Here is a 272461-nt window from a genome sequence, read left to right as displayed (position 1 = left end):
GCCGACTGATACCCATTTCCATCCCGAACACAGGGGGACCGCCGGCCAGCCCTGGGGGGGCTTCTGAGGAGCCAGAAGGAGAGTGGCTGGGAGACACCAGGGCCCACACAAGCCAGCCCCAGGCCCCTCCTTGGCTGGAACCGCAAGGCCAAGAGGGGCAAGACTGGAAGGAGGCTGTCCCCAGCCCCACACCCCTGAGCTGGGCTGCCCAGGCTGGCAGTGAGGGGCCAGCTCTCCCCACACCCAAGCCCCAGCACAGGCTCCAGCTGCCTGGGATTGAGGACCCCACGCACGCCTTCCTGACTCCAGAGCACCTTCGGGCCAGTTTGCTGCCCCACCCAGTGCCCAGAGCTGCCCATTAAAGACATTGTGAGATGAGGTGTGTCCGAGCCCAGTGCTGGGGGCCAGGTGCTGCCCCCCCATACGGGAAGTGTCACAGTTGCCTCTGGACGCCGACTCCCAAGTGCCAGGAGGCTGCCCCTGGGCCACCCTGTCCTCCTTGCCCTTGTCCACCGCCCCAGGTGCCCACTTGAGGGCAGCTTCCCGGGTTGGGGTGTCTGGCTGCCCTTGGATCCTGAAGGAGCCGTCCCCAGAGAGCCAGGCAGGCTGGGGTGATGTGTTGCCAGCGGGTTCCTGCAGCCCAGATGCCCACTGCCCCCTGTGCTGGGCTCCTGAGGCCCCTCAGCTGAGTTCTCCCCATCCCCCTGCCCCCCCAGCATGCCATACCCTGTCCACACCCTCCCTCAGGACTGGCTCCGCCCCAAGCCAAGCTTCTGTTTGGCCCCCAGTGATTCCTCCTGGGCACCCCTCCCACTAGCCCACCTGGCGCCCAACAGGCTGGAGAAGGCTCAGCTACCTTCCCGCCCTGCCCTCCCTCCACACAGCAGCCTGGAGTGCCCACAGCACCGCCTCCCATCTGATCGGGGTCCCAGCCAAGGCCAACTACTGCAACACCTTTTACTGTCCCTCCGTGCACAGAACGGGGGCGCATCCCTGCTTCCGTTCCTCCTGTCCCCTCGTCCTGACCCCTTCTGCGTCGAGGGCCTAGATCTGATCCCAGCCCTGCACCTGCAGTCCAGTCCTTTACCAAGCTGCCAGCCAGGCCCATCTCCTGCCCTCACTTCCCATCTGGCCAAGCTCCGCCCGGCCTCACCCTGTCTCCGCCCTCACCCCGCCAGGCCCCGCCCCATCCTGCCAGGCTCTGCCCCACCTGTCCTCGCCCTGCAGTCGAGCCTGGGCGTCCGAGGCCCCTGCCCCAGCCTCGGGCAGGTGTCTGAGGGGCCGCTTCATCCCCCTGCACCTGAGCCCAGCACTGAGGGGTGCCCCCAGCCCACTCTAGCCCCCTTGGACTCTTCCCTAGCCCCTTTGGCACTGAACTGGGCTCCTCAGACCGTGAGCCTTCAGTGTCCCCCCAGCCATGCATACTGGTGGACGGCCCCCAGAGACCACGGTGGCCACACTCTCCTGGGTCCCACGGTGGTGTGGCTCAGGATCTGGCCCCAAAAAGAGGAGTGAGAGGTGGGACGGGGTGCAGCCCTAGGCAGGTTAGGGTTGGGGGGGGGCAGGGGTCCCCGTGGCCACCAGGGGGCAGCCGCTGCCTGCTTAAGTGCAGTGCAGGTTTGGGGAAGGGCGAGCAGCAGCAGACCCAGGAGAGCAAGGAAGCCCCCCTGCAGACCAAGGCCCAGCCACCCCCGTCTCTGGGCATCATCCCTGTCCCCTCTGTGAGGTCCCCAGGCAGCCCTGGCCCCTGCCATCCACCACCTTCTTTAGCATTACTGGGGCAGGTCAGTGAGTGGGGGGGGTGTGAGAGTGTGAGGGAACGGGTAAGTGGGTGTGATGAGGGCATGCAGCTTTCGGAGTGGGACGGCAGGGCTGCGCCACCTGCCGGAGCCTGGGGACAGGGCATCCAGGTGCGTCCCTCCCCGACCCACCTGCCCCTCCTGGGAGAATGCCCCTCTCAGCAGAACCGGCCAAGGTCACCTCAGCACTTACTAATTTGATTAATAAAACTGTGCATCAAGGAAGCATTACCCGCTAATCGGGGACGACAGGGCTGGCAGGTCCTGTCCAGGACTCAGCAACTTCCCTGCTTCCAGCAGCCAATCTGGACCCAAGAGGGGCTGGGACTGGGCACGGAGCTGCTACCTGCTTCTCGCCCCAGGCAGGTGGGGAGGGCCCCTTGCCAAGGACCAGACCCTCCCCATGCGGACAGCCGGTGGCGCACGCCCCACCAGGGCCTTCCCAGCCCCTCCCTTGCCCTGCACAAGTGGCCTGCCCACCGGCCCTCAGGCAAGCCAGGGCCTTTGCTCCCCTGGGCCAGGTGGGGCTGGGCATCAAGGGGAGCCCAAGCTCTCCAGGAAGCAGTGAACCCACTTTCCAGATGGGAAAGTAGGTGCTGAGCAGGGGGCACGGACCAACCGGCGTCCCACAGGGCCAGCAGAGGCTCTGCCCACACGCTTCCAGCCACTTGAGGCACCTGTCGGCTGTTTCTGGATGCCGAGCGTACTACAACCCTGTGTCCAGCACACGTCAGCACACAGGAATGGCCCGGCCCACCCAGTCTCCCTGGCATCTCCCTAGTGTCCCTGGATGGCTGAGTTGGCCGAAGGCGGAGTCCTGGCCTAGCTCCAGGAGGCCTTGGGGATGAGGTCATGGACACAACTCTGGGCCTGGCAGGACCCCCAGCGGTCAGTCGTGGCCTGACCCCCACCCTGAGGGCAATACTGCACCCCCGTGGGGGCAGACTCAGAACAAGCTGGCGGTGGCCTGCCCGGCACCCGAGGGTGAGCCCCGCCACACACGACATCAGCCTGGGGTCGTGTCAGCGCCTGGCCCAGCCCAGGAGTGAAGCAGGCGGCCGAGGGGCTTCTCCGTGTGTGCTGGGGGATTGTCCAGGCTGGGAGGGGGGCTATGCCCCGAGGGCCCACCTGGGCCGAGTCCTCTCCCCAGTGGCAGCGGCTGCCCTGACGGGCTGGCGCGTGGGGATCTGCACACAGTGGGGGTGGGGGTCTGCACACAGTGGGGGTGGGGGTGAGGAGGGCACCGGCCCATCCGCTCTGCCCTGACGTGTCTAGGCGCTCCGGCCCTTCCCAGCTGCCTGCCCCGTACCAGCGCCCCAGCCCCATTCTGCCCTGTGCTCTCTGCCCCCTCAGTTCCGAGCTGGGATGTGCTCAGCCTTCCTCAGATGTGGCCACGTCTCAGGTCGGTCATGGCTCTAGCCCCCCACTTTCCGGTCCAGCCACATCCCGTTGTCGCGATGCCCTGGATGGGCCGTGGGCCACAGACAGGGACGGCGCCGGCTCATCCACAAGCTCCACAAATACCTGGGAAGATGCAGCCCCCTGGTGCGAGTGTCCCGTGCATGTGCCACCCGGGGAGGGAGGGTGAGGCCCGGGAGCTTCTGAGGCGGCAGCGGGACACTGTCCCTGTCCCCGTGCCCAGCGCGGCGAGGGCCCGGGAGGACGTGGGAGAGCGTGGGCTGAGGGCGTGCGCTGAGCAGCGTGCACGCGGAGCTCCCAGCGCGCTCCCGGGCCGCCCCGGCCGCCGCCCCCGCCCCCGCCCCCACCCCACGCAGGGACGTCTCATTTTCCAGAGTGGTCTCGAGCTGAGCGGGGAGGTCGGGGTGAGCGCACGCTGTGATCGCTGTGATGGTTTTGCTTTGCCAACAGAAAACTGCCGCGAGGGGAAAAGGCAAACTCCCTTTCGCTTGGGTCAGCAGTGAGCGCAGCAGATGAATGTGAAGAGAGGCGTGGGCAGGGAAGGAAGGGAGCCCCGAGGCGGAGGCGGGAGGGCCAGGGAGGGGGTGAGGCGCAGGGGTCACAGGGGAGGGCCGGGCGGAGGGCAGGAGTCAGGGCCCCCGGCTGGGGGGACTCCTCCTGGCTTCGCTCTTCCCCCGCACCCCCTCAATTCACTTCTCCCAGGGCTCCCTCCCACCACACCCCACCCCCACCCGCACCCCTCCCAGGCCCCGGATCCCCCAAAAGGCAGGGTTGGCCCAGGAGCCTGCAGAACAGGACCTGGATCCATGGCACACTCCAGCCGGAGCCCCAATAACCATGGCCACGTGGTGGTTCCCAGCCTTCACCCCGCTGGACACCAGCCCCTGGCGTGAGCCCACGGGAGGTAGCACTCGGGGACCCAGGGCCAGTGTGAGAGGCGGTGCGGCTCACCAAAGCTGCACAGCCGCCGCAGGGGTGGAAGCAGCCAGGGTGGTCCCAGGGCCCTGGGGATCCAGAAGTGGGGTGCGTGGGAGGTGGTTAAGTGGGAGAAGCAGCCGCTCCGACCCCGAGCTCCTGGTGGGGCCGAGTCCCCAAGGCCCTGCTGAGAAGGCTGGGTTAGAGGTCTGCCCGCCCTCATGGAGGCCGGGAGGTAGGGCTCCAGAGTTGGGGTGTCCTGTAGGGACCCAAGCCCAAGAAGCCCGAGGCACACTGTGCTCCCGGCATCCCAAGACAGAGCTTTTGTTGGAGAAGCTGAACTTGCTGCCTGACCGCAGAGGGCTCGATGGGGGCCCCCAAATGATACAGCCACCCAGAACCTGTGAACGTGCCCTTGTGTGGAAGAAGGATCTTTGCAGATGTATTCAAGTTACGGATCTTGGGATGAGGTCATCCTGAGTACCCGGTGGGCCCTGAATCCACTGACACATTTCCCAGTAGGAGACAGAGGGGAGGCCTCCCAGGAGAGGCCACGTGAAGACACGGGCGGAGACTGGAGTGATGAAGCAGCAGCCTGGGAACACCGGGGCACCAGAGGCGGAAGGGACCGAGCAGCGTCCTCCCCTCCAGCCTCCGAGTGAGCACAGCCCTGCCGACACGTCGATCCCAGACTTCTGGCCTCCAGAACTGGGAGAGAACAAGTTTCTGGTGTTTTAAGCCTCCGAGTTTAGGGTAATTGGTTAGAACAGCAGCAGGAAGCCAATAAGCCGACCCCCCACAAGTCCCCGTGTTTCTGGGCCTCAGTTTGTCCTTCCGTAGGATGGACAACAGGGCCTCAGGTGTTGGATTAGAGGGGTGGGCTCAGCCCAGCTGTCCATGAGAAGCATCTCCCACTTCTGGAAAGCCCGCCCCACCCCCAGATTCTGAAGCACGTGGCTGGGGCACTCGGTCACAATAGCCTGAACATCTGCATTTCGGGACTGTCCAGCTAGAGACTGACTGAGTGGATGAGGCAGCCACAGACATCCCCCACCCTGCTCGTCTCCCTCGGCCTCAGAGTCCTGGGGGCTCAGAGCCTTCGGTGGCTGGCTCCCAGGTGACCGTGTGCCTTTGAGGCATCTCACCACCCCTCAGATGGGCCATGGGTCCTGAATGCTGCTTCCTGGGGGCTCAGCCCCAGGGGGAGGTGGGAGACCGTTCTCTCTCAGTGGCTGGTGAGGCCTCTGCACAGGACCGTGGGGTCGCTCAGAGCCCGTGTGGAGCAGCCTGGCCACGCCCCTGGCTGTGTGTGTTAGGGGGGTCTGAGGCCTGGGGGGCTGCCCAGGCTCAGCCAGCACCCCATCCCACCCCCCCACCCCCAGGGCCAGGCACCCTAGCAAGCTTTGCCCTCTTCCTTGTGGCCGGGGTCTGTGCGTTCAGCTGTCGTGCAGGTGAGTCTACCTCACCGAGCTCCTATGGGGGGCGATGGACCCAAATACAGTTGCCCCCAGGCAAGCTTAGAAGGCTCGACTGGGGCCGTCCAAGGAAGTGGAGTGGAGGTGACCTGGGTCAGGGTCAGTGGTCGGTGTGGTTGCCGAGGGAACGGGCAGTGCTCGGGTTCAAAGGACACTGAACCCCGCACCCCCCACCACGAGCCCCCGTCTCCCAGCACCAGGGGTGAGGGTCTCCCGGGGCAACCTCGGGCCGCCCCTTCTGTGGCCGCGGGCCTCCTGGTGCGAGGGAAAGGAGCGCCGCCCTGCCCCTGCGGGGCAGCCCCGAAACACCCCTCCCCTCCCTGCACCTGCCACGACAGAGCCACCTCTTCAGGGGGGGCTCCTGGAACCCCTCGGCGCAATCCCGGCCAAACGTCTCTGCCTGGCCAGTCTCCTGGGACACAGGGTCCCTGGGCTCACAGCCCAGGAGGGACAGGGGAGGAGTGGAGGGGACAGCGGCTCGCCGGAGTCCTCAGGGACCAGAGCACACCCGGCACTCTGCTCTGACGGCTGGGAAAAGTCCTGTGCCTCTGGCCTGATGCATCGCTCTCTGCTGACTCTGGGCCCCCAGCCCTGCCCCGCCCCCCTCCAGCTGTGCCAGTGTCTGGAAGCCTCCTCTGCTTGCTCCAGTGCAGCTTAAGCTCGTGAGAACCCCCACTATGGCCCTCCCCCTCCTCCCTCCCCCTTCCTCCCTTCCCCTCCCTCTTCCCAGCCTCCCCTCCCTCTCTCAGTGGCACCTAGCTCCGGGGCCAGGTGGCCTAGTCCTCACCTGCCCCTGAGTGGAGCTGAGGCAGGATGTGTGGGAAGGAGGGCAGGTGGGCTCCCAGAGGGGGCGGGGAAGGACGAGACAGAACTGCCCAGCTGAAGCCCAAGGCCCCACTTGGAAGGGGCTGTCCCTGGGGCGCCCTGTCCCAGCCTGCGAAGAACGCATCGCTGGGTCTCAGTTTCCCTACCTGAGAGCTCAGAGCCCTGCTGCGGCGGGGGCAGCGATGTCTGGGAGTCCTGCGTCCCTCCCGGAGCGGACGTGCCGCCGTGACTCCCTCCTCTCCGGACGCTGACAGTGGACTCAGCCGGGGTCGGGGTGAGCCCAGCCACCACTCGCTCACACACACACAGCCAGTGCTCCCAGGCCATGCAGACCCCGAAGCCGGCTCCAGGTCCCGCACGCTTGGCCCACGGCACCACCAGGGAGCGCAGGAGGAAGCACCGGGCCGGGAGGGCGGGGTCAGCCCCGGAAAGGCAGGAAGGACCCTCCTCACTTCCTGGATCCCCTCCGAGGCTGCTGGGCCTTCAGAGGAGCAGAGAGGAGCCGGCCTCCGCCCACCTGCTGCCCCGCCCCGCCCCTCCCCTCCCGTCCCCTCCCCTCCCCTGCCAAGACTCCCCTTGGCCACCACCGCCCGCTCCACTTGCCCCATTGCTCCAGCCAACGTTCGGACCAGTAACAGCTCCACCTCTGTCTTCACCAGCATCGTGGCCGCTGCCGGCCAATAGCAGCACCTCCACCCCCACCCCGTCCCCACGGCCATCAGCACCGTCACCTCCACACTGTCCCCGGCACCCACATCATCATCTCCCCGTACTGCATCTCCGTCACTTGACCAGCAACACCATCACCGCCATGGCCGACAGCCACATCAGTGTCACCACTGACTCGCTCCTAATCCCCTCAACGGCCACGACACGCCAGCTTTACAAGTCCCTGGCCAGGCTCTCCTTCACCATCGTCCCTTCTTCTGGACAGAGGACCTCAGGGTGGGGCCAGTCAGTGCTGGGGTGATGACGGCAGGGTCCAGGGCTAGCCTAGGATCAGCTCAGGAGGGCCACCAGAGCCCCGCTCGGCTTGCATCACTGAGCTGGGCTCTAGGCACCAACAGGTGAAGCCAGGCCCCGGCCCTGGGGCGCTGACCACTGATGGGGCTGAGACGGGCATCTCAGGGCAGTGGCAGCAACAAGCGCAGGCATCTCTGGGAGCCCAAGGAGGCTTCACTCCCTGCCCAGTTTCACGTTCGTCCCTGGGGACAGGGGGGATGAGGAGAGCCTAGAGGGGGCAGGAGGCAGCTTGGCAAGGAGAGGCAGGGCCAAGGTGCCTGGGGTGGGGCTGGGGGCCGGGACTCACTCCACGAGGTGGGCCCCTGCCTGGGGGAGGGCATAACTCCAGGGCTGCACCCCGGAGGGCCCCTGGCGGCCTGGACCCTGAGGACCAGGGCTCACCGTTCCAGGAGCACATCTATGAGGCCACTGTGGCAGTGCCTGGGCCGGGGGTGGTGGGACTGTGATTCCAGGGGGCGAGCAGGTTTGGGTGGGTCAGCTCAAGGTAGACCCGCTGGACTTGGGCTGCCAGTGGGCACAGGGAGCGTGTCCAGGGAGCCGCTGGGCGTGGTCTGGGGCTGGAGGGAGAGGGTGGGTTGTGGGAGGGCCCTGGAGGGTTACCTGAAGCCCTGGGAGAGGGTGGTGGGGCTGGAGGAGTGGGGGACAGCCTGGAGACCCCATAGGAGAAGTCTGGTGGGAAAATCTCGAGGGGGAGGTCAGAGGGGAGTAGGGAGCACCGCCCCAGAGAGCAGAGGCGGAGCAGCTGAGGGGAGGAGGGGAAGAAGAGGAAGTAGTCAGCTCCCTCCCTGCCCCCAGCCCAGCCAGGCCAGCCCTGCTGAGGGGCGGTGGCTGGAGCGACAGGCCCTGGGGGCCCTGAGGTCTCTCTGGAGGATGCAGGTGGGCTTGGAGTCCAGGAGGGGCAGGGACCCCTGCTGGTCAGGCAGCCCAGACCAGGCTGGGGTAGGCCCCCTGGTATCGGGGTGGGAGGGGGCCCTGAGCTGGTGGGAGGAAGATGGACAGAGGCCTGGGCAGGTCCCCGTCAAGGTCAGCCCCTCTGGGGTCAGAGGTCTCACCTTACCTTGCCCAGGAGGAAGGCCTCGGCAGGCCACCCCTTCTGGGAGTGGGGGCTCCTGCCTCAGTTTCCCCCCTTGTCTCTCACACAATCTGTCCCGATGCGGGCTGTGCCCTCTCCTCAGCAGCCTGTGGCCCACAGGGGGTCCTGAGGGCCGAGGCCCACCCTGGGAGAGGGCCCCAAGGGCGGGCGGCCTCCCCAGGCCCATGCATAATGCAGTATTTACCTGGGGATGATTGGCAGCCCCCCAGGCTCCACGCTCCCTCCCCCTCGGCCCCTGGATGGGTGAGCCAGACGTGCATTAAGACAAGAGTGACTTATCGAGCTGTCAGGGGGAACGTTTTAAGACAGAATTATAGGGGAGAGGAAAAAGATTTTTACCAAATTAATGAAAAATCAATCTGGCCTCAAAAATCCATTAGCTTTCCTAATGCGCCGGTTACAGGCCGAGCCGCACGATCTGACGGCGGCTGTTAAATACTGCGGCCCCCACCCCCATTCGTTACCCCACGGTGCTTACTGCCGAGAAGACACCTGCCTCCCCTCCCCCCAGGCGTCCAGACTCGGCTGGTCCAGGGCTCCTACCTCAGGGCCCCTCGGAGGCCCCAGCCCTGGACCCCACTGTCCAGCTGAGTCGGCCAGGGGCTCCCCCGGCAGACCCAGGGGTCCCCGGACACTGAGCGATGTAGCAGTGTGGTGAAGGTGGGGTAGACAGGATGGGGGATGCTGCCCGGGGCGGTGCTGGTGATGTCAGTGTCCACGCAACTGGCCGCATGGGCAGAAGGCTGGCTGTGGTCTCGGCCGGGCTGCTCAGCGGTCTGTGGCCGTGAGGGTCAGTGTGGCTGGCGATGGTACTGCTGGCTGGGGAGACAGGCTGGTGCTGCCGTGGTGACCGTGCTGAGCTGGGTGGTGGGAGGTGCCAGGCCCGTGAGGGGGAGTGGGGAGCTGTGGGAAAGGCAGGAGGCCCTGGGCTCTGTCACGCCGCAGAGGCCGCAGGGGCCAGGGGTCGGGACAGCAGGAGGGTTCTGGCTGACCCCAGACCCGGGTACTGCCAAGGGGACTCTTTCCCCGCTGAGAGGAGGGGACTGTGCTGTCTGAGGTCCCCCATGACCAACAGGGGGCCTGCACCGGGCCAGGAGGCTGCACTGCTTGATGTTCCATTAAATCGCCAAATCTCTCTCTTTTGCTCCCCTCTCTCCTGGAACCCTGCCTTAAAACCCTCCTGCTCTGCCAGCTGCATCCATCAGCGGCCCGTCTCCCTCTGGTCCCTCTCAGGAGGCGCAGTCAGCACCCCTCCTGTCACCTTGTCACCCACCCCACTGGAGGGGCTCCCTCGGGCCTGGCCTCAGGCGGGCAGCACCCCGGGGAAAGCCCAGGGCCTAGGGGGCTGCCCCCTCACCTGGCGCTTCTCCCCGGGACCCCTGCCTGACCTGCTCTAGTGACGGGCACGTGGCCTCACCCACCGTGTGCCCGCACCCCACCCAGACCCTGTTGTACAGTCATCCCGAGCTGCCACCCTCCTGAGGACTCCCGGGCTCTGCTCGCCTCACTTGCTCACCATTCATTCATTTGCATGGCTCCGGAGCCTGTCCTGCGGTGCCGCCCGGCCGGTCCCCACTGCCCAGACGGGGCTCAGTCCCGGTCCCTGCCCCGGAGGGAGGGGTGGGTTACGGGAGGCCAGGGAGGTAAGAGGAGGGTCCACGGGAGTGGGGCAGGGGGCCGGGCTGGGGAGAGACAGGGCAGGCCGGCCCCGGGGGCGGGGTTTGGGGCAGATGCGGTGCTGGCCCGGGCTAGGCCCTAGCGGTGGGTGCTGGGCACAGCGGAGGGTGGTGCCGGGGGCCGGCCTGGGACGGGGTGCAGCCCCGGGGGCTGAGGCCGCTGGAGGAACCCCTCAGAGCCTGCGAGCCCACCTCACCGCCCCGGGGCTTGCTGCACGAGATGGCCCACGGGGAGCGGCACACTCGGGGGGCCTCCCCGCTGCCTGGCTGTGGGGACCCCCGGCCCAGAGGGGTGGCTGCCCTGGGCCCTGAGCAGGCGGGGCGGTGGGCTCAGGGGGCTCCGGGCCTGACTCCACTGCCCGCCCGCCCCTCACCCGCCCGGCTGGAGCCAGACAGTCGCGCTGTGGCTGGCTGTGGTGTTGCGGATCAAATCCCAATTCATTAGCGGTGCCGGCCGGGGCGGGAGGGTAGTTGTGGGCAGGGGCCGAGACCCTGTCTGCGGTTTTCTGGGTGGCCTGGCCGCCTGGCTCCAGAGGCTCCCAGACCCCACTGAGGGAACCCGCTTCCAATAATCGGTCGGGGATGGCGCGTGCCAACCGTGAACCGCTCAGACAGCGCGGCGGGCAGCCCAAGGTGACCTGAGCCTGGTCCCGCCTCTGAGGGGCGCCCAGGAGCGAGTGGTGGGGGCCCAGATCCCGGCCCAGCCCTTTCTCTGTCCTGGCGTGTCCGTTGCCCCCCCTTGTATCGGTCTCTCCTTGGGGTCTCGGCTCCCTTCCGCTCCTTCCATTCCTGGCCTGTCTCCCAGGTGCCCCTCTCGTTCTGGTTCTCATGCACGCATGCCCTCCCTCTCCGTCCGGGCACCTGTCACTTCTCTGCCTGCACCCTCTCATACCTGGTCAGGTCTGGGGTTCCCTGAACCAGCCAATGCAGGAGGGAGCCAGGCCCTCCAGGTCAGAGGGCCCCTCAGTACAGGCTGGCAGTGTGCCTGCTAGGGTTCAGAGGTCACAGCCAAGTTCCCACTTTGCCTGGGGCGAGGGTCTCCCTGCCAGGCAAGGACAGTGTGTCAGGGTTGTCTTGAGCCCGCACAGGGCCAGGGGCTGGCCCGCTGAGGCCAGAGGAACTCTAGCTCCCCACCACCGGCCAGGCCTCAGCTCTGCCCACTGGGGCGTTGCCAGGGCAGCATCAAGATGCCCCGGCCTGAGGGTCAACCAAGCAGAGGCTGGTGGGCATGAGGAAGGGAGTGTGTCTACACCTCTATGCCCACCCCCTGACCACACTGCCCGGGCAGCCCCCCACCTCCCCCAGGGCCCAGCCAGGCCAGCATCTGTCTGATCAATGGCCAAGCACAATCCGACATCCTGAGCGGGAGATGGATCTGCTGACCCAGGCCGGCCTGCCGCATCCCGTCCCATCAATAGCAGATCATCCGGTGCTGTGCTGCTCTCAGCCCTCCAGGGAGCCTCAGCAGGACGATGGCCGGGCCCTGCAGCCACAGTGGGGCAGGCTCTGAGAGCGAGGTGGGCAGGTGGGCAGTCAACTGGACGCTCCTGGGCCTCTCCACCTGCCCGTCTCCCTGGTGGCCTCCAAGCCCCAGCAGGGTGGGCCCCCAGAGCTGCCTGGGGGCCTCCATGAGGCCTCACTCCCAGGACTCCTGCAGGGCTTTCAGGACAGCTGACCCCTCACCTCTGAGGCACTGCCTGCTGGGTGGAAGGGACCGGCAAGACCTTAGAGTCCCCCCAGGGCACTGGGAGGAACCCCTGGGCCAGGCGACTCTCAGTTTGGAGAACTTTCTACGAGGCAAAGCTGTCTCAGATAGTGGGGGGCCATGGAAGACTGAGCTCCCTGTCACAGAGCTGTTCACGAGGAGGACTAGTGGCCCTGACAGCAGGCAGCCAGGCCCCGTCTTGTCAGAGGGTCCACCACCCCCTGTCCCCAAGAAAGTGGGCCCGAGCTCCCCACGCAGCGTTCACACCATGTTGTCCTGCTCTTCTGTGAGCAGCCTGACCGGCCAGACAGGGCTTCCTGCCCAAAGAACAGGGGCTCCAAGAAGAGATTAGCCAGCTGGGGGCAAGCCTGGCTCGAGAAGGCTTGGCAGCCTGGCCCACCAACGGGCCGAGGGCCAGTGAGGAGTGGGTCATGGCCGGGGCAGCGGAGCAGTTGGTCAGAGGCAGTGGAGGGTGGGCAACCTGAATCAGCAGCCCAGGCCCCTCAACCACCGGGACCACCCACCCCGGTCCTTCAACCCACAATCTCCATGGTGACTGAGCGAACTTCTGTCTGCAGCACTGGCCCTCCAAGCCCTGGACCATGACACAGCCTCTCGGGTTCATGGGGCAGGGCTTGGACTTCTGTTTTAGTGCCCAGAGAAGTTCAGAGACCTGTCCAGTGTCACACAGCATTTGGGCAGAGTCGGTGGACCTAGACACTCACCTCTGGGCCTGTTCAGAGCAGTCTGTTAGGGTTTGACTGGGAGCCCCGAAGGGCAAGCCCACCTTCTGTCTGCCACTGCGTCCCCTGCCATGGGCGACGTGCACAGTGGGGGTGAGAGGAAGCAGGCTGGGGCCGCTGCGCTCTCTGCCCTGGAGGGAGGCTGTGTGAGGGCATCCAGCTGCCCCCCGTGGCTGACTTGGGAGGGGGACTGGGATTTACCTGCTCTTAGAACCCGTGTTTATGAATATTCCTAAAGAGGAAAAATCAATCAATTATCCCGGAACGTGGCCATTTCTCCAACTGGGAGAACACGCAGTTTTATACACCTCGGAAGAGACACCGGGGTGGATGGATGGCGGAGCGAGCCACCCTTAAATCCTCTCTGGGCTGGCAGCCGCGCGGCCGGCCTCCGCGGGCAGCCTGCCAACTCCCCACCAGGCAGCAGCCACACTGCCAGGTCAGCAGCCTTCACCTCCCGCTCGTCAGGACAGCAGCCGTGAGCCCTGGGGTGGCCAGATTGGCCAGCCTGGGACAGAATTACTCCTTATGGGCGATCTCAAGTGCCCCTGCCAAGGTCGCCTCCCCAGGCCTGAGGGCCCCCCACCTACACTGTAGACACAAGCTTGTGGCCAACACGGGGATCCGGTGAGGAGCGCCCTGCGGCGTCAGACCTGCCCTTTCCCGACCGGGCATCCAGGTGGTCTTGTGCTGAGGGGAGCGGCCAGCCTGCCCTGTGCAGGCAGAAGGGGGTGGGTTAAACGCGGAGTTGAAAAACTCCAATAGACCAGCTAAAAGTTGCCCTGCTTGCTATCATCACCGTGCTAACCAGTGCCAACAAGAAAATGCCCCTCCCTCTGGAGGACCCTCCCCTGCCCCCCCCACCGCTTCCTTCAGTCCCAGCGCTGGTCCCCAGCCTTGCTCACGGGGACAGCCTGGGGTGCCCTCCTGAGCCTGGGCTTGTCCTTGGGGAGCTCCAGGCCCAAGCTGGCCTGGAACACCAGCCCCCCCTCGTCCCTGGCCCCCTCGGCCACTGCCACCCCACCCAGAACAGTCCTCAAAGGCGGGCCTGGCTAGCATGGGAATAGAAGGAATACGTGAGGCACACGGACCCCCTCAGTACAGACTCCATGGACGGAGTTGGGGGGGGGGCAGGAGCTGGTGTTGAGGGTGTGGGACACGGGACAGATTTTTTTTTACCATGTTAAAATATACTTAACATAAATTTCACCATCTTAGCATTTTTATAAGCACAGTTCAGTGGCATTAAGCACATTTACATTGTGGTACAACGTTCACCACCTTCCAGCTCCAGAACTTTTTCATCTTCCCAAACTGAGATTCTGCCCCGCTTAAAGTCCCCCAACCCCTCCCCCAGCCCCTGGACCCCTCCCGGAGAGTGGACACATCCACCAGGCTCGCTGCATCATGGCGTGTGTCCCTGCAGCTTTGGAGGAGGGCAGGTATTCTGCCCAGGGAGTGGCAGGCCTCACCCAGGGCGGGGAGGTGGGGGAAGCCAAGGGAGACCCCATGGGTGGAGCGTTTGATGGAGCAGGCATGGGGGAGGGGAGGCAGCAGCGGTAACTACAGTCCAGCAGCAAATTGATGTCTCCAGGCGGCCAGAGGCGGAGAGGGTTTTTAATGGTCCCTCAAGCCCTCGGTCAGCCGGCAGCGCTGAGCTCAGCATTCCCCCGTGAGGCTGGGAGGGGCCCACCCCGGCACTCATCTCCCACCCTGTCTCCTCCTCCCCTCCAGGGCCACCGGAACTGGCCGCCAAAGAACTCAAGGAGAGCGGGGCAGAGCCCTGTCCTGTGGGTCTTCAGACCGCAGTTCTGACCCCTGCCTGCCAGGCCGGAACTGCCCTGCCCTTAGGGGCCCTGTTGGGGGCCAGGGACAGATCGGAAGCTCCCCCAGCATCCTCCATCCTGTTTGTCAAGGGACCCATTAGGTGATGACAGCTGCTTCCCCGTCTGCCCACCTCGGGGTGGGCCCTTGGCCCCCAAACCCTCATCAATCATGGACCCTGGGGTCTGCAGCCCCACCCACCTTGGTCTGGGCTGGGGGCCCTCAATAGGACTGTTCGTTTGGGAAGGGCACCATGGAGGACTTGGGAGCATGTAGAGGGGAGGTAGCTCCCAAGCCAGGAGGGTCAGTAGTACGGCCAAGCCCCGGCTGGCTGGTGGCCAGACCAGGTGCCTGGGCCTGGAGAGTTAGGGTCCGGCCGGTCACAACCCCGCCCCTCATGGCCCACCCTCTGGAGGGGGCCTGAGGCTGACACGGCTGGGTCTCTGGGCCGCTGTTTGCCCATCACCTGGGCTAGAGGGTGCATGGGAGGTCAGTCAGACCCCAGGAGGGTCCAGCCGCTGGTCTCATTGGGCTGAGCCACTGCCGGCATGGGTGCTGGGCCAGGGAGAAGGGAGCCACCGGAAACGTCTGGCAGCTCCTTCCCTCTTCCAGAGGCCGCATGCAGGCCTGGATGCAGGTGACGGCCTGGTCAGGCACACCAGCTGCCCCCAGGTCAGGACTGCCCGGCAGGCTGTGGTTTATTTATATGACGAGGTTTATTTATTTATAGGGCTCCCACTGGGCGGTGCCCAGCCATGGACTGGGAACTCCCAGATGCCAGAGGGGCCTGAGCCCTGAGGTACTCAAGGGCCCACTGCAGAGAGGCTCACTGCAAAGGTGGCCGATGTCCACCCCCCACAGGGAAGCAGTCCCCAAGGGGCCTCCCTCCTCCTTCTGGGTGGGGAAGCAGCGGTCACGCAGGTGAGGGTCACCAAGGGGTGTCAGGTCACAGCCGGGCTGGACCACGATGATGACAACAGTCCTCCAAGGCCATGTTTCTGGAGCGCCCACGCCCTGGGCCGGCTCTCGGCTTCTTGGTGCCCTGCTGGTCATGACTTTGGGACGCTGGTGGTGATGACTGGGCCTGGGGCGGTGTGGGCCCTGCCAGGCTCTGAGGTCACAAGGCTTCCCTCCTGCCTGTCCCGTGCTCCCTCCCCACGGTCTTCAGGTAAAGCACAGGACCCCAGGGGCATGCGCATTTTACACAGGCAAAGAATACTTTTTAGTATAAGTAGTCCCCAAATCAAGCATGGGGCGTACTTATAACTCAAATTGTTAAGTTGTTGTTGATCTGAAATCTGACTGTAACGGGGCCTCTTGGGTTTTTATTTGCTAAATCTGGCTGCCCTCCAAACACCGGACAGGCAGCTGTCTGGGACCCCCCTGAGGACAGAAGCAGCCCCACCCCCGCAGAGGCCGGCCTGGCCGGACATGTCCCCGCCCCGCTTCCTCCTCCTATTTCCACCTCCCACTCGCCCTGTGCCCACACCCCTGCGCCTGGATTAATTTGGGAAGGATAATGTTTATATTAACCATTCATTTATCGACGTCTGCTTGCTGGGTCAATGACCAAATTTATTGTCTCACAGGATGGGCCTCACTGAGCCGTGTACGCACCCCCCCCCCCCCCCCGCAGCCCTGGGTGCACAGACGCTGTCAATACACAGACAGCTGACCTTGGGCCTGCCAGTCTCTGCTGGGGGCTGGGGGTCTCCCGGCAGAGGCTGCAGGAACAGGGAGGAAAGCAGGCGGGGGGTTCACCCCTGGCCCCCACCATCGCTGTGGCCCCTCAATCGGCTGCACCCTCCCTCATGCATGGGGGTTGCACTGCCCAGAGGCCAGGGCTCTGACCCACGCATGGGGAGTTCAGAAGCTCGAGAGGATGGGGGACATCGGACCACAAGCCCACTAGGCACCTGCCCAGTGATGCGGAGGCCCGAGGCATCAGTGCGTAATGACACGTGGCACTTAGTGGCCAGAGCCTGCGGGGAAGGCCCAGGGCCCAGGGACAGGGCAGAGGAGCCAGGGGTGCAGAAGGCCTGAGAGCTGGCCACCCACCCTGCTGCCCGGCTGTGTAGACGGCTGGTGGAGATGCCTGGGTCAGCGCTGAGGTCCTGTGCAGAGAGACTGGGCTGTGTGCAGGCCTCAGGGACGCCTGCGCCTCCAGGCCGGGCCCGCTGCTGGCTGAGGGGGAGGGCGAGGCCGGCTTGGGCCCTGAGGCCTGAGCTTCCCCGCAGCCCAGGCTCGTTCAGGTCCCAGGGGGCAAGGTGGGCTCTTGTCCTCCCTCTGTCTGCAGAGTCCTGCGGGGCCTACAGACTGGGCTGTCCTGGGCAGGAGACCTGCCAGCTCCAGGGTCCTGAGCAGGAACGGGCAACAGGCTGGGGGCCAGGGGCCAGCAGAGCCCAAGGAGGCGGCTCAGCTTAGGCTTCGGAGGGGCTGTGAGCGGTGAGAAGGTGAGTTCTGGTGTCTCTCTCTGAAGGATGATCACGTGGGTATGAGAGAGGGGGGGTCTGGTGCTGGCGGTGGGGTCTGCACACTTCTGGGGCAAGGAGCTGGCTGGTGGTGGGGGAGAGGCGTTGCTGGGGAGCTGCTCCTGCTGGAGGCGTCCTCCTGGGGCGCACGCCGCACTGAGCCCCTTCCAGGTCCTCCCCTTTCACCTCCACCCCCTGCCCTGTGCCGCCAAGGGGAGCTGGCGGGTGGGCTCATTTGTGGGCAGCAGGTGGTTGATGGGCTTGGGACAGCGTGGCGCTGATGAAGATGCCACCCTGGCGTTACGGCCTCCTGGAAACAGGGGTGATCCATCGGTCAGCTCAGCTCGTCCGGGGAGCAGGGCCCAGGGGCGGGAGAGACGGGGATTGGGAGGATGGGTCCGTCCCCTTGGTGTAGGTTGATCCCAGCCCCTCAGAGATCCCCCTAGCCCTCCATCCCTTCCAATGGGGACAGGGCCATACCAGGCCCACATCTTTTTTCTGTTTCCTTTGATAGACAGAGAGATAGGTGTAGATATACAATTAATAGACTTTTTTGGGTTCCTTGGTGGTCCAGTGGTTAGGACTTGGCGCTTTCACTGCCGTGGCCCAGGTTCAACCTGTGGATGGGGAACTAAATCCCACAAGCTGTGCGGCCAAAAAAAAAAAAGCATTTTTGGAGCCTTTTTATATTTATGGGAAACTGAGCAGGAAGCACAGAGGTGCCACGTACACCCTCCATCCCTGCCCAGCGCGTTGCGTTACTGTGATATTTTTGTTGTAACTGATGAGCCAACATTGATCATTATTATTATTAACTTAAGTCCATAGCTTTCCTTCGGGTTCACTCTCGGCGGGGCATTGTACGTTCTGCGACGTGTATCCACCATTACAATGTCGTACAGAAGAGGTTCCGCCCTAAACCCCCTGTGCTCCCCCCGTTCATCCCTCCTCACCACACACACTCCTGGCAAACGCTGAGCCTTTTACTGTCTCTATGGTAGTTTTGCCTTTTCCAAAATAGAGTCATAGAGAGAATCACACAGTATGCAAGCTTTTCAGATTGGCTTCTTTCATTTAGTGATACGCATTTAAGGTTCCTCATGTCTCTTCATGGTTGGTAGTTCATTTCTTTCTTTTTTCTTTCTTTTTTTTTTTTTTTTTTTTGGTAACCTTGAAGAAATCTCTCTCTCTCTCTCTTTTTTTACTTGAAGTGTAGTTGATTTACAATATCATGTTAGTTTTAGGGGTACAGCAAAGTGATTCAGTTTCATACACACACACACAGAGATATATCAATATATATATTCTTTTCCAGATTCTTTGCCCTTATAGGTTATTACAAAATATTGAGTACAGTTCCCTGTGCTATACAGTGGGTCCTTGTTGGTTATCTACCTTATATATAATAGTGTGTGTGTGTCAATCCCAACCTCCTAATTTATCCCTCCTGCTAGTTCATTTCCTTTTAGTACTAATATTCCATTGCTTGGATGGACCACAGCTTATCCACTCACCTACTAAAGGACATCTTGGCTACTTCCAAGTTTGGGCAATTATGAATAAAGTTGCTATAAACATCCACGTGCAGGTTTTGTGTAAACATAAGTTTTCAGCTACTTTGGGTAAATACCAAGGAGCAGCATCCCTGGATCCTATGGTAAGGATATGTTAATTTTATAAGAAACCACCAAACTGCCTTCCAAAGTAGCTGCACTATTTCGCATCCCATCCAGCAATGGATGGGAGGTCCAGTTGCTCCACATCCTCGCCAGCATTTCCGGTGGTGTTTTCTCCATGTTTCCAAATAATCTGTGAACGTGGCTCTCTTGATTTTTCAGCTTTAGTTGTCCCCAATCCCTTCCTCCTCAAAACGAGGGTCTCCAGCCCCTCACCCTGATTTGTTCACATCCTCATCATTGCCAGCTGTGGTTAGAGCACCGTTTCTGGTTGGTCACTACTGTGGCAGTGTAGACCTGTCCACAGCTGACACTGTGTGTCCTACAGCCCACAGGATCCTGGAGCCAGTCCCCCTCCCCCTCCCCACCCCGCCCCCTCCTCCCTGAGGCTCAGTGCCCTATGTGGCTTCCCGCCGCCACCGCTGTCTGCAGTGTGCCCTCGTCCTGGGATGACCTTGCCACTCCTGTGGCTGCTTCCCTGGGCCTCTCTCCTGTGCTGGGGCCCCCTTTCTGGGGACCCATGTCTTCCTCCTCCCTGGCTTTCTCTCACAGCTGCTGTCTGCTCACTTCCCCAGGAAGGACACTGCAAGGCAAACCTCTGGGGAATTTGCACACCTTAAATTGTCCTGATTCTACAACCCACCTCAAGGGGCAGCCGGCCCAGGATTCTGGTTGCAAGTTGGCTGTGAGGGGACGCTCTGCTGTCTTCTGACTCTTCCCCTTTCTGCTTTTCTTCTTTGTATGTGACCTGGGCCACCCCCTCCCCCAGTCTTTTAGGATATTCTCTTTGTCCTCAGGTTGGGAAGTTTCATAATGATGTTTGGCCTCTTTCCACCAGATGTCAGAGCAACAGCTCATGGTCCAGGAGTGGGATGTGTTTCACCATCCACAGGCCATGATGGGCAGCACCCCTCCTCCGTGTCTGGGAGACGAGTGACGGGCACCGTGGGACCCACTGGGGAAGATCCCACCTTTCCACACAGAAGAGGGGTGCCCCCCTCCCCAAGCTGCTGTGCCCCCTGCCTGGCCCCAGCAGCCTCAGCTGCACTGCTGCTCCACCACTCACGGCCTAGCAGGGGCCAAGGGAGGCTGAGGTATAGGTGGGCAGCCAACTGGATGCCCAGGCAGGGCAGGGGCTGGGAACCTGGAGTCCTGGTTGGCAAAGGGGAGGCTAGGACAGGCTGGAGGCCCTGGGGGTGTCCCCACCCCCCAGGCTGAGGTCACCTTCCAATCTCAGCCAGCTGCATTATTCATGTCGTGGTGGAGTGGCCTGAAACCCAACCCCACAGCTCCAGTTCCCTCCGCAGAGCCCAGAGCCTGACAGGAGGGCCGGGAGGGCTGGCCCACTGAGGATGCTGTCCATCGCTGCCCACCAAAGGGAGCCAGCACTGGCCAGGGCAGGTGAGGTGAGCGAGGGAGAGGGCAGAGGGGGATGGGGGCACTGCTTGCAGTCACCTGGCCGGGGCCCTGTCCTCTCCATTCCCTGGCTAGCCTCTGGCCTCTCTGCCCTGGCTGCAGGTCACCTGTGAGGTCATTTCAATGCCACCTCCTCAGGAAGCCCTCCCTCCCAAACACTGTCCCTCCACCTTCCAAGGCCCTTGTGATCAGCCATGTGATCCTGGGCCCTAGGAGGCCCTCCCCAGACTCCTGAAGGCAAATTCTGGGTGGGTCCTTGGCCCCTGGGCTGTTCTGCCACCCTGCCCGTGACCCTTCATCCATGAATGCCCCCCCCAGCAAGATCGCCTCTCCTTTCCAGCCCAGCTTGCCCCCTCCCACCCCCAGCCCAGGGTCTGGCCTCCTACATGCTTGGCCTGATGCCAGGTGTCCCCAGCAGAGTAGGTGGCAGGATCTCTGGGGTGTCTGTAAAAAATGCAGATTCCCAGGCCTGCCCTCGGGCCTTGGGATCCCCAGGGTGGGGCGGGGAGTATGCACCTTGGACTGCTCCTGGTGCTGGGTGGGCACTGGGGAGGGGGCCGCCATCAACTACACGAGGTCTGGGACCCCTACAGAACTAAAGCCTCCGGAGGACAGGAACGTGTGGCCCTTCTCAGCCTTTGAGCACCTCACCCCCACCAACACGGGTTATTTATGATAAATGTATTCCACTTCGGTTAAATAGATTTGATTAGGAAAACACCTTAATTTCATTACTTTGAGAAACATAGCAAATGCAGGTTGGAATGAAATTTATTCGTTTTAATAAAAGTGCACTGAGCCTAGTGGTTTTTTCTTTTTTTTGGGTGGGGGGCCTAGTGGTTTTTAAAAGAAGGCCACAGGCTGGAGCCTGTCCCAGGTCCTCCCACCAGCCATTTGCCTCCAGGCTAAGCATCCCGTGCCCGACCCCACACTCACTCCTGTAATTCCTGGCTGGCCACTCCTTCCAGGAGCCTTGTCTGAGGTGCCCCATCGCAGGCTGCAGGACACCCCACTCAGGACCAGGCACAGGAAGAAGTCCTCAGACTCTCCAGACCCTTCTGCAGCCTGACCCCAGTGACCTCACCCCGCTGCCCACAGTGGTCCCTGGGCTGCAGCACCCCCAATGCCTGCAATGCCTGCTCCCTCAGCCTCCACCCTGCCTGGACTGTTCTCCCCCAGTGACCACAGCACCATCTCCTCCAGGGCCTGGGAGGAGCTGCCCTCTGGGGATCCCTGCCACATTCCAGGCCCCGTCCCTGGCCGCCCCTCCCCCACCCCTTTGCCTGCTTCACCGGACTCAGCACAGCGCCCACTCAAGGCAGCCGGGAGGGCAGGGGGCCCCCTTCAGCGTGGGGACCCAGTAGGCTGGCCTGGCCTCCCCGCAGGACTGGACTCCCAGCAGCGCTTCACACACCTCCTGCCTTCACCCCAGGGCGGTCTCAGTTATTCACAAGAGAGCCAGCTCCTGGGACCTCCACCTCCTTCCCGGAAGCCTCTTCAGCCCACCGCCCCGCCCCGCCCCCCAGGGGACAAGGCCGGAGGTGAGGCTGCGGGGAGGCGGACCCTGGGCTCCAGCTCTGCCCTGCCTGCTGCCTGCCGGGGAGCTGCGACCTCCTCCTCGGTCTCCAGCACCCGCCCCCCGCCAAACTGGGGGCCTCACAGGTGCTCACAGTCAAGTGCTCAGCTGGCTGCAAGAGTCAGGGGACCTGCCTCCCCTGGGCCCCGAGAGCCACCACACGGGGGCAAGGCCACTGTCCGGGGACTCCCACCCTGTCCCGTGGATGTCCGGGGCAGTCATGTGCTTTGAGGCTGTGTGCCCCCCACTGGCCCCACACTCCTCATCCGCATCCTGGGAGTAGCCGGCCTGGAAGAAGCTAAGATGGACCCAGAGGGCCCACCAACCGTGCCCTGAGGGTGCCCTTTTAGCTCCGTCCTCGGCGTAGGGCTCTCCGTGGGGAAAGCCCCCAGGAAAACCGGGGTGTTTTTCACTTTCCGACAAGGAGACAAGGGTGACTGGGGTTCGGTTCAGTTGGGCCACAGGAGCTTCTTTTTGTTGCTGCATCTCCTCTTTTATCTTTAAGAACGTCTATCTTCTGCCTCACCTGTGGGTTTCCTGCACGTTACCTCAAATCCTTATACGGCCCCACGCCCTCCTCACCCCCAGCCTGGGTGGGGAGTGAACAGCTCACCTGGGCCGCAGGGGCAGCTCCGGGCAGGTGCCATGGCACAGAGCCAGTGAGAGCCTGTTGGGGAACGCGAGGGACAGTGAGGGCGCGTGGGAGGGGTCACAAGGGCTGGTCCCCGGGCCGCCCGCCCCGCCCTGGCAGCCCCGGCCGCGCACGCGCACTGGCGGCCCGGCCTGGCGCCGAGCAGCTGCGAGGAGACAGCTGCGCCCGCCCGCGCGTTCCCACCTCGCCCCGCCGGGGCGCGTCGGGACAGCCCCGGGCACCGGCGGTGGCAGCTCGGCGTGTCACCTCTCCTGCCACCCGCGCGGCGCAGCGGGCACGCGGCCCCTCCAGATGCGCAGGGCCCAGGGCCTCAGCACCCTGCCTCGGCGGAGGGGGGGGTCCGCCCCGGGCGGCACCATCTGACGCCCCCCTCACCTATCCGCCCACCCCGCCCGCTGCCATCTGTCTGCCGTGGAGCCGCGCCAGGCCAGGGGCCAGGACCCGGAGAGCGCCCCAGCCCCTCCCCACGTCCAGCCGTCCCCGTCCCCACGCTGGGCTGGAATGCAGAGCCGCGGCTCTTCCCGGATGACTCCCCTGGGGCCGAGGGCGAAGCAGGGGAGGGAGGGTGTCGAGAGGTACGGGTGCCCGGACCTCTACGTGGAGCCAAAAGAAGAGCTACTGGGATCCTCCTTCCCGGGAGTCTCCACTGTGGGGCCTCCTCAGCTCCAAGCACCGGCCTGCTCCGGCCCTCACCGCGCCCCGGGCCCTGCCCCGCCCCCAACCCCGTGCTGCCCGGCTCCGGCTCTCCAAGCGCCCCCATCAGGCTCCTCAAGTTGGACCCTAGTTTGCAACCCCCAACATCTGCAGCCCCAGAGCAGCAAGGAGCCTGGAGGCGACTTTCTCCTCCACTGGTTCACTCTGCGTGGCCCCTACACAGGACCGCTAGCAGGGGGGGCTCCCCTTGCCCCCGTGGCCATGCCTCCTCTCTCCTCGCGGGGGAATCAGGCTGATCAGCAAAGAACCACAAGGGGGGCCAGCCCCATATCCCTGGAGGGAGGCCTGTCATCACCACCCACTTTACAGATGAGGAAACTGAGGCTTAGAGGGAGTGCGGCCATCCTTTGGCCATCCCACCCTCCTCACCTGCCCATTGGCTCCTTCAGGGAGAGGAGGGGTGTGGTCCTCCTGTAGGGGGGGAGGGTGGAATCCCCCAAGCCTTACTGCAGTGGAACACGGGCATTGTGGGCTGCACAAGGATGCCAGGAAGTCCCTCAGAGGGACCCCAATCCCTGGGCTCCCCACCCACCCCCAGCCTTTCCTCTCTCCCCCTTTTTCATCAGCCTTCCTACTCTGTACCGCCTCTCTACTCACCCCCATGACCCTGTGGGGAAGGGGCTTCAAAGGTATGGGGGCCTGGCCACAGTCACCTGCCTGTTAGGCCACTGTGTCCACCTCCCCTGTGGGTCTGTGGCTGCTTGGGGTGAAGGGAGGGAGAGCCAGAGTCCAGAGGAGCCCAGGTGGTCACAGATGGGCCAGGAGCCTGGAGAGGGGCAAGGGCCCTGCCGTGAGGTATGAGCACGCTGCCCTCATGGCCAGGAGCCACGGTCAGTGCTGGTGGCTGGAAGCTCTAGGACACATCTTCCCTGGGAAAGCCATCTCAAGAGGAAGGGGGCTCTCTGTCACCAGATGAGCTAGTCCTTTGGGGTCTCCTCTGGGCAGGGGTGCTGAGGGGGAAAGAGTGGCCAGGGGCTGATCCGTCTAAGGTGGTTGGAGAGGGACAGGAGCGGCCGTGGGGGGCTGTCTTGAGGGTGAGGGCCTCAGGGTGGGGGCCAGGCTGGGAGACTCCAGCTGGGAGAGAGCCGGGGAGCAGCCCAGCGGGGGGAGCACCCACTGCCAAGGTTACCCTTCACCCTCCTCCAGTCTCAATCAAGCTGCTAATTAGCATCCTGACCACTCAATTAATTAGGCTGTGCGTGCTTAATTATGACAGAGTGTCCGGCGGGGGTGGGGCAGCACCGTCAGCCCACAGCCCCAGGCCCCCCAGGAGCTGAGGTTTATTGACCAGAAAAGACATATGAGGAGACCCTGGCCATGTGCAGCAGGGTGGGGTGCGGGGTGAGTGGAGGGGTAGGGGAGGGAGGCAGGAGCCCCGAGTGTGTGTGTGTGTGTGTGTGTGTGTGTGTGTGTGTGTGTAGGGGGCACTCCCATATCCTTAGCCTGGTTCCTGCCCAGGTCCCTGGGGGTGAGTCCTCCCCTTTCCACATCTCTGCCCCCAAGTTTCTACCCATACCTGCCTTGCCTGAAGACAGCAGTTACCTGAAGTTATCCCAGGCAGGGTGGGTGTGTGGCCTGGAGCCCCCAGAGTGGAGGCCACACCCCTGCCCAGCCCTCTTCTCTTGGGGCCTGGAGTAGGTGTGTGCCCTGGGCCAGCCAGGACACCTGGTGTGCTCACCCCAGATCTGTCTGCTATGCTGTTCAACTCATTATGTGTTCTGCCAGACCACCAACCAGAGTGGCAAGGCTCAAGGCCCTCACCCCAGCCCCAGAGACTCCTCCCGGTTTACTGTTCTGTGGGCAGAAATAGTCAACTTGGCGTTGAGTTTTTCTCAGAAATACAAGAGGTTGTGTGTTATCTCGCAGCTAGATGATCATGAAACTAGCGAGGTCCACAGTAGGCAATGATAGTGCGTAAGGAAGTGGTGATGGTGATGGCAGAGGTGATGGTGGTGATGGCAGAGGTGATGGTGGTGATGGTAGAGGTGATGGTGGTGATGGTGGTGATGGCAGAGGTGATGGTGGTGATGGTAGAGGTGATGGTGGTGATGGTGGTGATGGTGGTGATGGCAGAGGTGATGGTGGTGATGGCAGAGGTGATGGTGGTGATGGCAGAGGTGATGGTGGTGATGATGGTGGTGATGGCAGAGGTGATGGTGGTGATGGTAGAGGTGATGGTGGTGATGGTGGTGATGGCAGAGGTGATGGTGGTGATGGCAGAGGTGATGGTGGTGATGGTGGTGATGGCAGAGGTGATGGTGGTGATGATGGTGGTGATGGCAGAGGTGATGGTGGTGATGGTAGAGGTGATGGTGGTGATGGTGGTGATGGCAGAGGTGATGGTGGTGATGGCAGAGGTGATGGTGGTGATGGTGGTGATGGCAGAGGTGATGGTGGTGATGGCAGAGGTGATGGCAGAGGTGATGGTGGTGATGGCAGAGGTGATGGTGGTGATGGTAGAGGTGATGGTGGTGATGGTGGTGATGGCAGAGGTGATGGTGGTGATGGCAGAGGTGATGGTGGTGATGGTGGTGATGGCAGAGGTGATGGTGGTGATGGCAGAGGTGATGGCAGAGGTGATGGTGGTGATGGCAGAGGTGATGGTGGTGATGGCAGAGGTGATGGTGGTGATGGTGGTGATGGCAGAGGTGATGGTGGTGATGGCAGAGGTGATGGCAGAGGTGATGGTGGTGATGGCAGAGGTGATGGTGGTGATGGCAGAGGTGATGGTGATGGCAGAGGTGATGGTGGTGATGGCAGAGGTGATGGCAGAGGTGATGGTGGTGATGGCAGAGGTGATGGTGGTGATGGTGGTGATGGCAGAGGTGATGGTGGTGATGGCAGAGGTGATGGTGATGGCAGAGGTGATGGTGGTGATGGCAGAGGTGATGGCAGAGGTGATGGTGGTGATGGCAGAGGTGATGGTGGTGATGGCAGAGGTGATGGCAGAGGTGATGGTGGTGATGGCAGAGGTGATGGTGGTGATGGCAGAGGTGATGGTGATGGCAGAGGTGATGGTGGTGATGGCAGAGGTGATGGTGGTGATGGCAGAGGTGATGGTGGTGAGGTGAGGGGACCTGCCTTGGGATGCTTCTCACAGGCTTGAGTGGCATGTGTCCTGAACACAGCCTGGCAAGGCTGAAGGAAGGCGCCCTCATCTAGGAAATGCAGTGCAGGGTGTGGGCCCCAGGGGCCTGGGAAGCTGTTTGGTGGAGGCTGGAGGTCCTCAACAGAGACTCAGTGGGCTCTGGGGTTCCTCTGTCTCCTGAGATCCTGGGCCCGACCTCACCTTTTGTGTGGGGAAACCCAGGGTAGAGCTCTGCCTGATCTTTGACCTCTATCCCAGATGGCTTGTCCCAGGCACACAGTAAGGCCACACTGTTGAGGACCCCAGTGCCTTCTGCCCAGCTGGGCCTGGTAGGTGACAGAGACCTGGAGGCACAAGCATGGAGAGGAGAGAGACTGGCAGTTCCAGGGCCAGGCGGGGGCAGAGGCTGGAACCCTGGGGGTGTCCAGGGCCTCTGAGGTGGGTCTGAGGGGTTGGCAGCAGCTCCCTAACGTGTGGGGCTGGGGCAGGGTCCCCAGGTGTCTGCCCGGCACGACCCTGCAGTGACCGAGGCTCCCCCACTGTGTGCCTGCGCCCCCCATGCAGCCAGAGTGGGCCTGGAAATCCCTGCTGGAGGGTCACATCCCAGCAGATTCAGAGGCCCACCAGCCACTCCGTACAGCCAGGAGGCCCCCACGACAAGGCCCTGTGGGGAATCAAGGAGGCCAAGTGAGATCCAGACGGGAGCCCGGAGCGCCCTGGGGAGGGAGAGAGGGGATGCTCTGTCTTGAGGCGTGCAGCCCCATCCTGGCTCTAGTTGGGGTGCCCTGGGCCCCTGCCCCACCCTGGGAGGGAGGCCCCATCAACTCTGGGGAGCTGAGAGCCTGGTGTTCCCCAGACAAGCGAGGCCAAGGAGGACCCCTGCACCGAGGGGTCAAGGGCTGGAGGTTGGTCCCAGGCAGAGGGCAGAGCTGCCCCGGCTGAGTGGGCCAAAGGCTGCTACACCCCCGCCTGCCCATCCCTGCAGCCATGGTGGGCGCTGGGAGTCAGATACAATTACTCACTCCGTGCATCATAATTACCGCAAATAGCCCATTAAAGAGGAATTACCATCAATATGATATTAGCAGACAGCGGGGAAATGAAGAAAGAAAAGTGCTTATTCTCCCATTGTCCCCCTAATGGGGACAAGGGATGGGGAGGCAGCGATGCCCCCCTTCACTGACCTGCAGCCACGAGAGGGCCTGCAGGCCCAGGGCCGAGGCCTGGATTGGGGTGGGCCTCACACCTGCCCAGCTGCCAGAGGCTCTGCCCGCCCCCTCCCAGAGGCAGCTCCAGCCGGACCTGGCTGGCTCAGGCCGCCCTCCACGGGCCTCCCCAAGCCCTTTGCTGGGGCCCTCCCACCCTCACAGCTTGGGGAAAGCCCTGCAACAGGAAGGGTCTGAGCTCTGCGCAGCCTGGCTCAGTGTGGAAACACCAGGGCCCCGTCAAGTCTGGGGAACCCAGACTTCTGTTAGACATGGCGGTGAGGGCAGGGGTGTCACTTCTTGGTGTCCCCCCAAAAGTGACCAACATGACAGAGAAACAATAGAGAGAGAGGTGGTCTGTGGGACCAAGAGCAAAGCAGAGCCACGAAAGCCAGAGAAGGGACGCCCAGCAGGAGAGAAGCCAGAGGTTCTGCTCTGGGCCTGGGGCACCAACATCTGTGGTCAGAGCCACTGGCCGCCCTGTGGCCTCTGCCAGCCACAGGGGACCAGAGATCTGCTGTTGGGGAAGCTGACTGTGGGCACGGATCGGGGATGTGCGGGGTGGAGCGTGGTGAGAGCACGTCTCTGTTTGCAGAGCGCTCAGTGTCCCCCGTCTTGGCAAGCGGAAGGGACGTGATCACTGATGGTCAGGAGGCCACCTGTACCCAGGAGGTACCTGCAGGATGAAGGACCTCATCAGCGGAGGCGGAGCAGAGACCTGGCCAGTGGGGGGCGGCCTGACGCTGCCCTGTGCCCCCGCCTGTGTGCCAGGCCCCCGCCTGGGCTCACTCTGGTGGTAGCAGGTGAAGCGCGGACTTCAGTCTTGGGGAGAGATGGCAGTGGGCAGGAGTCGCAGACGGATGGACAGTGGCTCTGGGCGCCCTCGACGCTCAGAAGAGGGCAGGGATTGAGAGGGAGGGTCTCAGCACTTCTTGAGCAACCCAGGCTACCTGGAGGGCAGCAGGAGCCAGAGAACAGCTTAGGGGGCAGCCGTGTGTGGGCAAGGTGATTGCTGTACGGAGAAGGAACGAGGGCTGGAGGGGGCCTTACAAGGTTGGTCCCTCTCGCCACCCCTCTTTCCTTTGTTTTCTCCTTTCAACACTTATTTGTTAAGCACCTCCTCTGTGCCAGGCACTGGTGTCAGCTCTAGGGAACCAACAGCGGAGTCACACAGACCCTGCCCTCCTGAAGCTGATATTCTGCGGTCAAGAGAGACAGAGTGAATAGAGCAGTAAGGTGACAGGAGTCCGGAGAGAGGCAAGCGCGGGAGAGGAGAGGGGAGCACTGGGGGCCCCAGTGATGACACAGGCTTCTCGAAAATGCAAGTGCAAGAGTTGAGGAGGGCTCTGAAAAGAGGAGAGAAGGAGAGAGATGTGAGAAGGTTCTGGTGGGAGAATAATAGTTTGGAGTTGCCCCATAGCTTTCTACAGCGTCCATGTACCTATCCACCCATCCACCCACCCACCCAGCCATCCATCCACCCACCCAGCCATCCATCCATTCCCCATCCACCCACCCAGCCATCCATCCACCCACCCATCCATCCATCCATTCCCCATCCACCCACCCACCCATCCATCCATCCATCCATCCACCCAGCCATCCATCTATCCCCCATCCATTCATCACTGTATTTGTCCATCCATCATCAACCATCCATAGATCCTTCTATCCAGCCACCATCCTTCCATCTTCTCACCCGCCCATCTCTCCTTCCATCTTCCTAGTCGCCCATCCAGTTTTCTGTCTGTCCGTCCAGCCAGCCAGCTTACTCATATTTATCAAGTGTCTTCTCACTCCAGGTGGCCAGTCCTGACCCCAGGTTCCAGCTGCTACACCAAGAGTGGTCTGGATTGTGGTGGCAGGAGTCTTGGGGTCTAGACCTGGACTCTGGATTGTGGGCCTGTTGCCTGTGGCTAAAAGTCATGCTTTCCTGGATCATAATCTCAACATGGCCCTGAGTGCCCTGTCCATGCACCAGATTTTCTGAACTCAGCTTCATTCAGCTCCCCAAACTCAGTAGGAAGTGCTGAGAGATGGGAACGGGACTGTCCCCCAAGAATAACCCCTGGTGCACAGGTCTGGACAAGGGCAGTGCAGGGACAGACCTAGATTGAGGTGGAGGAAATCTGAGGGGCGGAGGGCTGGGCACCTCTGCGTGTCCCTCCTATGCTTCTTCCTTCCCTGCCCACCTCCCACCAGGACCAGGAGCCTGGCGCTAAGCTCCTGCAGGTAGTGGCTTCCACGAAAGTGTCCATGGACTGAGGACAGCCCCTTCTGCAAACCCTGCCCCAGTGCCCCTGGAGAGGCATGTCTTGCTCCATGACCTCCCCTCCGTACAGCGCCTCCTCTTCCAGGAAGCCTTCCCAGACTGACAGAGAACTTGCTTTTCTCATTTGTCCCTCACAAGGACCCTGTGTGGGCAGGGAGAACTCCGTGTCCTTTTTATCGATGAGGTGACTGAGCCCACAGTAGTCACTCCCCCAACTTCCAGCTGGTGAGGGGCAGAGCTGGGAGTAAAGTCAGGCCTGGCTCCAGCCTTGGTGTGGATGGTGATTGGGGCAGGGGAGCCTGTGGAGGTGTCCCCCCAACCCAACCCGGCCTTTAGGCCGGGCCTCTGCCCACCTCAACTGCCATGACCCACTTCCAAGGCATGGGCAGCCCCTATTCCACTCTAGAGAAGGGGCACTGAGGCCTTTTCTGGCTTGCCAGCCCCAGGCAGAACCCTCCACACCACCCCATGCTTCCTGAGCCCTTGGGGTGTCATAGTGCTGGTGGGCTGTCTCCAAGCACCCACAAAAGTCCCCTAGGGGCTGCCCCTCAGGGGCACCCAGACCAGCCTCCTGCCTTGGCTGTCTTGGAGGGCTGGTGGGATGGAAGGAGGGGCTCTGATTACTGTGGGGGTGGAGGCTCTGGGGCCCAAGTTACCCTCACTACACCCATGGGGGACATCCCTGTCACCCCCAACCACAGAGGAGACTGACGCTAGAACAGGGCAGCCGTTGGCTCTGGTCTCTCCCCAGGCAGCCTGGGGAAGTGCGTGCCCTGGTACAGCACCCCCAGAAACCGGAGGGCTGAGATGATGGCCGGTCAGGGGACCGCATGAGCACCTACCCTCAGGAGGAACAAGAGGGTGAGGGGACCATCCACGCCCCGCCATGGCTGTACCCTGCCCCATTTCATCCCCAAGCAAACCAGGGGAGCTAGTTCTATTCTCATAATCCCACGCTCCCGCTGGGAAAACTGAGGGCTCTTGCCCCTCTGAACTACAGCTCAGGGGAGGGAGAGAGAACTCAACGGCCTGGCCAGCCTCCTCCCTGCACCTGGTGGTGGCCTCCAGCTCCATCCCCCAAGATCTGTCCCTAAGGACGAGAAGCGGTGTTGGGGGGGGCCTTGCCCTGTTCCCACACCAACCAGACTTCTGTGACCTGCGCTGCTTCCCCTCAGCCCTCCCCCAGCCCCTGCCCTGCAGCTTTGTGGGCCCCGCCTGCCCTCCAGGCCCAGCCAGGCACCCCTGCACCTGCCGCTGCCTCTGTCTGGAGGGCTCTTTCCCTCCCCCTCCCCTGCTCTCCCCTCCCCCTGCAGTCCCCGCCCTCCCCCACCCCCCCTCCCTCCTGCTCCTCCGCCCCACCCAGCCGCGCTGTCTCCTGTGCCTACCTCACCTTGCTCTCTGACTTACTCTATCATTTACGTATTTAACTTGCTGACCGGCTCTCTTCCCAATAGAGCAGAGCCCCCCCCCCAGCCCTGCCCCTGCAGTTCGAGGTGGCGGCAGTGCTCACACCTGCCCACCCTGGAGTCACGGGTCCCAGGGCTGTGCTTCCACGTGCTCTGTGTACTGATCCATGTCTGTGTCCTGCAGTGACTCAGCCAGAGCGTCTCACCCACTGACACACACATCTGGAAGTGCCACTTTTTGACACCCTCTGCCACTCACACCCACAGTCGCGAAGTCACGTGCCCCACCCTGGGAAGGCGTGGCCCCCACCCCCACGGCAGCACTTGAGGAAAGCCTCGGGCCGGTGGTGGGTGCAGGCCAGGGACCCCCGCCACCATCCTCCGGTGCCCCTCTGGCCACGCCCCAGCCCCCTCCCAAACCCCAGACGGTGGGGTCCCCTGAGGATAGGGAGGTTTCAGTTGTGTCGTGGCCCCAGGCAGTGGGGGTGGAGCTGGGGCTGAACCAGTGGCCGCATGGGGTGGGTGGGGCTCCATTCACCACCATATCTGGGGTGGATGAGTGTGGGGTCACCAGGAGTGGGCAAGCGGGATGCTGGGACCAGGTGGGAGTTAGTGGGGAAGGTGAGGAAGGAAGAAGGCACCTGGGACAGGAATCAGAGAGCCCTGAGGCCCCAGGGCTACAGTCAGATCCCTCAGGAGCTGGGGGTGAGGGCACTGGGGAGCCACAGGTGGCTCCTGCCTGGAGTTGAAGAGGAGAGACCAGAGGCACGAGGGAGAAGCTGGGGTCAGGTCTGGGTGGACCCTAACCATGGCCAGTGGTGTTTAAAACCCCTTGTGTCTCAGGGAAGTAGTGGGCTGTGCCCCCTGGCCAGGTCGTCAGCTGCTCGCTGGGGCACCTGTGCCCTGCAGAGAGCTTGAGGGAGCCTGAGGGAGCCTGAGGGGACCCCGCCCCTCCCCCCTGGGCTGACACTGCGGGAGAAGGGGCAGTGGATCTCTCCTTAACAGAGGAACTGGCAATTGCATCGCTGTCGACTGGCCTCTGGGGTCCAGCTGGGCCCCACTGAGCGACCTTGAGGACAGTCCCTGACTTCTCCATGCCCAGCCCCTCATCTGCAAAATGGGCCCTTGCCATCCAGGACCATTCCTAGGAGGCCATCGGGCGATCTGGAATCTGGCACATGCTGGACACTCCACCGTGGCGTTCCTGGGCCCCTCTCTAAGGACAGGGTGGGAGGGAGGGGCGTCAGGGGAGGGCCTGTGGGAGGGGGGGCAGCCTCCTGGGGGCTGGGCCCCGACTGAAGTGATGCAGGTGTCGAGGTGGAGTCACAAGGGACATGGCCGAGGCCACAAGGCAAGAGGCCCAGGCGCCCGCCCCTGTGGGGACCGGGAAGGGAGGGAACGGTGGGATGGGGGCAGAGGCAAGTCGGGGGGGGCGCAGAGCGTGGCTGTCTGGGAAAGCAGTGGCCCAGCGATGGGGAACAATTCCCCTTGAGGCCGGCATGGCCGATCCCAGCTGGCCTCAGGACACCTAACTGGGGTGTCAGCCAGCAAGCGCTCCAGAGTCAGGGAGGCCAGTGTGGAGGAAGTGGCAAGGCTCAGGGCAGTGCCAGGGCCAAGACGGGTAGGAGGAGGCTGCTGCTGCAGGCAGCTGGAGCACGCCTTCCGCACGCTGCCCCCATCAACACTGGGTTGAGGTCCCACACCCACAGTCTGCTTCTTGCAGCACCACCCCCTGACCCTTGGGGGCGTCTCCCTGCAGGCCCCTCCATCCTCCCAAACCTGTTTCCTCCTGCGATCCAACGCGGCCCCAAAAGAAAACCTTCTGGTCTCCACACCCCCTGCCCTGGGGCCTCAGCCCCGAGCGCCCTAGAAATGCTGGTTCTTGCCGCCCTGAGGTTCAGGGCGTCTGCATTTTAGCAGGAGTCTAGCTTGGCGCCCGAGTCCTGAGAATGTTCCCGACCCGTTCAACTCCCGAGGCGAGGACGCCGGGTCAGCCTGGACGCTGAAGGAGGGGGCGGAGGAGGACACGGAGGCGGGAGAGCGCGCCCGGCGCACTGGGCCTGCCCCGCCCCTGCGCCGGCCCCTCCGCGTCCCCTCCCCTCCGCCGCCCCCGCTGCCAGCCTTCTTTCCTCCGGGGTCGCGGCTAATCGGCTGTGACAACTCGAGCCCTCAGCAGCTGAGCGGTGTCACCGCGAATTAGGCCGGCGCGGAGCCCGCCAACGGCAAATTACTCGTCGCTGCTGCGCTGGGGCCGCGGGCGAGGCTGCGGCGGTGGCGGTGGGAGCCTCGGGAACGGCCCAGGGGCAGGTGTGCCGGGAGCTCGGCGCCAGCGAGGGCGTGGTGGGAGCGAGGGGTGCCCCGCAGCGGCCCTGCCCTCCCCGCAGCACCCCCCTCCCAGCACTGCAGCCCCCGCCGGTCCGATCCTTCCAGCTCCCGCCCTTCGGCCTTGCCCAGCCCCGCGCCCTCACCCCCAGGTCCACAACCACCTTCTCTAACTTTCTTCCCCGCCCCGTTGTTGATCTGCTGTCCTTTTAGCAAAACTTCCCCCGCAGTGACATGGGCTCACTGTCCCACTTCCCGGGCCCCAGCGCTACGCCGCCGGCTCCCCAGCAGCAAACACAGGACGGCCGATCTTTCCGCCTCCTCTGCTGGCCTGGCCCCCAAGCTGGAGGGCAGCCTCCCACCAGAATAGGACCCCCAGGCAGTGGGCTGTCTGTCCTGTTCCCAGTTCTGTGCTCACCTTCTAGAATAGACCTTAGCACACAGTAGGTGCTCCATGAATAGCTTTGAGTGAATGAATGAGCCCCCTCCCCCTGGAGGAAAGGCAGACTTTTCTCCAGGCTGGCCCTCCTTCAATCCGGTGTGGTGTCCCCGTGGTGGCCAGGCGGGCTGGGCTTGTATCTGGGAGAGCAGGGGTGAGGCCAAGCTCCCTGCACCCCAGCAGGGCCTCCCTGGCCCGTGGCCAGGCTCTGTGGCCTCAGGAACTGCTGACGGTGTGGCTGGGCCCAGGGAGTTGACAGAGCTGGCCCTGTGGGGTCAGAGCCGCAGGCAGGGCTACGGGCTGGGGGGGGGCAGCTTTGGACCTCCACGGGACTGGTGGCCCTTCCCTGTCTCCCAACTGTCCCCTCAAGTGCTGGCGACAACGCAGCCTGTCATCTCTGTGGCCAGCTCAAACCACCACTTGTCTGCTTCCCCGAGCGGCTAGAGGTGAGAAGACCCAGGCCCACTGGGGTCTGGGTGACTTGTCCTGACGCCCAGTGCTCACCGTGTCCCAAGTCCCTCGGCCTCGGGCCAGAGAGTCCCAGGGCCAGTGCCACGGGATGGTTTGACCCTTCCTTGGGCCCCAGGCTCCCAGCCCTGCCTGGTGGGCAGGTCACACAGCCCCGGCCCCACCAGTTCCCCACAGGTCAGTCTGCAGCTCAGAATCCTTCACAGCTCCCTGCGCCCTTCTAGGCCAGGCCAGCCAGGCATCACGCAGGCCCAGCCCGGGTCTGGACCTGGTAGCCGCTGAGAGAGTGAATTCTGGACATGGAGCCCCCAGTCCAGTGCAACTGGTGATGGTTCCCACTGGGGCAGGGCCTGGCCTTTACCACGTTGGGGGGACACGAGGTGAGCCTGAAGAGGCCTCTGCTCTTAGCCCAGGCAGTGGGAGGGGGCCTCCATCCTGGAGGGCATCTGGAACCTCACTAGTGGCACGGAGGACCCAGGCTGGCCAGAGAGAGAGGATAAAGGGGCAGGTGGGGCAGCCGTACGGTCCGGGGCTGGGCAATAGCTGAGGGTGGCACTTCCCTGGGGTGGCCAGTGTCAGAGCTCATGAGGTCACAGGGCCAGGACGTGGGGTGAAGGGCCTGGGCCCGGGACAGAAAACCCACGCGGTCCCTGTGTGTGTCTGTGCAGGTCCCGCGTGTGCTGTCATGGTTTCCTGGATCTGTGTGCTCCTGAGCACGTCCAGTCCTGTGTGTGCGTGTGCATGTGGGTTTGTGCATTTGCACATGTCTCAGCCCACGCGTGTGGCTGTGTCTATCTGCGTGTGCGCCCATCCTGGGGAGGGGGGAGGCCAGGGAAGAGGACACCTTGGCCTTGGCCGGCCCCACCCAGGAGCAGCTATAAATAGGAGGCCGGGGAGGGGCCAGCGGACAGCCTTCCGCTGCAGAGGGCTGGGCTGGTGTGGAAATGGAGAGAGGCGGGGGAGGGGGGCGCTGCCGACTGCGAACAGAAGTGGGGGCCCCAGTACCGAGCAGCCCTGGGCATCCCCTAGGGCCAGCAGCTGGGGAAGGGGCCCAGGGCCCGTCTCGGTCCCCTCGAATCCCAGCTCAGGGTTTTTCCCGGAATCCTTAACCAGCTGGAGGATGAGGGCAGCAGCTGTGTGCTGTGTTCGCTTGTGTTTGGGGTGTAGGGATCCTCGCACAAGGGGAAGATGAGGCCTAGCTGGGTGCCCTGTGTGTGGGGTGAGGGCCTGAAATGCAGGGGCAGAGCAGGGCCCGGATGGGGTGTGGGGTGCTGGGGCCTCAGCTCAGGCAGCCTCCCTGGGCTGGGAGCTGGGGCTGTGGGTGCAGGGGTGGCCCTGGGGATCCCAGCGGGCGGCAGTGAGCACAGCTGTGGTGGGCGAGGGCGGGGGAGAGGTGAGGGTGGGGGAGAGGAACTCCACCGTGCCACCCACCGCCCGCAGTGGGGCAGCCGTGCAGGGGAGTGTGTGGAGGGCGTTGAGTGCATGTGTGGGAGCCACGGCTGCGCGGTCATCTACGTGTGGATCTGTGTATGTCGAGTGTAATGAGTGTGCACGTGTCCAGTGTGTGTGTATGCTGCCCTGTCCTCTCCAGGGCCACGGGTCACAGTCCGCTCACTCAGCCCCCAGGCCTCCAGAGGCCGACTCCTGGGCCCTCTGGGAACACGAGGTCCTCATGCTGCCTTCCAGGCTGCCCCAAACCTGCTCTAATGTCCTAGACCACCACCACCACCCCCCCGAACCGCCACCCCCTCCTTTCCTCCAGGCACTCAGCCGCTGCTGCCGTCTAAGGAACTTGCTTACTGGGTGGGTGATTGTCTCTCTCCCTTGGAACGCCGGGTGAGGGCTGTCATTTTGGTCCCTGCTGTGGTCCCCACCGGGCCTGGCACAGAGTAGTTGGGAGTCCAACTGAATGAAGTAACAAAGGAATGAAGAATGGATCCCCCCAGAGGCGGGGGCAGGGTCAGGGGGTGGCCAGGGTGCTTGGGGCCCCAAGGCCGCTAGGTGCAGATTCTGCCTGTATGCTGGTTCTGGGGAGCCCCCGTCCGGAGGGCAGAGGATGGAGGTGTGAGCTGACAGGGTGAGAGGCTCTGGGATAGGCCCTGCCAGGAGTGTCCGAGGCAAGGGTACCACCACGGCCCCCTGAACATCCAGGCGGGCACAGCAGCCCAGGGACCTGGGCGTTGAGTGGAGGCTCGTCCTGCAGCCTGGACACTGCAGTCACCCCTACCCCAGGCGGGGGCCTCGCTGCCCCGCCAGCTCCCTCTCAGACCAGTCCAGGTGGCTCCAGGGATCTCGGTGCTGCCCTGCCCTCCCCACACCTACAGGGACACAAGTCACATCACACTCATACAGGCAGATAGAGACACACCTGAGCACTGGCTGTCACACGCCTGTGGTCCCCCTACTCTCGTGGCCCCAGGTCCAGTGAGGTGGAGTCGGTCCACCACGCACCTCCCTCTCCCGGCCCCACCCCTGGGCCCCGCCCCGCCCCCGGCTGCAGCAGCACCTCCCCCGCGGGCAGAAGCTCCGCCCCCAGCACCTGCCCGACGGTGCCCCGCTAGGAGGAGGGAGCAGGTAGGGGGCCTAAGCTCTGCACTCCTGGAGGACTCAGAGGTGCTCCAGGGACTCAGAGATGCTTTCCACAGGCTGGCTGCTTTCCCGCAGGAGTTCGTGGATCCCCTGAAAGCTTTTTGGAAAAGATCTGTCTCTAAACACAAAAGTAAGCATTCCTCCTGCCTCCCCCAATAGTTTCCCTGTCCTCCATGTTCATTTGTCTTCTCTATCTTATCCCAGAGGGAAAACCAGAGGAAAGAAGAGGTGGGGGAAGAAAGGAAGAAAAAAGAAAGAGGGAAGCAGGGAGGGAAAAGCAAAAGAAAATAGAAGAAAGTGAAACCAAACCCAGCACTCAGCCCCTCCCTGCAGAGGAACCCAAGCACTGGGGCGCGGGGGCGGGGGTACTTCCCGAGCCTCCCCGCCCCACCCCAGCCCCACTGCCCTGTCCAGGCCCCGAGTACTGGGCTCTGAGAGGCCTGGGGTGCTGGAGGGAGAGGGATGAGCGCGGCTCCCTGCCCACCAACCCCTCCCCGCAAAAGAAGACCGTCAGGCTGCCCGGCCCTCAGCCTCCATCCGCTTTCTCTGCCCGGAGGATGGCTCTCCAATGGCCCCTCAGGCAGCAGCAGTGGAAACTAAGGTGCCCTCATCAAAACCAGCTAGCGGACCGGCCCTCGCACGCACCCAGACTCTGGGCCCCTCGTCGTCGGCAGGAGTCTGAGTCGTGGGGCCGTCCTGAGGTTGGCTGGGCCCCGCCGGGTGCTCCCCCTCCCCCTCGCCACGCTGCAGACTCCCCACCTGGTCCCCTTAACTCACTCCCCCACGCCCACACTTCTACTTCTCTCTGCACCAGCGTTTTTGCCCGCGGAGAGGGCAGCTCGCTCCCCTCCCTGAGCCTTGGAGGACTCAGCCCCTGGGTTTGGGGATTTTGCTCAAACCCTCACGGAGACCCAACCTCTCGGTTCTAAGTTTCATTCTAAGGCAAAGAGGGAGGGGGCAGCCCTCGGCTTTTCTCTGTCTTGCAGACAGAGACACTAAAACAAACTCAGGCGACATCCTCGCGGGACCTGCAGCTGTCCCAGCCCCGAGGAGGAGGCTTGCTGTCCCCAGACAGAAAAGCGGGGAGCCTTGGCAAGTTCCGTGGCAAGCTCTTCTCCACATGTGCAAACCACAGACTTCACCGGACTCCACCCCCCCTCCCGTTGTGAACAGAGGTAACGGTCAAGTATCTCACGTGGCCCCAGCTCTTAGCGTGAAGTTTCCAGAGGTGCTGCCCTCCCTGGTGCCCTCGCAGTCCAGGCCTCGGCCCTTCAGGTGGGAGACCGCAGGCTCAGAAGAGCTGAGGACAGCGCTTGCCACCAGGACGCATCGGCGCTGTGTGTGGGGTCACCACCAAGGACGGCCTCACGCACCGGGCCGCGTCCTGCCTTAGCGGGGCCAGGGCCGCCCTGTGCAGCCGTCCTCCCAGTGGGGCAGCCCAGGGGTGGCAGGGCAGGTGCCTTCAGGTCGGGCCCTGACAGCAGCCTTTTTTAAACAACTCTGGTCAATCTCTCCCTGTCGGCCCAGGCGGGTCACCCAGAGCTAAGGCAGGGCCCAGTTCAGGGATCTCCTTTTCTTTCTATTCAGGAAGAAATATGGCAAAAACGAAAGCCACAGAAAAACCAGCCAGGCTCCAGTGACTTTTGGATCTAAACGGATTTATTTTGTGTGTGTTTTTCTTTCTTCAGTTTCGTAGCAAAAGGAAAAAGAACCCAACGAAATACAACAACACAACGAAACTTGCAACGAGTCGGAGTCTCCTGCACCCAGCAGAAGCAGGCGCTGAAGGAGTGCAGGATGGGCTGCAGTCCGGGGCTGGGGGCTTGCAGGGGCCAGAACACCGGCCTCCCCACCCTCTCTTCCGGCTACTCCAAAAAGTGATCAGCTCTTAAAAGAAGAATCCACAAAAAAAGAAACACATTTTAAATTAAAATAAAAACACTTTCTCCACCCGCCCCCATGCCAGGAGATTCAGGCGAAACCTCCTCTTTAAAAAAATTGTTTTTCTGCTAGAAATACTGTGCATTACTTTTCTTCTTTCACTTCTCTTGAGGGTTAAAATAAGATACACTTTCCCGGGAGTCATAAATACGATCTGGTGCATAGAGAAATAGCAGCTCGGGAGTCCGGGCCAGCTCCCACCCCCCTCCCCCCGTGGAGTACAGTAGGGCAGCAGGACTGAACACAGCATAGATAATTCTCCTCGGCTTCAATCTCTAGGGGACGCCAGTGGCAGGGTGGGGGCTAGGCAGGCAGGAGGGCAGGCAGGGGCCAGGCCCCTCCGAGCGAGCGACACATGCTGGGACACGCGACGTCCGAGGGCAACCCCGGCCGGGAAGCAGGGAGCTTCCTCTAGGGTTTTCTTTTCTAATCACCGAACAAAATAAATATAAATACTTCGAAAATAAGACCGCTTTAAAAAGGAGTAGAAAAGGGCAGGGTAGGGAGGCCAAAAGAAAGGAAACGAAGGAGCGCGAAGGAGCGCGGGGCGGCGGCGGAGGCCCTCGCGGCGGTCCGGGTGAGGTCGGGCGCAGAACCGCATCTCACGTATGTACAAGCGGACGCCAGGAAGGACTTCGACCCGGCCCAACTCTCCCGGGAATCGCCGCGCTCCGAGCAGAGGAGTCGTGGCAGCGTCAGGACGGCCACCCGGTAAGGTGCGCGGGCCGGGAGCGAGGAGGCCGCGCCGCGGAAGGGGCCTGCAGTCCGGAGCCTGCAGACGTCGCAGCGGGGCTCGCGGGGTCGGCCCGGCCGGAGGCGGCGGCGTTAACGCGTGCGCCCGCGCGCGGCGGGCGCCTCGGCCCGGCCATGCGTCCTCGCCCTGGGCCGCGGAGTCCGAGCCGAGGCCCCGGGCCGCCCGCACGAGCCTCTTCTCGGCGGCGGCGCGGGCTCAGGGTCTGGTGCTCACAGGAAGAAGTCGGAAGCGCCCTTGGCCCCGACTCCCGGCGAGGACTCCCGCGGGAAGCCGGCTCCGCCCGCGCCCCCGGGGCCGCCCCGGCCGGCCAGCTTCTCGTATTTCTCCTTGTACAGGTCCCGCTCCTTGGCCAGGCGCCCCACCTCCAGCTTCAGCTGCTCCACCTGGCTCTGGAGCTGGCACTTCTCGCTCTCCAGAATGTGCCGCTGCTGCACCCGCTTGAAGCGGCACGACTGAGCGTAGCCGCGGTTCTTGAGCGTGCGCCGCTTCTGCTTCAGCCGGATGACCTCCTCCTTACTGAAGCCGCGGAGCTGCCTGTTTAGCTCGCGCACGGACATGGACACCAGCTGGTCGTCGGAAAAGCGCTCCTCCAGGCGCACGTGGTGGCCCGTGCCGCCGCCGCCATGGCCCGCGCCGCCGTGGTGGTGGTGGTGGTGATGGTGGTGGGCGGCGTGGTGCGTGCCGTGGTGGTGGCCGGCGCCCATGTCGTCCGCGCCGCCGCCGCCCGCATAGCCCTGGCCCCGGAAGGCCTCGTAGGCCGCGGCGGCCTCTGGGTGGTGGTGCGCACCGTGGTGCCCGGTGTGGTGGCCGCTGCCGATGAGCGCCTCCACCGCGTCCTCGGGCGTCAGGTTGAGCGCCTCGGGGTTCAGGTGGTGCTGGTAGCCGCTCATCCAGTACAGATCCTCCAGCGCCGGCTTCCCCGAGGGGCCCCCGACGGCGCCGGGGCCCCCGCTTGCCGGCCCCGGGGCAGCCCCGACCTGCGCCGCGCCGCCGCCGCCCCCCGCGCCGCCGCCGGTGCCCGGGCTGGGCGCGCAGAAGCTGGGCGAGGAGGGCACGGAGGAGCAGGGCGTGCTGAGCGGCGTCGAGGATAGCGAGCCGGGCGGCAGACGGTGGCAGAAGCGCTCGGCCTCGGGCGGCTCCTTCTTCACCTCGAACTTCATCAGGTCGAAATCATTGACGTACTCGATGGCCAGCGGGCTGCTGGGCAGCTCGGCGCCCATCGTCAGCTCCGTGGCCATCGCCCGGGGGGGCCCGCCGCCTCGCCCGGCTGAGCCCCAACAGGAGGCGAGGGGGGGGAGCCACGGGCCTCTCCCCCCCCTTCGCTTCCCACGGGCGGCGGGTCCCTGCGGGGGCGGCGGCGAGAGGCGCGGGCTCCGAGCCGAAGCGCGCGGGGAAAAGTTTCACGCAGCCAACTCAGGGGTGGCCACTGGGGACGCCGCCGGTAGGGCCTCTCGGGCAGCCCTGGGTCGCTCCCCGGCGGGTGCAGGCCGGCCGCGGTCCCCTGTTCCCGAGCCGGCGGCCGGGCGGTGGCCCGGCGGGTGGCGGTGCGGCCACCGCCTCCGGCTGCTCGGGTTCCCCTCGCTCCGCCCGCGTACAGCCCGGCCCCGCCTCCACCGCCGAGCGCCGAGCCGTGCGCTCCCCCTTATAGTGCCGGGCGCCTGGGCCCGCCTTTCTGGGAGGGGTACGCGCCTCCGGGCCAATCGGAGCCCCAGACCCGTCGCTCTCATTTGCCTATCCCCATGGCAACCGGAGCCCAGCTGTCAATCTCCTGCGGGGAACAGCTGTGGGAAGGGGTGGTGACCCGCCGCCAGGGAGAGGAGGGGCAGGGCCCTCTGGTGGCCGCCTCGGGGGACTGCACGGGCAGAGGGCGCGGGGCGCGCGGGGCTCGCGGGACCGGGGCCGAGGCCTCCGAGGCCTCGCGTCCGCGACGGGGCGGCCACAGAGTTTCGGGGAGCCAGGGGTGCTCCTCGGTGCCTCCTTCCCCTGCAGCCCAGCTGGCCGTGACCCGGCAGCCTCTTCCCAGGTTTTTTTCCGGCCGGCCGGGAGCCCGCGTCCAGCCCCGCTAGCGTGGTGGCGCCGGGACATTCCGGTCTCCCGACACGGGTGACACTGCGCGGCCTGGCCGGGCGCTGCGCGGGAGCGCCGGTTATTTTTAGCTCCGCGGTTCAGGCGGGTTCAGGAATTTAGTCAACAAAGTTGCTGGCACCTCCGTGCGGCGGGATCCACCGCGGGACGCCCGCCTCCAAGGGTGTGCGGCGCAGGTGGGGAGGCAGTCGCGCGCAGGCCGGCGAAGGGGGGGCGCCAGGGACCCTAGGACGGGGGCCTGAGCCGCGGGACGGGTGAGGCCTTGGAGGGACCCGGGGTGGGAGGGGCACTCAGGGCCAGAGGGCCGCCAGGCCAGCACCGCATTAGGCGTCCGGGCTCCAGCTGCCCACCTGCCCAGGTCTGGCCTCTTGGCGGGGGTTGTGGCGCAGAGCTGGGCGGGGGCGGGGATTGGGGCGGCGGAGGTGGGGCGCCTCCAGTGCGAGGAGAAACCGGGAGGGCTGGGCTCAGGGAGCGGAGGTGCGCCTATTGCCCAGGGCGCGGTGACAAGGTAAAGAACGGTGGAGCAGTGGGTGCGCCCATAGCAGGGGGCGGTCCCTGCCACGGCCCTCCAGGGTCAGCTGAGATGGGAGGGCATGACCCAGAGAGGCCCCCAATTCTCTTTACTGTTATGTGACTTTTATAATTTAAAAACTCAGTCTTAAATGCAACCACAGTCTGGAGGGACTGTGGGCAAGACGTCACCAGGGGCAGCCTAGCCATGTGCTGGGGGTGTTTATCTACCAGGGTTTTTACCTTGTTCCTAGCATGAATATCTAATATTTTATAATAAGAAAAGTGTCATACAATGGGGAGTGAGACCGCACTTCTTAAGACGTCATGGGGGTGGCCCGGCCCCACCCGCACAGTGGGCACCTCTTGCCCCTTCCTCCTTTCCCCCACGTCCCTCTGGGTGGGGCTGGGCTGTGAGGCACGGCCATGCGGAGAACAAGGACCCGTCCCACAGGGATGGCCCAGCAAGTGGCAGAACACAGGCCCCAGGCCGGGGATTTGGGCTCTAGGCCAGATGCGTTGCCAGGTCTGGGGCTCCCTTTAAAGCCCTCGGCGTTCAGAGGGGTGATGGTGAGCTGGTGGTACGTCTGCCTGTCTGAGGGGGAGAGCGCGTCTGCACTGGGCTGCTGTGTCTGGCCACCTGGCCTCTGCCCCTCACACTGTGGCTCCAGCCAGGCCGCTGGACCAGCTACGGGTTTGGTCCCAAGCTTGTGCACATGGGGGCCCTCCTCACAGCTCCTGGCCTCAGGCCGAGGGGCGCCGACCTACAGCCGCGCCTGGGCTCTGTGGCACCCCCCCTCCCGCCCAGTCGTCTCGTCTCGTCCTGAGACACGCAGTAAGGCCCACCCCAAGCCCACCCTGAACCTCCTCGAGTCCTCTGCTCAGCCACACCAAGTCAGGGACAGTTCCCACCACATCCAGCCCCAAAACGTGATGCTCAAGGATGCTGGGCCCCGCGCCCCCGCCCCAGCCCAGAGCCAGCCAGCCCCTCACTCTGTCACACACACAGGTTGCTCATTCACTCCCTCCACTGGGGAAGGGGACCCAGTGCAAGGCCTGCTGCAGAGACTGCATTCAGAACTGGGGAGAGGCACGGGGGCCTTCGGGGCAGCCTGGGACCAAGCAGGGTACCCATGTCCCTGACTGGCTTAGGCACCCGGTAAGCTCCCTGGTCCTGGACTTTGCCTCGGGGTCGGACTGGCTTCCTAGAAGGTCTTTGGGCCAGCAGGCCTGGCCTCAGCTCCTGGCGGTCCCCGAGCCTGGGGAGCCCTCAGTCTGCTCCCTGACTCTGCATGGTCTCAGCTGAGCTTTCTTCTCTCTTGTTAGTCACAGCCGGGCAGGTGGGAAAGGGGCCGAGTCCCCGTATGCAGGCTTTGGAGGGCTCGCCCGACCACCTGGCGCCCTGCACAGTGGGCAAGACAGGCTCTCCCAGCCCAGGGAAGGTGCCGCCCCTTCCTGACTCAGGTGGTGGGCTCCAGGCTGGCTCCTTTCTCTTCAGACTCCTCTTTGCCACTTGCTGGCCTGGGGTGGGGCAAGTTCAAGGAGGCGCTCACAGCAGGGTCTGGGGAGCAGAGGCCGCAAGGGACCAGGGTCCATCCTGTCTGCCAGGAATGGCTGGTAGAAGGCCACAGAAACATCATACAGGTGTACTGTGTGCCCCGGCCCTGGCTGTCCTCTCAGCTCCCTGGACGGTGGAGGCTGGGAGAGAACACGCCAATTCCATGTTGCCCAGAAAACGATCGCCTTCTTCCCATCCAGCGCCACCACGTCCTCTGGGGGCCTCTCACACCCACCAATCAGCACCTGAACCCATGGGACTCCACAGGACGCACCCGTGGGGCTCGTCAGTAAATGTACCCCAGGAGTCTTTACTGAGCACATTGTGTGCCAGGCTGCCTGCCCGAGGGCAGTGTCCACTGCCTTTCACCAGGGAGGTGGCCCTGGTGTGTGGGAAGCGTGATGCAGCCAATACTGTGCTCATGGGCTCTGCAGTGGACGGTTCGTCCTGGGTGCAGCTGGACGGCTCTCTCTGACCCCGACAGCTGGGAGGACTTGAAGGCTAGAGTGACTGGACAGCTGATGGCTGGCAGATAATGGGGGCTGTAGCTGGACTGGCATCTCCACATGGCAGCTGACTGGTTGGGCTTCCTCGCAGCATGGTGGCTGGTTCCCAGAGGGAGTGTCCAAGAGAGGCTGGCGGACGTGCCTGGCATTTTTGTGAGGTGCAGCAGTGCTCAGCCCACATCCCAGGGGTGCACAGGTCACGTAGAGGAAAAACACTACACTACAGCATCTTTGGCAAATACAGTCTACCAGAGTGGGGATGAGAGAGCAGGAAATAAACCGTAAAATAATAAGTAAATTATCCGTTTCCCACTGCTGTGCAGGAAATCACCACAAGTCCAGCAACTTCAAACAGCATCTTTATTCTCTCAGCGCTGTAGTCAGGAGTCCCGCAGGGCTAGGGTCTCAAGGTCAGGGGTGGGTGCATGTGTGCGCGTGCGCGTGTGTGTGTGTGTGTGTGTCTCTTTCTCTAGTCTGGAGGATCCTCTGGGGAAAGAGACCCCCAAGCTCCCTCAGGTGCTCAGGACCATTTCTCAGAGTCTGAGGGACCAAGGCCCCAGGCTCGGGGGGCTGGAGGCCGCCCTGGCTCCCTGCACCCCATGACTGCCCCAAGGTGGCCAGGCCAGAGACAAGAGCCTCTGGAGGAGCCCCGCCCACCCGATGGGGAGGGGCCACCACAGCAGGTGAGAGAGGGAAGGGTCGAGGGGGCTTGGCCTGATGTTGTGGAGGGATCAGGTGCCTGTGGTGCCACCTCTGGGGACCACAGGACTGCCCATGGGCAGTGCTGCATCAGAGTCCCAGCTCAGCGCCCTTGGGCTCTGGGCAAGTCCTGTTGCAAGGGTTAAACGCTCCATCACAAAGTGCGGCGCTGCAGGGTCTGCAGGCCGCTACCGAGCTGCCTCCTGGAAGTCACAAGGTGAAGCCCCAAGACTCCCGTCCTGAACAGCCGGCCCCAGGCTCTCCAGGCTGGGGTCAGAGGTGCCGCTCAGCCTCGGGCAGGGCCCAGCTGAAGGCCTCTGCTCAGCCCCACTCCCTCCCTCCGGGGATTTCTTCCTGAGCTCAGAGCGCAGCCGGCTGGTGCTCTCCCCACCCAGGGGCTCATCAGCACTCTAAAGTGAGGAACCAGGGGGCTGCCCTGGTGGCACAGTGGTTGGGAGTCCGCCTGCCGGTGCAGGGGACACGGGTTCGTGCCCCGGTCCGGGAGGATCCCACATGCCGCGGAGCGGCTGGGCCCGTGAGCCATGGCCGCTGAACCTGCGCATCCGGAGCCTGTGCTCCGCAACGGGAGAGGCCACAACAGTGAGAGGCCTGCGTACCGCAAAAAAAAAAAAAAAAAAAAGTAGAGATGAAAAGTGAGGAACCAGGTCTGCATACTCCGTGGGGTGGGCGGTGCCTCCCTGGGGAAGGGCTCAGGCCGCTGGAGAGCCACACCCGCCCCCTTCCAACTCCTCCCAGCCCCCAGGAGAGGCCAGGCCCCTGCCCAGGCAGCACCTCCTCCGGACTCCACGTGGGGGTCACCTTCGCGGCCCCCAGGCCTCCCCAGTGCACCCCCCACCTCGGATGCCTCGCCTCCCCTGGGGCTAGGGGCCCAGATTCTGAGGACCCTCATGCGGTGGACCAGGTCCACGCCACCTGCGGGTCATCTGACCAGGCCTCACCTAGAGGGCCTGCCGGCCACGGTTCCCTGTCTTTGGGGCCATCACCTGAGAGGCTGCACGACCTGCCTCACTAAAGCAAAGGGCAGTTCACCCGAGGGGTGGCCGGATGAGGATACGGGCTCTGCCAACATCTGCCCGCGGGGCCAGGCTGGGGAAGCTAGACGGCCCACAGCTGGTCCACTCAGTTCCCTGACGGGCTGGGGGCCCTTTTTTAAAATTAATTAATTAATTAGTTAATTATTTTTTTGGCTGCGTTGGGTCATTGCTGCGTGCGGGCTTTCTCTAGTTGCAGCGAGCGGGGGCTACTCTTCATTGCAGTGAGCAGGCTTCTCATTGCGGTGGCTTCTCTCGTTGCGGGGCACAGGATCTAGGCGTGCAGGCTTCAGTAGTTGTGGCGCACGGGCTTCAGTAGTTGTGGCGCACGGGCTCAGTTGCTCCGCAGCATGTGGGATCTACCCGGACCAGGGCTCGAACCCATGTGCCCTGCACGGGCAGGTGGATTTTCAACCACTGCGCCACCACGGAAGCCCCTGGGGGCCCTTTCTTCACAGCTGGGTCTGACTCCAGAATCCACCATCCTGCCGAACTGGCACACGTCAGGCCCCAGCGATCAGCACGAGACGAGGGGACCCCTGCTCCACTAGACTGAGCAGCGCCACCGCACGCTGACGCTGGGCAGGACCCTTGCCACGAACCGGCCTTGGTTCTTGTTACCTCTGGGGCTGCCGCAGGGACGTGCCATCACACAGACAAGGACTGGTGGAGAGCAGGACCCCCGGATCCTCACCTTGGCCTCCCGGGGTGGAGTGTCCATCCCTCCCGAGCCGGGGCTGGGCCGAGGGGCCTTCTTTGGCCAATGCGACCCTTGAGGATGTAGTGTGGGCGGAGGCCCGAGCTGCACCCACACGGGTGGCCCTCTTACCCTTCAGCCAGTGCTGCCCTTACAACCTGGGCCCTGAAGGAGCACGTGGAGGACACGTGGCCGTGCAGCTGACCCGACTCCAGGCAGAGTGCGAGGCTGCAGGCTGGGGAGCAAAAGGGCCCCCAGCGCACGGGGTGGTTTGTGATGCGGACCCCGGGGCGGCAGCCAACTGACACAGAGCTGCAGGCACGGGCGGCCACCCCAGGAGGGAGGCTGTTGGCACATGCTCACCAGGGGGAGCACAGCTCACTTCCCTGGGGGTGAGGGGTAAATACCGAGTGGCCATGCACCCCTCTAAGCCTGGGCAGTGGCATCCAGCAGGGGGCCAGACCCTGTCCGAGGCCCCCGTGCCCTCAGCCAGGGCTCCCCAGGCCCTGGGGCCAGAGACGCTGCCTCCTCCCTTGGGCCGCCCTGTCCCAGGCCTGGTGACAGCTTGGGGCAGGCCCTCTGGCCCCAGGCTGTGGCATCCAACAGGCAGCCAGGCCCCTCCTGGGTCTCTCCCAGCCACAGATCACACTGGCCTACCCGTGGGGGACAGGCTGCCCCAACCCTCTGAGCCATCCTGGGGCGGCAGGGAAGTGGCCCACGTTCCTGCCCGAAGGCACGGAGGGGCTGTGCCTCTGCCTCACCAGGGCCAGGTGGGCAGGTGGAGACTGAGTGGGGGCCACTGGAGGGGGGTCTGTGGCCTGCCCCTCACCTTCCCCTCAATCTCAGGCCTCCAGGTCACCCTGGGGTGGCACCCCTGGGGAGGCTCTGGGGCCCCTGGGTAGTGTGCGTCCACCTGAGCCATGCTCAGCAGGCCGGGCAGCAGTGTGGTGGCAGTCAGGACAGCCACGAGGACACAGGACAGAACCTTTATTGCTGAACACAAAACGCCCGCCAGGGAGGCCTGCCAGGCAGTCTCTCCCTAGGCAGGAGGCCTGCGGGAGGACCGGGGTGGGGGTGGGGGGTGCGCATTGCATGGCCGCTGCCACACCCACAGTGGGGACGGGCCTGGGGGTGAGCTCTGCCGGGCACCCCTCGGGACAAGGCTGAGGACCCAGGGGTGGGCGGGTGGGTGGAGCCCAGCCCGAGGGAGGCGAGGCCTGGGCACTGATCTCGCAGGGCTGGGAGCCAGGCAGGCAGAGCGACAGCCCTGCAGCCCATGGGGGGCGCTCTGTGGCAAGCGGTCCCTCCTCTGGGGCGGTGGCGGGCAGAGCCTCCTTCCTCTCCAGGGATGAAGGGCTGAGGTAGGCGTGGGCCGGCTCCCTGGGCCCTCACAGACGGGGTTTGATGTGCAGCGATTTCCCTGTTCCGAGAGGGGCAGAGGTCAGGCACCAGAAGCGCCCCCAGCCAGGAGGAACGCCCTGCCTCCCGAAGCTTCTGGGTCGGGGACCGCTAGCCGTGGGGAGGGGGCTCTGACACCGTCGTCCTCTCGTCCACCACCCACTGCCCTCCCTGGGGTTCGGCATCTAGCAGGGTGCAGGCCTGGCCTGTGGGGCTGAGAGCTCCCCTGGGTGGGGGAGCAGAGGCCTGCCAGGTGGGGCAGCCCCTGGGGAGTGGCTGGGTCACAGCGGGAGCCACAGTCTGCAGGCGGAGCTATAAACACCAGGTGCAGGCGGCCTGCACGCAGACAGCACAGGCTCGCACCTGGACAAGTCTGAGGCTGCCAGGCGGAGCCCCTGATGTGAAAAGCCAGGGTGCGTGTGAGCAGTTGCTGGGTGAGGGGTGGGGCTGAGGCCCCTGTGCAGGGTGACATGCCGGGGCGGGAGGGGCGCGGTGGGAGAGGCTTCGCACAGCAGAGCAGGCTCCTGCCCTGTGTGGCCCATGCTCACTGGGCGCCAATGCCCCTCCCCGCCTGTGAACACTCCAGGCCAGCAGCCCCGCTGACCACAGACGCCTCCGTGTGGCTGCCCATCGGCACGGCACTGTCCACGTGCCCCCTGCCAGCCCGCCTCTCCTCTTGGGACCCCACTTCAGGGCCAAGGACCCCAGTCACCGGCTCAGCCAAGCCAGTGCCTAGAGGTCAGCCCAGCCAGCCAGGGCCCCCGGCCTGCAGACTCCACCGGCCTCTGCCTGAGGGCCTTGGCCCCCCTCTTCCTGTCCTTCCAGCTCCCGGGAGGTCGGCAAGGCCTGAGCAGGGAAGGAGGCTGATGGGGGCCCCCAGGCCAGTGGGGGTCTGCAGCCTCTCACCCACCCTGCCTGCTTCCTCTGATTCTGGGGCTGGTTGCAGGGTTCCTTATCTTACTTAAAAAAGAAAAAAAAAAAAGAATTTTCAAAGGTGGCTGCCTCGGGCTGTCTGCTCCCTCCCCCCATGCCCCAGTGTGTCCTCCCGATGGAAGGAGCTGGTGACCAGCCAGGCCGGGTGGGCAGGTGGAGGGCCTGGCCGCAGCTTGGCGCCCGTGACGCGGGGGCTGTGAGCAGGCGTGTGAGCGAGCTCAGCAGAGCTGTTAGAAAAGGCTGCAGCAAGCGTCTTCCATTAACGCTACAACCGTGAAATATGACAATAAAATGATAGCCGTATGGTCGCAAATTTGCAGCCCGCCGAGCTGCGTGGGGTTTATCGTCACTCAAACGCGCAGAGAGCTGTAAAATGTTTACAGAAAGGGTCGTTTGCAGCCATAAAATCCTCTTTTCTCTCCTAAACAAGGCTGAGTGGAGCCATTTACCAAGCCCCAAATGTTCATCGGGGGAGAGGGAACATCTGTTCTCTCCAGGAGCGTGCAGTGATCTTCCAGAACAAATTAACAGAAATGGGTGCTTTCTAATTAAATCAGCCCTTGGCTGGGGCGGTCTGTGCAGGCGGTGCTGCTGTGCTCGCACCTCGCCGGCCCTGCCCCTGTGGGCCCCCGCAGGTGCACACCTGCCGAGCCAGGGACAGGGCACAGCAGCACCCAGCCCACGCCAGCTCTCCGGAACCATCCAGGCCCCGCCTAGAGATTCTGACCCAGTGGGTCTGAGGCGGGCACTGCAAGAGTGCAGGCTGGGCTCCGGCGGGCGGGCTGCCTACCTGAGTCCTTGGTGGGGCTGCTCCTGGGGGTCGGGGCCCTGGGCTGGCCTCCTGGGCTTGGCGAGGACTGCAGGGAGATGAAGGAGGGCAGCCTGCAGAGGCTGCCGGAGCCCGTCCCCGCCGAGGCAGCCTCCTCTGGTAGAGACGGCTCCTCCTGGTCCAGGGGCGGGGGGGCGGAGGGGGAGGAGGGGGAGGGGCGGGAGGGGGAGGACGGGGGGGAGGAGGAGGGGGGGCAGGAGACAGAGGAAGAAGAGGCTGAGGCTGCAGCTAAGAGCAGTGGGGAAGGCGGTGGGGAGGCCGAGCCGGCTGCCGCGGAGGTGGGGCAGCTGGACGTCTGCCTGGTGGGGCGCTGGGCGGCCAAGGACTTCCTGCGGGAAAGGAAGGGGAGCAGAGGCGTGAGGGTGGGCGGCCGTGGGGCAGGCGGTCGTCGGGGGGGCCGGCGACCACCTGTATACTGCCTGTCCCGGCGGCAAGGCCAGCGTCGCCCCGCCCCGGCAGCCGTCAGGCATCGCCTTGAGGGTTCAAGGCTGGCCGTGGGCCCAAGGACAGGCTGGTGGCGCTACAGGGCCTGCAGCAACGCCACGCTGACCCTGTCCTCACCTTCTGCAGCCTTCCTCGTCCACACTGGCTCCCACACTCACAGAGGGGTGAGCACAACAGGGGCCCCAGCCGTGAGCATCACCTGGGACCCTCCCCTCCTGGGGAGTTGGAGGGGGCAGCTGAGAAGCCCCCACCTTCCTCCCCAGGGCGGGGGCTGGGCAGCCCTGCACAGCTTGGTCTGGGCCAGGGATGCCCGTGGCTCCACGCAGCCTGGGGACCAGGGGGTGGGGCACCTCGAGGTCACTTGACTGACTCTGGACTGAGGTTTCTTTTAGGGTCTGAAGCCCACAGAGCTGGGTGGTGGCGGTTGGGGGGGGCTCCTCCTGACCACCCCCACCCCGCGCTTACACATGCAGCGCCCACTGTCCCCGTCACCTGGGCCCGTGGCTGGTGGAAGCCCTGCTCCTAGGGGGCGTGGTGTTGGGCTCCGGGGCTGTGGCTGCCCGCCGGCCGGGGTGCCTCTGGTTGCGGTGGAGCAGCTGGCACTGGGCGCCCCGGGGACAGACGCCCCTGCGGGAGAAGTCGGGACACAGCAGCGTGTGCTTCTTCTTGCACTGCGGGGAGAAGGGGCGTGGCTGGGCAAGCCAGTGGAGGCCTCTGCGCCACTGGGGTGGCCCTGCCTGCTCCGCCCGGTGGGGCTTGGGCCAAAGGCTTCCTGTTGGGGGACTGAGGCCCGAGGGCCAGAGTGGCCCCGCGGCCCACACTCCACCCACCGAGAAGATGCCCCTGAGCAGCCCAGGGGTTGAGGGCACCACCCAGCCCGGCCCTCGGCCTGGACTGAGGGCAGGGCCTGGCTTGAGGGTCCTGCCAGGCTGAGGTGGGGATTCCCAGGGCGCTGACCACAGCCCACCCATCCTGGCAGAGGACCAGGGTGGGTGGGGGGCGCTAGGCCTGGGGGCCCAGGGTGGAGGCCGGCTGCACACCTGATCTACCACACCTGTCACGGTGCTAATTACACCCCGTGGGGGTGGCCTACGAGCAGCTCGGGGCAACAGGCAGCCTCAGCTCTGCCCTCCAGGCCCAAGGCCTACTTTTCCTCGGCACTCCTGTCCCCGGGACTGGGGCTGCAGGGCCCAACTCGGCAGCCGGGCTGTGTCCCACTTCTTGCCTGGCTCTTCGAGGGGAGGGGGTCCTGTTCTTCCCCACACCCAACAGCTGGCTTAGGGGGCCCGACCCAGCAGGAGAGAGCCAGGTCCAGCAAGCCTCATGGGCCAGGTGACAGGCGATATGCTGGAGACAGACCCAGATGGGAACCACTGCAAGCAGAGTCCCTGTCAAACCCACCCAGAGGGGAGTTTAAAACCAGCCCCGGTGCCTGAGCAGCTCGAGGGTGCCCACCCGCACAGCCACTGGAAATCCACGGCCGCAGCCTCCGGAGCACTTCCTCCCGGGCCCCCTAACCGCTCCCCAGGCACGTGCCCTGAGAGCCCCTGCCCTGCTCCCAGCACCCAGGACAAGGCTGGCCGAGGACCCCACGGGGCGCGCACCCACTCTGTGAGCGGGATCTCGGCACTGACCCCATTCTTGTCCCCACACCTGGCTCCCGGATGCCCCCAAGGGACTAGAAGCCCCGCACACTGGAGCCTGGGGGCTGGCGTGAAGACAGGCAGGCAACAGCCCCTGAGCACCCTTGCACCACCACAGCAGCCCATCCCTGTGCTGGGCAGACCCAGCCCTGCCCCCGAGCAGAAGGCAGGCTCAGGCCAATGCGTGCTCTCCCTCCCTCCCTCCCTTCCACACGGCCCTCTGCCCTGGGCCTGGCCAGTGACACGATCCTGAACCCAGTGGCACGATCCTGAACCCAGTGGCCGCGCCCTCGCTGGCGCACACATAAAAGAGACACATGGAGATGCCGAGGCCACGCAGGGCTGCCTCTCGGGGTCTCCTGGGGAATAAGGGGGGTCGGGGCAGGTAGAGGGGACAGGAAGGACCTTTGGGTAGAGAGGGCCCAGCACCGGGCTACACACAGAGAGATGGCTAGAGGGCGCTGGACCTGCACTGTCCTGCGGTGACCACGAGCCCCGCGGCTGCTCTGAGCCTGGACAGTGTGACAGGTGCAACGCACAGGGGGCGCCAGGTAAAAGGCAGCACAGAGGTTTCTTCCCGGTCGCATGCTGACGTTTGTGATCTGCTGGGTCAAATAAACTCACCCCACCTGTTTCTGTTTCACGTTCTTAAGGTGGCTACTAGGAAATGTGAAATCCCACGTGGATTCACATCTGGCTGACCTTCCTACTAGAGACGGCTGGTCTGAACTAGCTGAACTAGCTCCCAAGAACAACTGAAACCTAGGCTAGAGCGTAAAGAACTTTCTCAAATCATCCGAGAGCTATTGAGAAAGTGAAATGATGGAGGAAAATCTATGCAGAGACGTGGTGGACACAGGGCTAGTCTCAGGTCTCAAAGGCCCGACATCCCGCTTAGACCAAGGTCACTGAGGAAGGGGCAAAACCAACCAACCACACAAAACTCCCCGCAGAGCTGGAAATTAAGAGAGTCACTGCTAAATAAGTCATTGGTCAAACAAGAAACAATGGAAGCTAGGTAATATTTAGAACCACATGGTAACATCAACACAACCCATCCAAATTTGTGGGATGCAGCTAAAGCAGCACTTGGAGAGAAGTCCTCAGCCTTACAGGCTTATGTTATTAGCAAAGAGGATATACCTCAAAAGTTAGAAGGAAAACACCAAAATGACCCAAAGAAAGCAGAGGGAAGGAAATAAAGAGAAAAGGAACATATGAACAGTACTGGGAATGACAAAAGTGCCGTTAAGCTGCTGACACTGCAGAAAGCAAAAAGATGTCAAGATGATACAATGAACCTGAAAGCAGACGAAATCTACAAGTTCTAGAAAAACTGACAAGAACTGACATAAAACCTGAAGGAACATTCCTATGACCATAAAGGAATTTGAATCAGTAGTTAAAAAATAAGGAAAGCTCCAGCCCAGGGTTTCACTGGTAGTTCAACCACATATTCAAGAATTGCATCATTCCAACCTTACATGAACTGGTCCACAGAAAAGGAAAGCAGAGAATACTTCTGAACTTAGTTTACTGGACCAGAATAATCTTAGAACCAAACCCTGACCAGAACTAGATGATAAGAGAACATTTAGGGACTTCCCTGGTGGTGCAGTGGTTAGGAATCCACCTGCCAATGCAGACGACACGGGTTGGAGCCCTGGTCCGGGAAGATCCCACATGCCGTGGAACAACTAAGCCCGAGCACCACAACTACTGAGCCTGCGCTCTAGAGCCCGCGAGCCACAACTACTCAGCCCGCATGCTACAACTACTAAAGCCCGCATGCTTAGAGCCCGTGCTCCGCAACAAGAGAAGCCACCGCAATGAGAAGCCTGCGCACCGCAACAAAGAGTAGCCCGTACTCGCCGCCAACTAGAGAAAGCCCGCGCGCAGCAATGAAGACTCAACGCAGCCAAAACTAAATATAAAAAAAATAAAATTTAGCATCAATTCAAAGTTTAGCAAATTAGTGATAGAAGGGAACTTCCTTAGCTTAATATAGAACCTTCCAGAAAGCCTCACTTGCCAAGGGGCATGGCTGGAAGCCCACGGCCATGACGAGTCAATATCACACTGGGCTTACAGGCAGGGCAGAAAAAGAAAGAAAAGGCAATTTAAACTCAAAGGAAGAAAATATGGTCGTTACTTCAAAAGATATGACTGTTTATGTAGAGAAATCCAAGAGAATCAACCCTATGGATGATTCACTACAATTACTAATATAGTTTAGCAAGGTTGCTGGAAACAAAATCAATATTAAAAATTGTATGTCCATACACCAATGAACAGTGTGAAGATAACATTTAAAAACATGTTCTTTATAATAATAATAAATGTGACAGGAATAAATCTAACAAAGATAACACAAGCAAGAATTTTATTAAATGAAAAGCTTTTGACAAAATTCAACACCCATTTATGATAAAAACTCTCCAGAAATTGGGCATAGAGGGAACCTATCTCAACATAATAAAGGCCATATATGACAAACCCAGAGCAAACATCATTCTCAATGGTGAAAAACTGAAAGCATTTCCTCTAAGATCAGGAACAAAACAAGGATGTCCACTCTCACTGCTATTATTCAACATAGTTTTGGAAGTCCTAGCCATGGCAATCAGAGAAGAAAAATAAATAAAAGGAATACGAATTGGAAAAGAGGAAGTAAAACTGTCACTGTTTGCAGATGACATGATACTATACATAGAGAACCCTAAAGATGCCACCAGAAAACTACTAGAGCTAATCAATGAATTTGGTAAAGTTGCAGGATACAAAATTAATGCACAGAAATCTCTTGCATTCCTATACACTGACAATGAAAGATCAGAAAGAGAAATTAAGGAAACAATCCCATTTGCCTACATATCAAAAAGAATAAAATACCTAGGAATAAACCTACCTAAGGAGGTAAAAGACCTGTACTCAGAAAACTCTTAAGACACTGATGAAAGAAATCAAAGATGACACAAACAGATGGAGAGGTATACCATGTCCTTGGATTGGAAGAATCAATACTGTGAAAATGACTATACTACCTAAAGCAATCTACAAATTCAATGCCATCCTTATCAAATTACCAGTGGCATTTTTACAAACTAGAACAAAAAAATCTTAAAATCTGTATGGAGACACAAAAGACCCCAAATAGCCAAAGCAGTCTTGAGGGAAAAAAATGGAGCTGGAGGAATCATACTCCCCGACTTCAGACTATACTACAAAGCTACAGTAATCAAGACAATATGGTACTGGCACAGAAACAGAAATATAGATCAATGGAACAGGATAGAAAGCCCAGAGATAAACCCACGCACCTATGGTCAACTAATCTATGACAAAGGAGGCAAGGATATACAATGGAGAAAAGACAGTCTCTTCAATAAGCGGTGCTGGGAAAGCTGGACAGCTACATGTAAAAGAATGAAATCAGAACGCTCCCTAACACCATACACAAAAATAAACTCAAAATGGATTAGAGACCTAAATGTAAGACCAGACACTATCAAACTCTTAGAGGAAAACATAGGAAGAACACTCTTTGACATAAATCACAGCAAGATCTTTTTTGATCCACATCCTAGAGTAATGGAAACAAAAAGAAAAATAAACAAATGGGACCTAATGAAACTTAAGAGCTTTTGCAAAGCAAAGGAAACTACAAACAAGACGAAAAGACAACCCTCAGAATGGGAGAAAATATTTGCAAACGAATCAACAGACAAAGGATTAATCTCCAAAGTACATAAACAGCTCATGCAGCTCAATATTAAAAAAAGAAACAATGCAATCCAAAAATGGGCAGAAGACCTAAATAGACATTTCTCCAAAGAAGACATACAGATAGCCAAGAAGCATATGAAAAGCTGCACAACATCACTAATTATTAGAGAAATGCAAATCAAAACTACAATGAGGTATCACGTCACACCAGTCAGAATGGGCATCATCAGAAAATCTACAAACAACAAATGCTGGAGAGGGTGTGGAGAAAAGGGAGCCCTCTGGCCCTGTTGGTGGGAATGTAAATTAATACAGCCACTGTGGAGAACAGTATGGAGGTTCCTTAAAAAAATAAAAATAGAATTACCGTATGATCCAGCAATCCCACTACTGGGCATATACCCAGGGAAAACCATAATTCAAAAAGACACATACACCCCAATGTTCACTGCAGCACTATTTACAATACCCAGGTCATGGAAGCAACCTAAATGCCCATCAACAGACAAATGGATAAAGAAGATGTGGTACATATACACAATGGAATATTACTCAGCCATAAAGAGGAACGAAATTGGGTCATTTGTGAGACGTGTATGGATCTAGAGACTGTCATACAGAGTGAAGTAAGTCAGAAAGAGAAAAACAAATATCGTATATTAACGCATATATGTGGAACCTAGAAAAATGGTACAGATGAACCGGTGTGCAGGGCAGAAATAGAGACACAGATGTAGAGAACAAACGTATGGACACCAAGGCGGGGGGCGGGGGGAAGTGGCGGGGGTGGTGGGATGAATTGGGAGATGGGGATTGACATGTATACACTAATATGGATAAAACAGATAACTAATAAGAACCTGCTGTATAAAAAATAAATTAAATTAAATTAAAAAAAAAGAATTTTATTAAACGACATCGAAGGAGAGCCCCGTATAACTAGAGACGGTGTGCCTTGATCATGGGCAGAAGACTCACTGGAGAGACAGATGCCAACTGTCCAAGGAAACCTGACTACAGAGGGGCCCACAACGGATCCACGGGCGAAGGGGCTCTTCGATGCAAGGTGTGTGGGCGAAACAACACTGGTCCCCTACACAGACACAGAAGCGCTTCCAGCTGGACTGGTGGGGAACGTCCTAAACGGCAAAGACCCGACCACAGGATGCAGTGGGGAAGGAGGTCTCACACAAGTACAAGAGGTGCAAACTGTACAGACATGACTAATGACATTCCCATTACAACGAAGACCTGTTGGGGCCTCCCTGGTGGCGCAGTGGTTGAGAGTCCGCCTGCCGATGCAGGGGACGCGGGTTCGTGCCCCGGTCCGGGAGGATCCCACATGCCGCGGAGCGGCTGGGCCCGTGAGCCACGGCCGCTGGGCCTGCGCATCCGGAGCCTGTGCTCCGCAACGGGAGAGGTCACAACAGTGAGAGGCCCGCGGACCACAAAAAGAAAAAAAAAAAAAAAAAAAAAAATTAAGACCTTTTGTTCATCAAGATACATCACAAAGATGGGGTTTCCCTGATGGTCCCAATGCAGGAGGCCTGGGTTCGATCCCTAGTCAGGGAACTAGACCCCACATGCCGCAACTAAAGACCCCACATGCCATAACTAAGACCCGGTGCAGCTACATACATAAATAAATAAATAAATAAATAAATATTAAAAAGATACATCACAAAGAAGTGAAAAAATAAGTGACAAACTGAAATAAGATACTTGCCACTAATGTGAATGACAAAAGATTAATATTCAGAATATTTTACATTGATATATATATATATATTTTTTTTAATTAAAAAAAATTTTATTTATTTATTTTTGGCTGCAGTGTGTCTTCGTTGCTGCACCCGGGCTTTCTCTAGTTGCAGCGAGTGGGGGCTACTCTTCACTGCGGTGTGCGGGCTTCTCACTGCGGCGGCCTCTCTTGTTGCGGAGCATGGGCTCTAGGCACACAGGCTTCAGTAGTTGTGGTATGCGGGCTCAGTAGTTGTGGCTCGCGGGCTTAGCTGCTCCACGGCATGTGGGATCTTCCCGGGCCAGGGCTCGAACCCGTGTCCCCTGCATTGGCAGGTGGATTCTTAAACACTGCATCACCAGGGAAGTCCCATAATGATATATTTTTATATTCACACTTATATTTTATAAATTTCCCATGAGTCAGTAAGAGAAAACCGACACAGTGGAAAAATGTCTCCACATTCACTTTAAAACAAAACAACAAAACCCCAGCTATTTTTCAGAAGAGAAGGCACAAGGGGTTTAAACATTAGGGAAGACGTTCTGCTTCATTTAAATCAGAGAAAGGCAAATTAAAAAATGCAAGGTAGCTTTCAATCCTTAAAATGATCAAAAAGAAAACAGAGGGCGCCTTCACAATGAACGTGTGGGCACGGCCTCTGCGAGTCGCCTGGAGGTTCCAACTACAGCGACCTGCCACACACTCCGCGCCTGCGGCCCTTGCTCTCCAAGGGCTCTAAAGCCCTGGTCCCCTCGGGGGCAGCAGAGCCCGCGGCACAGACTGTCCCCAAGACGCCAGCCTGCCCTCCAGAAGCCCTTCTGCAGGGGCAAGGCCGGGAGGACCACTGAGCTGCACACCTGCGCTTGTCCCTCAACCACCATGGCTCCCGGGGGCCACTCTGTCCAGGGCGCGGCCCTGCTGGCTGACTGCGCCAGGCCTGGTGGTCACTTTGGAGGAGCTGGCGTGGGGCTGCGGGTCCTCTCCTCCTTGGCCAGCAACATGTCGGACTCTTCCGTCTGGCTTGTCCACAGCAGCCCCACATGCTGGTGAGGCCCAGGGGCCGTTGGCCCTCACACTCTACCTGGGTCCCGCCCACTCATTTCCGCCCTCCCGCGGGGGACAGCAACACCTCCACTGGGTGGCCCATCAACGTCCCCGGTGACTCACCAGCTTCCTTTCCACCCTCCCAAACCAAAGCTGCCCCCTTTTCCAGCTTGGAAACCCCCTCCCTCTCCACCTCTGCCCACCACTGGCCCCTCTGCAGGCCTCTCGAGTGCGTCTACTCTTGGCCACTGTCCGTGGAGGCCCTGCCTCAATCACTTCATCATTCATTGGCACCCAAATGCAGAGTGATATCCTAGAACAGAGAACAGAAATTAGGGGAAAACCAGGTAAAATCCAAACAAAGCCTCAAGTTAAGCTGGTAGTAACGTATCAATGTTAATTTTTTAGTTTTGACAGACAGTTACAGTTATGTAAGATACTAGGGCCTTCCTGGTGACACCGTGGTTAAGAATCCGCCTGCCAATGCAGGGGACACGGGTTCGAGCCCTGGTCCGGGAAGATCCCACACGCCGTGGAGCAACTAAACCCGTGCGCCACAACTCCTGAGCCTGCACTCTAGAGCCCGCGTGCCACAACTACTGAAGCCCACGTGCCTAGAGCCTATCCTCTGCATCAAGGGAAGCCACCGCAATGGGAAGCCCGCACACCACAACGAAGAGTAGCCCCAGCTCGCCGCAACTAGAGAAAGCCCGCACACAGCAAGACCCAGCGTAGCCACAAATAAATAAATAAATATTCAACATAAATAAATAAATAAATAAACGGCACTTACCAGAATGATATTAAAAAAAGAAAAGATACTAGCGGCGCAGGAGCCTGGGTGAAGGGTGCGTGGGCCCTTCTCTGCACTATCTGCAACTTTTCGGTAAACCTACACGATCACAAAGAAGATGCTTATCTCATGATAAATGACAAGCACTCTGTGCCGGGCCCCATGCAGAGAACAAGCCTCCCCCTCACAGTCAAGGTGCCTGCTGGACTCCTTCTGAGGGCATCAGACGCCACTGCAAGGCCAGGGCCCTGCAGCAACAGAAGCTGATCCCAAGGGTGAGACCTACTGTCTGAAAAGGACAATTAGATGGGCAAGCCTCAGGAGAGACAGCCCAGAGAAAAGGCGAGAAAATGCCAACTAAATACAGATGGAAAAGGTTAAGAGCTCAAGATACAATGGAGAATGTTATACACACAAAGGCACACCAATACATTGAAAACCTCGATAAAACAGATCAATTTCTGGGAGAAAATAAGTCAAAATTGGCAAAATAAAGAAATAGAAGGGACTGCCACTTCCTGGAAGACAAAGGAGACATATTTGTCCCTACTCCTCCACTAAGCACCACCAAAACCCTGACAACCATAGGAAGACCATAAAAGGTGGAGAGGAGGCAGGCCACCAGGGACCTGGGGACCCAAGGAGTGATGCGGTGGTGGCTCCTGGGACTTCCTGTTGCCTCATCATCCTGACCTGGAGCGGAAGAAGTTGGCAACTTGGAAGTGTCAATGGGTGCAGATAAGGGGTGGCCCCCTCGCACCCGGGCCAGCAAAGGCTGAGTGGGGAGCCTCGACCCTGGTGTCCCTCCCCGCCCTGCTAGGATGGTGCTGGAGGAGGCTGAGTGGGAAGCGAGTACTGCCATCCACCCAGGACCACCAGGGAGACCCCTCCTCAGGGGTCAGTGAAAGCTGAGTGGGGGAACCAAGATTTCTACCTGCACGCCCCCTGCCCACCTGCTGGAGTGGACTCAGGGGAAACCTGCTGAAACAGAAGGTTTAAATAAGATCCAGACTCTCGTAACAACCAAAACATCCAGGTTTCAATAGGAAATGACTCATCACACCAAGAGCAGCTGGCAGGGAACCACGTATACGGAGGAATAACTGTAAAGTTGTATGTGGATTTTCAACTGCGCCGGGGGTGGAGGGTGTTGGTGCCCCTGACTGCCCCCCGCCGTGCTGCTCAAGGGTCAACTATACAGAGCAGAGACTGAATCAATAATCAAAAGCCTCCCCGCAAGGAAAAGCCCAAGACCAGATGGTTTCAACAGGTGAACTCTACTAAACATGTATAGAAGAATTGATACCTATTCTTCTTAGATTCTTCCAAAAAACTGAAGAGGCAAGAATACTTCCTAACTTACAATAGCCAAAACAATCAGTGAGGCTAGACTTACCTTGATTCCAACACCAGAGAAAGATACTACAAGAAAAGGAAACTACAGATCAATATTACTTATGAATACAGATGTAAATCCTCAATAAAATACTATAAAACTGAACTAGTGGCATATTAGAAGGATTATACCTCGTGATCCAGTGGGATTTAGTCTCAGAATGCAAAGATGGTTCAACATCCAAAAATCAATCAATATAATTGTGACTGATCAATGTGATCAATATGTTTATTGACCAGCTTAATAGAATGTAGGGAAAAACCCCACACGATCATCTCAATTGATACAAAAAGATTTGACAGGACTCAACACCTTTTCATAATAAAAGCACCAAATAAACTAGGACTGGAAGAGAATAACCTCAAGATAATAAAGGCCCCGTATGACAAGCCCTCAGCTAACAGCATACTCAACAGTGAAAGACTGAAAACTGTTCTGTAAGATGAAGAACAAGACAAGGATATCCCCGTTGTTCACTTTTATTCAACATAGTACTAGAAGCTCTAGCCAGAGCAATTCGGCAAAAAAAAGGAAGGAAGAAAAGAAGGGAGGGAGGGAGGAAGGGAGAGAGAAAAGACTAAAAGGCATCCAAATCAAAAGGAAGAAAATTATCTGTTAGCAGATGACATGATCTTGTATGTAGAAAACCCTAAAGAATCCACAAAAAAATTGTTACAGTTAATAAGTGAATTCAGCAAAATTTTAGGATATAAAATGAACACACAAAAATCAACTGCAGGGGCTTCCCTGGTGGCGCAGTGGTTGAGAGTCTGCCTGCCGATGCAGGGGACACGGGTTCGTGCCCCGGTCCGGGAGGATCCCACCTGCCGCGGAGCGGCTGGGCCCGTGACCCATGGCCGCTGGGCCTGCGCGTCCGGAGCCTGTGCTCCGCAACGGGAGAGGCCACAGCAGTGAGAGGCCGGCGTACCGCAAAAAAAAAAAAAAAAATCAACTGCATTACTATACATTTATAATGAATGATCTAAAAAGGAAATTAAAAAACAATCCCATTTAAATAACATCAAAAAGTATAAAACACTCAGGATTTATTTATTTATTTATGGATGGTTGCACTGGGTCTTCGCTACTGCGTGTGGGCTTTCTCTAGCTGCGGCGAGCGGGGGCTACTCTTCGTTGCGGTGCACGGGTTTCTCACCGTGGTGGCAGAGAGCGGGCTCTAGGCGCTCAGGCTTCAGTAGTTGTGGCACGTGGGCTCAGTAGTTGTGGCTCGTGGGCTCTAGAGCGCAGGCTCAGTAGTTGTGACTCACGGGCTTAGTTGCTCCGCAGCATGTGGGATCTTCCCGGACCAGGGCTCGAACCCGTGTCCCCTGCATTGGCAGGTGGATTCCTAACCACTGGGCCACCAGGGAAGCCCAACACTCAGGAGTAAATTTAACCAAGGAGTCAAAAGACTTATACACTGAAAACTACAAAATACTGCTGAAAAAAATTAATGAGGGTCTAAATAAATGAAAACACATCATGCATTCATGGACTGGAAGACCTAATATTGTTAAGGTGACAAGACTACCAAAAGTGATATACAGAGCTAATGCAATCCCTATTAAAATCCCAAAGGCCTTGTAAAAAAAAAAAAAAACAGAAATAGAAAAACCCATCCAAAAATTTACATGGAATCTCAAGGAACCCCAAATAGCCAAAACAACCTTGGCAAAGAAGAACAAAGTTTGAGGGATTCATATTTCCTGATTTCAAAACTTACTATAAAGCTATAGTAATCAAAACACAAACATATAGACCAATGTAATAGAAAAGAGAAGCCAGAAATAAACCATCTCAAGTATGGTCAATAAATTTTCAACAATGGTGTCAAGACCATTCAATGCGGAAAGGACAGTCTTCAACAAGCAATGCTGGGACTTCCCTGGTGGCACGGTAGATAAGACTCCGTGCTCCCAATGCAGGGGGCCTGGGTTCGATCCCTGGTCAGGGAACTAGATCCCACATGCATGCCGCAACTAAGAGTTCACATGCCACAACTAAGGAGCCCGCACACCACAACTAAGGAGCCCTGGTGCCGCAACTAAGGAGCTTGGCTGCTGCAACTAAGATCCGGCGCAACCAAATAAATAAATAAATGAATAAATATTAAAAAAAAAAAGTGGTGCTGGGAAAACTGGATATCCATTTGCAAAAGAATGAAGTTGGGTCCTTATTTAATATCATATGCAAAAATTAACTCAAAATGGACCAAAGACCTAAACTTTAGAGCTAAAACTATAAAACTCTTATAGGGAAACACAAGGGAAAAACACAAGAGGGGGGAACAGGAAGTCATTACCGACTGTTTATAGAGATGCTGTGAGGAGTTTTGGAAACAGACAGTGGTGGTGTTGTACAGTATTGTAAATGTAATTAATGCCACTGAACTGTATACTCAACAAGGGCAAACGTTATGTTATATTTAGTTTACTACAATTACAAAATTAAAAAACCACTGTACTGTGCACTTAAACGGGTGACAGGGCTGGCAGGTGCTGGCAAGGAAGTGACAAAATGAGACCCTCACTCATTCCTGGTGGGAGCTGGACCAGTGCAGGCGGCTATCCCTGCAGGCTGTGTCCACGCTGAGACCCGCAGACGCTCACAGCAGGCTCACTCCAAACAGCCCCACTGGCCACAACCCAAGTGCCCATCCCCCGACGAGCGGAGAAACAGAAAGTGGTCTCTGCACACAGCGGAGGGCCGCTCGTGTGCTGCTCGAGACCACAGCACGACGACCCTCAAAAACATGTTCACAACAGAAGCCAGACGCCGAAGTCTGCATGGTAGGACTCCCTCCTGTGCGCTGCCCACAAAAGACAGGTTCACGCAGACGGAGGTACTTTAGTGTGTCCTGGGGGTGGGGTGGGGGGCCAGCAGAGACAGGACTGACCACAGAAAGGCTTGAGGGAATGTTCTGGGGTGAGGGAAATGCTCCAGCACCGGGGGGTGGTGATGGCTGCACAACTTCGTAAACTTACTAAAACCTACTGAACTGTACACCTTTGCAACAGATGAATGGGGCGATATGTAAACCGTACCTGAATAAAGCTGGCTTTAAAAAGTGGCACCACAAATCAGAGAGGAAAGAACGGACAGCTTAGCACGTATCTGCGGGGAAAGGCTGACTACGTGGAAGAAATGAAGCGAGGTCGCACCTCACACCACAGGCTAGTGAACAGGGACAGCGGAGCCTCCCTGACACCCCAGGGCCTGCTCAAAGGGCTGTGAAGCGCTGCACTAATGTATGTACGTATGTATGTATTTACTTACCTACTTACTTACTTATTTATTTATGGTTGGATTGGGTCTTTGTTGCTCCAGTGGGCTTTCTCTAGTTGCAGTGAGCGGGGGCTACCCCTCGTTGCAGTGTGCGTGCTTCCCACTGTGGTGGCCTCCCTTGCTGCGGAGCACGGGCCCTAGGTGCGTGGGCTTCAGTAGTTGCGGCACGGGGGCTCAGCAGTTGTGGCTCACGGGCTTAGTTGCTCCGCGGCAGGTGGGATCTTCCCGGACCAGGGCTCGAAAACGTGTCCCCTGCATTGGCAGGCAGGTTCCTAGCCGCTGCGCCGCCAGGGAAGCCCCCTGCACTAACGTCTTAATCTTCACAACCTTCCTACGTGGTAAGCACTACCGTTATCCCAATTTTACAGAAAGGAAACCAAGGCCCAGAGGGTAAACACCTTGTGCAGGGCCATGGCCGCGAGTGGACTGGGGTCTGAGCCCCATCCGGAGCCTCGCCTCCACCCTGCCTCACCGCAGCTCATAAAGCCAAACTGGAGAAGGCGCAGGAGGGGTGCGTGGCCTTGAGTGGGGGCAGATCCTGGAACCAGACCCACATGGAGAAAAATGGAAGGACACTCCCATAAGAACAGGAAGGATTTCAGCCTGAGAAAGGGTACCCGGGCAAGTTATCAGGCGGTGACAAGGAGACACTGTCTGTGACTCCAAAGACTGACATGCCGGGACAGAGAGCCTCCGGAAGGCAGGAGGAAGCAGGGGACAGGGGCGGAGGGGCCTCTCCAGTAGGCAGAGCGCCCCTGGAAGCCCGGACCCTGACACACGCAGGGGCAGGGCGAGAAGGAGGTCGAGGAGAGTATGTGAGGGAGGCACAAGGGCCGGGACACAGCCGGGCGGGGACTGTCGGTACAGAGGTGGCCGCGGATAAGACTGCACATGAGCTGCAGCAGGAGGCGCTGGAGACGCGCGACACCCCAGCTGCAGTGAGCACCCTGACCACAAGCTGTGAACACAAGGAAGAGGAGCCAGGGTGCCGGGAGGGTCGGCCGTTCCAGGGCGGGGTGCGCGTCCTGCAGTGCCAGAAGGCACCCTGGGGACCACGTGAGCAACTGGACAGCGACAGTGAGGTCCCGGTGGGAGTCGCGGAGTCTGCAATGCTAACCACTCCCGGTGGGGGCAGGCAGGGAAGGGGCACTCTCCCTCTGAGGGCAGCGCTGGTGACGGTGCTCCGAGCGCGGTGGACAGAGCAGCACGGCTGTTAGCGCCGCGCCTCACAGTGGCGTCCCCCATGGCACGCGCATTAACAGCTGCTCCGCGGACCCGACAGCAAGGGACCAAGGCGACCCCACCGCCAGCGCCAGGAGTGACGGGACTCGGGGCTCGCGCAGAAAGCTCTGCGGCGGTGACCCCGTGACATGTGGCCATTGGACCACCCGAGGTGACAGGCGACCCACAGGAGGACGCCATGTCCCCAAGTGTCCTGAGAGTCCGGAGGGACAAAGTGAGGAGACACGAGGGGCTGACCTCTGAGCCTCAGGCCCAGGAGCAGCGCCTGGCCCCCGAAAAGGGGAAGGAGCAGAGACCTACTCGGGGCCTAAATTATTCACAAGAAAAGGGAACGCGCCTCTTTAACAAGCCAGCGCTTTATGAAGCAAGGTTAACAATTCCACTTGATTCAGTGGAATATTATAAACTCTCTGGGGCCCATCTGAGGACTTCCACTTCAGGAGCAAGGTGACGACTCAGCACTTTTAATATTATTTAGAGAATAAAATTAACCCTCGCCGGCCCAGGCTGCTGCTTCTGCTCCCGCCGGATCCGGCCTGCTCAGCGCTTTTCCCACCTATAATTACAAGCTGCTATCCATCACGGGGCAGCCTCGCAGCCCGAAAGGGACGCAGTAAGCACTTCCACTAATAGAGGCAGACCTTAAAGACCACTTTGATATTTTCATTTAAATGTAATCTCTTACAATAATCATCCCCAGCCTCCGGGGGTCCTGCCCCCCGCCCCACCTGGGCTGCTCTGGAGCTGCCTGCTGGGCCCCGCCTCCAGGAAGGGCCGCCCTCAGGGTAACGGCTGGCTCCGCTTGGGGCCCAGACCGGGCCCAGCCCTTAGGCTTGGGGCAGGAGGAAGAGGATTCGGGGCAGGGCTGGACCGACTGCAGAGCCGGCGCAGGAAGGGAGGGGTGAGGTCCGGGGCCGGGGAGCTGGCCCCGCACTGAGAGCGCTCCCCACACCCAGGGCCCAGGCCTGGTCCCCCACGGCAGACCACGGGTCCCCGAGGCAGGGCGGTCACTCCACTCACAAGTGTGCGGGGAAAGGGTGGCAGCGGGCCTTGCTGCAGCCCCTAGGCTGCTGAGGAGGCTCCCTCTCGGGGCACCGGGACCGAGGAGGCCTGTCCGGGGTCCCCCACGGCCCGTGCGGCCTCCCCCCCAGCCCCGCAGGCCCACGGGGAGGGGGGCCCTCCCAGGAGCTGCGGCGCCGAGGGCTTCTCAGCTGCCGGGGGCTTTCCCACGGCGGCAGCCCCGGTGCTGAGCTGAGCCCACGGGTGAGCGTGATGGGCGAGGACACACCCGCGAGCCCCCCCCACCACGCCCCTCACCTTGGCACCCAGCGGGCAGTAGCCTTTGAGGAAGTCGGTGCAGACCTCCGCCTTGCGGGACACGTAGACGTGGCTGTAGGGACAGTTGCTGTTGCTGCAGATCCCTTTCAGGAAGTAGGAGCACACGGGCATCTGGGGGGGTGGGAAGGCAGTGAGGCTGAGGGCAGGCCACTTCCCCCGAGCCCCCCTCCTCACCCCACTTCACAGGCAGGAATGCTGGGACCCCAGGGCCCCACCCAGGGCTCCACCACCAGGCATGGGCCACACACTGACTGTGGAAATAAACACAGTGCTGGCCAGCAAGAGGGGCCGCCCACCCTGAAGTCAGACCCTCAGCCTCCCCAGAAGGCGTGGTCGCCCGGGCAGAGCACGTCTGCCCTCACACGGTCCCGATGAGGATACTGAGACGGGGGACCCAGCCCAGCAGGCTGGCTCAGGCCCAGACGTGCTGTCACCTGAGTCCATCCCCTGCCCCGAGCCTGCCTGGTTTCCAGGGTGTAGGGCTGGGGCGGCATGGGCCAGGAGGAGGTTGGTCTAGAAGAGCAGGGCTTGGGGGTAGGAGGGAGGCAGCGCGTGGGGGCTCTAGGTGGGGTGTCAGCCCATAGGGCCTGAAATCCAGCAGAGTTTCCAGCTGCCTGATGCGTGGACACCTGGCAGCGTCCGTGAACTGGAGACCTGACTTGGCCTGGTGAAGCCTGGCCACGGGGCTCTGCTGAGCATTGCCCGCAGGCGGGCACTGTGGAGGACTGGTGCGGGGGGCAGGCTCCCAGCACCCTGGCCCATCGGCAGGTGGGCCCAAGGGAGACCTGGTGGGGGACACAGGGTGGGCAGCCCCCCTTCTCCCTCCATGCGGGGACTGAGGCCTGAGGGCCAGCAGACGGCGGGAAGGGAGGGTGTGTGCCTCTGAAGTCACCCATGCTGACCCCTGAAGCCGCCACTCTTCCAGGCAGCGACGACTCCTCGGTTGGGGCCCCTGGGGTGAGCCCTGCTCCTCCTGCAGGCCAGCCTCCTGGGGGGATGGAACCTTGCCAGGAGCTCACACAGCTGTCACCCTGTAGGTCTCACACCTTCCACAGGCCTGACACCTCTCGGGGGCCTCCTCCCTCTGCTGTCAGACCTGCCTGCCCTGCCCACATGGTCCCCGGGCACCCCCCCACTGCTGGCCTCTCCCGGCCGGACTCCTCACTGCACCCCACTGGACTCCCGCCTGCCTGCAGAGGACACACAGGAGCTTCAAAAAGCCACTTTTCTGGGGAGAGGCGTGGGGTCGGGGGGAACCGAATATGACTACAGCTGAGGAAGGAAGGAGAGAAAGCAGAGAAACAAAGGGTGATTTAGAGAGGAGACTATTTTTAATTGTCTTTTAACTGCAGCGCAGAAGGGAGCGGCCGGCCTGGGGCTGGCAGTGCTGCGGCGGCAGACAATTCCCTTAATGTGCGTTTTGATACAGGGCCCAAATCAGCGCTAATAAAAAGGGGTAATAAAGCCAACTCTTGCACCAAACGGAGCTCCCCTAGCTGTCAGCACCGTTATCAAGAGGAAACTGCGTTCTCATTTCAATTAACCTTGTTTGCACCCAGCACGTCCACACAAATAACAATAACATTAACTCAGGGCGCTGGTGCGGGGCTTCCCCGTTAGACAGCTCAGAGCCTGCACCGGCTTTGGAGCCGGAGCTAATGAACCCGAAACTCGACGTGAATTTCCAAATTGCTCACAGCAGAGTTTCGAAGCTCTACTAGGGAGAAAAATGCTGATTCTTCTCAAGTTCCTCAAGGGGAAAAGCTGCACCAGCAGCAGCCCCTCCCCTGACCCGCCGCAGCCCCCGCTCCGGGCGGCGGGCGGCCCCCGGCCAGCACTGACCCCTGACCTCAGAGCTTCCCGCACTGCGGGCGGCCCAGCTGTGTGCCCCCTCCGCCACGGCCCGGCCCCACACAGCTGCCCCTCGCCAAGCCCAGGCACACCTGGGGGCCACCGGGCACGTGGCGGGACGGAGGGGCAGAGCCTCCAGGTCCCACCCCCGGCCCCACAGGCGCAGGGGACAGGGGACAGCTCACCTTCTCCTTGGAGACGTGGTGGGAGAAGGGGCAGGTCCCGTCCGTCTTCTTGCACGTGCCCCGAACAAACCTAGGCCAACAGGGAGGGTGTGAGGGGCGGGGAGCCCGGGGCAGCCCCCACCCCACCCACAGGGAGGCCCTGGCGGGCGCACCTGGTGCACACGGCCACCTTCTCGGGGTCGTGGATGTAGGGGCAGTGCTCGCCGCGGTTGCACCTGCCGAAGCGGTTGTAGTACATGCAGTATTCCTCCTTCCTCCGCCGCCGCCTCTGCCGCGCCTGCCGCACGATGGCCAGGCTGCGCTGCACGGCCCGGCTGGGGAGGGGGCAGACGCCCGTGAGCCCCGGGAGGGCAGGGAGCACCCCCGCCCCCAACCCCAAGGGACGTACCTGGCCAGGGAGCGGCTGCAGCTGCTGGCAGGGTCCAAGCGGCCTGTGGGGGGGAGAGGCCGGGTCACTCCAGGCCCACCGCCCCAGGCTCTGCCCTCTCCCTGCTCACCTGCCTGGCACCGGCCCCCTGGGATGCCCCACCCTCAGCTCGGGCACTGCCGCCCCTCCAGGAAACCGCTTGCCCTCCTGGGCCCCTGCCAAGCCACCTCCCAGCCCCGTGCAGGGGAGAGGCCGAGGCGAGACGGCAGAAGCGGGCGGGGACAAAGGCTCAGGGACCAGGTCTGGTGGCACAGCTCCCCGAGGCCACCCTGGTTGCTGGCCAGTGGTCTTTTTTAAAATTAATTAATTTATTTATTTTTGGCTGCGTTGGGTCTTCGTTGCTATGCATGGGCTTTCTCGAGTTGCAGCGAGCGGGGGCTACTCTTCGTAGCGGTGCATGGGCTTCTCACTGCGGTGGCTTCTCTTGTTGCAGAGCACGGGCTCTAGGTGCGCGGGCTTCAGTAGTTGCGGCACGCGGGCTTGGTAGCTGTGGCTCGCGGGCTCTAGAGCACAGGCTCAGCAGTTGTGGCGCACGGGCTTAGTTGCTCCGCGGCGTGTGGGATCTTCCCGGACCAGGGCTCGAACCCGCGTCCCCTGCGTTGGCAGGAGGATTCTTAACCACTGCGCCACCAGGGAAGTCCCTGGCCAGTGGTCTTGCCTCAAGGCAAGTTGTCCCAGGAACAGTGGGTGGTGGGGCTTCCCTGCCACCTCCCTCTGCCTAGAGGAGAACCCAGGGACGCGTGACCTGAGTGGGGTCTGGGAATGCCACCTGGTTCTGCAGTAGCTAAGAATAGCTTATTTAAAGCGTCGTAAGATAAAAACAAAAAAGATGTGTATGGCCACAAATCCTGAAGTCCTCACTCCCAGGCCCTGAGGAAGCCGTGTGCCGACCGCGGCCTGTGTCGTGTGGCTGGAGGCCCTGGCGGGAACCCGCTCCACACAGTTTCGGAGGCACCTTGTAAGACACTCCCCAAAACCCCAAGGGCACAGACCAAGCAAGGCCTCTCTGAGGTCACTGACTGCGGCCTGAAGAGGAGTTGCTCACAAAGTGGTCAGTGGCGACAGGAAGGGAACAAGTGAACGCTCAGCCAGGGCAGCTGGGGTCTGGGTGGGGCTGGGTCCTGGGGGCAGGGGATGCGGGGCAGGCGGGTGGCACTGTCTTCTGCAGTGTGAGCTCACCCTACAGAAGGGGCACCCGGGCTAATATACGGATCCCGCCTGCCTTTTTGATAGCAGGTCACTCCCCAGGACCAAGGCGGGCCGGGCAGGGTGAGAGCTGCTCAGGATGGCCACAGTTCCTCAGCACACACATGACCCTTCCCAGACCAGATCCGGTTTCCCACAGGCAGCTGTTGAAATGGATCCGGCAGCAGGAGGCACGAGTGACATCACTCAGAAATTCTAGGGACCTGAGGCGATGACAAAGCATCCCAGGTTTAAAAAGGGACGCCCCCAAGCTGCCTGGCCCCGAGCCCCCCCCACCGGAGCCGGAGCCGCGTGGGAGGCCTGGGCAGGCGGCCCTCCTGTCACCTGTAGGGCCCTCTCCCTGGCTCGCCCCAGGGTGTCCTTTCCCAGGGCCCGCTCAGCTTGGTCTCCCGAGCTCTACACCCAGTCACACCAGTGTTCTGACACTTCACTCGGCCTGTCCAAACCCAAACCCCTTTGCGCCCCACAGGCCGGACCCTCAGACGCCCTCCTCCACAGCCCACCCTCTGCTAAGCCCTGACCACTCCCTGGACGCTCTGTGAGCCCGTTCTGGGCCCGGCTGGAGCTGCCCTCTGGCCAATGTCTGCCCTCCTCTGAGCCTCAGTCTCCTCAAGTTAAAAACGGCAGCTCCAGGGCTGTGCCGAGAGACCCCCGCGGGAGGGAAGCGCTCTGCACGGTGGCCCAGGCGGCTGAGTTACTGTGTGTGAATGGGGGGAGGGAATGCGATGACACAGAAGGGAGAGAGGGGCCTCAGAGCGTGAGGGCTGGCGGGGAGGGGTCTTAGGACGGCTCCAGGCCATACTGGAGTCTGGTTTCCAGGCCGGGGATACCCATCCTCGGGGTGGCAGTGGAGGCCAGTCCAGATGGCACGCGGTGGCCCTCCACCTGCCAGCCTGAGGGTGACAGTGCAATCTGATCACTGTCGGTGAGCGCGGCTTCCGGGGCAGTCACCCAGGCTGCCAGTGACGCTGTGGCGCCATCTGCTCCCGCCAGGGACTGCTGGCGTCATGTGCCTGCCTGTCAGACCGGCCCGCAGGCCTGGCCTCTGGTCGGGGCGGGGGGCTTGCAGGTTTACTCCTCTTTCCACTTCTGCTCTTAAAAAAATGCCAGTGCAGGGCCCGGTAGGAGTTTTTACAAGAACAGGAGGCACCTTTTCAAATTCTTTGCAGTGCTAAAAAATGCACATAAAGTAGCTGTTTGAAAAGAGGCATGGAGGCGCTGAAAAGTTCAGCTGAAAACCCTTGGCGACCTCAGAGCAGGAGGCACTGAGCCTTCCGGAGAGCTTGCACTTCCCAGGGGTCTTCCCAAAATAGACTCAGGCGGTGAGGCAGCCCCCGCCCAGGCAGCGACTCAGACTGCCCCCCCCAACCCCACCCCGCACTACCTGCCCAGGGCTCATGGTGGCAGGTCAGCAGCAGGGAGACTGCCCACCACGGCCTACGTCTGCCCCGGTCTGGGGTCTGGGGCCTGGGGCTCAGAAGAAGCCTGGGAGGCAGGCCTGCAGCCCAGGCTGAGCACGGCGGCTCTGGCAGGGGGACTCGCGGCTTCTGCTCCACTGCAGGGACCTGCTGGCTCTTGGGGCCGAGGCACAGGCCAGGCCCAGTGGAGCCCCCATCAGAGCTCCTGCCTGGGAGGGCCCCCGCCAGGTTCCAGGCCAAAGCATATGGGGAGGGGTCCCAGGGTTGGGCCCTTTGGACGGGCAGACCTTAGACATGGGAGGAAGTACTTGGGCCCGGGGTTCCAGGGAAGCAAGGTGTGCCTGCTAGAAGGCCCTGCCCCTGGGGCTCGGGAGCTGGGCAGGGCAAGGCTCTCCCCAACGAAGCCTGGGATGGATCGGGCACCCCACCCGGGGGCTGATGCTCTCCCAGAGAGGCGGGCAGCCAGGAGGAGAGGGGGTGGAGCCCCGCCCCCTCCCAAGGAGGCACTTCCTCACTGGAGTCAAAGTTCTGTCGACTCCGGAGGAGAAAATTTATTTCTTTAATTATCATTCACCTAAGTGGGCTGCTGGTCCACAGGCATTCCCACAGCTGGGAGCAATCCACCTTCCTTATAGCCAAGAGTCGGCCACCCGTACAGGGGTCCAGGCAGCTGGTGCTGTGTTGGGCCGCCCTCGTGCCCCCAGGACAGGCTGCCCTGTGGTCTGTGCTCCAAACCCCACCTCCCTGCTCCGACCCTGAGGTGGGAGGGCTGAGCCCCAGGGCTGCCCCGTGGCAGCCAGCAGGCTAGTCAGCAGGGTGTGGGCCGCTGTGGCCTGCAGGGGCGGGTTGGCAGGGAGGAGGCCCCTGTCCTCACCTAATCGCCCAGAGGCTGGAGGGCTGGGGGGAGAGGGGTGGGGAAGGCCAGGGCGCTACCCTGCAGCCGTCCAGTCCCTGCTGCTCTGTCTGAGCGGGGAGGTGGGGTTCTGCGGAGCTCAGCACTTGGAGGGCAGCGGGCTCAGTGTGGCATCCTCCCTGGGGAGAAGTGTCGCAGCCCCCTCCCCAGCCAGCTGCCAGCTCAGGCGGCGGGGCCGTGCCCCACAGTCCCTAACGCTGGCCCCTCCCAGCTGCTCTGACGGCACCCCGGGGTGGCAGCTGGCTCAGACCCAGGGCCCAGCGCCCAGCAGGCAGCTCGAACATGGGGCCCCGCGATGCCTGTGGGCAGGCTGAGTCCAAACCCGCTTCTTCCTCTCAGCCTCCAGGCGCCTCTCCTCCGCCTGGATGTGGACGCGAGGGATGCGAGGGGACGCCAGGAGCCCAGGTGGCAGGTGCAGCCCCGTCCCACAGGCCCACCGGCCCATTTCGGATCAGGCTCACGTGCAGCCCAGGGTCCCGGAGAGGGCCAGGATGGCCCCAAACCACAACCTGTCCAGCCCAAGGGAGCACAGCAGGGAGGGGAGCCGGGGTCCTGCCTGCTGGGCCAGTCGTGGGCTGGGGCGGGGGGGCTCGGGCATAGCCGGGGCCAGAGGTCGGGCCCACGGAGAGGCTTGGTCCCTCGGGCCGCCAGATGGCCACTCCGCCGAGCAGCCGCTGCAAGCCCTGTGGGTTTGTCTGGATGCCCGGGCACCCACGGCCCTGTCCAGCCCACCAGCAGGCCTGGCTGCGGCAGCCCTGTGAGGGGCCCAGCTCAGGGGAAGCAGCAGGCTGGAAGCGGCCATGGACAGAGGAGTGGTCTGAGGCCCCTGCCCTCTGAGATGCCCACAGCTGCGTGTGGGCCCCACAGGCCACGAGCACGCGTGCTACAGGCCCGCTGAGCTCTGGTGTCAGAAGCAATCGGGGTGGGACCGCAGATCTACCTGCCTTGGCCTCAGGGCATCCCCTGGCCCCCGAGGAGGCCTGGCCAGGGCTCTGCCCCTGCTCCTCCACCACCAAGCTCTCGAGGTCAAGGCAGAGGCCCTGAGAGGTCACACAGCCCAACCCCTCAAGGTGGGAAACAGGCACAGGCGGGGGGAGAGTGCCTGTCCTGGGGAGCCCGGGGCACCTGGCCTGGAATTAGGCAGCCAGGCACCCCAGGGCAACAGACAGAGGCCCTGGGAGAAGAGAGGCAGGGCTTCCAGGAGGGGCCCTCCGGCTGCCACCCACGCGCCGCCTCCTCCCTGGCCCAGGCCTCTTCTCCCTCCTGCCCCTTTGGGCGGGTCGGGCTGGGGGCTGGGGTAGCTGGGCTTGTGCAATCCCCAGACCACCTGCAACCTCTCCCCGTTTTTTTCCCTTTTCGACAGCAAAGGAAAAGAGTAAAATTGGGCTGAAACCAAAATATTTTTCTAGTTAATGTGCACAATAAGCAAATCCAAAGCATCTTCTTCTCCGCGGCCTGTTTCCCAGGCCGCGGGGGCGCATGTGGTGGTGACGGCCTCCAGGCACGGCGGGGAGGCGTTGCCAAAGCGATTAGGCACTGCAGCCTCAGGTGCTCCCTCGCCCAGGCCGCGTGTACCATACCTGGCTCATCTCCTTTGTCCAGGAGCAAAACAGAAAATCAGAGGTGGCTTAGCCAAGCAAGAGGCAGGTGCACCCAAGCCATCCCTGGGGGGCCTCCCCATCGTGGCCGCTGCCAGCCTTGTGAGGGGCAATTCCTGAGGCTCTTCGAGCAGGAGTGAAATGGCCCTGGGGCTGGGGCGCTGTCTGGGAAGCCCTCCCTCGGCCGGCTCCGGGAGAGCCCCAGGCCTGGGGCCTCAGACGGGTGGCCAGCCTGGAGCAACGGCGCACGCGCAGCCCTCACCCGCCAGGAGCCTCACCTGCGCGCAGGAGGGACCTGCTGCCCCCGTCGCCGCCGGGCCGGCCATAGGTCTTGGAGAGCTTGTTGGCCGACACCTTGTAGAGGACGCCTCCGATGCAACGGTAGCCTTTGTTCCGCCACCGAGGGGAGCCGGGCTGGGCTTTCCCACCCGCTGCTGCAGTACGCAGGCCATTCAGCACCAAGGACCTGCAAGGACAGGGAACGCCTGTCAGCCCAGCCCCAGGGCCCGCGGTCGGGAAACCTCTGTCCCCTGCCCTCCATTGGCATGGGAGGGGGCACCCTCAACCCCACCAACCAGGCTGGGACTGAGCTTCCCCCTCCGACACGCGCACCCCTGCGACACGGCTTCGAGGGGGCTCCTTTGTGCCCTCAGCGCTTGCACTAAGGTGGCCCTGAGGGTCTACTCCAAGGCCTGTGGCCATCACCACTGCCCGGGAACACCTCCTGGACGCTGCCCCAGTGGTGCCACCCCGGCTTTGGGAAGGCCGTGCTGTGGGGTCAGCAAGCTCCACTGCCCGCCCTCCCTGCCTCTCCTTCCACTGCACGGAGGGCCCTGCGCGGAGACTGGGAGGGGACAGGCTCACAGACCCCGCTCCCGCCAGCAAGCTGTGTCGGGGGAAAGACGGAAGTCTCCTCGAGGTCAAAGGCTGGCAGAGGGCTGAGCCTCCTGTCCTGGGGTTAGCAGACGCCCAGGCCAGCCCAAGGGCAGACGGGTTGGGAGAAGTCCCCCGACAGACACACAGCGGGCAGCGGCCACACACCCCCAGACTCAGGTCCCACAGATGGTGGGCCTGCAGCTGCCCTGGTGGACCTGCTCCCCGAGCTGCCACGAGGGCTCCAAGGCCCTCCCGCTGCCCAGGGCCTCAGGGCTCCAAAAGGACTTGGCCTTGGCCCTCGGTGGTTTGTTTCAGCAGGAATCTGTTTATGCAAATTGAGCTTAATTCCCTGTGAGCTCAGATTCTGCTCATCCCGCTGTCACCTCCCAGTGTACGTTCGGGCCCCCCTGGCAAACCTGGGCAAGGGAGCACCAGCTGCCACACGAGCATCACCTCTACCCGAAGATGGCCCCCAAGCAGCAGGAGGGCAGGGTGTGAGGAGGGTGGCCCTACTGCAGGCGGTGCCGCCAGCAGCAGCTTGGGGCCCAGCAGAGGAGCCAGCTGAAGTCAGGGCCCGTCCTGGGGCACACACGGCACCCTCCCCCGGGTTCTCCAAAGTGCTCCCGCTGAGGCCCCCACGCCCCACAGCCCCGTCCCCTGGGAGCATATGACCCCCAACTCCACCTGGGCAGCAGCACACCCTTTCCTGGCTCCCTAGGGCCAGGAAGGGGGCCCAGACCTGGGTCTGAAGTGCAGACGGGACACGGCAGGCCTCCGGGCACCCTAGCACGCAAGCTGGTCCACCCCTAGGCCCCTGTCTCTCCATCTGCGAGTTGGGGGTCGTTCTAACCAGCCGAGTGAGCCGGGCGCTGGGGACCTGAAGCAGCAGCGTCAGGCGGGAAGCCGAGGAGGCCCGCCAGAAGGCGCGTAACCCAGTTTCCCTTAATTAAAACTTAAGTTCACAAACACCAATCTTGGAGCAAAGGACTCCTGCCAAGGGTCCTCGGCAGCCCGGCTCACGCTGGCCGTGCCGACAGGCTCCACCTGCCCTCTCACGGGGCACGTGGGCATCCTCTGGGGGAGGAGCCAGACCTCCAGGCTTTCCCGGACCTTGGGACCGCAGATCTACCCGCCTTGGCCTCAGGGCATCTGCATGTCCAGCGGGCACCTGCCCTGTCCCCTGCGCTCACACCAAGGCCAGGTGGAGATGTGAGGAGGGGCAGGGCTGGCTGGGGTCTCCTCCCCTCACCGCAGAGCGCTGTCGGCCTTGGGAGCCCGGGACCCTCTGCAGGAGCTGTGGCTGCTGTCCGAAAGGCACAGCTTGGCCTGAGTCCTGATCCCCAAGGCTGAGAGCAGAGCCCAGGCCAGTGGTCACCACAGCTCACTTAGCCCGAGGCTGAGAGGCCCCCGACAGCCCCGGCCCCCAGCGCCGCACTGTCCCGAGCCCTCAGAGGTCTCCCCGCCCACAAAGCAGCTGCCCTTTCATCTGCCAGTCCCGGGCCAGGGGCAGCGTCGGGGTCCCCCCATCTGTGCACCCAGGGTCGCCCCCCAGAGCGCCAGCTGCTCGTGGCACTCAGGCCCTCACCGTGGGGTGGCTGCTCAGGGACAGCCCCCAGCCTCCCGCACAGGCCGTGCGTCGCAATCGTGGGACTGCGCTTGCTGGGAACAAAGACGTGCTCAGCCGCCCCTCCCCTTACCAGGGGCGCCCCCTCTCCCACCTGCCTCTCCCTCCGCCCACGGCGCTGGCCCCCATCAAGCGTGAGAGACGGTGGGGAAGAAGGGAGTCAGGCCCTTCGAGGGGTGAGGAAGCTCCCCACCTGTGGGCATGCGCTCCTGGCTGAGGCTGGACAGGGACAGACCACCGCCCCCCGAGGCAGCCACGCAGGCGACGCCGTGGGGTTCAAGCAGCACGTGGCAGCCCAAGGAAGGGGAGGCCCCGCCCAGGCAGGTCCTGGGGTCGGAAGGAACTGGAAGCTTCAGGGCAGAGCGTGTGCCGGCCCCCTCAGGTGGCCCCCCATGAGGGCCTGCGTCCCACAGCTCTGTGCACGGAGAAGCCTCAGTCTGGGGCTGTTGCTGGCCACCCGCCGCCCCCAGGAGAAGAAGTGGCCCCGTTAATCACTGTCTTCCGCGATTTGCTCTTACAGCTAAAATGCCTGTCTCAGGTGACATTTCTTTCTCGGGACAACGTTGATTTTTCTTATGGATGAACACGACCAACCGATCCATCCCCCTTCCGACCCGAAAAGCCATGCCCCTGGGCTCTGGTGCAGTGACGGGGCGACCGCGGGCCTCTGGGAGGAGTGGAGGCGCAGCAGGCCTCCTGCTCCGAGGCCCCGGCTCTGTGCTCACAGTCTGTGCTCACACCTGGGCCCGAGGACCCCACGTGCCCGGGCGCAGGGCTGCAGCGCGAGAACAGCCCTGGAGCCACAGCTCCCAGGGGCACCCCAGGAGCCTGGGAGCCAAGCTGGGAGAAGCTGCATTCCCAGATGGTGCCCTGGGGCTGCCTGGGGGGAGGTGGATGCACCCAGAGAGCTCGGGGAGGGCTGGCGAGGGCCCCCCGCCCACGGAAACCGGCCTGGCCTGCCATCTCGCAGAGCCGCCTCCGCCCTTCCCTCTCCCGCTGGTCCCGCTGGCTTGGGACCTGTGGCCCGGCAGGTGCCAGGCAGGCGGGGGCTGGAACAGTGGGCTGGGGGGCGCCCCCGCCCCAAACGCCTTGTAGCTTTTCATTGCCGTGGGTGTCACAGCACTCCAGTAAATTGTTACCCTAATGGAGAGGACAGCCTTTGGAAACGAACTGTATTGAGAAGAGGGGATAAAATTAATGAGATAATAACAGGGCCAAGGACCCAGAGAACGCGCCTGCCCTTGCAGCAAGGGCCTGTAATTCCTTTTCTACAACAGGAGCCTCAGATCTAAAGGCTTCTCCCATCCGTCCGGCAGGCCCATGCCGCCAGGAAATTTCATTAACGCTGGAAAATAGGAAAGGTATTAAGCGTGGATAATGAAGGCCAGGGAGGGAACCGTGCCTTAAGATAGTCCTCTTTCTCGCCTTTGTAATGGGAGGCATGAACTTTCCCTTCAAATCCATTTCTAATCCATTTGAAATACTACAGCAAATTATCTTTCCTTCAGCCCGAAAGCGGCCAGCCAATTTACTCCGAATGGCAGTGACAATGCCCCAGGATTTATCACCATAACCTTGACTACTCTGGGGTGAGGGCTGGGCCTCCCCTCAGCCCCCTGGGGGCCACGAAGGACAGGTGGGGGGGAGATAACGTTTTAAATGAAAAGTGGCAGTAATGGGGAGAAAGACACACGTGCCACAAAAGTAGGTTTAAAAAGAAAAGCGGTCCGCGTGTCCGCTGCCTAGGGAGCAGCTAGAAACTTCTAGGCCCAAGGCCATCCAGGAACTCCAAGGGGCTCTGCCCTCTGAGGCCCTTCTCACCTGCTGTACCCGGGAAGTGAGTAGAAAGTGCCAGGGAAAAGGGACCCCGAGAGACGGGGCGTCAGGGTCTGGGTAACACAGGAGAGCTCTCCCCAAGGAGCCAGGATGAGTGTGACACAACCTCGGCTCGGCCTGCGGGGCGCACTGCCGGCAGTGGCCGAGTGCCCAGCCTACCAGGACTCCCCCACTCCCCAGTGGTTTCAAAGGCTGGCCCTGGACACCCAGGCTCCCTGCACGCTCCCTGGCCACTGCCCAAGCAGGTCTGTGCAGCCCCCAGCACCGTGTGCAGGGCACCCCCGCTGCGGGTCTGCTTCTCGGGCTGCATGGCTGAGACGGGCCCACCCCGGGCACCCTCAGCTAAGCGGCCCGGCAGCCTGGGGCACAGGATGCGTGCAGGAAGTGGACAGGCAGACCAGCGCCTGACCAGCACGCACCTTGCCTGCCCCAGCGCACCCAAGAGCCTGGGCCGAGGACAGGCAGCCTGCCAGGCCACGTCACCTCAAGGCCCCCAGAGTGGCTCCTCTGAACGGAGGGCACGATCAGGTGCAGGAGCCGGCCTGGCCCTGGAGACTCTGGAAGCAGCCCCAGCCTCCAGGACACCCTGGGCAGGGCGAGCCTCACCCTGGAGCTGCACCCGGGTGCCCGGGCCTCCTTGCCAGGTCCACTGGCCTTTAAACTGACACTGCCTCAGGCCGCCAGCACAGCCCCGCGGGCTCCTCCTCGGCTGTCACTGCTCAGGCGGGACGGCAGGACCACACTGGAGCTGAAGGGGCCCCGCTCTGGCGTATCCACTCCTGAGGGCTCCAGCCTCTCAGCACCCAGTCCTAAGGCAGCCTGGCACAGGCCACGTGGACCCAGAGAGGGTGGGACAGAGCCCGCTGGGGACAGGGCCGGGCCCAGGGAGCCCACGCCTGGACGAGAAGCTGCTGGCAGAACTAAAGGCTCTGTTCCCACAGGAAGGCCCCTCAGGCACAGAGGCGTTTTGCTGGCACCTTCTTCCCAGTCCCCACAGTCTGCTCCCCTCCTCCACACGCCCCGCCCCGCCCCGGGATGGGGACGCAGCCCAGACCTCTGTCACCGTTACCGAGGAAGCGGCCCTCTAGCCCCAGAGGCAGTCTGGGGTCCTGCCCTCATACACGGCTCCCTGGTGGGGTCCCCGTCCCATCAGTTGGTTTGAAAGCTGCACGTCTGCTCAAGCTCCCCGCGCTCCACCTGCCGCCCTGCAGGCGGGTCTCTCGGGCCCTCAATGGCCCCTGCTTCCTGGAGGGCACTGCGACCCGCCTCGAGCCGGGCCTGTGCACGTGCCGTCCCTCTGCCTGTCACACGGGTCTGCCCGGAGACCAAGCTCAGACGTCAGGTCCCTGGGAAGCTTCCCCCAAACCCCGATGGCACACGGCCGTGTCCCACCTGGGAGCGAGCACAACGGGGCGGGGGCCGTGCCGGCGAGCAGGGGCTCCAGTGACCCGTGCTGGGTGAACGCACACCAGGAGGGAGGCTAGGGGGCCACCCGGGTCCCGCACACCGGGGTGCCGAGGTGTGAGGGGAGACGCGCAGACAGGAGACCTCGGTGGGCGGGAGACGGGACACGTGGGGCACTTACACCAGGAGAGGCCCCTGGGCTCAGCTGGAGGGACCGAGGCCGGGGTTGGGCAGCGGAGGGCCGGGAGGCAGGCAGGCTGGCCGGGAACAGAGAAAACAAGCGGGGAAGCACTTTTCAGGAAATGGAGCGGCTTCCACGCAGCTCCAGGCAAGCGGGGAGTGCGCCGTCAGCAGAAGGGGCGCCCGGGGAGGTGGCTGCGCAGCGAATCCCAAGTAGGTCAGGCTCAGCCGCTGCCGCCACCGTGACGGCTGCAAACTGCTTAAGCGGGCTTTCCACGGAAACGCTGACAGCCTGGCTCCCCGCCACAGGCTGTGCCCTCCCAGCCGAGGCCTCACTCGGGGTCCCGGCCGTCGTGCAGGGCATCCTGTCGCGCAGGTGCTGACAGAACGTTCTGGGTTCCGGGGGCGAGGGACAGAGGCCCTTGGGGGCTAGGGTCCAGGAGGGGTGGCAGGGCGGGCTCCCGGGAGCCAAGGACTCAGCGGACGGACGGACGGACGGACGGACGGTGCAGGCCTCGGGGTGACTGGGGCCGCCCGGCCTCCTAGGACCCCTCCTCCCGGCGCGTGACGTGCTCCTCCCGCGTGCGGTCCCGGCCACCCTGGGGCAGGGGCGAGGTGACGGCTCGCTTCCCAGGACACACCTGCTCGCAGTGGATGCGGGGCTACGGTCCGGGTGGGAGCTGAGGCCTGAGGGCCCTGGTGGGTTGCAACAAGGACAGGACAGCCCTGGAGAGGGCCGGCCAGCCCAGGGCACAGGCTGAGCACTTGAGGGTGGAACTGCGGGGGCGGGGGGTGCAGGCAGGGGGCTGGTTCCCACGGGCCCCCCTGACCCAGCAGGACACCTAGGCGTCGTCTCTGAGGGTGCTGCTCCTTCCCAAGGGACCCCTGCCCCATCTCTGCCCGGTAACGGGGCGCCCCTGGCCAGCCGGCATCTGGTGGACAACAGTAATCGTGCTGCCCGCAGTATAAGCGCCAGGGCTGCATGATGGGGGGCTGGGTTGTTTCATGTGCTCACACCTATTCAATTGGTATTTCGATCAATGCGTGCGCTACAAGCTTTCCTTTGAAGAGCCTAATAAACAACAAAATAGAAAGTAAAATTCTCCATAAAATGACACTTTTAAAAATCCATTTCAGCTGAAGCTATTGGTGTTTTGTATGTTAGCTGCAAAAAACAGGTTATTATTGGGCCTTAATGGCCCCACTCCAGAGGGCAGAGTTCAGCTCGCTGGGCTGAGGGGCTGGGGGAGCCCAGGATCAGGCAGCCAAATGGCTGGTGTAGCCCAGGGTGGGACCTCGGTCCTCTGCACCCAAGGGTGGCCCTCCATGCTGGGCTGTCGCCCAGGGCTCCCCTGGCCCCTGACTGCTGGTGAGGGGCAGGGCGGGCCCTTCCTCTGCTCCCTCGGCCCCTCCCACGTCGCTCTCTCTTGCCCACCAACTCCCCCCGTGCCCCCCCAGCTCACCGTGCCCGTGAAGTCCAGCCCACCCATCCCAGCCCTCTCCCGCAGGGCTGCATCGGGGAGGGGCTCCACGTGGGCAACAGACGAGGGAAGGCTGCTCAGGCAGTAGAGCGCCAGCCCCAGGTTCTCTGGCTCTGGCTCCCAGAGGACACCCCTGAAGGAGCCCTGTGCCAGTCGCCTGGCTCGTCCGGTCCCCGGCCCTTGCAACCCGAGGACGCCCCCGGGCACCATCCGCGATGCCCAGGCTTCAGGTCCACCCCAGCCTGCACCACCTCTCCACGTCCCACCCCGAGCCAAGACCTCAGACTCTGCCCCTACCAAGCCCCGAGGGCGCTTCCTCCAGCTCCCTCCTCAAAGCTGGGCCGGCGCGTCAGCCCCTGCTGCCCACACTCCATCCTCAGAGCAACCCCTCCTCTGTGCCCTAGTGTCCATGGCTCTGACCCCCATCACCAGGGACGCGGGGACCAGCCCAGAGAGCGCCCCCACGCAGCCCTGGTGGCGGGACGGGCCGAGGCCCCAGTGAAAAGCCAGGCCACCTAACCTCTGGCAGCAGAGGGCTCGCGCTCCTCGGCCAGGCCTCCCATCACCTACCTGCCCAGCGGCCCATCTCGGGGCCTCTGCCCTCGCACTGCCCCGCAGCCCTGCTGGCTGGCGCTCGGCGCACTCCACCTTGCAGCCGGCCCTTCTCGGGACGCGGCTCGCAGCCCCTAGCTCGCAGGGCGCCACGTGGCCTACTGCTCAGGGTTAGAGGGCCCTGGCCACCTGCACCCCTCCCCGTCTCTCCAGCTCCCCTCCAGCCCCAGGGCTCAGGGTTGCCATCTGCTTGGCAGGCACCTCTCTGAACCCCCGCTGCACCTCCGGCTCTCACACCAGTCGCCCGTGTCCCTCTGGTGACCCCCGAGGACATTCACGCTTGCGTGAATGTCACGAAGGGGCCCCAGCACCTGGATGTGGCCGAGCTGAGAGACACTGAAGGGCATCCCGAGCGGGAGCATGTGACACAGTGGGGACACAACCAGACCCCCAAATGCTGTAAGCCCCGGGCCTCAGGGACCCGCATGTCACCGCTACGTAGAGACTCAGGAAGATAGGAGATGGGGGGCAGGTGCCCCTCCCCCACAGCCCCCAGTGGGGCGGCTCCTCCTAGAGTCACACGTGAGCACAGCCTGGCTCCCCAGGAAAGCGGGGGTGGCCGCGCAGACGCGGGATCCACACAACTCCAGGGAAAGGCCCACGAGCTCAACAGCAAAAGCTCCTGAGAGGCAGAGGGTGAGCAGGCAGCTAGCTGCAAAGCGAACACACGCCCGTCAAAGCCTCCAAGACACCAGCAGGACCGGCTGGGACCACAAAAAAAAGCAAAACAAAATACTAAAGGCGATACCTTGGCAGCTGTGCCCAGAGACAGGCAAAACCCACGCAACACGGTTTCTGCAGCACCGAGACGAGGCGAGACCTGCACAGAGGGCAGAACGAGCAGCTTAAATGCAGGTGGGTTTGGAGGCTGGCTGGCTGGGGAGGCTGAGAAACTGAGCCAGTGTTGCTGCGGTTCGCCTGAAGAATACGGAGGCCAGACACACAGGTGGGTGGTGAGGACGGACAGCCCAGCAAGAGCACAGTCTCTGGCTCTGCATGTTGGTGGGGAGAGGGGCTCGTCTCAGCAAACGTCTCTGTGAGGAGACAAAGAAACCTTGACCCCCCACCTCAGATGGCGAGTAAAAGTTAACTCACGAAGGATCGTAGGCTGAATATAAATGCTAAAATAGCCAAGCTTCTAGAAGAAAGCGTGACCTTGGGGTAGGCAACTGTTTCTTCAACACGACACAAAGAGCATCACTCATAAAAGAAGATGATAAATGAGACACTGACAGGCAGGCCCCACACTGTGAGAAGGTATCCGACAGAGAAACGTAGCCATAATATATAAAGAACACTAGCAAATCAAACACAACACAAACTAATGCAAAAGTGGGCCAAAGACTCCACAGGGCGCCTCACGAAGGTCTGCAGAAGTGGGAGAAGACACTGGCACCGTGAGTCATCAGGAGTGAGATGCCACCCCAGCCCCCGTGACCGGAGCACCCTCACGCTGTGGCACAAGTGCAGGCTAGGACAGCCACGGGGGAGACCAGCCTTCCCTGATACAGCCCAGCATCCGCCCACCCGCCGAGGCTGCGGTTCCATAGAGAGGACGGCTCCCGGTCCCTCGGCAACATGCCCAACAGGACAGAGAGCAGCGGAGACTGGAAATAACCCAGACGCCCCTGGAGAGCAAAACGAGCACCGTGTGGCACACCCGGAGAGGAGTGCGGCACAGCGAGGACACAGGAGACGCCTCTGCTGCACACGGCACCACCTCAGCTGGCTCGGGCGGCTACATCGGCCCACAGTTCTGGAGGCCGGAAGCCCCAGCTCAAGGCAGCAGCAGGGCTGGTTCCTGGTGAGGCCTTTCCTCCTGGCCTGCAGGTGGCGTCTGAGTGCTCAGCTCTGGCGTCTCTTCTCACAAAGACACCAAACCTATCAGATGAGGGCCCCACCCTCCACGACCACATCTAACCTTAACCACCTCTGTAAAGGCCTCATCTCCAAATATAGCCACACTGGGGTTCAGAGACTCAGCCTATGAATTTGGATGATTCGGTCCACAACAAACGGTGAGCAAAAGAAGTTACTCACAAAACAGTACCCACTATAGGAATCCACTTGTAGGAAGTTCCAAAGTTTTGAGACGGAGCTAGTGTAGAGGCCAGAGGCCAGAGGAGTGGGACCTATGGGTGGCTGGCTGGGGACGTGACGGGAAGGAGCACGTGGGAGCTCCCGGGGCAGGAGACGGGCACACCCCGACCTGTGCGGTAGGCACGCGAGGTGAAAACCCACAGAACTGACCACCGAAAATACAAACCACCACAAGTGTTTTGCAAAGGGAAATCAAAGAGAAAGATCTGTCCAGAAGGCCAAGTTCAGGAACAAGATTTGTACATGACAAAAGTGACATTTTTAAATACTGGAAAAAAAGTCTGGACGTTTAGTGGTCCAGAGACAACCAGGTAAGCGTTAAGCAAAATTAAATTTGACCTTTAGTCTTACACCATGTCTCCAATAAAGTCCAGGTAGGTTACAGTTTTAAATGCAAACCTTGAAAACACAGCACTAGAAGAAAATAATTGAACTCATGTAATCTTGGGACGAGGAAGGCTGTTCTAAGCAAATCAATATACTAAGTCTTAACAGACTGACAGATTTAAGAACACAAAAAAGTAAAAAGTTCTGTTAAAAATCCAAAAGGGTGCCCCCCACCCCGAATACTTAGAGAGTCTTGAAAACCTGTAAGAAACAGGCCAGAGACAAATGAACAGTACACATAAAGAATGCTGAACTTCACAAACAGTATGAATTAAACTGAAATTAAAAGAGTTCCCTGGTGGTCTAGCGGTTAGGATTTCACGCTTTCGCTGCTGTGGCCCGGGTTCAATCCCTGGTCGGGGAACTGAGATTCCCACAAGCCATGTGGTGTGGGGGAAAAAAAAAAAAATGAAATGAAAACTGGATAGCATTCTCCTCCAGTAAATTGTCGAAAAGTTTCTGGCAGTGGCAGCTAACACCAAGAAGGACACGAGAAGATGCAAACCAGCATGGCAGGAGGTACCCCCCTGGCTCTCCCTAAAGCCCAGAACCAGGGCGGCCCCTCCTGGGTGGACCGACCTCGGTGAGGTGGACAAAAGAGGCACAACTTCAACAGCAGGGTCAGGCTGTAGCCACCTACGCGGCAAGCCACATGTCGCCTCCTTGCCTCGGGAACACCTCTGGGCTGCAGACACCACTGGGCAGAGCCACCTGTGGGAGGGAGGAGGTGGCGGCAGTGCGGTCCCTTAGGCGCTGGGTCTCACACGGCAGAGACCTTGCTAGCACCTGCTGGTGGAGGATGGTCCAGGTGGAAAGCGCTCAGCCAGGGCCCAGCCCCAAGGAGGCCCTAGGGGTGGGGTGGGGGGAGCCCTGGAGGGCAGAGTGGCAAAGCCCACCCTCCCAGGACCGGACGCCGGAGCCCAGCAGGGCGGGGTGGGACAGGTGGCCTGGCCACGCCCACATGCAAGCCCCAATCTGGGCACACCCGCCTGGGCCCCTACCGGGCAGGTGGGCAGGGCGGGGCGGACTGGGAGGGGCCTGGCGCACCCCCTCCGCCCTGCCCCACCCCCAGAGGATCCCCCTTGCCAAGGGGACAGAGCCTGGGCCATAATTTATGCTCCCCCACCTATGCTTTATGGCTTTCTTAATTCGGCTCCTGCTACTATTAATGTAGTTAATGCTGAGATTATATCTATTTTCTGGCGTCAGACGGTGATTTATTCAAGCCATTTTTCCGGTGGAGGCTCCCACGCTGTTAAATCAAGCGCCTTGCCAATTAAGTGCTGACTTGGGAAGTGGACGCAATCTTAACAGACATCTAACCGCAAATTAAACCGGGGCTCCTTACTCTGGAGAGTGGGTGGGGCAGCCACAGAAACCTTGCTGACTTCGGAGAAAGTCCGAGGAAAAGAAACCGGCTCTGCACCCGCCTGCCGCTCTGGCTCCAGGAGATGGGAGTGCGGGCCCAGAGCCAGGCTCAGCTGGAGCTGGGCTCAGGGTCCCGCCTGGCCGCGGTGACCGCCCCGCAGAAGGGGTGGCCGGGGGAAGGGCAGCCGTCACCGGGGCCCCAACGCACAGGGGTCTGTGCAGCTGCAGTCCCTCCCACTGGGGACAAACGTTTAAAAGGAGACACCCCACGATTCCTCCACTGTCCACCAGTTGGCACGTGAAGTGGCTGGAGAGGTCCTCTGACAGGCTTAGCAGGGTGCCCGGTGGGAGAAGATATGACGTGGACGCCCCAGCAGTGGATGGACGACATTCTGGCTCAGCAACCCCGGTCCTGGTTGGAGCCCTCAATGGCCAGGGGTGGAAGAGGGGCGAACCAAAGGCCCACCTCTGTCTGAGGACCCACATGGCGACATGCTGGGGGTGGAGGGGGAGGTTAAGTGCAGAGCCATGGCAGGGGGAGGACATGCCCACCCCACCCCCCAAGGGCCCAGCAGCTACTTGGGTGCCCCTGTGCCCTTTGGGAGCCCCCTGCCCAGAGAAGCTGAGAGTGACGTGGAGCAGGGCTGATGCCACAGGGTGGGGCACGGGGAGGAGGTGGCGGCCAGGCTGCCTGAGGCCCACCAGGGGCCTGAGCGGGCACCTGCTTGTGGGAGCCCTTTGGGCACGGTCCTCAGCAAGGGGAGCCCCCCGGACCCCGCAGCCAACGCGGGGAGCCCATTTTCCTGAGCTACCCAGACCCCTAGAATAACGCCTCCCCCCAACCCATCTCCAGAGGCCCCGGCTCGGCCCCGAGAGGGGAATCGTGCCGTGGGGTAAGATCAGGCAGGAGGGTGGACATACGCGAAGTGTTAAATGTGGTGTTGATTATTTGAACGATGCTGTACTACCACCTCTAAAGCCAGGATAAAAGTGGCATTTAAAACGGTGTTTGATTGTGTAAGGCACCCAGGAACCACTGGGTGGACAAGGACGTTTTATTGCTTCCCGTCAGGGGCAGTATTTTCAGCTTCCCCTGCTCCTCATGCCCCAGGACACCGACACAGACGCACAAGGGCCCACAGTGCAAGGTGTGGCCAGGCCCTGGGCACAACCGAGGGCCATCTCCCACGGGGCTCCACGGGGAGGACCTCACGGGACCTGCCCAGCTTCCTTCCAACAGTCCTGCTGCCTTCGGAACAAAGCTTCTCCCCCCGGGCGAACGGCAGGGATGCTCTCTCTAGGTTTACCCTGAAACACCCAACCTGGCCCGTCCCACTCTTCCTCTGTGAGTCGCTGTGCTGTCACCAAGCACACAGGGAGGCCACACCGTGGCCTGTGCTTTGGCTGTGGCAGTGGCAGCGTCGCACGGGGCCCTGCAGGGTGCTGTCCCGTCAGCGCTGGCCCACAAGGAGCCAGGCCCGGGCGAGGCTCCCGCCTGCCTGACCCTTTTCCACGTCGGTCTGGAGGCTGCTGGGCAGGCCTTGGCCACACAGGCCAGCTCCCATAGGGCAAAGAAGCCCCCTGCACGTCTCATGATCAAGACGCAGTGTGCTACGGCAGGCGGAGCAGGCCCGGCCACGGGCAGCAGGGATGGAGGGTGGCCTGGGAGAGCCCTTCCCCGCGGGGCAGCTGCAGCGAGGCGCGGAGGCTGGGGGGTGGCGCCGGGTGCGGGCGTTCTAGAGTAAGAGCACCTCACAGCCTGCCACCGCCGGGGCCCCGGCGACTTGGCACGCCCGCCCTCCTCACCTCCCTGTCCCCGGCACCCCGCGCACGCCTGAGGCGCCAGGGAGCGGCGCCCCACACCGCGAGAGGAAGGGCGCGGGGCAGTGGGACAGGACAGAGGGAGGCACGCGCACGTCCGTCCATGGAGAGAAAGACGCCAATGTGTGGAGGCAGCGACAAACAAGCAGGGCCAAGGGGTGAAGCAAGAGGACCGAAGGCTAGAGGGCCCGCGAGTCACACACAGACAAGGGACCAGCAGGGCTGGGGCTGGCCAGACGACAGAGACTGTCCCAGAATGGACCTGCGGCAGAGCGCCCTGGCCTTCTCAGGGGGCCGCTGTGCCCTGCACCCCAGCCTTGGCCCCAGCCCTGTGCGGCAGCTCCTGCCTACCAGCATGGCCCTCAGGGACACTGACCCAGGGGTGCACCCTGGGCCAGCGAGCTCTGGGCCAGCTCACCACGGGCCCGGAGAGGGAGGGGACCATGGCCACGGAACGGCAGCCCCTGGCCTGAGACGGAGCAAACGGGGGCTCCAGTGTAGGCCGTCAGCCTCCGCTCCCATGCCGTCTGCAGATGGAACACAGGTGCCGCCTGTCACGTGGTCTCTCCACAAACACTCTGGCTACAGTGCCTGTGACCCTGGGCCCACGCCAGCGGTCCCCATGGCCAGGGAAGAAGTGGTGGCACAGAGCTGCGTTGGGGGGCAACTGTCACGGGGGGCTGTGTGGCCACTGGGGAGGACGGGCCGGAGGCTCGGGGGATGGGGAAGAGGCACGTGAGCCCCACCCGGCCCCACCCCACACCAAGCACCCGCGCAGCCCCTGTCAATGCCCCCGCAGTGCCAGCACAGAGAGCTGAGGAGGAGCATGGCTCAGCCTCGCCCCTGACTGGGAGCGCAGGGGCCGCGTGGCACTGGGGTGGCCCGGCCGAGCGCAGCCTCCCCTCACTCAGGGCTCCGGACCCTTAGTGCTGACTCCCTGCAGCGCTGGCCATGTCCCCCGACATCACACGGGGCCGGACGGGGACTGAGAGAACGAACAGGCCCCGGACCCAGAGGGACAGGCTGGCCTGGTCCTCGGCTCCTAAGGGCGGGGGGTTCCACGTGCAGCCCACACCGGTGGCGGCGCTTGACAGAGGGCACAGAAGAGAAGGCAGGCAGCAGGGCCACCTCGGCCTGTGCACCAGCTGGGCCCTGGTGCCCAGGGCCCTCTCCTCAGGGTCCTGCATCCCAGGCCGGGCCCTGCCAGCGAGGGGCTGGGCTCTAACGTGGCCAAGAAAGGCCCCCCTTCTGGACCAGGCTCCGGAGGGAGAGCGGGTAGCCCTCGGCGTCCCAGCCTCAGTGCGACAGGGGACAGCTGTGCCCCGGCCAGGCTGGTCTCCTCCCTCACCTCCCCGAAACCAGCAAGGGGGTGAGGGGTCAAGGCCCCACATCGTCGCCCGAGCCCCAGGCCCTCCCCAAACCACCGGGGAGCGCAGGCAGGCATTCAGGCCTCAGGGCTGCTGACATCTGAAAGGCTTGCTAGACTCAGACAGAGAGAGAAATAAATAACCAAGACGCGCTTTGAACCGACTTCCAAATTAAGAGTTGCATCCTCGCTGTCAGGCCCCCGCCAGCAGTTTCCACGGCACCCCCCGTGCAGAAACGCACCTCAGCCCATTTATTAGAATGATGAAGGCAAAGGGACCTACAACTGCACTCTTTCCTTAATGAGCAGCCGAAGGGATCGGTAAGCGTAATTTCAGAGACCAGTAATATTTTATATAATCGCCGAGTGGTGTAAATTGAAAACCCCCAACTGAATCAATATTTACTGCATTGAAACGAAATGAATAGTAATAAGTCACTAAGCTCTCTGTCCTGTTTCATAAAATAAAAAATTATAAAAATGAGCCCAGGCACAGGGAGGCCATCACATTAACTTTTACAGCACGTGGGGAGCCGTAACCGCCTGTTCTCATAAAATAAAATTCTAAAAAACCTGCCAGAGGAGACCTGCTTCAGCACCACGTGGGGAAGCAGGCGGGGTGGGGGGCAGGAGGGGAGGGGGCAGGGTCACCCCAGGTCCCTCCCTGACCCCTACTGGCACCCACCAATTCCCTTAAAGAGGCCCCACCCTAATCTCTCCAAAGCTCAGCACCAAGAGCTCGGTCACACCTCCCTGTCACCCTCAGGCCAAACTTCCTGCTCTGATTTCTTTTCTCATAATCCTTTTTTCTTTTTTAATAAATAAATTTATTTATTTTTGGCTGTGTTGGGTCTTCGTTGCTGTCCGTGGGCTTTCTCTAGTTGCGACGAGCGGGGGCTACTCTTCGTTGCAGTGTGCGGGGTTCTCATTGCAGTGGCTTCTCTTGTTCCAGAGCACGGGCTCCAGGCACGCGGGCTTCAGCAGTTGTGGCACGTGGGCTCACAGTTGTGACGCACGGGCTTAGTTGCTCCGCGGAATGTGGGATCTTCCCGGACCAGGGCTCGAACCCATGTCCCCTGCATTGGCAGGTGGATTCTCAACCACTGCGCCACCAGGGAAGTCCTTCCTGCTCTGACTTCTTTACCTATTTCTTCCAATCCCACCCTGAGGGATGCTCCTGGTTGCTCCCGTGGCACAGGAAGGGCTGTTCTCTGACAACTCCCAGGCCCGGGGCTGGTAAGGGGTGTACGTGAGCGAGGGCGGAGGACGGGGTCCAGCACAGAGCAGCAGCCTGCGCTCCCCATGGGCCCGGAGAGGTTGAGAAAGGCCAGGCTTCCCCTCTGGGGCTCCAGGTCCCCCAGGAGACCCAGGCCTGCAGAGGTTCCCTTGGGGGCTGGGGAGGCAATGCTGGCAGAAAGCAGAGCCAGGTGAGAGCCTCCGGGGGGAAGCGTCCTTGACCTCACACTCTGAACACGGGGCTGAGGATGGCGGCACAGCAGCCACGGGGCACAAGCCCCCCAGAGGGCCGAGAGCCCCCGTGGACCCACCACCAGACTCCTGGGCAGGAAACAAGGCGCTCATTCAAGCTGAGGCTGACTTGGCCAGGAAAGGCGCGGACACAGGGCCTTGAACAAGTGGACCACTCCCGCAACTCAAGAACAGGAGACAAACCAGCAATTAAAAACGGGCAAAAGATGTGAGCACAAAAGAAGACACAAAAGAACACAAGAACGGCCTTAAACAATCCCGTGCCTAAGCGTTCAACATGACTGGTAATCAGGGAAATGCAAATTAAACCACGACGAGATGCCATGGCACCTTGAGAACGTGCTGCGATGGGAACTGGAACAGAAAGGGGGCGCTGCTCCGGGAGGGGACCTGGGTCTACACAAAGAGCCCTGTGAGAGCGGGGAGCCGCCCGCCCTCGAGAGCAGGGCCATCAGCAATCGCTGGGGGTGGCTGCAGGCGGAAGTGCCGATCGTGCACCTCCCCTGCGGCGTCTAGAACCAGCCAAGAGGACCACAGTGAAAGCGGCCAGAAGAGGGCTCCTCAGGGGAGTCACGAGGGCACAGGGGGAGGCGGCCAGAAGCAGCAGCATCAGCACGGAGACAGCTGTGCGCACAGGTGCGCGGACTCTGACCCAGGAAGGCCTGTAAGGAGGACGCACCCCGCTGCCCAGACCCGCTCGACATGCTCCCGTCACCCCTCGGCCGTGCGGCTGTGAGCGGCCAGGAGCCACCGTGCCTCCAGGAGCCAGGGTCCACAGACGCGGCTGGTTCCGGGCTGGAAGAGGGCAAGTCCCAGGTGAGCCTGGAAGCTTCCACTGGGCAGGTGAGGGAGGCTCGGTGAGTGACAGTGCCACGTGGAAAGGAGACAGGGCCAGCCCAGAGGGGACCTCCGCGGGCCCGTGCCACGGCCAACGGAGGGTTGAATGAATCACATCAACAGATTATAGCCTGAAAAATAAGAATCGGGAAAATAAGAATTCATTTATAAATAAATGAATATACGAGGCAACAGGGGATGAGGGACAGCAGTTCCTTACAGGACCCTGACCAACGATATGCAAGGAACAAGGGGCTGGAAATCACTAAGGGTCTAGAAGGAGCGGGTGAGGCCCAGCAAGGAACAGGACGCCCACATGGGCTCGGCGCCGCAAACACCCAGAGGGACCCACAGTGCTCCTGCCCAAACGGCGAAGCTGAGTCTCGTCACACACGAGGAGGCCTCTGCTGCCCTGGTCAAGGGCACCGAGGCTGCAATGTCCTCACAAACGGTGGTCTGTGGACACAGAGTGGAAACGATACAGCAGACAGGGCAAGGTACAAATAACTGGTGGATTTAGGTGAAGAATACACAGCAGTTCCGTGTACTACTTTTGCAACTTTTCTATAAGTTCAGGAGTATGTGAAATAAAGTTACCCCCAAAAATTAAACGCAAGACACTGACTAGGAGAGGGACCAGGAGTCAGCCAGCAGCACACGGCGACAGCCCCCGTCCCCGCCCTGCCCACTGGCCCAGGCCCGCCCTGGCTCCTCCATGCACCCCTCCCACACGACAGCCCCCGGCTCACAGCTCTCCCGGGCCTGAGGGGTGGTCGGCAGCAACAGGGCGCTGCCCCCAACATGCTGACATAAAAGTGGCCCACTCAGGCCACAAGTCACAGAGCAGGGCTACAGCCCAGTGGCGACCATCTGCAGGGCCAGGCAGAGAGAGTGGTGGTCAGTGGTCAGCAGGGCCCTGGGCCGCAGCTTCCAAGCAGGCAGGGGCCTGACACAGGACAGGCCCTCTGCGGAAACTTGGGGAGCGAGTGGACTGGCTCCTCCTCCGCAGGCCCAGGGGCAGCTAGGAGCCACTACAGCCACCCGCCTGCAGACTCCACCTGTTCTGCTCCGCCAGGCCTGAGCTGCAACACACAGGGACCAGGGAAAGAAAATGCTCAGGTGCCACCCAACTGAAAGCCACAACCCCAACAACCCTCGAGCTCCAGCCCAGATGGAAGGCCCTTCTCCCATAGGGGACAGCCCCGTCAGGGCAGAGAGCAGGCTCCGCAGGACGTGTTGGGGGACCCCTCCTCCTGTCCCACTCCTCCTCCACTCTCACTGCCCCCAACCCCGGGCACAAGCTGGGTGGGGGTGGGCGGCAGGGAAACCCTGCCTCTGACACAAAACCAGGACAGTCCTGACTGCCCGCTGCCGACGGAGCAGGCGGGGCCCAAAGCAGGCATCTGGGACCCTGAGCCCAGGGGGCGTCCCAGTGAGACCAGGGGAACGTTCTCCTTGCTTGAAACGGGCGCATTCTGCTGTAACAGAACCAGTCCAGAGCTCTGTCGTGGGGCAGCCAGAGGCACAGGGCTGCACGGAGCCAGGCGCGGTGTGCAGCTCCCCAGGCTCCACATCAGAGGCAGGTGGGCACCCCCAGGACCATGCAAGCCAGATTAAGGTCAAGGTCGGCCACGGCATGTGCCCAGGGCCTGCACACAGCAGTCACAGCTTGGGAAGGGGGGGCCACCGGGAGGAAGGGTTGCAGCCCCCACCCTGACATCCTCCTGGCCCCTGCAGGTCCAGCAGCAGGGCCCAGGTCCCACCTTCCACGTCAGCCTCCGCTGCCCTCTGAGCAGACATCCCGGGCTCCTTCCCAGCCCCTCGGGAAAGGCCCTCACAATGCGGCCCACACTGACCTCGCTGGCCCCAGCCCCAGAGGAGCCTTCTCTGGGTTCCTTGGTGGCCCGTCCACCCTGGGTGAGCTTCAGTGCTTCCCAGCAGTCGCCACCCTGTGCAAGTATTCGCTTCATCCTCTGCTTGCTTCCTGACCCTCTGCCTACTGGGAGGCGAGTGCTGTGGGCAGAGAACTCGCCCGCACAGGACGGCTGCCCGCAGGGATCCGCAGGGGAGCCCCGCTGCCCAGCAATGGGCACCCTACTAGCTCTGTCACAGGGTTGCGGTCTGGGCTGAGCTGGGAGGGGTCTCTGCACACCACCAGGCTGGGGCCTCGCCAGAGACAGAGCGGGACCCCGGGCTGTGGCCATGGTGGAGGCGACTGGAAGGGAACACTGCTTCCCGAGAAGGGTTCTCCCCTGGTCCCTCTAACTGCCACACCCTTTGGGGCAGGGCAGGAGGCTGTGGGGCCCCCAGTTCCGCTGGCCTGCGCAGGACACTCCCTGCTCTGACTGAAGGCTGTGTCCCCCCCTTCAGTTCCTGTGTTGAAGCCCTAAACCCAGTGTGATGCTGTTTGGAGGTGGGGCCTTTGGGAGGAGATGAGGGTGAGATGAGGTCGTCAGGGTGGGGCCCCGTGATGGGATTAGTGTCCTCATTAGGACCCCCGAGCCTTCTGCTCTCCCTCCATACGTGAGGACACAGCGAGCAGGTGGCTGTCTGCAACCTGGAGGAGACATGGGCCCGGCCAGCACCCTGACCTCAGACGTGCAGCCTCCGGACTGTGAGGAACACATGTCTGTGGTGTAAGCCGCCCCGTGTGAGGTGTTTCGTTACGGCAGCCCGAGCTGCCCAACACCCCGATAACCGCAGGTGCGAAGGAGGCTGAGCAGGGCCAAGGCTGGCCTCCTGCTCTCCAGGGAGCCGGCAAGGGTAGGCGTGAAGGGAGGACGTGGAGTCGAGGCCACCCCGCAGGGACACTGCCCATCCTCGCCCTGAGTTCCTCTTTAATAATGACTCGTCACTTTGGAGAAGCAGTTTAGAGCCTTCAAAATCGCAGCCCAAACCTCGCCAAACTGCCCAGAGCTTACTTAAGATTTACCGCACAGACACAAAAATAAAATAGAATAAGGCAGCCCAGCGAGCGGCAGGCCCTGTGTCAGCACCATTTGTAGTCGGGATGGAGCAGCCGCCAGACTCATCTGCTTAAAGCACAGGGGCTTCTGTTTATTCTGCACTTTCATGTCAAATGAATTTGGAAAGAAAAAAGTGACAGGCAGTTTAGGGATAAAGTCACATTTCAGCTTCAGTTCCGATTAATGAACATGCTGGAAGCCGGCGGGGGCACAGGCAAACCCACAGGTCTTAGAACAAGACAATGAAATCCTCGCTTAGTGTGCGCCTCAGCCCCGGGGTGTGCTCGTGGGCCCCCCTGCTGCCCAGGTCCCGGAGGCCAGCTCCGGGCAGCGGCGCTGTGCAGTCCTCGAGCCCCAGCCACGCCTCCTGGGGCCCTGGACCTGGCCTGCCCGGGGCCAGCTGCCACTCCCCCTGCACGCAGGCGGCCCCAAAGCCGGGCATCTGCGGGCCAGAGCAGCGGTACAGATGTGGCGCCGAGGATTCCGCCCCACTCAGGCCACAGTCCTTCCCAGGAGGGGCAGCCACCGCCACCCTGTGTCCCTCCTGCTCCGGCCTCCACACGCTCCCCTGGCCAGGGCAGCGGCTGCCTCATCCAGCCCATGGCTCTCGATGGGATGGGCAGTGCCCACGGCGTCCAGGAGCTGCTGCCCGGCAGCTTCCCACCTTCCGTCTGCCCCAACGTGGACGAGGACTGACCGGCCGACACAACTGACGGGCTAACTGCCCTACTTCCAGCTGGCTCTCCTCTCGGATGTTTCTGGAGTCAGGGCCTCACCACAGAAGCACCAGAACCTCCTCCACCTGCAGACCAGACAGCTGGTGGGGGGAAGGGGACCCCAGGACTCCTGCTGTGAATGTGGGCTACCACGTGGCCCCTCAGCTCCCCACACATTAGGCCAAAACCGACATGGGCCTCAGAGTAGGTTTCTGTCTAAACCGGGAAACAAAGTGCAAAGCTGCCTTGCGAGGCAGACGTGCAGCCTGGCGCCCAGGACAGCACTGTCGTGGTGGCCACGCTGCCACGGTGGCTCAAGTCATGGTGCGGAACACGGGCTTCCAGGGAGGGGAACGGGCCGAGGACCCTGCAACCCTCTGCTTCTTCCCAGACACCAGGAGCCAGGCCTGGGGATGCCCACCTCCCGAGCCCTCCCAGAGCAGGGAGCAGGCAGGGCGCTGTGCCGCCCCTGACCCAGGGCCAGCAGGGTGGGGAGGAGAGGAGAACGCTGCAGCGTTCAAAGGCAACGTGCCTCTCCTGAGGCCGCCGGCTCCGCCCCAAGTGTGGAAGGCGAGGGGCCCCAACACCAGTGAGGGCTGTGCTGAGAGTGGAGGAGGGGCCCGTCTCCAGCCTGGGCAGCGCCCTGTCCCATCCTCCTCGGAGAGGGCTCGCAGCAGCCCCGCCGCCTCTGAAGTCTCTCTAAAAGCTAGGCCCCTCGTGGTGCGGGACTGAGCGTGGCGTCCCCACCGCTACAAGGGGCGTGGCATTCGTCGCACAGGGAGGGCAGGGATTTGCCAAGGCCATGGCCGTTAGGTGCGGGTCTGGGCTGAGCCCAGGGTCACACGCTGTGTGCCGCCCACCGGGGGCTCCCTGGGCTCCCCCAGGCTGGCAGCCCCCGCCCACGCACACACAGCTTCCTCTCTGCAGAGACTCACAGTGAGGGGTCTGCAGGGGGGTGGGGTCCACGGCCACCTCATGCTAACACTGGCACTCAGCTGCTGGGCCACACGCCTCACCTCCCACCTGTGCCCACCAGCCCCCAACTCTGCCCACTGAGATTTCCAGGACTGCTGGGGCCTGCCTGCCAGCCCCTCGGAGGTGTCCTCTCTCCATGGGGGACACAGATCGGGAGGCCCAAGAAGAGCCCTTGGTTCCTGGGCTCAGCCCCGCTGCCTGGTGGGACCGCCCTGCTTTCTCATCACTGCAGCAGCCCGTAGCCCACATTGGCCTCCGTCCAGCCACCAGCCCAACCCCCCACTTCTGCCAGGGAGAGCTGAGGAAACTGCAGCTGCACAGGACAGAGGTCAAGGCCAAGGCCAAAGCCAGTTGGCCCCAGACCCTCTCTGGGACCTGCTGACCACACACAGGGAGCCCCAGCTCTGGTGGAGCTGAAGGAGGGGGTGGGAGGGCATCAGACTGGCCTCCGGCCCTGGAGACAGGCCCTGCCCGCTGCCTCGACAAGCTGAGCCTGGCGTGTACGCCGACGGCGGGCTGGGCAGCTGGTGGGTGGCAACTGCTGAGAAGGCAGCCTCGCCCGGGCACAGGTGGCCTTGTGCATGGGAAGCCCGGGCCACTGGCGGCCCAACCCACGCTTCCCAGGGCGGCCCGGCCGCTCGGCCCTGCTGCCCTGCAGACCACGTCCAGAGGCCAGGCCCCCAGGGTCCAGGGCTCTGGGTTCAGGGAGCCTCCCAGGTGCGTGGCGATGGGTCAGGCAGGCCCGCAGAGAGGCAGGCGGGCGGAGGGAGGCCTCACTGAGCACAGCCCACACGTGCCCTCAGTGCACACGTGGCCATCCTGGGGTGGGCTCGGCCGCACCTCCACACCCAAGGAGGGCACTGGGGCCTGGCGCAGCTGGGAACCTGCCTCAGAGCGCCCAGCCACCAAGCACAGGCCAGGGCTGCGGGGCCTGAGCCGTCTGGCACTCGGCACGGCCCTTGGCGGGGCTACACACAGCCATCTAGGGGCGCGCCCTCCCCACAGGCCCGGTACCACCTTCGCTGGGAGCCTGAGGCAAGCAGTGGCCGGGCGGGGCTGGCGGCAGGGCTGGGCCTGTCTGTCCTCGTGGCCCGTCCTATCCACCTGACCCAAGTGCGGACCCCACACGCCTGTCCGTGAGGCAGCCCCCACCCGCCTCCAGAACTGAGGGGAAGGCACACTCTCCGCCCTGCTGCTCACCGGGCTGTTCTCGGCCTGATGGGCTTGACACTCGGAAGTATGAGGTGGCGGCTGCCTCGGGGGTGCACCCAGCCACCGCCCTCCTCAGGAGCCCTCGACCCCTAGGCCTGGCACCTGTTTCTGCTCAGTGACCACATCAGGGCCTGGCACACTCAACACTGGGCCAGCTGGACCCACACCTGGGCTTCCGTGGCACTCAGAGCCCAGGAAGGAGAGGCCCGCTGGGGCCTCCCTGACGAAGGTCATCCCCGGCCCCCAGCCAGGCCCCCTGGGAGAGGCGGGGCCAGGCCAGGGCTGCCAATGCGGGCGGGAAGGCCGACTGCAGGAGGGGGAGAGAGGAGCAAGAATCAATAAATCTGAACCTCATTCACGAAGATGTGGGGCTCTTATTAAGTAAATTAATTTAAGTTAATTTAGCTCGATCATGACTCCCGATCACAGTGATTTAGTGAGGGGGAAATTGCATTAGGAAAGGCCATGCTCACCAGATAGGAGAACGGAAGAAAATTAGACCCACTTAGCACTGTGAATTAGTATGGAAATAGCAGGTGTAAATTTAACCTTATCGAGAGAGTGAAAATTATCTTCATAAATTTGTAGAAATAGCCCCCAAGATGCTTATAAATCTATTTAAAACAAAAATACTACAAAAAGTGCAGTAAAATTAATTTAAAATATACTTCCACCTACTGCCTCCAGAAAAGTCGGCAGCAGGGCCAAGTTTCGTGCGGCCTGGTGGGAAGGGAGGAGGGCAGTGGCCACCACTGACCGCCTGGGCAGGCTGACCTCCTGGCACACCTACCATAGGCCAGTAGGCCAGTACCTCCTCCCCCATGTCCAGAGAGTGGGGGGCCCGTGGGGGGCTGGCAGGATGGCCCCTGCCCAGGACTATAGCTGCTTTGCCCCGTGGCCCAGCCCTTTGGGGCACAATGGCCCCCTGGCCCCAAAGCCCGAGGCCATGTGCTCTGGAGTGCCCAGCGCAGCCAGCTGGAAGCCCACACTGGGCCGAGGGACTCCCACATCGCTCCCCAGAAGGACAGAGGACAGGGGGAGGGGACCTGCCACTGCCCGATTCCAACCCACCCAGGCTGTCACCCCTTCCCCTGCCTCACTGAAGGAAGGAGCCGCACCCCAACCTCTGCAGCCCTCCTGCTTCTGGGCCCAGGGGACCCAGAAAAGAAAAGGGAGCCGACCGCACCGCACATGCCCTCCAGCAGAAGCAGCCTGGAGCGAGGCCACAGCGCTCAGCGTGCAGGCCCGACTCTGGTGTGGGCGGCTGGAGAGGGACACAGCCTCACCCCCCGCCCGTAACAATCAATACATCGATAGTGAGATGGCCCAGCCTCTCTCACCAGAAGTTTCTCCCTGAGGGATACCCAGGCGTGGTGTGGCTTCAATGGTCCGGCGGCTGCTGCTCCCAGACAACCACCCCACCCCCCGCCCCAAGCTGGCAGCTTGCTGCTAACGGACAGGGACGTGCGTGTCTGCATGAGGGCACAGCACGCACAGGCCGGCCACATGTCTCGTGCAGAAATTGCCAGACAGAAAAATTAGCCCATTCCCCAGCCAACAACTGTAGACCAAGCACTTCCGGGGGCGTGCTCGGTCCTCAGGCCCCGCCCTGCACTTTGGAGCCCACCAGCCGTAGGTCTCCTACCTGGACAGGGAGAGCCGCAGAGCCCGCCAGGGGGGCGGGGACCGGGGACCGGGGGCGGAGCTGAGAGGCAAGGACTGGGTCTTCTTGAAGATGCGGTAGCGAGTCTTGATCACTTTGCTAGGGGGAGGGGTCCGCTGGCCGTGCAGGCTGGAGGCTGCAGGGAAATCCAGACACAGGGGGTCAGTGGAGGTCAGTGGAGGTCAGTGGGGCCTCCCATCACCCCCGATCCCACCCCCCGCCCACTCCCAGAGAGCTCAGCAGCCCAGGGCTGCCGGAGCCAGAGGCGGCCAGCGCGGCCTCCAGGAGAGCAAACGGGGCGGGTGTGGCCAGCTGCGGCAGAGGGCACGAGGGCACGGCAGGCCGGTGCTCCCCGTGGGCAGCGAGGAGGGGCCCATGGGCGGGTCGGGGAGGCTGCGGGTGCGAAGCGCTCACCTCCCTCTCTGGGAACCCTCACCGGTACCCATGCAGATTTATGTACTTAATCACTTCTGTTTTCAGAACATTGTGCAGGGTCAGGGTGATGTACACCACAGCTTTATTTCTTGCTGAATGTTTCATGCAATTAACAGGGATCTGTTTTGCCCCAGTTCCCTTCCACGTGATAGCCAGCCATTTCCCCATAGCCATGAGGAACGCTCTAATTGCCCGACGTTCATAAGACACGGCCCTCACTGCCCAGATGATCAAAGCGAATGCAGCACGGGAACACGGGCGCTGTTGCCTCCTGTGACCGAGCCAGCACCCCAGCCCCTCAGGCCAGGCTGCTCGGACCCAGGTTCTCAAAGGCGCCTCCTTGGGGCCCCACCTAACCTGCCTGCACGGAGCCCAGGGCTCTGCTTGGAAGGGGGGCCCCTACCAGCCACCCCCGCAGCAGGCGGCTTCTGGGCAGCACAGCCAGGCAGGGGGTGGGGGGGTGGGGGCGGTGAGTGGGAAGGGGCAGGGACGAGGAGGCCAGGGAAGCACGCGCGCTCTCGCCACCAGAGCTTCGGCATGAGGACAGGCCTGTGATCCCTGGGCAAGAGCTAGCTGACCCTCAGCTGAAGGCCGCCTGGGGTCCAGGGCGGCCCAGGAGAGGGAGCACGGCAGGGGCACGGTGGTGCCAGGCCCACAGGCGCCCACACTCCCGGCTGCTGAGGGCCGGCCACCCCGCGCCCGGACGGCACAAGCCGGTGCTCCACGACCCCGACCTGCTCCCCTAGGCCCCGAGGACATACCCTCCCAGCACCTGCAAACTCCACGAGAAGCGGCGACTGCTCCGTGAACAGTGACAGTAACACTGGGTAAAAATCACCTTCCAGAGCCCTAAACACAACAGACCACCCGCCCACAGCCAGGCCCGCCCCCAGTCAGCAATCAGCACCTTGGCCCAGGTGCCTTCTCCCCAAGGCTCACCCAGCCTGATGGGCGGTGGGGTGCGGGGCCTGCCCGGGAGCAGGCAGGAGAAGTCCGCCCCACGGGAGCTACCGCACCTGCACGGTCATCGGAACAGCACTGTGCCTCCTTGTCCAGATGCTGGAAGAGCCCCTCCCTCAGCTGTCCCCAAACCCATCCCTGGGGCACTGCAGCCTCTAACAGGGCTCCCATGCACCCACATGAGAAGGCCAGGACACAGCACAGGCTCAGAGCCCCCCTGAGAGCCCCCAAACCAGAGGAGCAGGATGTGCAGGCTCCATGCACCCAGCTGGGGTCGGGGTGGACATGGGGCTGCAAGGCCCAGGGAGTGCTGAGAGCGGAGGACACCTCTGCCCCCGGGACAGGAGGCAGGGGCCCACAGCGGCTACCCACCGGGGGTCCACAGAAGTTCGCGCAAGGCCAGGCCAGCACTCCCCAAGTCTCCATCTCCGTCTCCGTCTCTCTCTCCTTCCAAGGGTGGCAGCTCAGGGGGCAGTCAGGGAGAAAGAGGGAAGCTCGGCAGAAGCACCGGGCATCACCCGGGATGCCTGATCCTGCTGAGTGACTAAAGTGAGGGACTCTTTGGCTCCAGGCAGCCCCCACACATTTGGGAGGTATGGGAGAGCCTAGCACACAGGGGGCATCAGTAAATAAATGTTTGTTGAATTGAATTTTCAAGGTCTTACAAGCAAGAAGGGACCAATGAAAATCAATAATAGCTTGTTCCAACTAAGCGCTCAGGAACAAGGGAATTCCTCTAAGTTACTGCCAAGCCCCACGCTGACCCCATGGCCTCCAAATCCACTCCTTGCTCCCACAGCCTCTGCACCTGGACAGCCCACCTGCCTATCCCCTCCGCCGCCGCCGCTAGGGCCACCCGCCCTCGGCCCCCTTCTGGCGGGGGGGGCTCGCACACCAGCCACCACCTGCCAGTCTGGGCTGCGACACGCACCTTAGAGCCCCAGGGCCCTGGCTCTACAGCTCGGGGGCACCAGTGTGCAGGGTGGGAAGGAGGGCTGTGCTGTGCTGGGGCAGGGCCCCTCCTCACCAACTCTGCTTTCATCCTGAGCACCGGGCGCCCCAGGCCTGGCCAGCTTCACTCCCCCCTCGCCCAGATGCACAACATCGGCTTCTCCCATCCCCCTCCCTGTTGCACCAGATGCCACCTCCTCCAGGAAGCCCCCAGCCCCAAGTGCCCAAGGGACTGGACTCTGCATTCTGCAAAGTTCCTCTTGGGACAAACCCCCTCTGGGCCCGGCCCTCATTCCTGCCGTTAACGGGCATCAGTATTTATAACATTCCTTTGCAATGCAGCCCCACTGTGAAATTTAAATTTTCATTAACTTACTGCATTTTATTTATTAGTACCTGAAAACCACTTCTAAGAAAATACAAAGTAATAAAGTAGGCCCCCCTCTTAAAAGGCTAAGTGTCACCTCCCAGACTTCAGCACCCATTAGACCCCAGCCCCCGCGATCCCGAGAGGCAGAGGGGAGGGCACACCAGCCCATGCCCCCACCCCAGAGTGGGGCTGTGACCCTCACAGCCTGGTCCCGCAGACCCTCCTGGTCTTCCCCATGAGCACCTTGGCCATGGGGCTGGAAGCACTCATGACAACGGCCCTGAAGAGAACAGTCCAGGGCGCCCATGCTGAGGGCACAGATAGCTCAGCAGGGCGGACAGACGGGTGGTGGCGCCCCACCATCCTACGGCTGAGAGGAGTGAGAGGTCCTCAGACCACGCGTGGCACACGGGCCGCAACCTTAAACCCAGTGCAAAGGCACAGCGGCAGGCATGGGCGCGCTCCCCGTGGGCAGGGCGCCCGGCCTCCCCCCGGCCCTGTGGTGCTGGAGGGTTGCCCCGGCAGCAGCCCCGGCAGGCAGCAGTCTCTCCCCTTCCTCCTGGCAGGCTGAGGGTTTGTGTAGATAATCATGTTATTTAGATAGGATGTTGGTTTAATTCCCTTCATTACAGACTCCCAGGGCTGTAATTTTTTTCTCCGCATGATGTATTCCCCGTGGCACGTTTCACTCAAATCAAACCCTCCGTGCCTTTATTGCCAACGACGCCCGGGTGCCGCGTTATCAGGCCCACACACACAGCCCTCTCCGCCCTGCCGTGCAGAGGTCACTTCTAATGACTAATCGATCTCATTAGCTTCCCTAATTAAAAACTTTACTACCGCAATGGAAGACAAACTACAAAAAAACTGCTGGCATCATATTTGAATGGGATGTGAGCCCATCTATCAGCAGGGCCCGGCTCCTGCGTGAGCGAGCTGGGGAGGGAGGCCACCGGCCAAGAGGCGGGGACTGGACCAACAGCAGCAGAGCCCAGGCAGTCTGGCACTCGGGCTGCGGAAGTGGGGAGAGCGGAACCTTCCCGGGGCCTGTGTAGCTCGCGTGGCCGGTCAGGTGGCGCTCGCTGTCTGCAGCAGCCCGGCCTCCAGCTGACCCCGGCCCCGGCCTCAATGAGCCACCACAGATGGCAGAGCCCATCAGACGCAGGTCACGGCTCTCGCTGTTTCACTGCGACTGGGGGCGCTGAGAGGGAGTTCAGGTTCTTATGGAACTTCAAAGGGAGAGAACTAGGAGGAAGGGGCGCTGCCGATCTCACCACTGCATAAGGAGTGAGGGAGGGAGGGAGCCAGAACTCCTCTGAGCAGAGACTGCCCGGGGCCGCCGGCAGGACAGAGGCGGCTGTGGGACAAGCCCCAGGAGCCCAGCTGCCAGCAGCCCCCGCGGCCGCCCAGCTGTCCGTCCAGACACACCGAGATCGATTACCCATTGCCAAGTATCTCCACCCCGCGCCCCAGGGTCCCGCTCCTCCCCTCTCCGGGCCTTAATCTCCACCAAGGCGATGGGCCAGCCCGTGTCTTCAGAAGCCTTGGTGTTCGGCCTTATGGCTAAGCGTGTGCCCCACGGTCAGCACAGCCACAGTGGGAGCTGAGGCTCTAGCCTCTGGCTCTTGGCCTCCCCTGGGGGTGGCTGCCCTGAGCCTGTTAATCTCCTCAATGCCGTCCAGGACATTTACAAAGGACAGGCGACCCCATGGGCCTCCCGAAGACCACTGCCCCACGTGGCCAGAGGGCAAGAATGACCACGTAACCCCGCGCCCCCCTCTGCCCTGCCTCCAACTACCGCCGCCAAGGCCCTGGCCTCCTGATGCTGCGCCAGCTTTCTCACCCCAGCCCTGCACTAGAGGCCTGTGGGCCTCTGAGCAGCGGCGCCTGGTTGCAGTCCCTCCCCCACACCCCCCGCAGTACCAGTCACCGCAGTTTGGGTCCCCTTGAGCACAGAGCCTGAGAGTTTGGGGTATAGACGGTGTATTTGGAAGGCAGCAATTTTGGAAGCAGGCGAGAGGGAGCAGGGAGACAGGAGAGCGAAGTCAGTATAGAGTTGCCCCTGCAAGTGTGCGGAGCATGACAGCTCCAGGACCGTGACCGCGGACAGGCTGCAGGAGGCTTCTGGGATTGTCCATCAGAGCGAGGGAGATGGGACACCTTGCTCCCAGACTCTGTGCCAGCACTGGGACAAGGACAGGCCGGGCCGAGGGGGACAGGTGGGTCTGGACAGCGGGCAGGAAATGAGCTCACAGAGCCTGAGCTGGGGAAGGGTCCCCAGAGAGCCAGTGGGAGGGACCGAGCTCAGACGGGCCCCTGGTACCCAGCTCAGAACACATCACACGGCCACTCCAGGGCTTCACCTTCCCACGCATCTGACAGGAAAGCCAGGCCTGCAGCTGGACTGTGGGTGCCCAGAGGCTCGTGGCCCTCTCGGCAGCAGCAGGCGGGCCTCACACAAGACAGGAAGCCATATGCAGGAGCCCGACGCGCACGACCCTGGCCAAGCGGGGGTCAGGCAGCCTCTCTCCCACAATGGCCGAGCCACCCTCTTGGGAAAGTGGCCACAGAAGAGCCAGCACGCATTTCTGAGGGGCCTCCCCAGCACCTGCAGGCTTGCTGCACATCTGAGCTGTGTGCAGAGCCTTGGGCCTGGCGGGATGGCACTGACCACGACTGGAGCCAGAGCAAAGGCCACGCCAGCAGGATGCTGCACCTCCCGATGAGGGTGCGCCGCTCCTGAGTGGGGAGACCCTGCCAGACCACACGAGGAGGGGCGCTGCCCCTCTCTGGACACTGCCCGTCTACCAGGGCATTTCCAAAAGTCAGCCCCATCTGAGCTGTCCCCTCAGTGACACAGTCCTGGAAACAGCAAGGACACAACAGCATTTGGGGGTGAAAAGCGCCCTGGGCCTGAGGAAGGGCGAGCAGACCCCAGGGGCCACAAGGAGAGGCTCCGCCCCCATCAGGAAGCAGCAAGAGGAAGGCTGAGGCAGGCGCTAAGGAGGCCACACAGCCAGAGCAACTGCCAGAGTGGTGGTCCCCAGCAGGTTTCCAGGAGGTAAGGGGTGGATGGGGACGGCAGCCCCCCCGCGGGCCCCTCACGTCTCGCTGAAGGGCCGAGCCAGGTGCAGAGCCGGGCGAGACACCTGCTGGGAGGACCCTGCCGCTGCCTGCGAAGCAGATGAAGCCGGTTCCACGGGGGACCGGGCCCTCATCCTGCCCAGACCTCCAGGCCCCTCCAGGGAGGACTGGCCCTGGCCAGCTCAGGTGGTACCTCCCTGTCAACAGAAGTGAGGACCCTCTGTCCCCCATCCCCTTCGCACAGAACCCACAATGCCCACCGCACAGCAGAGCTGACGGGGCACGTCAGCCCCCTGGTGAACACATCAGAAGACTAAGGCCTAGAGAAGGAAAATGACCTGCCCACCATGCCCAGCAGGATGGGGCCCAGGGCCAAGGGGCCTCTGCACAGGAATCTCTCAGGAAGGACAGAGATGGACTCAACTCCCACTGACATCAGCCTAGAAGACGTACAGCGCTCCATCCCATAAAGACAGCTAGAAACACGCCTGCAGACCTTCCCCTGCACTCCCAGACCTTCACCTGTGCCTGTAGATCTCCACCTGTGCTCCCAGACCTCTCCCTGCACCCCAGATCTCCCACTGCCCCTGCAGACCCCCTTGCACCCCCAGACCTCCCCCCGTGCCCCCAGACTTCCCCCTGCACGCCTAGACCTCTGTCTGTATTCTCACACGGGTGCACTGCTCACCTGGTGCCAGCCCTGGGCCCACTGCATTCAGTGCTCTGGCACCCAGCCAGCCCCAGCCAGCCCCAGCCCAGGCCCCGCAGGTGCAGGGAGCATGCAGGTGACAGGGCTTGGCCGTCCTGCTCCCACACACGAGAACACAGCCGTGATATCATGACAAATCCCCAGCCCCGTGAACGGTTCTTCATGTGCTTGCAGAGGCCTGTCCATTTCTCCAAATGAGCAGGGACGGCAGCGGGCAGGAGGCGGCAAACGCCCCGCCCCCGCCCCTGCCACGGCGGGAGCTGCCAGGACCGCGCTCTAACAAGCTTCAGACGTGGGATGACTGGGATCGCAATGTATGAATTTTTATGAGTCTAATAAATCTCTCCACTTTTCCTGTGCTTGATGGTTCCCGATACTTCGAACACTGGAAAAGCCCTGCTGCAATCAGGCAGCTCAGCCCTCATCTCCAGTGGCAGTCACAGAGGAGGTGATGGGACAGCCAGAGGCCCCTCCTAGGCACCCAGGACGCCCCAGCTCCGCACCCTGGGGCCACTGGAGGCCAGCACTCATGCAGGCCCCTCGGGAATGGCTCGGGCGGCCCGTGGGGAGGCCCTGCCAGACTCCGACACACAGGTGGCCGCAGCACCTCTGCGTTCCCGGCCAGAATCCAAACGGGCGGCCCTGGGAGGATGAGTGGACGTGCTCTCGCGCGCGCGCGCGCGCGCGCGCGCGCACACACACACACACACACACACACACACACACACACACACACACACACACACACACACACACACACACACACACACACACACACACACACGGTGTGCACACGTCTGCAACAGTGAGGGGAGGGGACCCCAGGCCCTGGGAGGAGACGTCTGGCCCTCGAGGGAGAGGGAGTGGCCCCCAGCCCAGGGCCTCACCCTGCTGGGCTTCCTGCAGCACTGCTGTCTGAACTGGGGACCAGCCTCTGACACACATTTACCGATTACAGAGACTCAAAGCAGCCAAAAATAAAAAATAAAATAAATTTATTTAAAAAAAACCCCAACATTTACTGATTACTAAGTCACAGTGGCAGCCCGACAGGGCCATACGTCATGGAGCAGCGGTCGGCACCGCCGCAAGGGGAGCGTGGGCAGCTGGGTGATGACAAACCGCCGCTGTCAGCTGCCTGTCCCTGCGGCCGCCTTCTCTGCCGTCCCGCACCACCTGGTGTCTAATGACAACACTGTCAGCCTGAGACGCGCGGTGCTGGGGCTGTCGGGGCCCCATTAGAGGAGAGATGGAGACCCTGCTCTTCCCCAACTCGCTCAGGCGACACATGCCGCTCGTTCCTATAATTACTGTGCGCGAGGCATCGATCGCGCGACGCCGCCGACCCGTCTGTGTGAAACGGGAGTACTTTGCTCCCTGACAGTCGCTGTACATTATGGGGGTGGGTCTCCCCTCCCCTTTCAACCATCCCTCTAGAGGATGGAAGAGGGGAAAGCGAGCACCTCCCAGCCCCCACCCCACCTGCAGGCCTTGGGCCCAGCGGGAAGGGAGCCCCAGCACATCCCAGGGAGGCGCCCCCGGAGGTGGAGGCGGCAGCACAGCGTGTGGCCGGGAGATGCAGGCAGGGGGCAAACGCACTGAGCGGGGCCCACAGGAGCAAGAGGCAGCTGCACCCCCAGGCCATGAGCCCCACGCAAAGGCAGGGAAGGCAGGGTCCGTGCCAGGCAGGCAGCGCGCCCTCCCAGGACTGCCCACCAGAGGCAGGAAGAGGCGTGAGCGTGCTGGGAGCAGCGTCCGCATGATGCAGGTTCATCCAGGTGCATGGCTGCGGCTCACCCCTTCCCCAGCAGACCAAGCAGCCCCTGCCCACTTGGGGCCACGCCCTGCAGGCACCGGACTCTGAGGCCAGCTGCTCCCCCCAGTGCCCTATCTGACCTCAGCCAGAAGCAGCTACGACAGGACATCCTGGGACTGGGTACCCTACCCTGTCCACTTTCACTCAGACCCCGATGAGCAAAATCCACCTCTTACTCAGGACAAAAGGCAAACCCACTTCTGGCTCAGCAGCCCCGGCAGGGCTCCAGGACCCGCGGGCATGAGAGGTGCCAGTGTCCAGGACAGCACGTGGGGTGGCCATGGATGGACCGATGCGAGCCCCCAGAGCCTCACGGGTGAGGACACGCACGTGCATGTTAGAGACAGGAATCTGCCTTCAGCGGGGAGCAGGTCCTAAGGCTCAGCTCCAGCCTCCAGAGACGGAGCTCACAACCCGGGGGCCCACCCTGGTCCCCTCCTCCCCTTGGCCCTGGGTCATGGAGCAGGACTGTGCCTTCCTAGGCTCCAAGCCCAGCCCTGACCACAGTGACCCTTGGGGCCCCTTGGCCCTTCTGCGGCCTACGGGCCCCTCCTGCTCGCCTGCGGCCCTCTGATCAGGCGTCCCGGGCCCAGGCCCCCTCACTGGACCCCCGCTGACAGTGCACAATGCTAGGTGATCAGCCATCTACCTGCAGCCTGACACCGAGCCAGGCCTGCCATCTCACAGCCTCTTTTGCTTTTGTGGCCTGAGGTCCACTTATTCCTTACGTGGAATCAAGTGACCAGGGACATGAAAAAGCTTAGAAAGAAAACAGTGAAAATGAAGTGTTTTAAAAGCAACTGCAGGCCATGGAGGAAGCCAGAGAGGGAACTGGACCCTCATGCTTGACAAAAGCCACCCCAGAGGCCAGAGGGCTGAGGAAAGGACGCCCAGGCAGCACCAACGCCAGTGTGTCCCTTGCACAGAGCTCGCTCAGTCGACAGACATTTGGCGAGCCCGCTGCATGCTGGCCCCTGGGCTCTGGGGAAGCGGCAGGGAGCACAGCAAGCGCCCCTTCTCAGGGCAGCGAGTCCCCTGAGCTCCTCCCGGGAAGGGCAGGTCCCTCCACAGCACGCTGGAAGAGGCAGCGGCAGCGCTTGATGCGTCAGCCCTGAACACGAAGAGCGTCCGCGCCGGCGTCTGGGCTGGGCAAGCCCTTCCTGCCCAGGGCTTCAGGGGCTCTGGGGGGCCAGCACCACCGGAAGCACCTAAACTTCTCTCGAGATGGCCCCCCTCCGTGCCGGTGCCCAGGGGCTCAGAGGACCCCTCGGTCCTGCCCACCCGATGCCAAGGCTCCCTCTCCACCTGCTGCAGGCCTCCCCGCCTGGCAGGGCCCAGCAGTGGTGGCCCCGAACTCCCTGCGATCCAGGTGGGACGAAGAACAGAACTGCTGGCTGCCTGCGGGGACCCCTATCCAGGTAAACACGGAGCCGGCCACAGTGCCCCCACCCCAGGCACGGTGCTCAGCTCAGCTCCCTGCACCTGCCAGGGGACAGGAAGTGAAGCTAGCCCAGCAGGAGAGGCCCCAGAGCAGGCCAAGACCTCACGTCGAGGCCTCTCTACCTACGCTGTGCCTGGGGCTGACATGCTCAGATGCATGGTGGGCCCGGGCCTGCTCGGACCTCCGGTCTCCCACCTCGAGCAGGGCCTGGCACAGAGCAAGCTTCTCTCCTCGGCCTTCCCAGACTCTGCGGCAGGCCCAGGCCACGGAGTTCAGCTTCTCCCACAACGCCAGGCCTGCCTTCCATCTCCTGCAGACACAGGGAGGTGCGCCCTCTCGCCCAGCCGCCCCACGCGCCTCCCCCGGCCCGTGGCAGTTCCGGGTCTGGCGGCTGCCCTGCTGCAGCCCAGCGTGCGGGGTGGGAGCAAGCCGCTCTGAAGGCACCCCTGCACTGAGCCATCCTTCACGCTATGAGACGTCTCCTGCCAAGCAGGCTCACGCCCCTCCCCACACCCAGCACGCGCTGCCTCACAGGACGCCACCTGCCCGGTCGGGCGGCCACTTGCTGCCAGCGGCCGTGCTGTTGCGCCCACTCTCAGCTGCCACCTACCCGCACGGCCGCTGGCACTGCCAGAGCCCATCAGGGATCGGCACACCTTGGGATACACCATGAAAAGGAAACACAACAGCTCCGAATTAATTTAGAAAGCGCAGCGCCCCGAAGAATGACAACAAACGGCCGGCAAGCGCTGGGGGACAGGCAGGACGGGCCCTGCCCACCGGCCCACGGCTCTCGTGGGCGGAGCCAGCCGGGGGTGGAGTATCTCAGAAGTCTCCCCATCCACAGATGGGCAGGAAAGGCAGAAGCGGCAGCATGTCCCTTAGGTCCCTGCCACACTCAAGAACTTTAACGAGATGGGAGGGGGCGAGTGTGCCAGGGACAAGACCCCTGGGCCGGCGCCACACTCTGCAGACGCCCCAAAGCATCCCAGGATGGGTCCCGGCACAGCTGCGGCAGGTGCAGACAGGCCCGCACGGGGCAGAGGCAGTCAGTGGCCCGTGCCCGGCCCGGAGAGAACACTGCCCCTGGAACCCACCCCGGCCTCTCCATGCACGGCACCTGAGGGTTCAGCCCCCGGGGGACACAGGAGGGCGTGGGGAGGGCAGCGGCTCGCTTCCACACTTGCAACCCCATGGCAGGGGACCTGCCACCTCCCTGAGCTAGACACCTTGTCCCAATGCTGCCCGGACCAGCCAGCAGTGGGAGCAGGAACAGTGCAGACCCCTGAGGACCCCTGGGCCAGAGATAACCAGAAGGGCCAGGGCTCCTCTTGCCAGGCCTGGGAGACACTTAGGCAAACCAACCAATAATCATTAGGCACGCCTAATGATCAGAAGCTGATAGGTTTGCAGTCGTTGCACGTGGCTATAGATTTTCTTTGCAAATTCCATCAATTCTATGCATTAGGGCCAAAGCTTCAAATTGAAAGGATACCTGTGATCGCTGAGAGCCCCGGGCCACACAGGTGATGCCTAGGTGGTGCCAGCAGGGCCCAGCTGGGCTGTGGTGCCTTCTCAGCCTGGGATCTGCCTGGAAAGGGCTCAGTCTTGGGGGAAGCACTGCTCACTTCCCATGGGTACGAGAGGGAAGACAGGAAAGCAGGAGGGCTAGGAAGAGCAGAGGGCCCCACGGACACCGGCGCCTTTCCAGGGTCATACGGCCTATCCAGAAGCCCCCGGCAGAGGGACACACGGCCCCGCCCTTTCCAGGACAGCTGAGCCCACCGCCCTCGTGGCCTCCCTCGGCAGAGCACGTAGCAGGGCCCCGGCAGGGTGGGAAGCAGAGGGTCTCAGCTCAGAGCCCGGGGGAGGCCCATCCTTGGTGCCCACCCTGACTGGGCTCCCTCTGTGTCAACATGCTCCCAGGAGGACACGGTGGCGGGGGGCGACCAAGGGGACACAGCCGAGGGGGCTCCAAGCGAGTGCACCCTCGCTGCCCGCCAGCTCTGGGGCAGCAAGCCCTTCCTGCCCACGACCCTTCCCACCACCCCAAGAGGAGAGACGCGGCCTCAGGTACAACAGAGCTGGGAGCCAAGTGTCACCAGGTCCTGCTTCTTCCCCAAAGCCAGCAGCTCCAGCCCCTGTGAGCTGCAGGAGCAGGGAGGGAGCTGCTGGGACGTCTGAGCCCCACCGGCCCAGCCTGCACGCCCTGCGGGGCAGAGAGACACCCACCCTCCCAGGCTAAGTAAGGCCTCTCGACGCTCAGGCGGGCCCAGAGAAGTGTGCCCCGAGGCGGTCAGCTCTTGTCCGGACCAGGCTGCCCCACACCAGGGCCCTCTGCCGGTGGCCGCCTCAGAATCCAACGCTCTCCCTGGATGTCACCGAAGGCCCTACTGACACAAGCACCGCCACCCCAGCTGTCACGCAGCCCCACTGCAACTCTTCGCCCGCCCCCGGGGAGGCAGCACGCCTGGCCCCTCACCCGGCCTCCACGGCCTGTGCCCAGGCCTGCCCGGCCCCCACGGCAGGCTCTGCATGGGGAGGCGGGCAGGGCTGCCAGAGGCCCCTCCCAGGGCCTGGAGCGGAGGCGGGGCAAGGCCTACAGGAGCAAGGCCACCGTGCAGGAGGCCCACACGCAGAGACCTCTGCCTCTCAGAGGCCACGGGTCAGTGAGCCCCGCCTGTCCCCAGCACACAGGTCGCTGAGGGTTGCAGGGAGCCGCCCTTCCTCCCCCACCAAGCACACACTGGGGACAGGCGGGCAAGAGGGCTCCCACCGCCCCTCCCTCGCCCTTCTCCCGCACAGACCCTGTTCTGCAGGCCAGCCTGCCAGTGCAGTGAGCCCGCCCCAGCGCGGGGCCCTCCCTGGGCAGGAAGTGCCTGGGCACTCTCACTGCCCACACTGCCCTGACTCTGCAGGTCTGCTCCCCCAGGGGCCATGCACCCTGTCTGGGGGAACATGACATCATCCGGCCTTGAATTAGCTCCAGAACTCCATACACAACGTCCACCACTCAATACAAAATAACCAGACATACAAGCAAATCACACTTGACCCAAAACTAAGAAGGAAAAAAACAGGCAATGGAATGAACAGGGATCCAGATAACTGGGTGGTCAGACACGGACTTTAAAAACAATTAATATATTCACGGGCTTGAAGACAAGATTGCAGGACTTCCCTGGTGGTGCAGTGGTCAAGAATCTGCCTGCCAATGCCGGGGACACGGGTTTGAGCCCTGGTCCGGGAAGATCCCACATGCCGCGGAGCAACTAAGCCCGTGCGCCATGACTGCTGAGCCTGCGCTCTAGAGCTCGCAAGCCACAACTACTGAGCCCATGTGCCGCAACTACTGAAGCCCACGTGCCTAGGGCCCGTGCTCCACTACAAGAGAAGCCACCACAACGAGAAGCCCACGCACCACAACGAAGAGTAGCCCCCCTGCTCGCCACAACTAGAGAAAGCCCATGCGCAGCAACAAAGACCCAACACAGCCAAAAATAATTTAATTTAAAAAAAAGACAAGATTGCAAATTTTGGCAGAGACCTAGTAACTATTTTTTAATAGAAATTTTAGAATTTAAAAGTCACTAAAACTAAGACCTCAACGGATGCGTTTTGTAGCAGATTATACGAAGTTGAAAAGACAATAACTAAACCAGAAAATAGGTTAGAAGAAACTACCCCGATTTAAGCATGGAGACAAGTCACAGAAGACACAGAGAAGAACGTAGGAAACATGTTAAGATACGGTGAAAAGGTTCAGTACAAATGCAGCTGAAGTCTCAGAAGGAGAGGTGGGAATGGAACAGAAGCAATGCTTAAAGACAGAATGGCTGAGATTCCAAAATTGATGAAAACCATCAAGCCACAGATTCAAGAAATACCACAAACCCTAAGCAGGATAGATAAAATGTACAGGAAGCACACCATAGCACACCTGCTGAAAACCAAAGACAGAGAAAGCCCCACAGCCACAGGGGGAAGAGCCACGCTACCCTCCTGGGAAGGACAGCTGACTTCACCAAAAGCCGTCAGCTGGCGATGGGAAGGGTCTCTCCCCAGCACCGAAAGCCCCACGGCTTCCCAGGCAAAAACACTCTCCAGAGAGTAAGGCAAGAACAAAGACTTTTCAGATAAACATCTATTGAGAGCAATGGTCCCCAGCACACCTGCAATATTACAGGATATTAAGAGGTGTTTCTCAAACAGAAGGCAAGGAAGGGATGAAGAGATGGGAGAATAAATACATAGTCTAGGGCAATGCTGACTGTACACAATTTTTTCTAGGGTCTAAAATATATGGAGAATTAAAATCATGGCAGTTCCCCACATTTGATGGAAGAGAGGAAAACAGGGTTTAAGTACTCCAAGCTTCTTACATTGTCTGGGGAGGGAGCAGACAGTTATTTCTAAGAACCAATAACAGTGAATCAAGAACGCACAATATAACCTCTGGGGAAACCACCAAAAGAAGAATAAAAGAATGTATAATAAGCTAATTGAGGAGAAACTGGAATTAAAAAATATACATCCAAAAGAAGAAAAAAAAAAGGAGAGAAAAAAAAACAGGTGCTACAAAGAAAAAGCACATAGTAAGACAGTAGATTTAAACCCAAATACCCTAGTAATTGCATTAAACGTGAACAGACGAAACCCTTTTTTAGAAAGACAATTTCAGATTGCACTTAAAAAACAACTATTTGCTGGATACAAAAAAATCTAAACATAATAACAGCTGAAAGTAAACATGTTTGCACATGTCACACAAAAATACATTTGCATAGTGTGTATGTGTGGGTACACGTGTATATACACACATTTTGTGACACTAAGTAAAAGGAAACTGGCCTAGCTATACCTGCTTCAGAGAAAGTAAATTTTAAGGCCAGAAGCTTTACTGGAGATAAAAAAGGACATTTCATAGCAGTAAAAGATTCAATCCACCGGGGAGATACAGCAGTTCTAAGTGGTTTGCACTCAGTCAAATGACCTCAAAATGCTTAATGCAAAAGTGACAACTGGAGAACAGCGGAAGATCTTAACACTCTCTGTGACTGGAAAAAACAGACACCCTCCCTGCCCCGCAAAATCAGTAAGTATACAGAAGACCTGAACAACACAATTAATACAACTTACCGTGCAGAGCCCCAAACTCCCCAAATGGAATCATTCTAAGTGCACACAAGAGCTTTACCAAAACGGACCTAAGCTGGTCCTTAAAACAAGTCTGAGCAGACTTCAAAGGACTGAAATCACACAGATAGCTCGCCCAGTGGAGTGAAGCTGGGGACCGGTAATTACAAAGAAACTCAAAAGCCCCAGGGGTGGGCTTCCCTGGTGGCGCAGTGGTTGAGGGTCCGCCTGCCGGTGCAGCGGACGCGGGTTCGTGCCCCGGTCCGGGAGGGTCCCGCATGCCGCGGAGCGGCTGGGCCCGTGAGCCATGGCCGCTGGGCCTGCACATCCGGAGCCTGTGCTCCGCAGCGGGAGAGGCCACGGCAGTGAGAGGCCCGCGAACCGCAAAAAAAAAAAAAAAAAAAAAAAGCCCCAGGGGTTTGGAAATGAAGCAATCCCTTTTGAATAACCCTGGATCAAAGAAAAAACTACAATGAAAATTAGAAAAAATTTTGGAGGAACACAAAAATAATTAACTTGCAGAAGACAGCTAAGGCTATGCTCAGGGGAGAATTTATAAGCTTACATCTGCATATTTCAGAAAAAAAGAGAACCTGGAGGTCAACTGTCCAGCCATCTGGTCCTGTTGCGCTCCGTCCAAGCTCAGACCCACTGGCTGTGTGGGCAGCTCTGACCCTGGACAGCAGCCCCCAGCCCCGGCCTCTGCTCCCCGGCTGCCTGTCTCCCCACATGCTGCCCCTTGGGGCACTGTCTCACGGTCCAGAGTCAAGGACATACACACCCAGGCCGGCCCCAGGGTCAGGGCAGCAAGAGGGGCAGTGTGGCCCTGCAGCCCCTCCCCCTGCTGCCCTGCCTTCCCAAGCCGAGGGGACCACACAGCATGGGGGTGGCAGCCTGAGCCAGATGCAGACCACAAACCCCCACCCCACCTGGCATCTTCCCCCTTTAAAACGCAAGCAGTAAGGAGAGCCCGGCTAAAGAGAGCACCACAGGGGAAACATGTTTTTGGAGTTCCTTTCTGAGATGCCTTCTCTGTGCCCAAGTCCAGCTGCCCACCTCAGCGCCCCCAGCTTCACTCAAAGAGAAGGCCAAGGAAGAGCGGCTCCAGCCCAGACCCCCGGCTCTGAGTCTCATAGGGAGGCCACTGCATCACTGTCCGCCCCGGCACAGGGCCAGGCCGAGGTGTGCAGGCGAAGGGGTGCTCCGCGACGTAGCCCGGGGCGGGCTCCTGGACTGGGACCCATGGGAGCACGGAGGAGTGGGACCTGGGTCTGGATGGGGTGCCCAGCGACATCCCGAAGCCGTGGAGAGAAGGTGCCACGATCCAGGACCTGGAAGGCCATGGCCCACCTCCAGCAGGTGGGAGCTCCCATGCCCCCATCAGCAGGTGGCCCCCACTCCCCAAGGGAGGAAGGGGCTGGGCCCAGGAGAGCAGGTGGGACAGACCACCGGAGGGGCCAGCGGCAGCCACAGGGAGAGCACTGAGGGCCCAGGGGGAGGCCGGGAGGCAAAGCAGCCCTAGAAGGACTCCGCCCTGCACCCCGCGCCCACTGACGGGCGGGCTTCTGAGGGCGCACCGGTTGAGGGACCCTCAGGCCAGGCCAGGCCCAGCTGGCAGAGAGGCCGGGCTTAACTCGGTCGGCCAGGACACAGGGGCGGGCCACCCTCAGCACACCGTCTACACTCGTCGGACACCTGGGGACCCTGGCCCACGAGACCCCAGGGCTGCACCTTCCCAGGTGAGGAGCGGCTCCCAGGGCTCCAGCCTCACGGAGTCACTCAGGTGCCCCTGACTCCACGGAGGGCACCACACAGGCAACGCGTACACACACACGCACACGCACTCCCACGCCAGCTCTCGTGGAATAATTAATCAGCACGGCCATGACGAACGTAAAACTGGAGGCCTGCGACACGCCTGATAACTTATGCAAGGCTTAGGATCGCTGCGGCTGCCTTTTGCAGGGCCGACTTCAGCATTTTCATTTTCCCTTAGGAAAGCAGGGTTCCAGATTGAGCTGCTCTCACGCCCTTTACAGCGTCTGCCTGCCGTAGTAAAGCTAAACAATCCAACTGCACACCAGCGAGTGACAAGGGATCACAGACCGCTCCAGGGCGGGAAACTCCGGCAGCGAGAGAAGAGCGGCAGGAACACCAGCAGCCACCCGGTCTAGGACCCGCCCAGCCCACCCCGTCCCCTCAAGCCGCACAGAAACCCCCAAGAGATGACCCTTCCACAGCTGTGGGAACAGAGCAAGGCAATGCCAGCACCAGCCTGGAGGCTTATACCCAGGGCTTGCCCACACCTCAGGACCGGGACCCAGGACCAGAGCACTGGACAGGACGGGGACACCACAGGAGTCACCCAGCCCCGGCCCTGCGTCCGCCCCTCTGGGCCACAGCAAGCCCGCCTCCTTCCTCCCACCTGCCCCGGCTCCTGATCATCCCAAAGCGCTCCCGGGGGCACTGGTGGTGAAGAAACACCACTGATGAACGCGGAGACCCAGGGCCAGGCTTCGCTCGCTCCCTCTGACCACCGACCCTCCCGCGGTCCTGAGGCCGCACAGGCCGCGCACGGGGCTGCCCAGTGCTGCCCCCCAAGAGTGCTGCTGCCATGTTAGCAGCTGGCCCGCCGCCTGCCCGTGTCCACTGGGTACATCTGGTCAGAGGGGAGGTGGGGCCTGTGGGGAGAGGCTTGGGGCGCAGTAAGACGGGCAGGGCCCAAGGCCACACCTACCCTTTCTGCCGGTGACCCAGGATGAGTGGCCGCCCACTGCATCCATAAACAGGGGACGACAGATCCTCCAGACCGCGTGGCTGGCACGGCAGACTAAGGGACGGGTGGGAAGCGCCCGCCACATGCTGGCAAGCTCTGAGCCAGAGGCAGGCGGCTGTGTGAGGCCCGGCTTGAGTGAAAGCCTCGGCAGCGCTCAGATCCACACCTGATGGCACCGTGAACACTGGGCCCTTCCCGTCGACCACAGCCCTGCCGGCACAGCCCTGAGTGACCCGCCAGGCCCACACCCCACCCACTGCGCTGGCCACTTGTCTGTGCAGAGGCAGGCGAAGGAGAGGTGGGTGGGCTCTCGCCACACATGCACTGTCCTGGGCAACCCCTGGGAGGCGAGGACGCCACTGCCCGCCCACCCGCCCGTGGCTTTTCCTTGGCACCTGACAGCAGACCTCTCCAAGTGACCGGGAGGAATCGCATGGCCTGTTGCTACCAGGAAGCCCCCTAGCCTGGGGCTGAGTGTGCTGGGTGGGCTGCCAGCCCCCAACACCGCAAGCGTCGTGCTGGGTTGGTGTGGACCAGGCAGCACCCTCTCTGCACACACGAAGCCTGTCACCTCAGGGCAGCCCGAGTCATGGCGCTGGGCCTGCTGTAGCCGGGGTAGGGGAGCCCCGGAGCTGGCCCCGAAGCCCCAGGTCTGCACTGGAAAGCGCACGTCCACACCGCGGGCTGTGATGACTAACTTCCGCCATCGAACGGGTGGCCAATCAGAAACCACTTTTGAGGTCTACGAAAAGTTCTCTTCTCTGCTGCCTTCTCTGGGGTCTGTCGGCCCTGCGGCGGATCAAGTGGGGCCTCTGGCAGCCAAGGTGCGGTTATCCCCCAGGGAGCACAGGGTGGGGTAGGGGTGTCACGTGGGGACCCCCAGGGACCACCTGCCCCACCCCCCAGCCAAAGTCTGACTCTAGGCCCAGGGAACTAGGCGGGAGGGTCAGAGGGCTCGGCCAGAGAGGGCCGGCAGCGGGCAGAGCGAGAGGAGGAGTCAGGCTGGAATCTTCGTAAGGCCAGGTCCCCAAGGCACGAGGCCACAGGCCTGCTGAACATGCAGTTTCGAATTCAATTAAAGCGATTATCTGCTGTGTCAAATAAACCGTGTGCAGCATATATCCGGCGGCACTGCACACCTCAGGCTCATTATTCCCTAACTGTTTCCTCCTGTTTACGCGCCCTCAAATTAAACTGCTGATAATATGAACCAAAATAAAAAATGAGCGCACCTTGTCCCGAGAAAATTGATTCTCCCTTCTCCTGAACCGGCGATTGCCAGGTTTTATATACTCTGTTCCTGGTGATCATTAGTAATTCAATTTTCTTTTTATTAGCCCCCTTATCTGCTGAGCAATATAGTGGCAGAGCTGACCTCTTTCGCACGGGTAAATGTTTAAAATCTTTTCCCTGATTAATTTTGCCAGTTAAGAAAAAGAGGAGAAATGGCCCGGCTCTTAGCCATCACAATGAATAAAGCTTAATGTTGATTGTGATGGAATTTCTAATGCCAGGGAAATTGATTGAACGCGGCAATTACACTGCAATAGTAACTCAAGGGAGATGGGATCGCTTTCTCCTGGCCATAGCCTTTTGGTTATTTAAAACAATCCAATTTGCAAGGATAATTATGTATTAGTGTTTTATCTGCCACTTGAAATGAACAGGGGAGTTTCGATACTGGCCCAGCATTAGCAGGTTATTGCTGCAAATTACTTGATATCTGCTTTCTTTCACATAAAGAGGAAATTAGGCAATCAATTACCAGAAAAAGGTGGATGAGGAATAAGAGGGACAAGTGCGCCCTCTGCTGGCCACCGGCTGCACAGCCGGCCCGAAGTGGGGACCCCCGGTGGGGAAGCCCACCTCTCCCTCTCCCCCTCCTCAGCCCTCCTGGCCTCAGCAGCGAGGGAGTCCCAAAGGGGTCAGGTCGACACCGCTCCAAGCGGAGGGCTGCATCTGGCACTAAAAGTCTGTGTGGGAAACAGGGCAGAGAAGCCTCAAAGCAAGTAGATGCAGAAACAGCCTCTGCCCCCATTCCCAGGGAGGCCCTGCCAGTGGCCCGTAGGTGGGGTCTGCACTTTCCAAGAGACAGGAGAGCACGCCCTGGGCGTGCACATGCACACGCACGCACACACCCCCACACACCACACACACACACACACACACACACACACCTGCTCAGGCCCACCAAGGGAGGGCAGGCAGGCAGAGCTGGGAAGGGGGGAGCCGGGCAGGCCTTTCGCGAGCAGGGGGCTGAGGGAGCCGTCAGCCCAGGGAAATGACCTCCACCTATCCCGGCCTCACGATGCCTGCCCAGCACACTCGCCCCCGCCAGCGCGAGCCTCTCCAGTGAGCTCCCCGCCACCAAGCCTCGAGGACGAGGACTCACCCCTCGGCCTGGAGCTCAGTCCTCGCCCGCAGTCTCATCCTGGCTGCTGTCCCTCCGGGACCACTGGACACTCCTGGGGCCCCGACGCGGCCGCCTCATGTCCCTGAGCACACCCATGCAGGCCCAGGTGCCTCCACTGTCCCTCGGGGGCTGCCCCACAGAACCCCCTTTTCCTTGCTGTGGCCTAGCACCCCTTCCCATCACCTGGTCCTGCCTGCCCTCTGGCCTCGGCCCCTCCCACCCTCCAGGACACCGGCCACACAGGACCAGTCTCTGCTCCTGGAACAGGCAAAGCTCAGCCTACCTGTGACTTCGCTTGCAGAGGTGTGCCCACGCGCCCCGCTCCTCACGCAGGGCTCGGTTCCGATGTCGCTCCTCAGAGACGTGCCCGCCGCCCACCCTCCCCGAAGCTCCCTGCTGCCTGCCTCCTTTTCCTCAGAGTGCTTCTGCCACCTGAAAGCAACTTTTCTTTTCTTTTCTTTGGGCCGCGCTGTGCAGCCTGTGGGATCTTAGTTCCCCGACCAGGGACTGAAGCCGGGCCCCCAGCAGTGGAAGCGCTGAGTCCTAACCAATGGACTGACAAGGAATTCCCCCTGAAAGCAACTTTTCAGCCTGTTTACAAGCACCCGAGGAGCCGCTGGTGTCCACCAACGCAGCACGGCCCCAGCACGCACACACCCCAGGAGACAGCACACTGCCCTGCACAGACGTGCAGGAGATGGGGAGGGGGTGAGGGGGGAAAGAGGAAGCACGGGGGGATGGACAAGTGGCTGAGTGAGGGGAAGCCTTCTGCAAGCCCTTCCCCCATCAGGACCCTCCCCCCTCCTCTGCCTCCGCCTCTCCCGCAGGGCACCCTGTGCCTGGTTATCACACTGTCTATAACTGTGAGCTGATTCATCTGCCTCCTGGTGGAGAGGAGTGTGAAGGCAGGGACTGTGGCAGCCCCCTTGGCAGGCGCCACAGTCCCCACCTGACAGCCCCACACCCAGCGGTGCCCTCAGCCTTTCTCCCCCTCCCACTGAGTACCACGGCTGCCCTGCCAGCAGGCGGCAGCTGCCACCGTCCCCAGCCTGCACCCCACTCTGCTCTAGGCCTACAAAGGGGCCAGGCTATTCACAAGTGCAGGTGCAGCTCCAGGGAGGACACACGCCACCTCCTCTCCCACCTGGCCTGGTTACTGAATCTGAAGGCCCAGCGTCTGTGCCCCCGCCAGCCCCTCACCCCTCTGTCCACCCCGCGACCGGGCGAGCATCCCAGAACACCTCCGGCCCATGGCCCTGGGACGCTGCCCACAGGCCCCTACCCAGATCTCCAGCTCCCCGGCCGCCCCTTGGCCAGTGGTTCCTGCAGCAAGGCCGCTGCCAGGCTGTTCCCGTGCCTGGGGCAGCCCCACCCCAGCCCCCAAGCCGCACCAGAGCCCTCCAGCCTGGAGCCGGGAGAGAGGGCACCCAGGACCACCTGGCCGGCTGGTGGGAAAGCTTGGCTCTGCAAGGAGGAGAGTTCCCGGTGCTACTGCTGCCCACCCGTCTGCAGAGGGCCCCTCGGTCCGTGGGTCCCCAGCCCACGAGACAGGAGGACCTCCTCGACCGCGTGGCACTCCTTCCCTGGGGTGCCCACTGCACGGGCCAGCAGCAGCCTGCCTTGGGCCTGTCGACCCCCAGGCCAGGCTCCTCGGGGGCAGGGGCAGCACAGGCCTGTCAGGGACAGAGTCAAGGCCAGTGCGCGCACCTGCATCAGGACTCAGCGACCCTGGGCAGCAGGAAGGGCGCCAAGAGGCCCGGGGCCCTGTCTGCCACGACCATCCACACTCAACACCTGCCCAGCAGGTGCTCCACACACACACACCTGCTTCCAGGCCCAGCAAGGGGGCCCGACGCCCAGCAGACGCCCACCAGATCCCCCAAGAGCTCTGCTGTCAGGAAGGGCCCAAGACGGCAGGACAGGTCCTTAGGGCCTTCCCAGCACGCTGCCCCGGCTGGGACACTCCTCCCCCAAGCCACCTCCAACCACGTCTGTCAGTCAAGCCTCGCTGAAATACTACCTCCACAAGGGGCCCTATCTGGCCACCCCCTCTGTCGCCCCGACACACCCTGCTAGTGACAAGTCACGATAGGAATGTCTCAGCAGCTGGCCAGCTCGAATGCAGGCACCAGAGGGCAGGAGGGACCACCTCTGCCTTGGGTCTCCTGGACCCCCAGCACCTGGACCACCCACCTCCCACAGCCGGCCCTGAGCACCATCACGGCCTGCAGGCTGCCATCCCGCGTGACGCCTCATCTGTGGGGACAGATCTGTCTGCGACTTCTCTGCACACCCGACATCTCAGCTGGCTAAGACAACACCGTGACACAGAGGATCTGAACAGGGGCCATGAGTCCCCACAGAGGCCCAGATGTCCAAAGACACCACCTCCTGGCCTCTCTCCCGGCTGCCCCAAGAGGCCACCTGACCCCCCACCTGCCCTCCAGCCCCCTGGGGGCCCCCCGCCACCGGTCTCGAAGCGAGGGGCATCCTCACCTCGTCCTCTCCAGTCAACCCGCGGCAGCCTGACCGCGGGTCACCTTCAATCTCTTCACTCCCAGCCAGTCCTGCAGCCAAGGCCCAACCCCCAATCCAGCCACCTCGCGGCAACCAGGAACCGCTAACGGGGCTCCCTCTGCTCCGTCACCTGGCAGGAAATCCACACTTGCCAAGGCGCACGGGATACGGCCAAAGGGGACTGGGTGGGAGGCCGGCACCCTCCAGTCTCACTTCCCCACAGCCCTCTCGCCGCGCCGCTCGACCCTCTGCCTGGGACCCCAGGGCCCACCCTTTCACGGCCAGCTCCGCGCAGACGCCCAGCACAGCCCAGGCACCAGCTCCTCCAGAAGCCTTCTCCAAAGCCTCCTGGCCAGGCCAAGGACCACGCCCTCAGCTGGGTTCCCCAAGCACCATGCGTAGCACAGTCGTTAGAGCACAAGGGCCCCGGCTGGAGCGCCCAGCGCCGAGCCTGCCCGGCCCCAAACCCTGTCACCTCCAGATCTCACGTGGGTCGGTCCAGAAGCCGCTGCCGCACGTCCGCCCCGCCGCTCAGAGGGGCCACCTCAGGACCAGGCACCCAGGTGAAGCCTGCCTCTGCAGCCTCCCCAGAGCACGGCCATCGCGGCAGCAGGGAGCTGGCCTCCTGCGGGGGCCAAGCCCACAGCGCTCCCCATTCTGTTGCTGGACTCCAGGGACTCATTAAGAAGGCAAAGCCGACCCCTCCCAGGCCAGCTCAGGCTTCCCGAAGAAAAGGCAGCAGCCAGCAGGGAGGGGAGGGGTAGACCTGCGGCCCCGGCAGGCAGCGAGGAAAGGAGGGAGAGGCCCTGGGCGGCACAAGCCACGTCTCCTCCCCCTTCAGGGCTGCGTGGCTGCCACCCTCTCATCTACCTTCCCGCTCCTCCTGCCAAGAGGGACTCGGCTGCACATACACAGAGGGGTGCGCTGAGAAGACCACCACGTGCCTGCCTGGCAGCATCTCCCCGACCCAGAGCGCAGGGCACGGAACCCCGGTTCTCCTCCTCCACTCACTAGCCCAGGCCACCCACTACCCGCCAGGCTGAGCGCTCCTGGGCCAGGGCCCCACAATGCAAGGTGGATGGCGAAGGTGGGTCCCAACAGGAAGCAGAGCCGGCACGGGCCCAGGGCGCCCCTCCTCCTGGTCATACCTTCCTTGGTGGGGAGGTGGGCCCGGCTAGGAGGCAGGCAGCGCAGCCGGTGCCTGCTGACCTGCATCAGGCCCTTGCTGGGCGTCTTCTTCAGCACAGGGCTGCTCTTCCCCCGGAGGGCCTGCCTCCGCCGCAGGCTGAACTGGCTCTTGGCCGTGGCAGCAGGTGGGGGGCTGCTCTTCTTGTCCCCAGGAAGGCTGCAGAGACAAAGAGCAGACAGCTCCTAACAGGCTCCCCCAGGGAGTGGCTCACCTCCCCAGCCCTGCCCACCCAGATCCCAGCAACATGGACTCGGCCCCCGGAGGCAGCCCACTTCACTTTCTCACCTAACCAACCTCAGCAGCCGCCAGAAGGCTGCTCCCTGCCCATCCCCCCCACGCCACCCCGCCCCCCTCCTCGCCAGGCTCCCAGCCACAACCCTGGAGGATCCCAGAGCCAAGGCAGGTGGAGAGCGCAGGAGAGCAGCCCTCGACCCCCACCCAGTGTTCCACGAGCACCTCCTGCACCTCCCCAGGCCAGATGAGCCCCCGCCTGGGGCTGGGGGAGAAGCAAAGCAGGCAGGCCTTGTACGGAGGAGGAGCTGCCACCAGCGTCGTGGCCCCCTCCCCACACTGGCTGAAACAGAGGCCGCTGTCCAGAAAAAGTGAGGAGGGCAGGGAGGCCGAGGAATCCAAGACAGCACCTATCTGGGAGAGCAGGGCCCAAGATCAAAGTCAGACAGCAGGAAGGACCTCTGGAGTGAGACTTGCTGGGAGGACAGCGAGTGCCACCACGTCTGATGGCAGAGGCAGGCCCTCTGCCCTCGCCACTGGCAGCCACCACAATTAGGTCCCTGACCCCAGACGGAGCACTGGGCCATGCCACCGTCCTCGAGCCTCCTCTAGATCCGAGAGGACAGAGGGCAGGGAAGGTGACATGGGTTCAGCGAGGCAGTGACTCACCCTGTCACCCGGCCATCAAGGGGCAGCCTTCCTCCCCGGTGGAAAGGCGACCCCCTCCCGCAGAGACACTGCGCCCTGGGTTTGCTTGTCCTGCTCCTGGCCTGGGCACAAACCCTGTGGGCCCAGAACAGAAACCACCCAGCAGTCTCTGGTCTCTTGCCCACAGGAGAAAGGGTGGGATGCTGCCCCCACCTCCACCTGTCCCCGCCTGGCTGGGGGCCCCAGGCCAGCCCCCAGCCAGGTTGAGCCCTGTCATTCAGCTGTAAGGGACAGCAGTGACCCTGGCCTCATTCCTACTGACTATGGCGACACCACCACAGGCAAAGCTCCCCGCTCAGGCCCCTGACGCTCAGGCCCCGTCAGGGGTGATGCTTCCTCTCCGCCTCCCACACCCCTGCAGGTGGGCCCTCCCACCGGCTCTGCATACAAGGCGGAGTCTGCCTGGCCAGACAGGGCCCTGGGGCGGGGCAGGGACACACACCTAGCACTCCCCCGCCTCCGGATGATCTTGGTGCGGCTCTTCACTTTGTAAGCCGAGAGCGGGGTCTCACTGAAGAGCGGCTTCAAGCTGCTGGGTCCCACTGCTGGTCTGTCCCCTGGGGGGAACCTAGATGGGACTGGGGAGAGCTGGGAGGCATGGTCCTTGCTGCCGGCCTCTGACTGCCAACGGAAGGAGGAGGCCGAGGCGCTGGAGGCCTTCCACTTGTACTTGCTCGGGGAGGCCCCAGGCACGGAGGCTGTGGCCGACCTCCTGGGCTTGGCATCCAGGTCGGCTCTGAGCTGCGGCTTCTCCGTTCGTTCCGCTGCAGAAAAGGGGGCCTTGCACACATTCTCCGCCACTGCTCTGGGACTGAGGGCCCTCCGAGGGGCCCGGGGACTCTTCGCCGAGGCAGCCACCCACTTGTAGTTGTTTTTCCGGAACTTGTCGGTTCGACAGGACACCAGCAGCAAGGGCTCCCGGGTCTGCCTGGGTCCAGCAGCAGGTCTAGCTGGGCCTGCCACCAGGCCAGAGGCAGCTGACTGATCTGCATGGCCGGCGTTCGCTCTCCCGTCCCCAGGGAGCTGTGTACTGCAGCTGGCCACAGAGTGTGCGCCCGCCTTCCGGCCCAGGGCCGTGCCGCCCCGCTGGGGCAGGCTGGAGGGCAGGAAGTGGGCCCTGGCCGCAACTGCGCTCTCGCCGACCATCCGCCGGGGCTCCGAGGGGCTGTCGTTCACGGTGCTCATCGACTTCACCACCCGGGGCTTGCCAGGCTCCTTCTGGCAGACCAGAAGGGGGTCCTCCTCATTGCAGCTCCCCTTAGCTCTTCCTGGCCTCGAGGGCTGCCGCTGCCCGCCGGGAAGCTCACCCTCACCTTCCTGAGGCCCGTGGTTGCTCCAGGGGGGATCCCCGTATTCTTCCAAGGAGCCCCGCAGGACCCCTGCAGTGCTAGCTGAGCCCGGCTTTGACGGTGGCTTGACCTTGATGACCATGTTCTGATCCACACTGAGCTGGACCTGCCTCTCCAGGATGTACTGCTGGGGGTCGGGACCCTGGCTGCCCCCAGCCCCAAGGGGCGGCTGCGCAGCACAGTCGCTGGGTGGGTCCGAGGACCCCAAGGGCCGATTCACAAGGGAGTATTTCTTGCGCCACACAGGCCCATGGTTCGGGGAGAAGCCCCTCCGGCTCAGACGGGGGTAGCGAGCACTGAAGGCCCTGCCACTGCTGTAAGTGGGCGGCTGCCACTGGGACGCGGCGGAGGTGCCTGGGGCAGAGGCATTGCCATGGAGGGTTTTGTAGTCATCGATCAGACCTGAGGAGACAGGAGCACAGGCCCCGTTAACCGGAGGGTGAGTAAAATCAGCGCGAATTCCCTGGGGGGGCATCAGCTGCCCAGACACTCCGCAGACCCCAGTGGATCCTGTCAGGTCCCAGTGCAGGAGGGACAGCTGCCAGTGCCTGAGAACCACTGAAAGTCAGCCCCGATTCCCTAGGCCAACCTTCTCCATAAGTATTCTCCCGTCAGTTCTACTTCAACCCTATTTCTAGTTGCTTATCCTTAAAATGCATCCCTGTGGCATATTCCCTATCCGCCAGAAATATTGTGCTGGCTTCACAATCCTTTGAGGAGAAGTGTCACTCAGTATGAAGAGACCAGCAAGGCCCTATGCTGTAACGCCTCAAGAGACGTGGAGGCCCTCTGGCTTGCCCACAGATAGAAAGGGAGCAGGGCTGCCCCTTAATGAGCTCCCTGCCTGGCACACAAGACAGTGAGGGTAAGATAAGTGACACCCCTGGGTACTCCACACTTGACAAGAATGTCACACCATCCTCCCCTGAGGAGAGGAGAGGCTTAATCATCTGGAATCGTAGTGCAGTGGACCGCCACGGGGCCTTGCCAAGGAAGCCCCTGGACAGCTGCGCCCGTGCAGGTGGGGCACAGGCCTCGGCTGAAACAACCCAAGCTGTTACAACTCAGCCAACAAGCCCACAGTTACAACCCTCCCCCACCATATGTCCCGCCCCCAGGCCCAAAGAGAGCCAGGTCCAGACCTGGTGACACCTCAGGGCAGATATGATGGAGGGCCAGGAAGTGCCTGGAAGGTGGGCTCAGCCCACCTGAACTCTCCCCTATACACACTTTCCAAGTCCTTAAGTCTTCTCTTTGTGAGAATAACTTTACAAGGGGAATTTTTTTTTTAACTATAGCAAACCACATTAGGTCTAAAAATGGAAAACTTTGGAAACTGAAGACTGAGGAGTCTGGGCCGGGAATATCAAGAAGTGTAGCTGTACGGACGGAAGGAGCGTCAAAACGGGCTGTCCGGGGAAGAAACACACACCGCGCCCCGAGCGGGCTTTGCCACTGTCGGGCGCCGGGAGCGAGGGAGCGCCCAGGGGGCGCCGAGTACATGCCCGCGCGTGGGGGTGGGGGGCCCCCTCCCGCCCGCCGGTTACTAAGCGACCGCCCCACCGCCACCCGCCGCAGCGCCGGAAACGCTCGCACCCTCCGTCGAAACCCGAGCTGGACGTGACCCAGGCCGGTCGGGACGCCCCTCCGGGTCCCCTAGACCCAGCCCGACCCCACCTACCTCCCCACCCGACCGGACCTAGCCGTCGAAACCGCGGACGGAAAGCCACCCCCTTAGGGGAAGGAGGGCAGGGGCCCGCTGTGAAGTGAAGGGGAAGAAAGGGACGCGCGACCCGGGCCCGACCCGACCCGACCCGACCCGACCCACCCTGCAGGAGACGGATTTGCCGCTGTAACTGCTCCTTTTCCTCCATCTCCGGAGTCCGAGACGCCCGGCCAGGCCCCCGCGACGTCATCGCCGCGCGACCGTTTCCCCGCGGGCTGGGCGGAGCGCGGGGAAGTGCCGAGACTGCGCACTGAGGCGAGGCCTGGGCGACTGCCGGGCCGCGGGGAGGGGGAGCAGATGAGATGCGCCGTCGCCCTGGCAACGGCTGGAGAGGCGGGGTCACGCATGCGCAGAGCTGGGGGAGTCACTATGGAGCGCCTGGAAGAGGACACACCGCCTGTGTGGAGGGGGCGCTGCGGCAGGTGGTCTCCGTCTTGAAGTGTTCTGGCCGGGTTCTCCGCCAAGAGCTCTCGTTCCCTGCGGGACTGGGCGAGGGGCCGAACCCCAGACCCCACCCCAGCGGCGACCTGGTGGGATGAGGGCCCAAGAGACTGTATTGTTGCGCAGGCCAGGGCAGGAGAAGAAACGTCCAAGATCGAAGAGGCCCTACAGAGACGTATTAAACCTCTGAAAACATGACAGATTTTGGTGTATCAGTGGAAACAAGTATAAAACCAGGTGTGTAAATCCCTCTATAGAGCTGGGGCGTGTAAAATGGTACGGCCGCTGTGGAAAACAGTCTGGTGTTTCCTCAGAGAGTTAAAAACAGAATTAGGGTTTGTCCCAGCACTTCCACTTCGGGTATATACCCTGAAGAAGTGAGAACAGGGACTCAAACGTGTGCCAGTGTTGGGCGGAGCATTATTCGCAATAACCAGAAGGTGGAAGTAGCCCAAGTGTCCATGAGGATGAATGGATAAGCAGTGTATATCCGTACAATGGAACAGGATTTAGCCTTGAAAAGCAATGTAGTACTGATCCATGCTACAGCATAAATGAACCCCAGAAACATTACGCGAAATGAAGTAAGCCAGTCCCAAAAGGACAAGTACGGCAAAATTCCACTTATATGACGTAGCTAGCATAGGGAAATTTACAGAGACAGAAAGTAGATCAGAGGTTACCAAGGGCTGAGGGGAGGAGGAATGGGGAATTAATGCTTTTTGGGTAGAGAGTCTATGTTTGGAGCGATGAAGAAGTTTTGGAAACAAGCAGTGGTGATGGTTGCAGAACATTGTGAATGTACTTAATGCCACTGAATTGGACGCTTTAAAATGATTATACAACAACTTGTATATATTTACCACAGTAAACAAAAAAGCGGACAGATGTGTCTGCACAGACCTGAAAAATAGGAAAATGTTAAAGGAAACTCTTCGAGCTGAAGGGAAATGATACAATATGGAGACAGATCTACATGAAGAAAGAGCACAGGAAACAGGAAATATGTTAGTAATTTTTTTTTGACTCTCATTTCTTATTTTCTCTGAAAGACAAACAGATACAGCAAAAATAATAAAAAACGTATTGTGGGTTTCTAACATATGTGAAACATACACCACCAGTGGTTCAAGGGGTCACGTGCACTGTGTCTCCTGCAGGTGAGGATGCAGGCCACAGCCTCTTAGGTCAGCACCTGAACCCACCTGAGGGAGTCAATGTTACCCCGCTCAACATACAGCAGTGGGCACCCTGGGATTTCTTCGGTGGGGGTGGCCCCAGGCTAGGAAGACCAGGAAATAGAATGGCCCCTGCACTCAGGCTGTGAGACGGGGTGAGCCACAGGTCGTGCCCCACCAGCTGAACACTGTGTAAGACCCTTAGGCCTTGGCAGAACTCTGAGGGCAGGGTAGGGGAGTTCTCGTAGAATGAGGGAATTTTTCACCAGGGATCTTGAAAAGCACTTCTTTGGACTTGCCCTGTCTTGCTTCTCTTGAGAATCCTGCAGCCATCACCTTATGAATGAGCCAGGGCTGGCCTGATGGGGAATGGACAGCACATGCCTAGTTAATACCACTGACCCTCTTGACAGCCAGCCGTCTGCCAAACACATGAGGCCAGTGGTTGCCAGCTAGCCACAAAATCGATGAGCCCAGGTGACACCACGTGAAGCAGAGACGAGCCTGAATGTCATAACTCAGGGCACCTCACATCGTGACGAGCAAACCAGTGGGCGTTTGTGCCACCAGGTTTCGGGGTGACGTGTCAGCACAAACTGACGGAGTCACGGGTCAAGCACGGAACGTGTCTCCTGTGCCCGACAAGCTCTCTGCGCCTGGACTTCAGTCCTGGGGTGGCGGAGCGGAGAGCCCAGCCCGTTGCTGAGAGGAGGCAAGGTTTGCGGGTTTGTCTCCTGGAGTTGTGAAACTGTAAGTGGGATGTGAGTGCTTTCACGATTAACTCCTTAAAACTGACCTTGACAGTTACACTTAAAACTCTTTGATGTCCATCAAGCTGGCAAAGATTAAAACAGTCTGCTTTCAGTGTTTGGGGGTGAGGGCAGGAGACTTCACTATTCACTTTTTGGATGTTGGCACAGCCTTTCTGAAGGGCAATTTGCAGCACGTGCCAAGGCCCTGAATACCATCTGAGGAATTTCACTTCTCAGAATCCCCCCAAAAGAGAGAATGAAATGCGTGCAAGGCCTTAGGAACAGAAATATCAGGTGCTGGGGGGAAGGGATGGGGAGGGATAGATTAGGAGTTTGGGATTAGCAGATACAAACTACTATATATAAAATAGATAAACAACAAGGTCTTACTGTAGAGCACAGGGAACTCTATTCAATATCCTGTAAAAAACCATAATGGGGAGGAATATGGAAATACATATACATGTATAACTGAATCACTTTGCTGTATACCAAAAACTAATCGAACATTGTAAATCAACTATACTTCAATAAAAATTAAAAATTTTAAAGTCAGGTGCTGAGTTCTTTACACGGAACAAAAATATTGAGCACGTTTATAGCCCATTACAGCGTGCCAGGTCCCCTTTTTTTTCTTTTTTTTTCTTTTTTTTTTTTTGTTTTTGCAGTACACGGGCCTCTCACTGTTGTGGCCTCTCCCGTTGCGGAGCACAGGCTCCGGACGCACAGGCTCAGCGGCCATGGCTCACGGACCCAGCCGCTCCGTGGCATGTGGGATCCTCCCGGACCAGGGCACGAACCCATGTCCCCTGCATCGGCAGGCGGACCCCCAACCACTGCGCCACCAGGGAAGCCCCAGGCACCCTTTTTTTAAAGCACAGATCTGTGTGTGTTTGTTTACTTACTTACTTACTTACTTACTTATTTATTTTGGCTGCACAGGCTCTTTGTTGCAGGCTCGTCTCTAGTTGCAGCACATGGGTTTACTTGCACGACGGCATGTGGGATCTTAGTTCCCCGAGCAGGGATCAAACCTGCATCCCTTGCATTGGAAGGCAGATTCTTAACCAGAGGACCAGCAAGAAAGTCCCTAGGCCCCATTCTAGTGTTAACACATATTAATGCATTGAGTCTTCACAACAACCCTGTCGTTTCCATCTTAAGGATGAGGAGACCAACACAAAGGGGGTCAATCTCCCATCCCAAATCACAGGGTAGCCTCACCCTCCCCAGACTCCTGCACATCCTGGGCCAACTACTTCCTGGCCATCTCTCTCCTCCAGTGGTCTCTTCTTGCTGGCTGCCCACTCTCCGAGTGATCTCTTCTCTGCCAATCTTCTCTCTTCCCCGCAGTGGACCTTCCCATAGGGCTGCCCAGGTGCAGGTCTGGGGCCATAAAAAGGACTCCATTACTGGCAGTCAGCAAACAAGTGCTGAGGAACAGACATACCTGTTGCTGGAAGGCCATGTCCATGGGCTTCTCCCTCTCTCCCCTCACAGGGGAGTTGTCTCCCACCGCCACCCCTCACCTCCCTGTGCTCTCCTCCCTTCTCCCACACCCAGCTTCCTGCTCTTTTCACCACCCTAGCCCAAGCAGCCTTCCTGAGCTGCAAGCTGTTCCCCCAGCCACCCCACCCACATCTGCCCTTGGCCTTGCACACCCCGCTTCTCTCCAGCCCCACCACATAAGGCTACCCCAGGCACCAGCCTCTCTGAAGGGGGTGGGAGAGTAGTAAAGGGAGAGCAATGCAGCTGTACCGAATGCACTTTTATCAGGGCACGAGCACAAAATGTCAAATCCTTCCTGAGCTTGTTACCTGTCTCCTGGTTCTATGGCAAAAGTATCTGCATCCCCCCTCCACCAACCCAGCCTGCACCTCCCTTGGGGAATGTCCCCCTCCTGCCATCTCCTTCCCTCCAGGAGGTCTGCATGTGATGGGAGTCAGGCACCCTGACTCACCGGGCCCTCACGTGGGAACAGGTGGTTGGCGGGCTGGGACCGCTACCCCATGGATACCCCTCGCCTTTTATCCCAGAGGGAGAGAGGCAGGAAGTGAGTGTAGAAGAGAACTGCCATTGAGGGCTCTGTGGGTCCCTCCTTCATCCCAGCCTCCAATTCCCCACTTGACCCTCCACCCTCACGGCAAAGCATGAGCCTCGGAACCAGATCCTTTGGGGAGAAAAGTTGATTCATCTCCTGTTTCCTAGATGGCAGCATTTCCACGAGGCTCTCAGGGACCACGGTGGATGGATGGTGTGAATCTCACCACCACGATTTCCCACATGCCCTAGTACTGGGCAAACCTAACTAGGTGGAAGAGACACCACCACCCGCAGCCCAGCAGGGACTGGATCCCAGCAGTAAGAGCCTCCTGCAGCTGGGGCAAAGTGAAGGGAGGCTCAGAGCGTCGGAAACGAGAGCAATAGGGCCGCTTCCCTCCGCAGAGGACCAGGTGGAGTGGGGCAGGGTTCTGAGCCGCTCCCCCGACCCCTGTCAGCAGAAAGGGCCGGGAGCCAGGCAGGATGCCGCAGGCCTCCGGACCGAGGACCAAAAGGAGACAAGACAGGAGGGCCGTGCGGGGGAGGGCGGCTGGAGGCGGGGCGTGGGCAAAGGGAGCCGCTAGTCGCCCGCGCCGGCCCCCAGGGCGCACCGTGAGCCTCCGCTGATCCCGACCTGCGGGGAGTAGTTTCCCCGCCTGCCTGCCCCCCGCAGTTCTGCCGCCCCTTCCTGCGGCCTACGCCCCTCCTGACTCCAGGGGCGCCCCTGGATCCAAGACCGCCCTGCTCTGGGGCCGCCCCGTCGCCCAGCGATCCGCCGAGCGTTGACTGAGCGCCTGCTAGACAGGCCCTGCTGACCGGCGGTCCGAGCCGCCGCCGAGGGTCCGGGCCAGCAAGGGGGGCGGGGGCGGCGAGCGGGAGGGAGGCCCCGCGGGGACTCAGCTCCCAAAGGAAAGGACTCCTGGGACTTCAGTGCGTCTGGCACCCTCTCGGCCCCTCGCTCCGCGTTCGTTCACTCCCGGCCGAGCGGCTCTCGGGCACACGGGGCCCTCCGGGGCGCCTCTTCCCCGCGCGGGCTCTTGGGGGCGCGGCGGCGTGGGCCGCGGCTGCCGACATCCTGGGCGCCGACTTCCGGCACCCTGGGAACCCCCAAAGTGTCACTGGGAAGCGGGCACAGGGTGGAGCCAGCCCCCTGGGCTGCACCACCCACATCGCGGACCCAGATGAGCCTGAGGCCCGCAGCTCCCCGTACCCCTCCCTGGACCCTGGCCGTCCCTGATGCCCGATGGCCGGGGCTGGGTGGGTTCCTCGGGCCGACTGCCCCCTAGCCCCGTCTCACTCGGTCCTGGCCTCCACTGTCCCTGCCTGGACACCCTGCCTGGACGCCCTCAGGCCTCCTCTCCCTAAGCCCACTCCCCCATGTCCTCTGAGGTATCCCAGCCGCTGCCTGCAAAGGGCTGTCCTGGTTATCTCCTGGGTCTTACGAACTTTGTTCCTCCCAGGGGCTCGGCCCTCCAGGGGCAGAGGCTGTGCCCTCCACTGCCCAGTTCCCAGCAGTGCCTGGCCGGCCCTGCCCCACACCGGCTGGGTGGAGGCATCGGGTTGCGGTGAGCTTCCTCTTCCTTAGAACTCTCCCGGAGGTGCTGACCCTTCCCCGCACACAGCCAGAAGCCCCCTCCCAGGCTCCCATCCCTGGTCATGCTTCTCCCCGCAGGGCGCCGTGTCCTAGCTGGCTCTGGACCCCCAGGGTCTGCCCAGACATTGCCCAGGGAGGCCTCACCCACCCCCATATCACAGAGTGATATGGCTGTGAGGAAGATGGGAGGTTGCCCCAGACTCCCTGGCCCTGGAAATGTCCGGGTGCTCCCCAGGCCTCCAAACGGGGGGGGGGGTGCAGGGCCAGCCCCGCCCACCTTCCTTCTGCTTTTTCTCCCCAGTGGACTCACTTCCTGTCATCTCAGGCTGACCCTGCCCTCAGGATCCTCGTGACACACCCACTCGCCGAGCCCAGTGCTTCTTGCTTACGTCATCGCCAAAGAACAACGTGTGAACGAGGAGTTGCTGCAGTAATTCAGCCCCAGGTCACTGCAGCATTCCGAAACACACACCCCAGGAAGTCACTTTCCCTGCACGGGCATCGGGGCCGCTGCCAGCGGCTCTACCTGGAGGGGCCCTTGTCCCGTTCACGGCCAGAGCCCTCATCTGCAGGAGCACATGGCACCAGGTGCTGATAAACACTCATGGCTCAAGTGAATGCATGTGGGGGAGCCTGCGTGGTGAGTCTCAGGCCAGCCAACTGGCAGGGGCCCTGGTGCGGGCTCCAGAGTGTCATAGGGCCCAGAGGCAGGATGTGGCAGTGGAGTGGTGGAGAAAAGGGGGCACGGGGCTCCTGGCTGCCTTGCACTGGACATGATCTGCAAGCAGCCCAGGAGAGTAAGCGTGTTGAGAGCCTGAGACAGGCCTGGATGTTGTTACTTGGCTTCAGCTCTTCAAAGCAACAGCTTTATTGAGATATCATTCACATACCATACAATTCACCCATTAAAAGTGTAAAACTCTGGGGTGTTTAGCCTATTCAGAGTTGTGCAATCATCACCACAATCGACTTGAGAACATTTCCATCTCCCCAAAGAGGCTCTGTCACTCCCCCGGCCCCCCAGTACCTGGCAACTACTAATCTGCTTTCTGTCCCTACGGATTTGCCTGTGCTAAACAATTTGCATACATGAATCACGTGAGACGTTGTCTTTCACGCCTGCCTTCTTGCACTTGGCATAATGTTTTGAGGTCCATCTACGTTGTGCCGTGAGTCACAACTTCATTCCTTTGTATGACTGAGCACCACACCATCGTGTGTCTTCCGTCGTATGCACTGACCACATTCTGTCTGTGGAATGCGGTGCTTCTGCATTTTGGCTGTTAACAGTAATGTGGGAACGTCCATGTGCAGGTTTTTGCGTGAACATATGTTTTCACTTCTCTTGAATACACACCTACCAGTGGAATGAATGAGATCTAATGGTAATTCTCTGTTTAACTTTTTGAGGAACTGCCAGACTGTTTTGCACGGCCGCGGCTGCATCCATTTACATTCCCAGTAGTGTGTGAGGCTCCAATTTCCCCCCATCTTCCCCAACGCTTGTTACTTCTCTTTTATACAGTTATCTGTGGGGCGTGAAGCAACATCTTACTGTGGTTTGATTTGCAGTTCCGACAGCCAGTGGTGTGAGCATCTTTTTGTGCGCTTGTTGGCCATTTGTAGCAGTACATTTTCTTTGAGGTAATGTCTCTTCAGACCCTTTGCTGTGGCCCAGAGTTTCCAGAGAGAAGGACTGAGGAAGTGCCCAGCAGTTGGTGCCCAGCAGTTGGAGGCAGCAGCGGGTGGGGCACGAGCTGGCACACCCTGACCCTCCCCCACCCCCGCTGGGCTGCGGGGCCGGCTCATAGCGGGTGTTTCCGGGCTGTCGCTGCTCCAGGCCGGCCGAGGTTTCACTTTTGGATCTGGGAAACTTTGGGCTGTGTGCTCGCTCAGCAGCTCCGGGGCAGAGCCCTCCGATCCCAGCCAGCAGAGCGGCCTGGCTTCAGCTTTGTGGGCACGGGCACGTAACAGTCACAGTCACGGTGAGCTGCTCCCACACCCTGCTCCCCGCCCCTGCGCGCCGCACCCCACTGCCTGCCCTGGCTCCAGGGTGGGGCTCTCCCTAGCGCTGGGTGGGGGGAGGCCAGCTCCTCTGGGTGGAGACCTGGTCCAGGCACCCTTCTGCGGCTTCCCCAAGCCCCCCAAGGACTCGCAATCCCAGACCGGCCTGGGGAAGCCCAGGCCTCTGGGAAGGGGGTGCCCTTCCCAGCCCGGCTAGTTTGGGCTTAACTCCAGGTAGGCCCTCTAGGTGCTCCTTGGCCCACTCTCAGACTTCAGACCAGCCCTGAAGCTCCGAGGCTTCCTAAGGGCTGGCCCCCGTGCCTGGAGCCCAGATGTCCTGGGCCCTGAGTCAGGCCCACACTGGCCTCTGACCCCTGAAGACAGACTAGTGGTTCCCGGAGCTTTGGGCACAGAGAAAGCCCTGGAGGACATGTGTCTAGGAGCTGGGGACACTTTGGCTGGGCCTTGCTGTGGGCCTTTGCACCAACGGCCCAGGAAGTGATGGCTTCTGTTTCCTCCCCTGCCCTCTGAACACCTCAGCCAGGGGGGCAGCTGCTACAGCAGACAGAGCAGTGGCTTGGGGTCACTCCAAGGCCCCAGCCTTGCCCTGCCCTTTCTCAGTGGCTGCTTTTCGTGAGCAGCCCTAAGCCTTGTTGAAGTGACAAAGTGACAAGAGGGCTTGGTGGGTGGCCGGGGCTGCCCCCCCGCCCCAAGCACTGAGTCCCAGGGCTTTCCTGGGCTTCACGTGGGCGCTCTGATCGCGTGGCCCGAGTCCCACTGAGGGCTGTGAATGGCGTCCCGCCCTGGAGGTGCTCATGGCCCCTTGGAAAGACGGATTAGTGGATGACCGGGTGGACTTCTGCTTGTTTTTGTGTTGGGTGATAGTCAGCAGCAAGCGCTTTCTGCCGGTCAGAGCGTCCCAGGACTAGCCAAGCAGGACTGCTTTGGAGGGAAAGAGCTCCCCATCACTGGAGACGTCCAAGTACCTACCTTCCCCCTCTTCCGCCCGCCCTCTTCCAGCCCTGCGGGTGCAAGGCCTGACCCAGCTGCCCTCCTCAGGAGCATGGCATCGGCCTTTGCGAAGGTGGTCAAGAGTGTGGTCCGGGAGCTGGACCACAGTGGGGAGCTCACCCCTGTGGACAGCCTGCAGAGCTCCACCAGCTTCCAGCTCTACTGCCTTTTAGGCAGGAAGTCCTCGAGTTCACGGTTCTGGAGGCACCGCTACACACGTGTCAACCTGTTCATCAGGGACATCCTGGAGCCCGACGCCCCGGAGCCAGGTACCCCACTTGGCACTGAGTCAGAGCCATGGGACGGGTTGGGGGAGGAGTGGGCAGGCCCGCTGCCTCCTGCTCTGGGCCTCTGGGCTCTCTGCTTCCAGAGGGCAGGCACTTTCCAGAGGCCCCTCCGCCCGGGCGGACAGGCGGCAGATGGTGGGATGGCCTCAGCTCTGGTCTTGCTCCAGCCGTGGAGCGTGGCAGCACCTTCCATTTCCACGATGCTATGGACGGGCAGCTGCAGGGCAGCGTGGAGCTGGCGGCCCCAGGACAGGGGAAGCTGTCGGGCGGGGCCGCGGTGTCTGGCAGCTCCAGCACTTCGATGAACGTGTGCATGCTGCGAGTGGCCCCCAACACCTGGGAAGCCATGCGTCGAGAGAGGTGAGCCCCGGGGTGGCGGGGCCCTGCTGAAACTGGGAAGCCCCTGGGTCAGGACCTCGGGGCAGCAGGAGTCACAGGGGGTCTCTGCCAGGCTGAGGGAAGTCCCAGAGGCAGGGGCGTGCTGGGACCAGCGGGCAGGGAAGGAGGCTGCAGAGGTCCTGGGGGCCTGCCTCCTGCGGGCCAGGGCGGCCAGGCAGGGCCCTAGGGTCAGGGGTCAGACCAAGCCCCACTGCGAGGGGGCTGGGCTGCTGGGGTGGAGCAGACCCAGGGACCCTGGGGAGGGGGACCATTAGCTCAGAGTGGAGACATGAGATTTGAACCCGGGGAGCGGCAGGGAGTGGAGGGAGAGAGCAGCCAGGTGAGCAACCGGCCAACAGGGTGGGCCGCTCCAGAGGTCTTCAGGTGTCCGCCCATCCCCACTGGACCTTGTCTTCCTGCACCCCACCCACTCACAAACATTGTCGGGAGCACCAGGGAGGGAAAGATGGGTCTCCCGTGCCTGGGCATCCCCAGAGCTCTTGGTCTCCTCGGCCGTGTCACTGCCCCCACCCCCCATGGCCACAAAGGCTGAGGTCCAGGGAAGGGAAGCCCGTCCCGTGGCAGGGGTAGGGGAGGGCAGGTGCCCCCCTGCGAGCTTCCCATTGGTCCGCTCGCCACAGGCGCCTGCGGCAGCCCGAGCACAAAGTCCTGCAGCAGCTGCGGACCCGTGGGGATGACGTGTTCGTTGTGACCGAGGTGCTGCAGACACAGAAGGAGGTGGAAGTCACCCGGACCCAAAAGCAGGAGGGCTCAGGCCAGTTCGCACTTCCGGGAGCCATGTGCTTGCAGGTGCGCGGCACAGGTCCTGCAGTGGGCTCGGGCTGGGGAGGCAGGAGGGCGGTGCCCCCAGGCAGCGGGGTAGGCCCCTGCCAGCAGCACCCTGTTACATCCGGCCCCCTAACCCAGAGCCCAGTCCTGAGTCCATTTCCGTCCCTCAGGGCAGAGGCGAGGGCCACCTGAGCCAGAAGAAGACGGTCACCATCCCCTCGGGCAGCGTCCTCGCATTTCGGGTGGCCCAGCTGGTTATTGGCTCTGACTGGGGTGAGCCAGGATCATGGTGACTTCTGGGGCCCAGACTCCATGGCAGAGAGGCAAAGAGGCCTGGAAGAGCCACCAGGGGTCACTGGGGGCATCTGGTTGCATAACTTCATGGGTCGGGGTGGCCGAGGGTCCCTTGCTCTGGCATTTGGGAGGTTGGGGCACAACGGGGGTACTGCACAGGGGGCCCCAGCTGGGGAGGGAGATGCCAGGTGCTCCGCCAACCTGCTTTCCCCATCTCTGCTCCTGCTTGGCTGCCAGACATTCTCTTCTTCCCGGACAAGAAGCAGACGACCTTCAGGCCACAGCAGGAAGGTGAGGCCTGTGGACCTGGGCAATGGGATGAGCGGATGAGGCATTCTCCTGCCCAGCACAGCACAGCCGGGCGACGCACGCATGCAGGCACACACACGGGTGACACGGTGACAGGCTGACACCAGCCTGGTTCAACCTTGCTCCCTGTCCCGGGCTGCCAGTACGGGGATGGTGGTGACAGGCTGTGAGGGCCTAGGGGAGGCCTCAGCCCTCTCTGGCTCGGGGACCCACCCCTGCACTGGCCAGCCCTGCCTCGTCCAGGCTACAGGCCCTCCTACATTGCAGGTGGCCAGCTGCAGCGGTCCTCCTGCCCCGCCTCCGTAGGGTTCCTCTCTGTCCACTTCAAGTTCCTGTCGGGTCAGTACCTTCTTGGCCACCGCCCTGGTGGGCTCCCCTTCTGCCCCCCTGGGGTCTGCCCTCCATAACTAGGGCTCCCCGGGGCCATGTGGGCACCTGGGCAATGGCAGCCCTGTCCCCACAGACGGGCCCATGGAGGACCGGTTGGCGACCACCGAAGACTTCCAGGGCCTGCAGGCAGAAGTGCGGGCCTGGGCCGTGGGCCTGGAGGGCTTGTCCAAGGAGTCTTGCGGGCAGCTGCTGGGGGCCCTCGGGCAGGTGCTGCGGGACGAGGCCGCCCTGCAAGCCCTGGATGAGTTGGTGAGCGGGCTGGGTGGGGCGTGCGGGGGTGGTGGGCAGGGTGGGGGGGTGAGCTGGGCGGGGCGAGCTGGGGCAGGGTGGGGTGGGCGGAGCTAGTGCCTGCGCCCCGCCCCCACGCTCACCAGCCCGCCCCACGCCCTTACCCCCAGCTGGAGCACGGTCTGCGTGGCGGGCTTTTGGAGTCTCGGGATGGTCCGGTGGGTGCTGTCCTCGAGTGCCTGGTGTTCTCCTCCAGAAGGCTGGAAGAGGAACTTGCCGGGCCCGTCTTCTACCTGCTGCAAGCTCTAGCTGGTGAGGGGCTCCGGGGGTGGGACAGGTAGGGAGCAGGAATGTGGGCTTCCCTAGCTGGCCTTCCGGAACCCCCTCTCACCCAAGTTCTCTCCCCAGTGCTGAGTGCAGCCCAGCACGTGCTGCTGGCTGAGGCGCTGGAGATGGGGGCCCTGTCGGGGGCGTTCAAACTGGTGAGAGGGCCCAGCTTGTAGGGGAGGGGCTGTGCCGGAGGTGCGGACCCAGTGCATCTGGGCTGGGGCGGTGTGGGTGGTGCCAGAAGCCTGGGGGCCCCTCTGACAACCTCCCGCCCTGTTCTGCCAGGTGGAGAGCCTTCTGGAGCAGGGCACCCCATGGCAGGAGCCCAGGGCCGTGTCCCTGCCGCCCGAGCTCCTGGGGAGCAGCTGGGGCTCAGAGGCACCCACCTGGGTCCTGCTGGAGGAGTGCGGCCTTGAGCCACAGGTGGGCGCCCCCCAGGTGTGCTGGAAACCGGAGGCCCAGGGCTGTGCATATGCGCTTTACGCCTGCCTGGCACTGCTATTCAGGCTGAGCCGGCTCTGCTAGCCTGCAGCCCGCCCGCAGGGCAGCTCTCTAGTCGGGGCAGAGCTCGTGCCCACCCAGCTGCCAGGAGCCACACCCAGCCATGTGGGCAGCTCCCCACAAGGCCTGGGAGTTGAGGAAAGCCAATAAACGTGATGAACAAAGGGAAAATGCTCACTGAGCTTTTGAGGGGCCCTATGTCAGGGGTCGGGACAGCGATGGGGATGGTGCCTCCACATGGGGAGGGACCTGGGGGCTGAGAGCAGGCATCTCTCCCGTGGGGCTTAGGGGGCATTCCCTGTGCTGCACCAGATCACTCCGTAGTAAGCAGCCACGTGGCCGGGCTCCTGGCCCCCTCCCCCAGCAGGCTGGCCTGGAAGGAATGGGACAGGGCGATTCCAGCCCTCAGGATGGTTCTCTGTCTGCCTCAGGGAACTTGAGAATGTACTGATGCAGGTCGCGGGGGGCCGTCCTTGCCCTCCGGGGCTGCAGAGAGGACAGGGAAGAGGTGTACTGACAAGCAGACAGATCTGCACTCCTGGGGCTGCAGTGGGGCCCCAGGGAAGTGACCCAAACCAGAGAAACTGGCCTTTGGGGTGTGTCTCATCCAAATTAACTCGCTCAAAGGTAAGAGTCTCTCAAGAGGAGGCCTCCGGGCCCCTGAGTCGCAGTCCGTGGGCCTTCGGCAGGGCTCAGAACCTCCCTGGACCAGGGAGCCTGAGCCTCTCGGCGGGGGGGGGGGGGGGGGGGGCGGGGGCGGGGGTGGAATGGCCCCACGTGCAAGGAGAGATAGTAACTGATTCAGCTAAGGAGTTATTCTCATCTTGGAGCTTGAACAGCCAGGAGAAATTTGCCTCTCCCCATGGGAGCCAGTCTGCCATCCTCCGCTTGGTGGAAGGCGGGGGAAGCCGCGCTCCCCTCCTGTCAGGCTCACCACTGCCTTGCAGCCTCAGGACTGGCTAAAGAGAAGGGATGGTCGGCCCTGCTGTGGTTGGGACATTAACCCCCGAGAAAACTCAGGATCAAGGCCAACAGTAAAATTAATATTAAAACAGAGGGTTTGGGACTTCCCTGGTGGCACAGTGGTTAAGAATCCGCCTGCAAATGCAGGCGACGCGGGTTCGAGCCCTGGGCTGGGAAGATCCCACGTGCCACGGAGCAACAAAGCCCGTGTGCCACAACTACTGAGCCTGCGCTCTACAGCCCGCAAGCCACAACTACTGAGCCCGCGTGCCACAACTACTGAAGTCCGCGTGCCTAGAGCCCGTGCTCCACAACAAAGAGAAGCCACCGCAATGAGAAGCCCCCGCACCACAACAAAGACCCAATGCAGCCAAAAATAAATTTATAATTAAAAAAAAAAAACCAGAGGGTTCCCCAAACATTCCAGATCCTGGTACAGAAACTGCTAGAAGGGACCTCCCTTCTAGCAGTGCATAAGACTCTGTGCTCCCAATGCAGGGGGCCCAGGTTCGATCCCTGGTCGGGGAACCAGATCCTGCATGCATGCCGCAGCTAAAGAGCCCGCATGCTGCAACCAAGAGCTTTAATGCCTCAGCTAAAAGATCCTACATGCCACGACAAAGATCCCGTGTGCCGAACTAAGACCTGGTGCAGCCTAAATAAATAAATGTTTAGAAAAGCAAACAGAAACCCCTAGAAATCTACCCCTCACACAGGGAGAGGAGAAGCTGGACGCCTCTCAAGCCTGTCTGTGTTCACCAGGGCCCACGCCCCTCCTTTGGGAACCTCATTAGGGGGACTTGAAAGGCAAAACCAAGGGGAACAGGACTGGAACAGCCTGGACAGCCTGGACACTCACAGACCAGCGATGTTCACCTGGGAGCAGGGCTATGGCTACACTGATCCACCTGGAGCCTCCCTGAGGATCCCAGCAGAGAAATCCCCGAGAAGGGTTACACTCCCAGGACAAAGCAACGGGCTCTAAGTGAACCTGGCAAGCAGGGAGTGTAGCAGGGCTTCCAGCGATGGGGCAGGGGACCATGGCAAGGCAGGCGCACACGAGACTGTGATCATGCAAGAGAAGCCTGCACTCCAGATGGCCTGCCACAGGGAGGAGGACGGGCTCCCAGGCCTAAGAAGCCCGGGCATCACAGAGGTGTCGCGAGAAGCGGCGGGGCACTGCCTGCCGAGCCCTCAGCTGAGGCTGCCTCTCCTTTCCAGTGGGCCTCACTGTGGGGTTTGCCACTAGCCTGCCCAGCTGTGCTCTGCAGTGGGGCAAGCGTGTGCCTGGTGGGGGAAACGGGCATCAAATGCTCACCCAGCTCCTGGCTCCTGGGCTGCAAGCAGTGGGGGCCAGGCTTGCTTCTGCCCGTGGGGGCTGCCACTGAGGCCCACCGGGCTCCTGCTGAGCCCAGGCCCAGATCCAGACCGAGTCGGGCAGCTGTGAGGATGCTCCTCGTGGGCCCCGCCTGCAGCCATGGAAGCAGAGGAGGGGCCCCCAGGCCTGGGAGCTGGAGCCTCCTTGATGGGTGACAGGCTGAAGAACCCCGAGGACATTCCCACCAACCTCCCTTCCTTCCCTCCTCCTCTCTTTCACGGGGGTCTGACAGCCTCCTGGCCTCTCCAGCGTGTACCCCGGTATACTTCTTGTAGTTTAATCCAGTTTTGGCATCTGCTTTGGAGAAGCCCAACCAATACCCCAAACCATACCCCTGGCTTCACACAGACTAGTGCCCTCGGCCTGAGCCTCCCCTGCCCTGGGAAGGACCTACGAGGAGACCCCAATCCCTTCCTGCTGAGCCCCGACCCCATTGGTTCGGCATGCGTAGGCCCAAAGCACAGCTTCTCAGCTCAGGGTGAAACCTGCCTGATCTCCCGCCCACCCTGGAGCTGACCCAAACTCCTGGCTACATGCTGTCTTCCTTGTAATCTTAGCCCGAGTCCGATCTCGGAGCAGGCCCAGCGCATCAGAACCCAGCCTTGGCCCAGACCCAGGCCCCAGACCCAGACGCTGAACCCCTAGGATCTGTGTGTTTATTTTAAACGCTTTCCACAGGGACGGGCAGGACTCCAGCCTCCAAGAGGCTGTGTGAGTTGAGGCCTCCTCTGAGGAGGCAGCTTTGGGGGGCCCTGAAAGGGCAAGAGAACACCTCAAGGCGGGCACTCCAGGTGGAGGAAGCCGCCCGTCCAGGGTCTGGATGGATTGGGTCACGGCGTCGGCGCCGTCCTGAGGGGCCTCTTCCCCACACGTCCAGTCACGCCTCCATTCAGCCCTGAGCAGGGTGCTGGGGTGCCAGCACGACAGCTCAGCCTGGTGGGGTGCGAATGCTGGCAGCCCACACCTGAGCCCGCAGGTGTCATCTCAGGCCTGTGGTGTCCAGTGGGGAGGTCGGGGACAGCTTCCGGAGAAGGCCCAGGTGGGGTCTGACACGGTAAGTGGGGGGGGGGTAGGGGCAGGAATGGGGCCAGGCTGTGGGGCAGCGGCTGTGGACAGGAGGACAGATCAGTGCTTCTTGGCCAGAAACCTCAGAACCTCAGGCCAGGACATGGCCAGCGAGGAGTGGAGCATGTGACGAGGGGTGATGGGCTGCTGGGGTGGCCGGGAGGGCCCAGGCAGAGGGCAGCCTATCACGGCACCGGCTCCCAGGGCTGTGCCAGCTTCACAGTGTCCCCCACCAGGCCTTGGCCCGGGAGGTCAGGTGTCATCCAGGCACGGGGCTGAGGGGGGACAGATGGACCCAGGGGTGTACAAGGCCAGAGGCTGAGGGTGAAATGATGCTCCGTCAGAAGGCGCGTGCCCCCTCTAGGTCGCAGGGCTGTCTGGGGGGTGAGCTCCCGGAGAGGGGTCTTTGTGTGCAACAGGCCTTGCGTGGCTCCGGGGGGCAGGCATTGGTGCCAGCACCGAGCCCAGGGCGCCCCTCAAGGGGGGGCCTCTTCTGCAGATCTGCCGCTGCCAAGACTGGCCACAGAGCGGGGGGGTGCCAGACTCAGCACCCTGGTTCCCACCCGGAGGGTGGGCCATTCGGGCTCAGCCTGGTCCCGAGCAGCCCCAGGGGCCAGCGGGGCTCCGGTGGTGCTGGAACGGGCTGTCTCTGTAGACTGGTGGGGGCCGGGCAGGGTGGGCGTGGCGCCGGCCCAGGCAGGGAAGGCACAGGAGGCGCCCACGGCAGGGAGGGTGCTGCGCCTGAGCCAGGAGCACCACCTGCTGGGTGGACACTTGTGCCGCTGCCACCACAGTGGGCTCAGGGTCACCCTGCAGCTGCCTCAGGTCTGTGGGGACAGGGCAGGTCATGGGGCGGGAGGGCCCCAGGGTCCCAGCCCTCCATCCATCCATTCCCATCCACTCCGCCCTAGCGCCCACCACCTTTCCGGAACCCCATGCCCCAGTGAGTCGGGTCCTCACCCTGGAACAGATTGTTTAGCAGGTCCTGGTTGATGCGGCTGGGGCTTGAGTGATGGACCAGGAAGCCTGGACCAAAGCAAACCCTGAGTGCTGGCCCCATGCCCACAGCAGGGAGGGGCTGGCCCGGCTCCCAGAGCCCTAGGTGCAAGGGACAGTGTGACACCAGGACTGCCTTACCCATGAGCACAACAGCTGCCCAGCGCAGGGAGTCCTGTGGGCTCCGCAGGTAGCCCTGGGTCTGGCTCAGGAAGCGGGGCACGTGACTTGGGTACCACTGAACCTGGGGACAGAAGGGCTCGTGGCAGGACAGGAGGGCCAATTCTGCATGGAAGGGAGGCCGCAGAGGTGAGTCCAGGGGCTGAGGGCCCTGGGGACCCCCCCAGGACACGGCATTAGGACCTGAGGCTTTAGACCTGCCACCAGCTTGACTGGAAGGGTGGGAAGACTCAGTCTGGGGGGAGTGGCCCTGGTGTATATTAGTCCAAGTGGGCAGCTGACCATACCCCATCATTGTCACTGTCCTCCCCCAACTGACCAGGCGGTGGCAGATGCGGCTTAGGGCCTCAGGGCTGTCGCAGTGGGCCACGGTGACCATCTCCTCCAGTAGGCCCCAGCGCAGGGCCTGGTCACAGAGCGCCAGGGTCCACTCTGAGCTCTGGAACAGGGGAAGGGAGCAAGGTTAGGAGTCCAGAAAGTGGCAAGAAATGGCCTGGGAGGGGGGAGGTGGCCAGGATGAGGGGTGGAGGAGCAGGCGGTCCAGGAAAGACCAGGAACCTGGCTGCGCATGTCACCGGCACCTGAGGTCCTGGGGGAAGTCCCCGACCTGTAATCTTTGGAGAGGCAGCTGTCGTGGGGATGGGTGGGCCGGATGGAGACAGCCATGGGACAGTCTTGGGGGGGCTGACCTCATTGGTGTCCCGGCTGGGGTCGTACAGTCGCAACAGCAGCGGCACGAGACTCTGCAGCACCAGCTTCCGCAGGGGGCCGCGGAGCCCCACCCGGAGCCCGCCCCGGCCGCGCCGCACCAGCGTCCCGAGGAGCCCGACCGCCGAGGCGCGGACCGAGTCCCGGGCCTGCACAGGAGGGCGCGGTCAGGGCGGAGCCAGCAGGGAGAGGGTGTCCGGAGGGCTGCCGTCTGGGGGCGTGATCTGGGGGCCAGGAGCGGGGCCTGGTTGGGGAACCCTGGGAGAGCCTGGGGAGGGGGTGGGGACGGCGGGCGGGGCGGGGCCGGAGGGGCGGGCTGGGCCGGGCTCACGTCGTCCAGAAGCGGTGGGAGGAGCGGTCCCAGCTCCGTGCCCAGGAGCCGCACCGGCGCCCGCTGCCGCATCAGGACCCTCCGCAGCGCCCCCAGTGCGGCGCCCACGAGCCGCGCGTCACCCTCGCCCAGCGCGCCCAGGAGCGCGGGCAGCAGCGTGCTCACGTGACGCACCTGCAGGGACGGGGACTCGTGGGCGACCCCGCCCAGACCCCGCCCAGACCCCGCCCAGTCCTGCCCCTCACCTTCCCGCGGTTCAGCGCCAGGTGGTCGAGGCCCAGCAGGCCCAGCCAGCGCACGGTGGGCTCGGGGTCGCCCTGCCAAGCGCAGAGCCGCTCCAGGATGACCTCCTCCCGCAGAAGCCGTCTGGTGGGCCGGCTCTGCAACAACTGGGCGGGGGGACACAGGGTCAGCACGCCCGCGTTCCCGTGCCGGCTCGGCCGCTTAGGGTCCAAGTCCATGGTCACCCCTCACCACCCATCCTGGAAGCGGGCTCACTCCGGTGAAGAAGGCCATAGCCGTGAGGCGCTGTGCGTCTTCCGCGCTGCGCAGCTGGGGCAGCAAGTCCGCGAACAGGCCTCGCAGGTGGTGGTCGGCGTGTGCCACCATGGCACTGTGATGGGGCGGAAATGGGAGCTCTCCCTCTGCTTCCGGCCTCGGCCCTCACAAAGCCTCTACCCGACAACCCCCATGCCCCTGCCTCTTATCCCACACCCCTGCCCTGCACCTGGCCAGCAGCAGGACACCCTCCAGGTGGGTGTGGGCTCCCACCAGTGTTCTCCAGCCTCCAGCCTGCTCCATGCACGTGACCACCATGCGGCAGCCATCCCCAGTGAGCAGGGCCTTCAAGGCCTCCACTGTGCAGCTGGAGGAGGGGTGGGGGGGCAGCAGACGAATGGGCAGTGAGGGCCAGGAGGGCACTGGCCCAGCCCTCACTCCCCCCGGTGTGCACCCCTCACCTGGCGTGGCTGTACGCTAGCCCTTGGTGGGATGGGGCCCAAACCTTGGGGATGTCAGGGGGGCATGGGTCCCGGGCCAGCTCATGTAGCTGTGTGACCAGCACAAGGAGAAGGTGCGGGTAGAAGCCCCGTGTGGCACCCACGCAGCCGGACACAGCTAGCATCTCCCCAAGGGCGCGAGTGGCCTGTGGAACAAGGGGCTCATTCAGGCTCAGACACCGCAGACAGGGCGAGGACAAAGCCTCTGTGCTTGAGAGACGTTACGGATGGGTGTGACCCGGGTGACAGCCTGCTGCCCCCAACCCCCTGAGGCCAGACTCTCCTGTCCCCTTGGGCCAGGGCCAGGGGAGTCTCCTGGCAATGCCACCTACCGCCAGTGCCTCCAGCTTGGATCTGGCCGAGCCCTTTAGCGCCCACAGCAGCTGCACCAGCACCTGCCCATTCACGCGCTGGTTCTGGCTCAGGCTGCGCCAAAGCTCGGCTGCCGCCCTGGGGGCACAGGGCATGTGAGCCAGGGCCTGGCGCTGGGATGAGGGGAGTCTCCAGGTCGGGGAGGCGACCGCTAGGACTCCAGCAGGAGGAGGGGCAGGTAATCAACCCCGCAATCCCAGAGAAACAAAATAAGTGGCATCTGTGCAGACTGCAACAGAGCCAAGTCTGCAGGATCAGCTGCCCGGCAGGGACCACTCAGAACCCTGTTCGGCCAGTAACGGTGAAACAGACCTGGCATTATGAACAATCACCATAGAGAATAAAGCCACAGATAACTTCTCCTGGGGCAGACTAACCAAAGAGCCAGGGGCGTTGGGATGCAGCAGCCACCTGGCTTGCTCAGAAGCACACCCCGCCAGGCTGGGCTCCAGGAGAGACCTGGAGAGAGAAGGCAGGCCCCAAGCCGGGAACCCAGCACTGAGGACCCCCAGTGGATGAGAGGCAGGAGCGCAAGACAGGGAAGGCCCTGCCCCGCCGTGACCCACCCCACCACAAGCCGGAAAGGGGAAGGAAGCTGCGTCGGGGCCACGGGGGATGCGGCGTCTGGCGGGGCGGGGCGGGGCGGGGCGGGTTACCGGTCCGGGGGCAGCGAGCACGACAGCAGTGCACACACCACGTGCCGAGAGTGCTCCAGGGCCAGTGTGCTCAGCACCCGCAGGGCCGCCCGCTGGGGCCTCCACTCCGCCAGGCTGGGCACCTGTGCCAGCAACCCTCGCACAAGGCCATGCACCTGGCGTGGAGGGGCAGACGTCGGCGGTCCAGTCTCCGTGACCCCTGCACGTTACCCTCGGTGCCCCGACGAAGCAGCTGCGGCCTGAAGGGGGCTGATCCCTCCAGCCCCCCACCCTGAAGGGGACCAGGCGGGAGACTCCGAGGGCAGGACGGGGACGGGGGCTAACCTGGTCCTCCAGCCGCTCCCCCCGGGCCTCCAGGGCTGAGAACAGGGTGAGTGCTGTTGCCTGCGTTCCCGCAAAGCCAGCCTCATCCAGACAGGCAGCCGTGGACGACACCAGGTCTGCGAGGGCCCCCTCTTCCAAGGAACTCTGGGGCGTCTGGGAGTGGGGGCGAGGGGAGCCTATGAGACCCCCTTGCCTCTCCCACTCTCTTCCTCCCCACCCCGTCCCAGCTCTCGACAAAGCCCCCGTGCCTTTCTGTTGTTTCCCAGCTCCGTCCCCCTTTACCCCCCAGGCATCCCTCCTGCTCACCAGACGATGACCGGGTCCCTCAGGGGCTGGCTCCTGGGCAGGAGGCTGGGAGAAGGGCTCACTGCCAGCTGGGGGAATGGCGGCTGCCCGCCCAGGCTCTACCCCGCGTTCAAGCTCAGGTTCGGGCTGAGGGCCGGTGGAGGGGGGTCCCGGGGGCTGCCCCTGGCTGGCCCGGATCCCTTCAGCCAGAGCCGTCAGGGTTAGGGCTCCCATGGGGGCCCCCCGGGCCCAGCCCCACGCGCCCCCAGCCATGGCCGCCGCACACACTGAGCTGCTCAGCCGGGCCCAGCCTGCAGTGCCTGGCACTGGTCCTCCCAGAAGCCGTGCCCAGGCCTGACCTAGAAGCAGGCCCCAGGCAGGCAGGCCCAGGGACAGGCGTGGCAGCGTGTGGGTACGTGTGCGTGTGCATGCTCTGTGGGGGGGGGAGGTCGGGGAGCCATACAGGGGTGTCCCCAGGTGTGGTGCCCGCGGGGGCTTTTGAAGGGTCTTCCCGCCCACTGTTGTTGGTGAGTGGCCAGCCTGGGCTGTGCCCACCAGGCCCTGGGAAAGGGGCAAGCAAGGCCCCTGGGAGACAGTGGATCTGCAAGGGGAGGCGGGGAAGGGTCCCTGACCCTGACTTCCGACCCGTCTGGGCAGGGAACCCTGGGCAGGTGTAGACAGCTCTGAGGAGGCCCCAGCAGGTTTTAGAAGTCTGGGCCCAGCCCTGAGCTGAGGCCTCGCCTGATTCAGCCCTAAAGAAGCAGTCGGGTCCAGGCTGCGCTTGCGGCCCGGGGCTGGGCTCTCCTCTCGGCATCCTGACCCGGCCGGACATCCCGGGCATGGGGATGATTCCGAGCAGCCCTGGGGTGGAGCCGGAAGCAAGAGGAGCTGCCCTGTGCCTCCCAGGTGCCCTTGCAGGTGACTGACATCACTGTGGATCACGGTGGGGGCGGGGGGAGTGTCTGGGTCCTGGCACTGAGGAAGTGCCAAGCTCAGAAGTGGTGACCTGTGGGTACCTGGGGCCTGGTGCGTGTTCTGTCGTGTGTGTGTGGCGGCAGGCGGCGTCTGTATCTCTCTCCAAGCCTCCTGCTCCCCAAGGCTGGCCTGACCGGGCCTCTGCCCCAAATCCCCACTGTCACCCTCACCCAGCAGCGCAGCGGCCACTGCCCAGCCTGGGCCAGGGGAGCCAGAAGAGCTGGTCTGGCCAAATACCTGGGCAGGCAGAAGTGCTCCGGGAAGCACCCTGGACAGTCAGCATTCCCCCACGCCCTCGCCTGCTTGTGTCCCCCACCCAGGCGGGAGAGGCCCAGGCCCCACCCTCTGTCCTGCAGAGCCTCAAACCTCTCTCCTGTGTGGCTCCTCCGGAGCCAAAGCCGGTGGAGACCTGACGAGCCTGCCCACACAGAGGCAGGGCCATCCCAGGACCCTGGCCAGGTGCCCAGAGCTGAGCCAGTCCCTGCTCCCTCACCTTCACCAGCTCTAGTGCAGGCAGGCCCCCAGCCCTCCTCTCCTTTCCCAGGACTGCAGGGGCAGTAGCTGGGTCCCCAAGGCCCAGGCCTAGTCCATGCCGTGACAGATGCCAGGGCCGACAGGGAGCCAGACGGGTGGAGCCCAGGGGTACAGGGTCCCGCAGAGCTGGCGGCAACAGTGGCAGGGGACACCCAGGCCTCGCCTTGGCGGGGGAAGTTTGAGGTGTCCCACCGAGCCTGCCCCGCCCGGGGGGAGTCCCGGAGCCCCTCCATCTGGCACTTTATCCCCAGCCCGCCTCGAGCCTCTAGCCTGGAGAGGTCTTCCAGTAACCCCCCCAGCTCCTAGTTGGGCACCAAAGCTCCCTCCCTTTCCCCACAGCCCTGCCCTGTCCTGCCCCGGATCTGCTCCTACAGTCCAGCTCTCCAGGCCTCAGATACCGACCCCCACCCCCGGCCTTAGCCGACCTCAGGCCTCAGCACAGGGCTGCCTACCTGCCCTGGCCGGGCCGGGGTCTTCCCTGGGAGGATGAACCCTCATGCTGATTCCTGACTCCAGCTCACCCTGGGAAGCCCTGGGGGTCCAGTGAGTGGCAGGCTGGGCGAAGAAATGACACATGACAAGCTGTGGGGATAGTGAGTGAGTCGTGTTAATTTCAGGCAGCTCCCAGCAGGGGATTCTCAGAGGGCACCTCTGGCACTCAGTCTATCCACCAGGGCCCGGAGCTTCTCAGACAGCGCCACCTGCAGGGAGGAGAGGGGGGGACGATGGGTGGCCGTGCGGGGAGAGAGGGCACAGGGCGGGTTGATGACGTGGGCCCTATACCCACCTGGTACACTGCCGGCTGCTCAAGCCGCCTGTGGGCAGGACTCAGACGGCTCAGGGACTGCTGGGCAAAGGCTCTAGATTCGGCCAGAGATGGGAGGGGCTCACACAGCTGGGGGGAAGAGGGGGGAAGGGGCTGGCTCGAGGTCAGGTGTCCGAGCTCGATTTGAGTTGAAGGTGCAGGCTAAGGGGGTGGGTGGCTAGGGGCGGTCACCTGTCCCCGCTGGACCCAGAGTCGCAGCAGCGGCTCCACGTGCGCCGGCCTCACGGTACAGGACTCCTGGGTCCCTCGAGGCCAGACTCTGAGCTCCTGGCCAGCCTGGGGAGGTGGCTCCTCTGCTAACTGCAGCATGTCTAACAGCAGAGCCCCTGTGTGTGTGCGCATGTGAGGGCGCCAGGCATGCACGGGGCCTGGGGCCTTGAGCTGAACTGCGGAGGGTGGGAGGGGCCTCACCATCGGAGCCCAGGAGCCGGAAGGCAGCCTTGCTTCCAGGCAATGTCTGCTTCTCGGGGTCCTCGGTCAGCTTCATTCGCGGCTGGCCTCCCACGGACACCAGCTACAGGGACAGGGTGCTGAGCTAGCTGGACCCTTCTCCCCGGACCCATGGTCCATCCCCAGCCCAACCCCACTGGGCCCCGGCCCCTGTCTCTACCTTGTAGACACAGCCCAGGGAAGGCTGGCGAGGGCAGGTGACCACGCTAGTACCGATGCCGATGACATTCACCTCACTGCCCTGGAGGTGGGGGGCGGGGCACTGAGCTCGGCCAGCACCTGCAGGCCCAGGGCCCCCAGCCGCCCCTGCCCCGCCCACCGAGCCGCCCTCTGGGCCGCCCCTGCCCCGCCCACCTCCTGGGCCAGCCTGGCCAGCTCCTCCTCATCGACGTTGTTGCTGACAGCAATGGGGATGGACTCCAGCCAGGGCACCCGGAACCTGTGACGGGGGGCGGCCCTCAGACGTTCCTGACTCACCCGGCCCCCTCCCCACCCAGTCATGCCGTCTCCCCGCCACCTGATAATCTGCCCTCAGCCACACTGGCTCTGGCCTTTGTGCCTATGGGCCCCTGAGCGAGCCCACCCCAGCTTCCTTGCCAAGGCTGCAGTACCTCTACTGCGGTAGCAGCACGTCAGAGACCCTCATGGTGGGAGAGGCACGGTCCCTCCCTCCCGCTGTCCCATCCCAATATCCCTGAACCGGAGGGGGTCTCTCAGAAGGCAAAGCCCCTCCCTGGGGGACTCACTGGGCCGCCGCCGTTCGGAAGACGCCCCGGGTCTCCTGAGCCTGCTGGAGCAGGTCGCCACTGTCCAGTCTCACTCCCACTGCCTGGTAGCCCAGCTCCTCCAGTGCCAGGGCTACAGCCAGGAAGTTGGGGAGACCACTCCTGCAGGTGGGGACATGGGGGTAGGGGGTCTGCTGCTGCTCTGCCGAGCCCACCCTGGGGGATGCCCGGGCCTCACCTCCGCACACTGTAGGTGTCCAGCAGGCCCTGGAAGGCCCGGGGAAAGGCCAGGGCATAGGCCACAAAGGCCGCCCGCTCACCCCGGTGTGGCTCCTGCACCCCCAGCCCCAGGTGGCCACACACACGCTCCAGCCACGTCTCCACGCAGGCGGCCAGGTCCACCCTGGGGCCCTGACCAGCCGCTGGAGCCAACATCTATGGAGAAGGGTTGGTGAAGGGTGGAGGAACCAGCGCTCAGGGTGGGCACTGGTTCAACCCCAGCAGAGAGTCTGAGCCACCTGCCTGCCAGCTTCGCAATGCCGCACTGAGACCACCTGCCCGGGGTGGCTTGGGTGGGCCAGGCGTGGTATCTGCCTGTGCGCAGAGCAGGGACTGGCCTCTCCTGCTCCCCGGGAAGGGCTCGGCTTGGGGGTCTGCCCTCTGGAGTCCAGCTGGGGGGACAGGGGTACTGACCGGGTCAGGGGGCACCTCGGTGCCTGAAAAGGAAGTGATGAAGGAGTGCGCCAGGGTCCCGGCCACCGGCACGCCCCGCAGCTGTCCTGCGAGCATGTTGCTGCTGGCATCGAAGCCTGGGTCAGGGCATCAGGCAAAATTGGGGGACTCAGGCACTGAAGGGGGTCTCAGGGCTGGCCTCCTCCTCCCCCAAACCAGGCCTCTGTCTCCTGGCCCTCACCGCCCAGGTAGCTGTAGGTAGAGGCGGTAAGACCCCCGTCGGGGCCCTGAGCCCGCCGAAGCCCCAGCTCCAGCAGCCGCTTCTCCGGCCCTGCGATCAGGCGAAGCCGCGCGGCGTTCGTGGCAATGAGGCTGCGGGAGCAAGGGGTCAGGGGACCCGCAGTGAGGGCCGGGAAGCCACCCAGAGCGCGGCCTCTCCCGAGAACCCGAGCAGCGGGACCCGAAGGCCCCTGCCATAACCCCGGCCCAGCGCTCCGCCCCCAGGGGCCACGCCCCACGGGTCCGGGCCCGGAAGTCAGTGCTCCTTCCCGGAGAGCCCAGGCTTCCGGCCTCGGGCGGGAGGCGGGTGTCCCGCCCCAGGCCCCACCTGGCGCCCCGGGCCCCACCTGGCGTAGCTGACCAGGCAGAGGAGCGGCGTCTCCAGCAGCTGCACCACCAGGAGCGGCCCGGACACCTGCAGCAGCGGCACCTGCGGGGCGGGCTGTCGGCTCGGCGCCACCCGGCCCTGCTCTGGCCCACACCCCGTGCCCCGCGGCCCCCGCGCCCCGCTTCCCCCGCACTCACGCCGGAGAAGGCGAGGGAGCCCTCGGGCAGGGCCCGCACCGTCACCCCAGAGCAGTCGAGGGCACGAAGATGCTCGAAGAACGCGGGGTCTGTGTCTGGGGGCAGCACCGAGGCCAGGAACTGCACATCTGGGGGCGACAGAGGCCGTGGTGGGCGAGGGCTCGCGGGGCGGCCGGGCCCGGGGGCTGCCCGGGGCGGGGGGGAGCTACCTGCGTCCCTCAGGCGGAAGCCGCGCACGAAACGCACGCAGTCGCGCAGCCCCGCGGCCAAGGCGAAGGCTCCGCCGAACGGGCAGCGGCGGAAGAAGAGCTCGAACTCGGCCGCCTCCTGCGCCCGGCCGGCGCGCCAGTAGCCCAGCGCCATGGTGGCCTGGTACAGGTCGGTGAGCAGCGGCCGCGCCGCCGCGTGCCCCTCAGGGTCCTGCTCCGCCGCCATCGTACTCTGGCCGCGGCCCTGGCGCCCCGGACTTTGGCCGCCCCGCCCGCGTGACGCCGCGCTGGCCAGGGCCCGCCCCGCTAGCGGGTTGGGACACCGTGGAGCCACTCACTGCCTTTCCTGGCAACCAGAACCGTCAGGGCAGGCCGCTGGCCTCCGGACGCGCTCTGAGCGGTCCCAGCAGCCGGACCGTGGCTCGAGGTGGGGACTTGCGCTCTCCCTGGTCAGCCCAGCTCCCCCTGGCCCCTTGGAGCGTGGTCTGTCCTGCCCCCGGCCGCGCAGCCAAGTCCGGGCAGCGTGGGGAGAGGGTGAAAGAGGGCAATTCGAACTCCACGTCCAGCTGGACTCCATCCTCGCCCGCCCAGAAGCCACCCAAGGCCTGGGCAGGGCAGCTCGCAGCCGGCACCGCACCAAGGCAAGGCCCACGCCACGCTGTTCGGGTAGCAGGGTGGTGCCGACACGAGGGGGCCGCTCATCCACCACCAGCTGGCACCGAAGGCTCTCGGGTCCTGCACAGTAAGCCCCACATGACTCCTGAGGGCCCTTGGAGGCCACCAGCTCTGACCAGAGTAACCACAACCCACTCTCTCACCAGCCACGCTGGGTCCAGGGGAAGAACCACTCGTGACACAAGTCCTGCTCAGACTGGGGAGGGGGGTGGGGGCCCAGGCAGGACAGTGGGCACAATTCCACAGGGCAGTGCGTCATGGGACCTGTCAAGGGCCCAGGTCTCCAGCAGGCAGCAGGGGCCTCAGGGCTAAGGGAAGAAGCCCAGACTCCTTCCTAGAAACGGTGGTCAGATACCCGGCAGGATGGGGCACGTGACTGTAGTCACAACAGCAGGGCCAGGATGGCCGCTGGGACCTCTTCCCTGGATAGTTCCGGGCTGGCGCTTTTGTACCCATGGGGACAGCTCAGCTAAAGGAAGCAGAATGGAGATGGTGGAAGACTGGGACGCCTCCCACAGTAAAGGAAACAATGTACACTGTTAGAGGTAGACCTGGACGTCCCACTTGCAACTGAGAGGTCAGTGAGTCAGGGGAACAGGAGGGGCAGGCACAGGGGTGGGTCACACAGCCGTAGGAGGGCTGTGGAGAGACCCAGAATGGGGAGAAGGGCACTGGCCACTGGTGCAGGAGCAGCACCATGAGATGCCGGCCAAGTCTGAGGCTGGGGGCCTGGCAGAGTGCTGCTCACTGAATGCGCCCACCCGCAGGGCCCAAAGCAGGACAGGAGCCAGAGGGCTGGAATCTCAGTCTTTATTGGCTGCAAAGCTTGACACGCTCAGGCCAGTGCCAGGGCTCAGATCTTGTTGAAAGCAGCAATGTCAACGCTCTGCACCTGTGGAGAGGGAGGCTGGTAGTCACACGGGGCCCTGCTTCCCAAGGGCCCAAGCGCCCATGTGCCTGGCCAGAGGCTCACTTGGGACACCCACGCCCCGCCCTGTGTGGGCCCCTCACTCACGTGCTCCTCAAACTTGGTGATCTCCTCTTCCAGCAGGTCCGTGCCCACCTTGTCGTCCTCCACTACACACTGGATCTGCAGCTTGTGGATGCCGTAGCCCACGGGCACCAGCTTGGAGCCCCCCCAGGTCAGCCCATCCAGCTGGATGGAGCGCACGCAGGCCTCCAGCTGGGCCATGTCCGTCTCGTCATCCCACTGGGGAGGAGAGGGGAGGAGGGCTGGGTCAGAGCCCGCTCCCACGGAGAACACAGTGTGAGTTTCCTCCTGCCCTGCCTGGCGCCGATCCCTCCAGGACCCCAGGGCACCGGGAGGGGAGGGTCAGAGGCGAGCCACTCACAGGCTTGACGTCCAGGAGGATGGAGGACTTGGCCACCAGGGCGGGCTTGGCGGCCTTCTTCTCGGCGTACTGCCGCAGCCGCTCCTCCCGCAGCCGGGCCGCCTCCTCGTCCGCCTCCTCGTCGCTGCCGAAGAGGTCAATGTCGTCGTCCTCGTCGTCCTCTGTGGCGGTGGCCACCTTCCTGGTGGGGGGCTCCACTTGGCGCATGGGAGACACGTGCTGCCACACGAGAGGGGAGACTGGGGCCCATGCTGCCAGGACCCCAGGCCTCTAGCCCTCCACTGCTGCCTGGGCCACAGCCCACGTGGGGGCCATGAGGGCCTCCTGCTCCTCAGTGCCAGGTGTGGGTCCCAGGAGAGGGAAGGGCCCTCACCTGGGTCTGCGGAGCTGTGGCCCGGTGGGCGGGCGAGCTCTTCTCTAGCGTGCTCAGCCGGGCCTCCAGCTGGGAGACAGCCTGCTGCAGATCCTGCACCACTGCAGGGGCAAAGGGGATGCTGGTCAGGCAGCAAGGGCTGGGGTGGGGCCCCCCGCCCATCAGGCCCAGGGCCTCACCCCCTCGCAGGCTCTGGTTCTCCACTTCCAGGCTGGCAATCCGGATGACCAGCTCACTGTGGTCTCCACTGGGCCCGCTGGACGCCCCAGGGCCTGAGCTCTGCAAGGCAGGGGGAGAGGAAGGGCTCATACGCTAGCCCGCTCCTTGGGGTCCTCCCCCCGTTCACAGCCATTCTGAAGCAGAGCCCTAAGCTGGATGAGAAGCCCACCAAGCCCCACGGGGTCCACCGGCCATGCTCCACCCAGGCAAGGGGAGAGGAAGCGCTGCAAGCCTGAGGCCACAGTGGCATCCTCAGCCAAGCACATGACAGGAGCCCAGGGCGGCCCTAACGTGGAGGCGGCGCAGAGCTGAGCCATGGCTGCCACTGCCTGGTGGGCGGGAGGCAGCAAAGGACTCACAGCTCCAGGGGCAGCCAGACCCAGCGCCTCAGGAAGACCGGGCAACACAGCCTTGAGCTGGAAACAGGAGGGGACAGCAGTGGAGGAGCCCACTGGGGGCAGGAGGAAGGAGCATGCCAGTGCAGGGGGCAGCCACCCCACAGCAGCCAGGGCCACACACCTGCCTGCCTTTGAAAGTTCTGGGTGACCCAGGGACCCTGGCCTGGCCACCAGCCTCCTCTGGTTCCTCCCTGACCGGGAGCCCCCATCATCTGACCCAGGCAGCACTGCCCAGGGAGCTCACCCACAGGACGCCACAGCTTAGGCCCAAGTTACACCCCAGGGGCCCCCATGCAGGCCATTCAGCACGCCCTACACCCCAATGCAGTGGCTCCAAGGAGGGTACACAGTGCACCTGGCCCTTTCCAGATGGCTGCTGCCCTCCTCCAATGTCCAGTCAAGATAAAGATCTGGGGCCTGGGGCCCACCCACCAAGCAGCCATAGGGAAGCCATAGGGGTGGCCTCCTCCCCTGGTCTGCACACCCCCAGGGCACTACCAAGGTGAAGGTCTCCAGAGAGGACAGGCTGACACACATGCCTGGCTCCCTGCCCTGGGACCAATGGGCAGTGCTAAGCTGACACCGTCCTTCTAGACCCACCAACTCCCACTACACAGAACTCCCAGCCGAGCTGGCCAAGTGGCACTGCATGGCTGGGGAAGGAGTACTGACCAGCCCACAGGACCAGAGTGGGCTCTGCTCATGCCACGGCCCTCCTCAGATCAACCCAAGCGTCCACCCCCAACCTCCTACCCTGGTTAGTAAATGGCAGCCCTGTCCACCCACAGCTGACCACCCCTGCCGAGTCTCAGCCACCACCACCTGGCACGTGACCTCCTCTCCAACCTACTTCCCACGGCTCAGCTCCCAGGACCATTCCCACTATAAAGGTCCAACGGCTTCCGTGGCACAGGGATGAAATCCAGGACCAGCTGTTCCCCACGAAGCCCCGCCAGCCCCCGCCAAACTGCACTCTCAGGCCCCACCCCCTCTCAGCAGGCTTCCCCAAGGTCTCTCCCGGTGGATCTGTGCCCGCTAAGCAAATGAACCAGGTCCCGGTGCCTCAAGGCAGGCTGGAGCCTCAAGCCTTTGCCCTGCTGTGCCTGCTGCCTGGCCCCGGGGACCTCCCGACACAGCCCCGGCAACACCACCAAGTGAGGACCAACTGTGGATGGGTCCCGAGGATGCAGCCTCTGGGCGGGCGAGGCCCCACCTGCTGCAAGGCCAAGAGGAAGTGGCAGGGGAGAGACCAGGCTGTTGGGGGCCATGGGGTCACCACCGCTCAGCCCAGAAAGCACCAGGCCACTCCATGGTGTCTAGGCCCTGGGCCCACCCTGCCCATCCGGACTGAGAAGGAAGCCAGGGCGCTCAGCGAGGCAGGCCCAGGCCACCCAGTCCAGTCCGAGCTCACAACAGCAGGCCGCAGGCAGCCACCTGGTGGCCTCGGGGGCAGTGCCATACCAAGGTTCCGAATCCAGAACCCTCCATCCCGGCCTCCAGCCCCGTGCCTGGCACCACGTGCAGTCCCCAGGAACCTCTGGAATCCCAGCGTCTGCTGAGCCCCACTCTACCCAAATCCAAGCATGGGGCTGGGCCACAGCACCCTCCCCGGGTCCGCTGGCAGCTGAATGATGTTCCTCTGAAGTTCACATGCAAGCCCCTGCCGCCAGGGCCTCAAAGTGGGAGATTATTTGAAGATGGGGTCTTCACAGTGGTAATCAGTCACAGTGACGTCATTAGGGTGGTCCTAATCCAATGACCGGTGTCCTCATGTGAAAACATTTGGACACAGTAAACACAGGAAGAAAATGGCCATCTACCAAAGAGGAACCGACGCCACCCACACCCTGATCCTGGACTTTGAACCTCCTGATCATCAAAAGATAAATTTCTGTTGTTTCGGTCACCTGGTCTGTGCTGCTTCATTATTACAGCAGCCTAAGCAGACCAGTCCCCGAGCCCTAACAGCTGCCCAGGTGAATGCCCTGAAGACCAGGACCCTGAAGCTGACCCCAACAGCCAGGGCCCTGAGGCCCAGTGGGGAAAGAGTTCGAACAGCCTAAGAATCTCCAGGGCCACAGCCCCAGAGCTGCTGAGCCCCTGGCTGCAGCCTTCTGAGCACTGGAGCCCGACATGCCTGGCCTGAGTACAAAGACCTTGCACCACCTCGATCCTGTGGCTGCCTGGCCTGAACTTGCTCAGGCAAGCAGAGGGTGGCGGGTGGGATTGGGGGCTGATGGGCAGAAGGCAAGGCAGGAGCATGTGGGGGCCAAGTATAAAGCAGGGCCTGCTGGGCAGACAGTGGTGGCACCGCTTCCTGAGGGACATCCACCCAGGGCTGCCCAGCTGATGGCCAGGAGCCAGTATATCCGAGCCAGCTGTGGCAGGCAGAAAGTTCCCAAATACGTCCCCAAACCCTGTAAAGAGATGACCTCACGTGGCAAAAGGGACTTTGCAGATGTGATGAGGTTGAGAATCTGGATGTGGGGAGGTTACCCTGGATTATCCAGGTGGGCCCAGTGTCATCACAAAGGTCCACATAAGAGAGAAGCAGGAGAGAAAGAAATGTGACAGGAAGAGATGTCAAAGCTCATGACGCTGCTGGCTAGAAGCCATAGGCCGAGGAATGGGGGCAGCTTTCTGAAAGGTGGAAAAGGCAAGAACATGGATTCTCTCCTGGAGTCACACAGCTCTGCTGACACGTGGCCCTCAAGGCTGCGACACCACTCTGTAGCCCAGACAATCTGAGAAGGAAGGTGGAGCAGCAGGGCTGCCGCCCCGAGGGATACACTCCCCGGCCAGGCCGGGGACACACTGGACGTGACCATTTCCATCTCCTGATCTCATGTGGGACCTGGAGCCCGAGCTGGGCTGCAGGGCCCCTCTCTGGGCCTCAAATTCAAGATGGTGGTGACTCTATGACTTGGACTCAGCACACCCTGTGAACCCATCTCTCCGAGGAGGGCCACGCCTAAGAGGGAAGGCAGGAAGCACGGCACGCGCCAGCCCCTCGCACACCCGGAGCAGGGAGCGAGCAAGAGGGAAGAGGCCTCAGGCCTGGTACCACAGGAGCAGCCGTGCCAAGGCGGGGAGTCCCGGGTGACCGCCAGCAAGCTCAGCAAGGACGCGAGAGGAAGGATGTCTCCCCTGGCTGTGTGGGAACACAGCGCTGCACGCCGCACCCTGACTTTGCTCCAAAGGGGCAACGTCATCAGCAGTACCGGGGGAAATGCCAGGCATGCCGTTTGGCATGAGGGCGGTACTCACTCCGGCCAGGGACTTCTGGATGTTTTCTCTGGCTCTCGCGATGTCACGGAGGATCACACTGGCGCCGTTCTCCTGTAGATGGTGCAGAAAGAACAACTCTTTAATCAAAAAAATAAATAAGTAAATAAAAAGGCAGCCTCGTGTGGAGAGAGCAGGAAGAAAGCCCTGCACAAAACCAAAGCTCACGGGGCTGAGGACGGAAGAGGATGGAGTCCTGAGGCCCTGACGACAGGGCCTGAGGTGCACGCGGCCTGCAAGCCCAGCCGGGCCACGTGTCACAGGTCCTGATGGGCACTTAGAGATGCTGGGAGTGCCCTGCCCACATGAGACCCAAGAGCAGCTCCAGCTCCTCGGGAGCCAGCCAGCCGCCCTCTGGAGAACCAACCCCAGCACCTGCACAGCAGGGCCACCCGGGCCCAACGTGCCGTGTCCCACTGTGCTGGCACAGACACCCCGAGACCCCAAGCGCAGCAGCCCCTACCTGGCGTGAGCCGCCGGCCACAGGCCCGTTCACCTGCTCGTAGAATTTCCTTTCTGCGTCGTCATATTTGAACTTGTCAAACCAGATCTTCTCATGCACTAGAAAGTCTGTGGCCATTTTTCTGTTGAGGCGGGAGAAGAGACTAAGACAGCCCGGCCAGGAGGAGGGGCACCTCTTCGCAGACCCCAGGGCTGGCTTGCACAGGCGCCCCTTCCGACAGCCCGGACCCCAAGGGTGCAGGGCAGGCCGTCCCGGTCCTTGGGTCACAGGGCTCCAGGCCCCCGGGCGGAGCACCAGAGGCGCTCAGCACGGACCACGAGCCTGCGAGCCCCGCCCCCGCCCCACGCGGGCTTCCTTCAGCGCTAAGGCGGGTGGTCCCCAGGCCGGTCCCCAAGACCAGCGGCTCTCAAAGCATGGCCAGGAACCTCTGGGGGTCCCCAAGGTCCTCCCTTTTCCAATCACACAACTGTTCAAGGCTGGATGTGTCGGACAATATACACCAACAGGTAACGCGCAAGGAGGCTTAAGAATCCGCTGCCTCCTGTTAAGCCAGACACAAGATTTGCAAAAATGTAAAACAAGGCCACTTAGTTCACTGAACTTTTTTGTTACAGGAAAGTTATTTCTTGCATAAATGTCATTAACGTGTAACCAGCTTGTTACTATTTTTCAACAAATAAGTGCTTCTGCAGTTAATTACTAACATAGGAAAAACTAACGGACTAGACAAAAGCTCTTTTAGCATCACAAGACCAGCAAGTTTGAGAACTGCTGCTCTAGACCGGGGCGTCTAGGCCAACTCCGGCCTGTGAGCCACATCCCGCCACTGTGCGTTTTTTGCAAATCGCTGAATTGGCACGTCTGCAGTCTGCTGCTTTCCCACCGCTCGGCAAGGCGGGGGAGCTGCCACGGACCTGGGCCCAGAGCCCGAACTCTCACAGATGACAAAGTCTGCTGACTCAGGACCGCCCTGTCCCTCACCAAGTGCAACAGAAAAGGACTCACAACCTCACCACCTCTCTTTGCTGAGGATCCCAGGCCATCACTGGACCTCGCCAAGTGTCCCCCCGTGACAAGGGAGATTGAGCCCCGTGACCCTCCTCCACCCCACCTCGAAGAGGCATCACTGAACAGTTTCAGTTCCACACCACCCCGCACGCACACGTACTGCCTGATGGGGAACACCCCCACCGCCGGCGGTGGGCCCCACGCCCCGCCCCTCGCACCAAGGCCAGGATCCCGTCAGAGGAGCACATCCAACCCCACCGAGGAGCCAAGGGGCTCCTGCCGGGAGTCTGGGGTCCAGGGAGGCCCCTCCACATCCCCTCTGGCCCCGCCTGTGGCCCAGGGCCTCTCCCCACTGGGGGGCCCCCAGTCTGCCCTGAGTCCAACCGTCTCTGCCCGCCTGCCTGAGCCCAGTGGGCTAAGGGATCCCTTCAATGGCCAGGCCCTGGCCTCCAGCGACCAGTTGGCACCGCATAAAACCGCTCTGGGGGCCGAACCCCTGGGTCCACAGGCTGAAGGCAAGTTGGCCTCATCCAGTGGGTGTCTTCCAGACTCAGGCCGCTGGACCGGCCGCGTGCTAGAGCACCTGAGACGCTCACCTCACCTCAGGTGGTTCTGGACAAGGAGACGGGGGAGACGGCGGGACGGGTAGGCAAGCGGCCCAGCGGGGCTTGGGGGCCGGGAGCCTTCATCGCTCCCCTGTCCCATGAGGGTCAGAGGAGAAGCTAGAAGTTGCCTGGCCAAAGGGGAAACCCTGCGCAAGACAGATTCAGGCCCACGTGGACCCATTCCCCCCCCCACCTTGGTGGGGGTGACCCCCGAGGCTGCAATGCCCCCGGGGCAGATAGCTATCCCTGCCCAACCCGCTCCAGCATCCAACTCAGCCGGTCCAGGAGTCTTGGGGTGGGGGCAGGGAGGGGAGCGCGCCGGCCACCCAGCCCGGCCCCGGGAAGCCCAGGCACCCGCCCGGCACGTTTTCCCTACTTGGGTCTCAGGCTGGACATGGAAGGGCCAGACCGGGCGCTGGGTCGGTGAACCAGGGACGGAGCTTCGAGGCGCCAGGCCATGCGCAGGGCCTCGGCGGCGTGGTGGCGGCACTCTGCGCTGTCGTAGGCCGGCTTGCTGAGCCAGGGGGCCTCGGCGTCCTTGTGCAGGAAGTACCGGTAGGGCAGGGCAGAGGGGGCCTCCCCGTCCACCCGCCGCAGCCCGAGCCGCCGGCTTCCCATGGCGCTGCGGCCCCGCCGGTCTCTGCGGCCGCGGCGGGCGCCCTCAGCCTGACCGGCTCGCTCCTGAAGGCGCCCTTTCCCAGCGGGGTGGCCGTCAAACAGGGCCTCATAGAAGACCCTCTCGGCCGCGTCGTAGCGGGGCTTCTCCAGCCACACCTCCCGCACCAGCGCCTGCAGGCTGCCCAGCGGGGGCTGGCCGTTGGCTGTTGGGCTGGGCTGGCGGATGAGGCGCAAGTCGGGGGCGGCCGCCCACTGGCCCGTGTCAGGAGCCCCCTGCCCGCCGCTCCCCTCCGCGGCCAGCAGCAAGGCCTGAGACCACTCCACGAACACCCGCTCAGCCTGGTCAAAGGAAGACTTGTTGACCCAGATGCCCCAAGTCACGTGGTGGCAGGCCACCTGGCTTCCGTGGGCGCAGAGGGCCCCAGGGGCCAGGGCGGGGGGCCGGGCTGCCTGGGCGGCTGCATCTGCCAGCCTCTGGCGGTATGAGCTCTCCGCCTGGTCGAAAAGCGGCTTGTCCAGCCAAACGTGGTCGGCTGAGAGGCCCACGAGGGCCAGGTCCGCCTGGCTGAGCCAGCCCTTCGGGGAGCGCTTCCTCGGCTTCTGCAACGGCTTCTTCCCGTTGTGGCTCTTCCCCGGCTCGCTGCTGCCGTTGCCGTTGGGGGCGTCCGCCTCCTCGGCCTCATCCTCCCGGCCCGGCCCGTTCACTGCCAGTGCCTCGGCCGGAGGCTGCTGGGCGGCGGCTCTCATGGCCTCGTGCTCGTAGAAGCGCCGCTCGGCTTCCCCATACTTCTGCTTGTCCTCCCAGACCGTCTCCAGGGCACAGGAGGCCTTCCCGCTCCTCATCTTCCACGCAGCGTTAAAAAGCAAGCACAAAGGGCAGTTGCAACACCGCGGGCGGCGGGCAGACGGCACCCCCGCCCCTCCCTGCTCGGCCGCCGGATGGGGTGCCCCGGGGCAGCATGCACGGGGAGCTGGGGAAGCAATAAACACACACGAGCACATAACGCGTGGTGTGTCTGCGCGTGTGTATCCTCCTAACTGCAAAACTTGTCTTTTCTCATGCAACATGCACCCAGGCTCTCCAAGGGGGCCCAGAGAACACTTTCCAAACCTCTTTGGCAACAGAAACCTCTTCGGTGAACCCCAAGAACAGCTGCCAAATAAACACAGGACGCACTCAGCTAATTCAACTTTTACGTCAACAGCAAATGAGTTTTAGGATGAGTATGTCCCGTCAAACATTAGAGACTCGCTTACTCTGAAGTTAGTCGCTGTTCATCTGAAACTTTAACTGGATGTCCTGTGTTTTTGCTAAGCCTGGCCGCCTCCCTGAGGCACTCGGGCTTCTGTTTTATAGAAATGCACTTGGTGGTCTCGGAGGATGGCCCTGCTCCTGGCACACTCTGCCTGATCTGAGTCCCCCACCTGCACGGCCACACCGCCATCCTGAGCAGTGCACGTTCCAAGGGAAGCTGGAAGATCTTAGCCAAGGGGCACCTGGGAGCAGAGGGTGGAGCACCCATGCCTGAGAGGCCACATCAGGGGAGATGCCAGGGAGTGTCTAAAAGGGAACGAACCCAGTGGCTCTGGCAGTTAAGAATCAGGTTCCTGGGCCTCCCTGGTGGCGCAAGTGGTTGAGAGTCCGCCTGCCGATGCAGGGGATACGGGTTCGTGCCCCGGTCTGGGAGGATCCCATATGCCGCGGAGCGGCTGGGCCCGTGAGCCATGGCCGCTGGGCCTGCGCATCCGGAGCCTGTGCTCCGCAACGGGGGAGGCCACAACAGTGAGAGGCCCGCATACCGCAAAAAGAAAAAAAAAAAAAAAAAGAATCAGGTTCCTTGGTCAGCGGCCGATGCCTCCTGACCAGGAGACAATCAACTCACACCCGTGGATGCACCTAAACTAAAGGGACCATGTGGGCACCTCCGAGTCCTGTCCTAGGACGCGGGATCCTCCCCGGATTCCAGCGCCTTTTGGTTGTAAAGGGCTCCGCACACCTGCCACCGTGGCTACTGGATAAGCCTCTGTCCAGAAGCCTGAGCTCAGAGTAGCCCTCGTCACCTGCTGCCCCCGTGCAAGACTGAGGGCTGCTGGGCCACAAGGCGTGCGCAAACAGCCACGAGGCGATGGCCTCGGCCCTGCCGCTGGCACAGGGCCCCCCATTCTGCTCCCGGGCATGGTGCTCCGTAAAGGCTAGCCCCCTTGCTGGGCAGCCCAGAATTCTACAGCGGACCCTATTCAGCAGAGCCAAGGGGCCAGGGCCACCACAGCCTCCGGCTAGAAGCAGCTCAAGCCCAGAAAGCCCTGGAGGCCAGTCTGCTCTTAGGTGCACCTAGGGGTCCCCGAGCTCACACCTGGCTGGCCTGTTCTAGAGGACGGCCTTAACTGGCACTGGGACTCCTCCTCTCAGACCCTACTCTGGACCCTGTGCCCGCCCAGAAGCAGAAGCACCAGGCCGACTGGCCTGGGGCTGAACAGCTTGCCCTCAGGATGGCCCCAGTGTCTCCTGCTGCTGCGAGGTCACCTGCTGGGCCCTCACCCCAGGACAGGAGGCCCCCAGAGGGGACAGACTTTCACCCCGGGACAGCAAACCCTTCCTGTCACTCACCGCAGGGTCTACAGCCCCCCGACCAAAACCAAAACCCAATTCTAATCGCCCCGGGACGTGTGGGCCAAGTCCCGACCGACCTGGGACTTCAGGGAGACTCTCCTTGGTGCTCTGAGGGGCTCGCCGGGGTCTCTCACGGCACCCGATGCAGGGGCGGAGGCCCAGGCTCAGAGAGGTCCCTGGCCGCCCCCTCGGGCCTCCCTCCCCGGGCCAGCAGCACTTATCAAGACCAGACTGACTGCAGAGGCACTGCTCGGGGGCGGGAGCCCATGCCCAGGAGGCGGGACATTGTAACATCACCCACCGTAACCGAGGGCTGCAGGCCTACCAGGCTGGGCTTGTCTGCCCTCTGACCTCCCCGGCGGACCCTCACCAAAGCAGCGCAGCGCGGGTCAGGGCTGCTCTGGCCCCTTCAGCCCTGCCCACCAGGCTGACCCCCACCCCCAGTGCAGAAGCCCTACATGAACCTAGTGGCCTAAACGCTGTCCTCGGCTCCTGACATCAGACCAGGCTCTGCTCGGAGCTCTAAGGGTCACAGTTCGGGGGAGGGGAGGCCCCTTCTCAAGATGCCCGTGAGCAAGGGACAGGGCCTGAGACCAGGGGCTGGCCGGGGCGGCGGCACCCTGCCCTGCCCACAGGTGTGGAAGGTGCACGCCAGTCCTGACCTGCTCACGGGGGTGCCCACCCTACTGCCGAGGCCGGCAGCCTGGCCCCAGAGGTGTCAGGACTCGCCGGGCGTGGTGAGGGCTGGGCGGGGGGTCCCCTGGCTTGGGTGAAGGGGACACAGGAGCCTGGGACGGGCGGGTACTTACTTGCGCTTTGATCTCCTAGGACAGCGTGAAGAAAAAGCAGCAAAGTTAGAGGCAGGCAGACAGGGTGGCCCGAGCAGGCTGGGGGGCCTTCTCAGAGGCTGCTCGGTGAGGCGGCGTGGAGGCGAGTTTGGTGGGGAACAAAGGCGAGCACCGGAGCAAAGACCCACCACCAAAACCCCAGGGGGCGGCCGAGTCCGCGCTCAGGGCGGCGCTGCTCCTTCATCACTCGAAATGGGCAGACCCTGGGGTCCCTGTTAGCTGGAGCCAGGCAGCCCTGGGAGGCCCCATCTGAGCTCCTCGCTGAGCTGAGCCAACCTGGGGAGGTGAGCCGGCACCTCGAGTGCCCCGCTGCCCACGTGGATCAGGGCTGGGTGGGCTCCCCCCAGCCCCGCACTGCCACTGGGTCCAGACCGCCGGGCCAGGTGTAAGACGACAAGGACCTGGCTGAAGGTCTTGGCGGCCACCCAGCCCCAGTGCCCACGCCGGACAGGGCCTCTCCCTCAGCAGGGCCACTATGGGGGCGAGAGGCCAGGTGGGCAGGATGCGCCGTCCCCGCAACCGGCACCAAAGGGTGCACAAGAGGACAGACGGGGTGCCTAGCCCTGAATCCACAAGAGGTGGCAACCAGGAGCTGAGGGCCCAGTGAGCCCTGCCACCTACGCCCCTGGCCTCCCCTGTCTACCCCACACCGCAGCCAGCGTGCCAGCATCAAGCCACCCCAGGACAGGGTGCACGAGGTGTCCTGCGGGGCAAACAGAGAGGCTAGCAGGCAGGAGACAGGCGTGCACGGAGGTCCCAGGCAGGCTCTCCGCAGACACCCACCGTAGGGGCTTCTTAGCAGGTGAGGTTCCCAGAGGGGACGTGTGGCAAGGCTCTGGCGGGAAGAGGGCTCCAGGAGCGCTGTCACCTGGGGAGGCGACCACAGACAGCTGAGGGCTGCCTGGTAAAGCCAGTGCCAGGATGGGGCCAAGAGCACCCACAGGGCTGCTGGAGGCTGAGGCCCCAGGACAGCCGGCACAGCCCCCAACGTCACAGGCGGGGGCCCACCTCTGTTTCCGTGCGTTCCGCCAGCCCTGAGCGCGGCGCCGAATGCTCCCGGGCTCCTCGGGGCCCATCTCTCCCAGTAGAAGAACCACTCTGAGGCTGAACACTTGCCTGCGAGGACGCCACCAGGGCAGCTCAGAGCTCTCGGCTAGGGCCGGGCGTCCTCTCCTGCGCCTCCTCCCGCCGGCAACAGTGGGGCACGGGGAGCAAGCCAGGACGCAGAGGACGCGGTCCCACCCTGGACTCCTCACCTGCAGGGCCAGCCGCCTGCCACTAAGGACCAGCCCTGGGGCATAAAGCATGTCAAGACCGCTCCCATAAGAGGGGGCACTGAGGCGTGGGAGGCCCTGGAGGGATCACGGCCCACCCAGCCACCAGGATCTGGGGCGAAGGCAGCGAGCGGCTCTTCCTCTGCAACTCCCCCAGCCCAGCGCCCTGCGAATCAGCACTCCTGGCCATGCTGAGGGACTCTGGGGGCTGCGGAGTCCTTCTCAGCCTCTGCCCAGCTGGGAGGGCAGTTCCTGCAGTGCCTGTACAGGGAACCCGGCAGCAGTCCCTGACCAGGATACTCCTGGCTGGAGGGTCCTGAAGGTGAGGACATGGCCTGGCAGAGCCGTGCCCACCCATCTGCCAAGAGGTCCCCTTGAGGCTGGGTGAATGGGGAAGGTTTCTGGGAGGGGTGAGGGTTGCCCCCTCCCCCGGCTCCGTCCTCCACACCTCGTTCTCATCCTCCCAACAGTCTCAGGTAACCAGGTGCCCACATGACCCCATCGCAGTCACACACACGCAGGGGCTCCCAGGTCATCCACCCAGAGGTCAAAGCTCTCTGCCTTCCTTCCACAGGAAGTGGGAATCGGTGTGCGGTGTGGGGACACAGGGCCCCTGGCTGGCGTGGCCTGGACTGGTGCTGCACAATAGAGCGTCCATGCGTGCAGCGTCCCAGAGAACGGGGCAAGCACTCAACCTGCTTCAGCCGACGCGAACGAGCCGGGAGTGGGGCAACTGCGCGACGGTGCTGCCCTCTGCTCTCCTTTAGAGGCGAACTCCACAGCCCCGAATGCCTACTCAGAAGCTTTCCCACCTCTGACTCCTGGACAGTCCGGCCCCACTCAAAAATGCCAACCTGTCCTGCTGGCACGGAGGGGGGCCCCTGCACCCCAAGACTCAGGACTCACACTGCGGCTGCCCAAGTCACCCCACCTGAGGCCCAGCCAGCTGCGTGACACTTGTGCTGCAATGCCATGGCCGTTGGTTCTATTTCTATCCCAGTCTGTGGGGCCCTGGTCTATCTACCCTGACCGCCAGATGCCTGTGCCCGCTTCCCGAGGGCGGCTCCAGCACTGCACGCGCCTCAACCATTCTGAGTACACTTGACGCCTCACACAGCTGGGGGACAGGAGTGCGGTAAACTGAGGCTCCGGGTCGGTGAGGTGAGAATCGGGGACTCCGCGTCTTATTCTGATGCCTGTACTTCACACAAACGTCACACTGCCCCCCACTTCGAATTCACACATGCCATCGTAAAACAGGGACACGGGGCCAGGGCTCATGCCAGCATTTCCTGCCTGCAGCTCTTGAAAAGCTGACACCAGAGCACGACGCACTGGAGACGTTCTTTGGGTCCGCCTATTTAGGATCACCTTCAAGAAACCTTCATTCACAAAAACACTGGTCAAGCATGTTTGCCCCCCAGGCTCCTCTAGGGGAAGGCACAGCAGCCGCGCTCCAAGGTGAGGAGATGAAGAGCTGCAGGGCACCCCGGCACTGGCACAGGGCCCAGGCCTGACTGCCCCGCAGAGAGGGCACAGGGCACCTGCTCCTCGGAGTCTGTGTGCCAAGCTTTCTCAGGGAACACCTTCGTCTGGAGCTGAGCATGGGGGGTGGGGCTCAACCCACTTACGGTTGAGGGTTCCCTAGGAGCTAGGGGTGTCAGAGCTGCTTCTGAGGCAAGACCGGGTCCTTCCCCGACCCAGGCCAGGCCTGCTCCCTCACCAGTTACTTGCCAGGGTCAATCCGCTCTCATGACAAGCAGGGACACCCCAAAGTTCAGCCACACAAACAGCTCTCTTGCTCCAGGGTGGCCCTGCACTCTGCAAACCCTGCCGTGCTGGTCCCCGCCCCATTCCACCCCCTTGGCTCCAGAACAAGCCTTTCCCTTCTTCGTTCCACTGAAAGTGCCTACTTTTCAGGAAGGTATCCTGCTCCCCTTCAGAGACTGGCTTCGACATCACCTCCTGCCCGGATCACCTTATCCAAATCCAGATCCTCCATCCCTCTCAGAGAACGCTGTATTTCAGTCACCCATCAATCACATCCTTATTCTTCCCCGAGTTCATGAGCTCTCTAGGTTCCACGAAGACTGGGTCCGTGCCTGTCCCCCAAGCCCAGAGCCGACGTAAAGTAGGTGCTCCAAAAACGTCGACAACGAAAGGGGGGGACTACAGGCCCGGGTCACAGGTGGGCAGACATCCTTGTCACCCACCGGGGCGGGGGCCAGCGCGGCCCCGAAATTCCCGCAGCCGCCCTCCCGCCGGGGCAGCCGCAGGGGTCCGGCCGGCACGTGGCCCGCGGGCTCCGCCCCTCTGCGCGGCCGCGAGCCTGCACCCAGCCCTGCGCCCCGGAGCCGGCCTGCCGGCGGCTCTCCGACCAAGTCCCCGCCGGCGCAGCGCGGGCCGTCCCTTCCCCGGGCCCCGGGGCCTGGCGGCGCAACTCTCGGTACTCACACGCCAGCCAAGGACGCGGCGACCAACGAGGAGGGCTCGGCGGCGCGCGACGGCAAAGAAAAGGGAGGGCTGCGCTGGCCGCGCACGGGAAATGAAGCAGCGGGCTCTACCACGCGCCGGGACGCGGGGGACGCGGTCCGCACTCACGGCCCGCTGCGCTGCCTGGGCCCTCCGCGCGACGCTCCCCGCGGGTGCGAGGACAGAAGACAGTGGGAGACCCCCGCGGGGCTCGCCCTTTCCCGGAAGAGCTGGAGCAACCCGCCGGGCACAGCGCCGCCGGCTCCCGCCCCCCTCCGCTGCAGCTCAGGTGGACTCGGCGGGCCCGGGCGGGGCAGACCGGCCGGCACGTGCCGGGTGACGTGAGGCGCGGGGTGGGGCCGCGCGGGGCCAAGGCGCCTGCGCGCGCCGAGCGGGCGAGACAAAGGGGAGGGCCCGACTGGTCCCGCCCCCAGCGCCCGCCCAGCGCGGCCGGCCGGGCGGGCGTATGGCCCCGGTTCCCGCGCCCCCGCTGCCGCCGCAGCCGCAGCAGCAACCATGTACCCCGCGGGACTCCCGGCCGGCCCGGCCCCGCGCCGCGGCCGCCGCCCGCCGCCCGGGCGCCCCGCGCAGTCGCCGCGGCCCCCTGCGCCCGCCCCGGTCCCCGCCGTGCGGCCGCCGCCCCCCGCGCCCGGGCCGCGGCCCCGCGTGGCTGTGAAGATGGCCTTCCGCAAGGCCTACTCCATCAAGGACAAACTGCAGGCCATCGAGCGCGTCAAGGGCGGCGAGCGGCAGGCCAGCGTGTGCCGCGACTTCGGCGTGCCCGGCGGCACGCTGCGCGGCTGGCTCAAGGACGAGCCCAAGCTGCGCTGGTTCCTGGAGCAGCTGGGCGGCGAGGTGGGTACGCAGCGCAAGAAGATGCGGCTAGCCAACGAGGAGGAGATCGACCGCGCCGTCTACTCGTGGTTCCTGGCGTTGCGCCAGCACGGCGTGCCGCTGTCGGGGCCGCTCATCCAAGCGCAGGCCGAGGCCTTCGCGCGCCAGATCTACGGGCCCGAGTGCACCTTCAAGGCCAGCCACGGCTGGTTCTGGCGCTGGCAGAAGCGCCACGGCATCTCCAGCCAGCGCATCTACGGCGAGGCCGAGCCCCCGGCCGCCGGCCCAGCGCCTGGCCTGCCGGTCAAGCAGGAGCCCGCGCAGCTCACCCGCACCGGCCCCCTGCCCGACCGCGCCCTGAATTCCCCTGTCCCCGCCGAGGGCGGCTACGGCGACGAGCAGATCTACAACGCCAACGTCACCGGCCTCTACTGGAAGCTGCTTCCGGAGCAGGCCGCGCCCTTGGGCGCGGGGGGCTGCGGCCGTCGCTGGCGGGGCGACCGGGTGACGGTGCTGCTGGCCGCCAACCTGACCGGCAGCCACAAGCTGAAACCGCTGGTCATCGGGCAGTTACCGGACCCACCCAGCCTGCGCCACCACAACCAGGACAAGTTCCCCGCCTCCTACCGCTACAGCCCCGACGCCTGGCTCAGCCGCCCGCTGCTGCGCGGCTGGTTCTTCGAGGAGTTCGTCCCGGGCGTCAGGCGCTACCTGCGCCGCAGCTGCCTGCAGCAGAAGGCTGTGCTGCTGGTGGCCCACCCGCCCTGCCCCAGCCCTGCGGCCAGGATGCCCACCCTGGAGGAGAGCGAGGAGACCCCCAGGAGGTGCCGGCCTGAGCCCCTGGGCCCTCCGGAGGAGCTGCAGACCCCCGACGGGGCGGTGCGGGTGCTGTTCCTGTCCAAGGGCAGCAGCCGGGCGCACATCCCGGCCCCACTGGAGCAGGGAGTGGTGGCCGCCTTCAAGCAGCTGTACAAGCGGGAGCTGCTGCGGCTGGCCGTGTCCTGCGCCGGGGGGTCCCCGCTGGACTTCATGCGCAGCTTCATGCTCAAGGACATGCTCTACCTGGCTGGCCTCTCCTGGGACCTGGTGCAGGCAGGCAGCATCGAGCGCTGCTGGCTGCTGGGCTTGCGGGCTGCCTTTGAGCCCCGGCCGGCGGAGGAGTGCGCTGGGCAGCCAGCTGGCCAGGCCGAGGAGGCCGCGGAGCGCAGCAGGGTGCTTAGCGACCTCACGCACCTGGCAGCCCTGGCCTACAAGCGGCTGGCGCCCGAGGAGGTGGCCGAGTGGCTGCACCTGGACGATGATGGGGGGCTGCCCGACGGCTGCAGAGAGGACCCAGGCCCCAGCCGGCCTCCCGTGCTGGTCCCTGGGGCCCCTCCACCCCCAGCCTGCCTGCCCTCTGTCGCGGCGGGAGGAGAGGAGGAGGAGGAGGCCGCCGTGCCCTCCGCTGGGGAGGCCGTGCGGGGCCTGGAGACAGCTCTGCGATGGCTGGAGAGCCGGGACCCCCGGGAGGTAGGGCCGCTGAAGCTGGTGCAGCTTCGCTCACTGATCAGCATGGCCCGGAGGCTGGGGGGCATCGGGCCCTCTCCTGCAGTCCCTGATGATGGGGTGTGACCAGGCCAGCCCGAGCAGCCCCCAGTGGCCTTTCTCCTGCAGCACTTGGAGGGCATACACACAGCCTCCCCATCTCTCCTCCCCTCCCCTGGGGTGGCCTCACCCCCGGCTCGGGGTTGCAGGGATCCCAGCCCAGCCTGGCTCAGAGGAGCTCTGTTGGTGAAGGGCCGTCCCCTCCACTGGTGCCCGCGTTTCATGCGGGGACAGAACAGAGGCCGCGGGCGCCTGCTCCCTCTTCCTGGGCAGGCGCGCGCGTGGGGTCTGCGGTCTTCGCCAGGTGCCCTCCCATGCAGGCCTGGCACACACACCACAGCACGTATCAGAGAGCAGGTGGCTGTGCTCCCACCCTGGCCCCTGTGGGGCTGAGGCCTCCAGCCATGTTCCTGTCCACACCGCCCAGCACTTGTACCGGACGAGGGCCCGGCGCTCCCATCCCTCCCGACCACAGCCACGCTGTTGGTCGTCTCAGTGGGAAGCACACCACTCGTTTTGTTTTTAGTGCATTAAGTCTGTTTTCAACAGATACTCTTCAGGGACCCGGGGTGGAGGGCTCCGTGGGCTGGGAAGGGAGGATGGTGCCCGGCACTCAGGGGCCTCCCAAGGTTCTGGATGCCGCGAGGGCTGTAGGTTTGTGTTCCACTCGGATTTTTAACTTTCCTTAAGAAAACACTCCGAACAGCTCTCTTGTTCTGTGGGGTTGGCGAGCACTAGACCTGGGCCCTGGTGACAGACCAATGGCCGGGCCAGCGCCCTGTGCCCCCGCCAGCCACAGTCCACTTTGTCCAGCCCCAGGGCCCAGAGCCATGCCGTTTCCCCGGAGCAGGCCTGTGGCACTGACGGCCATGCCAGGACAACCCTCAGTGCCTTAGCTCCCCTCCAAGGCTCCCCTGCCCAGCCTGCCCTCAGGCTTTTCCCCCCGCTCCTGGCACTGCCCAGGGCGTGGCTGAGGAGCTGCTTCCCATGGCCCCATCAATTAGGTTCCTAGATGGCACATTTTGTAAGGAGAAGGCAAGGGCTCTGTAACCGTCCAGCTCTAGATTCAGGATCCTGCTGGTGGCCTGAGGCCGAGAGATACCTACCCAGGCCTCCCAGAGGCTGTCCTGCAGAGATACCCAGAGCCCTTGTGAGGGGCAGTGGGGCCGGATCTGAGGTGCTGCCTTTCTCAGCGCTCTGCCCTCATCCTCACCTGCCCCATCCTCCTGGTGGTCTGAGACTGCAGAGGCCACAGACAGGTGCTGTGTTTGCGGGACGGGAGGGCTGTGCACGGCGGTAGGACGGCTGGGCGCCCCCAGAGCAAGGACATAAACTGTTCCTTGGAACCACCCCCAGTCAAAAAAAAGAACAAAAAACCCCTCAAAACAACATATGTATGTGTATGTCAAATCTGAAAGCTGAGGGACAGTATGTAGGATTTGGGAACAAGAGAAGGGAGGCTTGGCTAGCCAGGCCCGGGCAGCAGCCTCCAGCCGCACCTGCTGGGGCCTACCTGGCACCCCCACTTCCATCTGTGTCAAGCCTGCACACCTGCAGGAGCCTCTGGCGGTCTACGCTGGCCCTGGGTCTAACCAAGCAGCTGCACGGGGCTTCAGGCTGTCTTGCATGTTACACCACCTGCCTCTCCAGCTGGTGGCGACCCAGGGACCCAGGCCGGGAGCTTCTGGTCACGATGCTGCCTGCCCGGCCTGCCTATAGCAGCTTGTGGAGAGACAGACCTCAGAGCCCAGGTGGGCACTGGGCGAGGGTGGCCTCTGGTAGCATCATCAGCGCTGCCCCTTTTGCCAAGTTTCCTGTCTCAGCCTTTAATCCTCTTGTACCCCAGAGCCTGGGCAGGGGGACTGCAGTTGGTATTGAGAACCGGCTATCAGGACAGGACCTCCCACTTCCTCTCATGTGGTGCCAGCCTCATCCCCTCTGGGGAATCAAGGCTGCACCCCAGGAGGTGGCTCTGGCCGGTCCCCACGGCCCTGGATGGGCAGCACGGGAACGAGGCATAGCGCATGCTGGCCTGGGGCCTTGAAGAGTTAGGGGGCCCGTCAAGGGTGGGTCTGGGAGCCGCTTCGCTTTGCTGGGCTGGGGACTACCTCACCCAAGGGCCTCCGAAATTGTCCTCTCTAGAATGGGGGCACTGGTGCCACCAGGCCCTGCACATGAAGAGGGCGGCTCTGGCCCCAAATGCAGCCCCAGCAATGATCCTTGTGACCCCGGGCCCCATCGCAGCTCTGGCACGAGGTCACCCACCTCCCTGGGCTCACCTCAGTGTGAACCACAGGGCAGAGGCTTCCTGGGGGAGACTCCAGTTTGTCTCTGCAGGAGAATGGGTGAAGTGGCCTCACTGCCGCTGGGCCCGGGGCATCTAAGCAGCTCCCTGGTTTGTGCTAAGGAGAGTAAGGCTGTTGATGGCACCGAGGGAGGGGTCTTAGTTGCTGCTTGAATTCCTTCAGCAGCCACACCTGCAGAGCGCTGGGCACCACGCTGGAGACTGGGTTTCTTGCCCTCAAGGATTACACGTCTCGTGAGGGTGTGGGACCCCTGTGGCCTGGGAAGTGCTCAGGGACACAGCCACCACGCTCTCCCCATCCTGTTCACAGCCCTCTGACAAATCCCCAAGGCGGTAAAGGTCACTGATTCCAAAAACCAGCCCCTGGTCAGTCACTGTCAGGGCTGGCCCCGTGGGCTTGGTGGTAGGCACAGCAGGAAAGCACCTCAGGTGGAAAGGTGAGCTTGTGGCTTCTGCTGAAACCAGCCCACCTGGGGGGTTGGGAGGGCAAGACCAGGCTGCAGCATCAGAGGGAACCCGTGTGAGGCCAAACTTGCCCGAGGGGCCTCACGCTTGGGAATGAGCCCCCAGGTGACAGCTGGACCGAAGATGGAGCACTGGAGCGTGGGGTGAGAGGAAGGGGGCGCCCTCCAGCAGGGGCTCGGGCCTCCTGGGACCCCCAGCCTGCTGGCCCAAGAGCTGGTCCGGATCACCAGGGGAGCCCCGGGGGCAAGGGTGCTTGTCCTGTCGAGGGACCCTTTCACAGCCAACCTCACTGACAGCAGAGGTCACCGGCCAGATGGGCCCAGTGCGCTTTATAATAAAGGCTGGATATGCCAACGTCACATGATCCCTGTTCTAGTCTTATTTTTGTAACTCTGTCTAGTGCTTGGATCCAGAACACCTCATTTGAAAAAGTGGGGAGGGTACAGAAAAGGGACAACATTGATGAAAAAAGCTCACATCCACCAGCTTCTGAGAAAAGTAATTTTAGCTTTGCAGTATAAGGTGAAAAGACTTGGCCAGCCAGTGCCAAGGGTACGGGCAGTGCCAATCTTGGGTCAGGTCCTCTTCAACCCTAACCCTAACCCGTACCCTAACCCTAACCCTAACCCAAACGTAACCCGTACCCTAACCCTAACCCGCTGTCGTACCCTAAACCGTACCCGTGCCCTAACCCATACGCTAACACTAACCCGTACCTCCACCCATCCTCCCTTTCCTGTCACGCGCCATCACCAGCTGGGTTCACCAGGCACCTCACATTCAGGAGGTGACCGCCTAAGGGCAGGTCTGGGCAGAGGTGCATCTTCCACTCCCCAAGCCGAGCCCAGCCTGGTCCTCAGGAATTCTGTTGGAAGACACATGGCGGGGACCCATGGACGTACAGCTGAGGGTGAGGTTAGAGTGCCGGGCGGGGGGAGGGGACCCTACCCTTGCAGAGCTCTCGGGTGATGGGAAACCCTGTCCCCAGACCACCTGCACCCACAGCTCCGAGTCTGAGCCCAGTATCCCGGGCCTTGGCTGAGATGTGCTTCCAGGGACTTGCAGTTTGGTTTTACCAGCCTCCAATTAAATATTGGTTGCTCCATGCTATAGGACAGCATCTTTATTCCCAATTCAAAAGTGAAAAAAAAGGTGCTGAAATGGACTCGGGCTGAGCCTTCTAGCAGGTGGAAGGGCCAAGGTCGCTGGCTGAGGGCCAGCCGCCCATGAAGGCTGGAGTGGTGGGGGGCTCAGGGCTGTGCGGGCAGTGAGGGGCAGGCTGCCATGTAAGCCCTGTTCACAGACAGGGGATCACTTTGCCGCAAGCCTCACAGCTGGCGGGTGGACGGAAGGGGCTCCAGCACTAGGGCCCGTGTGGGGTGGGGAGGCCCCTGTGAGCCTTGGGCTGCAGGTAGCCTGCCCCGCACCCAGAGGCCCCTCATCCTTGCTTAGGGCCCCAAGTTGCTGGCTTTCGTGGCCTGTTGGTCCTTTCACAGACATGCTAAGAACCAAATCCTGCAGTCAGAGGCCAGGCCATGGGACTCTCCAGGACTCTTGACCCAGGGAAGGGTCATCAGGACCAGCTCCACCTGCCACTTGCCACGAGCTCAGGGTCTGGAGAGGGGCCCACACCCCGCTGTGTTCCCCGCTGGCCAGGAACTGTCCTCCACCCATCCTCCCAGAACTCAAGCAGCTCCTCCACTGGCCTGCAGGCTGGAGAGAACCTGAGTCCTTGGGAAGGGGCTGGGGGGGGTGGCCACGGCCTGCACCCAGTGCCTGTGCCCTACTTCCTGCTGAGTTCCCGGGCCCGGCAGGTGGCAGCCTCCACGGAGCTCATGGCCGCCGCCCGCAGCCCGCCCTGCTCCAGCGCGTGGAGCCCATAGATAGTGGTGCCGCCCGGCGTGCACACGTCAGTCCGCAGCTGAGCCGGATGCTGCCCCTTCTGCAGAAGCATCTTGGCTGTGCCCTGGGGACAGTGGCACTGGGGTGACTCGGGGGAGGCCAGCAGCCCCTCCTCAGCTCAGCCCCACCCCCGTCCCCACCGCCCCGTCTCAGCCCAGGCTGCTCAGGCCTGCCGTCTCCCTTCCCACAGCCCCCTCCCCTTCCACACACTCCCCCAGGACCGGGCAGCAGGGTCTCACCAGCAGGGTCTGGGCGGCAATGCGGTGGGCCAGGCCACTGGGCATGCCCATCTTGATGGCTCCTTCAGCCAAGGCCTCCAAGAAGGCGCACACCTGTAGCAGCGGGGGGCGGGGACAAAACCAGCACTCCCCTGGACACAGAACCCAGCCTGGAAAAGGCTGGGTACCCTCAGGAACAAGGTCCGGCACACCAGCCACCAGAGCCGAGGCCAGAGCCCAGGCGTCTGCCAAGGGGCCAGCCTCAAAGGCCCAGGAAGGCACAGATATGGGGTGGGCAGCGCACACGGGGAGCTGGGGACCCAGCCGGGGAGCCGTGGGGTCAGGGGCTGTCGGGGGGGCTCCACAAGGCCCCACTTTGCCGAGGGAGGGCCGGCCTGTGAGGGCAGGGGCTGGGGTGCGGGGACCAGACCACACTCACAAAGGCTACACCGCTGCCGCTGAGGCCAGTGTGGACGTCCACCTGGGCCTCGGGCACCTCCTCGCACTGCCCGCAGGCCTCCAGCAGGGTCCGCAGGAGCCCGGCCTCGCCGCTCCCAGCATGGCGGCCCCGCGCCATCACCATGGCCCCCTCCTGGACCACGCAGGGCAGGTTGGGCGAGACCCGCAGCACTCGCGCCACCGGGGGCAGCAGCTGGCGGGAGAGGCTGCGATCAGGGCAGCTGTGGGACCCGGCTGCCGGGCAGGCACATGCCGGGCCAGCGCAGGCTCCCCGCTGCTTCCCGGGCGTGGAGCCCTAACCCCAGGTGGGAGGAGCCCTAACCCCAGCCCCCTAGCTACCTGGCCGCCTGTGCAGGCCGGCTGAGAGGCTGTCTGCCCCCCAACCCACCCATCCTGGTTTCTGGAAGGGCTGGACCCAGGTTGCAGCCGGTCTGGGATGGCAGGGGTGGGAGGCCAGCAGAGCCCACCCTGGGGTCAGAGCCTCAGCCCCCACTGCACCTCGACAGGCCATTCACCTCCTCCAGGGTGCTCAGGGAGACCCCGGCAGCCACGGACACCAAGATGTGCTCAGCGGTGACCACAGGAGCCACCTCCACCAGGACAGCCGGCAAGATGTGGGGCTTGGTGGCAAAGAAGACAAGGGAGCAGCTCTGCAGCACCTCCAGGTTGGAGTGGGTGGTCTGGCAGCCCAGGGCCTGCGGCAGGGTTGCCGGGACCAGGCCCACGTCAGCGGGCATGCTCCCAGACCATGGCCCTCCCTGCCGGAGCCCACCCTGCAACCCCACGGGCCCCCCATTGCAAACGGCCCCAAACCTAATGCCCATCATGCGCCCAGACCACCCGTTCTCGCTCAGGATCCAACCTCAGATGGCCCTGATGTCAGCACCTCCTCGAGCCCTCTGATCCCAGTGAGTGCCCGTGATATTCCTGCCCGTCCAGCATGCACACGCACACACACACACACCCCTTTACCCCACCCTGGCCCTCCACAACCTTGACTTTCCTTCTGGCCTTTGACCTCCCCTTCCCCAGCCCAGCCCAGCCCGTCTCAAAACTTTAGTTAAGTAAGCAGCACTTCCCTGGCCCCAAGGAGCCAAGAGCCATCTGAGCCCTGGGAAGCCTCCACTCAGAGGAGCTGCCCGGCTCACCCGGAAGCGGCAGAGGTTCCTGTCCGTCGGCGCGCTGGCCAGCACGTGCTGAGCTTCCACTTTTCCTGAAAGGAAAGGCAAAGGCGAGTAGGGGGTGTCAGTGAGGATGTGGCGCGGGAAGAAGCCAGCCTGGCGGCCCCTTACAGTAGGTCTCTGAGGCTCAGCCACACCTGGGCCACGCCGAGCCTCTCCAAGAAGCCAGGTGCTTGGCGGGGCCGCTCCACTCGGCTGGGACCATGCGACCAGCTTCACTTGATTCTACTCAGCAGTCATCGCTGCCCACCTGCTGCTGCTGCTGAGTCCAGACGCCCTGCCGGACACAGGGGCCAGGAGCTTGCCTTGTCTCTTGAGGACACAGATCCCAGGGATCCCTGCCTCTGGGAACGGGAAGGCTGCGGAGGGGGTATGGTGGGTAGGGAGGCTGCGGTTGGGGATGAGCTTCCTCCGGAGGGGGGCGCATCTGTACGGGGACATCCAAGCAGAAGCTCAGTGCCCGTTTGGCAGAAATCCTCTACAGATCAGATTTCTGTAAGGTCTAACAGGAAGGCAGAAGTGCACCCCACGGCCTGAAGAGACGGTGGCAGCACTGTGAGACTCTGTGCAGCCGGGGAGGCAGGTGGTACTCCAGGTTTTACAGGTAAAACACCTGAGACTTGCAGTAAACTGTTTTCTGATGATTTTGACCTTTCTAGACCTTGACATGTGGCTGAAGCAGAAAACCAGTCCATATCTACATATAAAGGTTTCTAAATACTGTGGAGTATGATTAGGACAGCATCTCCGTCCTTGCTATAGGCGGTGCTCGACCGAGGATGATTTTGCCCCCCACCCCTCGCTGGGGACATTGACAGTGTCTGGAGACATTTTGGCTGTCAAAACTGGGGGTGTCACTGACATCTAGTGGGGAGAAGCCAGGCAAGGGGCTAAACAGACTACAATGTGAAGAATGGAGAATGATGTGGCCCCAAACGTGCACAGTGCCGGACACCAGGGGTGCAGCCGGCGAACAAACAGAAAGAAGAGTCGGAGGCTCAGAGCGGTCAGGCAGCTCGACCGAGGCACGAGGTTAGGAAGTCGGCAGGAGATCCCGCGCTCTAAGCTAGGGCTGTCCAAGAGAAGTATCGCTCGAGCCACACACGTAACTTTACATTTTCTAGTAGTCTTATTAAACAAGTAGGAAGAAACGGGTGAATTGCAGTACATTTTATTTAACTCAGTGTAGCCAATATGTTACCCTTCCAACACCTAATCAATACTAAAAGTTACTAAGATACGTCATTTTTTGTTTGGATGCTAAATCTTCCAAATTCGGCGTATATTTTATTCTGTGCACTCACAGCTCATCTCAACTCGGACGTGGGGACGGCCGGCGCTGAGCCTCTCCACCACATCCCCTCCAGCCGCGCTCCCAGAGGAAGCAGAGACCGGAGGGACAGGGTCCGCGTGCCGCCCTGGCCCACGCCCGCCGGCCAGCTCCACCCTGGGGCCCCTGCGCGGAGGGCCCCGTGCTGCCCGGGGCTCCGCGGGGCAGGTGAGCTACGGAGAGGTAAGCCCGTCCCTCCCACACAGGCCGGTGTCGGACGCCCGCTAGCCCGCGGGACCGGGACCCCACGCGCCCCACCTGCTTGGATGAGGCCCTGCGCGATGGCCTCCGCCATGCGGCCCGCGCCCACGAAGCCCACGCGCCTCGCGTCAGACTCCGCCGCCATCGCCGCCGCCATATCGCCACCGCGCCGCGCCCCGCCCGCGCCCTCAGCGCCGCCAATGGGCTACACCGCCCAACACCTGCCCTCGTCCATTGGCTGCCGAGACCTCACGCTCCGGCCCCTCCCGCAGGCTCCACGCTCTATCTCTCGCTACCAATTGGTCCCGCCCCCTCGCAGCTCATTGGCCGGAGAGATCTAGGGCGAAGAGGGGCGGGCCACGGCGCGGGGCGCCGGGCGGGCGGCCAGAATACTGTACTGGGGTCTGTCCCGATGTGTGAAATTTCCCAAAGGGCAACTTGAGCTGGTCATTTAAAGGCGAAGGTTAGGAAAGGGTGGGGGCTCCTCTGGTCTTGTCCCAGAGGTGGGTGCCTCAGGCCTGTTTCTCTGGGTGGGAACAGAGTGCTCTTGGAGCCTGCAGTGGACTTGGGTGTGGAGGACAGGGTTGCCTGGTCAGGGCTTGTGGTCAGCTCTTCCCCAAGCCGCAGTGGGTCCGGGTGACAGCATAAACCTGGCACAGCCAGTGAAACGTGGGAGCCGGGGTCTGCTTTTCTGTTAAAGGAGGTCCTCGGGCCAACCTGGATTCTCGTTTCTGAGGGCCTCTCAGGGAGCTGCGGGGGAGACCTTCGTGAGGCCTAGGTCCCCAGCGGAGACCTGGCCCCTCTTGCTGGTCCTGTGGGAGATGGAGTGCTTGGCCAGGGCCAGGGACCACCTTAGAGACTGAGAGGGGGAGGGTGGGTGTGGGTGTGGGCTGTGCTTGTAATTTTTGATTGACATGGGAAAAATAAGGCTGAAGAACTAAAATTGCAGTTTTTATTTATTTATTTATTTATTTATTTATTTTTTGCGGTATGCGGGCCTCTCACTGTTGTGGCCTCTCCCGTTGCGGAGCACAGGCTCCGGATGCGCAGGCCCAGCGGCCATGGCTCACGGGCCCAGCCGCTCCGCGGCATATGGGATCCTCCCAGACCGGGGCACGAACCCGTATCCCCTGCATCGGCAGGCGGACTCTCAACCACTGCGCCACCAGGGAGGCCCCAAAATTGCAGTTTTTAAGACTGAATTTTAAAGATGTTATTTTCTTCAAACCCTACTTTGACATGTTCCAAGCTCCTCAACAATGAGATCCCTTCATGCCTTCAACGCTGCCCCTTCAGTGTGGGGGCCCTGCTCTGGGCTGGGAACAAAGGCCACACAGCAGTGGCCCCTACCCCGCAGACCTGCATTCTGGCTGGAGAGACAGCCTGTCTACGATAAACACACGCACCCCATAACCCAAGGGACAAGTCAGCACACACAACCACTACTTGTGTCCGGCCAGGCATGTCCAGGCCTCTCTGCCCTGCGCTGGGCCTCCTTCCCCCCGTTCTCACTTGGCTGATCCAAGCTCCAACTCAGGGACCACCTCCTCCCCCTCTCCCGGAATGCCCACGGGGGCAGACCCTTCACATTCACAAAGGGCTGGCACCCAGGGAATACAGCGTGAAGGGCTGACCAGGTCCTGGAGCTCCAAGCCCTGGGGGGTGCGGGGGGGGAGGTGTTTCCAGAGAAGCAAGCAGGTAGGGTGGGCCTCAGAGAGGAAGAACCCCGTCAGCAGAGACCTAAAAGGTGGGGAGGCACTGACGTGAGAGGGGCAGGACTGGCCCCTGGAGAGGCCCGTGGGCGGGGGTGGTGGTAACAAACGCAGTGAGGGATCAGCTGGACACGGGGACAGGGGTTGGGACTTGCGTGCCTGGCACAGGGAAGGCAGCCCACAGCACCTGAATGAACAAAGGAAGTAAGGAACGTGGCAGGCGCACCTGGGGCCAGAAGAAAGCTGGGAGTCACTGGTGTGAAGACAGCAAAGGGTACCCCAGGGAAGAGAGGACCCGAGAAGAGGTGGGCCCCGGAGCCAGGGAAGGTGCCTGGGTCCTGGGGGAAGCACACCCAGCACTGACTGGCTAGGCGGGGGCCGGTGGGTCAACCGGTCCAGACTTTCCTGTCGAGGATGGGAGGCCTGTGCCGCTCACCTCCGTGGCCACCAGGCCCACTCTTGCATGACACCTGCTGCTACCCACGGGAGAAGGGCAGGCCAAGCCCCAGCACCCAAGCTGCCACCTGAGGGCTAGGGAGATGAGGGGCCAGGTCTGAACTGGCCAATCGCCACTGCTCTCCTCAGATCCATCTGTGTGCCCGCTCAGCCTGTCCAAATCCAGACCCAGCCTCTTTCCCCAAAGTCCTGGGGATGAGGGCGGGTAAGCCTGGGGAATGCAGGTTACCCAGGCCTGCACCTGCCTGTGCGTGGAGAGGCTCGGCTCTGGCCGCAGCCGGTGGGGACTGCCGCAGGTGCCTGCCCTCTGTCCCCGCCGGCTGACAGTCCAGCCTCTCCTGACACCTGCCCGCACACCACCTGTCCGTGCCTCTGGCCACCGCTGCCCTTCCACCCCAGGGACAGCTGGCCACCGTGGCCCAGCAGCTCTTGGGGGCTGGCCAGGCTCAGGAGGCAGTGCCGGGGGCGGGGGAGATGGGGGGGCTGGTACAGAGCTGCCGGGGCCAGGCCTGTGGCAATGCACTTTATTGGCTCCCAGGGATCATAAGTGTACATGCTCTGCGACTGGCGTCGGGGAGCAGGGTGCCGGGCCTGGCCAGGCCTTGGCTTCCCTGAGGACGGTGTGAACGGTGGCCTCCCCGGACAGTCAGCCAGGCCTGCCCCGGCAGAGGGCGTGGGGCAGGGGCCCGCCGCCACGAGGGCAGTTCTGAGTGGCCACTGCTGGGCTCTGCTGGCCGAGCGCCGGGGACAGGGAGGCACCCGCTCCCGCCGCGCCGCACGCTTCACTTCCGGGCCTGCTCGTAGTTGTCAGTGAACCAGGCGCAGGTCTCCTGCACGGCTGCAGAGGCGGCGGGTGAGGGCCAGGGCGTAAGGCAGTCACCCCCGTGTCCTGCCTCCGCGGTGAGGCCATGGAGGCCAAAGCTGCAGGGCGTCCACCCCCAACTGGCAGTAGGGAAGCTGAGGCCTGGGGAGGGGAGGTGGTGGCCCAACGCCAAGGAGGGGCCGGGTGGTCCCGAGGGATGGGGTGGGAGGGCTCACCCTGCTTGAAGGGCGTGAACCGGAAGTCGGGCAGGTAGGCCCGCAGCTTGCCATTACTGGCCGTCTTCTTAAACTGCCCGTCCGACTTGGTTGTATCAAACTAGGAACCTGGTCAAGGGCACAGCAGAAGGGGCAGCCCACCCCCCCACCAGCCTGCCCTTGAACCTTGTCTAGCCTTCCCAGGGGGAGCCCCAGGAGAGAGCAGCAGACACCCTCACCCCCGGCTGCCAGGGTGAGTGCCATGGGTGCGTCAGACCCACAGCCTCCTGCAGGGAGGCCCACAGTCTCCTGCCTAGAACCAAAGGATACGGTGACCTCCCCATGGAAGTCCATGGCCTCCACCACGGCCTCGGCCACCTCCTGGATGGACACCTCATCCTCCTCTCCCACTGTGGGGACCGAAGGGCCAACGGCCAGGTCAGGCCTCTTCTGCCTGGACCCGCCGCCGCCCAGCCCCACGGATGTTCCCGCTGCCCTGCTCAGCGGCTCTCAGGACAGGCGGGTGTCCTGCCCCACTGCAATGGGGGTGGGGCTGCACGGCACCCACCTGACAGGATGATGGGCTCCACCTCATCGTACTCCCGCAGGACCCAGATAAAGAGCCGGGCCAGGTCCTGGAGGTCAGACAGCCAGGGTCAAAGGCCACAAATTATGGCCAAATGGGCCCAGGTCACCTCTCCCAAGTGCTCCTGCTCGGCAGGGTGCAGCCCAGGCTTGGCTGGGGCCCGGGTTACCCCCCTTTGGGTAGTGCCTGGCCAGCTCAGCCCCAAGTCCTTTCTCCTGATGAGCTCAGAGCTGTACCCAGCAACTTCCCTAGGGACAGGAATGTACACGGACCTAGCGAGGACCAGGAACTGCTCCCCTGGGGGCTCAGCCTGGACACCCGGCCCTTCCTAGGCTCCCTCCTGCCTCCCCACAGCCAGCACGGCGGCTCCGGGAGACGTTCTGGGGAACAGCTGTGCCCCTCGCGGCACCAACCAGTGAGTAGATGAACTGCCTCCGAGGCTTCCCTGTGCCCCACACTGTCAAGGCTGAGCCGCGACCTGCAGGTTGGGAAGGGCAGGTGTCAGAGGGGATGTGGCAGCGCCGCCCCTCCTCCCCGCTGTGCCCCAGGGGCCCCGTCAGGCAGGCAGCCAGCTGGGCAATGGGTGGCGGTCACTCACTCTTGGCCAGGTGAGCCTTGTGGATGAGGCCAGGCAGCACATGGCCGTCCTCGATGCTGAAGTTGTCATGGGGCCCAAAGACGTTGGTGGGGATGACAGCGGTGAAGGTGCAGCCGTGCTGCTGGAAGTAGGCCCTGCGGGGGCACAGCATCCCCTCTGGCCCTCATCCTCGGATGCTGGGCGAGCCCACCCCGGCCGAGGCTAGCGAGGAAGGGGGCCGAGATCTGGGAGCCCTGCCGGGGCGGCCCCCTGGGCCCACCCACCACAGGGCATCTGGGCCCCTTCCCCATTCTCGGCTGGTTTCGGCCTGGCACGCGCGGGAAGAGGACCTGTTCTGCACATCGATCATCCTCTTGGCGTAAGAGTAGCCGAAATTGCTGCTGTGCGGGGGTCCGTTGTGAATCTGGGGGAGCACAGGAGCCGCTGCTTCTCAGCCCTGCCCCCAGGCCAGGCCCCGCCCCAGCCCCGCCCCTCACCATGGTCTCATCGATAGGGTAGCTGGTCTTGTCGGGGAAGATGCAGGTAGACAGGCAGGAGACCACCTTTCGCGCCCCCACCTCGAAGGCCGAGTGCAGCACGTTGTCGTTGATGTGTATGTTTTTCCTCTGAGGGGGCAGGGGCAGGGCGGGGTCAGGCCCCAGGCAGGATCCCAGCCCTCGCCTGCCCCTCCAGGGACAGAAGTGTGGACACACCCTGGCAGGCAGTACCGGAGCCAGCTGTTCCAGCTCCCAGGGCCCACGGTCCAGAAGCCACGCCCCCTCCCAGCCCGTCAGTCCCAGCCCAGGGCTGTAGGAGGCCCTAGGCCTGCCTACCCTGAGGCTGGGGGAGGGCCCTGAGGAGAGGGCCACAGCCCTAAGCTCAGGGCCAGCCTGCCCACAGGGGCTGCTGAGGGCTAGGCAGGTGACATATGAGCCAGGAGCCCAGGCGGCCCAACCTGGCCCCGCGGCAGGGCAGGAAGAAGCGGCCCCTCCACTCCCGCACCCCCAGGAGCTCACCCTGCTCTACTGCTCAGTAGCAGTGAAGCCTTGGCTGGCCCCACCCCTCCTCCGGCCCCTTCCGGGGACTTGGGCTGGCCAGGGCATTTGGGTGGTCTGGGGAGAGGGGGTGGCCAAGCAGCCTGCTGGGAAGGCTGTCACTGAGACGAGGAGGGCCCTGTGGCGACAGGGGCCCCCAGGGAAAATCTGGTCTGAGCTTCTGCCATCCCAGGCCCGATGCAGGGCCAAACCAGGCCAAGGCCAATTTTAGAGATGATGGGGCCAGCCCTCAGAGGCCCAGCCAGGCAGGGGCAGGGCTGTGGGCGAGCCCAGCTCTCCTCCTGCCCCTACCCCACATGTGAAATCCCTCAGGGCACATGCTGCAGGCCCAGAGCCCAGCTCACACACCTCTGCACCCCTGAGCGCACCGTGGGCCTGGCTCAGTGCAGCTGGACCTCCTGGGAACAGGAAGGTCTGAAGGCCCAGTGGGGCAGGAACCAGCGGGGGTCACACGGCAAACACGGCAAACACTGGCTTGTCTCAGCTCCTCCAACCCCCAGGTTAGCTCTGAGGCTTTTCCTATTGGGCCAAACACCCCCAGGCCCACCTGCATGCGCCTCTACCTACAAATCAAGTGTGGGTCACTGGAGGCCCCTCAGGGACTTCCTAGGGCCGGAACATGAGCTTGAGAAGTTGGCCAGGAAGTTCCCAGAATCTGGGGTCCTGGCTCCCACTGCTCACTGGGGCCCCCTCACTTACCCAGAAGTCCAAATTGTATTTGATATTCCGGAACAGGCCCCCCACCATTGCAGCAAGATGGATGACATGTGTGGGCCGGACTTTTTCAAACAGCGCTCGGGTCTGTGCAGCATCCCTGAGGGGGAGCCGGGCCATCAGGGGCTGCTTGGAGGCCCAAGGGAACCAGCACCCTGGCTCAAAGCACCGGGGGCAGGAGCCAGGCAGGGCCGAAGGCGGGAGGGTCAGGCCCTGGCTGGTATGAGGGTGCGGGCTTACAGGAAGAGATGGGAGGAAGTTTGCCCACGAGCAAAACTGCACACACCCAGGCCAGGCCAGCCACCTGGCAGGGACGGGCCAGACATGAGGCTGCCAGGTCCAGGAACAGGCCTGGCCCAGAGCTCTTGGTCTGGAGAGGGCATGGTGGGGCTGCTGCAGGGATGAGCCCACTCACGTAAGATCGGCATCCTTGGAAGAAACAAACACCCAGTCCTCTCCGGGCAGCCTGGCCCCATCTGCTACCACCTTCTGGATGGCTCTGCCCACCAGCCCAGAGCCCCCAGTCACTAGGATCCGCATGGACCCCCGGGGCTCACCCGTGTTGGCTGCACCTGCAGGGCCAAACGGTGTGAGGCTGAGGCCGTGACGCTCCCACGCGACAGAACCCCACTCCCCTGAGATGCCCCAGCCTAGGGTCACTGCCCTTAGCTCTGGGCCCCACTGTGATTTCCAAGGGCTGGCCTAGGGCAACGGGCACAGTATAAGGTCAGCAGGGCAGGGAGACTGCCCACTGGGGACCAGACAGACCCATCTAGTCTGAGTCATCCCCTCCTCTCAGCCCTGTTCCCCAGGAAGCGCTCTGTCTAGAGTTGCACAGGGGCCCTAGGGCTACCATCCAGCTGGGAGAGCCAGGCTCTGCCCTGCAGGCCCAACCCTGACCCCCACTGGGCCAAGAAAGGGAACATTCGGCTCCCCTCTGTCTGACAAGAGGGGAGGCAGCCAACCTTGGGGCTGGCGGCTCCTGGCCCAGGTCGTTTGGGCTGCAAAGTCCATATGCTACAGACGGGGAAAGGGCGGCGCCTCTGTATGCAGCCCGGTGCCCACCAGCGGCCAGCTGGTCCCAGCTAGCCTTCGAGAGCCTGGTTCCTTCTGGGCAGGTTGCGCTTCTAGCTAAGAAATGGACAGGCCTCGGGGCGCCACCACCTCTGAGGACCCTTCCTGGGGGCTGGAAATCTGCTCGGGCCGCTACAGGACGGCTCTGACCCCGCTGCAGGGCCCCACGGGCAGCCCGGACCGGAGGGGACGCTGCCCACAAATCCCGCTGCTCTCGAGAGCGCGCGCAGCGCGGCAGCAGGCCTTGGGGTAGACCCCACCACGGCCGGGCCCCTCCACGTCCCCCAGGCGCTTCCCACGCCCCCAGGTCCCCTTCCTGGCCCCACCTCCGAAGCCACCGCATCTTGCAGTTGGGCCCCCTCCCACGCTTCCGGGCCCCTCCTACGCCCCCAGTTCCTGGCACCCTTCAGGCCCCTCTGGCTGTCACGGGGCACCCAAGGCCCAGGCCCCGGCTCGCCACACCACGCCCCCCCCAACCCCGGGTCCCCTCGAGCCCCGCGCTGTCTCACCTGCGCCTTACGCGACCTGCCCGGAGAGCGGCTTCAGGTGCCGGCTGAGAGTCATGCCACGCGCTGGAGCTACGTGGAGGAAGCGGGACCAGGTCGGGCCCTCCCGCGGAACTCTGGGAAATGGAGTCCTGGAGGGGCGCCCCGGGCGTTGCTGGGAAGTGGAGTCCGGCACCGCGCAGCAGCCTGGGAAATGTAGTTCTTTCCGGCTCCGCCTCCCCTGGGCGGACCCCGACCCGCCCTTAACCCAGCCTGGCGCTGGGCGCGAGCCCCCGCTGGACAGCGTGGGGGCGTGGGAGAGGAGGAGAGGCGGCGCGTCTCCGAAAGCCCGCAAGCTGTGGACCGAGGAGAGGCGGCAGAACCAAACACCATTCTAAAAATGGAGGAGCTGCAACTCCTCAGTGCTTTCCTAGGGCAAACACTGCGTTTGTGAGAAACAACTGCAACTCTGTTACTATATTCGGGACACTGAGGGGGCAGTATATAAAATATACTTTAATAAATACATTAAAAAGACAAACACGTTTCAGGAGATTATTAAAAGCAGGGGCCACTGCTGTAGTTCAGGTAATGAGGACTCAAAAGAAGTTTACTGACTTAAGCAACATCGAGGTGGTAGAATTAACGGGACTCATGCTTCACTAGCTACGCAAGTTATGGGGAGGAAGTTAGGAATGATGCCTGGTGTGATGGTTGGTGTTAGGTGTCAACTTGGCCAGGCTGTAGCACCCAGTGATTCAATCAAACACAAATCTAGGTGTTGCCAGTGAAGAGATTTTGTAGATGGTAACGTCTTCAATCAGGTGACTTTAAGAAAACGAGACTTTCTCCATAATGAGGGTGTCATCCATTCAGCTGAAAAGCCTTAAGGGCAAAACTGAGGTTTCACTGAAGGAGAGGAAATTCTACCTCCAGACAGACTAGAGCATCAGCTCCTGCCTGTGAGTACGAGCCTGCCAGCCTGTCCTACAGATTTCAGACTTGCTAGCCCCACAATCACGTAAATCAATTCCTTGAGATAAATCTATATCTACATCTATATCTATATCTATATGTCTGGGTTTCTAACTAGGTCACTGTAAGTACGGTGAGTGGATTTTTCACCAAGGGAGGTAAAGAGCTGGAATAAAAACAATTGTAAACTGAATCCAGCAGCATAGTAAAAGGATTATACACCATGGCTAAGTGGGATTTATTTCTGCAATGCAAGGGATGGTTCAATATTCAAATAAAAAATCAACGTAATGGGCTTCCCTGGTTGCGCAGTGGTTGAGAGTCCGCCTTCTGATACAGGGGACACGGGTTCGTGCCCCGGTCAGGGAAGATCCCACACGCTGCGGAGTGGCTAGGCCTGTGAGCCATGGCCGCTGGGCCTGCGCGTCCGGAGCCTGTGCTCCACAACGGGAGAGGCCACAACAGTGAGAGGCCCGCGTACCGCAAAAAAAAAAAAAAAAAAAAAAAAAAAATCAACATAATATACCACATTAAAAGGACAAAGACGGCTTCCCTGGTGGCGCAGTGGTGAAGAATCCGTCTGCCACTTCAGGGGACACAGGTTCGAGCCCTGGTCCAGGAAGATCCTACATGTCACGGAGCAACTAATCCCGTGCACCACAACTACTGAGCCTGCACTCTAGAGCCTGTAAGCCACAACTACTGAGCCCGCGTGCCACAACTGCTGAAGCCCGTGCGCCTAGAGCCTGTGCTCTGCAACAGGAGAAGCCACCGCAATGAGAAGCCCGCGCACCACAACGAAGAGTAGCCCCCACTCGCCGCAACCAGAGAAAAGCCCGCGTGCAGCATCAAAGGCCCAACACAGCCAAAAATTTTTTAAATAAATAATAAAAAAATAAAATAAAACAATGCCTTGTAATTGTTTTAAAAAAGACAAAAAGAAAAAAATACATGATCATCTCAGCTGATGCAGGTAAAGCATTTGACAAAATCTAACACCCTTTCATGATAAGAACACTCAACAAACTAGGAATAGAAGAGAACTTCCTCAACTTAATAAAGGGCATTTATGAAAAACCCACAGCTAACATCATACTCAATGAATGAAAGACTGAAAGCTTTCCCCCTAAGGTAAGAAATTAGACAAGAATATCCATTTTTGCCACTTCTGTTCAACATTGTACTGGAATTTCTAGCCAGAGTAACTGGGCAAGAAAAAGAAAAGGCATCCAAATTGGAAAGAAGTAAATCCATCACTATTCACAGATGACATGAGATATATACACACCTTTCCCTTCAGTGATGGACTGGACGGGAGGGTCTGATTGCCTTAGCTTCCTCCTGGGTTGACCAGTGGCCACGGGAGGGGGTGCACCCAGACTGAGACCACCACTGTGACTTCCTACAACAGATCCTAGGAAGTGCTGCAAACCAAAGGTGAGGTGCTCTTACAAAAAGAAAGGAGGAGGGGATGGATGTCGGATGGGCTGAACCAAGAGATGTTCATTACAATCCACCCCTTGAAAACCTGATATCCACATAAGCACATTTCCTCAAAAAGCAATTTCAAAACTTCCTCTCAAACCATTCCAACATAATGCAATTATTACATAGCTCTGAAACCACTCCCTCCCCCTCCCCAAAGGAAGATAATCCAGTGTCTGGTTCATTAATTGCATCCTGTTTCACGTCGTAGTGTTTCGGAGCCATGTCGTCTCCTTTATTTCTGGCAAGATTCCATCATATTTTTTGCATCTTATGAACTTAATTTGAATTTAACTATTGTGATCACACACTAGTAGGAAAGAGGTAAAGGGAAGAGAAAGGAAATAAGCTTTAAAACATGACTGTAGGACTTCCCTGGCGGTCCAGTGGTTAAGACTCAAAGTTCCCACTGCAGGGGGCACCAGGAACTAAGATCCTGCATGCCCCACACGCGGCCAAAATAAATAAATAAATTAATTAATTAAATAAAATATGACTATGACACATCAAGGAAATAAATACGGAAAGAGCTACAGTCTTTGTTCATTAAAGTCTGGGGCAAACTGACTTTTTTCCTCTGTTGGTGACCTACTTTTTCCTGGATGTTTGTACAGTATTTTATCTTTGTGGTTCAGTCATTTCATTAGACTTTGTGTTCTCTATTTTTTTCTTAGTGCACAATCGGGTCTTTCAGTACTGAAATCAGATATTCCTTTAGTTCAGGAAAAGTTTTCTTCTGTTACAGCTTTGAATCTACATAGTTTGGGTGAAACACTGTGGGCAACACCCAAATCCCCCCTTTTCGTTGTCAGTTTACCGGGTTCCTACAGCACCAGTATGAGTCAAAATAAAACTTCCTGTTATATTTTACTTAATTAAATTTATTTATTTATTTATTTATTTAGGCCACACTGCATGGCATGTGGGATCTTGGTTCCCCAACCAGGGATTGGAGATTCCCCTACAGTGGAAGCACAGTCTTAACCACTGAACCGCCAGGGAAGTCCCATATTTTATTTTATCTTATATCTATATATTTGTATGTTTCCTCAAATGATCACGTATTGCTTCTGTAATTAAGTTATTGAATATGTCTGTAGGAAAATGGCTGGAGTTTCATTAGACATGGTGACGCTCAGCCTGTAAGTGGTGGTATGATGTATCCGGGAATGATAAGAATTCAGTGGGTGGTCACAGGACACAAAGGCACAGCCTCCTCCCTGGCCCCCGGTGCGTGGGCAGCATTTGCAAACTAACTTTCCTATGGACCTTCTGTGTTTCATGACCAGTGGCTTCTTTTATATCTGTTGTCTCACATTTCCTCCATGTGTTTTAATAGTTTTTAATGTTATTATTGTATAGAAAGCATTCATACTATGCAAACCTATTCTGTATGGAAGAACTGGCTGGAAAAAAAGAACAGTTCAAATGACGTGCACACTCAGTGTTTCATATGGCCTGACACAAGCAAAGAGTGAGCAGACGGGAAAGTGAAGCTGAGTGAGTAAAGCCAGTGCCAACCGCGCAAGGGCTAAACGGCCCTAAGTGGACCAATCACATCCTCCTGCAACAAATCAGCGTCCAAAATAACAAGCCAGAACCAAATGCTGACTAGAGTTATGTGACCTACCCATGCCCTTCGCCAGGGGCTCAGGGCTGCTGTGTGATGAAAGACTGATTATCCAAAAGCTCTGTAGCCCATCTGGATTTCAAAGGCGTTTAGAACCCACCTATGATGCAAATAGAAACAAAGACCTACGTTTTAAGTTTCAAAAGTAAAATCTGGATGCACTTGAAACTAGTGACTTTCAAACCATCAATTTGTCCAAGAAGTGCCACAGCCACGCGGAACCCAGCAGGCTATTGGGCGGTGCCCGCCGGGGCAGGCAGGCCTGGGCCACCCCCCTGTCATGGGAAGGACCCGAAATGTACAAGTTGATCACGGGTGGAGAAACAACCCGGTCCCTCGTGCTGGTCTCGCTCTGGCACTGCTCCACGTGCCCGGGGACATCCTTCCGGGGCGCTCCTTGGAGTAGCAGCGAGTCCCAAGCTCTCCCCTCCAGCGGCTGCTTCCAGAGCTTAGCTTACAGAGGTCCACGCTGCCTCGCTGCACAGGTGTGATTTCTGGTGGTTCCGAAAGCTGGACTTCCAGATGAAGCTCTTCCCGCACCTCGCGCACCGGAACGGCCTCTCTCGGGTGTGGATCCGCTGGTGCTGGGCGAGGAGGGTGCTGTAACTGAAGGGCTTCCCGCACCACTGGCGCCCGAAGGGCTTCTCGCCGCTGTGGACGCGCTGGTGGCGGTGCAGCGTGGAGAGCCGCGTGAACGCGCGGCCGCACTGTCCGCAGGTGTGCGGCTTCTGGCCCGCGTGCGCGCTGCGGTGCTGCGCCAGGTGCGAGCGCTGGCTGAACGCACGGCCGCACTCCCCGCACGCGTGCGGCTTCTCGCCGCTGTGCGTGGCCTGGTGTCTCACCAGGCGCGAGAGGTACCGGAAGCTCTTGGCGCACGTTTCGCACCGCACGTCTGGGCTCGCTGCAGTTTCGTGTTTCTCTTACGGGCCCCGGGGCGCGGGCTGCGAAGTTTGGGTCCCCACTTACCGCCTTTCTGGGCACCTTCTGCTTTGGAGATGGTCCAGTAGGTTCTGTGTGGTTGTCTCTCCTGGAAAAGGAAGTTCTCAAGGCTCCCTAGCCTGCCCTCGTGCCCGGTGGCTTCTCTACAGACCAGTGTTGGAGGCCCACCCCCTGAGAACCTTCCAGATGCTTCTGGAGGCTCTGAGGCTTGAGTCATTTTCACCCTCGCCATCACCTGCTTACGCAAAGACCCCCGGCTGGAATCTGAAACGAAGAGAAAGGGCCTATGTGTTACTCTGTTTGAGAAGGCCCACCTGGGACCCCCTCCGTGCCCAGGAGCACGGGCTCCACGCGCCAGCCCTCTCCGTGGGGTGTCTCACAGGTGACCCCAGGTTCACTGGCTGTGCTCATGTGCTCACCTCCTCCACGGACCTTCCCTCCTGTGTCCCGTTTCCTCCCCACCTGTTTTTAGTGGAAGCTTGTAGCTGAGGCTGCCAGCACACTATGCCAGGCCGCCTGCCTCTCTCGGATTTCGGCCTCCTCGCTGCAGCAGACAGCTCTGCAGAGCTCTGACTGCCAGCATCCTCTGGGGCACAGGTGCACCTCAATCCTTCTCCAGAGCTCTGTGCTGCCAGCCCACGCTGCGTGACAGCTACCGCCCCGGGGGTGGGAACAGAGGACAAGTGTCCCATCTCCCTCGCTCTGATGGACAATCCCAGACGCCTCCTGCAGCCTGTCAGCGGTCACGGTCCTGGAGCTGTCATGCTCCGCACACTTGCAGGGGCAACTCTATACTGACTTCGCTCTCCTGTCTCCCTGCTCCCTCTCGCCTGCTTCCAAAATTGCTGCCTTCCAAATACACCGTCTATACCCCAAACTCTCAGGCTCTGTGCTCAAGGGGACCCAAACAGCGATGACTGGTACTGCGCGGGGCCGGGGGAGGGATTGCAACCAGGCCCCGCTGCTCAGAGGCCCACAGGCCTCTAGTGCAGGGCTGGGGTGAGAAAGCTGGCACAGCATCAGGAGGCCAGGGCCTTGGCGGCGGTAGTTGGAGGCAGGGCAGAGGGGGGCGCGGGGTTACGTGGTCATTCTTGCCCTCTAGCCACGTGGGGCAGTGGTCTTCGGGAGGCCCATGGGGTCGCCTGTCCTTTGTAAATGTCCTGGACGGCATTGAGGAGATTGACAGGCTCAGGGCAGCCACCCCCAGGGGAGGCCGAGAGCCAGAGGCTAGAGCCTCAGCTCCCACTGTGGCTGTGCTGACTGTGGGGCACACGCTTAGCCATAAGGCCGAACACCAAGGCTTCTGAAGACACAGGCTGGCCCATCGCCTTGGTGGAGGTTAAGGCCCGGAGAGGGGAGGAGCGGGACCCTGGGGCACGGGGTGGAGATACTTGGCGATGGGTAATCGATCTCGGTGTGCCAGACAGTGAGCAGCTGGCCAGGCTGCTGCTTGACTTGTAGAACCAGGAAAGGCCAAGAGATGGGGAGGGGAAGGCTAAGATCAGCCGCCATGCCGGAGAGCCCAATCCCTCACCCAGATCTGGGCAGTTCTCAGACCTGGGGCCCGCTGACAAAGGGGAGGCTGGGTGCCCTTGAGACAAACCTCCTGCAAGTTAGCACAACAGATACTCTCCTTCCCAAAGAGCGCAACGCTGGGAAAAGAGGGATGCCCACACCCGGAAGGCTGCTGGATACAGGATTTGAGCCGACACTGAACACAGGGCCCCAGAATGCCATTAGAGTTGGGCATATGGAAGCTGGGTGACAAAAGGGGTGGGGAACCAAGTCACGGACCCACTTGCAGGGCCTCATCGGGATGGATGCACTTAGCAGCGGGGAGAACCTTCTCATCAGTCTCCTGACCTGAGGGGTAAGAGCCGTTACATTGGGAAGGGCCAAGTGGAAGCCCCAGAAACTGCCCCCGGCCCCGGCCAAGGTCCTCAACCAGCAGCTGTGCTGTGCGCACACGGCCACCTCAGAGCAGAGGGATGCAGCGACGGTGGCTCCCCCACAGCGCCATTCGGTCCGCCTGTGTGGCCCATGAACCAGCCGATGGCTCACGCCTGCTGCTGGGAACCACTGGGAGCTTGCCCAAGTGCAGGCTTGGCTTCAGCTGCTGGGCCAGACGCGGCGCCTGTGATGGGCAGAGCAGCAGCCCCTTGCCCTCGGGAAGGGACGATCAATTTGGCAAATGTGTTCATCCCCAGCGGGCCGGCAGTCACTGTGTTGATGACCTCATGCCAACTGGATGCAGTGAACGCACTGAAGCGTTATGTGCTCCAGATACCCTAGAAAGATGCCTGCATGGCAGAGGGTGGGGCAGAACCTACAAAGGGCCAGGGCCACGCCGAGTCTATGGCGAGAGGCCCAGGTGACCTCGCCCTCCTTCCTCCGGGAGACACGCCACACCGGGGAGACTGTCGGTGGGTGACCCAGAGGCTGCTCGTGTCGAGCAGGGCCTGGAAAAAAGCCAGGGCTGTGCCTCAGGTCCCAGCTGCGAGGGGACAGGAGCCACGGGACCCTGCGTGGAGTCCCTGGCCAGCTGTGCCACGCTTAGATTCCGGGCAAGGACACACTTGCCATTTCAAAAGTGGCGTGTGATGTGCCGCTGGGCTCTGCAGAGACCGGACAAGGGACAGAAAATGACCATGTGGTCAGAGCGGCCACCAGCAGACAGGTTACAGGCAGATGCATCTAAACAGGCCTGGCAGGTCCAGAAGACACAATTAGTCATCGGAGTGAGGGCCCGGGTCCTCACGTCACTTATCTCTTTGACACCAGCAGCTGTCTCAGCTTGTCCCCGGGGCCTCCCTGGGACCCCAACAACCAGGTGATCCAGGGCCCACTACCAGCCTGGGTGGGCTCCAAACCTGGCCAGGGACGGGGCAATCTCCCAGGGGCAGAGCTCAGGGTAGGGTGCCTGCTCGCCAGCTCCAAGGTGAGGATGCAGGTGAATCCCAGGGCAAGGTCACACCTGGGGAGAGGCGTGCAATGGACAGTGTACAGATCCACTGTGGGGAAGGCACTCAGGGACCAGGGGACAGGACGGCCTGTCCTGTGGATATCAGCTAGCCTCTGTCCTTGGTCACCAGAGTTTGAACACGTGAGCCCATGGGAAGAGGAACCCCAGTGCAGGGAGGGGACATACATAGCTCCCTCTTGTGGAAGCCCCTCTAGCTGCTGTCCCCACTGAACAGGTGACCTGTCAGCAGCCAAGGCTGAATCCTCAATGTGAAACCTGCAGGAGACTGACCAGTGCTTGTGGGCAAGTTAATCACACAGGACCTTCCATCCTGGAGGGGACAGTGGCTGGTCCTGACCAACACTGATACGTACTCCAGACACAGGTCTGCCTGAAGCACCTTTGTCAGCACCCTGCTTCTAGGGCCCACCCCGGGTTTCTGGACGTCGGAGCCACAGGTCACAGCTTTAGATCAAGGGATCCATTTTGTGGCAAAGGAGATAAAACAGGAGGTACAGGGCCTCCAAAAATACTGGTCCTCCCATATATCCATCACTAGAGGCAGCAGCCTGATGCAACCTGGCAAGGTTCTGCTGAGGAACCAGCTGTGGCCGTCCGTGGGGTGCACAGGCACTCACCCAACAGCAGGTGTACGAGGAGTCAGGGCCATCCGCCCCGGGACCCACATGCAGCATTTTTGCTTCCGCTTACTAGAACCTTTGGCTCTGCGACAGAGACTGCATGGCCTGCAAAACCTGAAACACTTTCTGTCCTAGCCCCAGACCTCCAAGGAGGGGAGAAGGGCTAGTGAGCGGGTTCAATCCCCAGTGGCCAATGATTTGATCAATCACACACATGCGGTGGAGCCTCCGTAACAACCCTACGCAAAGGGGTTCGGAGAGCTTCTGGGTTGGTGACCACGTGGAGGTGCTGGGGAGTGAGCACGCCTCGAGAGGGTGTGGGAGCTCTGCACCGCTTCCCCAGACCTTGCCCTGTGCCTCTCTTCCACTGGGCTGTTCCTGAGTTGTGTCCTTTATAATAAACCGGTAACTCCCCAGTAACTGTTAAGTACAGTGTCTCCTTAAGTTCTGAGCTGTTCTAGAGTATTCATCAAGCCCAAGGATGGGGTCGTGGGAACCTCCAATCTACAGCTGGTCGATCAGAAGCACAGGTGCCAGCCTGGCTTGTGATTGGCACCTGAAGTGGGGGTGGTCTCGTGGGCCTGAGCCCTTCACGGGCAGGGTCTGCACTAACTCCGGGTGGTCAGTGTCAGAACTAAATTGTAGGACACCCAGCTGATGTGCAGAGAGGTGGAGACCGGCTGGTGTGAGGGACCCCCTACATTTGGCGTCGGAAGTGCTGCTGTGAGAAACAGAGAACAGAAGTTTCTGTTTAACGGCAGGTGGACAGACGTGTCCTGATGGTGCGATGGTCACCGGCGGGCCACTACCACACATGGCCAGCAGCTGCTCTTGGAGGCTGGAGGTCTGACCCAACCAACGTTAAATATTCTGGCTTTCACCCCTGTGCCAACGGCATCATTTGGAGCCTGAGACCCACAGCGCAGAGAACCAACCCCACCCCAACTTTCAGGACTTGAGCCAAGGGTCTCCCCGCAACTTTGGCCCGTTGGGTTGGGTTTTCGATTCCTTGCAGTTGAGGGTTCTGACTGATAGCTCGTCCCACGGGGACAACCGTGTGACTCTCCTTCTGTCTGACCGGTCACGACACTGGCTGTGTGTACTGAGCATATATACTGAACAACCTGAGGCCCGCAGCACCCCTCATTCACCTGTGCTGGGGTCTCCCGTGGTCTCTCCTTCCTGGGCCCCCAGCAGGTCCGAGCCCCAGGGCTCCTTTCCTTGCTCCAGCTGGGAGATCAGATCTGGTTTGGATCCTGGAACTCCTGCCCGAGAGGAAATGGGTGAACTGAAGCGCTACGGCACCCTTGGCTTCCTGCCCCAGGGGTAGCCTGGGACTGGGGTTTAGCTGGACCCAGGATGCAGGCTTGGAAACAGGGGGTCTCCCCAGGAGGCTGAGGGGGACAGGGAGCAGGGCAGGGATGTGGGCTCAGCCGAGGTCCACAGCTGTGAGAGAAGTGGACACTCTAGTCACCCAGCAGCAAAGTGCTGGGAAAGGCCCTGCCCCGGGGATGGGTCCAGAAACCCCACCTGTCCCCTGGGCCTGGGAGCAGAATGTCCTGGCTCTGGTCCTGGAGTCACAGCCAGCCTGGCCCCTCTGGGATCCCACCTGAGCTCTGAGTGTGGGCTGGGGGTGGGGAAGAGGGAAGGCGTGGGGCTGAGACACCTCACCCAGGGAGGCCAGGTTCCTGTAAGTGTCCAGCATCACGGCTCTATACAGGGCCCTCTGCCCCGGGTCCAGACGTGCCCCTTCTTCCTGGGTGAAGTGCACAGCCACGTCCCCAAAGGTCAGCAGGCCCTGAAACAACACTGGTGCTGCCCGTGGGGTCACCACCTCAGGACGGGGTGGGGGAATTCAAGGTGGGGGAGGCAGAAGGCTCACTAGCAGGCGTGTGGGACCCCTGGATCCCGTCCCAGGTACCCTGCCTGCCAGGGACCCCCTAATAACAGCCCTCAACCCAACCTGTCCAGCTGGCCCTATTTCTCTCCACCCTCCATCCCCCAACCTGCTCCCTACCGTCTTCCTTGGTGAGGGTCCCTCCCCAGCCTCAGGGAGGCCCCGGAGGAAAAAAGGGGAGGGGCGAGGGACGCCCCAGTGAGTCCCCTCGTCCTGGAGAGGACCTGGGACTCAGGTTCCCAGGTGCGGCGGGCTCCGCGGAAAGACCTTCCGGGGGGCAAGGAGCCCAGGTCCGGGGGGCAGGCGCGCTCACCTGGGGCCCGGCGGCCGGGGAGCTGCCCGCCATGCCGGCTCCCGGTCCCTCCGAGGCGAGGGCAGAGGGCTGCAGAGAGGAGAGCCGGCCGGGGAGGGCGGCGGGCCGGGGGGTCCGGACCCAGCCCCGGCCCTTCAGCGGCGTCAGCTACGAGGCTGGCCGGGACAGGTGCTTCTCGGGGACGCCGACGCTCTGCGTTGACGTGAGGACCCGGGCGCGCGGGTCAATCCATAATAAAGCAGGGGAGCTGGGTGGGCGCCGCGCGGGCAAGCGGGATAAGCCCACCCACCACCACTCCGCCCGGCCTGCCTGGGGCGAGGTTACAGCTCCCGGGCTCCGCGGTTCAGCGGGGTCGGAGCGGCGCCGCGCCGGACTCACCGCCGTAGCCCAAACCCCGAACTGGGCCGCCCCAGCACGCGCACGATGAGCGGGGCGGCTCCCGCTCGGCTCCTCCCCCTCTTTGTCTCTGCAGGCCCGCCCCGCCCCTCCCTCGGACAGGTTCTCAGGCCCCGCCTCCTTCAGGCCCCTTTCCTCCTCCTGGGTTGCTCCACAGGCACCATCCCCTGCAGCCCCTCCGCGCGTGCGCGCCCAGGCCCCGCCTCCTTCGGTTACTTGCGCTGGATCACCTGGGACGCTTGCTGAAGGCACAGGTTTCGGGCCTTTGCTGAGGCAGTTCTGGTTCCGTGGATCTGAATGAACTTGGGAATCAACTTGAGACTCTTTCTAAGGCAGACTTAGGAACCTGTTCCGGACCCTGCTGTTCCTAGGACAGTCCGCATCCCCTCCACCGCCTGGCGGGTGCCGCCCTGGGCTGCGACCTCGGAGGGCCTGATAGTCACACACAGGCACCTCTGTCTCCCAGGATCTGCGCTTGGCACTGACACAGCTCTGTCTTTTTTTTTTTTTTTTTTTTTAATTAATTAATTTATTTATTTTTGGCTGCATTGGGTCTTCGTTGCTGCACACGGGCTTTCTCTAGTTGCGGAGAGCAGGGGGCTACTCTTCGTTGTGATGTGTGGGCTTCTTATTGCAGTGGCTTCTCTTGTTGCAGAGCATGGGCTCTAGTAGGCACGTGGGCTTCAGAGGTTGTGGCGCACAGGCTCAGTAGTTGTGGCGCATGGGCTTAGTTGCTCCATGGCATGTGGGATCTTCGCGGACCAGGGATCGAACCTGTGTCCCCTGCATTGGCAGGTGGATACTTAACCACTGCGCCACCAGGGAAGCCCTATATAATTTTTTATCATACATCTTTATACTCACTAACTATAACTTATGTTTTTTTGTTTTGTTTTGTTTTGTTTTTGCAGTATGCGAGCCTCTCACTGCTATGGCCTCTCCTGTTGCGGAGCACAGGCTCTGGACACGCAGGTTCAGCGGCCATGGCTCACGGGCCCAGCCGCTCCGCGGCATGTGGGATCTTCCTGGACCGGGACACGAACCCGTGTCCCCTGCATCGGCAGGCGGACTCTCAACCACTGCCACCAGGGAAGCCCTATGTTTTGTTTTTTTAACTTCAACTTTTTATTTTGAAATAATTTTAGACTCACAAGAATTTGCAAAGTACTACAGAGAGGTCCCATGTTCTTTTCATTCAGCTTTCCCCAATAAAAACATCTTACATTGTCAAAACCAGGAAATTGAGGATGGTATTAACTCATGTACAGACCTTCACCGATTTCATCAGTTTTGCACGCACTCTTTATTTTGGGAGGGGGTGTGTAGTTTTTTGAAATTTTGTCACATGTATGGATTCTTGTAACCACCACCATAATCAGGACACAGCCCTGCTCCATCACCACAGAGAAACGCCCTTACGGTACTTCTGTATAGTCACACCTCCCCACAACTCTAACTCCTGGGAACCACCCTGGGTCTCCATCACTATGATGTCATCACTGCGAGAGTGTCGTATAACTGGAACCATACAGTATGCAGTGTTTTGAGACTGGCTTTTTCACTCAGTATAATGCCCTGTAATCCGCCCACGTAGCATCAAAAGTTTGTTCCTTTTGGTTGCAGAGTTGTTTCCCACGGTGTGGATGGACCTGGGTTTGTTTGTTCATTCACCTGTTGAAGGACAGTTGGCAGTTGTGAATAAAGCTGCTATGAACATTCAGGTGCAGGCTTTTGTGTGAACATACCTTTTTTATTTTTGTAGGATACATACCCAATAAATGCAATTGCTGGGTCATGTGACAAGTATGTGCTTAACTTTACAATAAACTGCTAACTCCTTTCTAGAGTTCTTTTTTATGTTCGCACCAGCAACGAAGGAGTGGTCCACTCCCTCACCAGCATTTAGCCTTGTCACTATTTGTATTTAATTTTAGCCATTCTGAGAGATGTGTTCTGATAGATATTTCATCATGGGTTTAACTTGCATTTTCCTTTATGGCTGATGATGTTGAATATCTTTTAATGTGCTTATTTGCCATCTCTATATATATTTTGGTGAACTGTGTGTTCAAATCTTTTATCCATTTTCTAATTGAATTATTTGTTTTCTTACTGTTTAGAGAATTCTTCATATATTCCAGATACAAATACTTTGTCAGATGTGTGATTTGCAAATATTTTCTCCCAGTCTGCAGCTTGCCTTTTCATCCCCTTAAGAGAATTTTTTAAAATATATTTATTTATTTATTTAGGCTGTGCCGGGTCTTAGCTGCGGCATGTGTGATCTTTAGTTGCAGCATGTGGGCTTCTTAGTTGCGGCATGCAGGATTCAACCTGGGCCCCCTGTGTTAGGAGCGTGGAGTCTTACCCACTGGACCACCAAGGAAGTCCCCTCTTAAGAGAATTTTTTGAAGACCACAAAGATCTGCGGGTTGTGCAGGGGAAGTTGAGCAGTGGAGGCACTTAGGTATGAAAAACGATGAATTAACTAATGGGTCAGATCTTTCTTGCTTTTCTTCCCGTTCCAATCTGTGATTCCAGCAGTACTCAGGAATTAGTGCGGTACTTGCAATAGTGGCTGAGAAATATTTTGTAATATTAATTCACGCCGCTCTTGAATTTGCATATAGGTAGGTCTAGATGAAACACTCATTTGACTTAAGGAAAGGACTGAAAAAAAGAAACTTACCATTTTAGGCATTGATTTAAAAAATTACCAAGGGCAAGTAGGTGTTACTGGCACTGACATGGTTAGAGAAGGTAAAGCTGTGTAGAAGTCAGAATTTTGGCCAAAAATCTAGAAGTATTTTTTTGTGTTATGTGTCATGTCACTGGAAGACCTGACCTCAATTGTGCTGATCATGATGACGTTCTCTGGAACAATCAAAAGATTATATGCAAGATTTTCTGGATCTGCCCAAAGATGAAACATCTTGGAAAAACATGTCACATATGACCTTGTAACTGCCCTTGAACATGTGATGGGAATGCTAAGTGCTTTAAAGAAAGTAGATTTAATTTAGATTCTAGAAGAACCTAAAAAGTTAAACAAAACAACATAAGGTTCTCAAATAAAGAGCAAATCTTGGTCTTGAGTAGAAAATGAAATTTCTCTTGACTTTGCACCACCCACAGGTATTTGAGAGGGACTGTTGCTTATTAATAATACTGACGAAAGTTTAACAACAAAAAAATACGTTTGGCTGTTTTACTTTTCTTTTTTTTTTTTTTAAACAGTTGATGAGCCGACATTGATACGTTATTATCAACTGAAGTCTCCATTGAATTGCTTTTGTACCTTTGTCAAAAGTCCTCTGGGTATATTTTTGTTTTTTTTTTTTTTTTTTTTTTTTTTTGCGGTACGTGGGCCTCTCACTGCTGTGGCCTCTCCCGTTGCGGAGCACAGCCTCCGGACGCGCAGGCCCAGAGGCCATGGGTCACAGGCCCAGCCGCTCCGCGGCAGGTGGGATCCTCCCGGACCGGGGCACGAACCCGTGTCCCCTGCATCGGCAGGCGGACTCTCAACCACTGCGCCACCAGGGAAGCCCCTCTGGGTATATTTGTGTGGGATCTGTGCCTGGTTCTTTATTCTGATCCATAGACCTAGGTGTCTATCCCCCCACCAATGCCACACTGTCCTGATTACAGCAGCAATATTGTAGGTCTTAAAATCAGGTGGTGGTCCTCCCATTTTATTCTTTTTCAAGAATTTTTAAGCTACTCTAGGGCCTGTCCTGTCCATATACATTTTAGAATAAGCTTATCTGTGTCTACTAAAATTCTTTCTGGAATTTCAATAGGAATTGCATTAAACCTTTAGATTAATTCGGGAAAAATTAACATTTTTACTATGTTGAGTCTTCCAATCCATGAATATGATAATGTCTCCATTTATTTAGTTCTTCTTTGATCTCTTTCATCAGCATCTTTTAATTTGCAGCATACAGATCTTGTCCATGTTTTGTTAAGAGACATCCCTCTCTCCTCTCAGGCCTCCTCCTCCAAGAAGCTTTCCCTGCTGTGCAGAGAGGTGTGTGTGTGCTCTGGGTGGCCGTCAGCAGCACTTCCTCAGGGCCCAGGGCCTCTCTTTGGCACTGCTTATTGTAATGACCCCCTCGCTTGCTCCTTGCATCTCACCCCCTGACAGAGCTGGTGCTTGTGAATACTGCCCTTCCCCAGGTCCAGCTGGATTGTGTTTTGCTCGGCTTTGGGTTTGGAAATTGGAGGCATGCTCTTCCACCCGTGGGGGGGGGGGGGCGGGAATCAGCGGGATTTCCCGCGACTGTCCCCAGCGGCCATTCCTGCTCCCGCAGGACCAAACGCACGACCAGGGCAGGAGTGTGGCCCTCGAGGCGGTCGGCCTGGCCACTCACTAGCTGTGTGACCTCGAGGAAGTGACCTGGCTTCTCCAGCTTCAGTCCCTGGTCCGTAGAAGGGAGATGTTGGGGGACATTCCTCGTGGGCTTGGAGTGAGCCTCTGCGGGAAGGCTCGGGAAGCGCTGCCCGCCGCGGGAAGGAGGCGGAAGCCCTCGGCGGCCCGCGCCACACCAGGCTTCGCCTCTCTGAGGAGCGGCCCTCGGCCTGTGCCCGAAGGCGGAGGGAGGACGCACGCCCTGGGGCCCGGGGCCGCTGGGCGCCGGGAGCTCCGCCTGGTTCTCAACGCCAGCATTTACAGCTCCCGAGAGACACAACCCCTGTCAGCCGTACACACTTGGCGGGCAGGCGGCGCTCAAGGCTGCGGGGGCGCGGGAGATGCCGTCCTGCTCTGCCCCCTGCCCGGCTCCCTGCCGGGTTCCATGCCGCCCGCGGCCGGCCGGAGGTCCGTACCACCGAGAGGCCAGCTGGTCTCTGCGCGCCTAGAGCGGCACCGGAAGCTCCCCGGGCGGGGCCTCGGGCCGATTTCCGGCTGCGGCGTGCGGGTGGCCGTGCGGGCTTTGTCAGCAGGCCAGCGGGGCGGGTGGCCAGCGGTCCGCGTGCGGGGCCCGCGCCGTCCTCTCGCCGCTGGGCGCCGGGTGAGTGGCGCGTTCCGGGCCGCGGGCGGGGGCGGCAGGGTCCTCCGGTCGGGCAGACGGGCGGGCTGAGCGCGGTCGGCCCCGCACGGGGGTCCCGGAGCCTGGGCCACGGTGAGCCCGACTCCTGGCAGCCGTCACGGCCGCTCCCGCTGGGCTGCAGTCCGGCCCGGGGCCCGCAGCTTCTCTCCCTAAGGAACGTCGTGTGGGTGAATACCCGGTTCCACTCTCTTGGTTCCTTTCTCTGGCTCCAGGGGTCACACACCCAAGCCGTAGAGCCTCCAGCTTCAGCGTCTGTGTCGCAGTTCTCAAGCCCACAAGCCCTTCCGAGGTGGCCTGGCGGGGGGTGGGGGGCACAGCTGCGGCTAGTACTCCTGTTTTGCTTTAAGCCTGCCTCCTCTCCCAGGAGCCCAAAGGAGCTCTCCAAACGATGCTGGGGAAGTGGCCGGGGCCTCGAGCCTCTTTGTGCTGGAGGAGATGCAGAGCCGGCACCTCTGTCCTGGCGGCGGTAGAGGTGATGAACAGGATCCCCTCCAGCCCTGGTCCCAAAGGAGAACTCCCAGGTGGGGAGAGGTGATGGGCTGCGCTGTCCCAGCTCGTCCCTGAAGGCTCCCTTTCTAGAGTCGTATCTGAACCCGGTGGCCGTCTCTGCTGATGTCCTGGACGTCTTACCCACTCATGCAGTGGCTGCATGGTGGTCATGGGATCTTCAGGGCCTGAGTAGCATGCCTGTGGTTTCCCAGGAATGTTAGCTGGAGGCCAGTTTGAACTCAGGCAGTTTGTCTGTAGAGCTCATCACGCTGCAGTAGCCTCTCTGCAGCACATCCTTTCCCCGAGCTCCAGTCCCAGTGAATGACAGAAATGTGTTTTGCCCACCTAGGGTCTGAGAGATGCCAATCTAACCGAGTCTTCAGGCGATACCTTGCTCCTGTCCACAGAGGTGGGACTTCTTGTAGATGTAACGTTGTAACGGTATCTTAATAATGGCGATATAACTGCAGCATCCCTCTTATGGAGAATACAGAGCGAAATGAGTGGGGAGGGGTCTCTGTACTTTCACAAGCCTAACTTGGTGGCTCCAGCCCTTCCTGGAGTGATGGTGATGGATTCCTGACTCTCCCGGAAGGGTCCTGGGGACGATGGGGCTTGCAAAGCTGAGCTGAGAAGGCCCAGACCACATTCACAAGCCGGTGATGGAAGGGGTGCTCAGGGAAGCAGCTGACCCAGAAACAGGGTGAGGCCTTGAACCAGTTCAGGGAGCTGTCAGGCATGTCCAGTGCTGCTTCGGGTTGTGGAAGATGACTGTTGAAAGGACACTGAACTTGTCAGGAAAGGAGAAGACCATTGGCATCGTTGGGCAGAGCCCTGGGAGCAAAAACCAAATGGCCACGGGGTGGGGTGGGAGGAGGAGATAGCCGCTAGCAGCTGGCTCAGCCTTAAACGAGTCACCTCCCTGAGCCTCGTGGATGGTTATGAGGAAGGAGGAAACGCACACGCCAGGCACTCAGTCCCCAGCACGGCTGCAGTGGCAGAAGCTCAGGTTGATGACAGTGGCGGCCGCGAGGCAGCACAGAGGTGCAGATTCTCCTGGAGCTCTAGTCCATGTCTTCCTCGTGTGTCTTTTTCCTCTCCTTTTCCCATTATTCCCAAGGGTGAAGCTTTGCAAACCTTCCTGCTTCCTTTCTTTAGGCTGTAATCAGCAGACAGCGACCTTGGCTAACCTGTAAGCCCAAGGCTGTAACGCCCGTTCACCAGTGCAGACGGCTTCTAGTGCCTGCGGCGGGCACTGCCCCTTCACCGTCCCTGAGCCCCTCTGGGCTGCTCACAGGCTCCACTCCCAGGCTAAGCTTCCACTTCATTCCCAGCACTGAGGCTTGCTCCATCTCTCAGCATCAACTGTGCATTTAGACAGTTTCATGTTATATTTTGTCCAGCAAATTCTATATGTTATAACAGAAGCCTGGGCCACGTTAGCCTCGGATGTTATGGAACAAGAAGTCTGCCGTATTTTTACTTCCTTTGTTCATTTCATTCAGGTTTCTTTAAATGAAAGAGTATCAATTTAATTTTGTTTGAATTCACAGAAGAAAAAGGAGCTAAGCAGAAACTGAAAGATTGCTGAATTTAAGATAAATGTTTATTCAAAGCAAGGTATATTTAATTTTTAAAACTTCCTCTAAAGTTAAAAAAAAGTTATGAAAATCATGAAAAGGCATGCATTTTTAAAGCTATATTTTTGTAAATATATGCAAGCCTGTTTTCAGATGGTATAACAGTCATTTTGAACAAAAAAATCAGAAAATATCACCTCCAAAACAAAAAACCAAGTCTTCCCCCCTTTTTTTGAATTAAGAAAAATAACAAGATTTAAAATATAAGGTTTTGTTTTTTTTTTGTTTTTTTTTTTTTTTTTTTTTTGCGGTACGTGGGCCTCACTGTTGTGGCCTCTCCTGTTGCGGAGCACAGGCTCCGGATGCGCAGGCTCAGTGGCCATGGCTCACAGGCCCAGCCGCTCCGTGGCATGTGGGATCTTCCTGGACCGGGTCACGAACCCGTGTCCCCTGCATCAGCAGGCGGACTCTCAACCACTGAGCCACCAGGGAAGCCCTAAGCTTACTTTTATAATACTATTCCCAGCTGATCTAAGCAAAATATCCTGTAAAAGTGACATCATAGTTGGGAAGGGAAACAAATCTTCAACAGTGGGAAATGGGCAGTGGAGGAAGACAGGCCTGGCTCTGAACCTGAGCTCTGGCACTTAACAGTCTCGGGTAATTGACTTTCTCAGCCTCTGTGAAATAGAGTAAATAATAGAGGTAATAGCTGCCTCACAAGGTTTGGAGGTGTCCCTGAGACCATGCAGGCCAGTTCAGCACTGCCTGGTTGGGGTTTGAGGGCCCCTCATCAGTAGCACCCCTCCTGCCCTCCCAAGTCTGCACCAGTGAGGCCCATGAAGAGCGAAAGGTCACCTCACTATTGGTCAAAGCCTAGGTTGGAGTGACATTGGACTTCTCAGGCGAGTGCTGGTTAGACACTGTCCTGCCTGCTGGACACCCTGTCAAAGAGGTTGGGTGCTGCATGCCTAGTTATTCTCTCAGACCTTTCATTTGGCTAACTCCTTCCACCTGTCTGGGGAAGAGAAGTGGGCGGAATACGTCAGGGAGCATCCTTCCTTGTGACCCCAGAGGCACAGGGATGGTTGCTCCCTCCCGCGCCCGATGTGTAGTAGGGCCTCTGAGTGCCTGTGATGGTGATGCCGCTCTGAACACCAGGTGCATCTGTGTGAATGAACTTGAAGAATGCCAGAAAGTGTTGCAGATGGATGGGTATAGTGTGATCCCATGTTTATATCTGAAAATCGTGTGTACCTAAGTAAATGTATCATTGTTTCTGTTTAATCGGAGGTCTGGATGAATGTGTATAAACTGAACAGCTAACAGTGGTTCTCTGTTGGATTGCTGGAGGTTATCATAGTCTATATTTTGTGTTTACCACTTGAAATACTTTTACAATGTGTATCTTATGTTATTAATCGCTAAGAATTAACAAGATATAAAAGTAAAACAGGATATGAGACTGAGGAGTGTGGTCCTGATTTCATAATACATTGGTGCAGAAAAGCACTAGAGGAAGAATGTCCATGTGTAATCTGAGTGGTGGGGTTAAGGGTAATTTTATTGTCATTTTTTAAGTTTTTCTTAAATAGCATAGTTTACCTTTATACCTTGAAAAAATAACTAGTTAAAGGTAATTTTTATAAGCAGAAAAGATTTTAAACCAAGTTAGTGGGCCTTTAACTCAGAAGAACATTCTCAGCGAACGTCACCAGGCGGTGGTCGTAAATGCTGCGTCACAGGGCACCCCAAGAGGGCTGCTGCTCCAGGAAGCCGTGTTGCAAATCTCACACGGAGAGAAATGCCTCGCATAGACTTGTGCTCAGCTTCTCATCCCCATTGTCAGCTCTTGGTGTGTGGGTTCCATTCCTTTATCATCCCAGGGAACGTTGCATCTGAATAGTCACGTTGTCTAATAGCGGTATTTAAGCATGGGTTCACTTTGCTGTAACAGAGATTCAAAAATAGTGTTTCCAACAGGAAACTTGGTTTCTCATGTTCCATCTCACAGGCAGGTGGGCGGCTGTGCCCCTCCAGCGCCCTGGAGCCTACCGTGCTGTTCCGTGCACGTCACCACAGGTGGGCGAGAGGGTGGGAGATGGGTGGCATGCGCCCATCCCTTCCGTTCCTGTCTCACAGCTGGAATCAGTCACAGGGTCACACCTCACTTCAGGGGACTTCAGGAAATGAAGTCATTCACTGCTGTGTGTCCACTAAAATTTCTGGAGGGGTTTCAATCACTCAGAGGAAGCAGGGACGCCGGGCAGTGTGTCTCGGCCACAGTTTACCCCATGGGCCGCCCTGGGTCCCACACCAGGTCATGCTCAGTTATGCTTCCCGCCCAGAGCCAGGATCTCTGTGTGGCCTTCTCCCGGCACCAGGGCCTCTTCACGTGGTCACAGTCTAAACTCAGAGAAGTCCCGGCCTCCCCAAATGCTGTCTCCTCACCCACCACATAGATGCCCCCACTCAGGAAGGAGAAGAACCCCAAACCCACAGCAGTCGCTGGTCCACAGCGGCTGCGGTGCCCAGTGGAGTCTGCAAGGGCAGCCTGAACTGGTGGCCACTGAAGCGGAGGAGTCCCAGGACCCAGCGGAAATGAGCACCTCTGTCGACCAGAAGACAAGCACGGGACCAGTTATGGCAGCTCTGTCCCCAAGCCTGAGCTGCCAGCCCCTCGGTGTTGGTGGATAGGAGAGAGGAAGGCGTGCGGCGGTGTGTTCACGCAGTGGAGGCCGCACACCGTGAGGTCTGTGCCACACAAGTGGCCTCCCCGGTACGGCGCTCAGCAGCAGCAGACACGTGGTGGGGTCATGACAGTGCTCGGGAGTTAATTAGATACTGTGGAACGTCCTACAACCTTAGGGGTATTCTAAAAAGCACTGAATTGTGCACTTTAAAATGGTGAATTTTATGGTGTGTGAATTCTATCTCCATAAAAAGTGGGTACATGTTGAATAAAAAGCAGACACAAAACATAACTGTATGATTCCATTTAATTGAAATTGAAAACGTGCAGAATTCACCTATAATAATAGAGATGGTTCCCCTTGGAGGGGGAGGCTCTGGGCTATGGAAGTGTTGGTGGTTAGGCAGGTGTACGCCAGGAGTTCATCGAGATGTGTGCACTTGATGCGAGCTGTCCCTCGTGAAGAAAAAAGAACAGCCTGTTGGGAAGAAGCCCTGCGGCCATAGAGCTCGTGTAACCTGGTTACACCACTTTCCTGCCCCCGGGCTGCTCCCCTCTGCTTGGCTGTGTCCTCAGGGGCACATCCCTGTCCTTGGCAGCCACGTTGGAAATGGGTTTTGGAGGGCATCGCTTTGTGGGGCTGCATAGCAACTGGTCTGCTTCCCACTGGTGCAGATTTGGGGTGAGGTGATCATGCAGTGTCATCTTGGACGGAGCTCCTGGGAAGTGGGTGCAGCTGGGGGGCACTCTCGGGGATGCACCTGTGAGGAAGGAGGGATCGGGCAGTGGGTTTGAAACAGCCCCAGGCACATCCCAGTGGAGCTTTGGGGCTGGGTGGCCCTTCCTAGTTGCCCCAGGTGGAGACTGGGGTGCTCTGGGCTCCGTCGTGGGCTGGGCCCCAGCTGGGGTGTGGCAGGCAGGGTCCTGAGATGGCCCTGACTGTGCACCCCTCCTGGCTGCCAGGGAGGGCTCTGGCGGTCAGTTGACGTAAGGTAGGGCTAGTCGGGGAGCCCTCAGAAAGCAGGGTTTCTGCAGCTGGTCACGGAAGAGAATCAGAGAGGGTGTCTGAGCTGCTCCTGCCTGGAAGGTGCGGGTGCTCCCGAGGGGCCACCAGCCGGTGATCGGGGACAGTTCCACAAGCGCAGGGGACCACATTCTGCCAACAACCTGAGCGTGTGGAAATACGTTTTCCCAGAGCCTCCAGAGAAGACCTCAGCCTGGCTGACACCTTGTGCGACCCTTCTCAGGGGCCCCAGTCATACCAGGCTGGGCTTCCGACCTACGGCCCTGTGAGGTGGGAGCTGGGTCCCTTTTCTGCTGGAAGTCTGAGGTGAACTGTTACACAGCAATGGATGGCTCTCAGTGGAGAGGGCGTGACTGCAACGGAGCTCCGGGTGCGAGAATTCCAGAGCTGGAGAAGGGAGCTGGGCACAGCGTCCCAGAGACCGTGGGAGGTTAAATAAGCACAGGCTTTTCCAAAGCAAACACACCCGTGTAGCAAGGCCCACTTGCAGGTCACCAGAACCCTGAGGCCTCCCTGCACCCCTGCCAACCATGATCTCCTCCCTAGAGACCATCATTGACTCGAGTCTCCCACCATGGTTGGTTTTGTCTGTTTCTGAACTTTGTATAACTAGGATCATACGATATGAACTCTGGCTCACCGTTACGTCTGTGAGGTTCACCTGTGCTTTTGTGCGGGGCAGGTCTTTTCATTGCTATGCGTTCCTCCGTTGTTGGAGGACTCCTCACTTTACCCTTTCTTCTGTTGATGGATATTTTGGTGATATGAACAGGGCTGTGGTGAACATTCCAACCCCAGACTTCTGCAGTGCAGGGCCGGGGGTGCACAAGTGGACTTCTTTACCTTGGATTCGATCAAGGACATTTAACCCCGTAAAGAGGGAGGGTGTGGTGTGGGCGCAAACACAGGTAGGTTGGTAAATGTGGGAGAAAGTGGGCATTCTCGTCTCATTGCTTCTATTTTCTCACTGAAGGAAGACGCAAGGTCATCGTCCCTGAGAGGAAGGACGGGGTGTTGGACATTTGAGAGGAGAGGAGAAACCAGGAGATGATCTTACAGGGGAGTTAGCCAAGTGTGGAAATTGCCGGCAGCTCTCGGGTCCGTTAGGCAAGTGGTTATAAATGTAGAGAGAACTGAGTCGGCAGGGGTGCAGACACCGATCAGGAAGCAAGCTGAATTTTACTCGAGTTGGGGTTTTCCCACACAAGTATGATGGAGGAGGGGAAGGGCAGGGGAGTTAGGATTAATATGCAAGGGAATGAGTGTAATATATCCCCCAAATGAATATAATCCCATCGACCATCTAAGCTGGGGAAGGAGGGACAGCGCAGAGGTGGTAAGAGCAACCCATCTGAGTTTCTTTGGAATTTGTCTTGATTTTGGAGTGGAGTCCAAGCCACACCCCTGCCCATCTGCCATCGGCCAGTCTGTCCCCTGGAGTTGGTGTTAGCGGTGGAGCCCGAAGAGGCCTTCGCCAGCGGAGAGGCCGGCAGGGTGAGCCGAGCACGGTGCTGGGCTGGGAGTGTGGGCAGAGGGAACACTTTCCTCTCTCCCACTCCTTGGATATGCGTTTTGCTGCCCACCCGCCCGCTCCAGCAGATTCCCGTCTGTTAAGGAAGGGGAAAGATAACCGTACTCTCTTTGATTGCAGACTGACTGGTGACTAGAAGGTGACTCCGGAGCCTGAATTTCTGAGCATGGAAATCTGCAGAAGACAGTGTCCGAAGCCCTCACAGTGATGGAGCTCGCTGCCCCTGCGCCTGGCGGGGGCCCTGAACCCAGATTAGGGGGGCTGTTGGGAAACCTGGACGGGCAGAGCCTGCGGAGCTGCCCCTCCCAGGAGGGAGGTTTCAAGCAGGTGACAGTTACCCACTGGAAGATCCAAACAGGAGAGTCAGCGCAGGTGGCCAGTAAGTCAGGAGGAAGCCCCGTCCTGAGCTCAAACCTCCTCCTGCTTCAGAGAGAGCTGATCGAAGGGGAGGCCCACCAGCGCGAGGCTTGCGGAAGCTTCCCATTCAATTCGGACCTGGTCAGACATCAGGTTTCTCAGGCTGGGGAGAAGTCTCACAGACGTGATGAGTGTGGGAGGGGCTTCGGCCAGAGCTCCCACCTCGTGGAGCACCCACGCGCTCACAGCGGAGACAGACTCTACGTGTGTAACGCGTGTGGCAACGACTTCCTTCTCTACGCGGACCTTGTGGAGCATCAGAAAGCGCACGCGGGAGAAAGGCCCTTCAAGTGCGCTCAGTGTGGGAAGGCGTTCTGTCACAGCTCAGACCTGATCCGCCACCAGCGCGTCCACACCCGGGAGCGGCCTTTCGAGTGCAAGGAATGCGGGAAAGGCTTCAGTCAGAGCTCGCTGCTCATCCGGCACCAGAGGATCCACACGGGGGAGCGGCCCTACGGGTGCAACGAGTGCGGCAAGGCCTTCATCCGGAGCTCCAGCCTCATCCGGCATTACCAGGTCCACACGGAGGTAAGGCAGTACGAGTGCGGCGAGTGCGGCAAGGCCTTCCGCCACCGCTCGGACCTCATCGAGCACCAGCGCATCCACACCGGGGAGAGGCCCTACGAGTGCGGCGAGTGCGGCAAGGCCTTCATCCGGAGCTCGAAGCTCATCCAGCACCAGCGCATCCACACCGGGGAGAGGCCCTACGAGTGCGGCGAGTGCGGCAAGCGTTTCAGCCAGACGTCGAACTTCACTCAGCACCAGAGGATCCACACCGGAGAGAAACTCTATGAATGCAACGAGTGCGGGAAAGCGTTCTTTCTGAGTTCATACCTTATTCGACACCAGAAGATCCACACTGGAGAGAGGGTGTATGAGTGTAAGGAATGTGGGAAAGCTTTTCTCCAGAAAGCCCATCTCACTGAGCATCAGAAGATCCACACTGGGGACAGGCCCTTTGCGTGTAAGGACTGTGGGAAAGCCTTCATTCAGAGCTCCAAGCTCCTCCTGCACCAGGTCATTCACACTGGAGAGAAGCCCTATGTATGTAGTTACTGTGGGAAAGGCTTTATTCAGAGGTCAAACTTCCTTCAGCACCAGAAAATTCATGCTGAAGACAAACTCTACGAATGTACTCAGTATGGGACAGAGTTCACCTCACCTGCAGACTTCAAAGGCAGCCAAGAGATTCACCAAGAGGGGCTTCCCTTGAGTCAGACCCCCATACATTTGGGTGAGAAGTATGTAGGTCAGGGGGAACACACAGACTTGTAACTATTCTCCAACTCACTGAGTGATACTCGAAGTGACTGGTATGAGCCCTAAGTCATGCGGCTTTGGATGTGCCACCATTTCCCAGAGTCACCGGCAGGGCTGCCTCTGGAGTGGGCTGCCACCTCCCACTTGGCTGCCCAGCCGGCCCGCTGTCTTCCTCCTCCACTGGGAGCACGTGCCCGCAGGAGAGCCACGTGACTGGACAGCTGACTTGGAGCTGGACCAGCCTGGGGGGAGGAGCTCGGCCTCGGGAGAAGGGTCTTCTGTCTCACCGTACAATTACAATTCACCCCAGAGTTAAATCCCTTCTAAAGTAGAATCACGTATCTAATCGTATCACTTTAAAAGAGTATTCCTTAGAATATTTTGATCTATCAGAAAGGCAAGTTGGAGAAGCATCCTTTCTTATCTAAAACCACAAGTTGGTTCCCTGTCGTCCTTAGGATAAGTTCCAATCTCCCCATCCTGCATCCAAAGGCCTTTTGCTTCCTGGGGCCTCTTCTCCCGCCGGGTAACTCCCTGCCGCACCGTTGGCACTGCGGCAGCACTAACCGCTGGACGTCCCCACTTGCCCAGGCCGCTCCTGCCTCCTTGCCTCTGTGCTGGTTGGAATGCCCCCTCTCCTCACCCGGCTGACTCTCGGCTCAGCCCGCTACCCCTCTGCTTCCGTTCCTCGGTGGTCCTTCACCTCTGTTACTGCGCTTACTCTGACATGCCAAAATCGTGTTTCAGATCCTCTCTCTTTCCTTGTTACAGTGTTAATTCGTGGAGCACAGTGAGCATATCTGATTGATTTATGTGTCCCTGGCGTCTAGAGCAAGGCAGTAAAAAGCACACCCCAGTCCTTGTGTACTTGGTTTGTCCTCTCTATACTGCTGTTTAAAATATGTTTTTGGATGCTCTTTTTATTGCTGTTTTGTGTAATCTGCTGGTCTGTCGGAAATACCTCCTCTCGGCCCTGCTGGCGTCTTCGGCTCATACTGCGTTCAGCACTTGCAGGCAGTAGCCAGAGTAAGATGGCGCCCCTTGTGTTTTTGCCTTCACAGCTTGTCCATGACTGTCCACTTGCTCTGGGGGAGGCTTGTCCTCAGTCAGTCGTCTGTGTATCTTTCTAATTCATTCAAAGGGCACACAGTCCTGGTGCGCTACATGACTTTTCCTGTCTCGGCCATTCCATGATTGAGCCCAACTTCTTCCCCTTTCCCTGCTCTCTGGCTCGTTTTGTCATTGACTTGAAAATGTAATTATCTAAAAGGACCAGTGCTAAATACTGGGAAACCGAGATGAATGAGACACCATCTGTCCTGAAGTCGTCCAGAGTCTGATGGGGGAGGCAGGAAGGTCACGGTACGCTGAGTTAAGTGTTGAAAGAGAAGTGTGTTCCCAGTTGTGCAGGAGCATAGGTAAGGCGTGACTCATTTGGCATGGGGCAGCTGGGACGGCTTCATAGAGGAGGTGACAGCAAACTGGTCTACAGAGAGAAGTAGACATTTGTCAGCTAGAGCAGAGGAGGATCTGGGAGGGAATCTGGAGAAGCGGGAGGACTGGTGGACCCCTCTCTGGGTAGGGCTGTTCAAAAGCAGGCCAGTTGTATTGCACAGTAGAACTGTTAGTTGTTCCCTCTGAATTTCTTTTATCTGAACGTTAACAAGACAACCAGTTTTGAAATGCTGTGATAATGGATTGCCCATGAGGGCATATCTTGAGTTCTGAAACTCCAGCAACCCTAGAAGCCTTGAGGGAGTAAATAATTCAAAAAAAGAGCATACGGTACTCCATCTTGTGGAAAACTCACCATTACTGGAGATGTTTCAAATGGTATATAGAAGCATATATTACCAGACCATTTTAACCAACTTTGGTTGAGGTCCAGTTGCCATACAGTAAAACACCTATTTTAAGCGTACAGAATTTTGACAAATCCATATGCCTGTGTAACCATCATCATGATCAAGAATAACATTTCTGTCACCCCAAAATGTTCCCTTTTGTTCTTTCCCAGTTAATGCCACCTCAGGCCCAAGTAACCACTTTCTGTTAGTGTGGATTCGTTATGCCTGTTCCAGGACTTCATATAAATGGATTCATATGGCATGTAATCCTGTGTAATCCAAACTTCTCTCACTTTGGCATGTTTTAAAGACTCAGCTGAGTAGTTCTGTGTTTCCATAGCTCTTTTTCTTTGTGAGTAGTGTTCCACTGTATGGGTAAGCATCATTTCTTATTCATTCATCTGTTGATGGAAATTTGGGTTTCCAGCTTTGGCTGTTATGAATAAAACTGCTATGAGCATTTCCGTAAAAGTATCTATTTGGACGTGCCTCTTTATTTCACTTGGGTAAATGCCTAGGAATTTAATTGCTGGATTATAAAATACGTGAATTTTAACTTCATGAGAAATTGCCAAAAAGTTCTTCATCGTGATTGTAGACTTTTACACTCCTGCACTGGCAGGGTTCCACTGGTCCACATCCTTACCAACGTGGTATTGTCACGGTTCCAAACCCTCATCCGCTCCAGTGGCACATAGCAATGCCTCTTCATGCTTCTAATTTATATTTGCCTGCTGAATGATGATGCTGAGCATCTGTATCATTTTTTGTGATGTGTCTATTCACATCTTTTGCCCATTTTAAAATTGGATGGTTTGTCTTATTTACTTATGAGAGTCTTTTTTTTTTTTTTTTTTTTTGCAGTACGCGGGCCTCTCACTGTTGTGGCCTCTCCCGTTTTGGGGCACAGGCTCCGGACGCGCAGGCCCAGCGGCCATGGCTCACGGGCCCAGCCGCTCCGCGGCATGTGGGATCTTCCCGGACCGGGGCACGAACCCGTGTCCCCTGCATCGGCAGGCGGACTCTCAACCACTGCGCCACCAGGGAAGCCCGAGAGTCTTTTTTATATTCTAGGTCAAAGTCTTCCCAAACATGTATTTATTTGTTTATTTATGGCCGCACCACACGGCTTGTGGGATCTTAGTTCCCCGACCAGGGATTGAACCCGGGCCCTCGGCAGTGAAAGTGCTGAGTCCTAACCACTGGACCGCCAGGAATTCCCCCAAACATATATTTATTATGAATACTTCCTTTTAGTCTTGGGCTTACCTATTTTTTTTTTGAGTTAAGAGACTTTAAAATGATTTGGAGTGATTTATAGCATATAAAGTGGTATTTAGTCTTTTGTGGAGAAAGTTGCTAGTCACCTGTAAGAAAAACAAGCGTTGTGGGCATTCCTAAGACAAATGAAATAAAGTCTCATCACTTTTGGCTATAACCAGGCTTCTCACCAATAACTGTATTAATTTTTCCAGTATTCGGAAATACCCTAAAAGATAAAAGAGAATGTCTGCTTCTAAATCACATCCAAGGGCTTCCCTGGTGGCGCAGTGGTTGGGAGTCCGCCTGCCGATGTAGGGGACACGGGTTCGTGCCCCAGTCCGGGAAGATCCCACATGCTGCAGAGCGGCCGGGCCCATGAGCCATGGCCGCTGAGCCTGTGCGTCTGGAGCCTGTGCTCCACAACGGGAGAGGCCACAGCAGTGAGAGGCCTGCGTATCGCAAAAAAATAAATAAATCACATCCAATGTGAACTTGCATAAATGCAAAGCATAAATAGAGTTCTTATAACTCCACAGGCACCTGACAGTTTTAACTACCCTTTGTGCTCACTTCATATTACGTAAAGAATAATGGAAACATGGGAAACACTTCAAATATAAACATTTTACAAATCCTTACTATGTGGTTGTCTTATTCTTGTAATACTCCACTCTGGTGGCCTTTGTTTTTGCTTGTAAAATTAAGTTTAAGTAGCACATTAACCTTTCCCCTCAAATATGCCTTTTGATGTTCATTATTACACCAAAAAGAAAAAAGAAAGAAATTAACAACCAAAAAACAGATGAAGATGCTGCAAGGGAAGAGATAAATGAGTTACAATTCCTTAGGTGTAAAAATATGTTGTTTCAGATTCAGAATAATTTAATAACTTTGTTATTTCATATGTCTGGAAATGGGACAGATACATGTCCTGATCCTGTCACATGAGGTAGAGTTCCAGCCAGCATTCAGTACAACGTTCCAAGATAAGGTTAAAGTGACATTCCTGTTTCCCTTGAGACCATTTCCATCGTCAAAGAAAAAATATTTTTTTCCGTATCTTTCAAAAATGTGACGTCTTCTACGTTTTTCAGCATGATGAGCGAGACTTGCTCCGGTCTTTGAAGGTGGCGGTGACGAAGCAGCCAAAGGCCGACAGCGAGTTCCTGGCTTACCTTTTAATTTTCTTAATGATGTCTTTTGAAGATCAGATTAAAGGTTTTTTTGATTAAGTCTAATTTACCAAAATTTTTATATTTTACACTTTTTGATTTCTGTCTTGGTTTTTTAAAAGGCTTTTCCAATTGTCATTGCCAGTGTGTAGAAATACATTTCATTTTTGTTAATTGACCTTGTATCCAGCAACCTAGATGAATTCACTTATTGGTTCCAGTAGCTTTTTTCTAGATTTTTCAGCATTTTCTATGTAGATAGTCAAAGAATTTTACTTCTGCCTTTCTAGTTTGTATAGACTTTGCTCCTTTTTCTTGCTTTATTGCTGGGCATCTTATACAATTTTCATTAGAAGTGAGAGGACGTCTTGTCTTGTTTTGATGTCATGGTAGCATTGCTCTCAAAGAGTTGTGAATTAGTCTCCCCACATCTGTTTTCTTAAGTTGTTTGTGTAACGACATTATTTCTTCCTTAGACCTTTGATACATTTCACCAGTGAAACCCTGGGGAGTTCTTTGTGGGAAAATTACAACTTCAATTTCTGTAATAGATATAGCACTACTCAGATTTTTCTATTTCTTCTTGTGCCAATTTGGTAACTTGTATCTTTCAAGGAATTACTTATTTCATCTAATATAACTGAGGCGTTGGCATAAGATGGTTGAAACATTTCATTGCTTTTGTGCATTGTATTTTACATTCTATCTTAATGAGTTATATTTAAAATGATATCTCCTCTTTTCTTCCTGGTATTGGTGATGTGTGTCTTCCTTCTGCTTTTCTGATCAGTCTAGCTACAGATTTACCAAGGTTATTAGCCCTTTCAAAGAAGCAGCTTTCGTTTTCCTTGATTTTCTCTATCGTTTGTTTTCTATTTCACTGAAATAGAACCATTTTATTTCTTTCCTTCTACTTTGAGCTAGATTCCCTTCCCTTTTCTAGTTTATTAAAGTGAAAGCTTAGGTTATTAGTTTTAGACCTTACTTCTTTTCTGATGTAAACATTTAAAGCCAGTAATTTTCCTCTAAACACTGCTTTAGCTGCATTCCACAGACTGACGTACTGTGTTTTCATTATTACTCCTGCGGCCCCGGAGTGTGGGCCGGTTCGGGCCGGGCCGGGCCGGCCCCGTGGCCCTCCACCACCGAGACGAACTCCTAGAGGGGCAGAAGCGCAGCTTCCGGCGGCGGGAGAAGCACTTCCGCTGGGAAGTCTCGCTCGCCCGCTGCGGCCCTTCCCGATCCCGTGCTCGCGGAGGTCCGGTTAGGCTTACCTGCAGGGGCCCGCCTGCCGGTCAGCGTGCGCGCGCCCGCCCGCGTCAGGCCCCTCCCGGCGCGTCCTCCGCCTCGGGCCCGTTTCCTCTTCCGGCTGCGCCGTCCCCCGGCGGCCCCGTCCGTGGTCGTGTGTGGCCTCCACGTTTGCGAGTCCAGCCTGGACCACTCCGGTGGCAGACAGACACTGTGCCCAGCTGCCGGCTTAGTATCAAAAACACCCCGCTCGGGGCTTCTCCGCAGGTGGGAGCCGCGTCCTCCTGCCCCAGACCATCACGCAGAGTGTCTGGCGTTCTAGCTCCTTGGTGGCCTTGAGTCTTTCCCGCCTGTCTCCGTTCCCACCCTCCACGTCTACGTCCCGGCCCCTTTCATCTCTCCCCTCGACCACCTCAGTGGTCGGTGGTCGTCTCCCTGTCTCCCCGACCCGGTCTTGTCCTGCCGCCTTCTGATTGGCTCACCGCAGTGGGGGGGTCTTTCTGAAGTGTACGGATCACAGAGGTGTGGTATTAGACCGTCCCTGCCTTTCATGTATAGCCATGGCCCAGGATGCCTTGGGTACTCCAGCCCTTGCCCGCTTCTCTGGCCGTATTGAAACGGTATACAAGCCCCTGTGTCCTTGTCTTTTGAAGTAAAAGGCTGGCTCAAGAGTTAATGATTGGGAAATGTGAAGACGTAGAAACAAAGGATAGCTGTTGGGCTGGGGCGCTGGTAACAATTTAGACTATAAATCTGCCACATAGCAGAATCACCGAACTCCCAGTTCCCTGAAAGATAGTGATAAAGGCCTGACACGCATTCCTAAGTTGTATTTACAGGAAGCCAACCCACCAGATGAAAACTGCTGATTGCAAGAACATAGACCCTAGACTGCTTGAAACCAGAAGGTTGATGATGCTTGAAACTTCACCTTGATGCCAACCAATCCAAGAATTATGCACGAGCTGATCACACACCCTGCAGCCCCCTCTCTCACACTGCTTTTAAGACCCCTTCCCTGAGAGCCATCAGAGAGTTCAGGTCTTTTGAGCATGAGCTGCCCATTCTCATTGCTTGGTGCCTGCAATAAATGTTGTACTTTTCTTCCCCACAACCCAGTGTCAGTAGATAGGCTTTACTGTGCACAGGCGAACAGACCCAAGTCTGGTTCGGTAGCAATATCTCATACAGTTCTCCCCCTTACTGTCTGCTTTCCAGCCGGCCAACTCCAGCCCATTTATAGTCCATAGTGGATGCCCAGTGCAGGGAGCTCTTCTTATTTATCGCTGTGATCATTATTAGTGGGTGGAGGAGCTCAGGCTCTCATGCTAAGCACTGCCCATGACACCTGTGCCCAGTGCACCTGTTCATGTGTTTATAGGCCATGTATATCTTTTTTTTTTTTTTTTTTTTTTTTTTTTTGCGGTACGCGAGCCTCTCACTGTTGTGGCCTCTCCCGTTGCGGAGCACAGGCTCCGGATGCACAGGCTCAGCGGCCATGGCTCACGGGCCTAGCCGCTCCGCGGCATGTGGGATCTTCCCGGACCGGGGCACGAACCTGCATCCCCCGCATCGGCAGGCGGACTCTCAACCACTGCGCCACCAGGGAAGCCCTCCTTAACTGTCTTTTGATAAGCAGAAACTTTTAATTTTGATAAAGTCCAATTTATGAATTTAAATTTTTTTAAGGTGAGTGCTTTTGGGGTCCCACCAATGAAATCTCTGCCTACCCCAAGGTTATGAAAATATTCTTCAATTTTTTTCTTCTAGAAGCTTTATAGTTTCAGCGTTCACATTTAGTCCCAAGATCGACCTTGAATTAGTTTTGGGTATGGTGTTAGGTAGGGTGTATTAAGGTTAATTTTTCCCCTTATTGTTCTGGCACCATTAATTGAAAAAAATAACAACTTTTACCCTTTGAATTACATTGATGCCCTTGTCATAAAACAGTTAACTGTATGTGTGGGTCTGTTTCTGCAGTCTCTGCTGTTCCATTGATCTATATATCTATGCTTGTGCCAGTACTACACTGCCTTAATTACTGTAGTTAGTCTTAGAATCAAGGAGTGTAAGTCTTCCAACTTTGTTCTTCAAGGTGGGTTATTTGAGGTCATTTGCTTTTCCATATAAATTTTATTATCACTCTGTCTGTTTCTACAAGCAAAACCCCAAAACAACTGCTGTGATTTTGCTTGGAGTGGTGTTGAATTTCTAGATCAGTTTAGGGAGAATTGAAAACTTAATACCCATAAACAGGGGATATCGCTCAATTTCTTTCCAACTTGGTTTGCTCAGCATTGTTTTATAATTCTGAGAGTAGAAGATTGTACATCCTTCGTTAAATATATTCCTAGGTCGGATGTGTGGTTTTTTCCCACACCACCAAGCAGCTAACTGAATTATGACCGTCTCTACCTGGAGGTAATATCAGATCCCACAAGTTAAGGGCTCCGTCCGACAAGACTGCCCCTCTCCCCACACTTCAGACACCAATCTCAAGTCCAGGTTGCCACCAGTGATTCTGACTGACTGGCTATAGATCTGCAGGTTCCCACAGCCTCTGCCTTGGGTTTGATTGGTTTGCTAGAGCAGTTCACAGAACTCAGAGAAACATTTTACTTACTGGATCACTGGTTCGTGATAAAAGGATAAGGCTCAGGAAGAGCAGGGGGAAGTTGCATAGGAAAAGTATGGGGAAAGGGCCCAGAGCTTCCAAGGTCTCTCTAAACACTGCACTCTTCTCAAATCTCCACGTATTCACCAACCTGGAAGCTCTCTGAATGTTTCCAGCCCTGGAGTCCCTTACTCCCAGGAATGGAGAACAAACCAACCTTGTGTTCTGGGCATAAACTTGGTCAGGACACAGAGCTCTTTCAGTAAAGTGCTGTACTGGGCTTCCTAATGTTAATTGTTAAGCATTTCTGTGTCTGCTTATGAGAGATACTGGTCTGTAAGCTTCTTGTCTTATGATGTCTTTATCAGGTTTTTGTGTCGAGGCTTTGCTGGCTTCACGACACAGGCTGGAAAGGGTTGGCTCTTTGTCATTCTCCTACAGGCTTCTGAGATTGGTATAGGATTCTTTAAGGATTTGGTAGAGTTGACCAGTGAATCAGCTGGGTCTGGTGTTTTCTCTGTGACAGGGTTTTTTTCTGTTTTTTGTAAGTTTCATAACTTTGTGTTTATAAGGGAATTTGTCCATTTCATCTCAGTTGCAGAACTTGCTGGCATAGAGTTGGTCATAGTGGAAGTAATGGTACTTTTCACATCTGTAGGATCTATAGTGTGACCTTGTTCTTTCATCCCTGATGTGGGGAACTAGGCATCTTCGTCCAGCTGGCCCCTTTCCCTGGGCATCTTGGGAACTGTCCTCTTCTGCATCTCGGGGCTCTGCACTTCACCCAGGAAAGACACAGGCACTCACTGTGGCCAGAGACTCTGGGATCCTGAGGAGGGTGGTTCTGGACAAACCTGGGGGCAGAAGTAGGATCTGAGCAGACCACGTCTGCACAGTTTAGGGGAGCTTGCTGCTTATTCCCAAAACTTGGTGAAGAATAATGAAGCTCTGGTGGAAGAATTTGATTCAGGGGAAAGTGCCCGAGGACGTTCATGTGTGCACTGCTGCGGGCATGGGCCATCCTGGTCCTGTCTCCTGGGGAAGCACACAGGGTGGGGTTTAGCCCCCAACTGTCCAATCACTTGTCTGCGGCTAAGCTGCTGTTTTTCAGCCATAAATGATGGTCTCGCCACCATTTGGTGACAGCCTGTGGCTTGCTCTCTGGAATGTCAGGGTCCAAGTGTATGGGGGTGGGGGACCCAGGGCACCCAGTGGTTTCCTTGCAGTGATGCTGGCCCCCACCTGACCCCCAAATTCCCCTTCCATTATGGAGCGTGCCTGGGCTTGTGTCACTGGTTTTTCCTGAATCCCCCTTGGTGCACTGAGAAGGTTCAGGGCTCTTGGGGTCAGGTGGGGGCTTCTGGGCTGCAGCTCTCACGCACTTTCTTTGTCTCACAGATCAGCCCTCAGCACGTGCCTTTTCCCGGAGGGGCCCACACGTCTCCCCAAAGGCCTCTGCTGTTCCCACGGATGTGTGCCAGGTGAGCACCACCTCCCTGTGCCCTGCAGGCTGACGAGGACCCCAGCCCCCAGCCCATCCATGGGAGTGGTCCACCATGGTGGCTTCAGAGGTCTGTGATTGCCTGCCTGCCTGCCAGCTCTGTCTTATGGAGTGGGGGGAAATGTGATTCATTTACATTAAGACCATAGTGGATGTTATAGAAAACATGAAAATACACTTGCTTCTCTAGGTGCTTAGTCTGCTAAGGCTGCTGTAACTCAGCACACATGCATTTATTGGTTGATTTCTCACAGTCTGGAGGCTGGAAGTTCCAGATCAGGGTGCTGGCATGGTTGGTTCTGGTGAGGGCCCACTTCCTGGCTTGTAGAAGGAGAGAGAGAGGAAGAGGATGCAAGAGTGCTCTGGTGTCTCTTCTTACGAGGACACTAATCCTATCGGATCAGGGCCCCACCCTATGACCTTTTTTAACCTTAAATACTTCCCTAGAGGCCCCACCTTCAAATGCAGCCATACTGGAAGTTAGGGCTTCCGCAGATGAATCTGAGGGACACAGACATTAAGTCCATGACAGGAGCCTTCCCTTGAGCCTCAGCTTCAGGCCTTTTGAGGTTTTTCCTCCTCTGAGACCCCCTGGGCGCCCCCCCCCCCCGCCTTTTCTTCCAGACACATGCGTTCCAGCGTCTCTCCATTTACTGTCCTGCAGCCCCAGGAGCAGCCAGGTCTGACGTCCTGCTCCTGGCGGGGAGCTGTTTGTGTTGCAGGTGGCCATACACTTCTCAAGGGAAGAGTGGCGGCGGCGTGCGGACCCTGGCCAGAGGGTGCTGGGCCGGGATGTGATGCTGGCAGTTTCAGGAGCTCAGCTGAAGTCAGCCTGCAGAGCCCATCCAGTCCCTCGATGGCGCCAGGGCCTCGAGTTCAGGCTAAGAGGGTGCGGGAGCTGGAGCTCTTGTCCTGTGTCTGTGGAGGGGCCATCCTGCACCAAGTCTGGCCAAGGGCATTCTTCGTGCTGCCCTGGAGGCAGCCCACTCTTCCTTCCTCAGACCCGTCCACTGTTAGACCTGGCCCCGCCAGCAAGGAGGGTGGGGAGAGCCTGTCATGGTTTGGCCCTGGCTCCCTCCTCCCTGTCTGGCTTCCTGGACGTTGCCTCAAGGGCTGGCCTGCACCCTTGCTTTGTCTTCTATACAGAAAACCACACCTTTTCTCTCCTTGGAGGATGTCGAGGCCCCATACCTGGCCGCGTCTCTCGCCTGGAACAGTGGGGTGAGCCGCGGGTTGCAGGGCGGGAGAGACCCGCGTTTCAGGAAGTGCGGAGGGGTCCCCAGGGCCTCCCTCTGCTCCCAGGTGAGCTCAGCACCCAGCACCCACCGATGACGTTCTCCTCTCCCACTGGGACCCTGCCTCGGACCCTGGAAACCCCGGGCTGGTGCCCCGCCCCTGCACAGAACACTGCTCTGCTGAGTGCTGAGCTGGCAGGCGCCGTGGGTGTGCACGGTGGGGGGCCTGAGAGGGTGTGGGTGCTCCAAACTTGTGGCCGCCCCAGCAGGCACACGCCCGGGATGAGGTCACGGGCCTGACAGCCCTGCTCTGAGGGGCTTCGTGTGTGGCCGTGGGCAGGTGCCTTATTCCTTGTGCTCGTCCCAGGGGTGATGAGGGCGCCTCCTTCCTGTGAGGTGGTGACTGTGGTGGTGGTCTTTTGTTTTTCATTTCAGATTCCCTCAGAAGTGAGATCAAGCAGACGTGTGGAAATGAGACCAGCCGGGCAGACACTGGGTTGTGTGGAGCCCCAAGACAGAGAGGGTCTCGGGTGCCAGGTTGGAGGGAAGCCGAGGGTGAGTGGTTCAGAAGGACCTGCCTGGGTCCCTGTCCCCGGCACCCTCCCCCAACCCAGGAGCCGGGCCTGGTTAGGGGAACAGAGAGCACAGTCTCTATCCTGACTGGTGTCTTTGTTCCTGTGTAAACACGAGTATGTACGGTGCTCCCTGGCTCTTTAGGTCAACGCCCAGGGGTTCAGTCCTCCCTCATCCACGGATAACACCAGCATTGACCTAACTGTGACCTCATCTGGGTGAGCATTTGAGTTCATTTTCAGCTTTCCACCACTTATAGCTTTAGCTCATCTCTGTGCTTTTTTCTCACTGCTGGGCCACTTCTTGGAGTGAATCCCTAATTAAATGGGAGTGAGCTGATAAGACAGTTGTGTGGATTTTCTCCTGTCTCGCTGCCAGCCTGTATAAGTGCCTGTTTCCTCCACCGGGCAAGGGAGGCCCTTTGCGGGGGGGGGGGGGGGGGGGGGACACTGTAATCTAATCGCTTCTGGCAGCCCTCGAGCCAGGGGTGGGGTGGGGAGTGGCTTTGCCTTTGAGCGTTTCCAGTGTGGCCGGACCTTCAGGTGGGTCCCGGGCCTTCTGCGACACCAGAGGAACTACAGAAGCGAGCAGCCCTTCCGGCTGCGAGGTGTGCGGACAGGCCTTCAGCCTGAGAGGCTGCCCGGGCCCGCACCGCCAGGTCTGCTTGGAGCGCAAGCCTCACCCGCGTGGCGACCGCGGGAAGGCCTCCCTGCGCGGCAAGGCTCTGCGGGCCCGAGGGCCTCAGCACCCGCCGGAGCCGCTGTGGGAAGGGCGTCCACCACCCGGGCTTCCCGACGAGGCATCAGGGGACCCACAGGAGAGGGGAAGCGGAGGTGTGCGTGGGGTTCCTCTGGCCACGTTCACATCAGGGAGACTTGGGGGGAGAGGCGAGCTCTTTGTTCCAGACTCCAGGCGTCTTTGCTTGCCCAGCCCCGAAGTAAAAACCTGCCGAGTGGGCTTCTCTAGGGCACCGGCTCGCACTTGGAGACTTGGTCAGTGGGCAGGACACCTGTCCCCCTTGCTCGTGGGAACGCTATTTCAGGTTATCCAAAGGCTTAATTTTTGTCTGAATTCCAGAGAGAAAACCGTGGGGGGCCGTGCGGAGCTAGCAGAGCCCCAGAGGCATCGCACTGAGGAGCCACGTGACCCCGACTTGAGCAAACCAGCTGTAAAAAGGCTGTTTTGAGACAATCGTGGACATTCGAACATGGACTGGGTATTAGGTGGTATTAAGGAGTTTGCTGTGATAACGACAGGGTGGTTCTGTTTTTAAAAGTCCTTAAGAAGGACGCATTCTGACAAATTCATGGGTGAAATGGCATAATGTCTGGGATTTGCTTTAAAATTCTAATAAAAAGAAGAAAGACAAAACAGTATCAGCAAAATGAGTTGTTGAAGCTAAGTGATGAGTATGTTTGGGACTTTCCCACGTTTTTTTTCTTATTTTACAGGATATTTATATTCTAAGTTCATTAATACACACTGACGATGGGTGAAAATAGCCACTAAGTTATCAAGTTACGAAGCTGTGTCAGTCTGCTCGGGCTGCCATAGCAACACACCACAGACCAGGAGGCTGAACGGTGGAAGTTTATTTCTCACAGTTCTGGAGGCTGGAAGTCGGAGATCAGGGGGCCGGTTCTGACAAGGACCCACCTCCCGGCTTGCAGATGGCGCCTTCGCACCGTGTGCTCACGTGGGGAAGGGAGAGAGGGCGCTGGTGTCTCTCCCTGTCATAAGGGCTCTGATGCCATGATGGGGCCCCACCCGACAACCTCATCTCACCTCATCACCTCCCAGAGGCCCCACCTCCAAACAGCACCACACTGCGGTTAGGGTTTCAACACAGGATTCGGGAGGGGGGAATGGGGATACAATTCAGTTTATAGCAGAAGCTTCTCTGGGTCAGTCCTGCCCACAGACCAGCTGGGGAAGGGCCTTGCTCCTTCAGGGTGGCCCCATCATGGCCAGTGAGGCCTTAAGGGCGCGGGGCCCCTGGCCCTCTGGAATAAATAGAAATGTGACCTTTGGAACGGCCAAGTGGCTTTTCTTATTTATAAAATCCAAACTTTTGTGCCAGTGCTTATATTTTTCTTCCAGCTCACAGCTGTGAGCAGGGAAGTGCCTGGTTTGTTCCCACCCCACGTGTGGAGTTGTGGAGGCCTTCAGATGGCCTTTGAGTGCAAGTTGGGTCTTTGGGCAATAAGTGCTACAAAGACTCAAGCCTTGTCCTGCAGGCCAGCTGGCCATGCGTCCAGGTCACCTGTTTCTGGTTTTTACTCCTTTGTGATGCTTTCACCTCGTGATGCCATTGTGTGGAATTCAGTGTGAACAACACAGAACTGTGCAATTAACTACATTCCATCTGATGACGACTGTTGAGTGATACCAGGAGGTCACCCTGGCGCTTAGTGGCTGCCGAACAGTGGGCACATCCGTCTCCCCTTGCTGGCTGGTTTGTCCCAGCCTGCAGTTTCCTCTGGGCCCGGCTGGGCAGGCCCTGGTGGTGAACCCTTTGAGGGAGGGGCAGCGGGCAGACGGCAGGGACACAGCTGCCTCCTTGTGTTCTTGTGCAAGGCTCTCTGAGAACCCTTTGCTGGATGCGGCACCCTGGGGGGAGAAGCGTGGTGGTGAAGTAACGTGAAGGCACGGTAAGGTCTGCCCCTCAGCTCCCTGTCCCCACGTCCCCAGGGGCACGTGTCCTTAGGAAGCACCAGCCTTCTCAGCAGCGGGCTGTTCCATGGCTGGTGGAAAGGGACGGGTGTGCCCCTGGTGCCCGAGGCATCCACCCCCTCCGCACACCTTCTCCCCGGATGCGCCCACCACGTGCGATCTGTGCTTGAGCAGCTGCCGCGGGACCAGGCCCACAGAGCAGAGCATCCCAGGATTTCATTGTTTAAAATATATTTATTTATTTATTTATTTTTTTGGCTGCGTTGGGTCTTCGTTGCTGTGCGCGGGCTTTCTCTAGTTGGGGCGAGCGGGGCTACTCTTCATTGCAGTGTGCGGGCTTCTTGTTACGGTGGCTTCTCTTATTGTGGAGCACGGGCTCTAGGCGCACGGGGTTCAGTAGTTGTGGCTCGCGGGCTCAGTAGTTGTGGTGCACGGGCTTAGTTGCTCCGCGGCACGTGGGATCTTCCCAGACCAGGGCTCCAACCGGTGTCCGCTCCATTGGCAGGTGGATTCTTAACCACTGCGCCACCAGGGAGGCCCCTCAAATGAACTCTTCTCAGAGAATTTGTGTTCGATGTTGCCAGCCCCCCACCAGCACTTCCAACCCAGAACCAGAATATTTAACTAAATTTCCACGGCAAGGTTGGTGGGGACTGGGTGGGGGGGCTCTGTTTGAAAGGTGCGGTCTGAACTCCTCACTCCACAGGGCCCAGGTCCACGGGCCACGGTGGCGCGTCCGCCCTGGTCTCCCCCACGCGCCACCTCCCCAGTGCAGCCGTTGATGAATGCAAACCACAGGTGAGGGAGAGCGTACTAACCGGCCTCCGTGCACTTGGACTGACAGCTAAATCAAAATTTACAATTACCCTCCCCCCCGGAACTCCCTGGAGGTCCAGTGGTTAAGACTTTCACTGCCAGGGCCCGGGTTCAATCCCTGGTCAGGGAACTAGGGTCCCACAAGCCGCAGGGCACGGCAAAAACAAACAAACAAAAACACAAAAAACCACTAGGTTAAACATAAAAACGCCCGTGGCTCCCCGTGGCGCCAGAACAAAGCCCACGCCCCACCCCATGGGTCTCTTGAGCAGCTCAAACCACGCTGGCCCTCCTGGCCGCCACACGCAGTGGACCAGCTCCTCCCTGGCCCGCCAGACTCCCTTCCTGCTCTCATACTACCTCTCCATGCCCGTGATGTCCATCTCTGCCACCAGACTGTCGGCCCTCATGGGCAGGACGATGGCGTGACCGACTCCCTCTGCTTCTGCCAGAGGAGCCAGAGGTCAGCTGTGGGGTTGAGGGCTGCTCAATCCTGGCAGACACACAGGGCACAGGACGATCAAGCTACCTTGCAGCTTGGAAACTGGGAGCCATAATGAGTGGTCCCTGCGCCGGCCGGAAACGCTGGACAGCGAAGCAGGCAGTGCCAGAGCGGAGAGGGGTGGAGGGGGTCACACCTTTATTGATAATCTACTCACCAAATCCGCGTCCTGCGCACCCCCGTCTCCCCCGCACCGCCTGGCCTCACTGGCCTTCCTCCGGGTAGGTTCAGGATCTCCCCAAGGCGCCTTCGCCTGCAGCGTCACATTCACGGTCTCCTTCGACTGGGAGACGGGAAGAGCCCGACCCGGGGACGGACTTCCCAGAGATGGTGCTCTTCTGTGAGGCGACACGCAATGAGGACCGCGAAGGGGCCCAGGAATCCAGGCGTGGCGGGGCCAGGGACGGGACTCGGGAGCCTGGGCGCGACAGGGTCAAGGACGGGACCCTGGAGCTCGCGTGCGACGGATTCTGGCATGGGACCCGTGATCCCGCCTTCAAAGGGGCCAGCGACAGGACCCTGGAGCCAACACGCGACGGGGCCAATGATGGGACCCAGGGAACCGCGAGCTTCGACAGCAACGGTGGAGCCCAAGAGGCCGCGCGCCACGAGACCTGAGACGGGTTCCGGGAGGCCGAGAATGATGGGACCCGGGAGGTCGCGCGCGACTGGATCGTGGTGGAGGCGAAGGACTCGGGGTGCGAGGCGGCCAGCGGCGATTGCCAAAGCGGCGGGCCCTCGGGGCCCTGGCGCAGCCAGCTGTGCACGCGCGCCAGGGCCCGCATGTCCTCTTGCTCACGTCGCAGCTGCTCACGCTGCTCCAGCAACTGGCGCCGCGCGTCGTGCAGCACCTGGGCCCGGCGTTGCAGCCGCAGCAGCTCCTGCCGCAGGCGCCCATTGTCCTCTCTGATGGCCTGTGTGTGCGCGATGAGCGCGCGCGCCGCCTCCCGCTCCGCGCGCCGCGCCAGGGACTGCACGCGCTGGCGCGCCTCGCGCTCGAAGGCTGCTTTGTCCTCCAGGAAACGCCGCTTCACGCGGTGGAGCAGCTGCATGTGCTCCACGCGCATATGCAGCAGCTCGCGCTCCAGCGCCCGGATCCGGGCCAGCTGCTCCAGCTGCAGCTCCTGCGGCGGGGCCGCGGGTCAGCGCCGGTCCGCGGCGTGCACCCACCTCGCCCTGCCCGCGCCCGGCCCTCCCGCGGGGGCGCGCACTGGCCTTGTAGGGCTGCAGCTCCTGCACCTGTCGCGCCATCTGCGCCGCGCGCGCCTCCATCTCCAGCAGCTGCGCGCACACGCCCTCCTCACGCCCGCGGTAGAGCGACGCCGGCTCAGCGCGCTGCCGGTGGATCTGCGTCAGGTCCACGCGGTTCTGCTCCTCCAGCCGGACGACGGCGTTGGCGCAGCGCTGCGCGCGCCTGCTCACGTAGCTGGCGTAGAGCCGGCTCTCCTCGCGCAGGCGCTGCGCCTCGCAGTCCAGGAAGGCGTTCTCCTGCAGCACCTGGTCGACGCGCTCCTCGCAGGCGTCCAGCTGCTCCGAGAGCAGTTTGTATTCTCGCTGCAAGTACTGAGCGCTCTCCGACAGCGGCGGCTCGGTGCCCTCTCCCGCCGCGCCAGACCGGCCCCCCGGCGCTCGGCCCGCGCTTCCTCTTGGGCACCACGGCTCGAGGCCTCCAGCCCGCTCCTCCACCTCAGCCCTTCCCCTCGACCAGCCCGAAGATTCTGGCGGGGTTCTCGCGTCTCAGGGTCACGAGGTTGGGAGAGGCAGAATCAGGAGTTTGGAGTCAATCAAGGGTCAGGGCATCGTCGCTAACCTTTACTAGGGGGCTCCTTCAGGACCTTGGCCGTCCGTCGGGGTTTGTCCACCTTTAGCTGTGTTGGCGGTCAGCCGAACGGTCTCCCTGGAAACAGAACTTAGCCGCCCTCCCCAGCTCGCGCCCCGTTGCTTGCGCAACGGCCCGACTCCCCTTCCTCCGTTCCCCGCGACTCCCTCACTCGCAGTCTGTGCGTGACGGCCTGTGTGCGCGTCTGGCAGAGGTCGGACCCCAGACGGGCAGCACTTCGGATTTCCCTGGAGGACGATGCTGGGCTGGCTTCCGAATCTAACACACCAGCAGCAGCCGGAGTAGCCCCCACTCTCCACGTGCCAGACTTGGGCCCCTTGAAGCCTCTCCACCGGTGGGCTTTTCCCCCAGGTGTCCCCATATGGGGAGAGGCTTCGCCAAGTTCCTGGCCTCCTCCACCACACGCACACACACACACACACACACACGTGTGAAATCCCCGTATGTCTTGTCGGGACAGAGCGCTTCCCCACAGCTTTTCGTCGCTCCGGGAACCCTAGTTTTCCTCGAAGCAGTTTGTGATTCCTTTTTCTCCTTTTGGAGCCCTCGTGGGAGTTAGGGTTACTGGGAAGGTCGAGCTCATTCGGATGCCACCCCCTAGTCCAGCGGGTTTCCCTCTGGGATTTCCTCTCTGAGGCTTCTAAGCCCGCCCGTGAGGCACCTGTTCAGTTCACCCCAGCGACCTGGGCTTGATCGGCTTCGCTTCCCAGCCGGCCAGTATGGCTGGTCCAGCCTCCCATCCTGTCTGATGCCTTTGACAAGTAACTTAAATCTATACCTATTTCGGTCCTGTCATCATATAGTTGGGTTTCTATCCAGGTCTGTCAACATTTGCTGCAAGATGGACAGATTCAAGAATTGCTGACTTGTAACTTTGTGAGGAGCGCGGTTTAGGAAACCACGTGTGTAGGAAGGCACAGTGTTGAAAACGGTCTTAGGAGGTCTGGCTGGACTTGGTCTAGTTAGCGACACCTGCACCAAAGATGTGGCAGAGCCTCTTAAAATTAGGAACACATTTGAGGCGTTTTCCTCCTTATAAAAATGTATTTTGTAAATAAAAATAAAATGACATAAACTTCAAGACAATGCAGAATTTCCGTTTGTTTTCACATTAAAAATTTTTAAAGAAACGCTGAATCATAAACTCCTAAAACAGCATCTGAGTGTTGGCCTTAAATGATGTGGGCTTCTTACAGAAAACTGGGCAAAGCCCAAGTAGAACCAGGGGAAGAATCAGCCATGATCCCGCAGTCCCATTTGGGACCGTTTGGGACCGCTCCTTCTCCTGGCCTGGCATTCCAGACGGGGTCTCTCTGCCTGCAGGGGCAGCCACCAACGCTCTCCACCTCGCCACCCTCAGGCCCTCCCGGGGCCACTGTCCCTAATTGACAGATTGCGAAACAGACAGCGAGAGGTCGGGGCCTGCTCTCAAGGCCGGGCCGGTCCTCCGCAGTCTCGGACCCTGTTCCTTCCCAGAGCACACCGCACCGGGGGCCGCCCCTGCCCCTCCCGGGCCCCTGCGCCGCACACATCTGTCGCGGGAGTGTCTAGGTCGACCTGGGTCTTTTAATTTCTGTTTTGATGCAAGGCAACCGATGGGCAGAGGTTTTTAAATTTTAAGTCGTCCGGGCGTGCCGATTCCCCGGCGAGGTGTCCTCGCGTTAAAGCTCATAAACGCCTCCTCCCAGAAGAGGTGTGGCGAGCGTTTCGTTCTCCTCTGTCTCCGGATTCCTCGGACCGGGTTCTTCCCGGCGCTGCGATTCCCGATTACGCAATCCGGGTGGAATCGAAGGTGGAGTCCTGAGGGAAGCCGCGTCCCCCGCCCCGCCCCCAGCCCCGGTCCTGGCTTTCTCTCACTGTGTTGGGAAAGCGGTGCCTGGTGTCCACCAGGTCCCACCGCCGCCCACGGGAGACGGAACTCACCTCCAAGGGCCCAGATTCAAAGCCAAGTGTTACTCTTGATACTTCTCCCCACCCTTGGGGTCCTTCCCCCCTCCCTTCGTGAATGGCGTGGGGGTCTTTGTCCCTCCCGGGGCCGAGGCTACAGTACCCTCAGACTCGGGCCGGGAGGCGTCTGGAGGGTCACTCATCTCTTGGCAGGGACACCGAGCTGGAAAGACACCGGGAGGGAGAGGGCCAGCAGTCTGCTCAGCCTCTGGCAAGGCTGCCCCCCTCCCGTCCCCCTTCTCCTCCCAGCGCGGCCCCTTCCCCGCCGCGGGCTCTGCTAGGGGCCTGCGAGGACCTGGAAGGCTGCCGCAGAGTGTCCCACCGGCTTGTTCCTGGGATGCTGCTCTGACCACTCAGCCCCTGCCCCCAACCCTGGACAGGCCGCCGGAGGGCGCACCTTCCTGCCCTCGCTTGCTGTTCCTTCTGCCTCGGAGCCCTCCCTACTGAGCTCCGGAGACTTGGGGTTTGCGCCCCTTCCCAGGAGTCCCAGCGGGGTTGGGCTGTGTGTCTGACCCCGGGGTGGGGGTGAGCACTTCCCGCGGCCTCTGCTCTCATTTCACAGGCGGAGAAACAGGCACAGAGTGAGTTGCCCAAGGACTCCTGAAAGCTCTGGGTCTGTGACTTGGACCTTGGTGGGCTCTTCCCACTGTGTGCACTGCCTCTCTGGCGGAGTCCTCTCCTGTCCCTGCCCTGTGCCCTGGGGCAAAGGAAGGAGCCAGCTGCTTTTATTGAATCCCACTCCACCGCAGCCTGAGGCCACATGGCCAATGCCTATGACCCTTCCACCTGCCAAGGCCAAGTGGACCTGTGGAGGTGGGGGTGAGTTCAGGTGATGCCAGAGACCCTGTCCTTGGAGCTCAGCCCCCATGGGAGCCTGAGACCCACAGAGGCGGCCAGATGCTGAACAGAGGTCAGACAAAGGGACACTGGGGGCCTGGCAGTAGGGCTGCCTCAGCCCCACCCCGGTACCTTGTCCCTTGATCAGAAGCGCAGCGCTGATGGCGATCACCATGGCAAAGGGGAGGATGGGCAGGAATGTGAGTGAGGGCCAGGACAGCCTGTCTATCCAGTGCGTCCTCTGGCTGAGGTCAAGCCCTGGAGAGCCCAGACCCGGCTGTTCTCTGTGCCCCGGGCAGGACCCAAGTCTGTACCCTCCCCTATATCCCAGCTTGTGTGCTGCCTGCAGACCTGCCCCACCCCCTCCCCTCATCCTAACCTAAGCTGGCCCTGGGCCGGGCATTCAGCGAGGACCCTTCCTCACGTGGCGGCCCCTCCACAGCCAAGTACCTTGGAATCGGTGCCAGACCCACACCAGGCTCACGGTCAGCCCCAGGTGGAAGGACCAGATCCAGGCCACGATGTGTGTCAGTTCCCACAGCCATGGCTGCCCCTGGAGGAAGTGCCCTCTCCAGACGCGGTGCAGTGAGGGACACGGTGGCACTGCCACCCGAGTCCCATGAGCCAAGGCAGGTGGGAGCCGGCGGGAGCCCCGGGGTGCGTGTGTGTGCAGAGCACGTGAGGGTCGGCTGGGGCTCTGTGGTGATGCTGCTGCGGTGAGCCGGGCCCTGGCCTCGTCAGGGTCAGCGGGGTCGCAGCTTCGGGGAGAGGTTTTGTTGGAGCCCAGGGTCTGTGGGCTTGGCTCCCTGGTCCTCCCTGAGTGGCCAGACCAGGGCAGCTGGACCACGGGGTGTGGTCCAGGTTGGTCTGCATGCCCCCCTCCCAGGGGTGCTCGCCTACCTCTGTTTGTGAGGAAGAGGATGACAAACAGAAGGATGCCCAGAGTCCAGAGCCCTGCGCAGGCCCCGATGGCGATGCCAGCGCCCGCCTCCACGGGCTGGCCCAGAGATGCCCCTGAGAGACAGCCACGAGGGGGTACCCAGCTGGGGGGCGCGCCTCCTGGGGGCCACCCGTTTCCAAATCTGGGCACATGATCTAGAGACAACCACAGCTACAACCCTCAGGTGCTCTCCTGGGAGGGGCCCAGGCAGGTGCCTGGAGTGACCTGGGGTACCTGGGTCCATAGCCCACGCTGGGAGCAAGAGAGAGGGGAGCCCAACTTCGGAGACCCAGGTGCAGGGGAGCACAGCAGGCCCACCCCACAGGGTCGGGGGCTGCACCGGAAACAGGGTGGGCGGTGGGCTACACTGTGACACACATGGGGACACAGCTGATATCTACTCAGACTTGGACACTGAGGGGAAGGAAGGGGTGGGGCCCATACATGGACCTGACACACAGGGAGGGGCAGGGCCCCTGCCCTGGACTGTGACTCACGGGAGGGGCAGGGCCCATACTCAGACGTGACACTCTGCCGTCTGGGAGGTGGGATCCCTGTGAGTTGGTCTCCAGGGTCATAAGGAGGCTGGTGATGGATGAAGCAAGTTTAGGCCAAATCGTTTCAGCCTGGGGGGTTTGACCTGCCACACGCCCGCTGCCCCTAACTGTGGGCCTCCTGGATGAGGCCATCCACACTGCACATGCTCTCCCCATGGGTCAGCTAAAAAGTAAATGCACAGCCCACTTCTTTTCCAGGCATAATAAATACCCCGAGTCAATAATGCACTCAGAACTAAGGTTCACTAAGGTGAAGGTTACAACTGCATGCAATAAAACTGTCAACTGACAACTGATGAGAAAATAAAAACTTGACAAAATTTATATCTGCAAGGACATCTGGACAAGGGAAAGTTGGACTGGGTAGAAATAATGGCCCCAAGAGAAAACACGTAATAGCAGATTTAAAAATAAATGGATGAATCAAATGTCCACTGAAAATTTGATTTAATAATTAAGTAAATGTAATGAAGTTCATGCTGCAGAATTCCTTTTTTGCTGAAATTCACTGATTTGGGGATAATTCTGCTTAGGGCCACGTTCTTGGTGGCAGAATGGCAGGGTTGAGACCTCCTTTGGCTGCGGGTTCCTGGGGGACGGCAGGGAGAAGAGGGGCTGGGCAGCTGTCACACGTCCCTGCTGCTCCAGGGGCCAGAGGTCCCACTGCCCTCAGCAGCTGCGTTGCACTGCTCCGCGCCCCGCCTCACCAGGCCCCGCTCTTGTCGATTGAGTTTACCAAGGCTCCCACCTGCCGTTCCGGCTGCCGCAGCTGGAGCTGGGGGACGGCCAGCGGTGCCTTCCGAGTCAAGCGTGCCGCCCTTCCTGGCCTCTCGGCCCCGCTCCTCACCTCGGACCCTCCGTGGTGAGTCCAGCTGTCATCCCTTCAGCCTGTCCAAGTGGTTATCAGTCCTTCGTCCATTTCCATCGATGGGCCTTCTGTTCTCCTCTCCGTCCTTGTGGGCATAGAGTTTTTCAGTTTATCTTTATGTTTTTTTTTTGTGTGTGTGTGTGTGGTACGTGGGCCTCTCACTGTTGTGGCCTCTCCTGTTGCGGAGCACAGGCTCCGGACGCGCAGGCTCAGAGGCCACGGCTCACAGGCTCAGCCGCTCCGCGGCATGTGGGATCTTCCCGGACCGGGGCACGAACCCGTGTCCCCTGCATCGGCAGGCGGACCCTCAACCACGGTGCCATCAGGGAAGCCCTCTATGTTTATTACTGATTATATCTGGGGAATACTCCCACTCGTTCAATGGACGTTCCATCTCGTCTAAGTTACCAAAGGTATTGGCGGGAGGCTGTTGGCAATAAACCCTTGTTTTCAATGTTTGAAGGATTTGGTAGGAAAGTAGTCTTTCATTCCTGACGCTCGTAATTCCTCTGTTAGTTTTCTAATTTTATGTTTATTTTTTATGTTCTGTATCAGTCTTCTTGATGACAAGATGTCAATAATATGAAAACATTTTTCACAGAACATTTAATTACATCCTCTTCCCATCAATGCACGAGTCATTTAATGATGATCATATCAGCCATTTCCATTGGCAGGAGGCTTTCCACTAAAGGCTCCAGTGGTTTCCACGGTACCATGTTTCTCACCAGATTTAGTTCATTTCCAGCCTGAAGAATCACCCCTTCTGTTTGGCCACCCTTCTAATTTTTTAACACTGGTTCCACTTTAACTGTACCCAGCTTCTCATTTGTAATCTGCTCTGTATGCTTTCTATACACTACATTTTTAGGGATTGGTTCAAGAACTCTAGATTCACATTTTTTCCCCTTTGAGTACATTAATGATGTCATTGCTTTTCCTTCTGGTTTGATTTTTTTTTCTGATAAAAACTCTGCGGTTATGCTTATTTTTGTTCCTCTGCATGTAAATTTATTTGGTTACTTTTAGTATTTTTTCTCTATCACTGTTTTTCAGCAATTTAGTTATGAGTTCCTTTGTGTTTTTCCTACCTGGGTTTCATTTAAATTCCTGGATCTGTGAATATATAATTTTTTCTTTAAATTTGCAAATATTTCAGCCATTACTTTCTCAAACATACTTTCTGCAACCCCCTTTTGTTGACACTGTCCCACAGGTCAGTGAGGTTTTTTTTTTTCCTGTGGGTTTCAATTTGGATAGTTTATATTGCTGTGTATTTGAGTTCACTGATCATTTTTTCTGCTGTGTCCATCCAATGAGTTTTTCATTTCAGATATTTTATTTTTCAGCTCTAAAAATTCCATTTGGTTCTTTTTAATAATTTTCCTTTCTTATTTCACTATATTCATGCTTTCTTTATATCCATGAGCATATTTATAGTAGCTGTTTTTAAAGTCATTGCCAATTCCATCATCTCTGTCATTTATGGGGCTGGTTCTATCAGCTTATTTTTCTCCTGGATACGGCTCCCATTTTCCTGCTTCCTCCCAAGCCTTGTAACTTCTTTCTTTTTTTTTAGGTGAAATCACATAACATAAAATTAACCATATTGAAGTATACACATTAGTGGTATTTGTATAACCATCACTTCTATGTAGTTACAAAACATTTTCATCACCCCAAAAAGGAACCCTGTACCCATTAAGCAGTCACTACCCATCTCCCCTCCCCTCAACCCCTGGGAACCACCAACCTGCTTTCTCCGTCTATGGAGGTACTTTTTCTGAATACTTCATTTAAGTGGACTCATATAATATGTGACTTCTTGTATCTGACTTATTTCAATTAGCATCATGTTTCCAAGGCTCATCCACATTGGAGCACATATCAGTACTTCATTCTTTTTTAAGGCTGAATTATATTCTATTGTCTGTATAGATAATATTTTCTTTATCCATTCATCAGTTGATGGACATTTGTGTTGTTTTCACCTTTGGCTTTTGTGAATAGGCTGTTGTGAACACTTGTGTACAAGTATTTGTTTGAATATCTGTTTTCAGTTATTTTGGATATATACCCAGAAGTGGAATTGCTGGATTGTATGGTAATTCTATCTTTAACTTTTCGAGGAATTGCCAAACAGTTTTCCACAGCAGCTGCACCATTTTACATCCCACCAGCACTGTATGAGAGTTCTGAGTTCTCTCCATCCTTGCCAAGACTGTTTTTTTAAAGTCATCCTAGTGACTGAGTGTGACCTCATATGTCTTGGTTGCATTTCCCAGATTGCTAATGACGTTGAGCATCCTTTCCTGGGGTGTTGACCATTTGTATATCTTCTTTGGAGATATGTCTATTCAAATCCTTTGTCCATAATTTTATTTATTTTTTTGTTGTAAATGTTTTATTTGCTTAACAATATATCTTCAGTAACTTTTTCAGGGCAGTATATATAGATATAATATTATAAAACACATTACTAGCTATGTGGGATTCTATATATAATAATAGCTGTATAGCATAATTGAAGTATGATTCATGTAACCAGTCTGATACTGATGAACACTTACATTGTCACCAACTTTTCCCTACTAAGACAATGCTACCAAAAACTATTTTTGCCTGCTTGTGAGATTTTTGTATGACAAATTCCTTTTGAATCAAACGATACATGCATTATACATTTTTTATAGAGATTGCCAAATTGTTAGTGAGCTACAAGAGAACAAAGATAATAATACCAAGAAAACAGCACGTGAACAAAACAAGAATTTCAACGAGACAGAAATAATAAAAAAGAACCAAACAGAAATTGTGGTGCTGAAGAATACACTAGAAATGAAGAATTAAAAACCCAGTGGAGAACTTCAACAGCAGACTTGATCAATCAGAAAAATGAATTACTGAATTTCAAGCCAAGTCACTTGAGCTAGAGGAGGACAGTGGTCCATGGGGCTCACTGCAGATAACATGGAGGCAACGTCCGCAAGCCAGAAGGGTGCCCCAGAGGCAGCGTCGGGGCCACGCGTGTGGCAGGGAGGCCTGGGCTTTCGCCTTCCTCTGGTTCCTAAGAAGCTGGCCAGCAGTGAGTGCAGGAGCGGCAGAGCAGAGGTGTAGGCTTCAGCACGTCTTCCTCCCCCGCTTCAGCCTGAGCTGGGGATGTCCAGGTCACCCAGGTGGCTGGAAAGGGGGTCAGCTGCCCAAGCATGGGAATTCTCTTCACTAGGATATGGAGACTCTTCAAGCACCAGAAGCACATATTGTTGGGGTGGATAGTGCAAGGAAAGCATCATCCTTTACCGATTTCCTGTGAATGAAATTGTACATACATCTCCTTCCAATCCGCTTTCTCATTGGCTCCTTCCAAACCAAGGGCTTAAAGCTGTGACTGACATTTTTCTCATCATAAGTCCTCTCGGGACATTGTATAGCCTGTGTATAAACTAAACTCCAGACTTGATTCAAATTTCACCAGTTTTCCCACTGCTGTCCTTTTTCAGTTCCAGAATCCAATCCACGGTGCCTTTATTTATCATACCTCCTTAGTGTTCTCTGGTGTGTGACAATTTCTGTCTTCCTTTGCTTTTCATGACCTCATTTACGTAGTCTCCTCTTGACGTACTCATAGGTTGTTTCCAGTTTTTCACTATTGCAAGCAATACTGCCATGAACTTTCTTGTATATTTTGTACAATGTGCCAGTATTTCTATGTGACTAAAAGCTTTCAGGTCCTTCTAGCTCTGATTTTTTTCATATTCCTGTTTACAGATGAGGATGCTGCAGAGTTGCAAAGTTCTGTCACTTGTCCATTGTCACACAGTGAGTCCGTGCCAGAATTGGGATTAGAGGCTCCATTTCTTGACTACTAGTTGACTCAGTGCTCTATTACATATCACTGGGAAATTATTCTTGTAAAAAATTATATCCTCTAGAAAGATCATTCAGCATGCTATATAAAATCATATGACGAAGCATCTTCTTCACTATATCTATCAAAAATATTTATTGGGACCTAAGAATAGGGCACTCTATGAATACTATAGGAGATGCTGAAAGATACAGAAAGTAGTTTTTTCCTTCAAAGAACTTGCGAATTTAGTTCTGCACATAATATTCATTAACTTAACAAATGCTTATTGGGCTTCCCTGGTGGCACAGCGGTCAAGAATCCACCTGCTAATGCAGGGGACACAGGTTCGAGCCCTGGTCGGGGAAGATCCCTCCAGCTTCGCCCACCGCCCCGTGCTGATACCTTGGTCTCCATCCCAGGGCTCCAGCCACACGGGGTCTCCTTGTGGTTCCAACGCGCCAGGCACACTCCCACTCGGGGCCTTTGCCTAGCTGTCCCGTCGATGCTCTTCTTCCAACGTCCAAGGGGTTGTGCTCCCACTTCCTTCCCTGGCTAACCCCCGCCGGTCAGCCCCCTTACCTGGCTTCCTTTTTCTGCAAGGCTCTGGTCGCCCTCTGGCGCTTGACCTCTGCGCACTGCAGCCCCCTCTCAGCCAGTCTCATAGACTCTCACCCCCTCCAGGTTTGCTCTCCCAGCCGCTTGCCGGGACCCCCGCCCTGGAACTAACCTCCCGTTTCCTGGCGGTGCCTCAGCACCTGCCCAGTTCAAGCGCTAGCACCCTCTGGGGATGGCCCGGCCCCTGTCGCCAAATACCCAAGGAGTGGAGGGGCTGTCTGCGAATGACACCCTAACCGTCGGCACCCCTTTAGCAGAGACCGGAGAAGCAAGGCGGGAGGAAAGAGCGTCCCAGGCGGTGGGCACGGCACGTGCAAAGGCCCGGATTGGTGGAGAGGTTCTGGAGGCTGCAGCAGGCTCCTTGGGCGCAGGTGGGGCGGGGGGCGGAGGGCGGAGGGCGGAGGGGGGCACCTTCTGGGCTCTGGCCTGGACCACGCGGAATAGCACTCGGCAAGGCGGCGAGGGTCCGGGGGCGGTGCCGAGGGGGCGGGACTGCGGGGTGGGGCTCCACGGCAGCACCGGATTGGGCGGGGCTTGGGCTGCAGACTCCGCTCTGCCCCGCCCCGGCGCAGGCGCAGGGAGGGCTCCGCCATCGGTTCCCAAGGCAACCGGTTTCAACAGTTCGAGCCCAGCTCGTGTCTGGAGGCCTTCTGGCGCCCACCAGCCGGCATGTGCGCCGCCGAGATGGACCGTCACGTTGCCCAGCGATACCTGCTCAAGCGGCGGCTCGGGAAGGGGGTGAGCTCGGGGAGGTGCCCGGGCGTCCGCCGGACTAGGCCACCTGCAGGGCGTGGGCAGGGCCAGTCGGAGGACTGTGGCCTTCCACTCTGCCAGGGACTCCTGGAGGCGGACGTGCGGCTCCCGGTGCACGAAGGAGCCCAGCTCTCGGCCACCGAGTATCGCAGCCGCCTCTATCGGGTGCTCCGGCCCGCGACCCCCATCATCCCCCGTGCACGCACCCTCGAGGCCTCCCCTGCCCCAGCGACCCCCAACCCCCTGACGCCCACCCCGCGCACCTCCGAGCGCCCCTCGCCTCTCGCAGATGATCCTGGAGCGCAGGGGTAACGGCCGCGTCCCGAGAGAGACGGGCCTGGGCGTTGTCCCCACGCCCCCGGCGCCCCCGCTCAAACCCAGAGCCGCGGCCAAGCTGCCCTCGGGCTCGCCTGCGCGGCAGCCCGGACGCCGGCCTCGAAGTAACCCCGGTCACGTCCCCGCGCACGGTGTGTGGTCTGGCGGCCGCCCGCGCGGAGCTGCTGGGGTCCCCGCCGTGTGGGACCACCAACCGTCAGCAGCGCGGGACCCCTAACTCCGGGACTTGATCTTCCGACCCCACAGATGTCCCCGGCGGAGCCAAGGACCCTCCCAGGCAGAGCTCGGCCCCCCTGCACCAGCCTCCGCCCCCAGGAGGTCTTGGGAGAGGGAAAGGGCCCCGCTGGACGACGGCAGGGCTCCCCTCGGCATCCTGCTGGGTAGGTCGTGGGAAGGGGGGCACAGGCGGACCCCTCCCGCAGATCCTTCGCGACGGAGCCAGTGATCCTGCGACACGCCTCTTCCCAGGTGAAGCCCAGCGGGAGGGGGGCGGCGCCCTCCTTGACCTCGCAGGCCGCCGCCCAGGTGGCCGTGCAGGCCTTGATCCGGAGTGACCGGAACGGAACCCGGGCCGTTCGGGCCGTGGTGGCTACGCGGCCGGCGGGCGACCGGTGAGCCCGCGCCCCTCCCGCCCTCCCCTCCCTTCCATCTTCCTTCCCCGTCCCCCGTCCGCTTCCCTCGCCTCTGGGCGCTCCCTCCACGCCTCCTACGATGGTCCTCGTCTGCTTGCTGGTTCCTCCCCGGCCTCCCCGGAGGCCCGGCCGCAGGATGTTCAGCGCCTCGGCCTCGCAGGAGGCCCAGGGGGCCGCGCGGGCCGCGCTCGGGGGCTACTCCCAAGCCTACGGGCCCGTCTGCCGCTCGGCGCTGGGCTGCCTGCCCCTGCTCCCCGGACCCCGCGCCTGAGCCGCCTTATGGGTCTTCAACCGGCCGTCCCCGGCGCCCAGCCCCGCGCCCCTCCCCCAGTCGCTGGATTGCCCCTCCTCCAGGCCGCCCCCCCACCCCGCCCGAGGCCCCAGCGCTCTCCACCCACCTTTTCCCCAACCCGCCCTCTCCTGGGCACATGTGCGTTCTGGAGCTCGTCCAGGCCTCTCTGGGGGGCGTAGATGAGGCTCACACTCCAGCCTCACTCACCTTCTCCAATACAGTGCGGTGTGTCCCAGCCTGCCAAGCCAACCTGCCTCCTCGGCTTCCTGCAGCCCAGCCCTCTTCGAGGACAGAGCCCTTGAGAAGCCTCGTGGGCACCATAGGCTGTCACCCTGGGCTCCTGTCTGGTCACCTGTGTCCACAGCAGGCCTGCCTGGTGCTTGAGCACGTCAGATCCCAGCTGGGGCTGCTGCAGGCTGTCCCCAGGGTGGTCCTGGCAGGAGAGGGTCTTGTGTAGTGCATCTGTTGCCTGGGTGCAAGCTACCATGTGACACTTGTGGCCTTGAGCCAGAGCAGGAAAAGGGACAAGATGGGGCGGCACCCCTGACCGTAGTCATTGTCAGTCACCCCAGCCCATGCCCCACCAGCACAGTGACGGGCACCCAGTCTGTCTCCAGGCCTTGGTTGGGGGAGGGGGAGAACAGCTGGAAATGTCTTGTGGGGCTCAGGGCCCCTTCCTCTGGTCACCACCGGGCAAAGGGCCTGGTGTGAGCCCAGGCCGGGGGTGTGCCGGCCAAGGAGGTGGGAGAGGCCCAGCGGCGCTGAGATGTCTCCTGGCCCCATGCATGCCTCACACCGCGTCTGACCCTGGGCAGCGGTCAGGACACAGGGAGGCCACTTCCCGGCTGCCTGGCAGGAGGAGTTCACAGCCTAAGGGGTTCGGCCTGTGCGGTGATGCCGTGAGCAGGAAGCTCTGCCCTACTGTAAAAGACATGGGCTGCTGCGGGGGAAGGGCGAGACTTGGGCAAGGAGAGCTGGGCAGAGGGTGGACCCAGACCTGGCAGCTCCAAGAGAGACTCAGAGGCAGAGAGAACAGGGCTTGGGGGAAGGCCAAGGATGGGACCACCACAGTTCTGGCTTGGAGGTGAGCTATTCACAAGATGGGGACTGCCCAAGGGGCAGTTGTTTGCATTTCTAGAGCCTGAGGCATAGCCCCAAGTGATAAACAAGGGGGACAAATGAGACTGTAGGATGAATGCCACTGCCCAGAAAGGGGCAGGGGACCCAAGAAGTCCAGCCCTAAGTGCAGAGGCAGTGTTGCTGGGACTGGAGGGCCAGGGAGGCCCAAACAACTGGGCAAGTGGCTGCTTGGCACCCAGGCCAGGGGAAGCCCCAGGTCGATGGGAGCTTCGAGACGAGGCTGGGAAGTGTCTGCTGGGCTAGGCAACCAGGGGCTGTGCCTACACAGGGCCAGGCAGTGGCAAGGATGGGCAGTAGGCAGCTAAGTGTGGCAGTGAAGTGAGGCCTGCACAGGAAGGGGCTGAGAGGTGGAAGGGGTCCGTGTTGGTTAGCAAGATGCGGGTAGAGGTATGGCAGCATAGAGGGGGAGGGGTCTTTAGTACACTCAACAGGGATGGGTGGTGGTGTCCAGAGGGAATCTGAGAAGGTCATAAGGCTAAAGGTCGCAATATACAACATATAATTATACACACACACACACATATTTGGGAACATGCTGGAATATTTTGTGCATTGTTTTATTAACACCAAAATGTGCAGAATCACATTTGAGGAGATGTCTTATTGAGCACGATGCGCAGGGTGCAGATGGCAGGCTCTGAGGGCCTCTGGCCTCTCCCTGGGCAGAACCTCCATTTCCTGCCGGCGCCTCCCTCAGCGTTAGGCCCGGCCAGGTCTGCTAAGAACAGCTGTGCACCAGGCCAGGTAAAACCAAACTCGTCAACAAGCATGTCAAGACCCAGAAATGCTCCAGCTTGTCCGGCTCCCCAGTGACCTTTTCCATTCGAACCAAAGTCTCTGCTGTTACCCTACCTGGGTGGTGGCTTTGCAAACAGACTGCGAGCCGCCGGGGGGGCAGGAGTCCCCCTACCCCACCCCCCTCCCTTCTCCAGCTGCTCAGTCACAACTGCTGCCTGACTCAGCAGTCTTGTTCCTTAAATCCTTTCTCAGCCAGAGCAAGTGGGGTTCCTTATACTTAAAAAAGAAAAAGAAACAGAAAAAAAGCCTACTTAAAAAGAAATAGTGCAAACACTACCTTAACAGTACTGGCACCTACTGTGGGGGCTTTCTAAGCATTTGGTGCCCAAATGTGCCATTCCAGACCTACCGTCCGGAGGTAAAAAAAGATACAAGGAAGCTAAGGGGGGGGCTTCCCTGGTGGCGCAGTGGTTGAGAGTCCGCCTGCCGATACAGGGGACACGGGTTCGTGCCCCGGTCCGGGAGGATCCCACATGCCACGGAGCGGCTGGGCCCGTGAGCCATGGCCGCTGAGCCTGCGCGTCCGGAGCCTGTGCCCCGCAACGGGAGAGGCCACAACAGTGAGAGGCCCGCGTACCGCAAAAAAAAAAAAAAAAGCTAAGTGGGGAGCCTTGGACAGATTTTTGGGGGGTTGGTGACAAAGGTGGAAAGAATGCAGAACAGGGTGGAGCTGGGGTCTGCTGGGCACCTGCAGGGCAAGGACCACTCCCACCTCACGGGGCATGGAGACCCCTCAGAGCAGTGGGCTGGGGCTCAGGTGCCACTGCACCTCGTCCTCTGCCCTCACAGAACAAGAGCTCCGCATCCAGCCCCTTTCTCCGGCGTGGCTGTCGATGGCACCTGTGAACACACGTCTGCCAGGGACCTTTGTGAGGGTAGCACCCACCTGACTACTGTGCCGCAAAGCCTGGCGCCCTCACTCCTCGCTGGCACCCCGCGGGAGCAGCACCCACAGTCCTCAACAGGGCAGCCCCTCGGGGGCCACCTCCCCACGCTGAAGGGATGGGCCACCAGGAGAGGTGCCGGGAGGGTGGAAAGGGGCAGGGCAGGAAGTGAACCCGGCGACCTAGGTGGGGAGGACAGGTCCTGAGAAGGTGGGAGGCCTTGAGAGAGGATGGGGCTGCCAGGCACAGAGGAGAGGCCGCAGCACAGCCAGAAGGCCATGAGCAGAGGGGACCCCTGAGACACAGACACCCTGAGACACAAGGACCCCAGAGAATGGGGGACTGAGGCACAGAGGCGGGCCCCCTGAAAGATGGGGGACTGAGGCACAGAGAGATGGGTCCCTGAGGCAATCCAAAGGGGACCTGAAGCCCAAAGAAATGGTGGAGTCAGACGCAGAAGAAGGTCGGGTGGCACTGAGGGTCCAGAGACTGAGGTGTGAGAAGAGCGGGAACTGGGGGAGTAGGGCCAGGGGCAGCTAGGGGCTGGAGCCCCTAGGGAGGAGAGGCCAAGGGGCAAGAGGCAGGGAGGACCACCAGGTGAGCCTCAAGTGGAGCCAAGCTCTGGCTGCGCTCAGCCAGGTTCCGAAGGCTTTGGCTGAGGACCAGGGGCTCTGCCGGACCGTGATGCCGGCGCCCCGACCTGGGCTGGTGGGCCAGGAGACTCACTTCTTGCTTTTGAACGTACCCAGGAGCTTGGGCATGAACTTGCCCACCTTGCTGTCCCTGGTGTCCTCTGCCGGGCCCTCCCCGGCCCCCGGGCCCCCGGGCTCCTCCTTTTTGCAGAAGACCTCGAAGCGGCTGTAGACGCGCTTCTCTTTGCGCATGCTCTCCATGCGGCGCAGCAGGCGGTCGCGCTCCTCTGCGCTGGCTGGCAGCGTGCGGTTCAGCCGGCCCTGGGTCCCCAGGCTGTCTGAGAGGAAGATGGCAGAACATTTGTCCTTGTCGGACATGTCAGGGGCCTGGCCGCCGGCAGCTGGAGGGTGGCCCAGCTCAGGGCTGCTCTGGGTCGGGGTCGGCGCGGGGACTCCGCGGTGCTTCTGGCCGTGGGCGCTGATCTGCCCCAGGATGGCTTTCGTGTCATCCCGCAGGTTGCTGCTGTACAAGGCATTGGCCGTGGCCGAGGCCACGCGCGCCCGCGGGCCCCGCTCATCTCCTGTGGCAGCCTCGGTGCTGTCAGCCCGGCCTGGCGACGGCCGCCGGGGGCTCTCAGGTTGCCCATTCTCCTGTGGCACCGGGACGCTGCCCTCATCCTCCGCGCGCCGCTCACCCTTGGGGCTCAGCAGCTGCCGCAGCCGCGCAGAGCCCTTGCGTAGGATCTCCATGGGGCCACCAGGCGCCTCCTCTGTGGGCCCGGTCTTTGGAGCCTCCCCGGAGAAGGGGAGGGGGAGGCTGCCCCTGTGCTCCGGCACAGGGGGCACCGGGGGCACCGGGCTCCCCCTGCGCTCAGGGCAGGCGGAAGCGGGACTCCCCTTCTGCTCGGTAAATCCCGTGGTGGGCCTGTCTCCGCGGCTGGGAAACCCTGCAGTGGGACTTCCCTTCCGCTCGGGGTAAGCTGACGTGGGGCCCCCTTTTGGCTCAGAGTGGGGCGGCTGGTGCGCCCCGGGCCCCTCTGCGGGGGGGTTGTCCCGCCCTTGCGGGGAGGTGGAGCGGCCCTGGGTGGAGAGGAAGCAGGAGGACAGCCGGTCAGCGCCACTGCTGCTCCCGCCCAGTGTGTCCAGCAGCTGCGTGGCGGTGAGAGCGGCGGCTCCCGGCTGCTGCTCAGCCTCCTGGTGCAGCTGCTGCGTGAAGGAGTCGCGCAGGTCTAGCAGGCAGCTTTCGAGGCTGCGGTGCTCGCTCCCACCGCCCCCAGGTGCCGACACCTCCTCCCGCCACGCCTGGGACAGGATAGTCTTGCTGTGGCTGGCGACCGTGACCGCTGCCCCCAGGCCGCCGGCGTGCCGCGTCGGGCCCTTGTATTTCTCCAGGAGCTCGGCCACCTTGCTGGAGACAGCAGAGCGCACGGCCTTGCCACCGGACGCCGGCATCTCGCTCACCACCTGCTCTGTGGTGGCCGCGGCAGCTCCGCCCGTGCCCTCCGCCTGTGACGCGCTGAAGATGAGCGAGGAACGCAGCCGCGAGCTGCGCTGGACCAGCGGGTTCACGCGCAAGCGGAACGAGTCCTGCTTGGCCAGGCCTGCCTCCAGGCCCTCGGGCTCGGAGCCGTCGCCACCACCGCTGCCGGAGCCCGGGAAGGACGTGGGCGCTCGGAAGCTCGAGGTCGGCAGGTCCCCGGCGGCCACCCGATCCCCAGAAACCAACACGTCGTCTTCATAGGCCTCGGACTCCATGGGTGCGGGCAGGCCCTCGTCGCCAGCGTCCTCACCGTGACAGCTGCTCAGGTAGGAGGCGAGGCGCCAGTGCCGCAGTCCCGCCCGCCCCTCGGGCCGGCCTCTGCGCTCTGGCTCTGGCTTGGGCACAGTCTCTGGGCCTAGCCTCGTCACCGCTTGGCAAGGGAAGCGCTGGCCCAGGTTGGGGCACGGGGCCCCGGCCGGTTCCAGACCGCAGCGCCCGGGCCCGAAGGCAGGGTCAGAGCCATAGCGCACCTCCCGTGAGGCACTGGATGGCACGTAGTCCAGCCGCTGGTGTCCGTCCGGGCCGAGCCCCAGAAAGCGTTGCCCGGCGCCCAGCGCGAAGTCGTCATGGTCCGCGAAGCCAGGGTGGCCAGTGCGCAGCTTCTCGCACAGGCCCTGCGGGCGCGCTGCTGCGAGCCGTGGATCCCACTGGTACTGCCGCTGGTACAGCTGGTCGCGGTGGAAGTGGCTGGTCTGGAAGCGGACGTCATCACCGTGGCCGAGGAATGTCTGCCGCGACACCTGTCGCGCGGCGGCGAAATTCTCCACGGCTCCCGTGCCGTCGGCGGCCGCGTAGCTGTGCCTTTTGAAGGCGTCCATCTCTTGGTGCCGCGCCTGAAAGAAGCCCCGCGGGCCCAAGAGCTCCCCGCCTGGTCCGGCCTCGGCGTCCAGATGCCGCGACAGTGGCCACAGCCCCGCGTGTGGCTCCAGGGCGCCCCCCGGCATCCGCGGTGACTCCTCTCGGCGGAAGGGCGACAGGAAGTGGCGGTCAGGGTCGAGGAATGAGGGGAAGCCCAGGCCTTCTTCCCGAGGCGGTGGGAACAGGAGGTGGGCTCGTTTGGGTAAGGAGAAAGGGGACAACACCCCGGTCACCAGGCCACCCATGAGGGGCCCAGCCCCCGCGTATGGAGACAGGGCGTAGGCGTCCATGCGGGCCAGCGCCCCGGCGGCGGGAACCAGCGGCTCGGACTGTGCGAAGAGGATGCGGAATTCCTCGTCGAAGCTGGAGACCAGCTCGCCCTGGAACACGTGGGCCAGACTCCGGTGGATCTTCTCAAAGGACCACATAAAGCTGGGAGCAGGGTGGGGCCAGTCAGAGGGAGGGGGCGAGGCCAGTCAGGGGAAAGGGAGGGGCCAGGGTTAGAGGGAAGGGGTGGGGCCGAGTAATAACCCAGGCCAGGCAGGGGCAGGACGGGGTGGAGCTGTGTCAGGGGCTCCAGGAGGAGGGCTTCTGGAGGGGAGGCCCTTTAGTGGGGAGGGGCTGGGGCTGGGGGGGCAACGGGGCTGCGCGCACCTGTAGCTCCCACTCATCACCACGGCGCAATCCACTAGGAGGAACTTCTCCTTCACGTGGCCCTTGAAGGACTTCCCAGTACGGCAGTAGTAGGTGGGGCCCGCCACAGTGCGCACGCGGAGGAACTGGGGCGGGAGAGGCGTTATGTCTCTGGAGAGGGATCTTAGCCCTTCCCTCCCGGCCACCCCTCCCCACCCTCCAGGCCACCCCTCCCCACCCTCCGGCCACTCACGTCCACGTGGTGCAGGTTGACGTGGCACTTGTCGGCCATGTCCAGGAAGTGCTGTGCGTTCACCTCATCTAGGAGGATGTACACCGGGATGCGGCGCGCAGCGGCCTCCAGCACTTCACTGAGAAGGTCCACGTCGGTGAACATGTCCATCACCACGGCCACCACCTGCGGGGGGTCGAATCAGAGGCGGTTGTCTCTGGGTGCCAACCATGGCTACTAGCCCATCCCAGGGGAGAGTGGGGCCCTGTCATGGAATGGGGGTCAGAAGGAAGGGGGCTGTCAGAGGGGATATGGGGCTGCTGGACTGCTAGGTGGCCCATGATGGAGCCTGAGGCAGGCACAGGGCCTGCAGCCTATTGGGGGCAGGCTGTCCTTCAGCTAGGGGCGGGTGTTCAGCCCAGGGCAGAGAGCCCTGATGGCGCAGGGGGCAAGGCAGATGAGGCCCCCCAAACCCCCCTGCCTTACAGACGGCTGAGCTCCAAGGACCCCAGGGCAGGTATCAGGGCTGAGCCCCAGGCTCCATTTCTGACCCTGGGAGAGGGTTGCCACGGGGGGGTGGGGGGCAGAGGGCAGAGGCAGGGGTCTTTAGTGTCTGAACCTGCTGCCTTAAGGTCCATGGTTTAACAGGCTCCCTTTGCTATTTGCCAACTGTTTGGGGTGCTGAGGGCACAGGGGTAAGAAGCTGTCAGCAAGGTCAAGGGCAGAACTAGAGAGAATTCTCTGAACAGTAAAGCCAGGCAAGGAGGGACCCCAACCATCCCAGAGCCCCTGAGTTTCTGGGCACTGGCCGTGACCGTGGGCAAGCAAACCTGTGCAGTCTGCAGCTTGCAATAACCAAACCCCTGATGACCCGGGAAAAAGTCTGCCAGGGAGCCCTCATTACAGCTTGAAGCCTGGAGAGGCCTGGCCAGCCAGCCCTGGCCCCACCCTTGCCCCCTAAGCTGGGCATGCTGATACTTCTCCTTCACCCTCACACTCCTACTCATGCTTCAAGGTCCAGCTCAGGCTGCCCTTCCCCACTGCCTGCTGAGCCTGGGACAGCACACCTGCTGGGCAGAGCGGATCATCCTTCGAGCCTCATCCTTGATGCAGGGGCTGTCAGGTGGCGGTGGCTGCACCAGCGTGGTAACCTCAGTGCCCTGGAAGCCGAAGGTCAGGGGCCAGCCCAGGTCGAGTTCAGGCACTGCCTGGTCTGAGTTCACAGGCCAGTAGGTGCCCGAGGAGCCATCGAAGTCCACGTTGGGAGGGCTGCCTTCGGGGGGCTCGAGGGCAACATGCTGCGGGTCCCGCAGGTGGCGGCTCACGTGCTCCAGCTCCTCAGGGCACAGGAAGGCAGGTGCTCCCTCGGACGCTAGGAAGCGGCTATAGGCCTCTGGCCCACCCTCAGCCAGTGCATCCACTGCCAGGCGGTAATATTCTTTGTAGTGGGGTGGCAGGTACCCGGGTGCCAGTGGGTTATCCCCCTGCGAGGAGCTCTGGGAGCGACGGGCCATGTTGGGGCCAGGGACCTGGGGGAAGGGCAGGGAGACGCGTTACAGGGGCAGGGGCTCTGGGTGTCCCCACACACACATGTGGACACGCATCATGGAAGGGGCTGTCAGTGACCTTGCGTAGGCTGTGGAGTTCAGCCTGTGCCTGGAGGTCTCCCAGGGCACCCCCAGAACCCAGCATGCCCCCTAGCTGGGGGAATATCAGAACGCCCCGACACAGGCATCGCAGCTGTCTCTCGTCGCTCTGGCCGTACTGGCCAGGCCCCTGCTTTCACCAGGAGCCAGGGAGCACCTGGTGCCCCAGCTTCCCGCCAGGGGCTCTGGCTCCACACGAACCCCACTCAGGTTACCTTATGGCCTCTGTGGACCCCTCCCTCCATTAAAAAAAAGAAACATTAATGATATTTTATGATAGTTGGAATAAAGAAAACGTAATCCAGGCTTTACTGTTATATTTACGTTTTTCTTCTGATTTTATGACACGAATGCATTTGCGTGGCCCCTGGCACTGTGCGTGCTGGACGAGCTGGGCCGCTGCCTGGGTGTCTTTGCCCCCAGTGCCAGGGGAACCTGGGCTGCTCCCTGGGCCTCTCTGGCCTGTTACCTCCACTGTAAAATGCACCTGTCTCAGCCATAAAGAAGGAGGAAATTTTGTCATTTGCAGCAACGTGGATGAACTTGAAGGGCATTATGCTAAGTGAAATGTCAGAGAAAAACAAATACTGTGTGATATCACTTGTACGTAGAACCTAAAAGAAACACAACAAACTAGTGAATATAATAAAGAAGGAGACTCAGATATGGGGGAGGAGGAGGTACAAGGTATTGGGCGTAAGATGGGCCCAAGGATGCCTTGTACAACAGGGGGAATAGAACCAATAGTTTGCAGTAACTGTAAACGGAGTATAACCTTTAAAGATTGTATTAAAACTTTTTTTTTTTAATGCAGCTGTCAGGGTTGACCTGATGGCACACCTGGCCCAGGACACAGCGCTTGTCCTGGGACGCAGCGTTAAGCCCCATCCACAGACCCTGGCCACTCCTGCACCTGCCCTACAGGGTCACACACCCTGAGCCCCACAATCCACTCGCTGACCTCTCAGCCCGCCGAACCCAGACCCCTGTCCACCATCCCATCTCAGACACCTCCCTGGGCCACACCCCAGGCGCCAGCCCTCCCAGAGGCCTGTAATCCTGGCAGGAGCTTGGAGGCCTGTCCCTGCCAAGCCCGGCCCTGTGTGGCAGCAGCAGCCTTTCCAAGCTTCTGGTCACTGCCTGGCCCCCTGCCGCACTCCGGAGGAAGTCAGAGCCCTTTGCGGTGGCCACTGGGCTTGTCCTGGGCTCCAAGGGTACCTCTCCACCTTCACCGCTCACCCCAACTTCACAACATCAGCCATGCCCCACTGGCTCCACTCCAGCCCACCTGCTTCCAAAGGGCCCGCACGCGGGCCCGGCCTGGGTAAAAGCAGTCATTGGTCCTGGAAGGCCAGGTGGGGGTCTTTATTTGGCTCCCAGGGCCCATCTCCCTCGGGTTCCCTGAACTACCTGGATGCTCAGCCCCCTAGCCTGGAAGGAGGGTCCGCTGGAAGCCAATCCTGCCTAGCCTGTGGCTTCCTGAACATCGGTCCTGGCCGGGGAGGCGGTTCTGCCAGACAACCCAGAGTGCCCCCCGCCCCCCCCCACCCCCTGCAGGTGCAGCTGGACGATGCTGACTGGATGGGGTCCATGGCCCGCTGGAGACTGCTGCCTGAGAAAGTTGGGGGGTCAGGATGACCTGGGGAACCTCTCCTGCCTACCTTCCCTGGGAGGTGACAGGCTACTGAAGGTGACATGGAGGTGGGGATGGGGCATACCCGTGTGTCATTCAGTCACACCTGGCGGAGATGCTACTTGGTCTGATTGTCTGAGGAAAAGCTGCTCTGCCGTGCCTTAGAGGGGGCGCCGTCCCCTGACTGTATCTGGTTACATACGGCCTCATAGTACCAGGACCAGACTGAGGCTGTGCACACGCGGGTATGAGTGTGGGCCTGTTTGTACTAGGTTTTCACCCTGTACCTGTTTCGGGGGGGGAGGGGGGTCACACTGTATCTTTTTTTAAATTTAATTTTTATTGGACTATAGTTGCTTTACTGTATTGTGTTAGCTTCTACTGCACAGCAAAATGAATCAGCCACACGTACACATATATCCCCTCCACTCAGGACACTAAGTGTGTTAGGTAGAGCCCCCTGTGCTATAGATACGTTCCCATCAGTCGTCTATTTTATACGTAGCCTCAGTAGTGGATATGTGTCAATCCCAACCTCCCAATTCCTCCCACACCCCCCTCACACTGCGGGGGACCCCCGTATCTGGCAGCAGGGTGTGTGTGTGATCTCGAACTGTATGTGACTGGGGTGGGGGGCGCTATCCCGCTGACAGCCTTTGAGAGTGCTGCTTCCCAAGCCGGGGAGACCTGCTAGAAGTGAGGTCATCCCCTCCTATGTCACTGGGGAAGGGAATCAACACGAAAGGTCCAGGCTGCATGCAGTGGGGGGACAGGGGATCCCAGGTGGGCAAGGAACCTTCTCATCCAACAGGACTGGTCAGGAAGGGGCACCCGTAGACAGTGAGCCCGCCAGGTGGCCCTGCCCTGGCCCACACAGCTCTACCCACGATCCCGAAACCCTTATTCCTTTGCCTGTTTCCTTTCATGGGTCTGCACACCCCTGAACTGTGGACCGGGCAGTGGCCACTCCCAGCCAGCTGTGGAGAAGCCAGCAGCGCGCCTCCCCTCACATAGGCCTACCAAATGCCTGCCCTAAGGGAGGGAGGGGCTCTTATCCCACCCAGGCCGATGACTCAGAAGGAATCCCGCTCTTTGGCAGCTGACCTCTGACACAGCGACAAAGCCTCCAGGCATGGCCCTCAGGGCTCTAGTGGGCTCCCTTACCAGGGGCCTCCACCGGAAGTCTTTCCCACAGGGCAGGCCTGGGGGTTTATCCGGAGGGAAGGATCTGGGGCGAGCGCACAAGGTAGACAGACCCTGCGCCAGGCAGACAGAGGCATTAGGCTGAGGGGAGGATGGGGGTGAGATCCCGGCAGGGGAGGCTCATGGTCTGGAAGTGGGTGAGCTGCAGTTTTCCGGTGCACACTGCAGGGCCAAATGGGGTTACTGAACCCCAGGGAGTTAGGTTGACGGGGCCGGGTGTCCCATCCACCCACCCAAGTCCAGGGACTTGGGCGCCAGGGAATCGGGGCCTTCTGCTCTCCCTGAACCTACGGAGGGAACTAGACCGAGCCCTGGTCACTCGGGCCACCCACAGGCCATGACGGCCTAGAAGGGGCGCCCCAGGGAAGGGTCCAGGCCAGGCCCGGCACCCTCTCCGGACTCCAGCTAGGCCGCGAGGGCGGGAGCAAGTCGGGCCAGCCTGGCTCCACCCGGGCCCGGCGCCTCTTCCCGCTCGGCTCCTCCTCGGCCGGCGTCGAGCGAGGGCGCCCGCGTCAAGACCGGCACACGCGGCCGCGGCGCCCCCTCGCCCCCAGCTCGGGCAGACCCGCCCGACCCCCGTGCACGCGGCTGCGCCTGCGCTCCCACCGCCCCGCCCTGGGTTGCGAGGACCCAGCCCAGGTGCCGGCCGGCGGGCCGCCCAGGTGAGGCCGCGCGGTGGGGGGCGCCGGTGGCGCCGACCCCGCCCCACCCCGCCGGCCCGGCCGCGGCCTCCCCCTCCCGCGCGCCCCGCCCGGCTGAAGCCCGGGGAGAGGGCCCTACCTGGCCAGGTGCGCGGGGTCTCGGGACAAGGGCAGCAGGATCCGACCGCCGCCCAGCGGCCTCGCGGTCCGGTCGGTCCGGCAGCCACTCCCTGCCGCGGCCCGCCCGCCGCGCGGCCTGATTCACGCTCCCGCCCCCGCCCCGCCCGCCGTCCCTGCCGCCTGCCTGCCCGGGCAGCACCTGGGGGCGGAGCGGCCCCACCCGCGGCGCGCCCGCATTCCTCCGCCGGCCGCCCGCCCGCCGCCGCCCCCGGGACCCCCGCCCGCGCCCCGGCTCCCCCGGACCCCCGCCCGCGCCACGGGCCCGGCCGTGTCCCCCGGCGGCGCAACCCGGGAACCCGGCCCGCTACCCCCGGAGACCGCTAAGGCCCCGACTTCCAGGGCCCCGCACCCCCAGGCGCCCATCTGTTCGCCGAAGCCTTAGGTCCCTGAGCCTGACCCCTGAACCCTCGCCCCGGAAGTCAGGGTGACTCGAAGTTCCGGCTCAGTCGCTAGGAAACGGGCCAGCCCCACGCGGGGGGCGGCGCTTCTGGCCTCGCCTACTGGCTGCGGAAGCCAGGTGAAGCAGGTGAGACGGTGGGGGCGGCGCCGAGCCCCGGGCAGGGCAGGGCCTGGGGACCTGTGAGCACAGGAGCCCCGCACCACACCCGGACGTCCCCCACCCCGACGCCCGCACAGAGACGCCCCCATACTCGGATGCCCATAAGTACCTGGGACCCACCCCGGGCACACAGGGACCCTGACCGCAGATCCCCGACACACGCCGACCCCACACACGTATAGGAAAAGCACTGCACCCAAGGGACCTTCATTCCCACGCGTGTGGACATCACCCCACACCAGTCCCCTCCCAGACCGATCCCGGCACCGAGCCCCCTCCACATAATTGGACCCCACTGGCAGGCTCACGCGTAACAAACCCTGACTGCACGGGGTCCTCTGCACACACCTGTGGACAGGGGACTCTCCAGGCACACAGTGACCTGCACACACAAGGGATGCCACACGCACACTGAGCGCCCACATACATAGGACCCCCCCGTGCACATAGAACCCTGCATCCATACAGGACCCTACAAGCACACCAAGTCCTGCGCCTGCCATACTCGGGCACTTGCCAGTTTACACACATACAGGACGCTCTGCGTGCACGGGGGGTCCCTCATGCACTGACCCCCACAGAACCCTGCAACATACAGGACACTACATGAGCACCGAGAGTCCCTCGCGAACCGGGGACCCTGCATTACTGACCCCCACACGGACATGGGACCCTGCAAGCACTCCGAGCCCTACACGCTCCTTCCGTGTGCATGTGTGCACACATGTGCACAGACACACATGGAAGCCCTCAGCTGCCCCTAGGTGCCTCGGTGCCCCCAGCGTCCCCTGCAAACACTTCAGATCCCTACTCAGAACCCACCGCCTGGGGCTGGCCTCCTGAGGAAATGAATTTTGGGGTCAGCTGAGTGGACTAGGGAGAGGGGTGTTGCTTCCAGGCCCTGACAACACCACCTGCTGAGGCCAAGACGAGAGAGGGTTGGGCATGCCCGGTGTGGGCGGGGGGGGGGTGTTTGTCAGTGTCTGGTGGCGGTGCTGGGGACAGTGGGGGCATGGAGGCTTCAGCAAGGCAGGGTTGGCTCAGGCTTGTGTTTAGGATGAAGCTGGTCCAGCTGGCAGCCCAGTGGTTTGGAGCAGGGAGATGGGTACCCGACATCGACCCTGGGGTGAGGATGGGTGAGCCAGGGTGGAGGGGCCAGGGGAATGAGGGCAAGGGGGACAAGCTGTGGCCAGATGTTCTTGCCAAGCATTCCCACTCAGGCTGCTGGGCACACACACCCCAAGAACCAGGGGCAGGCGGGTGGGCCAGGAAGCTGGCAGGAAGCTGTGCTGTCGGGGTGCTCCTGTGTTCCCCAGTTTGGCACCTGCTGTCCGTCCACACGGGCCCAAGCCGGTGTGTGGTGCTGCCCCTACTGCTGTTGCCACTCTGACCACACCCTCCCTGACCTTTCCTACTCACCCCCAGGAGAATGAGCAGTAAGAAGCGGGGACCCAAAGCTGCGTCAGGGAAGTGGCAGACGTCCTTGCACAGAGCCACCCCAAGAGCCGCTGCGGGTGAGTGTGAGCCCTCTGACCTCCAACCCTGCTCAAACTCTGACGTGTGACACGTGCTATGCAGCCACCCAGGGGCAGTCCTTCCGGGAAGACCTTTCTCTCTGAGAATGGCCTTCAGGGGATCTCTGAGTCAGGCTTGAGTGTGGTGGACTGAGAATTCAGAGCTCAGATGTCCATTCCAGACCCTGACCCTGAGTCTTGTACCCCTGGGGCTGGGACTGGGGTTGGAGTCCCGGGGACAGTGTTCAGAGGAACGTGGCTTTAGGACACATGGAGATGAGACGCAGGCCCATGTGGACTGAATATAGGTTCTGAAACAGGGCAGGGCTTGAGTTCATGTTGGGGATTCTCAGACTAAGCATGTGGTCCACTCTGACCCTCTGCTCCGCCTAGGCTATCCTGTGCTTTTTCTTGTCTGCTGCCGCTCCCTCAAGCCATCCTCTCTTTAGCCACTTCCAGGCTGAAAGGTGACAGCTCGTCCTTGGCCTCCTGGTCCTGCTATGGGCCAGGAAGGGCATCTTCTCCCACGTCCACCCCTACCCATTGTTACTCTTCTTCTCTGAGTCCCATTTCTTCTCCGTCATGACACTCATCTGAGTTCTTTGCTAAGCTGCCAGCACCTTCCAGGCTGCGGCTCCGGGTCCTCCCAGCGCCCAGGCCTGTACTGGGGTCTGTGCTTGCTAAGAGAGCCCCACACCCTGTTGCTCTGCTGCAGCCCCTCTGCTTGGAGTGGGCCTGGACCCCAGAGGCCTCCCAGATCCCAAGATCCGGAGGGAGGGTGGTGACTGCTCTTCCCGCCAAGCCAGGTTAGCCCCTAGCTCCCCAAAACAGCCCCAGCCGCATCTGAGGCGGCAGCTGTCCAGGAATGAGGATGACAGGCTCAGGCGCCGCGTGTGGCTTCCACCATCTCAAGCCCTAGGAACAGGCTCTGCAGTAGACAGGAGGCCGGGCCGGTGGGCCAGGAAACTGTGTCGGGGAGGGAGGGGGGATGAAGGACCTCAGTTCTGCTACCTGCTGACTGTCCACCTGGGCCCTGGACCCAGCCCTCACCCCACACATTCCGAGCACTGTGCTGGGCAGCTCCCGCCCCGGCCCACCTGGCCAGGATGCCTGGGTTCTCTGCAGAGACACCTCTGCCTCAGTTTCCCTAAACAAGCTCCCTCCTTGGGCTCCCTCTCCCTGTCAAGCATTGGGCCAGCCCGAGAGGGCTTCCTGTGCAGCGGTCTTTGCCGTGCCCTGTGTGGTGGCCACCAGCCTCACTGTGCAGACGTGAAAGCGAGCCCACAGGTGTGCCGCGGCGCACATCCGCCGGGCTCCGGCCTCCTGGAGCCCTGCAGGACCTGTAGGTGGCTCGCAGGGTCACCACGCCCCCGGGGCTTGTCCGGAGCCTCCCGCACCTCCACACCCCCTCCAGGCCTTACCGGGTCCTGGGTCCGAAGCGCCTCAAGGCCCTTGCACCGCAGTTGCTCCAAGGCCATGGCCAGCTCCAGCCCCTCCACTTGCACCCAGGCCTGCTCCTCTCGGAGCTGCTGCAGCCGCAGCTGCTCCTCCTGCCACAGCTGCATCTGCAGCTGGACCCGCCACCGCTGGTCCTCCAGCAGCAGCTGCTCCTGGGCCAGGCACTGCTGGACCTCGCGGAGCCTCAGCGGCTCGGGGCCCCAGCCCGGCGTGAGGCCGCCCGCCCCGCAGCCTTCCACATCTGCAGCGGGGACCGGCACCAGCTCGGACCCCAGAGCGGTGGCCTTCTCCGGCCTCTTGGCTACCTGTGGCCGGTCTGGTCTGGCCACTCTGGGGTGTCCCTGGGGAGCCAGCTTGCTGCCGGTCACGTGCCCCGCAGGGGCCACCCCTGCCTCATCCCGAGGGCCCATTGGGGCAGGGGGCGGCGGCTTGGCCTCAGGGCCCTGCTGGCCCGTGGTCTTCTGTGCCCTGCCCGTCCTCCTGGCCCGGTGTTTGCGAGCTCGACTTCGTCTGCCAGACATGGCCCTGATCTGGCGCCTGTGTTACCAGGTGTCTGCTCCCCGGGGGCCCAGGCTCATCGGCTGGCCGGCCGCGATCAGGCGGGCTCCGGGGGCGTCCCTGGGAGGCCACGACGGTGGGCCCTCTGCTCCTGCAGCCCCTCGGGTCTGCCCTTCCCCTTGGCTGGTGCCCACAGCGCCGAGGCTCTGGCCTGGGCTCTGGCTGTGGGCCTCACAGCCCCACTCTGCAGGCAGGCTGGGCCACGCCAGAGAGTTTATAGGGACTTGGAAGCGCGGTGGCTCACCCGGCGTGAAGGCTGACTGACGGGCTGGCACGGCGCAGGACTGCATGGGCACAGGCCTCTTTGGCCAGACTGGGAGGGAGACTGAGAGAAACTGGAGGAGGTGACTCCTGGCAGCCAGACGGCGACGAGTCTGGTCTTGCCCTGGGCGGGCACCAGTGCCCCAGCACCCCTGTCCCACCCTGTCCACCCCCGGTCGCAGGAAACTCCAACTGCAGCCCACAGGGCTAGGAGCCGCCTCCCCAGACTCACCAGCCATCCAGACAAGACGCTCACCAGCCACAGACAATCCTAACCGAACTACCACAGGAGCCCCTAGCTCAGCCCGCGCTCAGCACCTCAGCCCCCAGCCGGCGTGCTCGGAGGAGCCTGCGGCGCCCAAGCTTGTCTGGGGCATTCTGTGGAGTTGATGGACCCACTCGCTCCCTCGTGGTGGTGGTGGACTCCTGCTGGGGGCCAGGCTGCGCCGGGGGCTGGTGGAAGAGACTGGACCTTGAAAGGCCCAGGTGGCATTTTGCGGGCTGAGATGGGGTGGTAGGAAGAGCCGGCCTGCCCTGAGGTGGGGCAGGGCTCTTGGGGACTCCCTGGTTGGGGGGTCCGGCTGCTCAGTCCGCAGGGGCCCAAGGAGACCCCACCTGGCCAGCCTTTGGAGCCCTGGGGATGCAACTGGGGGAGGAGGTGCAGGGCCAGCCCGAGTGCTGGTGGGAGGGAGGCTTGGGACCGACTCCCCAGCATTTCCCCAGCCCGGGCCGCTGACTCACACCCGCGCCCAGGGCCCCATCCCAGCCGGCTCTGTCACACTGGCTCGACTGGTTTGCCTGGCCCAGGCCTGCCTGCTGCACCCCCTCCCGCTCAGCCCTTTCCCCAGAGGCTTGGCGGGGAGGTCGACAGCCAGCGCTGACGGGGAGCAGGGTGGGCGCCCCGCAAGGGAGTGGCACCGGGGGGGCGGGGGGGCAGTGTTAGGGGTGGGGTAGGGCGGGCAGAGAGTCCGCCCACCGGAGGCCTCTCCACACCTGGGCTCGAGAGCCTGGGCTTCGGGCCCCAGGTGCGGGGCGGCCCTGCCCGCGGGCGCTCGCGGGCGCCCCCTGCGGCGCGCCCGCGGAGGCCGTGTTTGCTGCGGAGGCCGTGGCCCCGTCGTGGTGGCTTCGCGACGCGGCTGCAGGCGGCCGCTCCTGCACAGCCGGGACGCGGCCCCTCTTCAGGTGGCCCGTACACGTGCGCACCTCCGCCGCGCTGACCGCCCCCCTGCCCCCGGGAAGCCAGGAGAGAGGAGCCAGCCGGCGACGGGGCCCGCACCCCGGAGCGCCCCGAGGCCCTGACAGGTGAGAGCCCGCGGGCCCCGGCTGCGCTCTGCGGCCGGCCGGCGGGAGGGGGCGCCCGTGCCGCGTGTGCGGAGCCCCCCTCCCCGATGCCTCCAGCTCCAGGTGATGGCCCGGTCCGCCCCGCCGGCCGCTCTGCATGCCGAGGCGGGAGCCAACCTCGGGGCGTGGGCAACCCGGGGACGGCGGTAGGCACCCTCCGTCCCAGGCCCTGTCTTCTCAGCGTGCAGCCTCCGCTGTGGCCTCTCGGCAGCGGCCTCCAGAGCCGAATCTTTACCCAAAAATCTTCACCCAAGTCTTGCCTCCTGCGGCCCAGACCCACATTCAGGCGCCTCCCAGCCCTCCCCTGGGTGTCCTCAAGCTCCACAGCGCATCCAGAGCGCACGCCCGTCACGGCCTTCCTCTCGCGTGTCTGGTCTCCCTCGACGGCTCCCTGCTGAGCCTGTGCCCAGCCCCCCCCCCCCCGCCCAAGGACGCTCTCCGTGCTCCGGCTTCCTTCACTGCCTCCCGCCTTGCTGGCCGCTCACCCCCGGCTCCGAACCGGCCCCTCCATTCTGCTCGGTCTGGTGGCCACCAGCAACCGGTCTCGCGTGCAAGTGTGATCCTTCGCCGGGTGGTGCTGGCCTTACCCCCAGATAAACTCCCAGCACCACCGGTCACCTTTGTACCTCCAACCCCCCCCCAAGGGCCAGGGTAAGGAGCCTGACCTTGTCCTGAGGACAGAGCCGGACCACAGGAGGTTTGCAGCGTCCTGACTGACAATTTTATAGAAGTTATACATGCCCAACGTATGTATCGGAAGGACGTCCAGTAGTAGCAGATTTGGGCTCGGCAAGAGGCAGAAATGAGAGGAAGTGGAGGACGCGGGCAGGTCAGGCCCCAGAAAACATCCCGTTAGGATGTCCAGAGGCTGCGGCCGCTGCTGTGCTCTCGACTTTGCAGCTCCGCTGAGGATTGTCTCTAATTGTCCATGTCCTGGTGTCTCTTTCTCAAGACCCAGGCGCCTGGTGAGAAGTCCAGTCTGCCCTTAGGTCATGCTCCCGTTGTCAGGCAAAGGAGGGACGGATGTCTGCCCCCCTCCCCCATTTTGCTTTCCGTAGTGGGAATTGGGCTCCCACTGAATTTTCTAGAGCAGAACCCAGCCTTACAAGGTAGGGGTTCCAAGTCTTCAGCAGGCCAGTGTCATGTGGAGAAGCTGCTTTCCCGCTCTGGGTCTGTTCCAAGAAGTCCATCCAGAGAGCATCTTCCCCAGCCTCCCATCGCCACCCACGTTCCTGATGATCGGTCCAAGTTGTTAGCCAGAGTGTATGAGTTGATATAAAGAAGGTTATTTGGTAGGTCGGTATCTGGTCTAGATCAGTCTTGATTAGAGGGCCTTGTGTTGTTGGGCCCACGTGTCACTAGCATCCCTGCCACCATGGCCACTCCGTTCATGGGCCTTTGCCTAAGCACTGGGTGGCCGAGGAGAAAGGCTGGCCAATGTCCACAGGACAGTTGTGATGTCTACCTGGGTGTCTGATGCCTCCTCTGCAGTGGACTCTCTCTGGGGGCATCAACGTGAGACACAGAGCCAGCCCCGCATGCTTGGTGCTCTCAAACCTGGCCCCCTGCTGGTCCATCTGCGTGCCTTTCCCTGGGCCTGCCTGTCACTGTTGTTCCAGACTTGTTCATTTCAGGCTCCCAATGAACCAGCCAAGCCCTTCACCGTGGCCCTGCGCACCGCACGCCACTCTTCTTCCCATCCACGGGAAGTTGAGAATCAGGTACCCTGGGAGGTTTCCCTCCTCCGCAGTCCTTTGGGACCTCCCGAGAGAGGAGCTGTGATGTGGCAGTGGTCAGTTTGAGTGGTGCCACCGTGTGGACTGAGCTTTGTGAATCAAGCCCGAGTCCCTCATCCACCACCTCCCCCAGGAATGCCATTGGCGTGGGCTGGGGTCCTGGGAAGTGGCACCAGCCCTCAGCAGAGAGAGGGGTGTGGACATCTTCCTCCCGCTGGATGTGTCTTTTCTGTCGTAAAGGATCGCTCTGTGTGTGCCCAATGCCTCAAGTCCATGGAGCGAGGACCCCGGCTCAGGGTGGGGAATTCAAGCTGCTTGTCCTCCGGTGCCCCAGTTGGACTTCCAGGCTCCACTGGGGCCAACAGCATCCCAGGAGCTGTTCTCCAGACCCAGAACTGTGTTCTAGCAGGGAAGGCACAGCCTTGCTCTGGAGCCTGAAATCTGTGCCGCGGCCCTCCCACCGGGTTGGCTGGAGGTGCCACACAGCATCCTTCTCCCCACAGATACCTTCAGCTCATCAGACCTGCTGGCCACTTGGCCCGGCAGCCTGGCAGCGCACGCCTCTGCCATGACCTCTGGGCTTGACCGTTAGCCTTCCGGGTCTCCCAGGACGTGGGTGGGGTGCTATTCTCGAATACGGCACTTGCTGCTCCAGAGTCTTGAGAGGGCTGCCAAGTGCTGGGCCTCTTTCTTGACGGAAGGAGGTCCAAGGCGTAGCAATTTATTTTTTCCTTTAAGGTGCCCTGGCATGTCCCAGATCTGTGAACCCTAAAAACTTCATTAGCGTGGTTTTATCTCCCAGCCTCTGGAACTTCGTGGGTCAGTGACCTGTCAGGATGACCCAGGTCCCTGTATTAGTTCCCTGTAGGTGCTAGAAGAACAATTAACGCACATTTAGTGTCTTACAACAGCACAAATTTATTATCTTGCAGGTCTGTGGGTCAGAAGTCTGACAGGGGCTTCAGTGGGCTAAAATCCAGGTCTGGGCCAGCCGGCCATGCTTCCTGCAGGCTCTGGAGGACCGTCTGTGTCTGTGTCCTCTTCAAGCTCCTAGAGGCGCCCACATTCCTTGGCTGGTGGCTTCTTCTCCACCTTCAAAGTCAGCAACCTTCTTCCAAAGTCACAGCTCCCTCTGCTTGTCCCCCGTCCCCCTCTTCCACTTGTAAGGTCCCTTGTGATCACGTTGCACCTACTCAGATAATCCCGGGGGGTTTCCCTATCTTAAGGTCAGCTGACTGGCTACCTTAGTTCCATCTCCGATCTTGATTGCCTTTTGCCGTGTAACACAGTGTGTTCACCGACTCCCGGGAACAGGACAAGGACGTCGTTGGGGGCTGTGGGGGGCCCACCGCCGTCCCTATGAGCTATATTGTGACAGGAAGCCAGAGAGTAACCATGGTCCTGAGACAGGCCAGGGAAGGCCTGCTGCGTGGACGCTCTGCAGGCATGGACAGGAGGGGAAAGCCACGGTCAGTCAGCCGTTACAAGCCACAGTGCCAGAGGCTGTGTGGATCTGCTGCAGTGGAGACGCCACTTCCAGCCTGGCAGCCCTGATTACTTCTGCTGCCTGTGTAAGTTTCCTGTCATCCACCATCTTCCACGGTTATTTGTTTCTTGCACAGGCCAGACAGGTGAGTTTAATGGAGATGCGATGGGCCCCACCACATCTGTTTTCCTCAAATCTTTTTTTGTTGTTGTTCTTTTTTTAAATTTAGGCTTTATTTTTTTAGAGCAAAATTGAGGGGAAGGCACAGAGCTTTCCCATAGATGCCCAGTCCCCACACACGCATAGCCTCCTCCATTATCAACATCCCTCACCAGAGTGGGACACTGGTGACAAGTGGTGAGCCTACACAGACACACCGTAATCACCCGAAGTCCATAGTTTATATTAGGGTTCTCGGTGTCGTACATTTTATGGATTTGGACAAAGGTATAATGACATGTATCCATCACTGTGGTATCATACAGAGTATTTTCACTGCCCTAAAATTCCCCCGTGTTCTGTCTATTCCTCCCACCCCCTTCAATCCCTCACAACCACCAATCTTTTTATTGTCTCCATAGTTTTGCCTTTTCCAGAATGTGAAATAGTCAGGAATCATACAGTATTATAGCCTTCTCAAATTGGCTTCTTTCACTTAGTAATCTGCATTTAAGGTTCCTCCATGTCTTTTTGTGTCTTGATAGCTCATTTCTTTTTAGTGCTAAATAACATTCCATTGTCTGGATGGACCACAGTTTATTTCTCTGTTCACCTACTGAAGGACATCTTGGCTGCCTCCAAGTTTTGGCAACTGTGAATAAAGCTGCTGTAAGCATCTGTGGACAGGATTTGATGTGAACATAAAATTTCAGCTCCTTTCGGTAAATACCAAGGAGCACAACTGCCGAATCATTAGAGTATATTCCGTTTTATGAGAAACTGCCTGTCTTCCACAGTGCCTGCTCCGTCCTGCCTTCCCACCAGCAACGGATGTGAGTTCCTGCTGCTCCACACCCTCACCTGCGTCTGGCGTCCTAAGTGTCTGGAATAGGTGTGGAGTGGTATCTCGCTGTTGTTTTACTTTGCAGCTCCCTGATGACAGATGATATGGAGCAGCTTTCATATGCGTATGTGCCATCGGTATATGTTCTCTGGTGAGGTGTCTGTTCAGGTGTTTGGCCTATTTTATTTTGATAAATGTATTTATTTATTTATTTATTTATGGCTGCATTGGCCCATTTTATTTATTTATTTATTTATTCATTCATTCATTCATTCATTCATTTATGGCTGCAATGGCCCGTTTTATTTTATCTATTTATTTATTTATGGCTGCATTGGGTCTTCACTGCTGCATGCGAGCTTTCTCTAGTTGCGGCAGGCAGGGGCTACTCTCTTCACTGCAGTGCGCAGGCTGCTCATTGTGGTGGCTTCTCTTGTTGTGGAGCATGGGCTCTAGGCACCCGGGCTCAGTAGTTGTGGCTCGCGGGCTCTAGAACACAGGCTCAGTAGTTGTGGCACACGGGCTTAGTTGTTCTGAGGCATGTGGGATCTTCCCGGACCAGGGCTTGAACCCGTGTCCCCTGCATTGGCAGGTGGATTCTTAACCACTACTCCACCAGGGAAGTCCCGAAATTTTTAATTTTAATGAAGTCCCACTTATCAATTGTTTCTTTTTCTTTGTTTTTTTTTTTTTGGATTTATAGCTTTTGCTTGATATTTGGCAAATGCCCTTAGGATTAAGCAACTTTGAATGTTGGACTTATCTCTTTGGGTTCTGCCTTATCCTAGATGTTGTCCCAGGAATTCCTTACTATTTTTATTTGTTCTTTAATACTTTTTTTTTTTTTTTTTTTTTTTTTTTTTTTTGCGGTATGCGGGCCTCTCACTGTTGTGGCCTCTCCCGTTGCGGAGCACAGGCTCCGGATGCGCAGGCCCAGCGGCCATGGCTCACGGGCCCAGCCGCTCCGCGGCATATGGGATCCTCCCAGACCGGGGCACGAACCCGTATCCCCTGCATCGGCAGGCGGACTCTCAACCACTGCGCCACCAGGGAGGCCCCTGTTCTTTAATACTTTTAATGGACTTAAAAAAAATTTTTATTGGAGTGTAGTTGCTTTACAACGTTGTGTTAGTTTCTACTGTACAACAAAGCGAATCGGCTGTACGAATATATATATCCCCTCTTTTTTGGCTTTCCTTCCCATTTAGGTCACCACAGAGCATTGAGTAGAGTTCGCTGTGCCATACAGCAGGTTTTCATTAGTTATCTTTTTTTTTTTTTTTTTTGCGGTACACGGGCCTCTCACTGTTGCGGCCTCTCCCGTTGTGGAGCACAGGCTCTGGACGCGCAGGCCCAGCGGCCATGGCTCACGGGCCCAGCCGCTCTGCGGCATGTGGTATCTTCCCGGACCGGGGCACGAACCCGTGTCCCCTGCATCGGCAGGCGGACTCTCAACCACTGCGCCACCAGGGAAGCCCCATTGGTTATCTATTTTATACATAGTATCAATAGTGTATATATGTCAATCCCAATCTCCCAGTGCACAGTGAACGCTGGCAGAGGCCACTGACCCCTCCAGGGAAGGCTTGGGAGAGTAGTCATCGTTGGGAGAGCGCTTGTAGAGGCATCGCACGGCTCTTCTCCAAGGGCATCTGGCATCTTTTTCAGTCTAGGAGCTGTGAATCTTTGACCTTGACTTATGTCTGGGAACTAGACACTAGTGGCTGATGTCAGATTTCTGGTTGGCAGAGCCTGGTGTTTCTCTGACTACACAAACTGAGCAATATCCCGTAGACTGCCCTGCGTGTCGCCCCGGGTCAAGGCCTCCTGACCGCCACCCTGCCTGCTGCCTATCGCGATACCATCTTACCTCCGAGAGTTAAGTGCTGCTGCTTAGCGTCTTCTGTTCTGGAATCCCGTCACCGCATTGATGTTAGGGCAGTGAATCTGGCCTCCCCAGTACCAGGCCAGCCTCCAGAGGAGAGCCGCCACTGAGCTCACGGGTGTGTTTTCTCATTGTTTTGATGAAGGGGTGCCCTCTGAACCTTCCCAGGGGTTCTAGTCAGGTGGAGCCTTCAAGGCTAACATTAGCCATTTCCTGTAAGAACAAAGAAACAAACGTTGTTTGGAAGTGGTCCGCCTCTTCCTGGAGCCAACCTGCAGTTCCCCGCTCCATCTGCTGTGACCCCTGACTCTGGCTGCTGGCCTGGGTGCAGCAAAGGGGGACCTAGGGACTTCAGGCGAGGTCATCGTGGCTCAGAAAGACCGCTCTCCTCTGGCAAAGGGACAGGAGACGTTTTCTGGCGCGGAACCAGCAGCTAGTGCTGGCGAGTGTGGCCACTGCCAGGGCAGCACGAGAGCGTCAAGGACACAGGAGAGCGGCGCCTTCTGCTGCCTCCTGCCTGCAGGTCCCCTCTCGTGCCCCCTGCTGGCACAGGAGCTGCATGGTTTGCTGCGGCCCCAGCAGCACAAAGTGGGCCACGGAAGGGTGGGCTTGATGCTGAGAGGGAAGGCGTGCTGACCGACACTTTCGGCCCTGGGCTGTGACCTCCACACACGCCCTTCCCACGCGTGTGAGCTTCCACACGGCAGCGTGTGCTTGTGCCTGACAGGGTGCAACCGTCCTGGGTGTGGATGAAGATGGTCTCACTGTCTTTCCGAAAAGTGAAAACGATGTCCCGGGGGCCTCTACATCCCTGGGTGATATTAATTGCGCCTTAAATTCATTCACGTCTCACCTGGAACCTGGATTTCCTGAAACTTAAATACAAAATCGTAAAGCTTACCAACACCAACAAACCTGACATAAAACAGAGTGGGAAAGGAAAGTAGTCAATATATACAAATACATGGAACAAACAAGGAAGAAACAGACACAGCCACTGCTGTTCTCATCCCCGTAACTGACCATGGGCTCCCTCTCTCCACTGCCCATTCCATGTGCCCTTTGCCCTTTGCCCTCAGCGAGGACACCTGCTGGTCTGGGTTCTTTACCTGAAGGACTTGAATCGTCATCGGTGCTTATTTGTTTGTTGTTTGTTTTCAGTTGCTTTAGTTTTGCATTGACGTCTCCTATCAGATGTGTGAGTAACAGGCTCCCCAGGGAATACCTTGGGTTCCAGACAGTCCTCCTTACTCGCGTGAGGGTCAGTGAACTGACCTTCCTGTGTAGTCATAATCTATTACCCCAGTCAGTGCAGTGACTCCCTTCTTTGTCCGCTAACTTAGTGGTCAGGCAGAGGTCTCAGTGTTCAATTCAAACCATCCTCATGTCACCTGGTGGAAGTGTTCCTATCCTGGGAACTAAGACTTCTCAACCAGCAGACCTCAGAGTCATGGAGAGAGGAAACAAAAATACCTTCGGTGGGTCATTAGACGTAACAGCGAGAGAAGCCGCTTCCGCTCTGCCTGCTGGCTCCTGGCAAGTCCTTCGGCTGGGGGAGCACCAGTGTCAGTTACCTAGCGCTGCTTCACAGATCACAGATTAGTGGCTGTTGTGTTACCGCGTGGTCTCTGTGGGTCAGGAATCCAGGCACAGCTCAGTGGGGCCCTCTGTTCAGTGTCTCACAGGCTGCTACCAGGCGTTGGCTGGGGCTGTGGTCTCACCTCGGGGCTCGACTGGGGAAGGGTTCGCTCCCTTGGGGACCTTGGATGAGGGACTCAGTTTCTTGCTGGCTTTCGGTCTTGTTACGTGGGCCTCTCCAGAGGGCATCTGACAATATATCTTTTACTTACATTAGGAACTGGGGAAACAACCATAGGGTGCATCTGCAGAACTACCAGGACCAATAGAATGTGAACTTGGAGGCAAATTCCATTTTCTCCTGTGCATGATGAGTCCCCACTTTGACTAGTGGACCACAGTGGTGTTTTGGGGCCCCCGAAACTGATTCAGAACCAGAGGTTAGTCCCTGAGAAGTCCGGCTCTTGCCCTTCCTCCAGGGCATAGTCACTCTAGTAAGTGGACAGGGCCCTTTGGGAGGCTGGGAGGCAGATCTGTTCACACCAGGGTGGGTTGTGGGCTCCCTCCCGGAGGGATGCAGCTGCGAATTTGGTTTGCTGTGACACCTACTGCTTCTCGCCTGGGTTACGGGCATCTCATTCCCCCCCCAGTGGTAGGGAGCTCGGTGCCAGGTCAAGGACAAAAGCAGGACTGAGTAGAGTGCACGCTAGCACCTCTTAGGGTCTGTTTCCTGGCACCTTCTGGTACGTGTCAGAGTGCAGTCAGGAAAACAAGAGACTGACGAAATTTAAAAGACGGATCTTAATATGAGAGTTGGCCGAACAGCTGTTGGAAGTCTAAAAAAACCAAGAAGGGGACACGGAGGCACAGGGACCCTTTCAGCAACAGCCGTCTCCTTGACCACGGGAAGAAGGAGAAGCTGTCGGCGAGATCAGAATCCAGAAGCTTGTCGGGGAGCCCGTGGGGGCCGGGAACGTGCTCCGAAGGGCGGTTAGCTCAGCGCGGCCCGGGCTGCTGGGACTTCACCCTGCTGTTCTGACCTCCGAGCGGGCAGAGAGGAGGCGTCGCGGGGGGCCTGACCTCTCCTGAGCCGTCGGGGCACGGTCCAGAAGGGCAGGTGCCTGACGGTGAAGGGGCGGTGGGCGCAGGGGCAGAGCGCAGAGGTGGGGTCGCGCAGAGCCGGAGGGCAAGTGGACCTCACGGCCACGGGAGCTGTCCGGAGCCACGTGGGCTCAGCAGTCCGAGCGTGATTGACAGGTGTCCGCGCCAAGCGGGGAGTCAGGGAGCAGGAAGGGGGCGCAGCGGGGCGCAGGCAGGAGCGAGGGGGCGGCCGGGCTGCTAGGTGCGTCGGATACAGATCCCACCCGTCCCGCTACGGTGTGCCTTTCCTACACAGCTTTCATTCCTTATGTGCAGTGATTACACAGCCCGATTTTGTAGCATACTAGTCATTTTGAGCAATTGTGTGCTCCACTAACAGTAAGGACAACTCAATACAGGATTGTGTTTTTTTGATGTAGAGCCTTGTACTTACAGGGAGAACTTTAAAACTGAACTGCAGAAGAATTTATTATGACTATATATTATAGGAGATATTACAGGATTATCAGTAAAAGGCATGAAATACATTAGGATATAAATCTTTGAAGAAAGTGGGATAGATATAAAATTTCGAGGAGAAAGTCACTAGGTGCTGTTTCTAATTATAAGAAGTTGCTTGTGTATATTTTAAAAAGGGTGATGGGGGTATGAAATGCTTATGGTATATGTAATCCATTGACTAAGAGTTTTATTTTAAATTTTTATCACATACCACAAATTTGATCTTTTGCAACTATTTAAACTTATTATGAAAAATCTTAGATGTCAACTTTAAAATTTGCAAGGAGGGGGACTTCCCTGGTGGTCCAGTGGTTAAGACTCCCCACTTCCACTGCTGGGGGCGTGGGTTTGATCCCTGGTCAGGGAACTGAGATCCCACATGCCGTGGGGCATGGCAATAAATAAATAACTAACATTTGTAGGAGGTACATAGTTTTGAATTTTTATTTTATTTATTTTTAAATTTAAAAAATTAATTACAAAATTAATTGAGGTATAGTTGATTTACAATATTTATATTAGTTTCAAGTGTATAACAGTGATTCACAATTTTTATAGATTACAAAACATTTATTTATATTTATTTATTTATTTATTTTAATTAATTATTTTTATTTTTGACTGTGTTGGCTCTTCGTTGCTGCGCACGGACTTTCTTTAGTTGCGGCGAGTGGGAGCTACTCTTCGTTGTGTTGTGCAGGCTTCTCATTGCGGTGGCTTCTCTTGTTGCGGAGCACGGGCTCTAGGCGAGCAGGTTCAGTAGTTGTGGCACGTGGGCTCAGTAGTTGTGCCTTGCGGGCTCTAGAGCGCAGGCTCAGTAGTTGTGGTGCACGGGCTTAGTTGGTCCGCGGCATGTGGGATCTTCCTGGACCAGGGCTGGAACCTGTGTCCCCTGCATTGGCAGGCGGATTCTTAACCTCTGCACCACCAGGGAAGTCCCATAAAACGTTTATAGTAATAAAATATTGACCGTATTCCCTGTGTTGTACAATATAGCCTTGTAGCTTATTTATTTATTTATTTTTCGGCACGCGGGCCTCTCACTGCTGTGGCCTCTCCCGTTGCAGAGCACAGGCTCCCGACGCGCAGGCCCAGTGGCCATGGCTTACGGGCCCAGGCGCTCCGCGGCATGTGGGATCCTCCGGGGCCAGGGCACGAACCCGTGTCCGCTGCATCGGCAGGCGGACTCACAACCACTGCGCCATCAGGGGAGCCCTGTAGCTTATTTATTTTATACACAGTAGTCTGTACCTCTTAATTCCCTACTCCTATCTTGTTCCTCCCCCTTCCCTCTCCCCACTGGTAACTGCTAGTTCTCTATATCTGTTCATCTGTTTCTGTTTTGCTATATTCATTTCTTTGTTTTATTTTTTTTGATCCTGAATATGAGTGATAACATAGAGCATTTGTCTTTCTCTGTCTGATTTATTTCACTAAGCGTAATACTGGACATGTCCAACCTTGTTGTGGTAAATGATGAACTTTCATTCTTTTTTAATGGCTAAATATTGTTCCATTGTTATATATATAGATGAACATCTTCTTTATCCATTCATCTGTTGATAGACACTTAGGTTGTTTCCATATCTTGGCAATCGTAAATAATGCTGCTCTGAAGATTGGGGTGCATGTATCTTTTCCAATTAGTGTTTTCATTTTTTTCAGATATATACCCAGGAGTGAAATTGCTGGGTCATGTGGTAGTTCTGTTTTTAGTTATTTGAGAAACTGCCATAATGTTTTCCACAGTGGCTGCACCAACTTACATTCCCACTAACAGTGGACCAGGGTTCCCTTTTCTCCACATGCTCACCAACATTTGTTATTTGTGGTCTTTTTGATGATAGCCATTCTGACAGGTGTGAGGTGATATCTCATTGTGGGTTTAATTTGCATTTCTCAGATGATTAACAGTGTTGTGCATCTTTTCATGTGCCTCTTGGCTATTTGTGTATCTTCTTTGGAAAAATGTCTATTCAGGTTCTCTGACCATTTAAAAAAATTTTTTTGATGTTGTATGACCTGTTTATTATATTTTGGATATTAACCCCTTATTGGTCATATCATTAGCAAATACTTTCTCCCATTCTGTAAGCTGTCTTTTCGTTTTGTTGATGATTTCCTTTGCTGTGCAAAAGCTTCTAAGTCTAATTAGGTCCCATTTATTTATTTTTGCTTTTATTTCCTTTGCTTTAGGAGACAGATTCAAAAAAGATATTGCTGTGATTTATGTCAAAGAGTGTTCTCCTTATGTTTTCCTCTAGGAGCTTTATGGTATCTGGTCTTTACTTTTAGGTCTTTAATCCATTTGAGTTTATTTTTGTAGATGGTGTTAGAGAATGTTCTAATTTCATTGTTTTACAGGTAGCTGTCCAGTTTTCCCACACCACTTATTAAAAAAACTGTCTTGTCTCCATTGTATATTCTTGCCTCCTTTGTCATAGATTAATTAACTGCAGGTGCATGGGTTTATTTCTGGGCTTTCTATCTTGTTCCATTGATCTCCACTTCTGTTTTTGTGTCAGTACCATACTGTTTTGATTACTGTAGCTTTGTAGTATAGTCTGAAGTCAGGGAGTGTGATTCCTCCAATTTTTTTCTTCTTTCTCAAGATTGCTTTGGCTATTCGGGGTCTTTTGTGTTTCCACACAAATTTTAAAATTATTTGTTCTAGTTTGGTGAAAAATGTCCATGGTATTTTGATAGGCATTACATTGAATCTACAGATTGCTTTGGGTAGTATGGTCATTTTAAGAATATCAGTTCTTCCAATTCAGGAACACAGTACATCTTTCCATCTGTTTGTGGCATCTTCAATTTTTTTTATCAGTGTCTTATAGTTTTCCTAGTACAGTTCTTTTAATTCCATAGTAGGTTTATTCCTAGGTATTTTATTATTTTTGATGTGATGGTAAATGGGATTGTTTCCTTAATTTCTTTTTCCAGTAGTTCATTGTTAGTGTATAGAAATGCAATGGATTTCTGTATATTGATTTCATATCCTGTAACTTTACCAAATTCAATGATGAGCTCTAGTAGTTTTCTGGTGGCATCTTTAGGATTTTCTATCCTAGAGTCATACATTACCATGTCATCTGCAAATAGTGACAGTTCTTCCTTTCCAATTTAGATTCCTTTTATTTCTTTTTCTTATCTGATTACTGTGGCTAGGACTTCCAAAACTATGTTGAATAGAAGTGGTGAGAGTGGGCATCCTTGTCTTGATCCTGATCTTAGAGGAAACACTTTCAATTTTTCACCATTGAGTATGATGTGGGCTTATCATATATGGCCTTTATTATGTCGAGGTTTCTTCCCTCTATACCCACTTTGTGGAGAGTTTTTGTCATAAATGTATGTTGAATTTTGTCAAAAGCTTTTTCTGCATTATCAAGATGAGCATATGATCTTTATTCTTCAATTTGTTAATGTGGTGTAGCACATTGATTGCTTTGCAGATATTGAACTGGAAAAAACTTTTTGGCCAACCCAATACATGTAATGTAATCAATCACATATGTGTGTTTAAATCTCATCTTAGTGTTTACTTCAAAATTTTCAACTTACTTGGTGTCCCTTTTTACTATCCTTCTTGGCCTTCTTTTAATCTGTTAAAATGTTTTATTATTCCAATTTTTTCTACTCTTAGCAGTTAGGTATAAATTTGTATTTTCTGTGCTGCATAACAAATTACCACAAACTTAGCACCTTAAAACAACACATATTTACTATCTCACTGTTTCCGTGGGTCGGGCATCTAAGGGTGACCCACCTGGTGCCCCTCAGGACCTCACAGGCTGCAGTTGAGGTGTCAGCTGGGTCTGTGGTCTCACTGGAGGCTTGAGTGGGGAAGACGCCACCTCCAAGTTCATTTGGGTTGTTGGCAGTATCCGTCTCCTTGGAGGACTGAGTCCTGGCTTCTCTCTGGCCATTGGCTGGAGGTGCTCTCCAGGCCTGGAGGCCGCCCACAGCTCCCCATAACATGACCCCTCTGCAGCCAGCCCTCAACACAGCCATTTGCTTCTTTAAGGCCAGCAGGAGAGTCAGTCTGCTAAGATGGAATCTTCCAGAATGTAACGTAACCATGGGAGTGACCGCCTATCACCTTTGCCTGATTAAAGCTACTTCACAGATTCTACCCACACTCAAGGAGAGGGCTCATACAGGGCATAAGCCACAGGGTATCATCTTAGTGTGTGTCTGCCACA

At 60.2% G+C, this 272461-nt stretch overlaps 15 protein-coding genes across 27 annotated transcripts in view; 6 read left to right on the top strand and 9 right to left on the bottom strand.

The window, feature by feature from the left end:
- Nucleotides 1-362, top strand: part of RHPN1 (rhophilin Rho GTPase binding protein 1) — a 10801-nt gene extending 10439 nt beyond the window's left edge. Inside the window, exon 15 of the mRNA XM_082601094.1 lies at nucleotides 34-362. Coding sequence (XP_082457220.1) covers nucleotides 34-198 — 165 coding nt within the window. The 3' untranslated portion in view covers nucleotides 199-362. The remainder of the gene's footprint in view (nucleotides 1-33) is intronic.
- A 39333-nt stretch (nucleotides 363-39695) lies between these two features.
- On the bottom strand, nucleotides 39696-40724 carry MAFA (MAF bZIP transcription factor A; the record flags this gene model as incomplete). Its single annotated transcript, XM_082601093.1, has 1 exon — nucleotides 39696-40724. One exon carries the CDS (start codon nucleotides 40722-40724, stop codon nucleotides 39696-39698), a length of 1029 nt encoding a protein of 342 aa, XP_082457219.1.
- A 7057-nt stretch (nucleotides 40725-47781) lies between these two features.
- Nucleotides 47782-126925, bottom strand: ZC3H3 (zinc finger CCCH-type containing 3). 2 transcript variants are annotated; one of them, XM_082601419.1, is made up of 12 exons: nucleotides 126832-126925; nucleotides 124097-125405; nucleotides 122675-122871; nucleotides 98901-99054; nucleotides 74285-74472; nucleotides 68833-68875; nucleotides 68597-68758; nucleotides 68445-68514; nucleotides 66388-66519; nucleotides 50690-50868; nucleotides 49715-50082; nucleotides 47782-48013 (listed from the first exon to the last, which is right to left on the bottom strand). In XM_082601419.1, exons 1-12 carry the CDS (start codon nucleotides 126917-126919, stop codon nucleotides 47982-47984), a joined length of 2922 nt encoding a protein of 973 aa, XP_082457545.1. In that variant the 5' UTR covers nucleotides 126920-126925; the 3' UTR covers nucleotides 47782-47981. The 2 variants fall into 2 exon arrangements, with proteins under 2 accessions (XP_082457545.1, XP_082457546.1); XM_082601420.1 differs by lacking the exons at nucleotides 47782-48013; nucleotides 49715-50082; nucleotides 50690-50868 and adding an exon at nucleotides 58543-58667.
- A 7336-nt stretch (nucleotides 126926-134261) lies between these two features.
- On the top strand, nucleotides 134262-139423 carry GSDMD (gasdermin D). 3 transcript variants are annotated; one of them, XM_082600701.1, is made up of 11 exons: nucleotides 134262-134719; nucleotides 135798-136018; nucleotides 136204-136396; nucleotides 137056-137224; nucleotides 137374-137476; nucleotides 137735-137788; nucleotides 138074-138145; nucleotides 138270-138445; nucleotides 138595-138736; nucleotides 138833-138906; nucleotides 139037-139423. In XM_082600701.1, exons 2-11 carry the CDS (start codon nucleotides 135802-135804, stop codon nucleotides 139274-139276), a joined length of 1440 nt encoding a protein of 479 aa, XP_082456827.1. In that variant the 5' UTR covers nucleotides 134262-134719; nucleotides 135798-135801; the 3' UTR covers nucleotides 139277-139423. The 3 variants fall into 3 exon arrangements, with proteins under 3 accessions (XP_082456827.1, XP_082456825.1, XP_082456826.1); XM_082600699.1 differs by having other exon boundaries at nucleotides 134264-134719; nucleotides 135759-136018; XM_082600700.1 differs by lacking the exon at nucleotides 134262-134719 and adding an exon at nucleotides 134844-134972 and having other exon boundaries at nucleotides 135759-136018.
- Nucleotides 139424-141833: 2410 nt separating this feature from the next.
- On the bottom strand, nucleotides 141834-149472 carry MROH6 (maestro heat like repeat family member 6). 6 transcript variants are annotated; one of them, XM_082601415.1, is made up of 14 exons: nucleotides 147530-149472; nucleotides 147224-147376; nucleotides 146900-147054; nucleotides 146204-146321; nucleotides 145833-146017; nucleotides 145601-145738; nucleotides 145372-145486; nucleotides 145119-145262; nucleotides 144874-145047; nucleotides 144524-144691; nucleotides 144154-144273; nucleotides 143796-143898; nucleotides 143619-143684; nucleotides 141834-143485 (listed from the first exon to the last, which is right to left on the bottom strand). In XM_082601415.1, exons 1-14 carry the CDS (start codon nucleotides 147779-147781, stop codon nucleotides 143244-143246), a joined length of 2133 nt encoding a protein of 710 aa, XP_082457541.1. In that variant the 5' UTR covers nucleotides 147782-149472; the 3' UTR covers nucleotides 141834-143243. The 6 variants fall into 6 exon arrangements, 5 of the variants coding, with proteins under 5 accessions (XP_082457541.1, XP_082457539.1, XP_082457540.1 ...); XM_082601413.1 differs by having other exon boundaries at nucleotides 147224-149472; XM_082601414.1 differs by having other exon boundaries at nucleotides 143619-143898.
- A 130-nt stretch (nucleotides 149473-149602) lies between these two features.
- On the bottom strand, nucleotides 149603-153022 carry NAPRT (nicotinate phosphoribosyltransferase). Of its 2 annotated transcripts, XM_082601417.1 has the most exons (13): nucleotides 152704-153007; nucleotides 152495-152622; nucleotides 152317-152399; nucleotides 151932-152062; nucleotides 151712-151827; nucleotides 151257-151453; nucleotides 151040-151180; nucleotides 150648-150732; nucleotides 150454-150534; nucleotides 150255-150357; nucleotides 150015-150169; nucleotides 149805-149912; nucleotides 149603-149718 (listed from the first exon to the last, which is right to left on the bottom strand). In XM_082601417.1, the coding sequence occupies exons 1-13, from the start codon at nucleotides 152927-152929 to the stop codon at nucleotides 149656-149658; spliced, it is 1617 nt and encodes a 538-aa protein (XP_082457543.1). In that variant the 5' UTR covers nucleotides 152930-153007; the 3' UTR covers nucleotides 149603-149655. The 2 variants fall into 2 exon arrangements, with proteins under 2 accessions (XP_082457543.1, XP_082457544.1); XM_082601418.1 differs by lacking the exon at nucleotides 150454-150534 and having other exon boundaries at nucleotides 152704-153022.
- Nucleotides 153023-154174: 1152 nt separating this feature from the next.
- EEF1D (eukaryotic translation elongation factor 1 delta) lies at nucleotides 154175-169171 on the bottom strand. Of its 2 annotated transcripts, XM_082601294.1 has the most exons (9): nucleotides 166167-166280; nucleotides 161458-162542; nucleotides 159469-159589; nucleotides 158988-159059; nucleotides 155283-155382; nucleotides 155104-155204; nucleotides 154731-154949; nucleotides 154394-154588; nucleotides 154175-154270 (listed from the first exon to the last, which is right to left on the bottom strand). In XM_082601294.1, the coding sequence occupies exons 2-9, from the start codon at nucleotides 162540-162542 to the stop codon at nucleotides 154232-154234; spliced, it is 1932 nt and encodes a 643-aa protein (XP_082457420.1). In that variant the 5' UTR covers nucleotides 166167-166280; the 3' UTR covers nucleotides 154175-154231. The 2 variants fall into 2 exon arrangements, with proteins under 2 accessions (XP_082457420.1, XP_082457421.1); XM_082601295.1 differs by lacking the exons at nucleotides 161458-162542; nucleotides 166167-166280 and adding an exon at nucleotides 168887-169171.
- On the top strand, nucleotides 167089-171349 carry TIGD5 (tigger transposable element derived 5; the record flags this gene model as incomplete). The annotated part of the gene is made up of 3 exons (XM_082600921.1): nucleotides 167089-167175; nucleotides 168683-169245; nucleotides 169339-171349. The coding sequence occupies 3 exons, from the start codon at nucleotides 167089-167091 to the stop codon at nucleotides 171347-171349; spliced, it is 2661 nt and encodes an 886-aa protein (XP_082457047.1).
- A 3375-nt stretch (nucleotides 171350-174724) lies between these two features.
- PYCR3 (pyrroline-5-carboxylate reductase 3) lies at nucleotides 174725-179621 on the bottom strand. The gene is made up of 6 exons (XM_082601127.1): nucleotides 179441-179621; nucleotides 177820-177884; nucleotides 177187-177366; nucleotides 176652-176864; nucleotides 176234-176326; nucleotides 174725-176058 (listed from the first exon to the last, which is right to left on the bottom strand). The coding sequence occupies exons 1-6, from the start codon at nucleotides 179538-179540 to the stop codon at nucleotides 175876-175878; spliced, it is 834 nt and encodes a 277-aa protein (XP_082457253.1). The 5' UTR covers nucleotides 179541-179621; the 3' UTR covers nucleotides 174725-175875.
- Nucleotides 179622-180031: 410 nt separating this feature from the next.
- On the bottom strand, nucleotides 180032-187172 carry GFUS (GDP-L-fucose synthase). 3 transcript variants are annotated; one of them, XM_082601125.1, is made up of 11 exons: nucleotides 187084-187172; nucleotides 185916-186072; nucleotides 185486-185600; nucleotides 184229-184357; nucleotides 184082-184155; nucleotides 183753-183886; nucleotides 183568-183632; nucleotides 183137-183203; nucleotides 182899-182978; nucleotides 182590-182689; nucleotides 180032-180133 (listed from the first exon to the last, which is right to left on the bottom strand). In XM_082601125.1, the coding sequence occupies exons 2-11, from the start codon at nucleotides 186038-186040 to the stop codon at nucleotides 180126-180128; spliced, it is 897 nt and encodes a 298-aa protein (XP_082457251.1). In that variant the 5' UTR covers nucleotides 186041-186072; nucleotides 187084-187172; the 3' UTR covers nucleotides 180032-180125. The 3 variants fall into 3 exon arrangements, with proteins under 3 accessions (XP_082457251.1, XP_082457250.1, XP_082457252.1); XM_082601124.1 differs by lacking the exon at nucleotides 180032-180133 and adding an exon at nucleotides 182062-182389; XM_082601126.1 differs by lacking the exons at nucleotides 180032-180133; nucleotides 185916-186072 and adding an exon at nucleotides 182062-182389 and having other exon boundaries at nucleotides 187084-187165.
- Nucleotides 187173-187555: 383 nt separating this feature from the next.
- On the bottom strand, nucleotides 187556-197410 carry LOC309791776 (zinc finger protein 251-like). Its single transcript, XM_082600880.1, has 4 exons — nucleotides 197363-197410; nucleotides 196843-196956; nucleotides 192116-192352; nucleotides 187556-191249 (listed from the first exon to the last, which is right to left on the bottom strand). The coding sequence occupies exons 1-4, from the start codon at nucleotides 197394-197396 to the stop codon at nucleotides 191239-191241; spliced, it is 396 nt and encodes a 131-aa protein (XP_082457006.1). The 5' UTR covers nucleotides 197397-197410; the 3' UTR covers nucleotides 187556-191238.
- Nucleotides 197411-201224: 3814 nt separating this feature from the next.
- On the top strand, nucleotides 201225-215437 carry ZNF623 (zinc finger protein 623). Its single transcript, XM_082601292.1, has 2 exons — nucleotides 201225-203309; nucleotides 210785-215437. Exon 2 carries the CDS (start codon nucleotides 210872-210874, stop codon nucleotides 212354-212356), a length of 1485 nt encoding a protein of 494 aa, XP_082457418.1. The 5' UTR covers nucleotides 201225-203309; nucleotides 210785-210871; the 3' UTR covers nucleotides 212357-215437.
- A 2512-nt stretch (nucleotides 215438-217949) lies between these two features.
- On the top strand, nucleotides 217950-225101 carry LOC309792057 (uncharacterized protein). The gene is made up of 7 exons (XM_082601293.1): nucleotides 217950-218138; nucleotides 221884-221966; nucleotides 222709-222875; nucleotides 223133-223288; nucleotides 223657-223776; nucleotides 223939-224012; nucleotides 224872-225101. The coding sequence occupies exons 3-7, from the start codon at nucleotides 222843-222845 to the stop codon at nucleotides 224978-224980; spliced, it is 492 nt and encodes a 163-aa protein (XP_082457419.1). The 5' UTR covers nucleotides 217950-218138; nucleotides 221884-221966; nucleotides 222709-222842; the 3' UTR covers nucleotides 224981-225101.
- An 8959-nt stretch (nucleotides 225102-234060) lies between these two features.
- On the top strand, nucleotides 234061-241361 carry MAPK15 (mitogen-activated protein kinase 15; the record flags this gene model as incomplete). The annotated part of the gene is made up of 8 exons (XM_082600920.1): nucleotides 234061-234064; nucleotides 234555-234768; nucleotides 239812-239977; nucleotides 240074-240157; nucleotides 240282-240459; nucleotides 240575-240708; nucleotides 240797-240910; nucleotides 241022-241361. The coding sequence occupies 8 exons, from the start codon at nucleotides 234061-234063 to the stop codon at nucleotides 241229-241231; spliced, it is 1104 nt and encodes a 367-aa protein (XP_082457046.1). The 3' UTR covers nucleotides 241232-241361.
- Nucleotides 241362-242915: 1554 nt separating this feature from the next.
- FAM83H (family with sequence similarity 83 member H) lies at nucleotides 242916-253355 on the bottom strand. Its single transcript, XM_082601291.1, has 5 exons — nucleotides 253232-253355; nucleotides 249037-249498; nucleotides 247991-248155; nucleotides 247759-247883; nucleotides 242916-247536 (listed from the first exon to the last, which is right to left on the bottom strand). Exons 2-5 carry the CDS (start codon nucleotides 249481-249483, stop codon nucleotides 244797-244799), a joined length of 3477 nt encoding a protein of 1158 aa, XP_082457417.1. The 5' UTR covers nucleotides 249484-249498; nucleotides 253232-253355; the 3' UTR covers nucleotides 242916-244796.
- Nucleotides 253356-272461: the final 19106 nt, after the last annotated feature.

The sequence above is a fragment of the Mesoplodon mirus genome (genome assembly GCF_964341445.2).
Source record: "Mesoplodon mirus genome assembly, chromosome: 16".
Taxonomy (NCBI): Eukaryota; Metazoa; Chordata; class Mammalia; order Artiodactyla; family Ziphiidae; genus Mesoplodon; species Mesoplodon mirus.
Note: the sequence above shows the minus strand (reverse complement) of the source record. Positions and strands in the feature narration are given on the sequence as shown.

Coding starts and splice junctions, on each gene's coding strand:
- ZC3H3 (XM_082601419.1), bottom strand. CDS start 126,919: ATGACGTCGCGGGGGCCTGGCCGGGCGTCTCGGACTCCGGAGATGGAG. Junction 68,876..74,284: donor CAGGTCCCTCCTGCGCGCAG/GTGAGGCTCCTG, acceptor TCCCCCCCACAG/GCCGCTTGGACCCTGCCAGC. Junction 66,520..68,444: donor ACCACGTCTCCAAGGAGAAG/GTGAGCTGTCCC, acceptor CCACCCCCCCAG/ATGCCCGTGTGCTCCTACTT.
- GSDMD (XM_082600701.1), top strand. CDS start 135,802: ATGGCATCGGCCTTTGCGAAGGTGGTCAAGAGTGTGGTCCGGGAGCTG. Junction 136,397..137,055: donor GAAGCCATGCGTCGAGAGAG/GTGAGCCCCGGG, acceptor CGCTCGCCACAG/GCGCCTGCGGCAGCCCGAGC. Junction 137,477..137,734: donor GGTTATTGGCTCTGACTGGG/GTGAGCCAGGAT, acceptor CTTGGCTGCCAG/ACATTCTCTTCTTCCCGGAC.
- MROH6 (XM_082601412.1), bottom strand. CDS start 147,781: ATGGCTGGGGGCGCGTGGGGCTGGGCCCGGGGGGCCCCCATGGGAGCC. Junction 145,739..145,832: donor CTAGCGTACAGCCACGCCAG/GTGAGGGGTGCA, acceptor CCCCTCCTCCAG/CTGCACAGTGGAGGCCTTGA. Junction 145,263..145,371: donor CTATGGCCTTCTTCACCGGA/GTGAGCCCGCTT, acceptor CCCCCCGCCCAG/TTGTTGCAGAGCCGGCCCAC.
- NAPRT (XM_082601417.1), bottom strand. CDS start 152,929: ATGGCGGCGGAGCAGGACCCTGAGGGGCACGCGGCGGCGCGGCCGCTG. Junction 151,828..151,931: donor TACCTACAGCTACCTGGGCG/GTGAGGGCCAGG, acceptor GCCCTGACCCAG/GCTTCGATGCCAGCAGCAAC. Junction 150,733..151,039: donor TTCCGAACGGCGGCGGCCCA/GTGAGTCCCCCA, acceptor CCCCCGTCACAG/GTTCCGGGTGCCCTGGCTGG.
- EEF1D (XM_082601294.1), bottom strand. CDS start 162,542: ATGAGGAGCGGGAAGGCCTCCTGTGCCCTGGAGACGGTCTGGGAGGAC. Junction 155,383..158,987: donor TCCAGAAGTCCCTGGCCGGA/GTGAGTACCGCC, acceptor CCTGCCTTGCAG/AGCTCAGGCCCTGGGGCGTC. Junction 154,589..154,730: donor TCCTCCTGGACGTCAAGCCT/GTGAGTGGCTCG, acceptor TCTCCTCCCCAG/TGGGATGACGAGACGGACAT.
- PYCR3 (XM_082601127.1), bottom strand. CDS start 179,540: ATGGCGGCGGCGATGGCGGCGGAGTCTGACGCGAGGCGCGTGGGCTTC. Junction 177,367..177,819: donor GGAACCTCTGCCGCTTCCGG/GTGAGCCGGGCA, acceptor ACCCTGCCGCAG/GCCCTGGGCTGCCAGACCAC. Junction 176,059..176,233: donor TTGCCGCCCAGACCCTGCTG/GTGAGACCCTGC, acceptor CACTGTCCCCAG/GGCACAGCCAAGATGCTTCT.
- GFUS (XM_082601124.1), bottom strand. CDS start 186,040: ATGCGGATCCTAGTGACTGGGGGCTCTGGGCTGGTGGGCAGAGCCATC. Junction 185,601..185,915: donor TCCAAGGATGCCGATCTTAC/GTGAGTGGGCTC, acceptor GCTCCCCCTCAG/GGATGCTGCACAGACCCGAG. Junction 184,358..185,485: donor AATACAATTTGGACTTCTGG/GTAAGTGAGGGG, acceptor CTGCCCCCTCAG/AGGAAAAACATACACATCAA.
- LOC309791776 (XM_082600880.1), bottom strand. CDS start 197,396: ATGCTGGACACTTACAGGAACCTGGCCTCCCTGG. Junction 196,957..197,362: donor CAGGAACCTGGCCTCCCTGG/GTGAGGTGTCTC, acceptor CCTCTCGGGCAG/GAGTTCCAGGATCCAAACCA. Junction 192,353..196,842: donor CACGGGAGACCCCAGCACAG/GTGAATGAGGGG, acceptor TCTTCGTTTCAG/ATTCCAGCCGGGGGTCTTTG.
- ZNF623 (XM_082601292.1), top strand. CDS start 210,872: ATGGAGCTCGCTGCCCCTGCGCCTGGCGGGGGCCCTGAACCCAGATTA.
- LOC309792057 (XM_082601293.1), top strand. CDS start 222,843: ATGGCGCCAGGGCCTCGAGTTCAGGCTAAGAGG. Junction 223,777..223,938: donor AGGTTGGAGGGAAGCCGAGG/GTGAGTGGTTCA, acceptor CTGGCTCTTTAG/GTCAACGCCCAGGGGTTCAG. Junction 224,013..224,871: donor CTAACTGTGACCTCATCTGG/GTGAGCATTTGA, acceptor TCTGAATTCCAG/AGAGAAAACCGTGGGGGGCC.
- FAM83H (XM_082601291.1), bottom strand. CDS start 249,483: ATGGCCCGTCGCTCCCAGAGCTCCTCGCAGGGGGATAACCCACTGGCA. Junction 247,884..247,990: donor TCAACCTGCACCACGTGGAC/GTGAGTGGCCGG, acceptor CTCCCGCCCCAG/TTCCTCCGCGTGCGCACTGT. Junction 247,537..247,758: donor GTGATGAGTGGGAGCTACAG/GTGCGCGCAGCC, acceptor CCCTGCTCCCAG/CTTTATGTGGTCCTTTGAGA.